Consider the following 288,358-nt stretch of genomic DNA (forward strand, 5'->3'; position numbering starts at 1 on the left):
ATAATCATGGGGTAACAGAAATTTGTGCAATAACCAGCAAGACGAATGTGAGCAAACATCTTGTGAGTTTATTTGCTGCTTATTGTTCCATTGTCTGAGCTGTAAAGACACACTTTGGCCAAGTGCTCAGTTTTTTGGATACAGCACAAGACACCACTATCCTATTGAAAGAAATTGCCTTTTCAGATCTTTTTCTAGGTTTGTTTTTTCTTTTCTTCTGATTTTGAGTGTGCAGTTACTACTATGCTATGCATAGCTTTTCTGCTCTCTCTTGCTTTCTACTGAAGATTAGGCATAGAGCCAAGACTCTCAAAAGCCTCGACCAAGTTCTCAACGCCCACTGAGACTTCTAAACTACTGAGTCAGATTCTTATATTCTGGGGTTTTTTACTTTGATATTCATGTTATATTTATCTTCCTGGCTCAGGCTTACATCATTGGCTAGTAAGGAAAAATGTGAGATCTGGTGTTGAAGTACTAGAGCCAATGCCATGTCCCCATAGAATCTTTTCATTGGTTATTTATGCAGCCATGATGATTAGAGTTGGTGCTCTTCTGCCAGTGGAAGGTCTCTTCTGAACTACTGTAATATGGAACTCTTGGCCCAGTGTCAGGGAAAGTAAGGATGAATTTCACAGTTTTGCGTCTCTTCTGAATTCTGGATCATGTGTGGAGAGACTAAAACTTTGTTAGATATGTGTACCCTGCAGTCTGTCTCCCAGCAGGATCTCTACTAATTTATGTGGTACGCTCCTTGTGAAAAAATTCATTAAAAAAACAATGAAAATCTAGTAGATTATTCCTTATGTTTAAACGAGGAGTAATCTATCCTGACCAAACAAAGAGCTTTTAGATGCCTTTAATCTGGCTTTATTTTATGTGAAAAACTGGTAAAAAAGAAGACTTCATGAATACAGTAAAACTGTAATTGCAATCAGCACATTAAGCATCATTATTTCCCATTTGGGAATTGCAACCTTCCATGGTAGCACCGGTCCTTTGCTTCTTGCATATTTCATGGAGTTGTGGTTTGTGACTGCTTTGCAATCTGAGCTCATATTTTTTGGTATATCCAGCTCAGGAAAAAAAGGTAGGGTTTCTGCTTTAGTATGTTTGTATACTAAAAGCAATTTAAATTTATTTTTATTATTCAGGCAAGTTTTGATTTGACCAATAAACTTAGGTCCTACCTTAATAAAAACATATTAATGTATAAAAATAACCTCCGTGTTTATGTAGTATGGTTTGTTGTTGACTTTGGCATATTTTAGGAGGTATTTGCATTTTGGAGATAAGTACTATTTTTTCTTTGATCCATTACCTGGATTAAGGTATAGCTAGCTTAAACCGTGATCTGAAACTTCTTTGCTTTCCCTCTCTGATGCAGTTTAGGGAGAAGGAAAAAATCTTCCTAGTAATTAATTTTCCTCCATTTAAATTTTGGAGCCAGAGTTAATGTTGACTTCAGAATTTAAATTAAACCTTTTATATGCTGTTTTCTAAAGCAGGAGCTGTTTTGGTTTGAAGACACAGCAGTTTGAAAGTGAACAGAGCAACACTGCATATCAAGGCCAAGGGGTTTTAACAAAAAAAGTCCATGTCTTTGAATCTTCACTTATATTTTATATCAGATTTGTCTCAGTGAAGATTCTCTCTTGATGTCCTGGTTACTCAATGGAAAATTCAGTCTGAACAGACTGAGCTCTGGAGACTGCCCCAAGATCACTGAAATATCACAAATCAGTTAATTCTCTGTTAGAGCGCAAATGACTTTTTTTTTTTTTTTGCATTAAAATTTAAGCATATTGCTCTTAAAGTATGCATTCTGTATGCAGATAATACACACCATTCTATATCAAAAGTAACTTTCTCCTGAAGGCTAAGGGGTAGTCTCAGTTTTATCCTAAGTTTGAAAAGAGCTGTTCTTTTTACAGGAGAGAAAAGTATTTCATAATTCATAAATTTTGACCATAGCAGAAAAAGAGATTTTTCAGGTAAGAAATATGTCAAGCTATAGACTTGCTCAAGATTTCATACAGCTGTGGCTTGGTCTCATTTATACTGTTTTCAGCTGTGGATTCTTAGAATTGAGGCAGCTGTAGCAAGTACCACATTTTTCTTTATTTGAAAGCTGTATCTGAGAGTTGTGCTGAGTCTAATGGATCAAGGGAAGACACTGGTAAGTACAGGTGGGGATACAATGGAAGAGGCAACCAGAAGAGTGGAGAAATTTCTGAAGAGCAGATAAGTGATTATCTGTCCTCACCAAGCATTTCATTTTCACTGATGCTTAAGGAGTGTAATTACCCATGTCTTGTTTTCTCCTGATAGTCTCCTATCAGCTTAAGGTCCACTGGACATTTTCCCTGTTTGCTGAGTAGTTGCTGATGGCTTCACATGTAAAGATTTTTAGATCTACCATGCCTGAGCTTATAGATGGATAATACATTTTAGAATATTACCTTTGCATTTCATTTTTACAGGAAATTCCGAGCATCTAAAGCGTTACCTTTTTCATGTGAGCTTAGGCTGAAAAAGTCGTAGAGAAAATGTCAGATGAGAATTTGCTGTTCAACCAGCTTCCCAAGCCAGAAATATAATGAAAGTTTGTTTTAGTCAAAACATGTGCAACCTCCTATGCATGGAATCATCCTAATTTCAGTTGTTCTACCAGGGACTGCACAGCAGAAATTACAATTCTTATAGTATTTATTATTCAACTGCTGTTTTTCGGGTAGGTTTGCTTGAAAAATAAGCTTTAGGTCTCTTCCTGGTTTGTCCTTTGCTCCACAAAAGATGGAAAAGTAAGTGAAACCAAGTGAAACATCAGTTATTAGAAGTATGTGATAGCAGGGTGTAGTGAGAATTTAAAATCATTCCTTAACCAAGGCCTGTGTGTCTGTAGTCAAAGACAATCTTCTGCACACTGCTGAAAGTTGTAAAAAAGTTTCTTTTTTTAACTAGCTCTTAATGCATTGGTCAGTTTTGCTGTGTCATCCCTTGTGATTAATGGAAATTGCCTTACGGGATTTTTACTGGAGTGGGGATTGATCTGTAGAAAATTGTATTTATGTGATACAGCAGTGAAGACAGAACTTAATATGTACAATTTTTCTAATATCAGTTGATTATCACCTATATTTATTATTTTCCATGTATTTTAAAGCTGACCATTTGTTGAAGATCCTATATGATAAATGTATAAGCAAAAACCTTTTTGGGCACTTTCTAGAGAACATTTTTAGTTTTAAATATCCATATTTGGGGAATAAATCACAACATCATTCTGTGGTAATAACTTGATTTCTTTCTCTGTACTTTGACATTACCACTTTGATGTAACGATGGTGTTTACGAACTGATTATTTATTATTGCTTTTCATTGGTCTTTTTTGGGATACATTGTGCTAGAATCACATTTTGTGTGCAGCCTAAGCATTTTTCATCTTCGTGTAATTGTGGTTTGAGAACCTCCAGCTTGTTAGGTTAACTGCCCCAGAGAAGACTCATGAATATATTTTAATAGGAGTTTGCAACAGAGATAGAACGGGCGAAGAGAACTGTAGAGATTTTTCCTCTTCACTTCTGTAAATTTGGTAATGATTGAAATAGAGCAAAGCTTTTGCCTCACTCTAACAAGTGGAAGTATTCTTCCATCCTATGAAGCATATTTGCTTTTCAAACCAATAAACAGATAAGGTTTCTGGCTGATTTCAATTCATGGTTTTCTCTTTGGAGCTGACAGTCTCTCAGCTTCTCAACAACATTTTCAATGCCATTGAAAAAAAAAGATGCTATCATAGTGTGTAACCTATTAGTTATATGCTATATTGCTAGCTTGTTATTTTTGGTAGCATGTGCCCTTCCTTTCTCCACATCTCTCTTTTCTTTAAATCCTTATGTGGGTAATTGCTGAAAGTGAGCTTCCAGTTTTCACTGTGGGCAGGTGTTAATTCTTCACTATGGAAGCAAGTGGTCATTATTGAAAACTCCAGAATTTAGAAATTCTCTGTCTACTGCCAGAATTCAAGAGCTGATCAGTGCTATTAAAAGCCACAGGATCTGTTGTGGCTATGAGAACATTTTCTGGGTTATTTATTGTGGGCATAAGGAGGGGACGGTGGTAAGAGGCATGTGAGTGCATAAAGGATGAATAAAGGAAACTATTTCCTTGACCTGAGAGGTATTAACATTCTATTTGCCAATCTCATTGCTACACAGAGCACAAAACACGTGTTGACTAATTTACCCTTCCCCCACCCCAATTATTTTCAAGATTTGTATTCGTAAATCTAAATTCCAGTGTGAGATGAGTCTGGAATGAGATCTGCACCCAAAATTCACACCCAAGATAATTCTAAACTATTCTATATTCTCTTACCTATGGACACATACAGCTCCAGCACTCTTTAATAAGCATCTAATTATGCTTTATTTTAAAAAGTCAATACAAACAAATTAGGCAGGTGGGTCTGCATTTTGTGCATTTTGTTTGGGGTTTTTTTTTGCAGGAGGAGGAAACTCATTTATAACTGTAAATCTGACTCTTTGATTCCACTCACTCAGAAAAAAAATAATCAGAATATGTATCAAATTAAGAAAGACTCTAGAGCACATGTGGAGCCTTTGCAGCACTGTAATGAATGACAACTGTTTCATTGATTTGAATGGATGAAAAATGAATTTCCAGGGCAAATGATCCTTCATTAATGTCAGAGCACATGAAAGAAAACATTTTTTTTACCTACCTCTTTGTTTTGGCATGGATAACTATCTCTTAAAATAATCAGTGTGTGACAATGCCTTGGTGGTAGTGTTTGGAAAGGAGTATTTGAGCCAATACTGAGGTGAAAGGACATTATAACGCAGCGTAAAGTGTTCTGTGGTTCTTATTATGCAAGAACAGTATCATGTCAGGCAAAGGCAAAATTTCATTGATTGAATGGGATTATTTAAAGTGATGTTTTAATAAATACCATAGAAATTTGTTTTCATGTTTGTTTGGATTGCAATTTTAATTGGTGTTTTGAGGTGACATTTTGAGTGGCAACTTTCAGGCTGACCTTTATTTGTAAAGCATAGTACCTTTCTGCATCTATTCTATGTCTTTGTAATTATTATAATTATATCATGCTTTTCAAGGCCCAATATTGTTTTCAACTTAGACACAATTTTTTTACCACCTACATGTCTCATAATGTATTTAATTCATACTATACCAGGTTATAAAGATTGCAGAAAATAGCAGATGCATTTCTTAGAGGTATTTAAGCTCATTTGAAGAGTTTGACTTTGTATTATGTAAAGCACATGAAGTTTCCTCTGATAAAGTTCTAACATTATGAAGTCATTCAGTTATCTAACCCCAAAATCAGACTCCTAGTTGTCTTAACAAAATTAATGTTGTTACACAAGCTATATCAAAAAGTGAGTCTCTTAGGGTGGCAGGAGCAGTTTTGCCTGAGTTTTAAAAGCCATAAAATTATCCCTTATACACTTCACTCCATTTTTCTTATAATAAGAAAGAAACATAATACCATTCTGTGTATGTAACAGCTTCTTTACTGAAAAATCTCAGGGTACCTCAGAAACAAAATGAATTGCTAAGAAATCATTGTAATGAGAATTGATCTAGAACTGTCAGTCTTTTCAAAGAAGTGTAACTTCTTTAATTGCTGGCTGCAATTTTTGGAGTAAGCGGAAAACTATTAATTGCATTTAAAACAAACAACAAAAACCTGCCAGCTCCTAGCTTCTAAGAATGCCATTTTCATTTTTGTTTTGACTTTACCACTAAGCAGAATTTGGTTGGCATTCTGCTTTTTCTAATGCTTGCCACAATCAGCACTGCTAACTAGCAACACATGGCATAAGAGAGAAGCCCTAGGAAAACAGTGGCAGGGTTTTTGCCTTAATGATTTGGGAATGTCTGTCACTTTGCATATTTTTTACCTTAACATTTTCTGTTAGTTGTCCACATTTTTTCTCTTTCTCTCTTACTCCCTCTCTCTTACTCTCTTTCTCTCTCTCTCTCTCTCTCCCTCTCCCCCCTACAACCATGCACACCCCCATGGTCAAATACACACACTCGCATGCTGAGATGAGTTGCCTACCATGTACTTGCATAAAATAGTAGAGCACTAAAATAGTGCCCAATTCTTATTGAGGTAATCAGCTTTCTTAGTAGTCCACGGGAGAACTGATACTGCTAAGAAGCCCAACTTCATATGGACATAGGGAGCTTACAAGAACCTGACTGCAGTGCAAATAGAATTAACCCAGAAAGAAGGAGTGCAGTATCAGCCTGAAGACTACTAATCTTATCCTAAAGATTTTGATATTTCGTATGTGTCTTTGCTTGGGAAAGAAAAATTAGAAAAGATATCATAATTTCAGTGCTTCTGCCACCTCCTCGGTGTTAGTCCAGTCTCTCCTAAGTTTCAAAAGGACATACTGGAATTTATACCATAGAGCTTTTCTTGGATATCATTTTTCTTAGCTGTGCTGGAGGCACAACATAGAACTTTGAGATGACTCAATGTTAGACAGATGAGTGTGCAATTAGTGTGGTGTTTTAACTCAAAAAAGCATCTAACAGTTGTTCCTGTCCTCCAGACTCCTTTAGAAAAAGTAAATTTATTTCTCAAGTATGTCAGTCTTTCAGTGTGAATTAAAAATCTTCTAAAGGGGTCTACTGTATATGTCTTAGAAACGTGTTGAACTGCAGTTGTACCCAGGAGCTTTGATGGGGTTGTAGTATCAGTTAAGTCAGAACAGCTGACCTACTGTGTCTGAGATAAAAAATTACATTTTCTTTTTAAGACACAACATGTTATTTTAGGCATCAGCTTAATTCCTCTAGGGTTGGTTTCTACTAAATATTACTTTTACTACAATTTGGAAGCAAAGAAATCACTTGAAGGGATCAAAATATATAATATAAAATATACTAATTACTCCTACTTACTTAATCCATTTTTAAAAACGGACACTGAGTCAGACAAACCACCAGAAAGAAGCACACCAGCTCACTTTTATGTTCTCAACAGCACTAATGGTTCTCGAACCTTTTTCCCCCTTGACTTGTTTACACTAAGTTGGTGTTGTTGGACTATAAAACAAAATATTGTATTAAAAAGTCTTTAGTTACAAGTCCACATTCTCAAAATTAGAATACATTATGCCCTGTTTTAAAGTTTACATGGTAGAAGTTAAGGGAAAACAGCATCTGCATACTAGTTATAAAACATTTTGTCTTTATGGTCAAACTGATCTTCACTTCTGCCACTCCGAAGTTAACCACTCTATCTATTTTCTTGGATTCCAAAACCAGTAAAATTCTGTATAAAGCTGGTTCAGTGGATGTGCAGATTACATGGAAGTAAGAAAACAACTGAGTCTTGCAGGACTTCCAAAGTTTGTTAAATCAATCAGAGAAAGGGAGGCCAGTAAATATTACTTTGCATGAGGTGCTGCAGTGCACTGCATTGTATTATGTGTTAGGGCAGGAATTTTACTATTATTTGCAACATAGGATGAGGAAGAGGCAAGAAAACCCATTGCGGGGTGGGGAATGTGTGCGTGTGTATACTTGCTATTTGATAAGTGCAGATGGTTGTAATGGAACAGGGGAACTTTTCTGATTGACTTGTGTATTCACCACTCTCATTTCTGTCAGCAATTTAATATGCTATTGTCAATTAATAGAGAAAACTGACAAAATCATCTCCCCAGCTAATTCAAGTTAATGAGAGGTTCTGTTTTGCCCTGGAGAGAAGAAGGAGCTGAAGTTAAGTAGGAATATGAGAAGGAAGAGTTCCCAAAAAGGATAAAATATGGAGGATTTCAAGTCTGAACCAAGTTTTAATTAAATTGTTGTATTCTTTTAACGAGTAAGATGTTCTGAAGTTTGGGTAAACCTGAAATTGAGCACCTGTTACTTCTCCTGTTCTAATGTGAGATTATTCTTTTACCTTGAACAGTCATGAACCTTTTTTTCAGTAGTCAGTAAAAATATAGGGGCATTTTCAAAATGCTTTGCTGTTCCCAGTGTTAGAATGTGAAATGGAGAGTTTTGGCCTGACTGTTTTCTTCACCTTGGTACTGCTGAGCATTCCTGGAGGAATAAATAGTGGCTTAAGCTCGTTCACTTAGCAGTTCTCAATTGCTGGGCTGGTGCCAAAGTACAGTCTTTTTGTGGCTTTATTTTGTAAGTACAGCTACCTTGCTATGATAAAGCTAAGGCATAAACCCTTTTTACATTGGCTCAGAAATCCCCTCTTGTTGGTCCAGTGCTCAAGTTTAAATGTTGCTGAGCCAATGTCTCTGTTTTGTTTGACATCAAGGCACACACTCTTTACAAAGTTTTGGCTAAGTAATTACTAACTGGGATGATGTCACAACTCTTTTCACTCATTGGATCATCAGAGCCTCTTTTTCAAGTAGCTTGATGTCAAGGGACATGTGATTTAAACATGGGAACTGTTTTGCACTGGTAAGCTGCTTTGCTGTCAACAGCCGGACTTCTGTACAGGTTCCCATCTCAAAAAAAAAAATAAAATAAAAAAAGGAGCTGCTACCAGAGCATTTCTGTATTTTTTTGTGTTACTGGCTCAGGATTTCCCCCATGTCACTTTGATTTCTATGGTTAGGCCTCTCCTTGTAGGATTACTGGCTCAGTAATCTAATTTTATTCAGCTAGTGTCAAGGTCTAGTGGAAAAAAAAACTCAGTTGCCCCCAATATGACAGAGCTGGCATCAAGGCACAGGTTTCACAGTACACTTTTTGATGTGCTGTGTTAGCACACTTGGACACAGACATCTTTAGCTGCACAGGACAAGAGTTCTTCAACTATTCTATATTTCACATTTTACAGAGAGATTTATCAGGTCCTAAGGCTGATTAGACCCCTGCTTTTATGACTTCATATTACCACTAACAAGCAAACTCTGTTGCCACACTCTGACACTAACTTTATTTATTTGAAATAAATCTAACAGTTTCCATTTCAATACTAACAGATGGATCTCGTACCTAGAGATAGATCTTTCTTCTGTATTTTTATGATTTCACTTTTTTTGCAACTCTGCAGCATAAAGCTCAGTTTTCAAATGGACCTACGTGCTCTAGCACTAGCTGTACCCACAGAGCATCATATGAGGATGAGTATATGAATCACATATGAAATTTGATCTGTGGAAGCAGACATAGGTTTTAGAAGAAATCTTAAAGCAGTGTGATTTCTGTGGCAGTGGTGTGTGGAAAACAACAGATGATAAAGCTGGAAGAAGACAGCAGGTAAGATGTTTGGCTCTTACAGTATTAGTGAGCAAAAAGCTTACCTCAGTGTATTGTAATTAGATTACTCCCTTTGATTCAGTACAGTTTGTACATGTAAAAACAAAAGAGCTGACAGAATTCCATTTGGTCAGAAAAGGAACAGGGGCCTTGTTTGAAGAAAGAATGTTTTGCATCATGTTATTAAATGGAACACTTAATCAGCTTGTCTGCCAAAATAAAGCTTCCCATTATACTTATTATATATAAACTGTTTTAGAAGAAAAATATTGAAGAAAACTGAAGTGCTGTAATGCTGAATATAATGTCCATGGTTCATCTATATGCTAGTCTAAGGTACAAAGAGCAGACTGAAACTTAAGTTTAGGGCAATGTCTTCTGGTAGGTTTGAGTTTCAGCTTTTGTAAATAACTGAAGCAATTCGTTGAATGGTTGTGTCAGTCAGATTTCTCCCTTGCAGTTTTTCTGAGCTTTTTCCAGGTTTAGTATTATTTTATCCAAAACAAATTACATCATGGAAAATAAGAAGTACTGTCCCATGAAGCTGGTTTCAAAATATAGTTCACAATAAGTTTGTATGAAATTACATAGGATTGATATAAATCTGTTCAAAAACTTACCGTCTAAGTCTCTTTGGGTCTTTGCTTTGCTCAAAGGAGGAAGAAAGACTGGTAAAATTGTATATCCATCTACTTAGAGCCAACTAAACTCTCGTTTGCCTTCAGAGACATACAAAAAACAAAGTACTGCATGCTATCCTTTGTTTTACCCAAAAGCATTTCTATGGTGGTATTATTTTTATATACTTTAAGCAGAACATCTACTTGATTGTCTATGTCAATCAAATGATAGAAAGACAGATCTTCCACAGAATTAACTAACTTTTTGATAAGTTAGTAGAACTTACTATTGATTACCCTAGCCAAGAATCTGACCTTTGCCATCTTGCTGCACCAAAGAGAAAAAATTCAGTCTGGGAGAAGTTGTGACCAAGGTACCTCAAGACCAAATGGCTAATGCTGTGAAGACTGAATTCTGTGAAGACTGAATTTCTGACTTCTGTGGTGTGCGTCTCTTTGCATAGTCTCTCTCTGTTGTCTAAATCATTTCCGAGAGGAGAATCATCTCCTTAACAACAAATCTGTGAAGTTTGCTCTATGCTTGGAGTAGAAATGCACAAGAATTTGGATTGAATTTGCTAAAATAATAAATATTTCTAAATAGATAAATAGCACATTATGGTCATTATAGGGTGGCATTAGGTGTAACAGAGGTGAAAGGAATAAATTCACATTCTGAAATTGGTAAAGAAATTGTTTTTGCTAAGGCAGTGTAGCATACCCTTTGGGTATAAAGAAAGTATAGCTGTAGTATTTACGTTTAACCTTTCAAACAAATGCATTATTTTAGTGTTCTAAAATTTTCAGTTGCTACCTTTTAGTCATTACGTAAGCACAACTTATTAGCATCTGGCACCAAAGGAAATGGTGCAGCAATAGCTTACATGGATGAAATACCATCTTCCCCTCCCTTTCCCATAGGAAACAGAGGCCATTCCTCACACATGCAAGCTATATATTCTAGTGTATTTATTCATGCAAGCTGTATATAATATTAGCATATATATGAGTACCATGTGGGCAGACCTTTGCCAGCACAAAACCAATCCCAGTGCTGTCACATCTGGGAGATGAAGTTTTTGTCATTTCAGGGGGTGTGTGTTAGGCCTGCTGGAAGTTCAGAACATTTTGGTGTGTAGCATATGATAGGATTGTTCAGTTTGACTGTGGAGAAAGGAACAGACCAAGCAGAGGAAGTAAGCATCTTGCATTTAAAAAGAGCAATTACATTTTATGCCCATTAAGAAAGATATTTTGATGTAGAAGGAAAAGGACAAAAGGACATTTGCCAAAGAACAGAAAACACTTCTTCAGCAGCAGCTTGCTCAAAACTGCAAGGTGTGCATAGATTTGCATATAAAGGTGCTATTAAAAGTACCTAAATTCACATACCCATGCAGAACATACCCACCCACCAATCTTTCTGTAGTTTGGAAAGCTCTCAAAGGATCCCAGTCATAATGGGATTTTTGTTCACATGTTTCAAATAAATGCAATCACATTTGAAATCAAATACTCAAGGGCATATAAAGAAATACTCCTGCACTGTTGTTGAAACAGGTAACAACAAAGGTTTCTTTTATTTCCCGATTATTCATTTTTCCTACAAAGAGTAAGCAACATATGTACATTTTAAATGAGTATACATAAAAAAAGGAAGTCAGGAATAACTGAAACTTGTAAGCAAGGCAATATCTGCTAGAGATTGTCTGATTCAACAGAAGTAATTTTTCCAGTTCTTACAGTATATGTTATGGTTGAATGCTTTCCTTAAGGTGAGGTAGTGTGCATTCTGACTAAGATGTTTTTCTCTGATTTTGGATATTCAAAACATAGAGTGAGCACACATTTGGAAGCAGGGTCTAGAAAAATCACTTTATATGTCAATCTCATCCCATGTAATTTTTGGCAACAGAACAGAAGATATTTAATGAAAAAAGATCCACAGAAAAGTCCTGTGCTAGAAGACATCAGGTGGAAGCACCCTCCCAACAGACAGTGTTGGCTTCATTGCCTCTGCCCTTACTTCTTACTTCTTTTGACCCTAAATCTAATTTTGATCCTAATTACACCTTTAGTTCTTTACAGGCCTACCATTTCACCCTGCCTCATTATATTCTTTTGATAAATTCTTTGTGCTCTGTATGAGAATTCAACCTCCTCTGGTTCTGTTCCTTAGGAATCTTGAATTGATTGATAGACAAATAAGAAATGCTACCCCATTCTCCAGAAGAGAGGCTTGGTGCATTTCTCATATTGCACAGTCTGCGTGTTATATTTTATGTAATATTAAACTTGGCCTATGTTTCTGTTGATCCTCTTGGAAAAAACCTTTTCATATTTGGAGAAAAGTCAAAGAACATAACAAAGCAAACAAGACTATTCCTGTCCTCTGTTTCTGAGGTTTTAATGGATGATTATGTGTTCAAGATTGTTTTGTTTGGGATTAAGAAGACAAGACTTGATCCATTCTCTCTTCAGGCAAAAGCTATATGGCAGACAATATACTTGTGCCACAGTTAGTTTGGAGGTATTTTTGTTCCCTGTGTCATGTGTTACTCTTCAGTAATACTAAATTATCCTTCAAAATTAGGACAAACACTCTGTAATATAAAGATTTCAAGAGACAAGCAATGATACTTTAGGAATAGCAATGATGCTAGAAGAGTAGCAAATCTCACTATTGGGAAGTATGTTTGCTAATGAACTTTTAATTGAAAAAAAGCCTAGCAGAAACCCTCCTACCTTCTATTTAGTTTTAAAACATGTTGATACTCATTTTCTAATCACTCTGTTTCATGCTTGGAAAGTGCAATTTGTACTTGAAAATATGAGAATGTCTTCAGCTGCTGCTTGCCCTCTGAATTTTGAAGGTGACTCTCGGTGTTTATTCTCAGCATATAATTTGGTACTCATACGCACATCTCAAAAGACTAATCCTCAAGGGTTTCATTGGTAGGTAGGATTCATTGCTCACCAACAGTACTGAAGCACATTGCCATACAAAAGCAGACAAGGAGTTCAGAAAAGGGAGCATGAGGTAGCCGCTACTGTGAATTGAGCAATCCTGCTGCATACCCTAGGCTGCCCAAAAGTGTACCCCACTCAGACAGAGCTGGTGGACATCAGTTTTGAAAGGAAGATATATCTGTTGGGGCAAGGTGGATTTAATGTTAGTATGGTGCAATTTGGTTAAGCTAAACCTGCTAAACCTCTTGCTTTTACTCTGTGATGGTGTGTTCAGTGTAATCAACGACCGGTTAAGAGTCATAGAATGACAGAAAGGACACACAAAAATCAAGTCCAACTCCTGGCCCTGCACAGGATACCCCAAGAGTCACACCAAGTCCCTAAGAACACTGTCCAAATTCTTCTTGAGTTCAGACAGGCTGGTGCTGTGACCACTTCCCTGGGGAGCCTGCTCCAGTGCCCAAACACCCTCTAGGTGAAGAACCTTTTCCTATTATCCGACATAAACCTCTTGATTAATGAGAATGCTAGAATGCTATGCTTTGTCTCCTAACAAGCCTGCTTCACATGTAGCCTTTTTTTTTTTTTTTTTTTTTTTTTCAGCAGGCAGTAATTAAGGATCAGGAACAAGATCCACTGTTCAGCTGATGCAATCTTGTATATGTGTGCAGACTGGTTTACATTATTGGATAGTTCAGTGTTTTTTCTTTTACAGTTATGTTCTTTGAGACTCAGGCCACTTAAAACCCAATCTATTCATTTTCTTCTAAAACTTAGGTAAAACTCAGCCTTTATACAGGTTTGAAGCAGTCACTTAATAACTGCTTCCCCTTATGCATACTGATATACAGTGAGTGGAAGATTTCAACTCTTTGCTTTATGCTGACAAACAAGATTTGTAGCTCTTCATAAACCATATCCATAGGAACTACATTAAAATGAAACACTGTCAAGCATCTAATGTCTAATATAAACTTTATAACTAATATATTATTATTTTTGGTTTTTATTTCAAATTTCGTAGTTGTAAATAATTATTGGCATTTGCACAGGCATTTTGAGAAGCCTTCTTGGTTGTAACATGAAGGAAGAAACTAAAAATATAAAGAAGCAGAGAGAAGAGTATCAGATGAAAAATATCAAGAATCACTGATTTGCAGCCAAAATAAATTAGTCAGTAATGTCCATTCTAGATATGTTCAAACTGTAAAATACTGTTTTCTGCTGTCTCCTCAAAAAGTCACAAATTTGAGTTATTGACAATGCTCTGTGTCAGGTTTTTAGCTCAGATATGGTCTGTAAAAAAGACAGCTTGAATACATTTTTATTGTGTTTTAATTTTGTGTTGATGGGGAAAACAAGGAAAGTTACATTATAATGAAAAATTGAAATATTCATAATCTGTATTGATTATGAGTACTAGTTATAGTTGTGACATGCTTGGGTAAGGAACACATACATGTACACTTCCATTTGTTCCTGTATTTATCTTCTCTTATAGACAGCTACTACTGGCTGTTTTTGGAAGCAGGATAAGTGAAGATGATATTTGTTTTGGCCCAGATAATTTTTAATGCATTCCTACAGGAATAAATCTGCTAAGAAAGTACTGTATGTCTAGGTAGACTTTAAAAAAAATTGACAATCATATTATGAAGGTAAAGATAGGCAAAAAATGCACATACATGCATGTGCATTATTGTATTGCAAATGATGACTTGATTAAATGTACATTCAGAACAAATACCCTTGTGAGGATGTAATGTTTTAGAAGAAAAATGTGACCTATAAACAGCAGCTTATAATTTGTAACTGCCATTTTCATTTCTAAGAAACTGTAAGTGATGTTTTCTTATTATAGCCAAACCAAGGCAAAAGTACTTAAAATTCCATTCATGTAGGTTTTTTTTATTCAAGGATCTGTTTTGATTTTTGATTTAAAAATTACCTTAAATTAGTCACATTTGAAAGCAATTTTTTAAACAGTTGTTAGTGAGTAACTGAAAGACTACAATAATTTCCTGATATTAAAAAGGAAAAGAAAAAGTTATCCCAAAATCTAACCACTGTAAAGTAAAGGGACCATCAACTATGATACATGTAACACATATCCATGGCCAGTGGGATACATTTCTGTATATCACACTTCTCAAAAAGGAAAAACATGGCTGGCAGATAATTATTCTGTAAACTTTTGCCCTTCTCTACTGAAAGGAAATGCCCCTGTAACTTGATATTTTACCCATAATTATTGATTTGCCTGCTCATATATAGCTTCTAATCTCTTTACTCAGTGCATTCTCATATTTCAGTAAGTAGACTATTCCTTACTTAAAATAAACAATCATAGAAAATGAATAATATTATCATATAGGATTTTTATAGATAAAATGTACATATAAGCCCCAGTTTGAAATTTGAAATAAGTGGCTTGATTTTTAATTTTTTTTTTAATTGTTAATAAAGTAATGTTAATGTTTCCTTTGAGAAAAGACGAAGTATTTAATGGGAAGAAAGCCATCTTGCAGGGTAAGTACCAGCTATCTGTAACTGGTTATGCTTATGCTACTGCTTGCAGGGTACAAGTGTTAATGAACCAACCAGCATTTGTGCAATTTAGCACCAGCACCAGCATTTAGTGTCTCATACCTGCATGTATCTTTTAAGTGAGCTCTGTCTCTCTTATTTCATGGTGGCTAGCTGTATCAGCTCTCAAGTTCTTCCTGAAAGCCACTTTCACCAATATTTCCTGGGTGTTTCTCTTACATCTTGAAGGTCCACAGGTGTTTGGTGTTGTAGAAAAAAAATCTGGCTGCATGCCAGATTCTCATGGTGTTTTTATTGCTTCATAGAGATAAATTGCTTTCCGTTTAATTTAAACAGGAATCCACATTTCTGCTTTGATTCTGGAGATGCAAGATAATAGCAAAGAAAAAAAGTTTTAAAATAACAACTGGAGTGAACTCAGTGATATCCTTTTCTGGTCTTATCCTCCTTTTTAATCTGATCCTTTTCTTTAGCAAGAAAGCCCCCAAGTCTGGAGATGTTTTTCCTGTCCTTTGAAGAAGGGCAATCAGGATGTCAAGGCAAGACTATAGGTGATATCAAAAGACAAAAGATTTTTTGTTTTGTATTGTCTTGACCCTTTTGAGGTGATTTTGGTTCTTCTTTCTTCACATGCTGATCTGGTAATGATCTCATCAAATGAGCTGTGTGGGTGAGACATCAGAAAAACACAGGGCTTTCCTTCCTTTTCCCAATGCTCTCTCCCTCTGTCACGCTCTTTCTGTCCACCTCTATTATCTAATCTTCTTTTACCTGCCTCTCTGAATAACCAGTAATTTTTCCAGTAAAATGGAGATTTTAGTCTCCCTGTATAACCTGTGTCCTCTTAATGGGTCTGTGTGAGTGTCAAGAGCCCTATATCTACTTCCTCCAGCTTAACGACAGTAACAATCCACAACTGAAGAGTTTTCTTTAAACATCATCTGTTAAAAGCAGAAAGAAGTTACAAAAGGAGTCACATTCAAAAGACCAAACATGCTAATGAACAAAACACAATAAAAACATAGTGCTGTGTTTGCATGCCTGAGTTCCAGGAGAAAACTACTCTCTTCACAAGCAGCCTGAGTACAGCTACAAAGATATTTAGGCACAGTAAAGGTGACCTGGTGATGGGAATGTGCTATGAACTTCCTGGTTGGGGTAAGAAAGTCAGCAAAATGTTTTTTAATTAACCTGAAGACTGGTTACAGACTGTAGGCAAGGTGAAGCTATTAGGGGGACCTGAATTTGATGCCCAGGAACACAGCACAAACGTGCAAGGATGTGATGGGGCTTTGGTCGCAGCAGACGTGAAGGAGTGGATTTCACTGTGGGTGAGGAAAACAAATCCTTTACTCAAAGGGAGCAGATCTGGACATATTTTGGAAGCAAGTTGGATTCCCAGAGAAAGCAGCTCAGGAAAGCTTCCAGGACAGCCTCCTGCAAGCACGAGAACATTCTGCCTCAGTATGCAGATGTATCAAAAGATCAATTTGTCTAAGCAGAATAGTTTTGATAGAGTTACAACAGAATAGTTTTGACAAAGTGCAATGCACAGACAGAGTGTGGACATGGGGATAAGCTCCAGAAGAGAAGTAGTAAAGCATTACCTTTATGCAACTTACCAGTTGGCTTTGGCTTTACTGAGGCATGCAACTTAGCAGTTGGCTTTGGCTTTACTGAGGCAAAAACCAGCTCCATAAGAAAAGGCTTCACAGCCTTAAGTAAAAGGACAACATGTAGGATCTCTGAAGCCCCTCATTGTTCTATTGTTCTATCTGTGTATCTATTACATGCCTGTACAGTCATATTTTTTGAGAATATTTTTAGCAGTTTAATACAATTGTTAAAGCACAGGGTTTAAGGCCATTCCTATAATATCCTCTTGAGGAAGAGTGTCAGGAAAGATGTTCAGCAGTAAAGAACCAGGGGGTGCTGGTCAACAGCTGGCCAAAGATGAGCCAGTGTAGCCCCAGGTGGCCAAGAAGGCCAATGGCATCCTAGCCACTGGCCTGGCCAGAAATTGTGTGGCCAGCAGGACCGGGGCAGTGATTGCTCCCCTGTATTCACCACTAGTGAGGCCACATCTTGAATACTGTGTTTACTTTTGGGGCTCTTACTCCAAGAAAGACTTTGAGGTGTTGGAATATGTCCAGAGAAGGGCAAGGGAGCTGGTCTTTTAAGTGGCTAAGGAATCTGCAAAGCTTTAGCCTGGTGAAAAGGAGGCTCAAGGGAGACTTTATTGCTCTCTACCACTGCCAACAGAAGGCTGTAGTGTGGTGGTGGTTAGTAATTTCTACCAAGTAAAAAGTGATAGGACAGAGGAAACAGCCTCAAATTGTGCCAGAGGAGGATTAGATTGAATACTGGGAGAAGTGTTTTCTCTGATATGGGGGTCAGGCATTGAAACAGGCTTCCCATTTAAATGATACGTAGATGTATCATGGTGTCATGGTTTAATGGTGGACTTGGCACTGCTGGTCTAATGGTTGGACTTAATCTTGATGATCTTAAACATCTTTTCCAATCAAAATGATTACAGGATTATCTGAGTCTCTTCTCTTGCAGATATTTAGTTAAAATTTTGTAACTTTGCTAGAACCTGTGGATCCCCTGGCTGACAAGGTCTAATCCTTTTTCCCTGTATTATTAATTCTCCCTAATACTGCATGTAACTCTTGAGTCTCCTCTGAGCACATAATATTTTTTTTAGCTTTTTCTTCAAGATTGGTGAGAAATATGGGGTAACAAGAAGTCTACATCGGCCGAGCTGTTTCAGAAATGTTGGGCACAGTTCAGAAATTTTCAGTAGGATCATGTTTAACTGATGACAAGTGAAATTCAGAATCACACAATACTTCTCTTTGAGTTGATTTTTAGGATTTGGGGCTGTGGAAACTGTATGCCTTTATAATATGTGAGCAAAAACCTACTGTGCTTCTCAGGTATAGTATGCTCATTTTAAAATTGTTTTTCCTATGCAGCTGAGTTGTATTTAAATACACAGTGAATAAACTTATCTTTTACAAAAGTGTTTGGGTACATAGCACTGACATTTTAAAATAAACATTATAACTGCTGCAGAACTGGGTAGTGTTTATGACTTCAGGGAAAAAAAAAGATGAAAGAAACACTAACATTTCAATGCAGAGAAATTATGTGAATTTAATTTCTTCAAAAAGAAATGGAAAACAGTCTTTTGCCAGCACAGTATTTGCTGCTTTTTCTCATGGTAAATTATTAGATGCATGATACCAAGCTCTAATGCAGTTTCTGAATATCCTGCATCTCAACCATTTTTGACATTATTATCAGTGGATCTTGATGTCAGGATAGACAACAATCACTAAAGTAGATGCAACTACTATGGAAGGGAGCACATCAAATCTATTATAGTGTTTTCAAGAAAAAACATTACCTCAGTAATGACTGAACTAACATAAATGTGGAGAAAATAACCTTAATCAATGAGCATATCTGTGTATAAGACACCGTTGCTTGTCTTTTCAAATGTGTAAGCTGAAGGAGGGGAGCAAACATAAGGGGAGCCTACAGAAGAATTATCTGGATTTGTGACACCCCTTATAAAACTTTAGTCCTGTGAATGTGAATGGATTACCTGAAGAAATGGATATAATATTTCCCCATGTGACAGGTATAAGTTGGTCATAATATGTCAGAGAAAACCATGTTCATCTTCCTCAAAAGACAAACACTTCTGTGTCTTAAGTGTTAATAGGCACTTCAAAGCAGACATTAACTAAGAAATATTCATGTCTCTTAATCTGTCATAATATTTTAGGGCTGTCTGTAAGAGCAGAGTGGGTGCTGTTTTATATTTATGATTTTACAGCACCATGTGTGGGCAAAAAATGTAGGATTTTACTTATTCAAAAATCATAGATGAATTTCCCAAATGTTACAGCATGTCTTGCATGTAACATTCATATTAGAGATGATGTGTCACAATGAAGTAAGTGGCATCCACAAAATAGTAAATCAATAGAGAACAATTTGTCAAAATTATGAGACAATAGTCTTTTCCCTCAGCACTACTGAGTTCACTGCTGTTCAGAATTATGTGGTGAGGTAATTAGAGCATGCTCATGAAACTCTAAACCTTTTTAACCTATCTTTTTTGTTATCTTGGTCTGCTAGGGCAGCTGTTGACAGAAACCTGTGGGTCACTCTTGGGCAAGTGAGAAGTCCCCACTTGAGGCCAGTGCCTGTGGTGGGACTGTCTGGATTCAGGCTTTACCAAGCCTACAATCTTCAATGCTCCTGTGTGGAGGGCAGAAATTTCCCTAAGGCAGTTTTTTTTGCAGTCCAAGCTGCTGAGTGGTCTGTGGGATAAGATAGCAGTACCATTACTGGTGCATTACTGCATACAACATTTCTGGTGAAGGTATTTTTAGTTGATATATCCCCATAGTTTCTTACTGATAAATTTCCAGATATCAGTATATGCACTTCCCCCTGCCCCAGCATTGCAGTGGTGTTTATAAAAGGATGTTATTTTATGTTATGTTTTGTTGAATTATATTTAGATTTGTTTGCTTGAACTTAGTAGTTGCATATAATATGTGAAACCTCATAGTGCCTGCTGTTAGTCCTCCAAACACAATTGAAAATATTAGTTCAAAGAATTCATCACTCAGATAGTGTTATTCTGTTCTAGCTCTGGAATATGCCTTTCTTTGAGCCTAAAAACTCTGTCAAAATAAATCAGAAGCAGTATATTGAATTTAGGGGTTGGCCCCTAAATATTTTTTCCTTAGTATCTGTTGCACATCAAGTTCTAATCTCATAAAATTGTAAACAAGTTTACTGGAAGAATTTTTTTTCATTTTCCTATGAGTAGATAAATTTTGTGTCCATTGCTGCTACAGTGCCAGTACTGTTTTGGGCGATATTACACAACTGTGCTTTGAATTCACAAGTTTACTTTCTAAATCTGACCTAATGGGTTTTACAGTTTCCACCACATATTATATTACTCTTTGCACAAACTTTGTTTTCCTTACTTAATAAATGACCACATTGTGGTATAATAGAAATCTCTACCATCTTCAAAAAGCAGTTTACATTCTCCCTTTGGAGGAATTTTTATGTGGTAGGGGTAGGAAAAAGGGATGTGGAATTGGGTGAGGGGGGAGAAGGGGGAGGGGTGAAGCACAGGTGATGAATTTAAATTAAACAACATTTCTGGATTCCTAGTTCTCTGGCCACTATTTTGATTGAAGTTGAATCATGCTTACAGAAGCTTTCAGGGTAGCTGTCTCTTCCGTGAAGTAAGCTAAAAGTTTCAGGTTTCACAGGAAAAAAAGTCTGCTGCATTTACATGCCCTTTTGGATTTGCTTCTGTGAGCCTTTCATATACTGAACTCCAGCTGATGTGGATGGAATTTCCACATATGGAGGGACTGTGGAGTCAAGCTCCTTGCTTTTCACATGTTTTTCCCTTGCTTTCAAATATGCAGGAATGCAGGCATTGTACTGGTGTTTTATAAATTTTATGACTATTTCCAGAGCTAGCTCCAGACTCTCAGCAGCAAAAGCAAAACCCTATCTTCCCATCCCCCTGCCCATTCCTCAGGGTTAAAGGCAAAATGACTTTTTTCTCAGGCTTAGGTGAGAAAAATTTGACTATCTCATGAGAGATGATCAGCAGGGTGGTTTCTGGAAGAGGCAAGGGGAGACAGAGAACCAGCCTGGGTCACTTAGGGGGCAAGGAGCAGTGAAAGGTCAGAGGGTCTATGCCTTACTGTCTCCCTTTTTTTTCCTCCTATTCACATTCTCCCTCAGCTGCTGCTCTGTTATCTTCTCAAACCCCTTAACTCTACTGTATCTGTAAAAAAATTGTTATGAACTCTATAACTTGAGACAGAGTAAAAGGTGTAAGGAAAGTAGCCATAAAAAAGCCATCTCATTATAAAAGATACATTAATTTTTTTTTTCTTTGTTCCTGTTTTTTTTTTTTAAGGCCAGTGACAGAATCTGTGGAATATGTCAAAAGAGAAAAATAATACAGAGTCTGGTTTAGGGCTTTTTTTTTTTGAATGATCATAAGAGGGTAAACCTACAGGCATTGAGAAAGGATGCTCACCTTAAAATCTGTATTCAAAAAAAAAATTGAAGTTCTGATTTATAGTGCTGTGTGTAGCAGTCATAAATCAATGCAATTGATGACTTGCACATCACTGAAGATAGGGACATTCTTTAATTTTAAAATTTTTGTCTGGATGATATTTTCACTTATTTTTCTCATACTGTTTAATGTCAAATTGTTTAGATGGTCAGTATACATGTCCCCTGTTTGCTTTTATTAAGATAAATGTTTTGCAATAATGCCTTTGTAACTGACATTTTGAGAAATTTCAAACAAAACCTGACCTGTATAATTTTTGTTTGCAGTTAATGCCTGCAATCTGTAAACTTGCGGTCTGTATGCTTGGCAGTGCCAGCAAAGAATAAAAAGTGTTCCCTGCTCCAGAGAGCTTCTGCTATGCAGTACCTCAGCTCTCAAGTGAACTGCAGTATGTAAGCCATCAGAGCTGACAAAATGTCTGTGAGAAAGGCTTTTCCTGATTCTACAAACATTTTCAAACTCTTTGGTCTTCCACGGAGGAGGGTGTGTAAGCAGGAAAATTGCTTCTCTGATGTGCATGCAGGTCTTGTCCTGCTGGGGGACGTCAGCCCCACTGACAATGTCTGCTGAAAAGGCAGCACAGCAATCTGTAGGCAATCCAGGAGATTCCTGGAATGTATGGGGATAACTTCCTAAGCCAAGTTATAGGAAAACCTACCACAGGAAATGCAGTGCTAGATACAATAGTCACCAACATAAGTGAGCTAATCAGGGATGTCAATATTGGAGGTAGCCTGGGCTGAAGTGATCACACACTGATGGAGTTTGCAGTCTTGAGGAACAGAGGTCAGGAAGCTGGGCCCTGAACTGTAGGAAGGGAAATTTCCAACTCTTCAGGGAGATTGTCAGTAGAATCCCCTGGGAAACAGCTCTTAGGGACGAGGGAGCAGAACAGAGCTGGTAGATCTTTAGGGAAGTCTTCCATAGAGCACAACAGCTGGCAATCCTCAGGAGCAAGAAGATGGGCAAGGAAGGCAAGAGACAGAATGACTGAGTAGGGAACTGCTGGTCAAACTAAAGGAAGAGAAGCAAATGCAGACAGTGGAAAACAGGACAGACAGCCTAGGGAGGGTGAAGAGAGAGACATGAACCACAATTATGGATGGAGGGGGAGGGGAAGGCCAAAGCAAACTTAGAACTGGACATGACAAGGCACGCAAAGAATCACAAGGGCTTCTACAAGTATGTCAATCAGAAAAGGAAGTTCAAAAAGAAGGTGTACTGGCTCTGATAAATAACATTGTGAACAAGAAACAACCGATCAGGAGAAGACTGAGGTATCCACAGAGTTTTTGCCTGTTTTCAGTGGCAGCTCCTTTCTCACATTTCTTGAGGGGATGGACAGTAGAATAGGACTGGGGTGTCAAAGTGCTCCCAATTGTAAGTAAATACTGGGTTCTTGACCACCTGAGGAACTTGAAATTGCTCAATTCTATGGGACCTGATGAGCTGCATCCTAGAGTTCTGAGGAAATCCGCTGATGTAGTTTTCAAGCCCCTCTCCATGATATTTGAAAAGTCATAGCAGTCAGGCAAAATCTCAGGGGACTGAAAAAAGGGAAATGTTGTACCCATCTTTACAAAGGGAAGAAAGGAAGACCTTGGGAACTACAGCCCTGTCAGCCTCCCCTCTGTGCCTGAGGAGATCATGGAACAGAAGCTGTGCTAGGGCACATGGAGAACAGGGATGTGATTCAAGACAGCTGGCATGGCTTCAGTAAGGGCAGCTCCTGCCTAACCAACCAATTGACATTCTGTGATGGAGTGATTACATCAGTGGGCAAGGGAAGAACTACAGATGCCATTTATCTGGATTTCTATAAAACCTTTGACATAGTTCCCCCTCAACAGATTTCTTTCTAAATTGGAGAGCAATGGATTCAACAGATCAGTAGATTAGGAATTGGTTGGATAATTGCATGCAGAGGGCAGTGATAATGTCTCAGGGTCCCAGTGGGCATCAGTGAAAAGTGGTGTCTCGGGGTCCATATTTGGACCAATGTTATTTAATGTCTTAATTAATGACATAGATAGAAGGCTTGAGTGTGAATTTGAACTTTCAGCTGCACCAAGCTGTGGGGTGCAGCTGACACACCTGAAGGATGGGATGCTATCCAGAGGGACATGGACAAGCTCAAGAAGAGGGACCATGGGAATCTCAGGAGTCTTACCAAGACCAAGTGCAAGTGCTGCACCTGGGTGGGGGCAAGCCCCAGCACCAACACAGGCTGGGAATGAACAGATCAGAGCAGCCCTGCCCAGAAGGACCTGGGGGTGCAAGTGGACCCAGCCATGGGCACTCAGAGCCCAGAAAGCCTAAAGTGTCCAAAGCAGCGTGGGCAGCAGGGCCAGGGAGGGGATTCTGCCCCTCTGCTCTGCTCTGCTGAGACCCCACCTGCAGGGCTGCATCCAGCTCAGGAAGGACATGGACCTGTTGGAGTGAGTCCACAGGATGCCACCAAGTTGATCAGAGGGAAGAGAGCACCTCTCCTGTGAGGGAAGTAATTTTCTCATTATTAGGGCTGATAGAATTGGAATTGCTCAGACTGTAAAAGAGAAGTCTTTGGAAAGAACTAATTGTGACTGTCCAGTACCTAAGGAGAATTTACAGGAAAAATGAGGCAAGGCTATTTACAAGAGCATGTGATGACTGGACAAAGAGGAATGGGCTGAAATTGAAAGAGAATAGGTTTAGGTTAGATATTAGGAGGAAAGTCTTAACTGTGAAGGTGATGAGGTGCTGGAACAAGTTGCCTGGTGAACAGTTGTGAATGTCCCATCCCCAGAGCTGTTCAAGGCCAGTTGGATGGGACTCTGAGCAAATGGGTCTAGTTCCAATCCCCTACAGCAAGGGGGTTGGAACTAAATGATCTTCAAGGCCCCCCCCCAGTCCAGACCAGTCTATGATTCTATAACTCCATCCATCTGTGTTGAAACCAAATCTCTATGTTGTGTGCCTTTGCCTCGTTCTCTTCTTTTACTTCTGGCTTCATGTGAGCACTTTGCTTATTTGTTTTTTTAAAAGCAAATTGAATTCAAGTGCCACCCAGTAGAAGACATGTAATTAGTAGTGCCATACTGAGAATCTGACACAGTTATTTTTTCCCCAGATACTGAGAAGTTTCATGAACAAAAGTGAATAGCCCATGTTGAAAGGTTGGTTAAGTGGCACATAGTACTTCTCATTGTTATTCTCAGAAGCGATCTTTTAATTAGAAACACAGCTATTGATCTGACAATGCAATGAGAAGCATGTTAATAAATACCAGAGGACCGTGTCACATTTGTGTTGCTTAGTGCTTCTTAGAGAGCATCATCCATGTGAAACACAGGCTACTCTGAGCACTGGAAATTTCCATTGAAAATTGCATACCCTCAGTGCTATTTTTGCTATTCTCTCAGAGAAGGAGACATGTCTTTTTTAGGGTGCTTCACTACCTCCTCTGGATTCTTGTAGTCTTTGGGAAAGGACAAGGATGGGAGAAGAGAGCTCAATAAGGAGCCCATTATAGCAGCTTTACCGTCCATTTTGTAACTTGAACACCTTTGCTATTTTCACCTGGGGAAACAACCGTGCTACCCTTATAGAGAAAGCCACCAGGGATAGCACAACCACTTGCTACTCATTTCAAACAGCTGGGAGTAAATATCCCAGTTGAGTGAAATTAAATTAATATAGCTAATTTCACATTCCTGTGGTGGGGATACTTTCTTCTACTGCTGGTTGTCTTGCAGCTCTCTAATCTGGAGAAGATCTAATTTTCACTCCATGGCAACCCTGGCCCTTCCTGGGTTGCCAAGGGGACATTTTGGGGGGGTGGTGGGCCTTGACTGCCATCGTACCTGAGGATACTCTTTTTTGCAGGGGTGAGTTTTTCTTTCTGTACAATAAAATTTTGGGAGTTCATTCTTGGCTGGTCTGTTAGTTTTTGTCCCTAACATCCACTCTGAGTTGTTTCTGATACTGCTGCTATTCCCTGTCTTGAACTTTTAGGCATAGCCTAAAGGGAGCTGCTGCACTACTGGCCTCTCTGCAGCAGTCAGCTGCTAATCTGAGTACTGAGCCAGTCTATCACCATCATCAAATTCTTGCACTTCCCTCTGGCATACACTTCATGTAACTGCACTTATATGCCTTTATGCACAGGTGCAGGATTAATCCCTGACTGGCTTCTAGTGGTCTGTCTTGAGACCATTTTGGGAATGAATGAGTATAGGACAAACTGCAGTGACTTTATTATTCAAAATTTATACAAATAAACTACTCTTTAAAAACCAGTGATCATGCCTAAAAGTGTGAGCAATGTGTATGACAGTGGGCATACAATAACATTTCAGGGAGTTAGTTTCAACAGTAATTTCAACACAACAAATACTGTAAAAACTATAAAAGCAATCACCATAATGACTCCTTGCCACAACTCTGCCCCATTCTCTGGGCCCCTCACTGTCAAAGAGGAATGTGGTTTCTTACAGGCATACATTAAATATTCTGTCTGGGTTAAACTGTTCTGCCCACAAAGTGTAACAAGCAGGCTTGATGGCACTAAAAGCACTGATGATTTGGTTTGCAGATTACTAGTTGTTGTGGTTGTAAATATGCTGTCATGCAAATGCCTATGGGATCCTGTTCATGAAGGCAGCTACTTTTTAATTTTATCTGGGGCTGTCTTTCAAAGATGAGACATTCTTCCCAAAGATGCTGATAACAGGAAATACTTAGGAGGAGTAAAGAAAGCATATAAAGTCTGATCCTAATGCTGTTCAGTGGGTTTTTCAGAATAGCTCAGCTCCTGCAGAAGGCTTTTGGGCAGACAGGTCAGGTCAATGTGAAAAACAAATTATGCAAACACAGGCCACCCCTTATCAAATCCACTTCTTGCCAAAGTGGTCCAATGAATATGTATCTGCAAATCCTCTGGGTCAGAAAAAACACATGTTTCTGACTACTTATGTGCCTTATATCTTTGGCTTAGGACCCTTGGGGGAATATGACTTAGGACCTTTTTGGGAAATATGTCTTACTATGTTCCCTGAAACAGTATTAGTTGCTCCAGTCATGTTACAGGAAGGAGCAAGATAAATCACAGCCAGTGATGACACACACACACACACTGAGGGAGCATGTATTCATGGGTTTTCAAAAAAGCATCATGAGAAGTTTTTAGTTACACAAGGCACTTGTGATGTGGAAGCCAGTAACTGTATGTCTAGTGCTAAAAAATCTGGCACTATTTATTCCAAGAGCCATTTTTCTCTGGTTGCCAGCTACATGCAACTGAATCCTCTCTGTACTGCTCTACCTCTTGTGTTGTCATCATTATTTCTCCCCTAATGACTCTTCACTTAAATTGCCAATAGTCTTCAAGAACATGTAAGATTTTTTGACATGGAGTGCAGTAGTATATAAACTGCAGAAATGGCAAGCTGTCTGCTGTGTAGTGCAGCCCAGTATTTTGTGGAACAGTGGCAGTACAGGCCACATGTTACATAGTGATGCCATGGTAAAATATTCATATTCATTGTTCCCCAGAAGTATAAAGGAAAACATACAATGAACGGAAGAAAAATATAGCTGGAAAAGGATGTCTTTTTCCTCAAGTACTGAAACTCGGCTGCAGAGTTTCACTCTGCCTTTAACACCCACTCCATTCTTACTGGAATCACTAGTCTGATGGTCAGGCCAGACCTGTTTTTTATAATGTGGTAAAGGGTTCCTTTTTAACTCTTCTTAAAACATTAAAATGCATAAGGGAGCCTGAAGTCAGCCCTGTCTCTCACAACTGAAGTGGTGGAGCTACTGCTGTATTCATAATTCAGGAGAGGGATATAAAAAGCCAAAGCTGAGAAAATTCAAACCAGAAATGTAACGAGTGTTTTATAAAATGTTAAAATGCTATCCTTGGACTTCCTAAAGGAATCTCTGGGTGCCCCTTAACAAGATGGGGGAAGAGGGCTCAAAATTATATCTTCATGTTACACACACATAAAAATAACTAGTTTTGTTTTATCGCACCACATCCAGTTACTATAGAGGATGGGATAGTAGATTTTACCTTCTTGGGCATCAAATAACAGATAATCAATGTTTAATTAAAATGACCATGAGCAGCAATTCCTCAAACACAAAGCTCATGACATGTGGGCCTATGCTTAGAAGAATTTTCTTTATTTACCACTAAGCCAGTTAGGCAGAGAGTGGTTTGGTGATCATTGGCCAGGATTTCACTAAACTAGAGAATTTTCATGTAATTGTCTATACCATGCACCTCACTTGTCTTTATCCCATATCCTCACATCTGAATATGGAAAATAAAGGATGCTTTTGAATCAAGTAGTGGAAACTATGCTAGTGGATAAACACACTTATAAATTGCAAAACCTGTTTACTGTCACTTACACCAAAGAAACTGGCTGATTTTGTAGTTAGTTAGACACATGGCACAGTGGTCTAACATGCACTAATATTTCCCTGTACAAATGAGGCACGCCTGGTTCGTATGCAGCAGCGTTGTCACGGGGTGGGTGTCTCAGGAAGGGCTGCCCTACTGTGAGCATTCCCGGGATTACAGTAGGATTAATGGCACACAGCTTGCTTCCCTACCTGCGCTTTGAAGACTCCAAGCAAAGTCTGCCTGTCAGTCAGTGGAAAGAAGGCTCTACTGAACAGAAAGGCCTTAGAAATGTAAAGCCTAATGATTACAGATGGCACTGAAGGAAGGTGCCTATGACTTGTAAAACTCCTGGTATAACAGCCTCTCCTGCTATGTGATACTCCTAAACTATAAATCACTAACCTTACCCATTGCTGTTGTGTACCATTCCTGAGCAGTTTTCCTCTGCCCACCAGGGAAGGGGTTTTTAATTAGCATATATATTTCCACCTACATATAGATTTTAGAAAGCTGAGCCTTTGATGAAAGCTGAGCCTTTCTTTTTCTTCATATAGATAAAGAAATCTATATTATAATAAACTTTATTAAGCATAAAGTGTATAGCCTGTATGAAAGATCTAGCTTCCTCCATCCTACCTGCAACAGTTTTTGCATTGTTGATGGCATCATAGAAAATAGTTGACAAGCTGATAGTATTGTACAATGCGGTGAATGCCACTTTCTTTCTCCATGTAGGGAAGATCTGTGCTTATAGGTGTTAAAACATTACAAAAAAAGACACAAACTGCTGTCTCAGTTCACAAAGGGGCTGGTTTTGCTCTTCTACTCTGAACTTTGACAGAAGAACAAGACAATATACTTGGCCAAAGCCAGGAGGGAAGTGAGGAGAAGGAAGAAGTAATATGTAGCAGGGAAATGTAAATCTTAACACATAAATAATAATCTAAACCTACAGTAAGTACCTAGGATTGATCAGGTAATCTTATCCATAGTTTTTCATTATTTAGATACAGTTCTTTCTTATTATATCAAAAACTTTTTTTTTTCCAGAACAAAGGCTTCCAACCAGTAACCCTCTTGTACTTTCACTTCACAAAGACACAGGACAGCACAAAAGTATTTCATTTCATCTTCAGTGATGTTGTGCAGGCAAATAGAATTACAAGCCTAAGTGGTCAGGACAACTGCTAATGTCAAAGACATATAAAAGCAGATTTTATAAATTAGGATTCAAATAAGAGAAAGAAGATTAACACAAAACTGCATTAAGATAGCCCAATGAAAGTTGGGCTATTAAGTTAAATATAGGAGAGATTATGCATTGTATCACAAAGGACTAGCTTTTGAAAATCAGTATGCATGAAATACATACCCATTTCAGTGGATAAAGTGCTTAAATAAAACAAATGGTGTCTGGTTACAGACAAACACTAATTATTGCTCCAAGAGGTTTTTTTTAAATTATACATACGAAGATATCTTTGTTATATATAAGACTTCAGGCAAGATAGAAGACGTTACAAAAATAAAGACCAGACTGTCATAGCCTGTCAAGTGAGGTAGCTAAAAAGACACTGCAAAAAGATCTCATAGCATTTGTGACATACAAAGATTGCAGGACTTAAAGCTTCTTGTACAGATAGAGGAAGTCCTTTCATTGTCTTGCATTTCTCATAATTATTGTGATTAAAACATGCATGATGCAATAAGATACCAGAAAAGAGTAGAGCCTCATGAGAATTCATCTGGTAAGTAGCCTTTGTGGTTAAAGCTCTGAATTGCAGAAGGTAATTCAGAACTCAATCTTGTCTGCTTTTCCCATGTGAAAATGTACACACAGCAGGCTTTGACACACTGACTCTGTAAATAAGTGATGGTTCTAAATAATCTAGTCTGAAATTCAGTTAGAGATCAATTGTTCCCTGATCTGCGGGCAAAGTTAATATAAATCAAAGGACTACAGAACTAGAGCACTTGACTTCTGACTTTGAGTAACCCCAGCCACAAAAGTCCTGTTTGCTTATCCATGCAGCATTATCTGCTGTCCTCTCAGTGTGTCCTTTAATACATTTCGATATTATATATTGGTCAGTTTGATGAAAACTGACAGATAGGAAGTTCTTGTATGACTGAAGGGTTTAGTTTTCCATGTCTAAAACTGGTGATGTTTATTTGCAAATACTCCTTCCATTGCTCAGAAATTTGTGCCTACTGCAGCAATTGATTTGTCTGGAATATCACATCTTTCTCATAGGTGAAGTTTAATTCCCTTAGTCTAGACAGCTTTCTTCAGTTCCTTGGTATTTGCTAGTGCCATGATTGTCTTTATCTTCAACCACCACATGAAAGGCTTTTATTTTTTAATTCAGATTCCATGAGCACGCATTACATGATAAAACAAATTATAAGGCAGACTAAATATCATAAAAATTAGGATTTTGCTTCAATTTTCATCTGTTTTGGTTTGTCAAAGACCCTATAAGTTCCTTTCCAGTACTGAATAAGAGAAATATTGAGCACCTTAAGATTCTATCATCTACTCACATGCCTGACTCAGTACAAACCAGTCAGATAAATCTACCAGAGACAATCATTCTTCAAACGTTTTTTAGAAGTGTTTCTGTGATGATTCAGTCCACATAGGGATTTGAATTTTGAGTTGCCAACTGTAATGAATTCAAACTAGAAGGTTACCACATCCTGCCAGCTGCAAACCCAAAAATTAAAAATTATTTCATTTTTTCACCTGTTTCTCTGATAATGAGAATATTTTCTGCCTCACTTGAAAGGAAAATGCTATCTATCTTTTTTCACTGCTTCCTGTATTTCTACCATTTTGCAACTGTTTAATCCATCAAGTAGAAACTGCTGCTCTTTGCATAGTGAGCTGCAGTGCTGAGAAATTTAATATGGAACACGATAGCCTCCTAGTTATTAACATTATAATCTCTTCCAGTATTTTACTGGTTGCTTAAAAATACATTTTTGTTACAACATAATAGCGCATTCATGGTCACAATTGTATACAGGTAGAAGTTGTTCTCTTTTCTCAAATATTTGCAAGAAACATAAACAAAAACCATATGTTTCAAATATTTCACTGAATACCTTTTTCCACTTCTATGTGTATGTTGCAGCCATTTGAGTAGTCTGCTGTCTCAAAATCCTACCATTTATTCTCATGATTTATGACATATTCTTTATCTTTCTATATTTTAAAATGTGTTTTTTCCCCTGACCTGAAGATTTCTCTTCCTCAACACAGACCTTCATATTTGCTCGATCTCTGTAATTGTCACAAGAACAATTCCAGCTTTCGGACATGTCATTAGGTGTCTTTTTGCTAATAATCCTTGCTGTTTGTCTGCATTGCTAATCTATATTAACTTGGGGGTAAGCAGTCTGTGCCTTTTGCTTAGAAAAACACATTGTGACTGAGTGGGTGTTCCAACCATGGAGCATCTTCACTATTGTTTTGATGTTCAAAACCCTCTCACTAAGAAAGAAAGATTTTGCCAATGCTCAGATATCTCACTGGCTCAACATTTCAAGGTATGGTTGGTGCTGTCCTGGCATTTTCATTAATTGCTAGCACAAAAGATGGACCAAAACCCAAAGACTTTGAATCCAACCCCTCTCCTTCCTCCACACTTCCTCTTGTGGAAACTTTGGAAAGCTCAATACAGACATAGATCTGAGTATTGCAAATTGGCCAAACACAAATCCCACCTCCACCTTACATGTTTTCCGAATCCTGATCCAAAATGTACTTCCTAGTCTTATTTTTTGTCTCATTTCTTTGTAAGATTATTAAAACTTGCATATTCTTCCCTTCGTTATATTTTGGCAGTTTCACATGATTTAGCTTCCCTCATGATGATATACGTCTGCTTCTAGAATCTCAGTTTTGATAAGAAGAAAATGGAAATGTAATTGAATCTCATTTGCATTGCAAAAGGCCACATAAATAATTACCTATGCTTTACTTCCATAGAAGGAAAAATGAGACAAGACAAAAGCCTTCTAAAATAGATGTTGAAAACCCTATAAGGTTTTTTGTTTTATCAGTAAAGAAATAAGGTTTTTTGTTTTAAGGTTTTTTGTTTTATCAATAAAGAAATTTATAACTCAACTGACTTCCAGATACATAAATATAAGCTCTCTATCTGCAGTATTCAAAAGCAGTATCATCTGCCCCAAGTGCTGCTGTGTAATCTTGCTAAAATCACAGGGTTGATAGCTTGAATAATGAGACTTCTCATTAATTACATGTGTCCTGTTTGTGTCTTCTGTCAGCCTCTGTTTTCTGGTTAATTTTTGCAAACAGTGCACCTAGAAATGTTCATGGAAACAAAACTCACATATTGACTTGACATCTGAAGTCAGGCCTATGATTTAAAAACACAATAATCACTATAAAACTGTTCATGGATTTTCAAGAGTTGTTGACATAGAACAAGTCTCTTACTTGCTTGAAGTTCATTGCAAGATCTGGATGTTGTGTAAGGCGGTGGAAATGCTCTGCAATTAATGTCACTTCGCCATACATATTTAAATGAGATTTATTTTCGTGTGATTTGTCATGGAATTTAAGTACCATATGGGTCCATATAGCTGGGGCTAGTTGTTAGTTTGCAGCTTCAGAAATGTTGTACAATTCTGTCTTCTGTTAGTGCCTTCATGTAAAATCATGGGTAAATTACTTAATCTCACTTAATCTTACTGTATTTACAGTGCCCTGTTGTTAGAACAGAAACTGATAATTTTCTGTGTTTTGTGGGCTGCTCAAAAAGCAAGGCAAGTTAAGTTTCAGAACAAGCTGAGATACAACACTGGCTAGAAGGCAAAAGGCATGGAAAGAGTGGAGATAAATAAGGCTTCTTGAAAAAGCCTCTGAAAGTAGACTTCAAAAGGAGCATACAGCAGCACAACAATACAGGAAACTGTCTTGTGTGAAGAAATAAGCCTGAGAGAGAAATTATGTCAGAAGAATGATATATAAGTGGTTGCCTTTCTCACCTGGAATTCTCTGTCAAAACAGGAGGAGGAAGTAATTTTGCATCTCCTGGTGCAGAATTTCCCTATTTTGTTGTTGTAACTTAGATTCTCAAGCATGTCAGTTCAAGATGTTTGGCTCATCCACTAAACTGCCACACCCTTAAAATGAAGATGATGAACATGGTGTTAAATTGTTGTGAAAAACCCTTCAGGAGTCTATAACCATTTAGGCATTTTGGTGAAATTTTGTTTTAGATTTTACGGCTGCCAAAGGTCTAGGTCTCTTACTGAAATACAACAGATATCATCATTCATAAGGTGAAAGGTAACAAACTAGCAAGGAAGTGGGGAGTTTTCTCTAGCTCATTACTTCAATAATTACAGTTAAATTTCAAGAAAGAAGCAGTCCCCATATAGGAATTCTCTCCAACTTTTTCCATGATTCCCATGAAGGAAGCAATTGTTCAGCTTCAATACTGAAAACTTAAAATGTTTCATGTAGAAGCATCTCATAGGTCTGATTTCTGTTCAGACAAACAAAATGGATTAAGCAATGTTACATATCATCCCTTTCTTGAGACCTCACCTCACAATAGATGTGAGTGTTGCACACAGAGAGATCACAGTGCACCTGTTCCTGAGCGACATCATTTCACTCCAGTGCTCATGGCAACCAGTCCCTTGTAAAGGGCAAAGACCTGATGAATCTGAAGGCTGAACTATGTATTTATTTCCCTGCTAGGTAAGAATAAGGAATTTCTTACTGCTCAGGGCTGTACTGTTCCTCCCATCATACTTTTGAGTTGGACGTCTAGGTAAAGGTTTGTATGCATCAGCACCTTAACCTCTGAGGAAAAGTGCTTTCATAATCTTACCTCATGTATTTCTAAATGAGCAGTACCTAGACACTCCAGAATATTACAGTCCTTATAACTTTCATTCTAGTTTCTTCCACAGTCTTGGAAGGCATGCAGGGACACACACACACACACACACACACGTAAATGGAAATCCTGTCTATATCTCCTGATAAAGCACTGGCTCCCTCCAAAATCTCACTTTCCATATTTGCACAAGTTTCCAGGTTCCCAGAAATCAATCCAGGTTTACGATAGGAAAAAAAATAAATCTAAGAACAACTGCTAACTGAAAAAGTAGAATAAGTTTAAAAATTCCATTTGCTACAAGCTGTATGGCAAAAAAGAGGTCCAGCTACCAGGAAGAGACAGGTGTCTTCTGAGTGACAATGGTAACATATTCTTACGAGGGAGATCAGCTCCAAAGCTGAGTTCACTCTTTCCTGCTAGAAAGTATATTGATGTTAACAGTTTTTTTCTGCCTGCATGTGTGTTTTTCAAATTAAGTACTGTTAAATCTGTAGAGCCTAAAATCCTGCTTCAGACACCCACCTTGGCTTCTGCTTCCATTTTATATAATAAATAATTGGTAGAGTACAGTGTCGATTATTAATTCTGTTACTTTCAAACAGATGCAAATGGATTTAATTTAACACCTTTCAGAGGTGAAGGAAAACTGGAATGAATAACCACTTCACAAAGAGGAAGGTGCAATTTTCATAATACAGTGTAGCAAGTATTTGTGCAATCTCCCTTGAATGGCAAAGGACGTGTATTTGTAAGGTCAGGGTTTGGAGGTGACAGATTTGCATACATATACTCAGAAAGTGGTGCTGAATGCAATCCTAGACTCACCAGTCTCCTCTACCGGTTTTTGCAAATGATTTTGAGTGTCTCGAGACTTCATCTGTAGCATTAAGATTTTGCTAAAAACAACCCCTGTCTTACTGGGGAGACAACAGTGCTGGGCACATTAGGCACCACCCACATTGCCTAACATATCCCTTAAAGTTTCAGCTATTACTTCTGCTGCAGATAGCACTCTTTTATTGCTTTGAATTCTTGTATTCCCTTGGGGTCCATGACAGAGAAAATCTGGACATGAACAGGGCGTGAGTTTTTTCACTCTTCAGGCAATGTTACTTTGTTTAGAGCATCTTCTCCATTGTACTGTAGGCTTTACTTTATATATATATTTATATATATATATATATATATATATATATATATATGTGCATCCAAAGAAGAAATACCACACTCCATACTCCCAAACTAGTGTTCCATAAATAGAATATGGAATATGTATTTCAGCAAGACAAACAAATTAACTCCATATAAATGCATATATGAAGTATAATAAAGTCCTGGACCTAAACGGCAGGACATGGAGATGGGCTCTAGAGCCCTCTCCAGTACTTGATGCCTTAACGTAATTTTTTAGTAAATCTACACTTCTTTTCTTTTTGTTGTTGTTGGGTAATTTTTTTTGAGTTTTTTGGTTTGCTTTGTTTGGTTTGTTGTTGTTGTTGTCGTTGTTGTTTTTTTCCAGTTATGAATAATTCAAATGAGACTTTAGATAGATCCAATCCAGCTCTGTAGAAATTGGCAGATATTGGGCATGACTGCTCATTAAAGCTATAGGCAAGAATTTGAGTAGTCCTTTCCCTTGGACTTGATTCATGTGTTTCCATTCCCTGAATTTCACTTTGATTTCTAAGTTCAACTATGTGCAGAAAACTGAAAACCAAACTGTTGGAAGAATGTGGGTTTTTATTTATGGTGGGTTTTATTAAGAATATTTATGTGGTTTCATGAAAAAATTACACAGTTTGCATGAGTTCGTTGTGAAAACAAAATTCAAGCTGCATTTTAGACTCTGGTCTAAATTTTAAATGTGCAACCAGACTATCAGTCATGGTGCATTTCATGCATATTGTAATGCTATTATGAATATCATGCTGCTGTGCTAGTGATTAAACAGATATCTTGAATAAAGAAAGCTCTTTAAAGTCACCTCTTTGACATGTCTAAACATTACAGACTACAAAATTTTGTAGCACTACTGTAAGACATTCAACTCACTACAAGAAAGAATTTGAAGTTCTGGAGCACATCCAAAAAGAGCAAGGGAGCTGGTGAAGAGCACAAGTCCTGTGAGGAGCGGCTGAGGGAGATGGGAATGTTTAGCCTGGAAAAAAGGAGACTGAGGGGAGACCTTATCACTCTATAACTTTGAGTTAGTGGTCAGTCATTTCTCCCAAGAAACAAGTGGTAGGAGAAGAAGAAATAACCTCAAGCTGAAATGGCAGATGTTTAGAATATTGGGACCTGAGGTGGTTGTCTGGCTGTCCAGGGAAGTGGTTGAGTCACCGTCCCTGGAGGTATTCAAAAGATGTGTAGATGTGGTGCTCAGGGGCATGGTTTATTGGTGGACTTGGCAGTGTTAAAGTAACATTTGGACTTGGTGATCTTAAAGGTTTTATCCAACCTAATGATTCTATGATTCTATTGATGTATCCCACCATCATTCTTCATGCAACATTCCCATCAGCTGTGATGGAGTTCCATGATCAGAAAACTGGCAGAATACATTGAGTATAAATATAATTCCAAAAATACTAGACCATCTTAGATGATACAGTTGTCTATTGAGCCTCCTGTACTGATAGGAATAATATCCTGTACTTCATTTTAAAAAAGCCACATTTTCCAAAGTTGAACAAGAACCCAAAATGAGGTATTCAGAAATGGGTTTATACTTTAGTGCAACATCTCCAGTTTAAAGTCAGACTAAGGGAAAGAAAATAAAAATAAAAATAAACCACACAAATAAACCCAAACACATGGTTATGAAAACATCTTTGTCAGTTGTTCCATCCATTGTAAGTCATGTAATCATAATTGCAGCAGTTTTTTCTTAAAAATAAGGCAGTCATGATTCATCTATTCAGTATTAAAAATCTTGCTGTTTACTGTTGTCTTGAGAATTTCATTTACATGAATTCCAGGAACTACAGTTAGTACTTCTCCAATGACATTAGCCTTGTAGAAAAGGAAAAGAGTGAGGTGGAAAACATACAACAATAGCTAGGAGATGTATGGATAAAATCCTTTTGGGCAGCTCTGGGTGTATGTGCTGACTGCTGGTGTACAAAAAAATATGAGGGCTTTACTTTGGGAGGATAATGGTGTTGTTTGTAAAAGGTACAATAGATTTTTTAGTAGATTTATAGGTTGAGTTTCCTGAGTTTTAAAGGGCAATAGGAGAAGTCGTAATTTCTCCGTTGATGTCATCCTATGGTTGCTTCCTCACCTCTGATGGTGCAGAGTAGTCCATCCCTCTCCTTTTCTCCATGAAGAAGTCACTGAAGTTGCTGTAGAGATACATAAGGATGTATTAGAGGAATCTTGGAACCTTTATCAGACTTTTTCTCATCCCTGCTATGTTCAGTCCAGCTACTGTATTTTCCATCATAGCACCTTCCTACTGAGCCTTTTCAGTCTTTCAGGCCCTACTTCCTCACCTGCCAATTCCAAAGGTACCCAACCAAATGACTGCTGGGCAGTGAACACTGAAATCTATTTCTCCCACTGTTCCTAAATATTTTCATTTCTTATTTGAAATTTCTTCTTCATCCTCATTTCCTAAAGTCCATCTCCATCTAGCTGATATCTTTTCTATTTTTGCCTTCATATATCTTCAGTGTTTATGTTTCTGTTCCTGTTATACAAAGCCAGACACTTCCATCCTCCTATCTGACTTCTCAACATCTGTGACTCTTTTTCATTTTTCCCCCCAGTTCCTTTTCTTTTACAAAGTCTGTATCACTCTCCATCTGTTCATCCAGCTTTTCCCCCAGGCTGGTCTTAATTTCTACTGATGTGAAGTTCTCTTAAACAATCTGTGGTCTACCCTTGCTCCTTTTTCCTTTTCTGTCCCCAGTCCTGCCCCTTGACAGAGTTTCCTTTTCCCTTGCTGGCTTCTGAGTTGTCACTTTTAAGAATCATGGCTAGCATACTATTCTCCACCCCTAACACACATGTACCTTACTTTTCTCCATTGTCTGAGCTTGCTGACATGCCAGAATCACGACTTTACTGGGCTTTCTATATGCCCATCTGGATGTGATGTGCCCTGCAGCACCAAAATGTTGTAACTGCAAGGCATCCAGCTCAGCCCAATGTGGGAGAATGCCTACTGCTTTTAAAAAATTCTTGGACCCAGTTTGCAATTTCTCCTTCAGATCATAAAATAAACAAACAGAAAAAAAAATTAAAAATAAATTTTGGAGAATTCAGGCAATGCAGAAGCATAGGCAGGCAAACTAAATGAACTCTGAACAGACTGAGAGCAGTTGTTTGAAACTCCTATCTGTCAAATTAATACTTAAAAGCCAGAGTTTCCACCTTTCCTGAGGTGTGTGAGTCTTCGCCTTTCTGTGCAAAATTCTTCCTCCAGTGATCCCACTTTCCTTCCAACAGCTTAGGTTTTAAATTTCCCCAAAGAATAAAAATGTAGTTACAGAAAGACTGTCACCCGGCCTGTTGAAAACATTTTTGCTTCACAATTTTAAAGCAGTCAGACCTCTTTATTGCTGAGCAAATGGTGTTGAAGAGAGCATTTCTCTCTAAAGAATCGAGGCTTTAGCAAACTGTGCGTTCTCCCTGGAGGATGTAAGCATTTTCCTATTGGTGCTTTTTATGGCATACGTTATGTATTGACACAGATTAAGTTTCCCTCCTGTCTGGAACAATGCACGCTCAGGAGAGCTACTGACCTAGCAGTAAGCGTGAACAGCTCACGGCAAGGGCTGAAGCGGAGCTCCGGGAGCTGCAGGCAGAGCGCTAGCGCTCTGTTCAGCTCTGCCATTCTGCCTCTCCCCTCCTACTACTCCTCCTCTCCCGCTCTCTTTTTCCTTCCCCTCCGTAGCTGCTACGCTTTCCCCAGACCTCTTGGCTTTGTTGTGCTGCACGCCCGAGTAGCAGGAGGGGCATTGGCTAAACGCCGGCTCAGGGAGCGCTTCCCCGCGGCTCACGCCAACCCCCCCACCCACGCCTGGGTCAGGAACAGTGAGTGAGGCTGATGGAGGAGGAGAAGAGGGGCTGAAGGCTCGCAGCGGCGCTGGATGTGACAGCCGCCAGCCGAGCGCCTCGCAGCTTGCGCGTCTGACCGCAGCTCCGGCACCGGCCCGACAATGGAGTGCTGCCGCTGGACAACCGCTGGCACCCTGCTTCTAGCTTCCCTCGTCCTGGTAAATGCCATTTCTTTCCTAAAATGTGTACCGCCTGCAGCTGATACTGTATCTGTGTGCCTATATGCGGGTGGGTATGTTTTTAATCTCTTAAAATCGCAGCTGGAGAGAATTTGTTTTGAATAAGTCGCGTAAGTTTTATTCTCTCTACAGCGCTGCAGACTTGGAACCTTGATATTGTGGGTTGCTGCAGGTAGAACCGAGAAGTTGATGTTGGCATCAGCTTTCTAAACTTCTAAATGACCTGTAAATGGTGATTTAACTGCTTGGGATTCAGAGAGGAGCTGTTTCTCTGCTCTTTAAATCAAACTATATCGTGCTGTAATGTTCCTGGAATTTTCTTCCTTAAAAAAAAATGCACATGCAGAGAAAACAGGTACAGCATGTACTGAACTTTTTCCTGAAACCAGTTTAATTGAGCTCTCATTATTTCTGTACCTCATTACAGAGTCAAGTTTATACCAACCTTTGAAAGATACATTCTGTGATATCTGGTATACTTCAGAGAAATAAACTTGATCATTGCTATATTATTTTCCTGCATACTCCCCTTGATTATCCTGATAGGACGCTTACAGCTGAGAGATGTACCTATGCTGTTTGATTGACATGACATGTTCCATTTTGACTCATACTTGATTTTATGAGTGGTGTGTTGGCAATCAGAACGTCTGCAGAAAGGATACTAATAAGCATACACTTTTGATACCAGAGTCATCTTGGCATCGGGGTATTGCCATTTTCCTAGAATTTGATTGAATGCAGTAGTACAAATAGCAAAGCATCATCAAGAAATACATTAATTTTATAGCAGCTTCCATCTTATTTATCCATGCCAACCAATCTGTAGGTAATCATTGTAAACTAATATTAACACAGTTTTTAGAAACCTCATGGAGAGTTAAACATTAGGATAACCCTGCTGAAATATTTCTTTTAAATTTTTGTATTATTAAAAAAAAAGGAAACGATTTTTGGATATAGAGTCACTAAACACTATTTGAGCACTAGAAATAAGAATGTTATCTGTACTGATCTAAAAGTCTTACTTTGTTTTAAAGTCTGTTTCCATTTATAATACTGAATTCACACAAAATGGCATAAAGTCAGCATAGATTATCTTTCCTGTATGAAAATTAGGTGTTTTTTACCTGATGACTGTAATAAGTCAGTAATGACTGAGACAATCCTGCAGGACTAATTTAAGGAAGATCAACAGGAGACTTGACTCAACAAGAATGTGTAAAGATTGTGGGATTTGGCCCCATGTTAAGCTCATACTCATAATATTTGTATATCACTCTGCTGCTTGTGAATTAAGTTCTCAGTCCCTGATTCATGAAAATAAATAATGCATTCTGGTGCCAACTATTATGCATTATATTCCACATTATACTAGTTTTTATTTGTATGACTTACCCTGCCTCGAAATTTCCCCCTCCACCTCCCACCAAATCTCTTTGTACCTTAAGAATAGTGATGTGAAGCAAGCTTAACTTTCTTTTTTGAATCAGACCATTCTTTTGCTCCTTCCATAGTGGAAAATCTCTCACTTGCTTTCAGCAGGAGATTAGGTAAACATTCCAGTATTTAACTTACAGCTTGGCTAGAGATAGGGATAAGTTGTAGGATACCTTGGTATACCCGTTCCTAACGTAGTTTATTGCAGCATGGGTTCACCAAAGACATGGTAGAAAGCTCATAGATGTTTTCTGAGAGAAAAACAAGAAGTCATTAAATCAGTCTGTGTCCTGACTGTCAGCATCCTAGATGTTAGCCTTTAGCCAAGTACACAGAATGAGTTTGAAATCCATGACAATCAACATTTGGATTTACGTGTATCACCTTGTATCTCTTCTTTCTAAAGGCCCTATCTTTCCCACAATAACCAGCAGCAGCAGCTTCCTGTCATGTGGCACTTTGGTAACATCAGCAAAAGTTCACAGTTGTAAGCACGAAAGTTACTCAATAAAAGCTTACAGGATTGGCCTTAGAACAATTTATCACACGTTCCTAAATTTTCAGAATGACACCATAAAGCGAAGTAGCACTTAAATTCTTCGTTGAGCATCCTCGCCCCAGGAAGGAGGTCGCACAGCCCTGGCACGTGTACAGCCTATGTACCTGTGATGCTAAGGCAATTGAGCCTTAGCAGCCTCACAGGCTGTGACAAGTCCACAGGCAGCAACAACAATAACCCCTCCTCTTTCTCTCACTATCAGCTGCTTGGAGTGATGAAGTAGTGAGTGCAGCTTGCTACTCCATTGGGGTTCTTAACCTTCTTCAGAAGAAATTGTATTCATTTTCAGTCGAGTGGTGCTTGAGTAAGGTCACTGGAGGTCCCTAGTGTATTTTGCTAACTGTCCTAAAACTTGCTCCATACTCAGAGAACCAGTTTCCCTAGCATGCATGTGGATGAAGTATTTTCATGGCTGCTCTTAAGAATATGAGCCATAACACTAAGGTGCTTGTCTTGAAAAAGTAGTATGAAAAGTTTCTCTTTCCAGAGAAAGACCAGATATTTGTAGAATTTTGCTTATTGCTCCATGAACTTTTCATGCTAAGGAAATTCTACTTTAGAGAGTAACAAAAGAAAGCAGGCATTTTGTTCCAGAGATTTTCCTTTCTGTTAGTTTAAAAACAAAAGCCTAGCACAAGCAAATCACAAGTTGACTAACTCATAGGAATGTGGCCAAACCAAAACTAGCCATGAGCTCAGACGAACTAGAAGTCAAATCACGTCATGTCAGAAGGACATTTAAACACACTTGCATTTGTTATTTGCATCTTTTCAGCAGTATTTTTTAGCTCTTTGTTACTGTTGTGATACTTACAGAAGTAACACTAGGGGCTATAATAAAGTACATGTGTTTTTCTGCAGGATTTCTTTCTTTCGCTGTGCTAATTTGTGCATGGAAAATAGTCAAATACAATAGTCCATTCCTTCCAGGCTCTTTGGCATTACGCTCCCCTATTATCTAACTGGCTCTGTCTTGGATGACCACAAGTGCAATTAGGCAGTGAAATGAATATGTTTCTTGTTTACATATGAATGTATAAAGCTTGACGGTTTTTCCTTTCATGTGCAGATAGGTCTACCTACTGCTGTGTCAGCTCGTCTGTCTCAGAAATTGTAGGTATATTAAAGGGTTTTTTTCCAGTATGAGGTCCAAAGAAAACAAATGTATTTTCATGCAGGATCATATATATGTACAGACTAGCATTTGCTCGGATTGGTTGGGTGAGGACGAACTGAAATGCAGGGTTCAGCTATTCAAAGCTGAGATATATTCATGTTACAAAGTGAAAATATCTCACAATTGTGGTTTGTGACCCATGCTGCTGTAGTTCAGATATGTCATGTCTATAACACAAAACCATTTCTTATAAGAAGGTCTAGATACTACTAAGTGTGTATGATTATAATTTCTTCCTATATTACTCTAGGACTCTGTATTGGGACATATTTTACTAACCTCTTCCTTCAGATTCTTGAAGAATAACACTTATTTCTTTTTCTAGCAAGTGCAGAAGCTTGCCTGAGCTAAACTAAGGTTTGTGATGAAAATTCTTTTGGTTTTGGATTCTAGTGAAAAGAAGTAAGCACTTAATGTAGGCTGTTGATCTACTGGTCTGCTTCACCAGTGTCACTAAAGTTTAGCATATTCTTTTAATGACTTTGCTAGATTCATAGGGCTGCAAAAGAATAATAAAAGAAGGTGTGCCATAAAAGACTGTGGAGAGTCTGAAGATTGGAATGTGGTCACCCGTAGTCACGGATCTGTCAGCTGGACAACCTTCAATGTTCAGAAGGTTCATGAGTCAATGGAACGTCTAAGGCCACATGACCAGACAAATAATTTCTCAGAAGAGGAGTATCAATCTCTGCATGACTAAATTGTCACTGAAGCAAATAAAACCTTAATCCTTTATAACTGTGTCATTAGGGGTCCAAATAAAACCTCATGGTTTCTGTTGTATTGTCAAATCTGCAGACAGCAGTGTTGTTTCTATTGCTTTTCTGTAGCTATTTTCTTAACTTCGTAAGAAAACTCAGATTTGTATGGGAAACAATTACATGGGGGAAAAATGGGAAATTCCAGTCTGAGGAAGAAAAAAGAATGGTAAGGTTATCCTTATGGAAACAATTAAAAAGCTAAAGGTATTGGAAGAAAAAAGAGAAAACATACCAACCACCAGGTGCTATAATAACATGATGGGGAGCAGGAAAAAGAAAAATAAATTATTTGTCTCAACCCAACCCAAGCCAAGGACAGTTCTAAAATAAATCTTCTCATCTGGTGGACAACAACTAATTCAAAAATTGGCATGAAGTGCTTATTTCATCTGAATATTGTACTGAGGTTTGAACCAAAACTTCTTCCTAACTCTTGAAAAGGAATGGCTAATTTTTGCTGTGGGCTTCTCCAGCTTTTTGCATTGCCTTATGGACAGCAGGCTTGTCTTTACAGATGGCTGGCCAGTTTTGCATAGAACATGGTACGACATGTTCTAAACTCTTAGACGTATACATAGGCAAAATGGTGGAAGTAAGCAAAGGATCCACATTTCGTGGAATGAGATCTTCTCTTAGATCTGTAACCCTGAGTAGTGTTGAACAGAGACCAATAAAAGTCAAAGCTCAGTAAAATCTGACCACGTAGATGTCCTTCTATTTCAGGGAATGTAAATCATTTCATCATAGGTCTGAGATTTTCATCTATCATTCATCTTTTAAGTATGTCTTGTCAGTGTTTAGCCACTTCCATGCTGGCAGTTCAATGCAAATTCACAAATAAAAACCCCAAATATGGTCCTTCCTTCCTGCCTGCCTCCCTTCCTGTCTTCTTGCCTGCCTGCCTGCCTCCCTGCCTTTCTTCCTGCCTTCTGCCTGCATGCTTTCCTGCCTCTATCCCTACCTATTTTTTACATAAATATTTCTCTTTTGGTTTTCATGCCTCCACCAAGGCTTAATGTTTCAACTCTTTATATGTCCCCTTGTCATTAAAATAAGCACATATGCATATCCATGACATAACTGAAGGAGATGGCAGACCATCAAAAGTACAGGAGGCTTCATTTGTTTTGAATAAAGCTCATAATTGTGGATGTTGTCTGAACGTCTTGTACAAGTCTTTGGAATTTCTCTTCCTGTGTCTGAAATGCCTCCTGACCGGAGTGTCATCTGCTTGTTATAACCTATATCACCTTGCCTTAGTGCTGTAATCTGCTTCAGAGGCTGGGATGTCCTAGGTCTGAGTAAAAGCTATGCTGATCAAAATCTGTGCTGATGCAACAATGTCTTCAAGCTCAGACTTGTTGGAACCAGAGTTTCTAAACCCAGATAAAATGGTGTTTTGTGAGGGGACTCACTGTGGAATGTTGTGATCTCTACCAAAGGTTGGGTGAATATATGAAGGAGGGTGAATATATGAAGATTAAGGTCAGTTTACTAAAAAGGAAAATCGCCAGTATAAATTTCTTCAATGTAAATGTCTTCTTCTTTGGAGACATGGTGGAGCTTTCAGGTGTATATTGGCCATTTCTTCTTAAAGCTGTTGAGCACAGCACAGCCAGCAAATACTTTCATTTCTCACCACTTAGAAAACACTTGGCATGCAATAGGCCTCATTGCAGGTTACAATTTTACTTTTCTCTCCTTGCTGTGCGCCTTGTGTGCTTTTTCCCTGCCCACAGTTCTTGCTACGTGGAAGACAAACCCGAAGTCCTGGAGTGCAAGATGCACTTTTGAACCCGTGCTTTTGGGTGGGTTCCGAATTCTGAAAAGTGATTTCACCTATCCTGCATCTGAACCAGTCCTAGCCTTAAAAACCCCGAGTCAATAAGGCGACAAGTCTGAGGCTGAGCCAGCTTGGACTTGCTTTCTATTGGATCACCCATGCCTGGTGTTTACACCAGCACGGCAGGATTTAAATGCAACTAAATGTTGTAACTCCTGTCTGTGAGAGCAAGAAATAAAACTTTAGCATTCACATTGCTCTCCGTTTTTTCATATGGGTAAGAGGGGTGAGAGATAAGACTGATCTGAGGTTTATAAGGCGCTGTTATAAAATGTTACACAGAGCTCAGTGTGCACACGTTGAAGTGATATGGTGTCAGCTCCATCCCCTGCCAGCAACCCCCTTTCCCGCCCCTCCAGCTGGCTGCTGCCCTTCTATGAGAAGAAATGAGCTCACATTTGGCACATTTCTCCTGGGATACAACTTCCAGTCCAGGTTTAGGAATGGCTGTTTAGCTCTTAATGTCCTGAGATGGCTGTTAATCGATTCCCCGCTCTGCTGTTGCACACTGGAAGCCGTGTCCTCCCATATACACAGCGCAGCTATATGGTTTGCTTTGGGGCATTGGGAATCCCTTGTGACTACCAGGACAGCACTGGCAATGTTCTTATCTTTCTGAGATGAATTGATGTGTACAGATACTGATGTAAGAGGGTACGAATGTGTACAACACTGAGAGTACAGACACAGTGTTTTCAGGAGCTCAGTGTGACACTTCATCCCATTTCTTGTGTAATAGCCATATCAAGTCATGGTTAAGAAGGGATGTGAGGTTAGTGCCGACTCAGTAAACCTTTGCTTTCCCGTGCAAAAGGAAAACATACTATATTTATCATTTTCTGTCCCATTAGTAATGAGTCTGTCTTGCTGTTAAGAATAAGAGAGGACAAAAAGAAACACAGCACTGAAAAGAACTAATACAGCAAATTTTTACTAATGTCCCTGAACTGAGCTAGCTCTATGTGTAGCAGGTGTTTTCCTTTAGGGTAAAGAGAAATCCACCCATTATTCTTTCCCTTTGTTCACAGGAGCAGAATAAGCACCAGGAAACTGCAAGAGTATCTTGGTGAGATTTCCTCGTCAATCCTCATAAAGGTGTCTTCCCCTGTTTCTTTTAAGTGATGGATGATTTGGGGCAAGAAGTAACAGTAAATTTAAAACTATCCCAAAAGAGATTTGGATATTTTTTTCTTTATTCCTTTTTAAGAGACTGAAATAATAAATCCTGGCCCATTTATCTGCACTAGAAAAATCTGAGCATAATTACCCAAAGTTCAGAATAGATGCTCACATGCCTGTGCTCCTGTGCCAGTGCCTTCCTTGGGTTTTGAAGACACTCAGATCAAGGGTTTCCTGTGCCAGAGGTTTTCTGTAGGAAATAGTCTCTTGATCCCCTCAGAAGCCTTTTGCTTTGATTTGCAAGTAAAAAGGAGGCAAAAATTCCTAAGTTAATTTCCAAGACTGTGAAGCCTGGGGCAGTGGGATGCTACTGTTCAGCTCACAGTTGAATTCCCAGTAGAAGGGAGCCACCAGCCTCTAGGGAGCTGGGGACACAGTGTTCAGGGAATAGGCACTTTCACCTCAAGGTGTCTGATGCTCACTGCAGCTACTTTTCTTTCCACGTTGTTTGCCAGGGAATAATATAGTGTTGTAGGAATATTTTGAACCTTTCCATAGACATCCTTTTGATCTGGCCATATGGAACAGCATGCAGTTGTTCATGGCAGCAATGGCACTTGCAGTCACTCAGCACCTCAGGTGCAGTAAACAACTCAGGTAGATTGGGTAAATGGGGATTTTCTCTTTTCATCTTTTGGTTTTTGTGAGAGCAGAACTTCCATTACTTTGGTAAGCATGTCAGGTAGGCAGGATTTTTTGGTTTATGTGGTCCTTCCGGAGGTTGGCTGGGTGACAGGTCTGGTGGCAGAAGTTTTTGCTTTTTTTTGCTTTTACATGGGCTGCAGACAAGACAATAGGAAGACAAGCTATTTACCATACCAGCTAAACAGTGTTTATCTGTCCTGACCCTAAATCTGACCTTTGGGAAAAGAAAATAGGTTGAAGTCATTGGTTGCTAAGGCTGACTTGGGGACCTCTGGTTTCATCAAGCATATGAACTGGAAAGATATCTACTTGGAACTGAAGAACTATTGTCATGGGAAATCCTAGTGCTTCCAGGGAATCATGCTCCTCAGAAGGATGAGGCTTACTTTCATAATCCCTTTTTTCAGTACGGTACAGTTATTCTGGAAGAGTAGATGCGCTTTGGTCATAGAGTACCATTAAAGGTGATGTGTAACTTTCTGCTTAGATAAATTAAACATTTTCTTTTTGTGCATTGCAAACTTAATATCAGAATATTTTATGCATTAAATTTTCAAGATATTTGCTTTTAAAAGTTGCAGCAGTTAGTCAGAAATGTCTTCATGTTAACATTATTTCTGATGGCAATTACCAATATCAATTCAACTGGCTATTAATTTGTTCTGCCTTACCTTCTTTCAAAAGCCAGAAATTTCCCAACAGTTTCCCATGTGGGCTTTAATCCAGCTGTTAACTTGGATGGAATGCAATAAAGATACATAACATTGCGCAAATGAAATCTTATAAACCATACATTTACATCAGTTGAAGTTTTGAAATACATGGTTTTTATAAAGAGTTGAGGTCACTGGCCTTGTCCTCTGCTGTTGCTTACCTAGAGAAGTGCTGATAGCAGTTTCTTCCCAGTTTGCTGCAGACAGCATTTCAGTACTGTGTGAAGTATATACTTAATCTCAGTGACAAACTAGCATCAAAGGATGCTCAAGGATTACTCAAAGAAGAATGTGTGGCTTGGCAAGAATTCATATAGGGATGCATTTAAATTTATCTGAAAAGTCTGGGCAGAAAGACCATTACAGAAGAAAAAGTCCTAGTTTTCTGTCTCTAGCATAATTTTTACAGTAGCTGAAGGCAAGTTTAGGCAGTGGCCTCAGAGGAGCCTTGCATATTGTCACTGACACTTCATCATACCCTGAAACAGTGGGAATATGATAAGAACCAGATGATATAAATTTGTTAAGCAAACCAGTGGTTCATATTATCTGGGAAATAACTGGCCTAAATTCTGTATCAATGCTGTAGTCCAACAAGAGTTTAATTGCATTTTTCACTGTCTGTATTGCTGTTTAATCTAGGAAACACATTGGGTGCTTAAAAAGAGGACTTCAGCAGCATTTTACTGAAAGAGGAGGAAAACTGGACGCCTCAGAACCAGAGCAGAAAGTAAACATGTGATCTGTGTTTATACACACAGTTTTCTGTGTGGCACTGACAAACAGCTGGATTCTGCAGGAATAGCACTGTTCCCAACAAAATTTTCAATTCAATTCCAATATGCGACTAAGATTTATTTTCTTCAGGTTGAACTTCTTTTATAGACTTCAGGACATGAACAGAGGTCTTGCTGCTCTTCATTTTTCTCCCTCTATGCACCTACACACATGTGCACACTTATGCTTTTAAAGAAGCCTGGTTCATACCAGGCATGCAGCTCTTAGATGTCCAGGTAGCAGTTGTGATTTAAGGATGTCTGACACTTGTATTCCAGATAGTCTAAATTATTTCTGTGTACTGTAAGTGGAAAGCAGAGGAAGCACCACTGAATATAACACGAATGCCAGACAACTCTTTAGAAAATACAGAAATTACTATTGAACGCTGAAGCTGGATTTTTTGAAAAATCAGGTTGCATGTCTACCTCTATTGGTCTAATCTGATTATGTCAGATTACTTTTGTTTAAATGATGAAAATTCCTTTGTTTGACTTGTAGTTTAAAGCCTTTTTTTTTTTTCTTCTGTAAGCATCCTCACCCAAGAACCCTATCTGCTGACAGTGATTTCATTTTTTACACATGATCCTTTTTGCTTTCTGGCAATTACACAAGCTGTTCTTCATATTTCTCATTAGACAACTCTTCGGGAGTTCTCCTGCCCATTCCACAGGAGTTGAGGTATGGGGTGGTAGATGCAGGATCACCATCAGATTAAGATGTGAGATATATATTAAGATAGTAAGGGATTAAGGAAGATCTGGTTTTGATTAGTGCTAACAGATTTCATTGTTTGTATAGGTCACCAAAAAGCAAATTGCCTAAGGGTGGCACTTCTGACTTGATACTTTTGGTGTCAGGGCATCCTGAGTTTTGTCTGGACAAAGAAATGGTATTTTTCTGTGAAGCTCAGGCTGACATCCACCTAGAATTGACAGAAGGGATAAGGAATGTCTTCTGGTACCAGCAACAGGGCATAATGAGCCTTGATGATTGCATTTTGCTTCTTTGACATACACTGTCATTTTAAGAACCACCAATCTGGAATACCTCTGGCAGAGTAAAAGATTTTTTCTGTGATGGAAAAGATTTTTTCTGTGATGTTACTTAAAGAAAGATTTAAGTGCTGCCGGCTTTACTCTTTTCTACTTTAAGGGCATATACTCTCCTCTCTACTCCCCCCTGCCCCCGGCTTCCACACTTTTTGTTCCTTCTCTTTACTATTTATGACAGGAATTTCAAGGCTTTAAAGAAGCATTGTAGGAGTTCTGCACTGCAGAACTCTTGACTGCTACTTTAAAGTAAGATCTTTAGCTCGTTTTGACAAAAGTGGGTAGGAATTATTAACTACCTGCATAAACTACTTTTGAAAAATCTATGCTAGACAATGAATTCTTAGCTAGTAATTGTGTATATATCCTTTGAAGCTGGAATAAATCTATGATGGACAGTTGTTTTCTGATTTGAAATGACTTTTTGGGTATTGCTAGAATTTCCGGCTCAATCTTAATTCACAGGAAGGAAAACACTCTACTTTCTTTAACATTAAACATGGATGGCGTTGAGATGAATTATGTTTATTCCACTTGTTAAAAGAAAACTTGGAGCCTTTTCCAGGTTGAGATCACATGTTTTCTGGGAATATATAGGTATTAAAGCAAATTTTGGAATGCAAGTAATAGGCTCACAGATCTCCTCTGGGTGGGATCACAATTTATGTCAGAAAAACTTGGACCCATAGAATGTCTAGCTGTGCTGATGCCTGTCATATGTGGTACTCGGTTTGCATGAGTTTACCTTGCAACCCTCTTAAATTATGTTTTTGAGCTTTCAACTGGGGTTGAATGATCAGGTCATGCACTCATCTGCAGTTTGAAGATACTTGTTTTCTTATAATCTGGAAGCACAAACATGTATTTTTTATTTTAAGAGAATAAAACTGCAAATATTCATTTTCATTTTATAAGAATTACTCTTCAAAATGCAGGCCGGTGAAATAATCTCAGTAATTTGTCATGTCTTCTATTTACAATGTAAATCTGGAGACTGAGTCACATGTAGTCATAATCAGAATCTGATTGCTTATAAACTTTAAGTTTTACATTTACCCTTTCAACTGCAGTTACAACTTCCTGGTGAGGGGCAGAGGAAGGGCAGGCACTGAGCTCTTCTCTCTGGTGGTGGCCAGTGACAGCACTGAGGGAATGGCCTGGAGTTGTGTCAGAAGGAGGTTTAGGCTGGATATCAGGAAGAAGTTTTCGCTGAGAGGATATTTGAGCACTCTAACAGGCTTCCTAGGGAAGTGGTCAAAACACCAGCCTGACAGAGTTCAAGAAGTGTTTGGACAATGCTCCCAGGCACATGGTGTGACTCTTGGGGTGTCCAGTGCAGGACAAGGAGCTGGGCTGGATGATTCTGATGGGTGTTTTCCAACTCAGTATCTTCCATGGTGCTATGAAAGCTAAAGCTGACTGCTGTAACGTGGGCCAGCAGTGATGATCGCTGATGTTTCTCTGTTTAAAGTGTGCCTTTAAAGTCTCACTCATATCATTGTTTTTCTCTCTCATTAATTTCAAGTGCCGTTAGAACCACTGTTCAACAAGTACTGGCCCACAGCACAAGTAAAGTTTTGAAGGTGACCACTGCCTATCTCCATCAGACACAGGCATTTTTGGTGCAACTTTGCTAGATTAATCCGTTTTTCCAGCAAAACCGCATTGCCCACTAGGGAAAATATCTATCTATATGGTTAAATCATTTGTGTCCTTACAAATCTGTGTTTTTGCGGTGCATTTGCATGAATGAGAACGAAATGCTGAATATAGGTATGACTGCTTTATTTGAGTCAAGTACTGCTATATGTTTATGACTTAAGCCTCGAAGAGCCGAGCATCTCTGCATCCTTCAGTGCTGCTTCTCTATGAAGTTGTTTGAGCACAGCCACTGGCATTAACAATGGCACGGTCACCAACATTCTGATGTGTAACTTCTACTTTTCAGGGAATGTGCATTTTCGTCTTTAAACTAGCAAACAGTAGGGAAACTTTATCCAGCAAGTTTCATAGACCTTTAGAGAGGGAAGCAATGATAGTTCAAATTCTTTGTGGTTAAGAGCATGAAATGATTATATAGAATGCCTTTTTAGCACGTTGACTCACTATGTTGTGTTTCAGTTTTTCCTTAGGAGCTTTATGGAAGGTTCCTTTCAATATGCCTTTTCATAACTTCTAACACAGCAGCAGCAAAACTTCAGAGCACAATGTCTGATGTCTATAATACTCCATTTCTTAATCAGAAAAGATTCTTTGTCTCACTGTTGTTCAAAGAGCTGTCTTAGACTAGTCTTCACTAGCCTCAAACTGAGACGAAGTAGGATATTCAAAAGATGAAAGTGAGTTCATACACCATTCACTACTAAGGAGCTGTTGTCAACCAGTAGGCATGCCGGAGAGGAACACATTTATTCAATTTATTCGGTACTTTTAATAACCAAGATGATATCCACTAAAAAGAAAGGTTAAACCAGCAGCAGAGGTTTTGATGCTTAAATGTTTTCTCCTGATTTCTTTTTTTTTCCTTTTCCCTCTCCTCAGAGCTCCAGAACAGCTCGCTCAGAGGAAGACCGAGACTCACTGTGGGACGCCTGGGGCTCGTGGAGCGAATGCTCACGCACCTGTGGAGGAGGGGCTTCTTATTCACTAAGACGCTGCCTGAGCAGCAAGTAAGTGCCTGAATGATTTTTACTTTATTGATGGAAAAATTCAACCTACTTATATGTGTCAGACCATAAGAAGTAACCAGGAGAAGTCTTGACCCACCTTGAAATTTCCGTCTTGTTGTCAAAAAATTATGGTAACGTTTTGGTTTGGTTTTTTTTTTAATATGGGCAAACAGCCAATGTGCTTGATAAGGCAACACCCTTTAAAATAAAGCAAGAATTCATGGAGATAAAAAAGTGAGTGGTCTGGAAACCTTAAAGGGCTGCCGGCTCCTGAAGTTGAACTTCCCTCCACTTTCACCATTTAAGCAGTAAGAATTGTCATGCACTAGAATACCAGAATACAGATAATTCACTACATTTAGTACCCCACAGTCTCAGGCACCCTGACTGTAAAAGCAATGCATTAATCAAATGAGGCATCCTGAGCTATATAAGAAAGAGTAACAATCCTATGAAGAACATCTTGCCAATTAAATTTCAAATAGGAAGTATTCAATACCAGCAAGGCCCCTCCCAACAGAGATAAAATGGTCTGGTACAAAGGTGAATTCTGGGTACTCAGTTAGGCATCTGAGGTTGTATTCCTACCCAGTTACTAGCTTGCAGTGGAAAAAGAATGACTCATTTGACATGCTTTCCATTCTGTACTCTATGTAAGTTTTACCTGCAAAATATTTCTGGCAAATATTATTTATATCTACTTTAGGAAAAAATTTACCTGCAGTAAACATGGTATATATGATAAATATTAACAGATTTCTGATAAAAGATATGAAGGGAAACTTCCAGACCGAACCTTTATGGCTTATTGCCATTTCTGATGCCTTATATATTGTAGGATAAAAAAATCTAATACAATTTTCCATCCTGCATACCTTCTTTCATATTTTTATTCACATGCTTGTAAAACTGATGTTAATACAGCAAACAGCAGCCATATAGTCCAAATAATTTCCTCTGTCTGACACTTTAATATGTGATGTTGTTTAGTGAAGACAGGAAACAGCATAAGGCTTGAACATTACACCAGAATAGGATATTGTGCATTTTAGCTTTATCTATGAACAGTCTCTTTGTAGCCCCATTTATTGAGTTGACTGTGCACAAAAATCTGCTGGAAGAAAAGACAGGCAAAGGCATCTGTTGAAATAAGTGGAAAACCAGTACTTTGCTATTGCATTCCCATCGATAAAAAAAAGAATATTTTGATTTTAAATGTGGGACCAGGTTCTAATGCCTTGTTAGTTTCATGGCCAGTTGTGATTCTGCATTCACCTCAAAATGTGACATTTCAGAGACAGGAACTTAATTTTAATCACAGTATATCATTTTCCATACTTAAAAAAAAAAAAGACCGTCAATATGTTATTTTAATGTAAACATGAACCCAGATGTACCGGGAGATCTGGAGAATCTGAGCAAGAGGTGCTTTCTTTCCTCCCTCATGAGAACTGTCCCTGTGGGTCCTAGAGGGCAAATCTTGGAGTTCCAAATGGTAGTAGCAGTTGTCATGGCATGTGACAATGTGAGTATAAACCATTTCTTCTGGACCCCCTTTGACTCTTGTGCTGTTCAGGATGACCCTGAAGCTTAACAAGTGGAACAGGGAATAACCTCATAAATCACATGAAATTAGGTTTCATACACTACCTTACCACTGTCCCCTCAGGACTCAAGCAATGCTTCCTGCCTTAAGAAACCAACCACAAACTATGACCCATTCAGACATGGAAACCTCCAATTTCTGGGATAGGAAGTGGGGAGTTAATTAGGAGTGTGGTTTTGGTAGCCAGTAGCAGTAAATCATAAATAGTAATAGTAACATTTGTCCTGGAATTAGTGCTCTATCAAATGTGCAACAGTTTTTCATTTTTCCTAGTCTGTGTGCAATTCTTAATTAAGTAAAGGGTTTAGATGAATAATTTTTCTTCTAAGCAAGCATTTTAAGCTGCTAAGTCAGAGAGGGAGCAAGGTAAAGAAACTCATCGAAAGCTTCCAGATAAGCCTGTTCACATGAGTATTTCAAAGCTGTTAAGGCTTGACTAAAATGTCCATCTCTGAGAAATGATTTCTTGGTCAGTACAGTCTGTCTCATGTATTTGTTTTGTGTAATTTCACTGCATCTTGAAGGAATATAATAGATTCTTCTGACAAATGAAAACTGGCAACACATTTAGAACAAATTGGAACAAATTAATCCTAAATATTTCTCATCCTGGGAGGAATGCTTATAATGCCTTGTATGTTTTTAGTTCTGTTTGAGATGACTTTCAGAGCATCCAATGAATAGAGAGAGCCTGGTGCATCTGCTTTGAAAAAATGCAAAGACTAATTGCCCATTCCTAAACACCATTAATATATATAGCTAAATAAAGGAAACCAGCTTTCTTTCCAGCTTTTATTTGCCAAAGTTATGTTCGTGCTTGTGTTGTTTGTTTTGGAAACATGTTTTGTGTTAGTCCTTCACAGCTGTGATGAAAGAATGGAAAGTGTTAGTGAAAAATTCTGTATTCTTGTGTTTTAAATAGCAAAAATTTCAGGATACTGGCTGTTTAGCAGCACGTTTCATTAGAACAACTGGTTCTGATTATGCTAAGGACATTGTGCTAGTGATATAAATACACATGCCAGTCACACAAGCAGACAGGGGTTGTCAGCCCAAGTCAATTTTATGTCCTCATGCTGACAACAAGCACTGGGCACCAAGGGCAGAATGGACCCCAGGAAATGGGCCCCAGAATGGACCCCAGGAAAATAAATTTTTATTAATTAGACTACCAAAACTCAAAGGACTACACTTTTCATGTTCTTTATTCCCATTAACTCTTTATAACTTCTGATATTCTTGTTATTTACACAAAAGAACAGACCCCTTTAAATGTTACTGAGTTTTGCCTCAACTCACTTGAAGGTGAGCCCTCTAGACTAATGACCACTCCTGTTTTTCTTGAGGGCACTTGAGCTTCTACAGGCAACCAAGTTTTATTAGCTCTTGGCTGCTTTGGATGCAGAGATTATGGAAATACAGGTAGAGAGGCACTGCATTATGGGCTTTGCCCTCTTGCTTAGAATCTAACCCCTATTTGTTGCAGTAAGTAAGAGCTGATTGTGCAGGACTGCTGGTATTTGTCTTCTAGTAAAGAGATTGATAATAACTCAAATACCTTCCATCCAAGTTTTAGTATGCGTCCATATTGATTCAAGCAAACTTAAACACAGTAATAATAAATATCTGAATTAGATATCTGAAATTCATGTGTATTTATTTCCTGTACTGGGATACATTTTCAAATTGTAAAAGAAATTATAAATCCTCTTACTCATTTGTTCACCCATCCCGATCTAAAAATATTGTGTGTTTTCTGGAATTGTACTTTACATATTGATGAGTATTACAGTAACAGTGATACCATTTTGCTCTGTCTAGGCTTGGCAAGAAGATAATTGCGATTCTTTTTCCCATCATCTTCCAAATTCATCATCACCTTTTTTAAAGTTAGGTTGCATGTAGCCAAAGATAAGCGTGTCCTAGAGATTTGCAAACTGTTTTTGCTTATAGTAGATATGTAGTCTATCCTTTAAATTGTATAGAAACTCTTCATTACTGTTGCTTCTGTTTATGAAAAGAGATGAAGCAGAGAATTTGAGCATACAGCAGAGTGCTGAGCATACAGCAGAGTGCTGAGATAGTTATGGAGTCCCAGGGTTACTGAAGCTGAGCTAAAAGGCCAAAATTTGAGATCACTCTTACCTCTGGGAAATAATGTGTAAACTTCCAAACAGAGTGGAAGTTTTCCACCATTAATTGAGGGGTTTATGTTTGGTAGCAGAAGAAAGTCAGCATTAACATTTTCCTGACAAATTTCCCTCAGTATAAAAGTGTCTGAGATTGAAAAGAAAAAAAAACCAAAAATTAAAACATCAATAGGACAAAACAAACAAATGAAGAAAAGCACAAGTTAAAAAAAAAGAGGGAACAAAATGTGAGACAGTTAATCCCAGCCTTGTTCATATGCTTCATACTGTCTGTGTCACTTAATGGAACGTATTTTTCTCTTCTTTTGAAATACGTCCCTTTCTTTCTTTCTTTCTTCATCTGATGACTGATAATGCAAGGGAACCAGAATATGAAATAGCCTTTCTGCTAGCTTGGCCTGCTAAATTAGATTAAGCAATTCCCTTGCTTAGTTTTTCAGCACATCGCTGTTGCATTCTGCAGCGTGAAAACAGTAAATTCTGCATAAATGACTCTCAGCTTTATTGTCGCTTGACTTGGTTCATAAAATAACAACCAAGACATACTTTTGAAGGTCAGGTTTAGTAAACTAGCTAAATTAGCTAAAATTAGGTCAACTTAATGATGTGTGCATTTCTCATAAGACAGAAAGGGCCTAAAATAAATTAATTTTTTTTCATTAAGGAGTAATATTTTCTAATTTTGATCACATATATTGTTGATTTACAAATCAAACATCATGGTTTCTGTTTGTCAGCCAGTGATGGAATAGATGCATGTTATTCCTGTTAGGTCAATTCTCTTAAATAAGAGAATAAGAAACCGTTTATAACATTTCTGACTGGCATTGGAAACAGGACACATCAAATACTGCATATTTGAAAAGTTACTGGTTTAAATTTCATCTGTATACAACTTTGTTACCAAAATATTGGCTGCTGTTGCTGCTTCGGAACTGAATTTAGAATGTAGTCCCAGCAAACGGCTGTGACCCTTATTTTCAGGCTGCATTGACAGAGCCATCTGTCTCAGGGGCTTTGATTCCCAGAGATTCTGAAGTTTTTCACATCTGACACTGATAAAAGGTCCTTTAAACTTTCTGAGTGAAAATTACAATGGTGCAGTTATGTAGGTTGGGGGTTGCTTCTTTAACAGATAGAAGCTAACATATATTACTGTAATTATTGTGTAATGGTATAAATGCAGCCTGCTCTATCCTGCACTACTAAATAAACCAGATTAGGCTTTTAAACATTTCTTAAATGTTCCTATATTGGTCAAAATTATCAGTTTAGATACTTGAGAATAAGCCCTTTTCTAGTTTAAGGTCTGTGGAATAAAAAGTAAAATATTTGTGCACAAATGCTATCAAAGTTTTTGAATACCTCCCCAAAAATAAATGGCATTCTGTTGAAGCATACCACATCACTCATGAAGAGAACAGTCAATGTAAAATTCTTAGGTGACCTGCAGTATGGAATTATTTAAGAGGATGTTTCTCATTAACATTGTATAAAACTGTATCTGTATACTAGTGTAGTGTATTGCTGCCTTCAAAGACCCTCAGGATACCTGAATTGCTGGGTTTTTTTCTGCTTCAGTTGATACTTCTAGATAGTTTACTCTGTAAAGGACATCCTCCATGATATAATGTATGATTCCAAATAGCTGGAAGAAATTTTTCGTTTCTTTAGTTTGTAAGTGCTTCTAGTTAAGTCTCTGCCCCCTAGCAGCGCTTTAAAAGGAATTTATTATTCTATTTACTCTGCGATTAGTGAAATCTGTAATTATGAGAATTTTGAAACGATTTTCTGGTTTCATTTGATGAAGAAATTAATTCAAATTTTTTGAAAGAGATTACAACCCTAACTCTTTCTAATGGCAGAAGCAGCAAGTAATCTATCTGAGTCAACGTCAGCAGTGTAAGAAGCCGCAAATTTCACACAATGTAAATTGGCATTGTAATCTGTGGAGTGACTGCTGATGGTCTTCAGAAAACCAGTTAGACACACTGTGCTGGCTGTCCTAATTTCTGGCTTCAGTGCCTCACTTAAGTATCTAAAATTGTAGAAAATGCTTTCCTAGTGCAGTATTCCTTTGGAATCCCTTGCTAGACCTGACAGAGAGATGTTATGTATTGGTGTTCTGGGTGAAAAACTAGTGTGTAGTAGAATGAACAGTACTCAGCATTGTAGTTACACGTGAGTGATGGATGTGGCCTCCATAAATGCATCTCCCTGTTGAGAAGTGGCCTACAAAACAAAAATGTCTATGAAGCCTTCACTCAGGTGATATACTGTTCATGTGTCCAGGTTCACTGAAAGAGATCTCAGCTATTCATAAGTCTTTCAATAAATCTGTTCCTGAACTTAAATAAAAAAGAATTAAATCAGTCAGACCTTACGTGATGTAGAGTTTTTTTTAAGCCTTAATTCTAGTAAGAAACTTAAGATGTGATTCTCTAAAGACTTGAGCACTAGATTGTACATAAGAAATTTCAGTAGAGGTGGGCTAACACACATGATTTAGATGCTGGCAAACTTCCTCAGAGAATGGAGATATTACAATCCTGCTCAGCACATTTGCTACATAAAGACCAGCTGCAAAACCTGGATCCTCCTCCAATTTCTAGAATGTTCAGATTTGGGATGTTAGTACTTTTGGGCCTGCGTTATGTTCTATATGATATATTTGTGATACAGCACAGCAGGTGAGATTTTTATATTGCAGTTCTTTCCACTTTGGTTGTGAAGAGACTTTTTTTTTTTTAATTTTTTGCTTTTCTGCCTTTCTTGCATTGTGAAAAACATTCACAACTGTAATTGCTTTCTGTATATCTGCAATACATGTTGTATGTACAAATCTAAAGTTAAAGACACTTCTTAAAATATTATTAAGAAAATAAAAAACATTGTGGTGATGAAAACATATGTGAGACTAACTGCTGAAAATAAACAGTATCCTGAAAGCACCCTGACAGGTTTGTTTTTTTAGTTTTTTTGGTTTGGTTTGGTTTGGTTTTTCTATTTTTTTCATAAATTGGATCTTTGTTGTTTTAAGTGGACTAGCCAGTCATATTTTTGTGAGTTTAGGGCATGCTATTTAATGCCAGCTGTTACTTAGAAAGCAACAATCAGTGACTTGGAATAAGACAAAGAAAAACTTGAAAATAAAAATTTACCGGAAAGTTACCATCCAAGCTGTATCAAAAGCTTTGCTAAATTCTAATAAAAATACATCTACCAGTCAATGAGATGGCTGGCCTTGTTATATAAGGAAATTTAGTTAAACATGACTTTTCCCTTGTGAACCCGCCTGTAACATTCACATTCCCAATCTTTCTTCCTAGAAGAGGTGTTTCACCCCATTAATTATTATTGTGACCTGGATATGCTCACACAGCTCAGGTTCTGACTGCTGCTGGGGACAGAGACCTGAACACAACACTCCAGATGGGATCCCATGAGAGCATGATGGAGGGAGAGAATCATCTCCCTTGACCTGGGAAAGAATCACCTCCCTCTAGGCAGCCCAGGATGGCATTGGCTTTCTGGACTGCAAGCACACATTTTCAGCTGATATTTCATTTTTCATCCACCAGTATCCCCAAGCCCTTCTCTGCTCTTGGCCAATTAATCACTCAGTCTATACTCATAGTGGAGATTGCTGCCATGCAGGATCTTGTGCTTGGCCTTGTTGAGCCTCATGAGTTGCACATGGGGCCACTGATGCTCAGTATAATAACAGCAGTTACATCAGAATTATTGATTGCCTAATACCAAGGTTGTAGAAAATGTTATTTATGAAAAAAGTGGGCCTTTCGTGCCCCAGATCACTACACATTTTTATTTGCCTTGCTGGTTTTCTGAGTGTAGTGACTGAAGTTGATATTTTCCTCAGTGTTTATCTTTTTGATTGCAGAAGTAAGAATATTTACATGATCTGTAACTAAACCTGCCAGGGAATTTGGCTTGTGCATCCATGCCCACTTTTCTTGTCTCAAAGTTATGTAACTGTTCTGACATTTCACATTTCAACATGGAAGTAACTTGTAGGAGACAGTTTTCTAAACACAGAAAATGAAAGATTTCTACAGATGCGTGGCAAAACACTAGTGCATCTCAACAGCCCATGGTGGCAGGAAAGTGCTTGTGTGATGCCTTTAGAGGCTGCCTCGAACAGAGGCTAGACAGTGTTAAAGGAATAAAGTAGGTATTTATTAAAAAGGCCTTCCAAGAATACACCTTGGGCCATACAGGAGCCCAGCCATGGCTACACCCAAGATGGACACTAGTCACGAGTTTTCACACTTTTATAAGTTTTGGTCCTTCTACATATTGGGATGAATTGTCCAATTACAGCTTCAGGTTATGAAGTCCCATCCTCCCAGACTGCTCTCCTCCATTTGCTGTCGTTGACACTTTTTGAGGCTGCAATGGTGTCCTTGGTTCTCAGGCTGGAAAAGGATTGTTTTGTCTGACTAAACTGTGAGGTGAACTTGCTAACACATTATATAAAGTTCAGAGTTCCAGATTCTGTACTAATGCAGTATAGAATCTGGAAAATATGAAAGCTAAAACTTAAGGCATCATGTGAACAAAAGGATATGGAAAAATCTTTTAAATTCTTTGCAAATTATTCTCAATTGAGTGATTTAGACATGAGTTTAGCAGACCCAACCAAATAGTTTAAAAAAGTAAACTCCTTAAAGTCAATGCAGTCCTGATGTGTCTTTCTTGCTCAAAACAATTTGGTGTTCAGGGCCCTCCTCAATTACTTTACAGGAAAAGAGTAAAAGAGACTGACTGTTCCTCAGAGAAGCACAAACAAATTGTGTTGAGGATGACAGGGGGGTCATAATACTGTGCCAGATTTGGGAAAGAGCTGAAAGCAACAGTTTGAAGAAAGGGAGATGCAAGATGGTGTTACCCCCATGTGTGCAGCCTGGCTTCATGCCACAGCAAGACTAAGATCTCATGGGAAAAGACAAACCCACAGCATATTTATCTCACAAGTACAATGCAGAAACCAGAATCTGTCCCAGAAAAGTATCAGGGGGTGTGAAAATAAAGTAGTGGAGATAATTCAACATTGCATCAACTTCCAAACCCTGTAGTGAATAGCTGCATCAAAATTCATATGCACAAAAATAACCCACCCATGGCTCATAGTTGCTTGCTTATGTGCAGACTTATTTCTTGAGTAAAGCAATTCAAACTCTGATGATTGCTGAGAGTGGCAGGAGTTGATGAGTTCCTCTGAAAATCTCTTCATGGTCCTTGGTAATTACTGATAAAGGCAACTTTGGCAGGGGGTTGCTGTTCATTCTGGCATGGATTTTTGCAAGGCTTCTAACCCTAGCTGAGCACAAATACACATCTACTTGAGGCCTTTGAGGGGGGGACTTGAACTAAGTCTGTCTACAAACTGGAGCCTGGAGAAATAAATACCAGGGGTTTGAGTTGTTTACATTAAGAGAAGAGAATATTTTAATATATTAAAAGTTGTTAACCTCTTTCAGAAACTTTACTGGAAACAAGTGACTAAGTTTAAGGAATGAAACATGATTCCCAACAGCTTGCTTTTCTTTCATATTCACATGATAATAATTCCCTGTCAAGCCAAACCCTCAGCTACCTTTTTCCACTGAAAAATCCCCTGCCGTGTAGATAACAGAGACAGCTGAAGTCCTGCTTACTTCTCCCATTCTTTCTGTGCTCTTCAAGATGAACTTGTCATGGTGGTTGAATTCTGAGTTTTCCTGCTAGCTGGGTGTACTCCTTGTTGGTAGGAGTTGTCATTTATATCCTGAAGAGATCAGAGGATAAATGATGACTGTATCTCACAAGATGGGTTCAGTATTCTGCCATGATCCTTCCTTGCATGCTAAAGGCCCAGTGCTGTGGAATTCTGCACAGTGTCCATGCTGAGATATGCATGCAAATCCCATGAGTTTGAATTCCAAAATAGTTGCTTGTGCTTAAGAGAATCTGAAATACTGTCCTGAGGTAGGGTAGATCTGAAACACAAACTACTATGCAAATCTATTGTGAAATATATCATGTAAGGCTGAAAGCTGTTACCTGCTTTTGGCTGATGGGTGATAAATGGGAAACTAATGAGTTTAAACAACCGAACTCCAAAGTATGTTTTTGTGAGGAAACAAGGAGAATTTTCCAAGAGTGTTTCCTAGTCTTCATGAATCAAAAGAGCACTAGCTGCATCCAGAATTGCTCATTTTATCTGAACATCCCTGGCCATTAGCCAGAAGAGAAAAATGAAAGAAAATAATGGAATAGTTTTTTCATATATCCAGTGAAAGAACCTATTATTTTCCCTAATGCAGAGAATAAGTGAAAAGTAAGTAGGTTTCTGTTTGGTTTTTTTTCTTTAATTTCAAAACAGATAGTATGAAAAAAACATGAAAAGGAGAAGAAAATGAGAGGCAAATGATAGAAAGAAAGCTAAAGTTTTCCTGGAAGTTCAGTGGTCCTAAGTTTAATCAGTTACAGTAATTGAAATTATGCTAATAGCAATTTGTGTGAAGCAAAGTAATGTTTGATGGTTTGTGTGGCATTTCTGAGAGACACATGGGGCAGGTATCAAGCCTGATAAACAAGCTATTCAGTGTGGTAAATGAGGCCTGCACTAGGGCTGCCTGCATTCTGCATAATTTACTTCTTTATTTACTATCTATCATTAGCAAAGTACCTTTATTGAATGCAATATAAACAGGTTTTCCACAGTATTTTTCCAAGCTTGCCTATATAGCTTAGGAATTACTGGAATAGTGTGTGTTGGGATGTGTGTGTGTGTCGCTTGGGTGCTTTGTTGTTGTTATTGGGTCTTTTAGTTGGGTTTTTTATTTCATAGTCTATTATCAATATAATATTTGTTATTGTACTGCCCAAATGAATTTTTTCCTGCTGTGCACATTTTTCACTTCTGTGCATGGCTGAGACAGAATTCATTGGAGTTAAATATACAATGCTACAAAATCACTGAATTAGTGATAGAGATTAATTATATTTCTGTTATGCTTTTAATATAATTTTTATATGCCAAATGCTACACAACAAAAAGTGTTATCTTTCCACTTGGTTTTATTCTGAAAATATGATGAAGTTTATTTACTTTTTTGTTTCCTCTTATGATCACTTAGACAGCTGTGGTATGTAAACGACTACTGGATGAATTTTATAATTAAGTCTTGTGGATAATGAAGACAGAGAGGATGACTTGAATAATTTAAAAAAAACTTGTTCAATTAATTTTAGAGTTAACTCAGTATGGGAAAAGTTTCTCTGCTTTAAAAATAAAATTTTTTAAAGAGTGAAGAAAAATCAGTGCAGATGCTGCTATCCTTTCCCTTTGATAGCTCAAAATGGTTTGGATTTTAAAAATCAGCCTTGGCAGGCATTTATTCCTGAAGGAATGTGTGCTTGTTAATTCGTGGCCAAAAAAAAGAAGGGGGGAGACGGGAAAGTTGTGAAATTAAGAAATTAAAAATGTTAGGAATTCTGTTCTTTTGAAGGATACATTGTAAAAGCCAAACTCTGCCTTCTGATTTGCATGAAGATCATGGCAGAGTATACTGCCTGAACTCATAAGATACGTGAAACTTCACCTAAGGTCAAATGCTCAGAGTACGTGCTGCTGAGTGCTAAAAAGGTATCTGGCTGTTGACCTCTCTTTTAGGAGCCCTGCCAGCATCAGGGCTGGGATGGGTATGCTGTGGGACAAAAGGAGGAGAACCATGGAGAGCACACATCAGGCTATGTGCTCTCCTTGACCTCGCTGGGCCCAGCTGCTCTTTGAATGTTGTTCTGCATCAGTGGATTGAGGGGAGGTTTTATGCTCTCCTTCCCTCATATCCAAGTGGGAAAAAGCTATGTCACACTAGCCTGAAAGAGGTGAAATCTAAACTGAATGAGAGTAGGTTTAAGTTAAATATTTTGAGTAGTGGGTTTTGGGGTTTTTTTTTAATGTGATAGTGGTCAGGCACTGAAACAAGTTGTCAGGAGAAGCTTTGGGTGTCCCATCCCTGAAAGTGTTCAAGGCCAGGTTGAATGGGGCTCTCAGAAATCTGGTCAAGTGAAAGGCGTCCCTGTGGGATTAGAAGTAGATGTCCCCTTGGAACCCAAACTATACTTTGAGTTCATGCTGCTGCAGGTATAGTTCCTTCATCCCAGTGCCCAGTTGTTCCCCAGAAGACAAAGCTGCCTGCTCAGACTGTGCCGGTGCTAGAGTTGTGTGCCCAGGCAGACACAGAGCTATGCCCTTGTGAAATCATTAGGAATTGCACGGAGACACAAGACATTATTCATGTCATTCAGATGTTGTTTTTCAGCTAAAGTCTGTATTCTCACTTCTAATCTCATTTACAAGCTGATGGTACCTTCTAGAAAGTAATTTTTAAAGCAAAGGTAGAAAACTAAGGAGTTGTGGATTTCATACCTCAATAGGGACCGATAACCTTTTACTTTGGGGAAGAAGATTGGTAGAGGAGTAGGTGATTAAAAATACATTTGGGGAAGTTAAAGACACAGTAAACATTATGTTTTGACTTTTTATATTCAGCTATTAATGTTTTTGGGTTTGTTTTTAATTTTTGGACACAGGACCTGCGAAGGGCGAAACATCCGGTACAGGACATGCAGCAATGTGGTAAGTGAAGTATAGCTTTGATGTGACACAATCATCACATATGATAATCATGTCCATATTACTGCAGATAATTTGGTGAGGTGATAGTGAGAATCTTGTAGCTATCTAAAGCATTTTCATACCACAGAACCCAGAACCACAGGCGAACCTTTGCCAGTTCTTGAAATGTGGAGTGATTACGGCACAGCCTGATGCTAAAACTGTCTGGAAGGGATTGCATTCACAGCCACCATAAACAGAGAGTCAGTGAAACTTCAGGGTTGCTCTTTACAACCTCTCTTGCAGAATCAAGATATCTTGTGTTCCCAGTAGGGCTTTGATAACCAGCTGGTTCATGTTGGGTAGTCTGTCAAGCTGCAGGATTAAGCTGTTAAGAATTGAAGACAAGTTAGTAGAAGATATGTTATTCCGTGATTCTATATATTTCTGTTCACTTGTGCCCTCCCAGCATTTTAATTCTGTTGTGTGTCTTAGAAAAGCAGTTTTACATAGCCTGTTTTGGCATTTACACATCAGTGTTTTGGCATTTCCAAAGGCTCTTGCTGTTTCTTTTAATATGTGGCAAATATAGTTTTCAATACAATAAAGTAAGAAACTTCAACTTCTGTCTCAACAAAGTGAAAGTGTGTTTTCACTGTTGAAAATTGAAATAGAGGCTTTCATATGGAAAGTTTTATTGGGTGCCAAGAATAGTAAAGGCTCTCAAGTTACATGGAGAAATGTCAGTTTTACCAGTAAAGATGGAAAATGAAATCAAATGTACACCGGGCCAAGCTTTCTCATGCCTGATAGGGACATATTCAGAAACCTTTCAATACATGCTTTGTTTAAAAAGTTTAAAAGTTTAACTTTAAAAAAAGGAATATATTTACTTATATTTAGCTTATCTTTTCTTCAATAGACCACAGTTCATAATGAAAGAAACTGCTTCTATATAAGTTGTAGTCTCCTATGCAGTAAGATTTCTCTCAGTTCTTTAGGAGCTGGGCTTTGATAATCCCTGTGAACCCCTTCCAATTCAGAATAGTCTGTAATTCTGTGATTTCTCTGAATTTTTTTCTGATTGTATCATTTGAGTTCCCAAAATGTCTCATGAGTCTAGCCTTCACCTTCCCTAGCTGACAGCCACTGGTGTAGTTAATAAAGAGATTTGCTGGCAGGTTAGCAGCCCAATGTTCCTCTGAGGAACTTAGGCTACACTACATCTGTGTAAGGAATGGGAAGTTTGAGTTTTGCTAGTCAAGTTGCAGGCCATAGCTCTGCTCTAAGACGCAAAAAAAAAAAAAAAAACAACCAAAAAAAAAAAAAGAAAAGAAGAAAAGGGAAGAAACAAAGAGATACTGCTAAAGGCTAAGTAAAAGAATAATTGGACGACAATTAAACCCATTTGTTTTGTTTTGGTTAGGCATTGCATGTACATTGGGTCTTGTATATGTTAAGAGCAGTGAGACAGGGAACATCCTGCTCTCCTGCCATTGTGTTCCTGGATCACTCTGATGAAAGGCTGGGGCTTTAGCTGGGTTGCAGCCCTTATTTTGGAATCACTGAGTTTCCAGGATAAGGAATATTTCTTAGGATGTTATTTTTAGCTTAGGTTCTGCTTTGCAAATGTGCACCTGAACAGTTTTCCTTCAAAATAAAACCTTGCATAGTTTTGTCAGGCAATTCCTTTACGTATCTTTTATTTGGCAATACTGACTGTAGAAGTGAAGCATACAGCTACAGAACTCACTTAATTATTTCATACCAAATAATCCAAAATGAAACCTTCAAGCTTTCAGCTTTACTATGCTGAATTCAGTGGCAGTTTTTTCTCTGAAATATGAAGGCCCAGGACTGTTTTTATGATTTCAAACCATTTTTGGGGGGGACCATAAAGAATGGCTTGTGCAGTGTAAATCTAAAGCTATTTGGGAACCCCAGACTTGCATCTCTAAAATCCATTCTGTTACTGAATTGTGCAGCTGTAACACTGAACTATGCTTAGTCTCTTTCAGAATAGTAAAACAAAAAATAAAATAATGTACTTTGTCATTAATAAAGTCTACTTTTTTGTCTCCACACACACACACACAAATTGGATCTGCATACACAAATTTTGTCTGCATACACACAAATTAGATCTTGAAAACAGTTCATTAAGCTCATAGCTTGTTGTGAAATTCTGCTCTAGAAAAGGTCCACAATATTCTGTGTATTTTTGTTAACTCAGATTTTGCCTTTCAAGATTGCATCCAAAAAGACACTGAAAATTTAGGGAGTGGAAATTCCAGGCTCATGATACCTATGTTTTCATCTGTTACATGACAGTCTTTGAAGGCAAAAGAGATCGAATCCTCCCATTCCAAGCTTTCATTACCATTATCTTGCGCATAGCTTGAGGAATGATAAAATAACCAGTATTTTATTTCATAAAATAGCTAGTATTTTTGGTTTTTGCAAGATGCTTTTCTGTGAACTTGTGCTTTTTTAATGACACTCCTCTTGCAGGAAAGGATGGGTAGTCATATATACTAAAAGCAAATTATTTGAAATGTGAAATCGGAGAATTGGAAGAATAGTTTTGTAGTCTGGCAATGAATACATTTTATAGGCACTATCATTTGCAAGATTTTGTTACAGCTGGTTTTAATTCATCCCTAAAATAAATTACAGAAGGGGAAAAAAATTAGATAAAGAAAAAGAGAGGCAAGGGGAAAGAGTGACATGCCTGTTTTCCCATTGACCTATATTAATTATTCCAGAGATGCTGAATAATTTTGCATAATAAAGACTGTAGTAAAGACTGATACTGCTGTCTATAAAGCTTCTGAACAGTCCTTAAAAGAGTAAATCTGGTTCAGTATATTTGCCACTTGCATTGCCTGTTGATGATCAGAAACTGGAAAGATTATGGGTATGAAGCCACATGTGCAAATAGTAAAAGAAGGAATGAGAGAATCTGAAGATGATTTAGGGTTGAATTGCATCTCCTTTTTTTTCTTATTATTATACACATGGACTTAAGCATATTCCCAGCCATTTTGGAATGTAATCATGAGAGGGAGAGAGGGAATAATTTGTTTTTCTTTAGAAAATCAGTCTGAATGCAATGAAAACATGTTTTTGCAACTATCTGGGCTGTTGTACTGATCATTATGCAAAATAAACAAATATAATTCCAAACTCTGAGCAGGATTTTTTTTACTTATTCTCTTTCCTTATTTTTTTTCCCAAGCTAGCACACTTTTTTTTTCCATCTTCTACGTGCATTTTTGGTTGCCAGGTGCTCTCCAGCTTTTGTACCAAGCTGTCATGCCACCTCATATGCCCTTTCTCTTTTTTAATCCTTCTGCCACTCTGCTCTCTTCTGCTTTCTCTTCCCTTCATTTGCATGAAAATCACTCTGAAGGTTGTTTGTTGGAATATGTGCTGTCTTTATGCCCTTCTTCTCAATTATCAAAATTCTTCATGTGACTGAAAACATTTTTATTTTCCTTGATATTTTTCCTTTCATTGCATTGCTTTCTGAATCAAAAAAGAAAAAAAAAAAAAAGGAGAGAAAGAAAAAGAAAAAAAGATGAGACTGACACTGAAGCGGCACAACATTACTAGCTCTTTCAACAAGGTTTCTGTTAAGCCTAAGATAAAATTTGTAGATTGTAGATCCCATTAATCAGGCAACCAAAGCTTGTAAACACCACCTGCAACTGTTTTAATATATACCTCACTTTCCTCACTTGGCTGAAGTACCAGCTGTAATGTCATCCCCCATTTTTTGGCTTGCATTCAGACAAGCTACTTCCATCCCTGTTTCTTATCAGCTCATGCTGCATTTTGTATACACCAGTACCAGTATTGTTCATCTTACTTTCTACAAAATAACACAATCTTCTTTCCATGCTCTAAACCCCAGCCTGGAAAATGTCAAACCTAAACTTCCATATAAGTACATCATTCTCAGAAGCACTGGCTTATGTGTATGAGAAGTATCATCACCAAGTAGATATTATCAGACCTACAAGAATGATTAGCAGAGTTTAATTTTTCTACCCAATGGTGATTGAAATGCCATTTTGCAATCACATGTCCCAATTTACATTTTGCAGTAAAATAGAAAAAAATACCAAACAATGTATAGGCACTACACATATCTTCTTACTAATACAGAATTTATTTTATGTAAATTTACTTTTTAAGTGGAAAGTCTTCTAAACTCAGATAATTTATTGTGACTACAGTCTGTTCTTCAAACTACCAGATTTTAATAACTTCCATCTTATTTCTGATTGGCTGCATTTTAAAACCTCAGTGTGTCATCTAGAAATTATTTCTTCATACTTGGAAACAAGTGCTTTTAGGTTCTAGCAAAGGACAGACGTTTGGACGTCTGGATTTGCAATCTTCTCTGCAAGCAGAACTGTGAATTTGTGACAAATAAAAAATAGAACAAAAAAACCCACACTGTGTCCAGTTAATGTAAATGTATAAAGAAACTTTGTTGCCCAAATAACCTGTATCGCTTCCCTTACAGTAATATTTCATGTCTTGTCAGGACTCTGGGTAACTCAGAGTTTTAAATTCAGTATTTTTGACAATTATTTCTTTTCAATTTGAACAGCTCATTTTTTGAGCTCTTTGATAATATAGCACCCTCAATGTCTTTAGAAAAGTATGTTTTAATATTATTCATTTATATTTGTTTTTGACTGAAGTTCTTGGAAGTTTTAGTGCTGAAATTAAACTTACTGTATCTAATTTAAATGCTTGTTTTAATATTTAAAAGAGATGGACAAAAAAAAGAAAGTAAAATTGCACCAAAGTCTGCATATTGAACTATTTGCCATAATGGGAACATATTTCCAAAAAAATATATTCTTTTGTTCAAAAAAAATTTTTATAAATATTTATAATGACAAATATTAATGGAACTTTGCATTTATAGTTCACTGATCATTTTAGCTCTCATCTCCATGCCATGTTTATTTGCTGATATTTCTCCATTTTCTTTGTTTCTATTATTTTTCTCAAGCTTATCTGTCAGATATTGCAATGTCTTGGGGTTCTTAGAGAAAGCTTTAGTATGAGCCCCTCTCAATCTAAGCAACTAAGTAAGACCCCAAGTTATTTCTAAGTTCATGGGAGTAGACTATTGAAAAATCTGGCTGCAAGAAAGGTAATTCAAGCAGGGTGATCAACAAGGCTTCAAGGCTGAGTGAAGTTTCTGTTAAATCTCTAGATCTCCTAAGTCTCTGTGTTTTTATCTAAAGTTCTTTTTTGGTCTTAGACAAGCCCCTACTTGAGGACTTCAGGTTTTCTTTCTCAGTAGGGAAATTGGTGCAGCTGCAACACCGTGAGTACTTCATGGAACTGGTTCAATAAACTGTTCTGTCAGATGCTGAACAGAGTAGTCCAGTTGTTAGTCATTTTTTGTGCAGAGGAAGAGCTCCAGGTATAGTAAATCATTCTTGGCCTCTGCAAATATACAAGCACATATATTGTAAACTGTTTTAAAGTTCCTCAACTGCTTCCACCTATCACTGCTTAGATAGGATCTTCTACATTTCACCCACTAAGTAAACTATAAAAAGGCTGACCCTCTTTTGTCCCATGAAATCTGATATACCTATCACCATCAAGGGACATCTGGGATTCATCTTATCTTTTCCACTGGATTGTTGATTAATGGAAATTGTTTTGAATGGGATTCAAACATGGCAAAACTCCATGGACCTTATGAATTACAATAGGGTAAAATAGGAGGTCAAGTTAAAAAAAAAAAGAAAGAAAATTGATGTGAGGAAGAAAATGAAGCCATAATAATATGGACCACATTACATGCCTAAGAAGTGAGGATGAAACTCCTGTGTATATTTTAAAACGGGTTTCACAGATCAAAGGGGTTTCTGATCACCTTTAAAATTATATATATTTTCATTGCAGTACAGGAAATCTTGACCTGACAGGATGAATAGGGATTATAGGTATCCAGCACAGGCTCAGTGTTTCAGTAATATCTCATGAACCATGAGCTAAAAGCCATAAAAGACCCACCTAGGATTCACAGAATTAAAGGAGGAACAGTTGTTTCCTATTCACTGGAATTTTTTCATCCCTGAAAGGTCTTCATGAATAGGAAGTTCGAAGATAAGTGGACCTAGATTAAACTTTAAAGTTTAATAATGTAAAGTTCTTTCTGATTCTTCAAGGAGTGCAATGGCAGCAGTTCCTCATATGCGCAGAGGCCCATAGAATTTTCCAAAGGAAAATGGAACTGGTAAGGCTTGGCTATAGTACCAAAATTGGAATAACCTGAAGCAGGACTGTAGTAGTTTTGTTGATCTCCCTGCTTGAATTACCTTTATGGCCAGATAGCAGGGCTGCCACATGCTCCAGGCCCAACAGAGGCCATGCAGATGTGGTTAGCGAAATTCCTCACAGAACCACATAGCCCATGCAGAGATGCAATACCTCGTGTTCACTGCTGCACTGACTTGGGCCATGACTTCTGGCTGTCTCAAGGTGTTTGTCAATCTGTTGTGCAGGTAGAGCTGTTACACAGCTCCCAGAATCAGACCCTTAGCTGGACCAATGTGTAACTTCACTCAGGCCAATGGAGCAGTGCTAGCCTGTAGCCGTAGAGGGTCCCCTTCCCCTAAACCATCATGCAAGTACCAGAAGCAGGCTGATTTTTTTCAAGAAGGCTTTTTGTCTCTCAAGAAGAGTCTATAGTTTCTCCTGACCAGGAGCCAGCGGAAATAAGGCACAGCAAGACTGCCTTGAAACAGCAAGTGGCCTCATCTAAAGATGTGCAAAGTGTTTAGAAGAAAACAGCAATTTACTGCTTGAAATTATATGCAAAAAAACCACTGGCTTTACCTTCTGTCTCAGCTACTAAAATACTTATTTATAGGCTGAGAACTTATATCAGGCTTTGATCATATGTTTGCACAAATGTCAGCACGAAGAGGCTCTGCTCTCCACTGACATATAATACAAATGAAAAATAGTAAATTTAAATTGAAATATGCTAAGTTTTGTACAATTCCTATATTTTCAGTCTCAGTGACTTGCTTCTAAAAATGAGAAGTATTCAGAATTCAGACCACAAATTTTCTCAGCACTGTCCATTTTGGAATAAAAAAATATTATACACTTGTGTAGGTATTATACATGAACATGCAAGTATTTGCGCTTTTTTAAGCAGAAGAAAAGATCCTTCCTGAGGGAAAGACATCTCCAATGCCTTCAGGTAAATTTAGGATTCAGGATTTCAGCAGGAGAAAAGTTTCTGTACCAGGCTGTGACCCTTTTTCACATCTGTGTGCCAAGATAAGTATGTGTGACTGTGTTTCTGACTGCTTGCATGTATTCTCAATTGCTTCAAGTTTCACATGAAAACTTTTTTAAGCACAAGCTCTGCTATTTAAATCCATTGTTTTATTTTGACCACAATACCAAAGACTGGAAGTATTTAACATCAGTCCTGGTCACCTGCCGTGTCCTGAAGGTTTGTTATGTTGAAGAACGTTTTTTATTTCTTTGATTAAGAAGTAAAATCCAACACAACAAACATAGTATTGAGTTCTGTACAAAGCAGGATTATGAATTTTGTGTGTAGTGTGCTTTATTGGGCCTTTTTCTCTTTTTAAAAATAAAGCTGTTACAAGCCAGGAAGTTCTGAAGGTAGAGCCAAGCTTGAACCAAACTAGAGAGTTGGCTTGAATTTCTGCAACCGAGCCTTGGCTTGGGTATCTGCCAAGCCAATAGACCTGACTGTATTCATTACAGACAGAAAAATTCACAGAAGGGTAGGCACCAGAAGATTTTGTGGTAGGAAATAAGGCCACTGTGTTCTGCTTTTCTTGTTTGAAAATAGAGCTAAAACAGATCTTGGGTCAAGCTGTAACTGTCTTATTGTCCATCTTTTGTATAGGAGCAGGACATAAAGACCACTTTTTCTCTAATTACAGAGCTGTAGAGGAATAATGAATTCCCCACATATTTTTCTGCTTGCTTCAGAGTCCAAACTTTGTCTTGTATCAAAAGTTTGCCCAGATCATAAAAAGAGCCTGATTGCGCCTCAGTTTTTCTTTATATTTTAAAATCAAACTGAAATATTTGCAGCTTTTTTTTTTTAATCTTCTGCATTATATTGATAGAAAAACTAAGTTCTCCAGCAGTAAAATACCAGTTACAAGCTTGGACTTTCAACCTCCACTTTCAAAAAGGAAAAACAAGCTCTGGGTTATCACTCTTTGATACATATTTTTCTAGAGCTAGATTTAACCCACATAATTTTTTCTCTTATGCCTTACTCCATTGAACCTTTTGTAACAGGAAAACGATTGCCTTCTACTTAGATCACAGAACTTTTGACTGGAGTTTGACCCTTTACTTTTGGGGTGCATCAGACTTAGACACAAAGTGAATTAATTGAAAATTTCCTCACATGGTGCAAAGAAAATTAGATGACAATCTGTGGCTAAGACCACAGCTTGTATGTGTGTATAGTCCACAAAAATAAAGGTTTGGAATGTTGTGATCCAAGATTATTCAACATTCAAATAAAATATCCATAATCACATTCCAACAGTGAATGAGAGGCCAGAAGGGCTAACCTGGGTTTAAGCCAAGGGCTTACAAATGACAAATTCATAGCTAAGACTGTGCCATGTTCCTTTGAGAGGAGATTTGAAAGCTTAGTTTTAACTCAGATTTTATTTTAGATTTTAATAAGAAAAAATGATCCATTAATGTCACAAAGTGACATGCAGCCTCCATGTCTTTCACATCCAAAGCTGTAATAGTTTGCCCTTTTAAAAAAATGAAGAAAACTGTTAGTGAATGAAGGGATAAGAATAGATCTGAGAAACACAGGTGATTATTTAAATCTAAGAAGAGATATTTTCCCTCAGCAGCTATAAGACTGGGAGCATAAGAAGTCTGTGAATAAGCTTGTCATTAGTGATTGTCTAACAGGAAGAAGTAGTTTGAGGGCAAACAGAGAATACAAATATCCTATCTTGTCTAGTTATGTGATTGTGTGTACATCAAAAACTTATCCTGCCAAGCCTACCATCAACATGTAGGATTGTCTATGATTTAGGATTTAAAAAATGTTACAGTCCTCAAGCTGAAGGGGAGCAACTGTTCATTTCTTCTGGTATTTTACCAGATATCATCCAGGAGCAGATCTCCTTACGGCAGTAAGGTGGAGGACTCCACAACCTTAATAATCTGAGGTAGTCATCTTGCCAACTTTGCTTTTTTTGTGCCTCAGTTCTTATGATGTTTAATGTTTTTTGTAAAGCTTAGCTCCTATATTCCTGTAATTATGTGAGAAATTCAAGTTACTTCTAAGAAAACCCTAGTGAATCCCTACCCTTTGTGGTTGCTTGCGAAAGAAGACTTCAAATATAATTCTTGAAGGATCAAATACTGGAAAGGAAATAAAAAGAACTCATGTTTATTTTGCCTGAAGACTCATGATTTTAAAGCTCTTCTTGCTCTCTTGAGAACCTGTTTAATGTTCTTCAGTGCTAAGTGGCAGCAAGAAAGTATATGTGGGTAAGAAAAGCTAAAATTCTTGTCAACAATGTAGTTTATGCAGTAGGAGTGGTCTTTGGTTTTTATATCGGTAGACGGGGTTCAGAGTTAGATTTATATGTCTCACAAATCTCCTGAAGAATTAAAAAAGGGTGGTTTTTTTTAAGGTCTTCTCAGTTGGAAGTCCCTAATTATGTGAGCAGTGAAATCTTAGCTTAAAGAAATGCAAATATATATCAAATGCTTCTGGTTCATTTTGCCACAGCAACTGATTTATGTCTCTGAGGCAAAAAGAAAAAAAGCTAGTGGCAAGAGCTGAAATAAAGAAACAAATCACATAGTTCTTTTTACTTTCTCCTCAAACAAAGGGTAAAACCTGTCTGGAACAGAGTGGCTGTGCACACACATTTCTGCACACATGTGCACGAGTAGAATGAGACCCAGTGAGAGCATGGTGACCCTCTTTTGCTTAACCACAAGGCTGTGGTTAAGACATGTACAGTGCATTTCTTATTTCCCATTTACATATGGTCTTGGTGTTCTTCCAATAACTTCATGGAAAGAAGAAAGAAAGGTATAATCATCTGTTGAATTATGTGTCTTTTTTGTCTAAGCAGAAACTGTCTCCATCTGGCAGCTGTGGAACGCCGCCAGCTGCGTGATACTGCAACTGGCTGTCCTGACCAGGCCTGCTGATCTCCTCCTCCTTCTTTTCTGCAGGACTGCCCACCAGAAGCAGGTGATTTTCGTGCCCAGCAGTGCTCTGCTCACAACGATGTCAAGTACCAGGGGCAGTTGTATGAGTGGCTCCCCGTCTCTAATGACCCTGACAACCCCTGCTCGCTGAAGTGCCAAGCCAGAGGAACAGCTCTGGTTGTGGAGCTGGCACCGAAAGTTCTGGATGGGACACGGTGCTACACTGAATCCCTGGATATGTGCATCAGTGGCTTGTGCCAAGTAAGGAAAGAAGCCCTGCCTCAGCCCCTCTCCTCATGACTCCCCTCCTCAGATCTCTCTTACATGCTCACTCCCTCTCCCCTTCCATACTTGTGTAATTACAGTCTTTATTTTAATAATCTGTTTTCATTTACTTAATTTCTTTTACTGTTGTTTTGGGGTTTTTTTCAGGTTTTTTTTTTTGAGGAGGGATGGGGGTTGAAGGGGGAGACATGTATAATCTCAAATATTATTTTCTCGCTTTATGCTGCTCCCTTGGGGTTCTTTTGAAGGATTTTTCTATATGTTTTTGAACTGTTCTCTATAGTTAGCTGCAGTAGCCTATCTGACTTGAAGCAGCAAGTATAGAGTAATGTTGTAGCTTTTAATTTAGATACATCAAAGTTCTCAAGGTCTATCAATCAAATTGCATTATCTTTGAGGATTATTGCTCCCTGTAAATCAGAAACCTGCATGGCAGTAGATGAGGCACTAAAGTGAAAAATACTGCAATTTTTTCTGTGGGACTAAGCAACTGCTACATCTCCGTGGACCTTAGCATTCCTTATTTGTTACCAATGAGAAATGGGGACTTTTTGACCCTTCACAGTGTGTGGAGATCTCTTGGTCATTCAACCAAATTAATTGCATCCTAATTTGATTTTTATTATCTTTGTGGTTTTATTTATACATTGGTGCTCTATCATTGCTTCTTGTTAAATTACTTGCACTATCTACATCAGACTTTATTCTTCTAAACTGCATGTAGGCTACTGGTTGATGAAGGGGAGGACTTTTTCACCATTTACCATTCTTAGTTAGGTTCTAAGCACACCTAAATTTCAAAGACAATTGACTATAGACTCATGTTTCATTGCATGATGACCTTAAAATCTATGTAAACTTGATGTGTTGTTGGCTTTCTAGCATATTTTCAGCTGCTTTTTTGGGGGGGGGCAGCTTTCCTCCCTATTTCTTTTCTCTTTGATTTTCTGTTCTGAGCCAGAAGCAGTCCTGTAATAAATAAAATAGAGTAGATAGTTCCTGGATTAATGTCATTTGTGATCTGAAGAAGGCAATCATCTAGACCTCTTGACCTAAACCAAGGGCATGCATCTCAAAATTCTAGATTGCTTAATGAGACAGACTATATTAGTCTTGTTTTCTGTTTTAAAATGTTTTAAAAACTTGACTAGAAGCACAAAAATCTGGATGGGGAAAAGATTCAAAGTTTTTTGCATATAGTGGCCTAGGATTTACGAGCAGGCTGATTTCTGGCTTAGTCCAAATATGAAGCATACTTTTTCTCAAGAAAGCTTTCCCTTAGAAACAGAGTTCTTAAGCATCTAAAACAAACTCATTTGCATTTTCATGACATTGTTACTTGAAAGTCTAAAGGTAGATGCACTGCTAAAACTATAAACACTGATGTTATTTCTCTGTGGCTTGAGAATAGATACAATATACTAGTGCTAGTGTCCCTGAGCAATTTTAGTTAAACTAACTCTTTTCTTATATACCCTAAAATGGTAGAATAATTTTTAATGCATAGATGACTTTATAGTTCCCATATTCTTCAGCATTCAGTTTCTTCAACAAATTTGCCGTATATTTACAATTACTGCATTTTTAAGGATAACCAAAAAAAATTAAGCTATAAATGCTCATACCGTATTCCTCACAGTGAAAAATGGGTGTGTTAAATTTAAAGCAACCCAAATATTATTGTCTCAGTGTATCCCTGTTAGCCTGTCATATCTTTGTCACAGTAGAGGTTCTGCATTAAAAAATCCATAATTAGATATGTCCTAACTATATGCTATACAAGACAAATTGCTTTACCATCTATCACAGCAAGAGCTAGTCCTACATAAGTAGTCCAGAATGGTAAAGAGTATGGAATTTGCCATAATAAATGGTGAGCTTCCTCTAAAAGCAATCTTCTACCATTGCTTCTATAAAGGTTATTTTAAAAGATTGGGAAACCATAATGTTATAGAAGAACCAGTGGGGCACTCTTTCTCTGTAACATTTGTGTGAATACTCTTATTTCTGTAATTCTAGGGAATGCATGTAAACTCCAGAGAAGACAAAATGTGATTTTAGAATTTATTTCTATTCATTTGCAGTAGGAGCTGCAGGCTACCACTTACCTAAAGGGGTTGACATACTGTAAACATAATAACCATGGTCTCAGTAGTTTGTGAGTTTATAATGATCCTGGAAGAAAAGCAACATTTTCATGAGATGTCTCTGGAACGGATTGATTTGGGGCAGATGACTGTAATAATATACATATGGTTTGTCACAACTGCAAAAAATGAAGTCTCCTAAGATGTGTCTTCCATATAAGGTCCTGTAGATTGAAAAGTGAAGTGTGTTTCTTATGTGGTTTAACAGCAAGAGCCAGATTCTGCACCTGGTACAGGGCAATCCTGGTTTTTTATGCAGATTAGAGAATGAGATGCAGCAGAACAGCCCTGCATAAAGGACCTGGGGATCCTGGTCAGTGAAGAGCTGAACATGGGTCAGCAGTGCCCTGGCAGCCAGGAGGGCCAGTCCTGTCCTGGGGGGCATCAGGCACAGCATCACCAGCCAGGCAAGGGAGGGGATTGTCCTTCTCTGCCCTGAGCTGGGATAGCCTCACCTCCAGGGCTGGGGGCTGGTTTGGGTGTTACAATATAAGACATGAAAGTGTTAGAGAGTGTCCAAAGGGTCACAAAGATGATGAATGGCCTTGAGAGGAAGGTGTATGAGTGGCTCAGGTCACTTTTTCTGCTCAGCCTGGAGAAGAGGAGACTGACAGGAAATCTCTTTGTGGCCTTCTACATCCTCATGAGGGGAAAAGGAAATACCCGTCTCTTCACTCACATGGCCAGTGACAGGACTTTGAGATATGGCATGAAGCTGAGTAGTAGAAGGTTTAAATTGGATGTAAGGAAAGAGATTCTTCACCCAGAGGTTGGCTGGGCACTGTAACAGGCTCCCCAGCAAAGTGGGCACAGCACCAGCCTGTTTGACTTTAAGAAGCATTTGTACAATGCTCTCAGGCGCATGTTCTGATACTTGGAGTGTCCTCCACAGAACAGCTGTTGGACTAGATGATCCAGATGGGCCCTTTCCAACTCAGAATATTCTGTGATTCTACAATAACAGGTCCTTTGCAACAATTATGCCATGTTGAAGGTGAAGAGATATGTTTTCTGGATTGCTCAGAGCAAAACTAATGAAAGCAATTTTAAGTTTACCCTCCTACTGGCTTGCATTGATCCAAGTATTATGGCAACCAAGAAGATGTTCTTGAGATACAATATTATACATAAAACATATCTTTGTTTAATTATGTGCAAGAGTCCTGAATTAGTAAAAGTGACATTAAGATCAGTGTATGCTGACATGGACACAGAGCATTTTTCCCAGTAGGTCAAACAACAGTGTTAATTATCTTAACTAACCATAGGAATATATTTCTTTGTATGCAAGACTTGGGTCAACCCATAGCCTATTGTGTGGTTCCCCAGATTACAGAAATTAAAGGTTACTTGTATTGGTTCTGTGAGCCTCACTACTCACTCTTGATTTAAAGGTGATGGATTTTACTCCCATTGACAAGAATGTAATTGTAAAAAGATGCAGTATTTGGAAATTTTAAGATCCCTCTCTCATATTTATCCTTTATTTTTCATACAGTCTGGATGTTTAAGACTACCAGTACCTTAGTTCCGTATTTATGAGTCTTTGTTTAATTATGAGATTTTGAGCTGAAGCCTTTGTTTTGCCTCCTGGCCACTTAGTAGTTAAAGTCAGAAGAGACATCTGATTCTATTCAGGGCAAGTAATGCAAATTTGTGTATAGAACAAGCTGTATCCCTGAATCTTTCATTCCAGGAGTATGGTTAGAGATTCTTAAAAATATTTTTAATTTTATTTATGGAGATAGAGTTTTGGAGAAGTTATTTGGTGGCTGATTCAGATATACACAAGGCATAGGCCCGTACCCATGACTGTGATAGTTCAGAAATCATGCAAGCTGCAAGCATTTTGTCTCTCTCTGTATTATATAAACATGCATTTTTCCATATTATATAAATGCATTTTTCCCATGAAGAGATGTATAACTTGCCTTTGTTCTTTGTGTGAAACACCTAAGAAAATAATAGGAATTAACGTCTGAACATATATTTTTTCTCTCTGTAGTTTTACTCTTAAAAGCATCATGACACAGACCAAACAACATCATTTCTCAAACATAAAACTCAGAATGTTTTATGTTCTAGTTCTTCCTAATCTTCTTGTTCCTCCTGAACATTTTAAATCCCTTATTCTATAGAAATCTCTGTAATTTAGGTGTCCTTTTTTCCTCCTTTTTTTAAAGAAATACAGATTACTACTCAGATCTTTGGGTCTCATTTTGAGTTTACTTCACCTTATAATATGTCCCATTGGTGTATTACAACTGGCTTGAACCTCAATGCTGAAGTCAATAGAATGGCCTTTAAGGAAATAATGATTTTAAGTTCCACATTATGAAATGTCTTTATAGGCAGAATTAATGGGTAGGCTGAGGACAACGCATTTAAAACTTCCAGTTTCTAGTTTAATTTAATTTCCCCCGTTTGCAAAACGAATTCGTGTACTTCAAACTCTTTTTTATGGTTTTGAGAGTATAAGCAATTTCTGCATACAACAGTTGAAGCTGCAAAGTTGGAGAATGGTGGGTTGATCCTGGCTGGATGCCAGGTACCCACCAAAGCTGCTCTCTGCAACCATGTGGGGAGAGAAATTTTAGCTGAAGGCTCATGGGTTGAGATAAGGAATGGAAGAGGTCAGCCACTGATTACTATCATGTGCAAAACAGACTTGGGGAAATGAATTGAATTTATTGCCAATAAAAAATCAGAGGAAAAGTAAAACAAATCTCAAAAAACATCTTCCCCCCCTACCTCTCCCTCCTTTCCTCTTCCTCCTCCCTCTGAGCAATAAAGGGAGATGGGGAGTAGAGGTCACAATCAGTTCATCACACATTGCTCCTGCCACTGCTCAGGGAGAGGAATCATTCCCCTGTTCCAATGTGGGATCTCTCCCAGGGGAGACAGTTCTGCATGAACTTCTTCAGCATAAGTCTGTCTTGCGAGCCACAGCTCTTCACAAGCTGCTGCAATGTGGGTCGCTTACCACAGGGTGCAGTCCTTCAGGAACAGCCTGCTCCTCCTTTTATTGAAAATCAAGCTCATTCTTTGTCATCACACTTCAAGTTATCACAGCAAAAAACCCAGGAAATGGGCAGCACTGAGCACGTGTGTTGGAATACCTTCCTTCCTTCCTTCCTTCCTTCCTTCCTTCCTTCCTTCCTTCCTTCCTTCCTTCCTGCCTTCCTGCCTTCCTGCCTTCCTGCCTTCCTGCCTGCCTTCCTGCCTGCCTTCCTGCCTGCCTTCCTGCCTGCCTTCCTGCCTTCCTGCCTTCCTGCCTGCCTTCCTGCCTTCCTGCCTTCCTGCCTTCCTGCCTTCCTGCCTTCCTGCCTTCCTCCCTCCCTCCATCCCTCCCTCCCTCCCTCCCTCCCTCCCTTCCTTTTAGTAATGTAGACAAAATCTCCTTTGCGTTATTGGTTTTCCCTGTCACAATCTCTTAGTCTTTCTGATGCAAGGGAAATAATCTATTTTAATTTTTGTTTTTTTCCTGTTTTCCTCATCCCTTTCTCTTCTTCCTGTCATCGTAGTCCTCATACTTAGTTCTCTCTCAACAAAATTTTTGCCTTCTGCTTGTATGAATTCTGAAAATGTTCTTTTTCTTAACTCTGGCAAGGAAGAACAAGAAAGTCTTTGCTTCCTCTAATGGGTGATGAAGGATTATTCAAGGCTGCTTCTATCTCCAGTACAGATGTCAGAATCTGTGTGTTGCTGTATAACACCAGATCAGGGGTAATTTTTATGGCTTTCATTAAATATGTGGCCAAATAATAAATTGTTGTGCAGTTTCCCAAAAGCATGTTCCATCAATATCATAGCCAAATCCTCACCTCATGTAAATGAGTATTGCTTCCCTGAAGTCACAATTATGAACAGGACATTTTCAGTCTGGGCAGTCTCTTTTACTCACACAACCAGAGTGACCCTTGTCTTCGGCTATCCTTTCAGCCTCTCCAGCCCAGGGATCCCAGGGGACCACGTCACATAATCTTCTGTGAAGTGTGTGATTTGTGGGCTTGCTTTAAACATTGCAGCCATAGCTCAGGACAAGATCAGTTCTTCTCTGTGAAAAATCATGACAGCTGCACCATTTTCATGTTGAAAGGTTAGACACTGAAAATGTCCATAACTAAACTATCTGCTGAAAGGATGAAACAGTGTTAGGCTTCCAGTCAAAGGGGGAAAGTGTGGCCATGATCTATGAGAGAGTAAACTTTAGCAGAAAATTCTGAAAAAAATAATGATGCTACAATTAACAGCACCATTTGGCTGAAAAGTCAAAACCAGTTCTACTAGTCCAAGAAATTGATGAGAAATGTATTTGGGAAGAGTTATATTCACACCGACTTCTTGCACATGTAGAAGTGTAAAGACCTATTGATTCCTTAAATTTCTCTGAAGAAGCAAGATAAAAGAGTTCTACTTTTGCTTTCTGCTTTCTGCATAAAACTTGAAAAGTTATTCTTCTGTTGACAAACAAGCCTAATTCTAATTGTATGAGTGTTTTCAGTAGTAATAATAATAATAATAATAATAATAATAATAATAATAATAATAACTATTACTATTACTATTACTATTACTATTACTATTACTGTTACTATTATTGTTATTGGTGGGGTTTTTTATTAAGGACTATAAAATTACTTCATCTATATGACAGAATAACATAATGAACGATATTATAGCTCTAATTGTAGGATCAGATCCAATGATTAGAAAACTGGGGATGTTTAAGAAGGCTGTTAACTAAATTTGTTATTACAAAAAAGTTGTTCAGGACCAAAACCAGCCTTTCATTTCTTCTCACAAAACTGGACAGTTTTCTCCTTAACATTCTCTTAATTTTACAGGTTGTTAAAGAAAGCTGCATCCCAGAAATGCCTATACTAATTACAGAGTATTAAATTTCTATTTAAAGACCTACTTCCACATAATATCGAAGGTAGTTTTAAAAATTCTGATTTATTGATTCCTAAGAGCTGTGCTGCATAGTGAATTCAAGTGCAGCTAACAAGCAAACAAGCTTAGTTACCTTTTGCTAACTCTAGCTAACCTGTAGCTGGTCAGAAGTCAGTCTTGGTGATCTTGGAGGTCTTTTTTTGATTCTCTGTTCAGCCAATGGCTAGGGGGTTGATCTAGATGAACTTTAAAGGTCCCTTACAGCCCAAACTAGTCCATGGTTCTATTGTGTGGCTCTAGAGACACCAATACTTAAATGGCTCTGTGTATGTCTGTGTGTGTGTGTGTGTCTAGACTGGGAAAATCAGCACTGCTTTAAACAGGTGACTGTGCTGTACATCCTGTGTACCATGACTTCATGACAGAGAGTTTCTCCTTCTCTCTTCAATGTACAAACTGTTGCTGCACACACCCTCTCCCAGTTCAGCCCAAAATACAGAGCTAATCAGGATAACACTGTCACATTTTTGGAGTCTGGTGTATGGAAATTTTACTCATTGGCACAGTAAACCTGCATGAGACAGGTAAAAATAAGATTAGGTGGTCACCTCAGCAGGCTCTCAAAGGCTTACAAGCCTGCTTGGCCCCTGACCGTCCATGTGGGATACACCTGGGACATAGCTACAGGAATTTGCAGCTGGGCCCATGGCTCCTCCTAATCATTCCTTAGCTTGGGATCTGATTTCTTTGCATGCCTTCCTTTCAAGTCAACTCCAGTTCTGGGGAATGAGAACACCAGGAGTCTATCTCACCCCATGTTAACCCCTGATCTGCATTTTTCCACCCTGTGACATTAATTGGCCTAATATTAGAGACTTTTCTTGTCCTCCTTTAGCACTGGTAACAAGGAGGATTGTGTGCTGGATTTTACAAGATCCCTTTTTTCTACACTTAGACATTATCTAACTGGGAAAACTCTGAGACAGTAACTTCCCGTAGGAGATTTTTACCTGTGTTTCTGTCTTTCGCTCACACAGGAGGACTGAAAGTGCTGTTATTTGCCTGTTTGATGACAAGGTAGAGAAATGAACGGCCTTTGTTTTATTTTTAATTCTCTACAAACAAGCATCATTTGTGTTTCCACCAACCCGTATTATTTTAGAGGTGGTTTGTCCCCACCACAACTTCCAGTAATAATCTTTTTCTTCTGCCAAGACTATGACAGAAGTCAGGTCATAAAAAGGAAATTATTTGTGGAAAAATAAGTCAAGGTACTTACATAGTACTGGGATTTCAGTCTTGTGTAGTTCAGCTATTTCTGCCTCCTGTTTGTAAACCTTTTTTTTTTTTAATAGTCCATTGAAACATAGAAGTCTTTTGCAGAGATAACATTTCAGAAAGTACCGAATTCTTGATTTGTTGGTCATATGTTTTGAACCTGTGTCGGGCTGAATAACTGCTTTGCCATTTGAGTATTTTGCAGGTATCAAATCATAATTTTGTTCTCTTGTTGATGAATTTCAGTTTTTCTGAGGCATAAAAGGTAGCTTTTCCCCCACTGTGACATCTTTCCAGCAGACAGAAAGCAGTGGGGTGGAGAACCATGATTCATAAGAGTAGTAGCCAAATGCTTAAATTGCTATCATCATTCCAGGTAGGAACAGCTTTGTTGTGGAGAGTGGAAGGGAAATGGGATTATTTTTTGTGTGTGAAAGAATCCTCAGTTGCAGTATTAGAACTCCCCTGCCCTGAGTTACCAATTTTTTACTTTCTAGGCTGACAGAGGTTAGCACCTCCACAGAGATACTTTGTTCTAGTCTTTCAGCAGAAAGAACAAGTGCTGACCAGTTATCTACTGCTGACACCTCTTTGACCAGCAGCACTCACAGCAGCTCCCTTAGCTGGTGGCAGAGGGAGGAGCATTGTCATTTGGAGGCTTTACAATAATAAGAAATCCAAAAGAGCAGCTTGGAGACTTCTAAGGGTTCTCTTTCAGTTACCAGGAAGTAATCTCTGTTCATATATTTCTTTAGCACACCTACAAGCCTTGTAGGTGTTGTTAGAGTGGTGCAGTGGCTTTATTGCTGTATGAGGATGGCAAGATATCTGCAATGGCAGGGCAGTTTTGGGAGTCCTCAGCAAAACAGATTTGTGGTTCTCACTAAGGCTTTGGCAAGGGGTCCAGTTACTGGGAAGACCCAGGACAGGTGTTTTGCAGGCATTGAGACAGTTTCTTCTGTCCTCCTAAATGTCTTCTAGGGCCTGCACACACTCTTCTCACACACTGAGCAGCAGCATGGAGTACCATAAAGACTAGCTAAGCTGTTTCAGCAGTGGCCTGGGGACAAGTAGCCTCTCTCAAGAATTTGAACTGTGGAAGATGTCTGTTCCTTGATAGCACAGATTATGTGACTGCTGAAGCACCAGAAAATCTTTGCTGGCGCTGGTACAACAAAGCTCTGCAGCTGGATCCCCATTGATCCAGCCCACAGAGGACCTGCCAACAAAAGAAGCCTGTACAGCCCAACAGAAGGGTGCTCTGAATGGCTATTTCAAGCATGTCATGAAGTCACCAGAGCCTACAAAGAATCACAGTCAAATGCAATGTCTCACAAGTGTCAATTAAATGCTTTTACAATCAGTGTTTCATGTTCTAGGAGATAAGAATAGGTCCAGCAGGCAGAATTTACTCTTGGTTTCTCAAGGACATTGCTACCCAGAAGCTGAGGGAGAGCTGCCTTGATGAACTTTGTCTTAGATTGGCCTTTGCAATCACTTTCTGATGTAGTGTTTTAATATTCTTCAAAAACTGACAAATCTTCCCCCTGGAATTGCTAAGATATCCAGACAATAGATGTGATTCTTCTGGAGAAAAGCAAGTATTTCAGTAATGATCTGCTAAACAGCACTAGCTGAAAAAAAAACAAAGTTAGGGGGCTCTTTTCTCCTCCTTCAAGAAATACACAAGCATGTAAGGGCAAAGGAGAAACTAATTTTTACTCCCAACTCATTATGGATATGTAAACCTAAATGCAGTGAAAACCAAAGTGTAAATGAAATGGTAAGTGAACATGAATAATCACAGAAGCTTCTTCCTATTGTTGCCTGTTTATAAACTCTTGGAAATTAGTTCTGTATAAATGTTGTCTCTTACTCAGCAGCAGCCCCAGGATTTCTGTATCATCAGAGAAGGAACTACAGAGAGCTTTGTTCATACATCTGTGGACTCTCCTATGGCGGCCCACACAAAAAAATTGGTTGGTTAAAAATTACTAAACCTAAAAAATTCAATCTTTTTTTTTTTTTGTCTTGGAAGATTCCTCCTAATTAAATTCGCATGCAATGAGTTAATTTTTCCCCACATCCAAGACTGTAATCTGCAATCTACAAGCATCTGTAATGCTTATCTAGAAGTTAAGTAGTAAAGTGGCAGCTTTAAAATTAGTTTAATTTCTATTTTTTAAATCAAGGGTAGCTTCAGAGCAAGTTTATATTTATTTTTCCCTGAGAGAAAATTAAGAAACAGAAATTTTTCTTCAGTTCCTTCTGCTGCTGGGTGTTTGCTGTTCGCTTCTAGAGCTTTGGCTGGACCATTGATTCCCAATGTGTTGTGTCTGCTGTGAGGATTGAGTGAGACTAGATAAAGGTCTTTGTTCAAATATATTATTAGCAGAGCGCTCTGGCTCCCTGAGAATGGTGGGACAGGTACAAGCAGGATCTACAGATTGGTTGCAGTGGATTGGGGGTAGATAAGGCAACCAGCAGCAACAAATCTACAGTCTGGCCAGCCATGCTTCATGTGTTGGAAGGTGTATCTCAGCTACCCCAATGGCTGTATTTAACAATTAGGGTACTCATAAGTAAATGAAGTTTGTTTCACACTGCCTGAACAGTTGCAAGACAGTTGCAAGGTATGTTTCTCCTGAATACCAAGAAAGTGCACTGATTGCACATGCCTGCTGCTGGTCAAGATTGCCTTTGACAGGGTAATGTCATGAGGCTGTGCCAGAAAAATGCTGGGGCTGTAAAATGTCATCTCAAAGGCATCAGTGCACTGGAGGGCAGACACCTCAACAGCAGAAGCTGCAAGTCCTCCTGTCACAGATCCAACACAGATCCAGTTTGCTGTACAGGCTCAAGCTTGCTCTCTCCCCAGTAATTTGAAGAGTAGAGCAGTTCTTCATGCTGATTCTGTAAAACAGGATTTTGAACCCAGTTGGAATGATGGCTCTGATCCAAAACCTTTTTCAACTGGGCAGCGACAATCCACACAAGTCCCACATTGAGCCTCACATTAATATCTATGTGATGTGAAGGGCAACTTTGTTTTTCTCAGATTCTCAGAACTTCTTACATTTGAACTTCAGACATGCCCCTTGAAAAACAGAGAGATTTATTTATAATTGCCTAGATTTGCAATTTGCCTAGATTTGTTTTATTACATTATTTCCTGCCTAGGATTTCTTAATACTGAATAGAAATTATTATGAAAACTTCTTACTTCAGGGCATTTCCAGACTAGCAGGGCTGGAGCAGAACCTGTCATTGCTGGTCCAGTTTTATTTCTGGAAAAGTCTGCTAAACTGAGCCAGAGTTCAAGTCCACAAGGGGAACACATGCACTTATAACACTCATGCACGCACTCAATGATTAGTTCCAACTCCTGTTGTGGGGCTTGTAGCCCGATGCCTTTAAGCAACATGCAAGCAGTTGATCTACTAACTTGATAGCCATCTCTTTTCTTGCAGCATCCTGTGAAAATTATTTTGCAGTGTGTCTCAGAGTCAGGAATATCCTTATTTTTGTTTTGTCAACCCATAAGCCATCAAGTGGAGTAAGGGGGGGGCTTGGGGGGAAGCCGGGGGGGAGAGTCAAACTCAGCACGAAGTCTGGGACTTCAGCCTAAAATATATTATGGAATCTTTACCTCTGAGTAGAACTGTGGTACCTTATGCCAGAAAACAATACAGGCTTGGCCAACTAGGGATTAGCTGTTATTATTCTGGCTTTTTGTTGCTAGACTTTCTTTGCTAAACCCATAAGGAGAGTAAAAACTCAGCTCACTTTAGGGGTGGTGAAGAAGGTCTGGGCAGGCAGTTGGTATTCACCTGTGATTTCCTCACTCTGGTACTACATGGCTGACATTTTCCATATACAGAGAGACATCCAGAGCTCTGCAAAATCTGCCTTTACTGCTTTAGGGACATTTAACCACAATAGTAATGAGCTTCATAGAAGCACCTTTAGAAACACATAAGAGCTTCATCCAAAACTTATCAAACTTATAAGGACATGTTCTTGATTTTAATGGAGTTTGGATTAGATAGTCAGGGAACTTAATGGAGCTGCTTCTGACATTTTTGTGCAGTAACAATGTGCAGTTCAAGCCTCTGACCGCACTTCAGCAACTTGAAACTCTAAAGATTTCAGTGTGGAAAGTCTGTGCTTCATTACCCTGCTTTAAGGGGAGAAAGCTTAACATGTAATAGAAATGAGTATGAAAACTGCTTACTTCAGAACATTTCCAAGCACAATTTGTTGTAGCAATCAATTTTCCTTTCTAGTGGGGGCTTCCTTCCCAGACCTTTATGGATTGAAAAAGACTTCATCTCCCTAAACCCCCCAGGATATACTGAGATCAGAACTAAAATGCATTGGAAAGGGAAGTTTCTACTCCACAGAAACTTCATTATTTCAACATTAGATCCAGCTTCAAACCAAGAGAAGGATTTGACATTTCAAAGCTTTTCAGAGAGTGAAATGCTCCCTAGACTTCTAATTCAAAAACATCATTAAGTTATTTCAAACTGCGTCCCCCATTACTCTGAGCTGTATATCGGAGGTACAGTATCCTTACTGTTTCCCTGCTGATGTAGCAATGCCTTCCATGGTGCTTCTTTTCATGATGAGGTCCTCAACCACCTCTCACCAGGTGAATATGCCCATAGGTCAGTTAGTCTTGGCAGGCTTTTCTTGTTCTGCAGACCATGTCAGTCTACTTCCCTTGGTAGCTGGCCTCTCCTAGTGTCTTGCATCTTCAACATCTCTGATTACAGCCATTTTAAAGCCTTCCCTCTGTGTTTTGTTCATGCTGTGGGTGGATGCTGAAAGAAACAATTCTGCCTTCCTGTTCCTTGTTAACCCTTTGCAGATTTCTTGGCGAGTGGTGACATATTTTCACCCCTTCCATAACCTTTTTCAATGAGCTCTCTGCAGCCTTGATGGACAGTGACAATAATGCTATGGAAATGACATGTTCTCAACTCAGCCAAACTTCTGCTTCTTCCACTCAGAGGCAAAAGATATTGCTCTCATGAGCTGCGTATTTTTTTCAGGAGCGCTTTAATATTTCCTTGTCTGGTCTTTTGCTGTCACAAAAGTCCAGCCTGCAAAATGTTTTCATGTAAGAGCTACTAAAAACTCATATAAGAGATCTGGAATAGCGTTTTTCATATTAAAGCATCAGTGACTCCATTTCAAATACTAGCAGCCTTTCTAGCTCATGTAATTGCCTGCAAAAGATGTAAGAATTTCCCTAAATAATGGGGGAAGGGGAAGGGGAGGGGGAAGGGGAAGGGAAAGGGGAAGGGGAAGGGGAAGGGGAAGGGGAAGGGGAAGGGGAAGGGGAAGGGGAAGGGGAAGGGGAAGGGGAAGGGGAAGGGGAAGGGGAAGGGGAAGAGAAAGGGGAAGGGGAAGAGAAAGGGGAAGGGGAAGGGAAAGGGGAAGGGGAAGGGGAAGGGGAAGGGGAAGGGGAAGGGGAAGGGGAAGGGGAAGGGGAAGGGGAAGGGAAATAAACTTGGGAATATTTTTTATTTCAGGCATTGGTTAATCACTCATAAATTTTTTTTTTATGAAAATTTCATACATATTCCCAGAGCTCTGCATATCTATTTAAATAGATAACCTAACACAGTAAAGAAAAAAATCTCTGCAGAGACCTTGGGAACAAATAGGAAATTCATTTAATTTCATCAAAACTTTTAAGTGCATAAAGTTATGTGAGACACTGCCAAATACAGTAAGGTTAATATACATTTTGTACACACCACAGAAATGTTAGTAATCACAAAGGTCTCCATACTTCCACTTTGCTCATACTTCCATTTGAAACACAGCATTTCAACAGAAGAAATATTTTTATGCCATGCACTGGTAATGGCTATCCAACTCAAAAAAAGAAACAAACCATAATATAACTTCCTTTCACACCTGAGATTTTCCTGGTGGTTTCCTCCACAAGTTGCGACCTGGCTCCAAATTGCTCTGTTTATAGATTAACTTTAATCAGGGTATAGCCCATGGCAACATGTGAGCTGATGAATCACAAAGTTAAAAATGCTTTCAAGTAGTAAATGCTGAGGTTTTTTTAATTGGTTACCTCATACCTGGGTTTAAGATCCAGCCAATTTCCTACCCAAATGGTTCATGTATTCGTTTCAAAATACACAAAAGCATAAAGATATGTGTACCACTCTAAACTGAACTTTTCAGCAGATATGAAAGGGAATTCTGACCTTTCTTCTGTTATCTGGGCTCCCCAGCAGGACCCTTCTCACTATGGGTGCTAGTGATCTCCAGTGCACTTGAAGGAAAATCTGATTTGTAGGCATTGACATACCGTTTTCAGCTCATACAAATGATCCTTTTTACCATCTTTTCGACACAGTGACATTCATGGAAGTTAAAGCATAGCAGTCTGTGTATATCAAAGGTGCTTCAGCTCCTACAGGAATATTCTTATACAGAAAAAAAAATAGAAATCTTACACATTACTGTGGATATAATTGGTATATCTGTATTTGGAAGTTTTGTATGGAGCAATCACAGTCAAGATATGCTTGTCTTTGTTTCAGTTTTCTAACCATTGTTTGTTGTGATGTTTCCAATTTGTTAAAATACCTCTTGCAGTCTTGATATGGCTAGCTTTGCAAGGAAATGTATCATTTTTGTGACTGTTGCTTCTTTAGGCTTCATTAATTCCCTTAGGGGGATCATAATACAGTGTGTAAGCATAGGAGGCTTGACCCAGTTCTGACCTGGAAGAAGTAGGTAAAACCAAACAAATTTGATGATAGCTTTCATCAAGCTTGAATCTATAATGATTTAAATTAAATTAATTATATTGTCAATATGACAGATAATCAAGGAAACAGCTAGTAAAATAATTATGTTAGAAATGGAAATTGAATTGCTAAAAGAAAATACTAGTTAGTAAAGCCTGTATTTTCACAGACAAATGAAGAGCATGTGTCAGACTCAGAAGTATATCTCACCCCAGCAGAGATGTGTGACTCTGCGCACTCAGATTTGCACAAATAAGAAATATTAGTCTATGAATGTTTTAGTGGGCAAGTTACACATACAGCTGTTATGAGATTTGATGATAAATGCCCTGTTTGCTCTCATCATTTTCTAGGACCCAGTTCTCAGATTTAACTAAAACTCAGAAATACGGGAAAACTTAAAGCTGAAAAACCACTTTATTTAAAAATCTGTTTTTGTATAAACATTCTCTGTTTGGCTAAGAGCCTTAGCACAACCTCTTTAGAAGTTATAGACAAATATTTGTTCATCGCTTGCTCTGAATGCCAGAATGCTAGAAGGCCTTTAATTTTCTAGTACTTACAAAGGTAATTATAACATTGCAAGGACTTCCTTAATTTCTTGGATTTCTATTATGTTTATGGAAGAAGTTCATAATTTGGATGCAGTTGGATGCCTACATTAACACTATGTTAAACAAGTGGTCCACTCATTAATTTTAAATGTACCTAATTATAAATTACTGTTTGATTCTTCTCAGAATAACAAGGTTTTTGCAAACTGAGAAACCTAGTTTATCTATTCAACTCTTAAAAATTTTAACCAAACAATTTCCATGTAGGAATAAAGCCAATTTCAGAGCAGATAATTACATTCATGCAATGACTCTCTATTCTTTTGTTGCAACCATTCCAGCCTTCTTTATCAGATCTTTTGCAATGTCTGAACACAGGCATTGACAGTGTGGAATGGGATTATTGTCAAACATAATTAAAACCACATGGCTTTCCCAGCTGCATAGCAGGTAAAATTTCAGAGCCATGTCGATATTGATCCATGCTGCCCTTCACTTTTATCTATCAGTCTGCTTCCTATCTGTCTTTTTATCTGTTTCAGGCATTTTTCTTTGTGAAACTCTGAGTGAAATTTCTGATAGGACTCTGACCAAGAAATGTTCACAATGCCCTAAAATAACAACCTCCAACAATACTCGTTTCTTCCTCTGGACTGCAAAAGCCATTGAGTACTAACCTGTTCCCTATCTCTCGCCTGACTTCAGTGCACACTGCCAGCCAGATTTGCTCAGCCTCTTTCATTGCTAAGGTACTTTATGGCCCTCTAGAGATGCTAAGAGAGAAATTTGGAGTAATTAGTTGCAGAGATGGATGGAGCAGTCGGTTGGTACGTGCTCACCTTGAACTGCGCGTCTTTCTTTCTTGCCAGATTGTTGGCTGTGACCACCAGCTGGGAAGCGCTGTCAAGGAAGATAACTGTGGGGTCTGCAATGGAGACGGGTCCACCTGCCGGCTGGTTCGAGGCCAGTATAAGTCCCAGCTCTCTGCAAGTAAACGTAAGCTGTTCCTACTGGTAGAGTGCCACCTTCCCCTTTTAGTGAAGTTTTCATTTTTTGCAGGCTAGATTTCACCCCACTCTTTCTCAGGTATCGGAATAATCATGCTCAGTCTAGCTGTCCCCGCAGGCTGGGTTAAAGCAGCCTTACTCATACTGTTGGTCAGGTTGTGGGGCTGGAGAGAGGCTTGTGGAAAGGTGCCAGCAGCATATTCCCCATCTCAGCTAGCTAGTTGCTTGTGAAGAGCAGGAGGGCAGGAGGAGGCGGCTCTTCCAACCCCTCTCTGGCTGTATTAGCTGGCTATGCACAGGACTCAGTGCACACTGCTCTGAACAGAATGGTTTGTGCTGCTCCACAGCAGAGGGGAGCCCGGAGGGGCTGGTGCTGCCAGCCTGGGAATGCTGTCTCCAAGGCCTCTTAGCATCACGTGTGCCTGCATGCTCAGCACGGTCGCCCAGTTCTGCGGGGAACCGAGGAGCTGAAGTTGTCAGAGTGTGCTGACACAGGCATGAGAGAGATGCCTACATAAAAACATGGCCTTTCCTGCACGCTGAGCCAGCTTTAACTGGGAATGGTAAAGTACCAGTGGTGTGCCCCAGTGAGGGGGTTAGTGTATCCCGAACCAGACAGATTTTTTTCAGTCTGCTTATAGCACCACGGATGGAGCTATAAAACTTTTGGGATGGGAATAGGCTGTGTCTTGTCAGTTTGAAGGAAGGATTAAGAAGTAGGTGTATTTTCATGCCTATACAGACACACCTAAGGAATCACATGTGCTGGCCTGAAGACCTGCCCCCAGCCTTAGAGTTTAATCATACCAGCTCTACCATTCTGGAGCAGCTTTGCAATTGCTGAATAGTGCATGACTTTAAAGATTCAAATAGCAGTGCAATATGTGTCGAAGACAGTGCATATTTGTGTATATTTGTGGGTTCTGTAACAGGGAAAGCTGCTTTTTAAAAAGCTTCTCTCTGTCAAAGAGTAACTGCATTGTGTGGAGCACAGCACACAGAGTAGCTGATAGCACAGTGCAGGTGCGGCTCTGTGTTTGCTGAGAGAGAGGGAGAGGGGAAGGAAAAAAAGGGAAGGGAAGGGAAGGGAAGGGAAGGGAAGGGAAGGGAAGGGAAGGGAAGGGAAGGGAAGGGAAGGGAAGGGAAGGGAAGGGAAGGGAAGGGAAGGGAAGGGAAGGGAAGGGAAGGGAAGGGAAGGGAAGGGAAGGGAAGGGAAGGGAAGGGAAGGGAAGGGAAGGGAAGGGAAGGGAAGGGAAGGGAAGGGAAGGGAAGGGAAGGGAAGGGAAGGGAAGGGAAGGGCAACTATTTTTTGTGAAGGAAAGAAAGGACTAATCCTCATAAGAGGATTCTGAAGCAGAATTGTACATTAGAGGACAAAGAAAATAATTCACAAAGATTTAGGAGTAGAATTTCACCTCATTGTTAAGTTTTTTGTGATGGGCAGGAACAGATTAGGAAATCTCCAGGCTATTTGAGATGTAATAGTGTTTGTGATTTTTTTTTGGCAAATGTCTTTTCCTGTAGGAGCAATTAATTGTTTTTTAGTTGCTTTGTGGTAAAAAGGTGCTCATCTCTTCTCTACTGAGGATAAAGTCACTAATATGCGCAGGACTAAAATGTTATTAAAACACAGTACCTGCTCCCAATGGTTTCCCAAAAAATGTAAAGAATGTTATATAGGTAATAGAGCAGATAGCAGAGAGCACAGACTGAGACTGAGACAAATGTGAATAAAAGTTAGAGAATGGATTTCTCAGACACATTTGCCTGTATGCAATTGTTATGCTGAGCTAGAAAAATTGTAGATTTTGTGTGCAGTCTGTATAATGTGGCATTATTTCCTTCCCTGATGTAAACATACATATTTTAATGCAGTGCTATGAAATTTGAGTCTATGAATAGCAAGTCTTTTTTTTTAATTGGGTTTTTAAAAATCTTAAAGACACAGTTATGAATCCCCTTCACATGTGTGAATTAATATGATATTTTTGCAGTTGACTTCAAAATTATTTATGTAAATGTTGTGGAAATCTGAGATTTTAAATGTTGAAATTCTTTCAAAAATCAATTGTGTTCATTTTCTGCATTTACCTCCCCAGCTCTGGTGGCACTTCATCTGTGTTAGGATCTTGCTTATTTGTCACTATAAACATAAATACACAGGAAAATCTGCAATTAGGGCCTTATTCATTTTATTTATTCAGTCCTTTAAATGACTGGATTCACTAGTTGATTATTAAATTTCAAGTAATTTTTATAAAATAATCCTGGTTTTCTAGGATTATGTCTACTTTATCTGTGGTCTAAACAAGGGTTTAAAAGACAGACTAACATGCAGCATTAGAAAAATCAGAGTGGAAATGTACATCAGTGACTAGATATCATCAGTGACTAGATATTTGGCCTCTCTTGGGAGTTTTGTTTCCCTAAGAATAGTATTCAATCTTGAGGGCTGTTCTAGGGGTTGGACAGTTGATCTTCACTCCAGAGCTGTTTCTGAAGCTGTTTATATCTCAAAACCATTCCAAACACAGTCTTGAGCTCATAATACTACAGTAATTTTCTCTTGGTGCTCACATCTGGTTCCCTTATCCCTGTTGTTTATATCATGTAAAGGAATAAGAGAAAGAAATTCATAGAGCTTTTAAACATCTAGCATTTCCTACAGAAACAGCTTCTCCACTATTTATAGGTATAGTACACAAGTTCCAGTTGCTTCAGAGACAGAAACATAATAGGGCAGGTTGTGGTGTGATGCTGAATTCTAACCTACATTTTTAAGAAGAAGAAAGCACCTATACTTTTGTAAGGCTAATAATAAAACCGCTACAAAAAACCTTCATTCATTTCAGAAATATTCTTTTTTCTTAGGTGGCCTGGGTGGTTCTTTAGAAGTCTGCAGAAAATACATCTTTCTCTTTTTGTTTAATATCTTCTTTAGGGAACTCTGTATGTTATTCCTATGCAGATAAGATGCATTTAAGCAGGCTTCTTTGTATTCACCAAGAAGCCAGAGAGTTAGCCTCCTAAGTTGTGAATGCATTCTGCTGATCACCTAGTGCAAACTCAGTATTTCTCTAAAACAGGATTGATATCTACTAGCAAAGTAGAGTAGTTTATAAGCGACTTGTAGAAATTATAATGCTCTCTAAATATAATTACTCTTGTTATGACTGTCAAATATACATGTAGTTCCAGATTTCTACTGAATATCAGTAGTAATCGAGAGATAGAAAAAACTCCATTCTTCATCATGAGAACCGACAAACCATTTGTCCAAAATCCAAATTAAAAATCCAAATTAAAAATCCAAAACTAGAAGAAACTTCTCTCTCATGGGAATCTGATGTATGTACAAGACATTTAACTATTGCCTAAAAGCCTTGCACTTTCTTCTCAGCCCTGAGCCACTGTCCTCTGTTATCTGGGACCTTCCTTTGCTTCCCTATGCACAGTCTCCAGAGAAAATCAACCACCTGTTAAAGCATTTTGTGTCTTTTCCACGCAGCTGCTCAACAATCTGTCTCTCTGCTTATTGTTGGGGAGAGCTGTGACTAAATGTTAATCTGCTTAGTTTCACATCTCTTCACAGAAAATGTCTTCTCCTTATCACTGTTAACTTCAGGAAATTATCCTTCAATCCCCACTGCTTCTGCTTTGTGAAAGCAGGAAGAACTGTGATAAGCATAAATCCCACTGAGCTTTGCATTTCACATGGAGCGTGCTAGGATTTCAAATGGAGAGCAACTGTAAGATCAGGTGAAATATAGTCCTAGAAATAACCTGGGGCAGGAGATGCAGGCTGAGAATATAAACTCACATGGGCTTTAAACTGCCCAGGTTTTCTGTGACATGTCAGTGAGCTGTAACTCTGCAGCACAGAGTTTTTAACTGAGACAGTCAGATATAATAATGGCACGGGACTGTCTTTAAATAAGGCTTGTATAAAGGCCATTAATATTAGGGGTTTTTTTAACTGAAGTTGCTGTTTTTCCAAACTCAGTCCAAAAAATGCTGTATATATACAGCCAAATGATGTGTCATACACATTTATTTTGTTCCCCAAAATCAATAAAATAATTTATTCTACTGGGTATCTTCAATCTGAATGCTAGAATGGTACCAATAAAGTGGTATGAGAATAACAGTGTTTAATTATTTTTTGGAAATTGAATATTTTTATTTCCTAATAGAAAATTTGAATCATGTATTGATATGAAAGATTCCTAGCTTTACTAGTCAATGAGATATCAAAGATGTGAATGAGCAAAATGTGTGCTGAGTTTAAGTCCAGTTACAAAAGACTTAGACACTGAAATTTTGGATAGTTTGAGAAAACAAAACAAATCAGAACTTGAAAATGGGACATGGTTCAGAAGCGCCTGAAAATTTGTACAGTCTTTATGTCCACACAACTTTTGTGGCACTTAGAGAGACTGCTTACATTTCCACCTCACTTCTGCGGTAGTAAGAGGCAACAAAAGTATGAGTATTTCATCCCATAAGGCTTTGAAATATAAGAGTGTCAAGAATTCCTATGCTGCATTACAGAATTTAAAATTTTAAAGGATTACTAGTTCACCCTTTTTGAGGTATTATGGGATTGGATGAATGAATTTATTGCTTAAAAGTTCCTACTTCTGGTAGTGTTCTTCTGTCTGTTGGCTCTCTAGCTTTGATATAAAATAACAACATCAACAACTATTTCACTAGTAAGTGACAATCCTGATTTAACTGGGTTCCAAGAGTTTTCCCAGTTTGGTCTGCCCAGAAGTGTCATACCCCAACTCATATATTTGAATGAAAGATAAAATGTTTTTATTGTCCAAGTTGGCCTCACCTGACAAAGTAAAACACTGTTTATTTTAGAGAGCAGAGCTGTAGCTCCTGCTAGAAGGCATTTCATAACATAGATGTGAGCAGTTCTAATGAAGAAATAGTGAAAGAGACTTACTCCTCTCATGTCTACCACCTTCTCACTCCCCAGAAAAAATCCTTTTTGGCATGCATACCTTTTCTTTTCCAACTTCCAGTTACACAGGAAGGCAGAAAGGATAGGGAAAGGTGAATGAAATGTGCTGGTTAGTCCAGGTCAGCATTCTCTAGGCAGACCACTTCATAACCCAAATATAACATTTTATGACGTCTTTCTGTGTCTTTGTGTCTCCCTTCAGGACATTACTGAGGTTACTGCCTCTTTAGAAATGCTGACCTAACTAACTTTCACAGCTGCATGTGACCTAAATGTTAATTCACACCTCAGATTAAATGCAGTTGGCAAAGCTCCCAAGGGATTCATAGGTGCAAAATCCTTCATTAATGCCTATTTACATGACAGTCTAATGGGCTTCTGCTTTTCCAAGGGCTTTCTGCTAGCAGTTGTCACGAACCGTCGTTATTGACGGATTTCGTGATGATTCCTTTCCAAAGGATTTCTCAGTACAAAATACCAACATGGCAAAGGGGTTTGCAGTAACAATCAAAACAGTGTACTTTATTGAATGATCACAGCAAAATGCGTGTGAGGGAAAAGAGGGAAAGCAGAGAAAGCATATAGAAAAGTAGGGGGGTAAAGAGAAAAGAGGAGGCTATAGCTACCGCCCGTGGAAGCGACGGGGTCTTCGGGGTCCAGCCGAGGTTCCATCAGTCGAGGAGTTGTTCCAAGCGCAGGGAAGATCTTCAAATTGGACTGGCTAACCTGGGGGGTTTTATCCTATGGAGGATTGCGAAAGAGGGGGGGGAAAGTAATGCAATAGTTTCCTTCTTGGTCCAATAGTCCCAATAATCACTACCCGCAAGTGAACATCACGGTCTGTACCCGCAAGCAAACAGCACAGTCTGGTCTGTTCCCCCCGCCAGTTCCCCCCCAGGTTTAAGTCTCAATCCTTGGGAAGAAAAGGAGTTTTCTTTATGTGAGGGTTTCATGTCTCAGTCCTTGGAGAAGAGGCTTCTCCCATCTCAGTCAGTCAGTCACAGTGGTTGCAAAACAGAGGAGGGGTCTTCTGTGGGGACCACCTAAAAGTTACTCCAGAAAAGAGTCCATCCAAGCCGAGAGGAAGGGAAATTCCAAGGTTTGTTGTTGCAGAACAGGTCAAGGTGCTCCTTTGCACAATTACTTGGCAGGCTGGGAGTTACGTCCTGGCCTTGTAAGCTTGGCAGACTTTCGTCAAACCCGGATATCAAACAGGATCTTTCAGTGGTCTCAGTTTCTGTCCTTTTTCATGATGAAAATCATGAGACAAATGAGAGAAATTTCGGACAGACTATCACAGCAGTGTAGAAAGGGAAGCAGAATTATAGCCCTTTTGGTCATTAAAATAAGAGGTGTGAAAGGGATACCTGAAAGCAGGAGGAGACCATCACATAGTATGGACAGGATCATGGAGAAGCTGTGGGGTTTAAGTGGGAAAATGTCACGTGAGAAATGGGAAAACTATTCTGGTTAAATATCAAAAAAGTTCTTGTCTACCTCACCACAAACACTGATTCAAAATACTTGAGAGTTTTAAGTGGAGATGTGATGAAATGGAAACTCTTTGGTTACTCATGAAAACCATAAATAGTTGTGAAGGAGTTGGGGATAAATAAAATCAACAGGTTTGGATTCTTCTAAGCAGAAGGTTCTTACTACATTTAATAAGTTCCTTTTTCAGATTATTAGTAGTAAGTCTTGGCGATTTTAATTGGTCCTAAGGTTTTTCTTTTGACTGCCTTGTAAACACCTATTTCAATGCTTATTTTAAAACAGATGGGAATTTCCTTGCTTATTTACTCCATGTGTTTTTGCATTCCGCAGTGGATGATACAGTGGTTGCTATTCCCTATGGAAGTAGACAAATTCGCCTCGTACTGAAAGGACCTGATCATTTATGTAAGTAGAAGAAGTTGGTGTACCCTTGTTTAAGAGAGCCTTGGTAACCTGCAGCACTCTGTTTACACTGTGGTGTCTGGTTTCCCTCTCTCAGATCACTGATTTCAATACACAGATGAGTCCTGCTCTCAGAAGTTTTCCTCAGACCCAGTTATCTCAGTGGTACACTCTTTTCAAAGCAGACCTTGGCCAACAGTGCAGAGTTCTTTGCCCCTCCATTATTTTTCAGTCATTTCTGTTTGCTTATCCTTTGGCTGGCTCACTTGGTGTCAAGTTCTTTTGTTTAAAATTAATAAAGTACATACCACTGAGTGAAGAAATACTGAGAACAGTAAAGTATAAGCTTCCCTGCAGCTCAGCTCAGCCACCAAGCTGCTCATTACTTCAACACATTTCTGTTATGATCTTTCTCTCTCCCCTAGATAAACATTTGCACTCACACCGTGTGCCTATGCACATGCACACACGCACAAAATCACACTCTAAAGATCTGAAACCACGTACAAAGATGAAACCTGGTTCTTTAGCAGTGATACTGCTCCAAGGAGTTAAGATCACTGAGATGTGCTAGTCCATCATTTAGCTCTAACACTTTCCTGCTTCATCTGTGTATCCCAGCAGTTGTATATCCCTCTTTTCTGGGAGGAGTCTCAGGCTTTGAGAATATGCTGCTAGAGCTGAAGGCAAATACATTTATTTCATTAATAGAAAGCTCCTGGCACCCTCTCTCTCATCTTCCAGTGCAGTAGCTGCTCACAAGCTGCTTCCTTTCTTATCAGCAGGAAATTAATATTAGAGTATTAGTAAATTTGATTCACTGTCAGAATAAAACCCCAAACTGTACTGCCTGACCTCCCAGTAGCACAAATTATTGTAAGATAAGTCGGGCTATCCTTTTCCTTTTCCAAAAGCCTTTAGGAATTTTCTGCAGTACAGATCATTCATGTCTTCTGTGTTTGTCAGTGTAGGTACAAACATGAGTGTCAGCAAAGATGTGAAACACCAAATCATTTCACTGTCTTAATTTTTTCTTTCACCCAAAAATTTTATACAGGGTATCAAAGTAAGGAATGGCTTACTAGCCCTGTACTATGGCTCCCTACTTGTGTTGAGAAAGCACTGGCTTCTTCAGATTTAAAGCGGAGGATAAAGACCAGCAAATTACAGGTTATAAACCAAGCAAAAAATATATTATGTTTTTGTTAAAGTTCAAATGCTACCTGTACCTCAGCTTTAAGTGGCCCTTTGGATATCACTGAGCTACTCCAGTATGGCTGATATTATTTTCCCAGTACATGACATCCACTCCTCCTTTCTCCCTTGTCTTCTTTTCTAATATAGATATTCTCTTCCAAGGTAGAAAATTTTGTACTTTGGTTATCGTTTCAGTGAAATTGAGCTATAAGACAGCTCAGAGAGAAATGAGATTTTAGCTGGAGAGATGGATCTAAAGCTTCACTCGGCCTTATCATATTTCATTACAAAAAGATTTGAATCAGCAAGGTCTGCCTCAGTCACTGGTTGAGATTCAGATTAACTGCACTGTGTAAACATGAATAAGTCCAAATATATCTCTTTCTTGTTTCAGATGTCTCCATGAATCTTTCTGTTTACCCATCAAAGGATTTTAAATATGTATGAGCTACAGTCAGTTTCCGGGGGAGGGAGTATTTTCCCCTGTGAACCTCGGTTGTGGGAGAAGTCAACAGGAGGCTGATTATATATACACAACTCTTAAATCCATCTTTATTCCTTATGCATGCAGCCTTGCCAAAAACAAATAGATGGCCAAGTGCATCACAAAGGAGGAGACTGGTCTCACTGAAAACCAAGGAATTCATCATTACAGTGAAAATTCTTAGCGTACTGCCTTGGCAACTTCCTTCCTTAATTAGTTTCCTTAATCCAAAATGAAAAGCAGTGTCATTACTGCAATTACATTTTTTGTTCCCTAATTAGCAACTCAATATATACAAATAAAAACTTTATTTCTTTAATTGTCTTTGAAAATATATGTCCATTATAGATTAATAGCATGCCTTAGCTGCCTCACTGTGTTAGAGTTTTTCTGCCTATATTCATAAATATATGTGAAAGGTTTGCAGCTTTGCAATCTTTCGTGATGAAAAGCCCTGTTGCTTTTTAATAACTACCAGAAACAGTGTACTGGTGAATGTGCTGTAAAGCTTAGTCTGAAGTTGGTAGGGAGGCTAGCCAAATGATGAAATAGACCTAGTTTCTGACTGTTGACTTCTCTTTAAAGAATTATCATTACTTTTCATATGACAATCAGAAGTAGCTACTACAAAACAGTAACTGAATCAATGTCCTTTTGGGGAACTGTGAATACAGAGAGAGACAGATGGAGAACTCAGGGGGGTTCAGCACCCACGTTCCCCTTCTACTCCTCTGGGATGGGTCAGACTGCTTCTGGAGAGGAAATGGGATTGCTGTCATACTGATCTTTCTTTCCTGGACATCCTGCTTTCAGTTAATTGTCTGCCACAACAACATGTGGTTAGTGACCCACCTTTGAACTGCAAGAGGGTACAGCAACTTAGCAGTGCTCATGGGCCAAGGTCTGAGTCACGCTCCATGTAGGAGCGTGACTTACTGAGGGTGAGTTAAACAACAGCAAATATGCCTAACAAGGAATGGATTAGGATGTCTGGAAGAGAGTAAAAACATGACCTATGGGTGAGGAGGGGAATGTGAGCTAAAAATCCAAGGGTTGAACAAAGACAAAAAGCAGATGGAAGAGAAAAAAGAAAAGGAAAGTGTGCAAATGTGAATAACTATGGGAAAAGAGTTGCAATATTACTAATTTTTGCTGGTGTTTTTTTTTTTCTGCTCTCACTTCAAATTGCAATGCTCTGGTTTCCTGAATTTTTTTTTTTCTGTTTGTCAGATTTAGAAACTAAGACTCTCCAAGGTGTGAAGAGTGAAAACAGTCTCAGCACCACTGGCTCCTTCCTTGTAGAAAATTCTAGCATTGATTTCCAGAAGTTTCCTGACAAGGAGATCTTAAGAATATCTGGGCCTCTCACTGCAGACTTTACTATCAAGGTGAGGGTCTTGGTCATTGGCATCTTAGAACTATAAAGTAAAGCAAGATGTGCTAGGAACATGAAAGAGATTTTTCTAGATCTTAATTTTCCAGTAGATGTTTATCACAAAGCTTAATCCAGGCTATATCTCTTGAAAGCTACATGTAATTCTTTATGGTTGTATGTCTGATGAAAGCCTCACTGGAAACTCCTCAGGAGAGAGGGACTGCATTTATGTCAAGAAAGGCATAGCCAATATATGCCCTAAAAAGAAAAGATGAACTCATTTCAAGAAAAAATCGATTACTTTCTTTATGCACTACTGAGGTACTTGTAAATCCATGACATGCAGTTATTTTTGTCTGTGATAAGAAGAAAGACACATCTTTGGCCCATAGTTTGTTGGGTGTATACTAGTGTATTTGCACAGAAGACTGAAAGAAAGTGAAAAGCCCCCAACCTCTAAAATAAAGGGACAACTTTGCTTAAGAAGTCATGGCATTATTTTGAAGTTCTGCTTTTAGTTGCACTGGCAATAAGAGGAAAATTGTTTCTTCCCATTAGAGCATTTCTATTCTTCCAGGTAATATAAAACACATTGCTGGAAGCAATGCACACATTCTGTGGGAAAACAAACATACGAAAATGAACATTTGGAAGTTGCAATAAAATAAATCCTTTTCCAGTAGGTCCAAAGAACCTGAAGGATTTCAGCTGTAAAACTGCAAAACCTGTATCATGTCCAGGACTATGTAAATTTTTCAGTATGAGCCCCAGAGGTAGATGACATTTGCTTTAACCTTGAGCTAATGGCAGTTAGAGGTCTGAGCAGCGAACTGGAAAATGTCCTGAGTGATTGTCCTGGGCTAAACTGAGCTGTGCTGGAATGGGTTAGCTTGGGAAGTAGCACAGTCCTGTAGACTGTCCCCTGTCCATAGTGGTATGTTAGCAGCTGAAAAAGCAAATGAAAATTTTCAGAACTTGTTCACAAGGAGAAGCCTGGACTAAGGAATACGTTCCTTCCTCTTTGAATGGCAGAACAATGCCTTGCTAAAATAGATACTGTTCAATTCAAAATATCTAAAACTCATTTGCCTCTTTTGCAGGTAATACAGAGATGGCGAACATCAGGGCAATGTAAACCTTATTTCTCACTTTGTTTTATTTCTGCTGTCTGTGAATTTCTGGCAGCCTAGTTATAATATGTTTGTGGGAAACAGCTAATCACATAGACCAATTGTCCTGCAATGGCAGCAGGAGGGTTGTACTCTCTCTATGTTTCCACTGTTGCCTTTTATGACAGGGAAAACACCTTTATCTCTTAGTGCTTGCATTCTCTATCAAAGCAAGGTAAGAAGTGCTGGTTAAATCAAAGGAGTACTCTGTATAAATGATGACAGTCCGACCAATGTGAGTGTACAAGTTGGCTAGGCATGGGCAGAACAGACACTGCTGAATTGCAGTGAAACTATTTTGAGTTCTGCTATGCGTTTATACCTTTGAAAGACAGAGAAAATGACTCATTAGGTGTTAAATCTGTTGTCTTTTTTGGATGTAGAAAAATACAACAAAAACGCCTGACCACTGTTCATGGCTGTAGGATCTTTTCTGAGATTAGAACTAAATTTTGCATTGGATTAGGCACTAAAAAATTCTTTTCTCTTGAATCACATTTTTAATCAACAGCTATAGAAGATGCTTTGGCTATTACTTCATGCAACACACATATTATTCTGCACTATTAAATTATTTTTCTAACAAGGTTTTTTTCTTCTGGATGTTTATTTTGTTAGATTTTACCAGATATAAGCATGCACAGATGCGTGTACAGCTGCATGCAATCAAAGATGCTACCTCTCAGTTATGTCAGGCTTGCAAATTGTTTCACAAGCTTGCTTTATCCATTATGATTTTCCCTTCAGGTTTTGAAGTTATAGTACTTCTCTTTGAAAAAATCAGGTTAAATATTTCTCTGTGGTGTTAGCAAGCTTTCCTTACAAAGTGGGATCTCTTTGGGTGTCAAGATTTACTTTCCTGGACCAATGCAGATTTTTATGCAAGCAGATCTAAATGAATTTGTAGATGTAGAGAACTCAAGTTTTAATTTCATTGGTCCCAGAATTATTCTTGTAATCCTTTTCAGTTGACCCTGAATGCTCTTATTCAGACCGGTCATGTTAGACACCTGGATATAATTCAGAAGTAGAAACTCAATGTGAGAGTTGACACTTAACTTTCTGTATTGGTAACACAAAGTGCTTTAAAATTTTGAGAAGAAACCTCATGCTGTTCCTGGAAGAGCTCAGTTGTATAATTTTCTTTACTGTTTACAATTTTCTTTACTGTTTCTTTACTGTAATAATCAATGGTACAATCCTCTTGTGCAAAACTCTTTGCAATCTTCACAAGATGTGTAAATAGCAGAATTAGTTCAGTAAAACTGCTGTCTTTAAAAGAAGAAGTTGTTATCACAAAATTAGAGCAGGTGCAAAGCTTTTCATGTTCTTATTTTTTATACTGATCATTTGAGAATTATAAGTCTCCACTGTAAACTTTAACTTTCAAAAGGCAAAAGACCCAGCAAAGGTGCCAGTAAACTTAAATCCCACTAGAACTACTTTTCCTAAATTCTGATGATTTCTCTGTTTTGATGTTTTCAGTACAAAATTCTGGTTCACATGAATAGAAGTGCCTCTTTCCTGTAAGAAAAATGTGTTGTGTTTGACATAATCTTGAAGAAATGAAGGTCTATTTTCATGTAGAAATCTGTTTCTGTGGTCTAGAGATAAGAGTAGCAATATCACTCAGGGGAGCCTTCCCTTTATGGCAGAGCTGCCCCTGATCTGCTCTGTGGCTGGTGTCATGTTTGTTCATGTGTGTGCTAAAACATCTCCTCTGTTGGGAGTGTACCTTTCAGACCTGAACAGAGAATCTTGGGGCACTCAGTTCATGTCACGCATCTGCTCTCCTTTGAGCAGCATGAAGCAGTACTGTCAGACAGGGTCTGCAGATGGCTGTACAATGAGGGCAGACATCACCTGATGACTGTGAACATGAAATGCATTAGGGGCAGGCTTACAGGAACCACCAGCAGTGACTGCCAGTGAAGAGTGAGGCTGGTGAAACACAGCCTGTTAGGATCTGCTTCGCAGGCTGATCCTTGCACAGCAAGGGCCTTCATCCTGTGGCTGAGGTGTGAGCCAGCAAAGACCAGTGGGTTTAAAACAAGGTCTAGTGAAGGGTATTATCTAGGCTTGGGTTTGGTTTGGAGGATAAATAATTGTCGGCCTAGATCTAGGTTGGACTATGTTTACGTTGGTTTTAAATCCCTGATATCGATGAGGTAGTCATAGTGTTTGCCCAGACCGAGTCCTTTGCATGAGGGATGCATAAAGTTGAATTGCACAAATGTTTGTCTGGAGGCTTTTAGAGCTGTATAGATTAGGACTGCATTGTATTGATGTTGTCTTTTTGTACTGCTAGGACTGGCAAGCCTTGGCTAAGCGCTGCTGCCAGGAGAGACTGATCCTTTTTTTGCGCGGGTGGCTGATTAAGAAATGGAGAGGACTGGGTTCACTTGGGCAGAGTTACTGCTGAAATCAGGGGTTTGGCCACCAATTGTCCAAAAAGTCATAAAATGCATCTCAAAAGTGGATGCTGAATTACGCAGAACTCTGGAGCTAGCCAGACAGCTCTTGGCTCAGCTGCAATCTAGCACTGGCAGAAAGTGCTGGTGAGATAAATGCATTTGATAACAGTCCAGGTTAGCAAAGGAAAATAAGGCTGGGACTTAGTCTAGACTTCCTGGGACTTGCAAGGGCATGCAGAAGATAATGAATGTACAGGCAGCCAGCTGGAAGAGAAGCTGATGGGCCCTGTCAGTCTAGGGCCAGGGTTGGATTAAATGTTACTTTGAAGAAGGAGCACACAGTGATTTACTTTGTGGCATGAAATAATGTATTTCAGCACTCACTTTAAGGCAGAGGCCAAATGCTGCAAATTTGCTTGAGCAGCAAAGAGCTACTGTCTATGATTCACATATTGTTGGATATTTGAGGCATTACCATATTAGGATTGGGAGTCAAGACAGTAAGGGTCTTCTGTGCAATTTAGGTCTGATGCTGGCAGATGTTTCCAGAAGACATTGGGAAGTGGTGAAGAATCTTGGAAGCGCTGACAACTTGGGGTTAAGATGGTACTCCTGGAAGTAGATGAGATAGAATTAAGGCTAAGTATACAGAAATAGTAATAGTTAAAGTTTGGTGTAAGTGATTCAGCTTTTGTGCATCTAGAAGAGATCAATGTCAATTTGTTGTAAAACAAGAATACCTCTTGAAATATTCATCTTCCTGAGGTCATTTTTGCACTGCAGATTGGATTTGGCTAGAAGCATGTCTGTATCAATGGCTTTTACCAACCCATGTTTGCATTCAATGCTTCTTTTCTTAGTAATTGTCACAAAAATCACCCAATCTGACCTCCTGATATCCAAAAACTACACAATTTTTGTAACAATTTCTAGGTCAAGCTCACAAGTAATGACCAGCCTGAAAAGAGATACAATCATTCATTTTCTTGACTAAATCTTGGGACAAGTTCGAGAAAATTCTTTTTTCTCCTATTTTGGCAGTTGTGAAATGTATAGAAAACCATGAACTAGATCTTTTCAAGACAATGTACAGCTTTTATTTCATATCAACCTTTTTTTTTCAGTTCAATATAAATTATTTACATTAACAGTATGTAGAACATAATCATATTCCTAATCAATATATTTGACCTTTAGCCTTGCAATGGTTTCCATAATGAATGACACACTGTGTAAAATGACGAATACCTCTCATTGTTCAAAACTTGGTGCAGTACTTTCACTGCTTCTTTCTGGTTTTCCCACTCTGAGAAACAGGAAATGATTACTACCGTTTAGCTCCTTTCTCCCTTTCTCCTTTACTTCTGTAATTGATATCTCTGTCATGATCATTTGCTCTTTCCTAGTGTCTGCATAGACTTACAGGATGGTCTGGGTTGCAAGGAACCTCAAGGATTCTCTAGCTCCAATTCCGCTGCCAGGGCAGGGACACCATCTAGTAGATCAACTTGTTCAAAGCTGTATCTGGCCTGGTCTTGAACATTTCCAAGGATAGAGCTTCCACAATTTCTCTGGGCAACATTTTACCATGTCCAACCATGCTCTCACAAAAGAATTTCTTCCTAATATCTAAACTAAGTCTACCTTCTTCCAGTTTAAAACAAATATTCTTCATCCTGTCTTTACACGTCCTGGTCAAAAGCCTCTCTCCAGCTGTCCTGTAGTCCCTCTAGGTATTGAATGGCTGCTGTAAGGTGTACTTGGAGCAAATTCCCCAGGCTGAACTACCCCAACTGTCTTGATGCCTTAAGAACCTAAAAATGAAGCAACACACACTTTCAAGATAGTACTAGGATAGGAGGTTATATGAAGGCTGGTCTTTATTAGAGGCCTCCAGGAGCAAATATGAAAAATGTCCACAAAAGCCTGCCCACACAGGGTGAATACAGATTACAGAATACTGAGTAGAGAGGTTTAGCAAAGTAGCCTGACAAAAATCACAATTTAGGAGCACCAGTGGTGATGCAATTCCTCCCACAGTCCAAGCCCCTTCTAAATCCTCCCCCATTAGATAGGCCTAACATTTGTTGATGAGAATGTGTCTCAAAGAGCTGGTTTTTACCCTTGGTTCCTAGAAGGAGCCAAGATAGGATGGGGGGTATGGAACTTGTTTTGTCTTTCTGCTTAGGAAAATAATGAAGGTAAGTTACAATAATAGGCTACAAAGCTACCAGTATATGTGTAAAGAATACAGAGAATTTATGAAAGTAAAAAGACAAAAATCATTAGGCATTGGTCTCAGCTTTTTCACATAGGAGAGGTGCTCCAGCCCTCTGGTCATCTTCATGTACCTCCTCTGGACTTGTTCCAACAGATCAGTGTCTTTCTTATGTCTTACCCAATTTTACTTTTTATCAAAGATGATCTGTGAAAATTTTATTCTTATTTCCATTCTCTGTCCTTTTCCTGATTTTGCTGTGATTATACAGTCGCATTTTTTTAAAATACACATAAACATGTAATTTGTGACTAGTGTTTAATTACATAGAAGTATATTTTGAAAGAATAAATTTCCTGTCAATAGATCTATAGTGTAATAAATGTAATAAATTTATTTCATGTTAATATAAATAATTTAAATTATATAATATAAAGAAAATAATAATATCATTTTTATAATTATTATTTTATATAAAGATATACCTGTACATAAATATATGTGTTGAAAAAGAGTGAACTTACACTCTACAATTACTTGAAAGGAAGTGGTAATGAGGTGGGGGTCAGTCTCTTCTCCTAGGTAACAAGTAGGACAGAAGGAAATGGCCTAAAGTTGTGCCAGGGGAGCTGTAGAATGAACACTAGAAAAAGTTTTATGGACAAAAGGCTGATTAAATGTTGGAACAGTCTGCCCAGCGAAGTAGTGGAATCACCTACACTGGAAGTGTTCAAAACCTGAGTAGTTGTGGTGCTTAGAGACATGGTGTAGTGGTGAACTTGGCAGTGTCAAGTTAGTGGTTGGACTGGATATCTTAGAGGTCTTTTCCGACCTTAATGTATTTATGATTCTGTACACATAATAATCAGGATAAATGGATTTTACCTGGCTGTGTACTTTTCTCTCTGTTTTTCTTCCTTTATGCAAAATTCTATTGATATTTTTAACTGATGCTGCATCCTGAGCTGCTGTTTCCAGAGGAATATCTAAAACAACCCTATTATGATTCTGAATAGTAAAAGCTAATGTGGACAACAGTTTTGTATATAATTAGCATATATAATTAATTGGGGTGGGTGCTTTCACAGATGGTTTCCATTTTGGGCACCATTCATAAACTTTTTCATTAGCAAACTTGGTAAGCTCGTGATTGACCCTTTATCCTGCTCATTTGTGCATCTGGCTAACAGCTCATGCCATAGCACATCTCCCTGAGGATTCCACAGTCCTCCATCCATTCCAAGAGCAGGTTATTGGACCATTATTTGTTACCCTTCCTTCATGGGAAGATCTTCTAGGAGGACCTGTCTAGGACCTTTGGTGAGAGACCTAGGAAAAAACCTATAATAATAAAACTATCTTAATTTTTTTTGACGAAGTGCTCAGAAAAATTATCTTTCTCAGGGTACTATTGAAGTTGTGTTTTCTTTTTATATTCTATCTACTCACCCAATAACTGAGCTAGAAGATATTGGACTGAAGTTTTGCTCATTAGTCATGAAGTGCCTTCTGAAAACTGTTAAAAATTTCTATCTATATTTATGTGTTTTAGACCACAGTTTATGCATGTAAGTACACTGAATATGATCAAATGTGATTTGGATTTGTGGTTCCTGTGCTCAACGAGTACATCATTTGAAACTACTGAGTGGATGCTGTTTGGATCTGAAGATGTGTTGCCCTTCATTTTACATACTTCTTTAAAATACAGCTGATCTGAAATGTACTGGCAGGTTTTAAGGCAGTAGAGACAGTGTCTTAGGCATGTAATTTTCTATTCCTCTGAAAAAATGCTGTTTGCATTTTTTTTCTTTTCTTATTCTGCAACTTTTGTTTACCTATATCTCTTAAAAATCAGTCACTTTTTAGTGCTATGAAGGCTTGTTGCCAACCTTGTTCAGTTTTCACAATTTTAACAATTTGTGTGTGTGTGGCAAAAATGCCCTTTCACTTTGTTAATTTTATTTTTCTACAGTATCTATCACAATAGGATCATCTTTTTACATTGATTTATTGGATATTGCCATCAATCAATTAAGTTTCATAAATATTCTGCAGTGATGATTAAGATGGCTTGTTTGATGGTGAATTCTCTTACCCTGATTGTTGATGGTGGTGAAATGGTCTTTCCACAATGACTGGGATGTTGGTATCAAAGCAGAGACGCAGCACATCTGGTTTTGGTGTATTTGGGGTTGCCTTTGGTTCCATGGAACAATTTTGGTCTTCTAACTTGAGAAACATCCATATTTGATGCACTTACTAGTGGGTTCTCTACAGGTTGCTAATTGTTGTAGCTGTTACTGCAGGTTCCATTACTGCCAGCTATCCTAGCCAATCCACTGCAGTGATTTTCTCTTCTTTTCTTCTTTTGGGCAGAATAATGGAACAGATGCGCAGAATAATGGAATAATGGGCAGAATGAAAGATTTGAACCTTCTAGTTTTCTATTTTGGCTTTGTGAGAGAGTTAACCTAAAAGCTTTTTAACAGATTTATCACCTAAAGGAATACTGCTTAATCCAAGATTGAGGCAGGATGAGCAAGTTCCAAGTCAGAGATACTTTGTAAAATATGTAAGTCAGTGAAAAGATAATTTCAGAGTGATTTCTCTGGCTGATTTAGAGGCTTAAACTGACAAGCAATAGATGGAGCTGACTTTCATAGGAGGGACAGCCCTAAAACCAAGCTGATCCAATACAGGACTATCACAGTCAGGGGATGTGAATGCAGAAGAGGACAGTAGATATCTTCCCTGGACATTGAGGGCAGAGGTCCTTTTAGCATTCCCAGGGAATGACAAGACAAACTCAGAGGTGTTATGGGGTAGCCCTGTCTTAAAATAAATGCTTGAAAGCCTTCAGCATCTCTCATTATTTACATTTTATGTACGTTTTATGTTATTTTAAACAATCTTGTAAACTTATTTTCCCATGACAATGTCTGGCTTCTATTTCCTTTAGGAACAAATTATTAACAGCAACAAATCCCTTGTACATCCTCCTTCCTTTTTCAGTGCAAGTTATCACTTGCAATACTAAACCAGCAATGCCACCAGCAATATTGAAGCACTCTAGGTAGAGTATTTTTTATACTGACATGAGAAGCATAAAATTACATTTGTCAGATTTCTCATTAATTCCTTTAGTTAGTATCAGTCTGATGATTTGGTATGTGGAACTTGCAGAAAGCATTCAGGATCAGAATCGGAATCAGAATAATACTATGGGAGAATCCATTAGAACTTTTCTAATAGGCATGGTGGCACGGAGCTAGTTCATAGCAGACCAGATCAAGTTGTGTAAGACAAAATTTGCTGGAGCACTTCCAGAGGAGGACAACAAAGCTGGTGAATGGCCTAGAGAGTAAGTCCTGTGAGGAGTGGCTGAGGGAGCTGGGGTTGTTTAGCCTGGAGAGGAGGAGGCTCAGGGGTGCAACTGCCTGAAAGGAGGCTGTAGTCTGGTTGGGGTCGGTCTCTTCTCATAGTCAACCACTGACAGGACAGGAGGACACAGGCTTAAGTTGCACCAGAGGAGGTCCAGGTTGAACATCAGGAAGAATTTTGCTGGAAGGGTAGTCAGGCATCAAAATCATCTGCCCAGGGAGGTGGTGGACTCACCATCCCTAGAAATATTCCAGAAACAACTGGACATGGTACTTAGTGCTGTGGTTTAGTTGGCATGGTGGTGTTTGGTCGAAGGTTGGACTCCATGATCTGGGAAGCCTTTCCAACCTTCAAGATCCTATGATTCTGAGGTACAAAACAATAATTCCCTTTCTCTGTCCCCATTTTGGAACACACACACACACACAAGAAAGAAGTGGTGTCTTTCCTCCTCACCTACCCCCAACTGCATACAACAAGAACATTTTATTGAATACACTTTTCATGGCTCAGCTGTACAAGTTACACTAATAATTACTTGGTTATGACTGCTGGTTATAAAGTGCTGATTAAATTTTGAACCTGTCCAAGCAAACTACTGCAGTTTTGTAGGTCAGGCCATATGTTCTTCAGAGAACAAAAAGAAATGGTTCAGGCATACACTTCCAAAATTGAGCAAGAAATGGTTGGGCTTTTGGGAACTTTACTTGTTTGGTTTTATGTGAACTAATAAAATTTTTGAACATGAGCCAGCAGTGTGTCCTGGTGGCCAAGGAGGCCAATGCCATCCTGGCCTGTGTCAGGAACAGAGTGGCCAGCAGGAGCAGGGAGGTCATTCTCCCCTGCACTCAGCACTGGTGAGGGCACACCTGGAGTGCTGTGCCCAGCTCTGGCCCCTCAGTTTGGGAAGGACATTGAGACGCTCGAGTGCATCCAGGGGAGGACAACGAGGCTGGAGAGGGGCTGGGAACACAAACCCTGTGAGGAACGACTGAGGGAGCTGGAGTTGCCTGAAAGGAGGGCATAGCCAGGGGAGGGTCAGTCTCTTTTCCTGGGCAAATAGTGACAGAACAATGGTCTTAAACTATGCCAGGGGAAGTTTAGGCTAGACATTAGGAAAAAAATATTCATTAAGGAGTGATTAAGGGAATTGCTCTTTGGAATAGTCTGCCCATGGAGGTGATGGAGTTAGTATCTGTGGAGGTATTTGTAAAAAGACTGGACGTGGCACTCAGTGCAATGGTTTAGTTGATGAGGAGATGTTAGGTCATAGGTTGGGCTTGATAATCTCAAAGGTCTTTTCCAACCTAGTTCATTCTGTGATTCTCTGATTCTGTGAAACTGGTACAGGCTGCTCTGATGTTAGGAATGCTCCAAATTCCCCTGAAAGCTAAAGTCAAGGGTGATATCTGGGGAGTTGCCATGCGCAAATGCAGGGATGAGTGCTCTGCAAGATCTGGGTACTTCTGACTTCATCTATTAAGAAATTTAGATAGGATTTTGTTTGCAAATATTACGATCAGTTGCTATTTTTTCTAGTTCAGTTACCTAAGCATGCAAAACTCATTGTTATTTAGAAGCTTAAGGGTCGCAGGTGATGGCCATCTCTATTTGGATTTTTGGAATTTTTCATAGCTACAAGGATGTTGCTAATACTGCAAGGGTAAAAAATTTCATCATACTACAGAGCTGAGTATTTCAATGTGTGGGAGCTGGCCCTGTGCAGCCAAACCACGACATTTCTTACAGCATTTAGCTATCAATTCTCACTCTCAGTTTTTCAGGGCTCAAATAGCCAGTGATGGTTTTTCCTGGATAAAGATCTTAGCTCTAACAAGCAGTAAAACAAAATCAAAAAGAAGTTTTTGCTATGTGGAATCACAGATTATTGTTCCTCTTCTGCTTACAATACTCCTTTAAAAAGTCACATTATTGTGTATGCTTCTTTTATTTGCTTTTTTTGTATAACTTGAGTTTATGACTGTGGCTCATTGTAATTCTTCCCCACCTATGTTGTTATCATGGCTGTATTAGTGACTTCCACATTAAACTGGAAAGGATGGTACATCTGTCTTTTCTCTCTGTCAAAACAGAGAGATAACTCCAAACATGCAGGAATAGTCTGCAGAGAGAGGAACTCTTCTTTCTTCCTGATTTTTTATCTCAGTGTAAACTCCTTTTTCCTCCCCCTCATTTTATAGTAGCCCATGTGTGAACTCTTGCTCTGTTCTTCATGATTCACTTCAGATGGTACTGCTGAGTAGATCTGAGTTTAGGAATCACTGATGATCCTCAAAAAAAAAAAAAAGAGTAAAAGCAGAATTGTCCCCAGAGAATGCCTTTCCTGCACATTGAGATCAGAGGCCTCCCCAGATGGCTCCCAGCACAACAGAACGTTTTTCCCAGAAGTGCCTGAAACTTCCTTGAGCCCGGAAAGACCCTTCTGAAGTGTGTAATTAATGCACCCTCCCCACACAAGGAATTAAGTATCCTGCTTCTGACACACATTCAGACAATATTGATCTGTTCAAAAGGCCTCCCATTTGCTGAAGCAGTTGTATTGCTACAGCTGGTTTGGGCTTTTTTCTTTTTGAGAATTGACATCACTGTTTAATTAGAAAAGGGCAACCTTAGTCTCAGGGGACCAGACCTCATACAAACATCAACATTCTTGCCCTCCTCCTGGTCTTCAAGATATATCTTAGTTTGTAATCATGTTGCTGTCCATCTACAGGGGAAAACAAAACAAACAACCCAAGTTACAAAGTTCATCTCAATTTGTCATATTTTTGCTTCCGTTTCACAGACCATTCTTTGACAGTGTCCCTTGGTGCTTGGAGAGGAGAGTGAGGGAAAAATGGTGTTTCCAAAACTAGGAGACTCATTTGAAACATGAGAGCAAAAAAGGAAAAGGAGGCAGTGGTCAAACAGTTCAAGCTGTCTGAAAAAAAAGGTGGGAGGATTGCTCCTGAGAGCAGCAGTACTGCCTTGGACAAGGGTCCATCCTTTCTAGATGTGATTTGGTACTTTTCTCTACTGTGATAGCATAATGCCACTGATGCAGAGATGCTCCAGCAGCACTGAAATACCGTGTCCTAGGGCAAATAATTAAATAGGAGAGGAATTTAGTAGCAGATTTTTGTTCTTCCCTTTCCAGCTGTTCAGGCAGAGGCATAAAGGTAAGGACCTGCTGAGATTTTGAAGTCCTCATAAGGGGATTAATCAGCATAGATATCAAACAGGAAGGATTTTTTAGTAGGCAGGGTGCAAGTGGTGCTGCTTTACCAGTGTGAAGGTCTCTCCTATTGCAGTCCTTGCACTACAAAGTCTTGTTTATGTGGAACATCCGTTCAGCACACCTAGTACTGAAAGCATGCTAGCTTTTAAGCTCAGCTGGCTTGTAGGCTCTAAGGACAGTTTTGCAGACATGCACTTATCCTCAGCCAGGATTCCATGCCTATGACTGAAGGAAGCAGTTTTACAAGCAAAATAAAATAAGCAGAAGAACAAACTTCATAATAATAACAGTGCCACAAAGGAGAATGAAATAAAGACCTCACCTGAGGAAAACAAAAAGGTGAATTAAAGTTTTTATACTATTTATTATTTTTCACAGTGCAGCCTCCCATGTTTTACTCTATACTAGCAAGTGTATTGTAACTGTTCAGAAAATGTTTTTCAAGAAACATTAAAGATCTAAAATCTAGGTCCATGTGTCAGGGACAGTAGATAGGGGAAGGTGATTTTCTGATTCATCAGTCCCTCTCCTCTGTCCCTATAAGATTACTCAGTAGCACTAATCATACATTTGCCATGCACTCAGTATTTCAGAATGTGGTCTCAAAATAGTCACTGCTTATGCCCAGAAATTTATTTGACTGTGTTTTGAACACAAGATTTTACCACCATTCAATGCTTTGGTTTTGTATTTTTTTAATAATAGTTTTCCTATTGCAAAGTACATCTAGTATTTCATGAAGCTTCAAGATGTCTGCAGTCTCCAAGATGCTTGTGGTGGAATACTTCTTCACAGCATTTGTGTTAGGTTCACTCTTTGATATAACCTCCTTTTCAGATCCAATATGCTGGTGCTGCTGACAGTTCAGTCCAGTTCATCTTCTACCAGCCAATCATTCACAGATGGAGGGAAACTGATTTTTTTCCTTGTTCAGCATCCTGCGGTGGAGGTAATGAATTATGACTGTATTTCAAAAGCTGTCATCTGCATACATGACCTGTCCCAGCTGCTGCCCTGCGTTTTGGACCTTAAAAAAAGGCAAAATCTAAAAATTTGAATAGTTACAACTAAATGAAGAGAGGGATTTAGCAACATGGTAGTAGCCCGTAGATTTTCAGCATTGTGCCAGAAAATAGATATCTCTGTAGATAAAGGATATGTTGATATCTACATATCTGTATTTAATACTATAGCTGTCAGACATAAGGGCTGATGGGATTTGGGCCTGGATTTGGTAAAACAAGATTTCTCCATTTGTCCCTTTTCCTACCAGCAGGTTTGTTTTCTATACTGAAACTAAGGGCACAATTCTTGGTGACTAAGAAACCTCAGCCTGTGTTTTTATTTGTTTTTTCTAGACTTCTGAATTTTTGTTTGACCATACTGGTTATCTTCTGTTTCCTGCTACATGTGATTTACATTTCTGTTTTCCATCTGGCCTGTAAAACAACAGCTGTTATGTCCAAAAGCACTGAAGCAAGCTGAAATTAGTTTCCTCTTTCCAAACCAGAACTTAGATACATTTCAGAGCCAGACAGGAGGAGCATCACATCTCATATTATTTATTCCTCTGTGTATCACAGGTTATCAACTGACATCTGCTGAGTGCTTTGATCTGAGAAGCAATCGGGTAGTAGCAGATCAATACTGTCACTATTATCCTGAAAATATCAAGCCAAAGCCAAAACTTCAAGAGTGTAATCTGGATCCTTGTCCTGCAAGGTTAGTTGGCTTTAATTATAAAGGAGACTGAGCTCTAAAGAGGTAAAATAAAATAGGACAATATTCTGTTGCTATTTCTCACAGTGTCATTTATCATACGTTATCACCTTCACAGAGCAAAGACTGATTTGAAATGGTTGTTTCTTCCCCTCAGAATGTATTTTGCCTCATTAATTGTTACCAAGTATGAGAAAACAAATTGTCCATGATACCATCCCCATGCTCTGAATTAATGTGCTGAGCACATGGCACAGGATCATGTCCAGATGATTCTTGAACATCCCCAGTGAGAGAGAGACTTTGCAACCTCTCTGGGCAGTCTGTGCCAGTTCACTGGCACTGCACAGTAAAGACATTCTTCCTGGTATTAAGGTGGAATTTGCTGTGCATTCTTCCTCAGAAGATTAACAATAAAAATAGTAAGATCAGATAGTCAGACTTTTCATGTATAAGAAAAGAAAGAAAACCACAAAAAAGACCAATCCTTTGTTGCACTGGCTGCCCCGAACTTCACTGGGAATCCATCTGCAGCCACTCAATAAGCAGCAAACATTTATTTGTGCAGTCTAGATCTTTTGGTCTTCTTGTGTGGCTTTGCTAAAAGGTGGTTAAGTGTTGCCCAGCAGACAGGACAAGGATGCCCTAAAGCCATGTTATCACCAGCTCCTTTCCCTCTAGGCTTGTTTCTTACCAACTTTGATATAGTGAGTTCAAGAAAGTGTCACCTAAAATGTTGCTGTGTCACTTCAGATTGCTGATGATGTCCTGATGAGAAAAAGGATACTTAAGAAACCTGTGGGGCTATGTATCAACGTGACTGAGGATGCTTGCTGGCCAAACCAGATGTACCAGATTTAGAATAGCTAGGCATTATCATAGCAGAACAAATCACTCGAAGGCAAAGACAGGTTTTACTCATAGGGAGTCTTCAGTGAGGTTCACTGACCTTTTTTGGAGTTAACACTCAGATTTCTTTGTCATTGAAGACACCTTTACCCACAGTGTATTGCAGTTTATATGCCTTTGCTCAATAAGCACATTTGTTAGAGACAGATGTCAGTAGAGGCCAGGTATGGTCAGGTAGAAGGCCAAAACATGAAAGTTTCAGGAAAAGGATTGTTGAAAAATATGAATCAATTTGGAACCTGTAATCTAGCGTCACCTATCACAGTCTCAATGAGAAAGTAATTTTATGTAGTTGTTTTATTTTTTAAATTTTTTTAATTCTAACATGCTATTTTTTTAAACCTACTCTTCTGGGTCAAATATGTAATTTGCCTCTGGAATTTTTGTGGATATTTTCCATACTTTCTCAAAAATTGTAAATAACATATTCTCAAATGGTGATGCAGATGACTGCATGGTACATGAGAGGAAAGAAGAAAACAATAATAGCTGGGCAGATGTCAGGAAGCAATTTTGTTTTATATAAGACATAACAAGGCAAAGTTGTTGATATAAAGTCCCTGAGGGGAGGGAGAGTCATTTAGAAATACAGCTAGGCCATCCCAGAAAAACTGGCTTTTTGGAAACATCTTCACAGTCTGCCAAATTTCAAATTACTATTTTCAAAACTGCTTTTGCAAAGAATTCAAGAATCAACAATCCAGTGGGAGAAAAAAAAAAAAAAAAGGAAATCCTTGGTAACTTCTGGATTCCCGATGACTTCTTGCAGTAGAGAAAATAGTAGGTGAAGCAGAAACACGGGGTCAGAAGTATGGACAAGGAGGGTGTCTTTGCTCTGCAGTGTCTCTGCTGTGTGGGAGCTGCTCTGCTCCACTGGTATAAAACCAGTATAAAAGTTAATTTCTCCTGGCACACTCAGTTCCAGTGAGGCATAGCTGATTATGGTTGCTGACTGTTCCTTTGTTGTGTTAATGAATGCCACAGAAAATAATCATTGATGACCATAGTGGCACTGAATAAAGGAACTGTTTAGTGTTTAGAGCAACCATGAGTGGTTGCACTAAACACTAAAATTTTCAGCAAAGGGTAAGCTGAAATAAAAGTTTAAATGAATACGACAAGTACTGTGTGAGCCTGCAGTAAATTGCCTCTTTAGGTTTAGTGCATAGAAATGTTTAATTTATTGTGCTTACGATGGCCATAATTAGCAGTACTGCTGGCACCATGAATAGCAAAAAGGCTTAGTCTCAATAAACATGGGAAAGCATGTGGATGGTTATTTATCAAACACATATAACTTATATATACTCATTTTCCAGGTTACGTAGAGGCAGCCACATATACCAAGTCAGACCAGTGATTTGTGTCATGGAACACATGATACACACTACAAGGCACATTGAGTGCCTTTTAATCCCTACACAGCATTGCTTTATCCAGCCTCTCTTATCAAACCTGTTTTGCATCCAGCTCATAATAATCAACAAAGTAAAGAGGAAAGATCTGCTTGTTTACAGTCCATTATGATTTTACAGCAGTCTGCCTTTGACTGGCAAAAATAGGTCTATATGCATATTACCTACTGATGTAAAGAGCAGCCAATTCAATCTAGTCCACTCCCCTTCCATGGGGCAAAATCCAGAATTAGTATTTCGCCTATTTAATTAAGGGAAAATCTTGACCCTACTCAAAACTTCACAGACTGGAAGGTATTTTTAGCTTTCATCTTTATCCTCCTTTCTGGTATATTTTTAATAAAAAATGAATGGATTTTTTTTTTCTTGCTTAGAGAAAAGGTTTGTTCAGGTTGACTTAACTGGGTGTGCTAAACAGTTAGACAATTCTAAGGTGCTATAAGCAGAAGATAAATTCGCTTCTTAATTCCAAGGCTTCCCCCCTAAATGCAATTGTGACAAATGTGGAAAAGACCGCTGTGCCACTCATCATTCACTCACTCACCAGGATACTCTCAGTATTATCTCTAGATTTCATCTTCAGCTTTTAGGCGGCATTCCCAGCCATGCCATTCTGCATTTTTACCAATCTTCCATTTTTTTGCCTATTGCTGCTACATGTTAATGTGGGAGTTTCTGAGTCACTAAAGGTCTATTTGTGTTTTTACCAGGAGATTTCAATGTCATATAAAGATTTCTAAAGGCAACGTCATCAAACATTCTAAATTCATAAAGCAGCTATCTAAAAAATTTTGTATTAGCAAGCCTCTAGTATAAAGTGCTCTTTTTAACACTTCAGTTCCTGGAGTTTGCCTAAAGTTTTATCTGTAAGCCTGCCACTAGAAATATTGTTTATACCTGTGGAAAGTTTTGGGGGGGAAATCACTCATTCCAGCAAGGTTTTCAGTGTCCATAGACCTGAAGAACTCTTAGACACACCCTATTTATGGAGTCCTCCAGTGAAATTGCAAACTTCTCTTCCTGCTTGTCAAAGTTTTTCTTTTAGCATTCTCATTTAAATATTGATATGGTGGTGGCAGAGGTAGGCATTACCAAAAAGAAATTTAAAATTAAATTTAAATTTTAATAAAATTGTAGTTTTCAGTTGTTCATTTTCAGCTAATTTAGCAAGAGCACTGAAGTACAAATAAAAGCATACAAAAGACACCAGGAAGTTATGACCATTCAGAGGGATTTTAAGTAGTGAGAAATCCATAATATACTTGGCAATGTGAAAGTGGAGTCATAGATGGAAAGGGAGCTGGTACCAATGGCTATGTTCTTGTAGTAATAATCTGTGTTACCTGAGTTAAAGAGCAGGATAAAGATGAGGACAGATAATCCTAATGTCTAAAGAAATACATTTATTCTCAAGACACGTAGTTGAAACCTTTGGACAGGGCAAAAGTAATCTAAATTAATCTAAAAATAACTTTGTCAGAATAGGTAGGGGGGGTGGGCCAGGAAGCACTTGTCAAGCACTTAAGAGATGTGAATAGCTGAGCAAATTCAGCTCTGAGGGGACAATACATATTCTGAAACACAGAAAGAAAGGCAGAAAGGAGTTTACAGAATGCTTCCAATAACAAGCTGTAAGGTGGAAAAACATATCATGTACTGCTATGAGCATCAAATACAGGTATCTGTCTGCCCAAGAAGAAGTTACAGGAAAATTAGTCTGGTTTAAGTCCTGCCAAAACTGCAACAAGTCATTTACAGAGATTTTCACTGGATATTCAGTTGTTAAAATGTAGTACTTTAACTACTTATGAGCCCATTCCCTCTTTGTATCAAACACTGCTCATCCAAACCACCACAAAATATTGAACTGAATTAAAAAAAAAGGATATGTTTAGAAGCATTACAGTCATGTTACTGGAAGGAATTACTCTTTCTGCTTTTGACTGGGAACATCTCTTTTGAACACTGTGAAGAGATTGGGTTTTAGCAGTCTATGGCAATGACAAACCATATGTTGCTTAGTATTTAATATCTCTGCACCATAAACAAGACATTTTCTAAAAGGTGAGATACTGTCATGCCAAACAGACATTCTGTTTAAAGCAAGAGGTTTTTTGGGTGCTGACACAAAAGGATGGCTTTCTCAATAGTGTCTTTCATTTGTAAGTAGGTTTTTAAAGTATCCACTGACACACCACTTTTAAATGTTTAAGCAGCAGACATTGGCTTTTGCCAATCTGTGAAGAGCATATGAAAGGACATATACCTACAATGTACATGGTAGTTCAGTTTCATATTGATAGCATCCAGAAACCAGAAAGCTGACTCATACTGGTAGCATAACTGAGAAGTACTGCTTCACTGCCTGCAAAAGTAGGCACTGAAACCAATGTTGCCTTTACCCATGGTGTTACTGTCATCTGCCCCAGCTCTGAAGGGAAATAGATCCACAGAAAAATACTTGGGAGGCATTAGCAGATACCATCTGTTTGAGGGCCTTGTTAATAACTGTTTCTCAACTCAGAAAGTGTTCTTGTAGCACAAGGAGATAATGTCAGTGTGGCATCTTCAGAGATCACTGAAGTGCAGTATCACACACCACCTTAGTGCCGGGATTTGAAGTGTCAAAATGCAATCTTTTGCACAATATTGATGTCTGTCCAGTGATAATCATGGCTTTCACAGAGATGCTGGCTTGGGTGCTAAACTGTTGTCTCTGGTGGTGAGCACTTTCATGTCTTCCAGCACAGCCAACCCTAGCTACTTTAACATTTCATTATTATTTGTTCACTGCTAATAATGTCTTAAACATATTCCATTGCTTGGATGGCACAGTCCCTGCCATGCAGGTCACTTACTCTCAGGTCTGACAGATTTCAGTGAAGCCTTAAATCTTCACGTGCAAGTTTGATCAGGAAAGAGGTGTAATAGGTGCAGCCACCTGGGTTATTGCATGGGCAGCCCTGCAGCTGTCAGTAGGACATCCCTGACAAAGCAGAGCCCTCAGCAGAAGTGGAGGCTGTGAGCCAGAGGCACGTGAGCATCCTGCAGAGGCTGGGCAGCAGCACAGGAGTGGCAGGTTGTCCCCTTGTGAGTCACACCACCCTGAGGCACCTTGGGAGCAGATGTCCTTTCTCTCTGCTGGCTCCTCTCTCAGTTCTAGCACCCATGCCCCCGCTTGACTCAACATGTTCTAACCTGAGATTCATCAGCATGCAGGAGAGAGAGTTGGGAAAGGCTGGCCTTGTCAGAAAGATGGAGTCATCAGGGAGGTAGAGGAGAAAGGCACTTGAGCTTAAATCTTGTCATCGGTGCTAAATCCAGTTAAGCCAGAAAAGGAGCAACTGGGCAGGAGTTGACAAAACTTGTCTTCCAAGGAATGCAGCTGTGGAAACTCATCCCAGGGGAAGCTGAATGTTTGCAGAGATGGCAAATCTGATTGCAGCACTCTCACCTCTGGCATGTGCAGCTTCCAACTATACACGTGCCTTGGAAGAGCAATTGTGTTGAGACTGCCAGCCCTCAGGAGGAAAAAAACCAATGTGCAGAATATATGATAGGACTTGTTGGTCTGAAAGGCAGAGTAGATTGCAGACATATGAGACAGAACAGCTCTGCAAAGTAATTTGCTTTGTGCTCCTGCTCCTGCCAAATCTCTTGATGTTTTGTGAATGAGTCCTGTTAGCTACTCACACATATTTCAGTGAAGGAATTATTATTTCCTCTGCTTGTGTAGCACACCACCCCCTTTGCATTGTCTGGGCAATGTGCACTAAATAAACCCCATAAAGTAAATCTCTTCCATGTTGTTTATAGGAGTATGATGGACTGATAAAGTCACTGAAATTAAATCACTTTGTCCCATCAAAAAGTAAGAATACACCAAAGTAATCTCTTAAGTTTTGTTTTTGTTCTTTTTTTGAAGTGTTAACTTAGTCCTAGGGATTTTTTTATGGAGTGCATACAAAAAGCCTCACACAAGACTAGCTAGAAAAGTGCAGATGGCATTAATGATACGATGACCATCTGCTCTTCTGTTTTATCTTTAAGACAATTCTTTTTTAAAGTCATAAATTAAACCATTGTGTATTAGTGTGGGAGTCTTTTTCCTTGCTAAGACTTTATGGCTGTGATTCATTTTCTTGTAGCTGCAGAATGAGAGCCTCTGGCAGCCCCTCATATATGGCCAAAGACAGAACCAGTAAATCTGTGGAGCTCAATACTGTTTACAGAAATGTAATTTTTTCATCCAAATTTTTGAGGGTCAAACCTTTCCAATTACAATATTAACCTAGCGCTTTGTAAATGTTACTTAATATTCATAACAGTTTCTGAATATGGTACAGTCATTTCTATCTGAACAGTCTTGGAAGCAATGCATTCTAAAGCATGCAGACTTGGATTACGCATAGACAACCATGTTTATTAGAAATAAAATACTTTTCACTGCAATGAAGAAGAATTTTTTTGAAATCTGTTTCTTTTTTAGGCAGTAGATACTTTTATAGTGTAAATATTTCATTTTTTAACTCACTATGTTAACTTTTTTTCCCAACCACTTCTCAGCAAGCTGATGAGCTGGAAAGTGTGAGCAGAGAGCTTCAGAGGGGAACTTCAACAGCAGTAGTAGAAGAGTCAGGAAAACAGCAAATTCCCAAAGGCAGGGGCAAAAAAAACCCCACAAGAAGTTCCCTTCCAGCTTCTTAAAACACTAGTACACAATTCCTCCACATTCTACAGATGTCTACCCATCAGGCTAAGTCTGAAAGGACTTGTTTGTTGACCATACTCTAAATGACCCATTTGTCTTTTCCAAAGTTTCCCAGTGCCAGAGCAACCTCTCTCTAGATTTTTAGATTTTTGTGAGAACAGGCAGCTCTTCGAAAATGCAAATATGCGCACTCATGCAGAGAGTTCCTGTGACTGCAGTGGCTGCTAATCTTAGAGGGAACTGTCTAGTCCCTCTCACACACTTCCAGGGCTCCAGCTGCTTCCCGCGCTTTAGCCGGAAAATTCCAGTACACTGACCTGGCTCTGACTCCTTGCTGTGGAAACACAATGGGATCCATTCTTCTATCTTGGACAAGTTATGCATACAAAACCCCTGTTGACTAAAAGGAGAATAGACCCCTTTAGGCCTGGCCTGACAAGACTCCTTTGAATGCTTGCAGCATTTTTCAGTGAGCTGTGTTGAGGATGGAGAATATTTTCTCCCTTCCCCCTCTTCACTCCTTCCCCCTTGCAGAAATCCATAGCAGCATACCTACCACCTCTCATCTGTAAAAGGCTCCCATAAACCACCTCTGTTCTTGACATTGTTTCATCTCTCTCTAACTTGGATGGAGACACACTTTTTATTTTAATGCAATTAATGTTCACTTCTTGATTTTTCTGTCCACTTGCCCCATCCAAATACCAAATGGCTTTGATGAAAGTGATAAATGAGGTCCTCCAAAATCATCTGTTTTAATAGATATGTCTGATAACTAGGAAACAACGTGGTTAAAGTTACTCTGAGCCAAAATTATAAACAGTGCAGACAAAATATGATATTTCAGATCAGCAATTCAGTAGTTGCCAATGAGAAAAGTGGCATCGATCTCACACATAACTGACAAGATAATATTTCAAATAACTCCTAATTTTGATGGATGCTATTGCTTTCTATAACTTTTAGATGTTACATTGTGACACCACACCAATAACAGTTCAGCAAAGTAATCCAACCAGTTATGACAAACAAAAAAATTCTACCTGACATGTTAATCTTTTCTCAGGCTCCTTCTTGCTTTCAGGGGAAAAAAAAATGCAGGTCTGGACTCATTTAGGGTGAAGAGACAAGCATTGCAGATACAAATTCTTGCACTGTGATTACCCAGATTTCTAACCCTGTACCCTGTAAAAGCAGAGGTTTTATTTGATGGGCAGAAACAACCATAATACAGTTATAGAAAGGATTTTATTTAGAGGTCTGCTTCAGATAGAAGTTCCCCTATTGTCATCAGTGACTTTGGATCCAAGCTCCAAGAATATATCAAGTATAGAAACATTCTTTTTGATGCTGATAAAAATGTACATTAAAATAATATTTGGGTCACTTTTAACAATACATTGCTTATTTGTCAAACAATAATATATTTATAAGAAAAAAGTAGTAACCACTGATTTATTCTTTGAATTACTCAGAAAAAGTAGGATGGGAGTATATTTTTTTTTTAATGGGATAACATCTTAGGTAAAATATCTTGCTTTGTTGAATTATCATACTGTAATGTAAAAAGTTGTGCAATGTAATACAATATTGTAATACAAAAGTTGTATAATGTAATCATCTAGTGTTTATTTTATTATGTGTACCTTCTACTCAGAGGGTTGGCATTATTGTTCCTAACAGTGATGGATACAAGCAGATCATGCCCTATGACCTCTACCATCCCCTTCCTCGGTATGTAAAACAGCCAACCAGATGCTAGGCTTAACAAATCTGTTTCTTTTTCTTTTGTTCCTCTCCGTGCTTCTGCCTCACTCTCAGGCTAAATTAACAGATCCTGCTTCTCTAGAAACTTACAGATTAATGTAGAGGTGTTCAAGTGCTAACCTGTTGTAATAAATTCTGTCAATGCAGAACTGAAATTAAAACCCATCTGAAGGAGAGGTGCAGATTTATTAAGTTTGTGATAGCTTTCTTTCTCCCATTCCTCAACCCCACTTTTGGTTTTCTCTCACAACTTTCCTGTTCTTGCCCTTTACTCCTCTCTGAGCAGAACTATAATCTGTGGCTTTGTTATGAACCACAAGATTTTCTCTGCCTCACCTCCATTTTGCTGTTTCTTGCATGCCTATAATTTGTGAGATTTTGGGTTTTGACAATATTAGTGTTGTTTTCTGATCCTACAAACCATGCTAATGCCTTTCCCAGGGGCATTAGTTCATTGGCTTTTCTAAGAAATAGGTGATCAGGGCAGGAATAGGACCAAGACCAGATTTTTATCATTAATTATCTCCCAATTAAAATGTCTGTAATGTAAGTCTGAAGATTCTCATGGAAATAATCAGATGAGTAATTATTTTTAAAGCAGTGAATAAGACTGTTGACGATAAAAAATTTTGTTAGCTGAAGGATAATAACCTCTAGGTTTTGAAATACTGCCTGGACATGCAAAAGTATTGTGCTGTGTTTCCTTCTTCATTAATTTATTGTGTCATGCATTATGAAATCACAGAAAGAACCCTCTAGACAACTTGATAGTCTCCTCCAGGTGAGGAAACAACTTCCATCCAATTATATTGAGGGCTGATGCACAGAGGTTTCAGCATCAGTGTACAAATGCAGTGTTCACACTCCACAGTCTCCAGCCAAATCATGGACCAACCTCCAACTGAGATTGCTGAGGTTGCCTAAGACACCTGGAAACTTGTCCCAGAGACTTCAGGAAACTTCCTGGTGTTATCCATTTTTAAGGCTAGGGAAAGATGGCTTAGACAGGCTGAACCATCAAATTTTGAGCCAAGCAAGTTTTGCAATTCATGAATTTCGGTTTGGGGCCTCTTTGTGCTAGCTGTTTGTGCTAGTAAGAAACCTTAGCTGTATGTTGGGAAAGTTGCTCAGAAGAGCCACAGGAAACACATTTAAGTAGAAATATTCCTAAAATTACATCTTTGTAAAATATGTGGCTTATGACCAGCACATGATGATGGCTGTGCATGGTGTAAAAATCGTTCCACCACTCCTAGTGGTAAGTCACAGAATTAATCAGTGGCTTTACTACTCATAAACAACTTTTAAGCCATTTCACATTTTATGATGCTACCAGGCAATAGCCAGGTGAGGGTATTGCTAGGTGTGCTGGAGCTGATGAGAAGATTGTGGGCTGATATGATGGAAAATTAGAGAGAAAGATAAGCATTTTTCATTTTTCTCAGTAATCTTTTGTTACTTAAAAATCATTTGTTACTTAAAAAAAATATTTCCTTTGTTTTAAGTGAGACAATAGAAGTCCTCACCTTTCACTTCTCTTCTTGTCTGAAGGAGGAAACAGGTGGGGTGTTTTTCAGAAAAACTGTTCTTTAAGGTCAAAAACTGAAATCTTTTGACCAAAATTCTTGTTTCAAACAGTATTTGTAATGTCATTATGAAAAAGACATATTAAATTATTTCATTAAATGTTTCCAGGTGGGCAGAACACACATACTTCTGTACTTCAGTCATGCACAATAATATATACCAATAGCCACACTAGATCTTGGGAATGGTCCCACATCCAGTCTGTGACAAAGGCTTGAACATAAGAGAGGCAATACCAGACTATTTTGTGTGGACAGATATGTATATACATAAACTAATACATAGCTTATAGCGTATGCATCACTAAAAAAAGAATTATTCTCATAAGTATACATGACTTTTCAGAACATGCATATAGTTTTCTTAGGATTTTTCATCACATTCTCAATGGCACTTGTAGAGAAAAAATGGCCTCAGCTTCTCTCACTGCCTTAACTGTAAGGAAACAAGATCCACCTGGTTTATCCATCTGAGGACATGAATCTTACAAATATAGTCACATTTTCTTTTTGATAATTTCCTCTCATTTTTCTTTCTTTTTTCTCTACTGAGTTGCTTCCTTGGAAAAAACACTGCTCTTTCCGTTTATGTTCTGCAAAAGGGGCATCAGTCTCACAGCACACTGAGTTTCCTGTGATTTGTGACAAAGATTCCCCAGAATATGAGAAACTATGAAAATATGATAATCCCATCAATTAAAAAAAGAAAAAGAAAAACCCAACTAAGTAAAAAGTATTTAGATTTTCTGTGGCACTAGTAATTGGATTAGTGGGAGAGAGGAGATTTCATATTATTAACAGTGGTGTAAAAGACACCAGCCATGAGCATGTTTGCTGCTGAGGACACCTGTGAAAACAGATACATGATTAATTTTTACTGACATTACCTGGCAAAAAAACTGAGCTGAGCCAAGCTAAACCAAACCAAACAAAAACAAAACAAAACAAACCACAACCAAACAAAAAACCCCATACAAACAAGCAACCTTGCAGATAGCAGTTTATGCATTTTGGGGGTACAGGTGGGGGTGGGAACGGGAAGGGCAATGTTTCCTGATGCCTCTTTGTTTTCCCAGATGGGAAAGTACACCCTGGACTGCCTGTTCCTCATCCTGTGGAGGGGGCATTCAGAGCCGCAGCGTCTCCTGTGTGGAAGAGGACATTCAGGGGCACATCAGCCCCGTGGAAGAATGGAAATGCATGTATACTCCAAAGATGCCTGTTGTCCAGCCTTGCAATATATTTGACTGTCCAAAGTGGCTTGCTCAAGAATGGTCTCCGGTAATCAATTTAGTTTTGTGGTTTTGTGTTTAACACACTCTTAAATTATACTTCAGTGAGGTTTTGGAAGTTAGGACTTTTACTGTTTTCTCTCATTACCAACACCTCTGTTTTAAATTGCACTATTTGTCCAACTGCTAAGTAACCATGCAGGAAAAATATATTAATAAGATGAACAGGAGCAAAGAGAATGATGAAAAATAAATCAGCTCTTTAACATTATTTTGTGACCCTCTACTAATAATAGACTGGGAATAGAAGTGAAATGCACAAAAACCCCACCAATAAGCATGTAATGGTATTTCTGTATTACAGCATTTCAGTCATAAATTGAAACTCAAAATTGCTTAGAAATTTCAAGAAGCACATAAATGTGTATATGACTCTGCTCTTTGATACCTGTATTTATCTGTGTCTGACTTGCCTTTCCTTGTCTATGAAAGTAAATGTCTTGGAAATGTCCTTCCACAAAAGTAGTAAAATATTCTAACTTTGCACATAAAGACTTGGCTTGAATATATTTTCTCACCACCTCAGTTTCTCAACAAGTAAATTGTGCTTTAGCAGCTAGGCTAGCTTACCTACAGATGAGGTGTTCTTGACCGATTGTAAAGCGCTTGCTGATTTTCAGATGAAAGCTGCTGTCCAAGAGCAGAACAACATTGGTGACATCCATAGTGCTTCCAGCTGATTAGTAGTTCTGATCGTCTCCTGTGCAACCAATTTTGAAACAATCTGTGCAGGGGGTAAAAGTTGATGAACCAGAGGAAAATAAATTTAAAAAAAAAAAACCTAAGAAAGTGTCTGAGGGAAGAAAGCCTGATAGTTTCCCATTCTGTTTGGTGCTTTTTTCCAGAATAGCTGAATCTAATCCCTGTTGATGCATAAGCCCCAGTACTTTGTCCAAGTAAAACAGAGTGGCTCCAAATGAAACTAAGAGGGTGTTACTGAGCATATCCAATATGGGACAGATGGCTAGGAGCCAAGTAGGCAACATTGTGAAAGTGGCACTGCAAGAGAAGTCCAGCGGCAAAATGTGCAAATCAAGTAAATGTTCTGAGCAAAAAGGCAAAAGTTTCTGTCAATTTTATACTTTATCCATAATTACCAAATATTATGAATATTTTATTTTCAGGTTTGGGTGTTTCTGCATCATGTTTGGCTCTCTTATGTTGCATATTCCCCTTATATTTATCATTGCTATGTGTGACTTTTTTTTCTCCTTTTCATTTTCTCTTTTCATGTTTTTTTTTCAATCCAGTGCACTGTGACCTGTGGACAAGGACTCAGATACCGTGTTGTCCTCTGCATTGACCACAGGGGGATGCATACAGGAGGCTGTAGTACTAAAACAAAGCCACACATAAAAGAAGAATGTGTTGTGCCCACTCCTTGCTACAAGCCCAAAGGTAATGAGGCAAGATGTTTCTCATAAATTTTTCAGCGCTCTTTCATGTTCAGCCTTTTTGTTTCGCTGCTGGCATCACTGTTTCCACCTGCACCTGAGTTATGATTTTGCACCTGTCTGTTCCTGTCTGCCTGCCAGCAGCTTGGAGTGAGTGCTGACCTCTTTCGTCTTACAAGGCTTGGGCTTTTCATAGTTAATTGGTGGTCCAGAAGACTAAGCAATAGAAATGTAAATTTGGCTGTATTTTCACTGTTTACATCTGAGCCAAATGCAGCAAGACACAAAAGAGATCTTGTGTTGCAAACCACCCAGAACTGACTTCTGCCTAGAAGGATGCAAGGCCAGCTTTGCTTACCTCTATCTGTCATGAAATGTCCTCAGACAGGAGTCACCAGGGCACAAAGTAAATTACTCCTTTCTGGAAGCCCACCCTTGCAAGAGCATGACATCTTTACCCCTCACAACATCTTGTGCTGCCCCTTGTGGCACATACATGCCTAATTTCTTAATGTAGGGAGTTAATTCCGTCTTCCATTTTTTCACATGGAATGAAAAGTCCTGTGCAAAGCTTGGTGTAATTCGGTTTAGTTTCCCTCCTCATCTTTGTTCTGCAACACTGTCACAGTTTTCCCTTCATAATGCAAGGTGTAATGTTTGAATATCTGTATATCTGAAGGCCAAGCAGTGGTTTCAGAAGAGTGTTGGACTAGATGGTGTCCAGAGGTGCCATCCAAACCAAATTATTTTATTTTTAGGTTAGAAATGTTTTCTTTTTATTTCACACAACTAGGGTTAGAAATTTAGGACAGAAGGGATAATGAACCTCTCATCTACTGAATGTTTTAATCCTTTACTGGTTTTGGGTTTTTTTTTGACAGCTAGATTAACACAAAGCAGAAAACAGTCTTCCTAGTTGACAGAAGCAGCAAGGCAAAAAATGTGCAAGTCGTTCTGCTCCTAACACACTCTGCAAAAAAGAAATAGAAGGCAAATTTTTCATATAATTTGTTTCATTTTAGTTTATTCAAGCCCTGAGGCATTCTGTGTTGCACCAATAATGGGAAAACATAGGATGTCACTATATTAAGTAGTGATTTTCAGTTTTTACAAAGAACATATATTCATCTAATACTACTTTGTATGTAATATACATGTTTTTACTGGAAATGTTTTAAAATAAAATATTTTATTTTAATCTCCAAAGGTAAAATTTTCTACTTAGTACATGTTAGAATTGCTTTTTGTTCATTTTTCTGTCAAAGCATACTGTACAATACCAACATTTCTAATCCTCTAACAAATTTTACAGTGTAGATGCTAATTAACAATACCTGTAAAAAAAGGTAGGTTATTTAAAAAGTCACAAAACAGGCTATGTTAGAAAAGGATTTTGCTTTTTCCACGCTCTTGCATCTAAGCAAAAAAATCTCATAGGTAAGATATGACTTCCAAAACCCATAAAACAACCTGTAGAACATAGAAATATTTCCTACATATTCTGGATGATTATTAAAATATAGATTAATCTAAGAGCTGTGATGGCATTCATCTTTAAATGGCATTAATATGTTAGGTGAAGAGCTTGGAAAGCTGTTTTTAAGACAGAAGAATAGTAACTCTATTATTGTCCCTCTTTTCCTCAGTTAATAACTTGCTCCAAGGAAATTTGCATGACTAAAGTTGCACTAGCTGTGCAGTCAAATTGTAGGTAATTCTTCCTCTGTGATACAACTGAGAGATGGAAAATTTCATGTGCATGTGTGAAATGTTCAGCACAATAGAGCCACAGGAAATTCCTGACTATTCTGAATGACATTGACCTGCTCCTGTCGGCGAGTACGAGTCCGTCCTTACACAGACCCAAAAGGCTTAGGTGATTTGTGAGCAGCAAATAGCTTTGGCTCTGGTTCTCCTCAGTAGTCTGAGTCTCACTGCATTTTGTGTTGTTTCCCCTAATCCTAGCCCAGAATGTTCTGTTGAAGTGCAGAGCTCCTTCTCAGCCTTTAGTGCCCAATTTGCTCTTGCTTTATACCCCTGTAGAGCTAAAACAGCTCTGCTCCTTCAGCCCAACTGCTCTGCTCTGACACTGCCTTAGAGTGGAGTTTGGCTTGCAAAGCAGCCTGGCCCTGCCTTCCCCAGAGCAGAGCAGCTCATTACCCTGTGTGCACATCCTGGAGAGGGAGAAAAGCAGCTCCACTGTTTTCCATCAGGAATGACGGAAAAAGTATCAAGTTCATTTTTTTAAATCCACATAGCTGATGAACTGATAAACGGAGTTGAAAAGCGTAGCTTGGTCATTTAATTACAGTTTCCCTGTTTGTTGTATCAATCATCAAAGGAGGATTTTCTTTATTTTTATAATCTACCAAAAGCAAACTCAGCACGTCTTCCAACATGCTGAAATTTAAAAGTAGACACAGGCATGTTACACGTTTTGCTTTGTGTGATGCAGGCCTGTTACACTTGCAAGTTTCCCTCCAAAAAATGCTTTCCAAAGTGCTGCCCACTTTACAGTCCCATTGTGTAGTCTGAAAGGCGACAATTTTAATTTGCCTGTCTGGCTTTAGGCTACTATAGCCCTTCTACCTGCAGCAGTAAAATATCTGGCCATACAACCTTGTAAATATATAGTCCAGGTGATTAAAGAGTTTGTTTCTCTCCCCTGTGTTCTCATTTCTCTTTCTCCTCTTTCTGCTTGGCCCCCATGTGTGTGAAGGTTCCCATACATCACACCCATGCCTGGTGAGCACAGGGAGGGTGGCACACATAGCAGTGTTACCACATGCTTCCTATTTTCACATGCTTGTGTTTGCTCCATAGAGAAACTTCCTGTGGAAGCCAAGTTGCCATGGTATAAGCAGGCTCAAGAGCTGGAGGAAGGAACAGCCGTATCTGAAGAGCCCTCGTAAGTCTCAAAAATTTGCTTACAACAGCTATGTGGTCCTGAGAACTGTGGTTGCTCCCTCTCCAGGGGTGTTCAAGGCCAGGCTGGATGGGGCTCTGAGCAACCTGGTCTAGGTGGAAGTTCTCCCTGCCCAAAGCACGGAAAATGGGAGCTAGAGAATCCCCCAGGTCTTTTCCAATCCAAAGCCCTCTGTGATTCTGTGTTTCCATGTGGGAGCCTGGGACTTGTGCAGAAGCAGCTGCCTCTCTTTCAATCTCTCTCAATCCCTTGGCTTCTGCTACAGAGTAAAGGATGAACCCAATCCTGTGGAAATCTCTGGTCTTAAGGCTGTATCGTACTTAGATGCAAAGAGACAGATTTCAAGAGGGTAAATGCAGATTTAATTTAATCAAATATACATGTTTAATGTAAGATCATTCCAAGAGTATTATAATAAAAGTGCATCCACCTATGTATTTATATATTCTCTATTACCACTATATCTTCACAGCTTGGCAGCTTTATTAATTTTACCAACACCCCTGTGAAGCAAGAAATGAAAAAAAAGCAGCCAGTGATGATTTCCTTTTGCCTTTTTCCCCAAGGAAAAGCATAGTAACAGCAAAAAAAAGTATAAATTTACCAGAAAATAAACTAGAATCCTGTGATGCATACCACATAAGCCTAGAGCAATGAGACTGAGAAATTATAAGTATTCTTATGTTTTATTATAAGTACAAAAACTTAGATGTTTTTGTCTGAAACTGCGATAAATCCATGCTATAATTGCAACTTCTGTACACAGCGTCCCTCAATATCCAATTCCTTGTGTCTGAGCACATGGCATTTTTTATTACTACTGCAACTATGTATTAGATTAATAAAACATAAAGTGCAAAACATTTTTATGCAATATAATTGCAGTTTTGGCATAATTAATAGAAACTGGAGCATTGCCAGTGAGCTGGAGACATATGTAATAAGTCCTCCAAAACAAAAAAAAATATCCAGTTGCCATATGTATATATATACACATATAGACAAATATATGTACACAGAGGCATTTATACACACACACAGACAAATATAAATCATATGTCTTTATATATATTTGTAGCAGCTATCACATATAGCTGATCTCATAGAATAATGAGATCTTTAACTGCTTCCAGAGTTCCATAGACTTTATAGGTTGATTAATTCAGGGTCAAAGCGTAGAAAATTTGCTATTTGTGGATATACTAATTTTTCATTTGTGATTTTTCTCAGGGCTCTACTAAATTACTTAGTAAAATGTGCATTTATCAACCTGTAAATAATCCTTGGGAACATACATAAAATAGGAACAATACTGATATGCTGCTATGTGGTCATATTCAGAGTAATTTGTTACGCTAAGAAATTTTTTTATCAGTTTTGTGAACAAGGTTGATTGCACTGTAGAAAAGGAGTATAGGTATATATATGTTTGTGTGTGTATGTGTATATACATATATGGGTATGTGTAGCCTTAAATATTAACAAGAGGGGATTTGTAGAGAATAGGCATAACCTGTTGTTTGTCATGATGCATATTTTAACAAAATATTGTGGAAAACCTTACAGGTATATTGTGATACTAAAACAGTCCTTGAGAGATCTAAAGGGAAAGGGATTTAGGAATTTCAAATTGTTTTCAAGTGCAGTTATGACACCTCCATACTTCATGCCACTTCTCTGCTGCATTGGAGGGCACTTTCTGCAGACTGCTGCATTTACTGCAAGGCTCCAGTTGTGCCAGTGGGATGCTATTATCCCCATCCTGGACAGTGGGCCACAGTCCAGACTAGATTCAGGCTGCCATGAGGTGACATTTCCTACACTTGTATTCTCCCTGCAAGGCAGACCTCTAGGAGTATTTCTAATCTTTATTTTAGGCTGATGAGAAACCTAGTTAATATAAGTTCGAGTACAGATTTTTACATCTGTTGACTAGCAGGAAGAATAAAGGGCACAAAGTCAAGGTCTTCACGCAAGCAGTGTTTCCCAAAACTCAGAGATGCTTTGAGTTTCCTTTAGAATGATTTTTGGTGATAAGGCATGAGACAGGAAAACCAAATAAAAACTTAGAAAATTTGTGCTGGAAGAACCATCCATGCAATCCCCATTTGAAAACTACAACATCCATCTGCATATTGTTCTATAAATATCTAATCTCTTTCAGGAATCTTGAGCAGTGAACTTCCACCTAAAATTGGTTTTGGTGCCTCACTATTAATATGTTTTTCATCAATGTCTGACTTTAAGCAGTAATTCATTTTAGGTCCTGATAATTAGATTGAAAAACTGTGTAACAATATAAAAAAGGAGACAAAACATTTAGAACACACAAAATACAAGGAACAATCAATTTTGGGGCCAGCTTTCATTCAGCTGTGTAGGGATTTCAAACACACCAAGAGCAAGGTGTATTCCCTGATAATGCACTTTTTGGCCAGAGCTGCTGCAGCTGGGCAGAGACACAGTGTAACACTCCACGGCTCACCACTCTTACAGATGTCAGGCTACCACCCACATATTTTGGCTGGTGAATGATCATATTATGGCTGATTAAATGACTTTCCTATTCCCTCTGTGTTGGAGCAGCAATTACCAACTTCATTACTCCACTTGGGCAGACATCAGCAAGGATTCATTCTTTTCCCTCACTTGATCTCAGGCTCTTGCCACCAAGTCCCTGAGTGCCCCCATTCTCCTCTACAGACAGGGCCATTCTTGTAGCCACTAGACCACTCTTCCTTGACCACTGTGACCGTTTCTCCCTTATCCTTCTTCAGAAAAAGAAAACAAAGCTCAGCTATAAGCAACTCTATTGTCTTTCTCAAGAGAATCAGCATATTTCTTCTATGAATTGAGTTCTCACATTTGTGAATCTCTGTATTGATGTCTTCTGATTTTTGTAACTTTCTACTGAATATTATTTTTGTGATGAAATTGCACGCTATGATTTATAAAGCTAAAATATTTCTCACGTACTATCCTTCCACCTGTAATTTGTGATCATTCTCAGACATGTGCTGCCAGAGCACCAGATGCCGCAGTTTTGTTCCATATGTGTATAATGCCTTCCATAATTTATATCTTCAGGAATTTCTAATGCAAACAAGTCTTACAGTTGAATTTTGTCTGTATATGTCTATCTGTCAGTTGCCTTCCTCTTCTCTCAGTAATGTCTGAATTTATTACTATTAACTGATTCTGACAGAGGTATAAAATTATCACAGAGAATTTTATTCCTCTGTCAAGCTTGGTTGATATTCTTCAGGAAATTCAGTGGAATTTTTCCACACGTGTCGCTGAAATAAAAGACTGAGTAGAATTCCACAGCTGAAGGAAAGGTTTTAAAGAAGTTCAGTCCTTAAAAGACAGAAAAGTATCCACTTGGGCACTCAGTCTTCAAATGTTAAATATTTCTTTATTGGTTCTGCTGCTCAAAGAATTAATCACAGCCAATTCAGCCACTTCAAGTCTAGAGGGAATAGTTATGTTTGGGTTGTCTGACCTACTGCATGCCTAAATGGGATCAATTAAAAATTAATTGCTGACAGAACTACTATGAAACATTCCACGTTGGTAACAGAGTATTGTAGTCTTTGTCAGCACAACTGTTTAAGGTGAGAAGGCCTTGCTGTCCTGTGTTGAGGTACACGTAGTTCTCCTATTGCTGTCCGTCCCTGAAGTGACCATTCACCAGGCATTAGAAATGTTATCTGAAGAAGGACCCACTGTATCTTTCTGTCTGACCTCTTCCTCTAGAATTCATTACATCAGCACAGCGTGACAGCCAGAAAGAATAGCAGTTGTGATTAAAAAAGCATGGGGTTTTCTGTGTATAATGAGATTAGGTTTATGAGTAGTGGAGGGTTTCTTAAAAGATTTCTAACTTTTGAAAATGCTTTTGTATGTTAACACCATGTCCAGCTTTTAATATACTGCTATAAACAACCCATTAAAAAAAAAAAGGCAGGGGGGAATGGCAGATTGATGGGGGAGTGGGCAAACAACAATATCTGGATGCCAGATGGCACCATCATAGTGATGGGGCCAGTTCAGAGAAAAACAAAGGGAAATTCCTGACGTGCATTAGCAGGGTGACAAAGCCCTCAGGGAATTGGATATGGACAGAGAGAATACCTCTTTCTTACTTTCCAGTAGGTATTTATGTTTCTAAAGACACATAAGCTATTTTAATTTGATTTTCGTTATTGAACAGTTTCCATCGTGTTCTTTATACCTGGTTCACGGGTTAGTAAGTAAGTTTAAAACTTCCTATTATGGCTGTCCTGTAGAAATTGAGCATGTTCTGATTGTTGGATTGCCAAAAAAAAAAAAGCTAGTGAGGACATATGTAGCTTTATCTACTGAGCCATTGCTTGTCCACTTTAGAGTCACATCGTGAAAAGGAAGAATCTTCATGTTAAGATCTGATATACATGGTTGGTCAAAGGGAAGGTCATCAATGCATACATTAGCTAAGGATTGCTATTTACTCATTCAAGGACCCACTGTACACAGTCACAACTATTTAAGATTTATGTGTAACAACAGTAAGGGACAGGAACAGTTATTGTTCCCTGTGGAGAAAGGCAGCAATGAATGAAAAGCACCAACAGCATCAAATAAAGAGACAAACCTGAAGGAAAAGCCATATTCAAGCAGCTTAAAAGAAACTGTAGAAGGACTGAATGGAATCACTCTGATTGGAATTGGACCTGTGCAGCTGCCTCCAGTTTTAATACTCTTACAGATGGAGCCTGATATTCTCTTGATAAGTGGTAATGACGACTGTTTCACATCTCTGAATAATGACACAACAGCTATCCAGTGCTGTTATGTGAGCATCCTGTGGTGTTACCCAGAACTTAAAAACTGTGAAAAGGTGTTCCTGAAGGAAAAGGAAGGGTTTGCATTTCAGCTCAAGATAAGGAGTCTGGAAGTCTGTGCTCAGTTCTGGATCTATCACAGAAAATTCCCAAGCCTTCAAACAAGCCACTGAACATTTCATTTCACCAGTAGTGTCTGAGTTTAGAGATCTCAATAGATGTGTGTCTCTGCCTTAGAACACTGCCTTAGAATACCAGTCCCACTGGTATGTGCATGTCCCAAAACCTCAGACTTAACTAAGCCATGGATTTAACCAAGGGTGTTTTAAAACAAGCAAATAAACAAACAAAGCAAGAGGGGAAAAAGCAACAAACAAAAAAAATTAAGCAATAAAAATAAAGGGCAATATGTAATTATGGAGCAGTGAAGAAAATTAGCTATTTGTCTCCATAGCTCAAAGCACACCAGTATGAACACCCTTGTTTTTCTTCATAAAATACTGTAGGCAACCATGTCCTAGACAGAAGAGGCTGTTGCTACATGCACCAAGAGTTTTGAAAATCTCTGAAACACTCAGCAGAGCTCTCTGTGGGTCTCACTCTGAACCCACTGTGAGAGGTCTCCCACTGTTGAGCATTGACAGTGTCTTCTGAATTCTCTTCTGTCTTCTCAATTTACGTGTATGTTTCTATATGGAGGGGAATATACATCAGTCCTTGGCTGGAGGAATGAGTTATTGCCTTTGTCTTGTTTGTTAGGGTTGTTGTTAGAGGGACGATTATTACACTGGGATTTAATTAAACAATATGGAATGACAACTGAAACACCTCAATAATTTCCCATTTTCTAAAAAAGTACTTCTCAGTATATCTATTCCACTACTTCCATTTTCCATCTAGCTCAGCGGTTAGCATACAGAATTGCCGAATGCTGAGCAGCAGAAGATGAGCTCTATGGACAACATAGCCCAAATAACAGGACAAATAACTTCAAATCCATGAACTGTCTCCTTTTTATTCATACACTTTTTGTGGTTTGAGCTGACCATTTAGCAACATTTGTCTTTAATGACAACACAAAGATATTTGAAAGCCTTTATAATTTTGGTGTTGGAATGGTGGAAAATTCAGAAACATTGTATACTTATGTTATACATTCACATTACATAAATGTTCCATTTCTAATGACCATTACTATATGAAGATTTCTTTGCAGGGTTTAATGAGTTTCCCCTCTTTTTTCTGCTTTCAGCTCTTTTGATTTGGCTGATTTTCTCTTTACCAGCTAACAGTTATATTAGAATTAAATCACATTTCCAACGTTAGCACTTAAAATGTAGAAATTGGGCCTAGGTAGCTTTAAAAAAAAATTTCCTGCAGGTATTATTTTCATGATGAGTTGCTAAATCAGGTGAAATAATATAATACCTGGCATTTATAGATCAAGACTCATTTCAAAAAGGATCCAGTCTTCTTTAGTAATGCTCTTACTTTTCTTTTGTGTCCTCTTCCTTTTTTCCCATGTTTGTATGTATGATACACATAATGTGTAAATATTCCAAGTATTTGAAGTATCTCTGTTTTTCTATATGAATAATTTTAATACCTTGAAGAATATTCTCCCTTTTGGTTTGGAGTACAGCAGTTCTTCAACAAAGCAAAGTTACAGTGTCCAAAAACATAAGAAAGAGAGCTTCTGATGAAGACCAGGACCTTTCTTCCCATAATCTGGTTAGCATGTCTACCTTTCAGTTTACCAGGTTATGAAGCTGCACATTTCAACTAGTCAAAATACCCAAGTCATAGTGGCTGATGCAAACTGCTTAACCTCTGATAGGAGATTTTCCGTATCAAAATAGAATTTCAGCAGCTCCAGTCCTAGAGTGGCCCACCTGTGCTGCTGAAGTGTAAAACCCTCTCAAAATGAAAGATGTCAACTTGGAAACAAGACTGATATTTTAAGTTAAAATGTCTTATGAAAATGGAACAAGTTTGCATCATTAGTTTCCCAAAAGCTTTGCTCCTAAAAGAATTCTCTCAGTCTTTGTAGCAGCATTATAAATATTTCCAAATTTTACAATAATATTTGCAATTAATTTCTTTCCTTTCTGTTACTTTCCATGCATGGTCAGGTTTATAACAAGATTTTATAAAGACCCACAAAAAGTGGGTAAAGAGATGCATACTGCCTGCTCCAAAAGACTGTGATGTTCCAGTCAGGGATCCTGATATAGACATCCTAGGAAAACACTAGCTTCCCTTTTAGGTTTTGGGGGTTTTTTAACTTCAGCATGAAGGGAAAGTCCTTTTGTCAACAAGAGAAAGGCAGGGGATGAAAGGGAGAAGAGTGTAAAAATATTTTCAAATATGCTGATCCCAAAACTAAATTTCTTTCTATCAAAACTGTTCATGGGATTTCCAGGTGAGAAATGAGTTTGTTAGAGCCCCAGACCATATAGAAACAGACAGGCACATTGCCTTTAGCCCTGGGCAAAGCTGTTCAACTTTGGCGTGGCCTATCAAAATAAAGACCAAAGGAAGATGAATGCTGTCAGTGACAGCCAGGTTTCCACGAAAAATACATCCCAAAAGCTGAGTTGGCAGAAGCAGACAGATTGCAAACACTCACTGTTAATGAGGGAGTGTTATCAACAGGGATTGTTCCTGTGAGGTTCAGTGAGGGTCAGTGCCAGATCCAGCTATTCATTCATTTTTTCTAGTCCTTGAAGTATAACTACAGCCTTTGCCTCAGAACTTGCCTGTGGCAGAAGGTTTTGAAGAATGGCCAATGGAGAAGGCAAGACAAATAAAGCTATCTAAATTACCCTGTATTCATAACTTCAGGGCTCCAATACCGCTGACATCAGGTATCAAAGCACAGGAATTGCAGCTTACAGAGGGCCCTGAAACTATTGTTTCTGCTTAGATTTGGGGGTCAGCTTAGTTCAGTATGAGCTCAGCAAAACAAGGTGTGTTACATTACTGCAGCAAAGTAGTAATGATGTATATATGTACATCATATAGTTCTATAGAGTTGGATGTAAATCTTAGGCTCAATGACTTTGAGTAAAATGCTAGTCCAGTAAAATGCTACAGCATGTTGAAAAATGCTACGGACGTTGAAAAAGCAGTGACAACACAGAGAAACTGCAAAATTATTCCCTTTTTGAGGAAAATAACGAGAGATGGAATTCAGTCTGTTTTACTGTAATGACAGCTGCAAAGTGCTTTTAATAAAATATTCACAGACTTCCAGAAGGAAAAATTTGGAGCATATGAGGGTTACTGATCAGTAAGATAAGTGCAACAGATAAAGAAATCCACAATAGAAATTAAACATTGTTGGGGTATTTTTTAATGAGAGAAAGGTAAGTGTCCTGTGGGGAAAAAAAGTTTTAAATTAATTTAAATTTTTTAAAATTTTATTTATATGAATTTTAAAAGAAAAATAAAACAACAAAAAAAAAAAGCTTAAGAAATTATGAATTCTCTTCACCTTTTGGTTGAAATTAAGATTTAAAAGCTTCAAATTAAGCTTTCAAATTAAGATTTAAAAGCAGTTCCTGTGACACAAGAAAAACAACTGAAATTATTTTCCATGTAGTCCTGCAATTACCTGATAACAGCAACCTGCTCGATACTTACTACTGAAAAAAAAGTAGCAACTAAGGCAAAGATTATCTAGTTTGAATACTTGAAAAAGGTAGCTAGTGGGATCACCATGTACATTGGGCGCATTGGGAGATTGCTAGATGCCTTGCACTGAGATGTTTTAGGAGCAAGGTGGGTGTTACAAGGGTTTGTCTTATTTCTTAGACATGAGGCGACCTGCCACTGAGCTGTCAATAGAACCTCCTGTGTGTAGTTTTTAATAAATGCATGATGAGATGAAGCACTTGTTTTTCATTAAATAAAATTTGACCTGGATAGGGCTATCCTGCTTTTGCTTCCCTGGCAATTTGTGGACATAACTTGCCTTGCTCTCTTCCTTTCACAGCTTTATTCCTGAGGCTTGGTCCACCTGCAGTGTCACCTGTGGAGTAGGCAGCCAGATGAGGCTTGTGAAGTGCCAAGTGCTCCTCTCTTTCTCTCAGTCTGTGGCTGATCTGCCCATTGATGAATGTGAAGGTCCCAAACCCGTGTCTCAGAGAGCCTGTTACAGCGGTCCCTGCAGTGGGGAGGCAGCTGAGCACACCCCAGAGGAGACTCAGCTCTTGTATGGCAGCTTGCAGGAGTTCGATGAGCTCTACGACTGGGAATACGAAGGCTTTACAGAATGCTCAGAGTCCTGCGGAGGAGGTAAGTGCAAAAGGTTTCTGTGCTGGATTTGTGTTCCTTCTTCAAGTTTGTTCTTGGTATTTAATACCCACAGACATGCTGCTTTGCTAGGGCTAGTTAGAATCATGGAATCATTTAGGAAGGAAATAAAACTTTTAAGTTGTTGAGTCCAAACATATTTGAAAAAGCAAGATAAGAAATGCAAAAAATCCCATGTGCACAACATATTTTAGCCCAGGACTTCCAGATCTGTGCTCAGACTCGCACTAAGAGTGCTCAGTTTATCACATATTTGTTTCCTTTATAAACTGATCACCCAAAGGCAATCACCAAAAAAAGCTAAATGTTAAAGGGGTCTGGAGGTACATGTTAACAATCACTAATCATTTTTAGTTCTTATCTCTTGGTTTGCTCTGTGCAAGAAAAAGCATATGGAAGTAAATTGTCCTCCTATAGCAGATGAAAAAAATAACGGATATTTTAAGGGCTCAGCTATTCCCTGTCTCCTGTCAATAAGGGAAATCAGCTCCAAGCCCAGTGCAAAAGAAAACTTATATCAAAATGGCACTAAATATGTGGTTGTCTGAAACAAGCAGGCTTGGCAATTGTAGTTTTGCAAAGTTAATCAAGTTCTCAGGTCCCACATACTAGAGATCATTAACACACATTTCCCATATCCTTTTTTCCCCCATCATTTCATCTGACTAGTTCTGAGAAATTTGTCCAGTCCAGTATCTTTTTAATTGAACCTAGATTTTTCCAGCTCTTGCCTTTTTACTTTACAGCTTTCAGGTGATTTAAGAAAGTATTACTGTAGAAAAATTCAAAATATATACTGTAAAACTGAAAACAACTCAGGATTTTATGAGTTAGTAATAGGTACAGATTCACAGGTAATCAGTTACAATCTTGAAAACTACAATTAGAAAATAATGCAAAGGGGTTTTGTGCTCACTTTTGGCTTGCTGATGGTCATCAATATTTAGAGCAGTTCACAGCTGTCAGACCACTGAAACTTTTGCTTTATTTCCTACACACACACAAAAAAAAAAAAGAAAAATGAAGAAGACACTAGTTTATGCTAAATGGTGACAAACACTGATGTTACAAGAGTATATGTCATGTGTTGGTGTTACTGGCGTGCAGTAACAATTCATCACACTTTTACTGTGACTACCAAAACCTGAACAGTTCCTAGAAATATCCTCTTGAAATGAAGTAATTTCTTAGAATAAAGAAATATCATGCTTGTATTTTTCAAATGTAACTCACAGAGACTGATTTGTAGGAGACATTTTTCTTTATAAAGTGAATCTCTTTCAATTGTCAGAGAAAAGTTTTAGCTAAGATTTCTTTTTGTCTGACATCAACTCCAAACTTTTCAGATTGGCCAATGCTAAGTCAGATATTTTTGTAGCTATAGGTGCAAGACTGGTTAAACTAATTTTATTGGTTTTAGAGTCCTGGGAGAAGAAACTGGATAGATGCAGAAGTAACCTTTCACCTCCCAGAAGCAGCAGCCAGAAGGATTGAGTTAGTCATATAGTCTGCTGCTGGTGGCTTCATTTCCCAGAGCTGTCATCAAATATCATGTAACAATTATTCTATCCTGGTAGATATAAACATATAAGTTCTCATTTGATGGTGTTTTGAAAGTGAACTTAGACTGCCTAGATTCACATCCCACCATTCCAAATTTTTATACCGTGATTTCCTATTGAGAACTGATTTCTTTTTTCCCCAAGGAAAGTAATTTTAAAGCTGACAGCGTTTGTTCTAATAATATTGTGCAGTAAATAATGTTTTGAATTCAATTACTTGGCAAATGAACTTCCTGAAATTCACATACTTTGTTTAATTATCTCTGTGCTGTGGAACTTCTGATTCATGATCAAAAGTTTTTATATTTTCTAAATTTTTGATGAGCCATCCTAATTTAAATCTTACAACCATTTGCCACAGTGGCTTATAAAAAATAGAGCGACAGTTGTCATTGTGCTGAGACACACTAGTGTGAGGTTCAAGAGGAAGCTGAAGAAAGTGATTCTGATCACATTTTTTACTACTGGAGCAAGCCAGATTTTTTTTCTACTCTCTCTCCTTTTTTTTTTTTTTTTTGTTTGTTTTTGGTTGGTTGGTTGGGTTTTGTTTTGTTTGGGGGGTTTTTTGTTTGTTTTTGGTTTGGTTTGAGTTGGGTTTTTTGTTTTCTGGTACAATCTATTAAAGCCAAAACTGTCAATAAACATTCTAGCAACCATGTTCAGACAGGAACCTTTTTCTTTGATATCTATGCTGTCAGGAAAGATTACTGGACCTGTCAAAGATAAAAAGAAATTTTAATAGACAGACTAGAATACCTGTAGTATGGACAAGAATTATTGGAATTGCAATCAGAGATGACTTGGATGAGAGAAATAAGCATAAGGAATGAACTTACTGTGAGATTTAGGGCTGGTTGCATACTGACAACTGAAGAACAGTAGTACATAGTAGTAGCTATATGAATTCGATAATGTAAAACCATCAGCTTGAGAAATGGAGAAAAGGTTGAATTCAAGACCTCACAGTCATCACTTTTCAGTATTCAACATTCAATGGAAAAGTGTTAAATTAATAATAATTGTTCGAGAGCTCATTGGTGACACCCTTCAGAGAGGAAAAACTGAAGCTGTGGAACTACGCTCAGTTTACAAAGTTTTATCTGAAAAGACATACAGAAGGTGAGTGAGCTGTATGCCTAACAAACAGAAATGTGTCATCCAGCATGTGGCAGGAATCTGTGGTCTTTTTCCAGAGAGTCTGGAAAAATACTTTCATGGTTTCCATACCTCTGGATCAGCAGCCCTTCTTTCCTGGCTTCATCAAATTGGTCTTGATGTCAGGCCTGCACAGATGTTCCATGCAAAATAGAGACCAGCAGTTTGAACACAGGGCCATTTCCTATCAAGTAGGGAACCACCTCTGTTCTTCAGCCAGGAGCATTCTTCTGCCTGTGCTTGCTGCACTCAATATGATTACATGCTCAACAGAAAAATGAGTGAGCTAGAAAAATAATGAACATGACAGGGCAGTGAACATCTTGTTCATATACATAAGTTTTGTAAGTTTCTTTTCCTAGATACAAATCACTGCCATTAGTTCTGTCTTTTCACTAGGCTACCCTTTTTACAATTTTTTTCAAGTCTTTTGAGAGATGACTTGAATAGCAAAATTGAAAATGTGGGGCCACCTTGTAAAGAAGGAAACCACCAACAGCACTGTCTGACTACAGGGACTTCATTAATTTTGATGTTGGTGTCCATGTCTAAAACTGTTGAATTTCCTTCTTTTTATTGGTATCTGGGATACGGGAGATACACTGGATAATCTTGTGTTACAGCCATGACCTTAATAGGCTTACACACATAGCAGCCAACAAAATGGTTAACAAGCATCTTTTCTGGGGGCCCCAGCCTATACTGAGATGAAGGAGAATGAATTTGTGAATAAGTCAGGAATACAGGGACTGTGATCAGCTATATAGAACTTTGGTCCTCTTGAAGGATATGAAATCACTTTTTGCCTAATGACATGTGCTCTGGAATTAGAAACACCAGAATATATTGTTAACTCTGTGACACTGTTTTTGAAGGTCTTACAACACTTTGTTTTGGTTTGGTTTTTTTTCTCTTCGCATTAGCAGCTTAAAAAATTTGTGAGATGTTTTGGAAAAGTGGTATTTTTGAAACTGTAATGTAATTGCTGGGAGTTCAGCTAATTTTTTCCTAACTCAGGTCTCAGGAGTGAATGTAAAAAGCATATTTTCATTGTATTTGAACCACTGTGGATCAGATTCTCAGGAAGTTCAGGCCAATTATTATCCTCAGATCTTCTCAGACCCCTCTTACCCATGGGGAAATAAATCCTTTCTCATCCATTCCTCTTCCCTGTGGCATGTAATGTTGCAATCCCTAATGTTCTAGCTTTCTAACCTTGTGACCCAAAAAGCCTGTGATGCCCCTAGTCATAGGAAAAGTGAGAGTAACTGGTATGCCATAGACTACCTAAGGATTTTGGCTGTAACAAGGAATATCTGAGTTAAACTATAACAAGCTTCTCTTAGCCCCAGCAGCTGCTCTTCTTTCCCAGGTCTCTCTAACCCATTCTTTCCCAGCTCTCAGATACACTCTGCAGGTTTGCATCTTTAATTTGGCTGCAGGCCCACGGATGCAGAAGAGTAAACTGCGAAAAGCTGAACTGTCTGACCATGTTTTACTTTGCTTTTGCAAGTCATGCTGTTGGTTAAAATACAGCATATGAAAGCCATGGCCATCTTCACGCCTTAGCCTGCTTGGCCTGAAAACCAAAGTGCCTCATTGCATTTTATGCAAAAAGGAAAAAAATGAGAGTGCTGGACAATTTTCTGTCCAGGGAGGTGAGCAGTGGATGAATGCATGGACTATTCACTGCAGCACTGAGAAACCTTTCAGAGACTGAGAGCAATGACAAGTGTGCAGCTGGGGCTGCAGCCCCAGAGCTGCCAGCCCGAGGCTGGGTGTCACCATGTGCTGCAGCCTTTCTGTCCTGTCGGGCCCATCCCTGACCTTGGCTGCTCCTGCAGGTACAGAGAGCTGGTTGTGACCATTATTTGTTGTGTGCAGGTGTCCAGGAAGCTGTGGTGACCTGTCTGAACAAACAAACTAGGGAGATTGCAGACGAAACACTGTGTGTTAGCAGCCGTCGTCCTCCACAGCTGCTGAAGTCCTGTAGCCTGGACCCCTGCCCCCCAAGGTAGGCATCATTTTAAGTGACCCCAAACTCTATTGCTTTTCAGTCTGGAGGAACACTGCCTCAAGCATTCCTTTCTTAGACTGCAGGGGCTTACACCCTCTTCCTGCTGCAATCATATTGACCAGGAAGTACAAAGCAGCAGCAAGACCAAAAGGCAAACTTCAGACTGGTTTGCCTTTTTTTCAAGTCCTTCAAGTAAACAGTTCATGGATTGGCTTAACTTTACCCAGAGTTTTGTCAAGTTTAAAGAAACTTCTCCAACTTCTCCTCTCAGAAAAGGTTTTGCAGAACCTGCTTGCCCCTGGCCTCATGCAGTTTCCACAGTCATGACCCTAAAACAGCAGATCTTTCTCGGCAGATATTCACATCTGCACCCTCAACAACAGAAAATAGACTTTATGACATTGTTGTGGTTTATTTGAATAGGGCCTGTCAAGTCTATAGGATGTACTATGTACACACTGTCTTTTCTCCCAGCTGTACACAGGTGCATTTGCTCCACTGTGACACTGCAGCAGATTTTAAATACATTGACGTACAGCTTTGGACTATTTAAAACACTCAGGGCTGTCCAGGTGGTAGATATACCTAAGAGCATTTATTGATAGGTGCATGTATGATTTATAAGACAACAGGCTACAGAGAGGTGTGTTGTTATGAATAATAGTAGATTTGGGATACACAGAGAAGGGTCACACTAAAAATCAAAGATGGCCAGCATGAAATAACAATAAGGACATAAAAAACAGTTTGGTTGGTAATCAGGATTTTGAATTTGTGACAAGCAGATGCAAATAGATTGAAATTTCTTTACCAAAGCATTACAAGTATTGCTTATGATGATACTGCAACACTAACTTTGTTAAATTATCTTTATTACTGAAAATAACACAGAAATATTATATGAATGTTTGAAAATTACTTGGTAGGTGGAACTCTTGTGGGTAATTCATAGCTGCATCATTGCTGCTGTGAGTGCATGGTAGAAGATTGAACAGCCACCAATTCTGACATAAAAAATAAGTATACTCAGTAGTTAAGAAAAAACAAAACACAGTCCTGTAGGCCAGTTTTTATGTGACTTTTGTTACAAAATTAATCTGAGTAATTGCATGAATACTCCTCGAATTAATCTGCATGATTATCCGTATCGCCCTGGTAACCTTGCTACCAGAGTGGACCTACTTTAAAGCAGCCATAGGTATGCATTTCCCTCCATGAATTACAAGAGGATCATTCTATAGGTGAGAATCAGCTTGTGAAGCAAAGGTGAAAGGGGATTGCTGCAGAGGGGGAAGACTAAGCAGCTTTAATCCACCCCTGGGGCTGCAACTGAGAAGAGGGGAAATGACTCTCTCCCCTGCATATACAACTTCTCTCCTGAAGCCCCCTCGGTCTGAAGGAAATTGCCTGTCTGCAGGCCCGGGATGAAGAACAGCATGTATTCTGCAAAACTGCTCCTTGGGTCAGAGCAAGCAGGCCTGCAGACTGCAGGCAGCGTGGCTAATGGAAAGAGCGGCAACAAGGCAAATGGATGTGTCTCCCAGGCAGGCTGTGGTGGGATAATAACCTTATTTCCTTCACGTTTCTGAAGTGCTGCACCTAGCAATGTCACAATGTTAAATACAACGGTATATTAATGAAAGAGTGTATAAAAACTCTTGCTTTATAATCAGTATTTACACCCACTCTAATACTTTTTTTTAAAGGCAAAAATAAAGGATTATTTATTCAAATTGAAATTTTCTCCTTGTTTAAATAGTAAGATACTTCAGAATTCTAATTCAAGAAATTTTGATCCAGGAGTCTGATGAAAATTTATGCTAAAATCATGTCTTTATGTATGCTGATGAAGGCATTTCTACCCACTGACAAGTCCAAAAATTATAATGCACTGTGGCTGTGAACTTAGATCTCTTCTACAGGAGTTTCCAAAATCTGTGAACCACTGATACTTCCCAGAGCTCTTGCTGATGACTTATAGAGAGAGAGCTGGCTGGTTTCATAGTGCTGGCTCTTCTCTCTGTTTTCCAGCTGCTTAAGTGCATTAACAGAAGCTAAAATTATAAAAACCACTTTCCTAAAATATTCTTGATGTATAAGTGACTGCTGGAGTATGCAGTTGTTGTGGGTAGAGGAGGCATTCCACTGAAAAGACAACTGAGATGGTGATGAATGTCTAGGTAAGCAAGGAGACATTCTCCACAGCATGAAGAAAAGGCTGAGAAGCCTTGCCCAAGAGAATAAAAATTTTCTCCTTATATATTTAGAGAAATTATCTCAGTGACATTTCTTGAATCTAAGCAGTCCAGCATGCTTAGAATTTAATGATTATGTCTAAAATCTAGTACAGTTAAAGATCCTGCTTAGCTATAGAGGGAGAACATTTATATGCTAGATTTAAACGCAAAGCTTGATGCTGCTTCTGCTGTGGGCGTTTTTGGTTACATGGGAGGCTACTCTGTAGCCTCTCAAAGGGCTAGTTGTGTAAGATGCAAACAACTGTTTTAGCTGTTTTACTACAGATAGACAAAAGCACTGAACTACAGAATCTCATCAGCCTTTCTGGAGGGTCAGAAAGACCTCAAGAAAGATATTGTAAAAGTAGTCGGCGAAGAGTAATTTCATTCTGGTTTTGATCTGTCTTTTTTCTTTTGGACGCTTTAGAAGAATGATACTAAAAGTATCTGCACAGTAACTGGGTTACTGTTCATTTTGTTCCTTACTGAAAATAGATGTGTATAGATTAGAAAACTTCCTTATTCACTTAATACCTGAAATTAACCTATGGTGTCATCAACCTTTTCAGTCTGTAATTGCCCTGGTCTGTCTTGGAACAGAATATGGTAAAAGGTAGAATATACTGGCAATATACTTCACATTTATGGAAACACTGAGAGGTTATGGTGCTTGTACAGCAGCTGAGAATGCTTTGAAATTTTCTTTGGAATTCTGGCTTAATATCTTAGCACATTACTATTCTCAGTACATGGAAGAGAGACAAAAACTAAACCACAGAAATCTGTCTTCAGATACTCACAGCTGTATGGAGTCAGAAAATCCCATACTTAAAATTCTTACAGAAGGAAGATTAAGAATCAGGAAGAGCTGCACACAAAAAATTGGAAGATTTCCTCCATATTCAAATCCCAATGGAGTCTCCCAGGGTTTCAGATTTTGTTGAGAATTTTTTGCTTATTGCTTCAAGAACAATAGCAGAAAAAGAGTCCAGACCCTCTTCTCCGGGAAAGCACTGTAACAAAATTTCCCATTTTGAACTGAATTAAGAAAATGGAAAACACTGCAGAGCTGATTGCTAAGTTGGGAGCTAATAACAGACTTTCAACACAATGGCTGCAGAGTAAAATTTGTTGTCATTAACTTAGTTTAATATTTCTAGAATAAGCATGTAGCTTGTTTTTATGTACTAGGAGAGCCGGCATGCTTTCTACAGGAAAGAGAGAATGAAGACTATGACAATTTTAATTCAGTCATTCAGTTACTTAATTTGTGTCAGTCAAGCTGTACCACTTGAAGAATTACATAGCAATAATTGAGCAGAGCACAGTCTTCCAAAAGTAAACTCAGAATAGCTGTTCAGTGTCTAGAAATTTCTTCTCTAAGTGAAAAAAACAAAAGGGAAGATCACTCAGTTTTGCTAATTGCTATGTTAGTATTCTAAACTACCAAAAAACCCAATTAGAAGAGCCCTGTTTCAATGTTAGTTTGGCTGTTTTCAGCAACAAGATGACACATCCAAAATGTCTTTTCCTCAGCCTCCACAGCCTGAATTACAGAGGCAGTCATCATCTAGTCAGATATAATTACTCTTGTTTATAAGAGCAACAGCATGAGCACCTCATGGTGAGCAAGTAAGCTCTACCAAAGGGGTGAAAGAGAATGTCGTAATGTCGTAACTCTGTTATTAATTATAACTGCTCAATAATTTGGTCAATGCGTGTTGAAAAGTTTTGGTAAACATGTATGGAGTAGAGAAGAGAGAATCAAAGCAATGAAAACCAGATGGCTGAAAATGGAGGAAATTACAGGCAATTTTTACAGCTTTGTTCATGAATATTTTCAAAACTGAACTTTTATTTCTGTGCAACAAAGAACAGCTGAATTCTACAAAATGAAGAGGAAAAAAAAAAAAGAAGAGAAGAAAAAGCAGATGGTTCTAGGAATAGCACAAAATTTCACCCCAGCACTCTCCCTTTACCACTTCAACCCTCCGTGGTTTGCAAGAAAAGACAGGAAACCATCTGAGTAGTTCTGATACCTAACCAAAAGGGCAAACGTTGCCTGAGTTAGCCTGGGCTCTGCCTCATTGCCTAATTTTTTTTTTTTCTGTTTCTTTTTCTTTTCTTCTGTGTCGGCCTGATTTGTGTTTGTGTGATGAATCACCTGTTCTTATTTTAATGTTTATTTGCCAAACGTGGTCTTGTCATCTGTTTTGCTCTATTTCCCAGCTGAAGTTAAACTACAAAGGATTAAAAAAATCAACATGTTTTTCAAGGCATTAGATTGGTGATAGGCCAGACAGTGTAAGGCATGCTGCCATCAACAATCTGAAATTAATTCAATATGGGTGAAAGGCCAGAGCTTTCCCTAATCCATTAAAGGTGACCTATGTGTGGGAGGGTGTCAATACAGATGTGTTTTTCATTGGTGGGGGGAAGTATTAGAGCATCTCTATCTAGTTCATGAAAAAGGTTAAAAGGTCTGCAAGTCATCATACTACAGATACTGCTCTACAGCCTTACTGGAAGGCAATACCAGTTCTTGTTATTATCAAAAACTACCAGTTCTTGCATTTGGGGTTTTTTTCAGAGTTGTAAGTCAGAATTAGCATTAATGAGGCAAAGATGGTATTACTGTCTCTTTGTGACACAGACAGGTTTTCAAATCCTCACAAACAAGTGATGTATTTTTTTTAAATGGGATGCATTTAGGTCTATTTTTAGCTGAAGCACATTGAGAATGGCTTTGAGAGCCTCTTAAGATGTAGCCCACAGAGCCTCCAGGGATCACAGACCACAGCTTGGACTGTGGTGGAAGAGGTTGGAGAATCAGACATTAGAAGGAATATGCTGTCACAGAGGGCAGATTCAGTGTGAGAAACATCTTAGACTGAAGCTGTGGACTTGGTGAGGGAACCATAAGGGAATTTATTCCCTAGCTTTACTATGCTAAACACAGGCCTATACAGGGACATCTAAACAAGCTGCCCTCCCTGTCATGCTCTTAACTTGGATTACCTGCATGACTACCCCCATCACTGTAATACATCCCCGGCCTTAAAACAGATTAATCTGTGACCTAAAAACATTTATCTTCTCTCCCCTTTTCTATAATCTAATATCATATCATATCATAATATAATAATAACCCTTTCTGGCTTTCAAGAGATTGTCCAAGATGTGTCTGGCAGCCTGCCCTTCCCCTTTCTCTCCAGTTGTTCTCTCTTGCTCCTCAGTGTCCTTTGCTCAGCTCAGTGAAGTCCCCAGGGAGACTCTTTTCAGCCATGTGTGTCACATCAAAATGTGAAGCAAGGCAGCCTGCAAGTTCAGAGGGTCAGAGGAACTCTGGAGCCTCCATCACACCCTGCCTCCAGCTCTTCTAGTTTAAAATTTCAGAGGTCTTCCCCCATTTTGCTTTAAATATGATGGTTCCTTCATTAGATAGGATTACATTAAGAGACATTTTTCTTCATTTCAGCTTCTATTCCCATCAGACTACTATCTCCATAAAATATTAGAGTGCAATTACAAATTTATTTTTAGTAACTTCTACCATATATCCGTCTTACTTTGAGTGATAAATCACACTTCTTCATCAGAATACTTAGATTATTTTCCTCTACACAGATATCCAGTTCACTAATTTCTCCAAGTTAGTCCACCGTTGTATTGAAAGAATTTTGTCATGTCCTAACACAGTTTTGTTCTAGCTTGGTTTGTGATGAGTATTAGCTTTAATTTGTGCTAGGGACTTACTGAGTTCCTCTGCAGAGCAGACTACTCTTCTTTTTCTTCCTGGCACAGTCAATTTTCTGGGTTTCATCACCTCAATACAGTCCACTTCTCCTAACCTTTCTCTTCACTGATGCTAGAATTTAGAATCCACTGCAACTTGGTATTTTTCAGTATTTTGAACAAATACCATCTCACTCCAGTGTTTCATATGTTAGCTTCTACTCTTCATTTTTTTCTCTGAATTTATTCTCAGGCTTCTTGAGTATTAATTTACTGCTTCAGCAGCAGGATTTCATTCCCCAAAGAAGCTTTCCCAAGAGCAGCAAAAAAATGGCCTGTCTTTCCTTTTTTGCCAAAAATTAAGTCAAACATTTTGTAGCATAATGAACAGGACTAACTTTGTCGCTTCAGCATTAACATATGAAACAAGCTACAGGATCTTATAAATTGTTGATTTTACAATCGTCACTTCCTTTAAAAAGGGGTGAACTGAACAGCACCATTATATCTTCCACTTACAGTACTGCTGAAGTAATTTTTAAGAGTCTGAGGAATACCTAGTACTTTCAAACCAATAAACCTTTATGAAAGAAAAGATAAGACACGCAAAAAAATTAAAATATGGCTAATTCTTGAAAATATATTGTATGGTTCTGTAACATAGTTAAAATACATTGTATGGTTCTGTAACATTGTTACTCATCAGAAAGATTCACACGTTAAATAAATGGACAAGGTGCCCTCACTTCCATTCAGTTTGGAGTGAATTAAGTACCTATTAAAGGAGCCAGACTGATGAAATTATGAATTCTCCATCTGCCAAGTAGGTCTGTCACATCTCCAGAAGCACAGCAAGACCTATTTGTGCCCATGAAAATATCCATCTTCAGTGTGCATTTAGCCATTAGAATTGTGACTAAGCTGATGCATTGTATATTCTAGCCAGCTGTTTGTAGTCCATTCACAGCTTTGGCAGACACTTGGAGCACTCAGACAGAGTTCTGCACATCTAACTACCACCCAATGGATCCACAGATTTGTTAACTGTATTGTATGGAAGTGTGTTTGCTTGTTTAATTGTAATGCTTACATTGTTCAGGTCTGAACAAAGATTTTCAGGTACATAAGACAAGTACATTTCCCTTCCCATGAGGAAGCAAACTGCATTGTCTTAAGTCACTATTTTCTGCAAGATCTAAGAGGCCAGTTTCTCACTCAGGAAAATTTGGAGAAGTGCATTAAGTTGCCATTCTGGAGTATGTGGATTCTGCACACAAATCTGTGTAGATATAGCAATTAGGATGCAGATATGATGTGTTTTAATACCTTTAAATTTGCCTAACTTTTATGATTTGCATAACTTTTATGATACCATCACTTTGAATAAAATTTTTCTTTCCACTGAGTCAGAATCACTCAATACTTCCATGAATCTGACTAGTTTAACATAGTTAACCCATAGGTTTGTGGCTATAACATGAGTTTAGAGACTCCCCACTCTAAATGAGGGGCACCTGTACGTTTTGGTCTCTAAATGGCAATGTGAAAAAAAGCTTCTTTTAATAGAAAAGAGTGAGTGAACTACTAAATATATTATTGGTCACAGTTTCAGGATCTCTACATATAAAATAAAAAGGACTAGAATCATAGAATGGTTTGGAAAGAACCTTAAAGATCATGTATTTCCAACAGCCCTGTCATGGGCATGGACATCTTCCACTAGACCAAGCTGTGCAGGGTCCCATCTAACCTGGCCTTGAACACCTACAAGGATTATGCTTCCACAATTTCTCTGGGAAAGCTGGGTGAGTGTCTCACCACCCTCACAGTAAAGACTTTATTCCTAATATGAAATCTAAATCTACTCTCAGTTTGAAGCCTTTCACCTTTGTCCTGTCAGTACATGCTCTTGTAAACAGTCTCTCCATCTTTCTTGTAGGCTCCCTTAATGTACTTGGAAGGCGGCTATTAGGTCACTCCAAAGCCCTCTCTTATCCTGGCTGAATATTCCCAATCCTCTCAGCCTTTCCTCACAGGAGAATTTTTGCATCCCTCCGATCATCTTCATGACCTTCTCTGGACATGTTCCAACAGGTCCATGTCCTTCCTGTGCTGGATGCAGGTGGGGTCTCAGCAGAGCAGAGCAGAGGGGCAGAATCCCCTCCCTGGCCCTGCTGCCCACCCTGCTCTGGATGCAGCCCAGGACACGTTTGGCTCTCTGGGCTGGCAGTGCCCATGGCTGGGTCATGTCCAGCCTCTCACCCACCAGCACCCCCAAGTCCTTCTGGGCTGGGCTGCTCTCCATCTGTTCATTCACCACCCTGTGTTGACACCAGGGGCTTCCTTGACCCTGCATGAGATTCCCATAGACCCATATTTTGATCTTTTCCAGGCTGTTCACAAAAAGTAAAAAATCTAAATATAAAATATAAATATAAAATTCAGTGTAAAATACAGGTTCTGGATGCACCCTTGGAACAAAATTTTTGTACTGCCTTTTTTGCACTATATTGCCAGGACATTGAAGGGAACTCAGAGCAGAATATGGAATGTAAGCAGACATTTTGAGTTTCCTGAGTTCAATCACAATACCATATAGCTATATAGATATATTCTTAAGTTCTTTCCCCTATTTAAAAAAACCTAGAGAAACATTGTGTATGCTTTAATTTGAGAGACAGTCTGTTTGTATCTTCTTCCTTGGTTAAATAGTTCAGGAATAGTTCATCCTGTTGAAAATATTTTCCCTGTAATGCTGCCAGCCAGGTCACAAGAAGCTCGTGTTATCTGCTGCTTTTGCGGCAGTACTGCTCATAAAACTTGGATTTCCTAGAGAATTACTGAAACCCAGTCACTGTTATCTGAACACTCTTTCATTCATGAATATACTTGCTTTGTCCATTCAATCTAGTGACATCTTTACTTCTTTCCTGCCCTTATTATTTCAGGAAAGGCTTCTTTTGATTTAGGGAGAGTCTTGTTAGTCTGTAGGGCAAAATCACATGGTTCATGAATATTGACCTTTCAATTTGTGAAGTCAGGCTTTTTGGATATTACTTCTGTGCCATCTACCTCCATATGTAATTTTTTTAAAGTTTTGCTTTAGAAGAAATTTCAGATTAAAAATTGTCAGCTGACTGCACATCTTTCTCACCTGCTGAGCTGCTTCTTTGTTTGTCTTCTGGTGTCTGTAAGCTTACTGATGTCTTTCTCAGGAATAGCTGGGTTTTTTAATATTCTCCTTATGTTGTGAAGGTAGGCCTGAAGAAAAGGTGGCTTATGACATAGTCCTGCATGGAAAGCACCAGTGTGGAAAGAGCTAGGGAGCTTTCAACATAAAGCACTGCCTGTTGTGATTTAAGCCCAGATGGCAGCTCAGCATCACAAAGATTTGCACTCACACCCTCACACCTCAGTGGAGTGGGAAGGAAAATCAAAACTAAAACTTGTAGGTTGAGCGAGTAAGATTTTAATAATTGAAACATAAATAACATATAATAATTACAGTAGATAATGAAAATGAGAATGATAACAAGAATGATAACAAGAAAGGAAGAAAAACAAGGAAGAACAAGAGATGCACAATACTATTGCTCACCTTCTGACAAATGCTCAGCCCCATCTCTACACCCCAAACAACCCCCCTTCAGGTAACTTCTCCAGTTTATATATCAGGCATGACATCCTGCAGTGTCCAATATCCATTTGGCTGCTTTGGGTCACCTGTCCTGGCTATTCTCCTTCACAGTATTTTTTTCTGATCCTCCTCATTGGCAGAGCACAAGACTTAAAAAAAGTCCTTAACTTAGTATAAACACTACTTAGCAGCAAACAAAATATCAGTGTGTTATCAACATTATTCTCACACTGAATCCAACCAACTATAGAGAAGGAATTAACTCTACCTGAGCAGAAACCAGGAAATTTTTCCTTTGCTTTCTTGTGAAAGAATCATGTAGACTGATCTAAATTAGTGGTCCTAAATCATAGATCATAAATTAGTGGTTCTTGTGTTTCTGCATTGCTTGCATGTAGGTTTAGGGCAATGTACATTAGCCCAAACTCACCCTGGTGTAGTTCCCAGTGTGTTTCCTCCATGGATTCCTCATTCAGCTTCTGCCACCTCCTGTTACAAGTTCCACTTGTGCAATCTGTGTTCTATTCCTCAAACCTCCCAATATTATTTCTTAACCAGGTTTCCCCCTTTACAATGATTTACTCTTTTCCTTACCTGTTAACTGTTTCATTCTTGAAAGAGCTACCAAGCATCTATTTTCATTTCTATCTCACGTAATAAACTAAACAACACCCTTGTAACAAGTCGCTGCTTTAAGCAAAAGCCAAATCTAAACTGGTATTCATTCACCTTTTAAACCTAACCTGGTCTGTGTGGTTATATTAAAGACTGCCATTGCTATCAATTATCTCAGTGCTGAAGTAACCAACCAGAATAAAAGTCTTATGTGAGGCGCTTTTCAGTACACCATATGTCTGCTAATTCCTCAAACAAGCTCCCTGCCAAACCAGTTCACTTACCTGAAACTGCCTTTTCATGTTCCTGTGTGGTTCATGAAATCTGTATCTGCAAAAGTCCCCAAAAAGACCCGCTACACAACCTCCCACTGTTCAAAACGTTGACAGCAGAACACAAACTCTCTTTTCTGTCCTCCCTGAATAGCTGATGTTCTGTACCTTGGACTCAAGGGACAGCAAGACTTTTTAAAGTGCAGAACCTTATAAATATTGCTTGAAGCATGTCATAAGGTTACCCTAGCAATCAGAATTGTCAGCTACAGAGTTGCTTTTACCGTCTGTACTTGGTGGCTTTTGAGTTCCTTCCCTGTGTTCCTCTGTTTGGCTCTGTTATGTAAATACTGGCCCCCTGCCACAATCAGCTATAATGAGCTGCAATGTTAATTGATATGGTAAGTTTACAGAGTGCAGGCCACTTCTGTCACCTACCAGAGCACTTTCCTTGAGCCTTTGATCTGCTTATTTGTGTTGTCTGCATATCGTTAATGGACTTCCTTCACTTCGAGGAAGACACTTTCTGAAGAAACACCTCGTTCTCCCTTGAGCACAACAGTCTCCTGAAACCTTTCCTGCCTGTTCAGTTTCCTTGTCACAGTAGAGACACTGTGCAATGGATATGGTCTGTACAATGGATTTTGTGAGGCTGGCACTGACAACTTTAAGTATGAATTATTTTTTCTGCTTTTTCTGGCAATCATTTAAAAGTACTTTCATTGTATTTTCATTTTTTATATTTTAATGAGCATTGTTTTTTTCAGAGCTTAGTTAAATCTCACTTTTCTTCTGAAGTATGTGTGTATTGTATGTGTATTTGTAATGTTTGATCTACTACAAATTGAACCACAGCAGTAGGGAAATCCCTTCCTAGAGAAATCAGATCTGTGTTTGAACACCAGGGTTGAGGTCTGTGCTCTCATGCTTCATTTCAAAGGAGCAGTCAGATTTTACTGTCAGTGATTTAACATCTGGATGAAAAATAACTTGTAGTTAAAGTCTTGTGTTTTGTGCCACCTTCTTTGAGACTTCTTTGATTATAAAGTCAAGAACTGACTTGGGAGTTCTTATCTCAGTCCTGTAGCTTCACTGGAAGAAACTATGCCGCCCAAATGGAATGGATAGTATATTTTCCTGCTCTTCAGAGCTTAAGACCACATTCTGACATGGTATTTAAGATGTGATACTGAGCATATTTACTCAATCAAAGATATATCTGTTAAATGAGCCTTAAGAAAGTCTTTCACACCTGAAGCAGGAAACTTTGCTACAAACACTGTCCTGCGTTCATTAGGGAAAAGGAAGGGAGGGAGATTTGGGCTACGAGCAGACCTGTCTGTCTTCATGGCCAAAGGGAGAATGCACAGGTTGACAGAGTACTGGAAGAAGCCAGTATTGATATAATATGTGATTTACTCAGCCTGTTGTATGCACATATACACAGCTGCCTCACAGCCCTTGTGCACTGAGGAATGTCTTTATGCAGGCAGGTGACAGATGTTAAGTCAGATGCTTCCAGGCAAACCTTGCTCTGCACTGATGAATGTTTATTTTAGAAATAAGAAGAGCTCTTTTGTATAATTTTCATATGGTTTAACCACATAAAAATGGCAATAATTTCATTTTTTTAACTAGTTTGGGAGGTCTTTGTCTAGAAAAGTGTTTACCTTTCCTTTGCAATGTTCAATTGTTTTGGCACTGGTAGAAGGGACTCTGTCAGCGTTAAACCACATCCCTAGATAATTTTCTTATAACATCTAACACCTTAGAATGATTTGGGGTTTACCATATATTTTGTGCATATGGGAACTAATCCAAAGTTGTCACCCACATAGAGCTTTGGATCAAGACTACAAGTTCTACCTACATCATTTACTTTTTCCAGACTGATTATGGGCATTGAGAGAGTGTTTTGTTCTGAAGGCTTGTAGCCCTACTGGGGCAACAACTAATTCTAGCATCTTGTCCTGCCATGAGTAGCTGCTTACTAGCCAGTGCCACTTTCTGATCTCTCTAGCTAGCAGAAGTATTGTCCATCTCCAGTTCTTGTGGCAGTGAGAAGGACATTTCAAAACTGAGGCAACGGTGCACTATTGTCCCTGTTCATGATGCAATAGCGCCTTGAGGCTCCCGTCAAGCTGAGACTCCCATTGTGCTAGTTGGCAGAGAAAGAATGACATAACATCTCTGCTGTAAGGTTACTGCCTAAGCAGGCAGCATGGACAAGGCACGGTGGGGGAAAGCTGGGGAGGGGGGGTAAACCCACACAAAAGTATTGTTGTGATTTTGTGAATATGAAGTTGAGACACAGGTGGGAGAATGGTACGATCCAGCCCAGTACAATTCCCTTTGGACTTAGAGGGAATATAACCATACTCACAGGGTAGCCCATGTTTCAGCAGCTCTGGTGTCACTCATCTCTGGAGTTCGGCAAAGAACCAGGAACAAGATCCTGTTCTCTTGATCCTCCAGTTCTTCACCTGAACTGCTGCAGTACAATATGATATTGATACCTTTTTTTTTTCCTATTGAAAGAAAGAAGGAAAGTTCCTTTCTAATTAAAAATTAAATGTTTAGACCTTTACAAGTGTGCATGTTCATGTCACATGATGGAATTTTTAAAATAGTCTTAAGCTGATAACAAATGCCCAAGTTTAATTCAAAGACCACAGGAAAGATTTTGTTAACTATGTCAAGATCATTTCCCTACTGCAAATGGCATAGTTAAACTGTTTTTTGAGAGAATCTCTAACATTTTTACATTTACATTCATAGTACAGAATAATCGTTCTGCTTTGGTAACCACAGATTATTGAGCCTTCTTTGGCCATTGGAGCTTCAAAGTTGTTCTCTTTCTTTTATTCAGGGGAGCTGTGAATATTTACATTTTAAAATGCACTGACCATGATAATTGCAGGAACTCTTTGTTGACGTGGAATTAAGCATATGTATAAGCATTCCTTAGATAACCCTAATTTACTTAATGAGAATGTTCCAGAAAATAGCATTTTATTATTGGTCCTTTAGTAATTAGACTTATAATTCATAAAAGTGATGGTAGATCAGATTGTTAGTCCAATTCATAATATATATTGGCGGATAAATTTCCCAGCTGGTGTTTTTCTGTTCATAAGATCTGTCCATTACTAATTCAATTGTTAGTTTCTAGTTCCTGGAAATGCAAGAAATGCTGTGTTTTGATTCACTGGGGTTTTCATTAAATTTTGTCTAATTTTTAGACTACACCCTTCCCTTATCATTGTGTATAAGAGAAACTAAAGGAAAACCATTGCTTTGAGCAGTCACATCTGGTACTTCTGAAACTACTTCAGAAACTACTGAGTCTGCCTATCTTCACCTGCATTGTATGTCCAATATAGTTGACCAACTCTAAAAAAACTACTAAGATATCCTTATGGAAGAAGAAAATAATTCATTTGGAAAGTTAAAGGTTTCTGTGATCAGTTTTGGTTTTGAAATTTTGATGATACTTGAAAGAAGCTGTATTTTAAGACCATCCTCTGCTCCCTAAATATTTCCAGTAGAAACCTGTTTTCTTCCATGTTCATTTGGAAATGCTCACATACGTGTGATACATGTGATACATGTATCAGGGATACATATATCACTGACGTATATTCATTTCAACACATCCAGCCCTATGAATTGCCTCTTTCCTCTTACATTCCTCTTTGCTAGCCATCTCTAAATGTCTCAGTGGTTTTGAATTTATATAGTATTTGTTCAATCAGTTCAAATATTCAATGTCTTTTATGTAAATCAATAGTTATGTGTCTATATCCTGAAGAGGATGAAAACGTTTGGAAATCTGTTTCATATTAAATACAGTTGTTGAAATATTTTTAAACTCTAGTTTGGGCTTACATACATAAACACTACTTAGACATTTAGGAGGTGGAGATGGACAACTGATGAACTGATAGACCTAGAGCTAGGACAAGCCAGGGGTTTAGTAGCACAAATGCACCAAAGTCCTCCTGTATGATAAGTTCTAAAAATTCCTCTGTTATTCCTCTGTTACCACATGTTAGTACAGCTTTGGGCAGTAGTGAAAGAAAAAGGAGAAAGGATAAAATGTATGTTTTGGACCAAAACTATGCACTTCTTTCACCAGTTTCTGAAAAGTAGTATGGGAAGTACCAAACAGACGACTTTCAGCTGTTCTATAAACCAGCAAGTATGAAGATTGTTCCTAAAGCCTGTACCTTAACAGCAGCCACAGTCAGCTTACAAAGATACCAGTTCCACTTGTGCAAGGTTCCTTCAGCTTGATTCTGTAGCTACTCTTTTCAGCCTTTAGAGTGCAAGATTCTTTCCTACTTGAATTTTAATTCTGGTATTGACAGATGCACAATACATTCTCTTTTGTATGCTCTGTGCATTGGAAGAGTCAGTATGGCAAAAACACCCAGAAGAAAAAACAGAGGAATTCACAGCTAAGTACCACATGAACTAGGACAGGACCTATTTCAGTTAGTGTAATGTAGTACTCTACAGTAGGGGCAAAACAGCATTACTACAGAAAAACAGCATTATGTATATATTTTTAAGATTACTATCTCCAACAGGATAAGTAGTCTAGAAACTAACTGGTAAATTTAGTAGGATAATATTAATTCAAAGTGTTGCAAGCAGCTTTAGCTGTTATAAAATAATTCTACAGCCCAGTAATTCTATAAGGTTATCACTGGTTTTCTCTGTGCTTCTTAGGATGTTGAAATTCATGTATGTCATTTATGGGTTCAGTTATTTGCACATCCATACTCCACTTTACACATCTGCTTTACTCTACATTCTTTACTTTCCATCTGTGAAAGCCCATAAAAGTCACTTGGGACTATGAAAGTACAAGGGTAAGAAGTATTTGACCTCACAGTTCGTGAGCTCCTCAAAGGAAACTCCTCTTTGCAGCTGGAAAGAATTGTGAAAAAAAACAATGTTAGTTATGGGAAGGGTAACAGATGCAACCTGCAACACTCAGAAATTTCAAACACTGGAAAAACAAATCCTTTCTCTTTATGGAAACACAGCATTTCTTTCTGGAAGAAGAAACAGACCTCCTCTTCTGAAGAAGCCAAGATGTCCAAAGGGTTTATGTGGCTTGTTAGCCACTGAGATGTGAATTGCCAACAGAAACATTTTGCACTTACACCAATAACAAACAAAATGTTGCTGGAGGCAACAGCTACTGCCAGCATTTGAAAAAAAGAGAAATTCTGGCAATTAACCATGTATCAAAATAGATTCTGAAGTAAGAAAATGCCTTCTTTTCACCACCTACTCAAACATCTTATTTTAGATTTCACCAAAACTGAAGGGGAGATGATATTTCCATTAATTCTGACAATTTCATGGGAAAATCTGTGAAGACCTCTCCCCCCAGATCATTCATATGGAGAACATACTCCAGCTTAGCTTAACTGGCTGCCATATGTTACTCCTTTTCCACTGATAATAGCTCCCAGTACATATGTACAGATTAGTGTCCTTCAGTGTATTATGGCCTGGAAAATGACCACGGGAACTTCAGTATGCAAAATGCATTTATTATTAGAAAGGGTTAAACAAATTGTTGTCATTGCTACTAACAGAACCAAGAATATTGTCTAAAAGCAAACTACAGCATCATTAGTGCTTACAGTGAGGCTCAGGATGGATCCTTTTATAAAATCAGAGAATGTCACCAGCAGATGGAGCACAGTAGGGGAGCAATGTGCCTTTGGTCCATCAGAATATCATCTAGGGAGGAAAAATATTTCTTACCTGCTAGCTGTTTAAATATGTTGAGGGTGTTACTTGAAAGGCAGGAAACATGCTCAAAAAATAAACTTATAAAATGAGAAGAGGTTAGAATTGTTCAGTGACTGTAGGATAGCACTATCTTCAATGATTATTTGAGTATTGTGTTTGCTAACGCAGTATGTTTTACATGCACCGAGCTATTTCCATTGACTGCAGATCTCAGAGCATCAGAGTGGGTTTTTTTCTGCTTCTTCCACAAAATCTGCTTCATTCTGCTAACATGCTTCATAACTTTTCTTCATTATCTGCCTCCATCCTGTTTGGAGCCTAAGGGTATCTTCCTCCATAATCACTCTCTTTAAGCTTCTGCCTGGACTTGCCTTCTTCAAAGATAGGCTCTCTGAGCCTTCCTTTTCCTGAATTTTTAATTTATTCTCTCAGCAATCAGTTTCAAGTATGTCATGCTGGAAATAAAGCTCTACTCTTCAGATTTAGAAAACACAGCACTATTTGGCTTTCATGCTTTCATTTTGGATGTGGGAGTATGTGCAGGTCAACACTGAGTTTTGCCTGAATTTGCTGGGGATGCTATTTTCTTGTATTTTCCTTCAGAATATAGGACTGATTTTTTGTGTATACATTTCTACATATCTCTGAAGAGCTTTCTAGCTGAGACATGAGTGGAAGGCCTAGTGTTTTAAGGAATTTTCTGTGTTTAGCTGACACAATTAGGGGTTGTACAGTTCAAATAGCAGAAATCTGGTTTTAAGGTGATGAACACTGAAATACAGTTATCAACAATCCTGTTGATGCAGGATTTACATAGCTAGTTCAGAGAAGATTTACTTCAGTGACAGGTGTTCATCCAGGGGTTAAAGATGATCCCCTGCTTTTCCGTTCATTTCCCTTGCAATTCCCATGATCCCATGCAATTCCCATTGCATCTCTCAAAGCTTTAGTACCTCCTATCTCAACAGCATAGAAAAGTCAGTCAGGAATACCAAAGAAACTAGTGCTCAGCATTTCAGTTCTACATTCTTTTAATTAAACTTCTGTTAATATCTTCCTTCATTTTTTGTTTAATATAGGGGAAGAAAACCAGTTAATTAAATCCACTCTGCTTTGAAATACATTGTCTATGTTCCTATAGACAAAGAAAAAAAAAAAAATCCTACTGTAGGCCACAAAACATTTCCTGGGATATTGCAGGCATCCCAGAGACCTGCAGTCCAAGAACTTCTGACAAGAGATGAAAATGCAGAACTGCAAATATTCATCTTAGCCTCATTCTCCAGCTACCAAAGTGACATTGATTGGAGAAGGAAAATTCCCTTTCATTACTGTTTCTTCATCTGTCATTAAAATAAGAGAAAAATTAAGGTTAATTTTTCTGTGCTTAAGATTTTCTCTGCTGACCCCTTCACAGATGGGAGATTGGGAATTGGAGCACTTGCAGTCTTACCTGTGGGGTTGGTTTGCAGACACGAGATGTCTTCTGTTCTCATCTACTATCAAGAGAGACCAACGAGACTGTGATTTTGGCAGATGAACTGTGCTCTAAACCCAAGCCATCCCTCGTGCAAGCCTGTAATCGCTTTGACTGCCCTCCCTCCTGGTATCCTACAGAATGGCAAGAGGTAAGAATTTATGTGTAACCTCATTTTATGACTGCCTGAAGTCCTCATTGCACACATTTCAGTGGTCAGAGGGCTGGAGCACCTCTGCTGTGAAGACAGGCGGGTCAGCTGCAGTAAAGAGGGCTCCAGGGAGAGCACAGAGCAGCCTTACCGTTCATCAAGTGTACCCACAAGAAAGCTGAAGAGGGACTTCTGACAAGGGCATGTAGCAATGGGGCAAAGAGCAACAGGTTTAAACTGAAAGAGGGTAGATTTAGCTTAGGTATTAGGAGAAAATGTTTTAGTGTGAGGGTCGTGAGGCACTGAAGCAGGTTGCTCAGGGGAGATGGTGGATGCCCCATTCCTGAAAGTGTTCGAGGCCAGGCTGGATGTAGCTTTGAGCAACCTGGTCTAATGGAAGCTATCTCTGCCTAGTGGAGGGCAGAGGGGGGATGGGGTGGGGTGGAACTAGAAGAACTTTTAGGTTCTTTCCAACACAAACTGTGCTATGATTCTATGGTTTTACTTTAGCCCATCAACAGGAATCATTCATCATTCTGACAAGCCATTAAAAAACTGCAAAGTGTGCATTTTTTGCTCTTAGAAAATGCATCTATGTTTCCAGAAGTAAATAATGACTGTAGATATTTCTAATGCAGAGTTATTGGAAAATCTTAACAGATGGCTATAGATTTCAAACAAAAATATCTGGAATATATTGGTCAGCTGCAGGGACTGGACTTGGGTGAGCTATGTGTAGGTTTCTAGGAATACTAAACTAGAAGGATTAAGGATAAAAGAGCCTTTAAAGCATTTTGAGTACTTCCTATGTTCTCAAATAACAATTTAGTTTACTACAAGATACATTCCTCATGCTTCAGATTAAGAAATGTATGTTAAACACTTCCCTTCGGGAGATGCATGGTTTATTACACTAATTATAACAATTCCTTGTCTACACAATGGGTCTGTCCAAGGCTTTCCATTTTTAGAAAGCACCCTGAAATTACTAATTTGCTGAAATCTGGTTGCAAATACTTGTGCAATTCAAAAGACTTAAAGATGCTTCTTTAAATGGTCGTAACACTACAGTTCTAGTAATACCACTGCAGGAAGAAAGGATCTTGCACTGTTATCAAGAATAAAGGAAAAATTTGCTGTGTGGTGTAGGTGTAAGCAAAACACCTGTTTAAAATCTTCATTTTTGGTGTGTAAAAGTCTTCATTCTATCCCATGTTTAAACTATTAGCATTTTGCATAGTTCTTATATATGCCTACTGAGCGTCCGCATATAAAATCTGGTCTTCACTTAACAGCCAGGGAGATATTAATGTACTCACCTGATGATCTTAGTTAGTCCATGAAGCTGGGAGAGCTTTGGGTTTGGGCAACCAATCCAGCAAAAACTATTTGTTCTGGTCTGATGGTCTGTCAAAGCTAGGTAATGAGCCTATGGCTTTAGTTCTCTGTTTAAAACAATTCAGTGATATTTCATGCTTTAATTTGTCTACTGATACTCACACACGTGTATGCACTTTGCTGTACTTTCAAAAATTTCTGAACTACAGGTGTAATAAATGCAAATAGCAAATAGTATTCCACTAGTTCATAACATAATAACAGAAGTCAAGCATTTTAAAGTTAGGATATGCTAGAAGGAGCACCTATGCTTGTCAAAGTCCTATAACTGGCCACAGTCCTTAGAGATAACAATTTTCTGTAAGTATATGTGAACAATCAGAAGAGATACATGTAATAGTATGTGAAAAAAATTTATTTTCTGCTAACAGTGACAATTAGCTATAGGCCACACTAGAACAATACCAAATTGTTTCTGCTAGAGCTATCTCCCAACAGATTATAACATCTTCCTCAGCAGCTTAAACATTCATACTTTCATCTGTCTAAAGTAACTTTTCCAGCTGCTCAAGAGCTCTCAAGTGCTGTCTCTTTGAAAGGTTTAGGAGACTTTAGTGATGAGGAAGCTAGACTAAGTATAAAAGCTTTAACAACTACGTTAATAAGAAATTAAAACAAACTGATCACAGATTTACACTTGTGGTAGCTGGTATCTTCTCTGGGTGAGAGAGAACCTGTGCTGTGATTCATTGCTATAATTCAATATAGTTGAACTACATTGAACTATAGCAATGCCTTACTTCCACAGACTTTTCAGGCTGAATATTTACTGTACTTACCTTTAACTGGAGGAAAACAACACAAAAAATGTGCTTCTCTACCTGCTGTCTTCTGCTTCTGTTCAGATGAGTACTGTGCCAAAAAAAACCCTCTAATCCATCAAAATCAATTTCCATTCTCCCATTTCTTAAGGATGTCTGTGTTCCTTCTTTGCAATACCATCATCTTTACAGATATTTCCACCCTGCAGGAAAGCCAGACCTTGCAGCTCAGTCTCATGCAGGTTTCCCATCTGAAAACCTTGTGGCTTGTGCATTACACTTAGGGATTTTTACAGCTGTTGGCTTCTGAGATATGGAAAGAAAACATTTGGAAAAGATGTGAGTGGCTGAGACAACTTCTGGAGGTGACCCCCAGTCATGAAGCAAAACTGCTGTAGATTGCTCCAGCAGAAGAAAACCTGCAGAAGGATTTCCTTCCTTGCAACACCTCCCAGCTCCCCAGGCTCCTCAGAGAATTCCCCCCCCACAGGGAGATGAAGGGCCCTTCAGGAAGGTGCCTCCCTCACCATAGGGAACATACTTTAAACTTCACCAACATGAAAGCATAAAATCTGTTCTCCACACAGCCTGATTTCAATATACTTCTTTGGCCTCATCAGTGGAGTTTGTGGTGCTTTTCAGAACAATCTCTCACACTGGTTTAATGCAAACACACACACACACACACACACAAAAAAAACCTCCAGAAGATTTAAACTCTAATTACCAGAGTTTTCTTTTCTAAGCCTTGTTTGTCTGTAAGGAAGGATTGTCTGAATTAAATGTCGTTCGAAGCCCCAGTATTTCTGGTAGATAAACACACAATAATTATCAGTGTTGTAACAGTAAAGACAATTTTTGAAACACCTTTTTACGTATTAGGGACTATTTATTTTTAAATATTTCTGTGTCTTAACTAAATGCATTAGAATCTTTACCATTTTCAATGGTGCTCTTCAGGAGCAGAGTTTAAGTTTTTATTTTAGAAGGTCCTATAAATATCTGTTCTGCATGCCTGAAATGGAAGACGTCCATTAGTAAATCTTCATCCACCTTTGTTTTATTACTGAATAAGTGCTATAGTCTCAGTTCCAACATTCTTTATTTGCTTGAGCGCTGTCTTTTCTTCAAAGATAACTAAAACAATGACTTTAAAACAAAGTCAGCATGGGAAAATCGGTAGTATTTTCTTATATTTTCCTTTCTATTTCTAATCTATACCATAAAATGTCTCTTCTAAATCTTCAAGTGTCAGGCCTTAAAAGAAACTAAGAGACCTTATGAGAAAAAAGTGTTTACTCCTTTTGCAGGTGCTTCATCTTACTGTGGAATCTTAGCAGAGAATTAATTTTTGACAGTAAGGGAAAACCTGTAATATTGTGGTATACCTTGAATAGAGAGCAGTGTAAAATTAAACCACATTGGAGACCATGGAAAGGGACCTGGGGGTCCTGGTCAGTGAGAAGCTGAACATGGGTCAGCAGTGCCCTGGCAGCCAGGAGGGCCAGTCCTGTCCTGGGGGACACCAGGCACAGCATGGCCAGCAGGCAAGGGAGGGGATTGTCCTGCTCTGCCCTGAGCTGGGACGGCCTCACCTCCAGGGCTGGGGCTGGGTTGGGTACCACAGTATGAGAGAGACATTAAATTATTGGAGAGAGTCCAAAGGAAGGGCAATGAGGATGGTGAAGGGCCTTGAGGGAAGCTGTGTGAGGAGCAGCTGAGGTCACTTGGTCTGTTCAGCCAGGAGGAGGCTGAGGACAGACCTCATTGCAGTCACAACTGTCTGGTGAGGGAGGAAGGAGGGGCAGGCACTGATCTCTTCTCTGTGGTGACAGGGACAGGACCCAAGGGAATGGCATGAAGCTGTGTCAGGGGAGGTACAGGCTGGATATCAGGAAAAGGTTCTCCCCCAGAGGGTGGGTGGGCACTGGGACAGCTCCCCAGGGCAGTGGTCACAGCGCCAGCCTGAGAGAGCTCAAGAACTGTTTGGACAGTGCTCTCAGGCACATGGTGTGACTCATGGGGCTGTCCTGTGCAGGGACAACACTATGTATGTGAATAAAGTCCAAGAAGCAAGAAAAGTTACATTTTGTCTTATCTCTGGTAGAGTTGGAAGTGCAAAGAGACTTCCTGAGATTTACTGACTGACAGCAGAAACATACCGCCTCATATCCGTCGTGACTAACCCATTTGGTATCTTGTATATGACAGAAGTCCTTGGGCAATATTGGAATAATACTTTTAATCGTATTTTTTTTCCTCCTCAGGAATGAATATTCCTCAAATGAGAGGCTGATAGACATTTTCTTCTGTTGAAAACTAATGTTTTTCTTGCTTAATTTTCTGGAAGCCTTTGAGCTGTGTACCATTCAAAATAAGTACAGCAAAAGCTAATTTTACACATAAAAAGAAACCAAATATAAAGATGTCTTTCTGCACTTCCTTTCTGTCTTTCAAAGAAATTATCCTAAATATTCAGGCTAGCGTTAAAGTTTATGCAGCTCTTTATCTCAGAGAGAAGGGCCTTTCATGACTGCAAGATTTTTTAAAACACTCCCTTTTTAACTGCTTAAGTATGCTTTTTAATACTTTTCCATATTGTCTGTTTCTCTTGAAAAATTGCAATGTCACAAGCTATAAGCAACTCCTGGTCATGTCAATGTAATGCAAGCTCCCCTTTTCCTTTGCTAGAACTAGAAAGGAGAAAAAGAGTTGAGCTGGCTGAACTGAGCAGAACTGGGAGCCTCTTAACAGCCTCAGGAAAAGGATCCTCAGGAAAAAGGGCTGAGCAACTTAAATTTACAAAAAATATTCAGGAAAACTACAATATTTGGTTACTCAAAATTTCCTGCCTTGCTTAAGTAGAAAACTGGATGCAGAGAGGGATAGTTACATTAAAGACAAAGGGAATGTGTGTTCTCTGGTTATTAATAATCTCAATTTACTTATCTACTGCTGGACAAGACTTCTCCACTCTTTCTGCCATGGTTAGCGTCAGAGCTCAGACACAGATGTTACTATTTAGATTCTCCATATCAAATGAAATTGTCTCATTTTCCAGGAGAAGAGGACAAATTTCCCACCTCCATACTGCAATGCTGACTCACTGACTGTTTCCATGTCTTTTGAAAGAATACCTTAAAACAGAACACTTCAGAAATACTTAAACAGTTTCTCTAAATATTAGCAAACTACGCTGCTTCCCTTTTCCAAAATATTTTTTATATTTTTAAAAGCAGTCTACTTCGAGGTCTCTGAAAGTTTTATGTTTTGTTTTTGGCCAAGACCAAGTGTTGATTTCTACCCTGATTCACAAGTCATTTTTGCACCAAGAGGGGTGGTGAGGGCATGGTGTGAGGTGGCTGTCTCTCTTTTCTCACAGTGTTCACAGACCTGTGGTGGGGGTGTCCAGAAGCGAGATACACTTTGTAAGCAGCGCCTGGCAGATGGAAGCTTGTTAGAGCTGCCAGAAACCTTCTGCCCCATGCCAAGGACCATTACACAACAAGCCTGCAAAAATGAGGATTGTCCCAACGAGTGGCTTCTCTCTGACTGGACACAGGTACGCTATTTGTTTGCATGAGTATTGTACAGATCTTGGAGATGAAGTTCCTAAGCCAGTTGGGATAGAGGACCAAGTAAGGTCAGACTCCACCAAGCGTGATGTGCCCAGTTTTGTCCTGTAATCTGTCCTCATCATCCTGGTTAGGGATGTTATCATTAGCTCCATGTTCCTCTGTGGTTTCTGCCTACACAGATGTGCTTTAGCAATCTAACCAAACCTTTAAGACTCTTCTGATGTAAACACAAGTCATGCTCCAAACAATAAATCCCTGCCCCTGTCCCTGCCTATGCTTATTATTTCATCCAAGGCCATTGATGAAGAGTAATTTTTATTACTCTAGGCTACATGCTCTTTGTTGCCAAAACCTAGCTCCTCTGATCTCAATAGTCTTTTCCTCTTGGGGCCACACGAACCCTTTCCTATGATGAAGAAAATAAGGGGAAGGGGAAGGGGAAGGGGAAGGGGAAGGGGAAGGGGAAGGGGAAGGGGAAGGGGAAGGGGAAGGGGAAGGGGAAGGGGAAGGGGAAGGGGAAGGGGAAGGGGAAGGGGAAGGGAGGAGAGATAAAAATATAATTTTACTTTATAAGGTCAAAGCAAAGGCAAAGATTCATGGCAGTAAGCATGAAAATTATTCCACATCTTGCAGTCTCCGCCACCACTCTTCCAGTCCTCTTTCATGGAAGGTAGTGGAAATCGTCTTGTGGTATTTGTAAAAGAAATGCCAGTGCCCCTACAGAGCTGTCCCACCTGCACCCTTTTTATGGAGATCTGTCTGGGCATTTTACTCAAATTAGTGGATGTCTTCATAAAGTCTTCTGCCAGGAGACACATAGCCATTCTGGCAGTGAAGATGGTAATTACAGTGCTTTACCCATTTTCTAGTTATTTTTACAGTTCAGAAACACTGTCTCGATTTCTTTTTCCACAATGCTACATGCATAAATATGAAACTGAATAGTAGTCATGATGAAATCCATCAAACCATGTCCACCTGTGCAACAAGCACTGCAGTCTGGTTTTAGAGGGTTTATACCATTCTGTGTAGGCAACGTGTAGTAACCACAAGGCTGAGCTAATTAATTGGTGACTACAATATTCATCCCTTTATTATTCCTAAAGGGATTTGCAACAGCAAAGCTTAAAGATCAAGCTTAGGCTGGATTTCATCTGGCCCAGAATGCAACTGTGGTCTGCAACTCCGTGAGGTCTGCTCTTGGACATGAGCTGGAGTTTTTCCAGCCAGCAGACACAGACACATAGAAACAAAGCTCAAAGACTGGCTTTGAACTGTAGCACCATACCATTAAAACAAGAGACACCATCTGACAGAAAAGATGTGGTAACAGGAGCATGGAAAGAAACTAAGCCTTACAGGACAGAAAATAACAAGTATTTCATCTCCTTACTGTGCCTGCATTGTTTGCAGCTGTATTCCGCTGCAACATTTTGAGAACTGTAACTGCTCTATCCTGTGGTGTGTGTATGCAATGTGGATTTGGGAGCTGAGGAAGGAAGTGTGTGACATGGAGCACCTTTTTCATTTCCCCTAATGTTTCTCATCCTATTCCTAGTGTTCAGTGAGCTGTGGAGAAGGAACACAGAGTCGAAATGCTATTTGCAGAAAGATGCTGAAAACTGGGGGCTTTGTTATCATCAATTCCTCACTCTGCCTCCCTTTGCCATTCTCATCCTTGATCAGGCCCTGTTCATTAGGCCCCTGCGCACGTAAGTGGAAAAGGTGTTTGGCAGTGTCTGGGGAAAAGGGATTGGAAGTGCTTCACTAAGAAATCCGTGCTATTTCCTGCTTCACAGCCTGCTTTCACGCTAGTATTACTCAGTATTGTGGAGTGGGTTTTTCTGTCTGTAAATAAGTCAAGCCAGGGGAGGAGTGCTACAGATTTCACTAATGGAGCTGGATACGAGCCAGTGTGCTGGAAGGGAACTGCTAGTTTCTGGAAGAACTGGCTCAAAATTCTGACCAAAATCTAGATCTGAATTTCACAGCTGGAATGTAGAGGCTCAGAGACACAGCACAACAGCTGGAGGGCTGGAGCAAATAAACTGTCTGCTAGAACAGCTGCAAGGAAAATGGTTGGTAAGGGATTTTGCCAACGATCATTTAGAAACCCATTATTTCATTATGTCACTCCAAATCCTCTATGACTTGAGATTTCTAATGAACCATGTTAGATGTATTTTATGTTGGTAGTTCATGCATTTGTTTTTGCCCATCACAAGTCCCCTTCTATACTCTTCCCTGGTTTGCAGTAAGCCAACTGGATATGTGAAAGTCAGCCTAGCTTCAGCTCGCCTCTGAAACTGCTGAATGTAGGTGTATGTAGGGAGAAAAGAAGATTTGATGTTCACAACTAAAGTTCAGACCAAATTTTGCATGGTATTTACTAGTAATATGCCTATGCAGCTTAATTTCGTGCTTCATAATAAAGAACTCTGACACAGAGATCAGGAAACCAGAAGAACACGTTGAACTAGTGAACTTTAATAGTATTTACCACATTTTTAAGCCTAGCCCAGAGAGTTTTTTCCTGTCCAACACCTTGAGATAGGCAAGACTTTCATTCTTCCTTACTGTTGTGAGTTGCAAGATCACATTGCCTTTGAAGGTTTGGATGATAAACACTTTTCGATTTAGTGCATTTCTTAAATAACAGTCATTGTTTAAGTACTTTAACAAGAACTATGTTTCCACTGAAGTTTTCTCTTTCCCATAAAGCTTTTATCCCTGGCTATTTGGTTTCTGCATATACTCTAGCCTACTTTCACATACCCTAAGTGTGTCTTGTTATTCCTCCTATTTTGATTGTTATAGTTTAATGTCCAGCAACTGGTGTCCAGTTTCTCCCATTACTGTCTTATGGGTCAAATGCTGCCCACAACAATGTAAACTACTTGTTTTGTTTAATGCTATCACATACTAATTATGTAATGATATTTCAGGACACAACAGACCAGCTCATAAGCAAAGCCCCCATATTATGGCCGTAAAGCAAGTTTACATCCAGACGAGGAAGCAGAAGAAACTGCATTTCATTGTGGGTGGATATGCCTACCTGCTGCCCAAAACTTCTGTTATTCTCCGATGCCCTACCAGGAGGTTCCGGAAATCAATGATCACTTGGGAGAAGGATGATAAGAGGCTCATCAGTTCAGCTCACATCACCGTCGCACCCTACGGCTACATGAAAATCCATCATCTGAAGCCTTCAGACACTGGGACATACACCTGCACAGCAGGGCCAGCCCGGGAGCATTTCATAATTAAACTGATCGGAAGCAACAAGAAGATCATTGCTGGGCAGCCTGCTGGTATTGGGGAGGAAGAAGTCATTAGAAAGACCGCGTTGAATGATGCCTTGAGAACAGAGGATAAACATCTCAATGGGATTTTCTTCAATGGAAGCAAGGCTGAAAAACGAGGGCACCTTGCTAACCCCAGCAGATGGTATGACAATATTGTCTCGAGGCTGTTACAGCTCAGGGGCTGGCCAGCAGAAAATTTGGAGTCCTGGGAAGCCCAGGAGTCTGTGGAGAGAAACGCATCCTCAGAAGAGGACCAGAGCCAGGATCATAGCCTGCCATTTACTATGGTCACAGAGCAGAAACGCCTGGATGATATCATAAGAAATTTGTCTCAACAGCCCGAGGAGCTTAAAGATATCTATACCGAGCATCTTGTTGTTCACCTAGCTCATGAGGTTTTTAAGAGCTACTTGGACCACCAGGAATCTGTCCTCAAAGCATCAAGGCGAAAAGTTGATTCAGCCTCACTGGAGTACCCTTTCCACAGACGCGTTTCTGGATTTACCAGCTCCCTGAGGACATCATCTGCTGAAACATTCATTCCCACCTCTGTAGACCTGGCAAATGGTTTGCACAGGCCTCAACAAAAGCCTGCCATCCTCCGAAAGATTTCAGCAGCACAACAACTTTCTGCTTCAGAGGTTGTCACCCACCTGGGACAGACAGTGGTCCTAGCAAGCGGCACACTGAGCGTGCTCCTTCACTGTGAAGCAGTGGGAAACCCAAAGCCCACCATCAGCTGGGCTAAGAATGGAGAGGAAGTGAAATACAATGATAGGTAAAGCATGCTATTTAACTTTTAAGAAAATAATTTATATTTTCACTCATCACTTTCCATGTGTCCTGTCAGGCCCATGGACAAAACCATGTTTTGCTGTAGTCTGATTTCATAACAGAAAGAAGGGGAAGTGCATGTGAATTGGGAAATGGGTTAAACAGAGCACTGTAAATCTTCAGCAAGGTCTGGATGCCGGGTCAGACTGGTGTGGCAGACAGGAACCTTACTTCTGTTTGAGTAAGTAAAAAAGAAGGGATTGTACAGTACTGAAGGACATAAGTGCCTAATACAGTCAGCAGAGCACTCTGCATCCAGAGACTGGGAGTCTTAGTTTATTTTCCCATCTGAAGGCGGAGATTTTAGCTATGAAGATTGATATAGAGATATGAAAACTGGTCATTGGTTGTTGCTATTATCCTCTGTTGGAGCTGAAATTGCATTCTTCCTAGCGCTACAGGAGGGCTTGATAGACATGTTGTGGTAAGAGAAGATGGAGGAGATGAGGTTTTTGCCTTCCACATTGGTATTCATGCACTAAACTGCCCCAGGATAAGCCTAAGAGGGCATTACAATCACCATGTACTGTGTATGTTCTGATGAAGGCTGTAAATTGTGGAACCACACCTCATGCCTGTTTGCAGCTTTGCTATTGTCTCAACAGATGGATCATTAAGCATTTGTCTTCTCATGTGAATTGGTGAATCCTCACCGGTTTAAACTCCAGAATGTTGCTCCCAGGTGTAACCTGAGAATTTGATGTAACAAAATGCTTTTATCAGTATACCACAAAAAGTATGCTGTTTTTCCTTCAGGTGGCCTTTACTTTCTGATCCCTCCACGTTATTCGTTTGTGTGGAAGAGCACAGAGAAAGGGGCTATTTTCATAATTATATGTTTAACTCTGCTGATAACATACGTTCTTCTCATGTGTATGCTTGGGATTTTATATTTTGGTTCTGCTCTGTGAGAAATCATTATATAAGAACAGGAAAATACTGTAGCAGGAAGTAATAATGAGCAACACAGTACAACAAAGTTGTCCAGGGATCTGCTAGCAACTCCTGCACAAGATACTGACATCAGCTAAGACATACACATTTAGTCATAGGGTGATGGGAAAAGATGGCAAAAGACAAAAATTTCCAGTGCAGTGCCCTTGGATCATCCAGTAAAGTCTTGATTTAGGTAAAATTGCCCCTTCTATACAGTTATGAAATTAGTTTCTTAGTTCCTTTTTATTTTGACTATTGAATCAATGAAAAAGTAATTGCTTTCTATAATGATCTGAGTCTTCTGGTTCTTGCCTCTCTGTCTGAAGACTAATAAGTATATTAAATTTGACGCAAAAAAAAAGGCAACTTTTGAAGGGGTAGAGGTCACTGAGAACAAGAACGTACCTCTGGTGGAAATCACATGCAGTCATAATCATGACTTGGACATACAGAGTCCCTTCATTTGGATATATTCCTGTGAAAATATCTGTAGGCCACCCCCAAAACAAGTTTCACATATAAATTTTCATCTAGTGGTTATATCCCATTAGAATTGGGCCATTGAGGTTTTTTCTCTACTTATGACTGTAACTTCTGTGGCATCCATGAAACAGAAGGGATGTTACATGAAGTTGACCTATGAGGAATGCTGGACACTATAGTCTTGAGAAATTGGAAAGTTTATTTCACACCCCATAATCTTGCATGGTGTGACAACAGGTAGATTAATTTAGCTGAAGTAAGAGACACTTATATGATTCCTGAAGTTTTAATTTAGATTTTATATATATAATTTCACAGTTCCTTTTCAATCTTTTTTTCTTTCCCATTCAGTTTGGCTGAAATAGCCTTAAATGTTGTGTTTTGTTTCTGAAGTATCAGTCAGTTGTGTGTGTGCCCAAAATTTCTGCCAGAAAGTCTGATGAAAGTATCATTTCTTTTCCAGTTAGTGGCATAAGTCATTGACAACTCTTCTTTAAATATTTAGGCAGTTTCTGCTTATGAACTTCCTTCTGTACTCATCATTTATGGTTCCCCCAGGCTGGTGTGTGGGGGAAGAAATGACCATGCTCTGAGCTCCAGGCGCAACTCAACACCTCTATCTTTGGAGCTAATGGAAGTTTAGAAATCGTGGTGTGTGTATGAAAAAAATTGTTTTGTGGATTTTTTTGCTGTGTTCTTTAAGATCAGTATTCTGCTTTTGGCTCAGAATGCTCTTGCTGCCTGTCAGTCAGCTGTGTCAATGGAAGCTGCAATTTAAGCAGACTTAGAGTGTACTGCTGTAAACTGCAAGGCCACAGATGCAAACATGTGGCGGTGTCTGGATGTCTGAACTGTCCTTCAGCTCTGCAGTTTGTTTTCTTTGCACTTTGCCAACCACTGAATGGAGAGGAGGATTTTCCATCCACCTCTGTCTTAATGGGAATAAGGAAATAAATAGAGGTGGGCTTTCCTGTACCAGTATCAGAGAGAGACCCTGCTGCTGAGAATGGCCAGAGAGAAGTGCTGAAGTTCCTCAGGTCACACCCTACTGAATACGCTGAGATTTCAGAAGTACTTGGTGGCTATTGCAATTCTTAGAGTACAGGCTGCCAGTTTTAGGTTGGGTGACAGCTACGTGTTTCGTATATACAAACCACTGAAATAAAGGCATTCACTTTTACACATTGTCTGAGCCAGTGATGTCCAATAGTGATGGTTGATGTATGGCTCTCTTCTCATTGCCCCATTCCATGAGCTGTTTCATCTACCTAAAAGTATGATTCCTACTGCACGGCTGTCCTTGTGAAAATTAATTTTCTTTGGCTTTAGTCTAGGTACAGTCACAAACAGATATAACACAGGCCCCCAAAAAGTGCTGGTTTTCAGTTACCCAGTAGAGTGAAAACATATGACACAAATAGCTGCAACAATTGAAAATATCTGTGCTTCCAGTAAAAGACCCCCAGCTTGTGTCTGCCTATTCAGCCTGAGTGCTTATTTACAGAAAAGCCTACACTCTCTCCTAAGGTTAAAGAGTCAAGTTAACACCAGCATGGGCTCTGAATGCCATTTCAAAGCCTACTAGTATCCACACCAAAGTTTTTTGACTGCTGTGTATGTTGAAATATGTTTTATTTTAAAGAAAATTCCGATTAAATTCCTTAGAAATCAGTTTTAAAGTGAAAAATCTTTGAGGAATTTATGCACTGTTTAATATGCCTTGCAAGTATGCTGCAATTTCTGTCACTGGGGATCCACTGGTACTTGATAATTCAACTTCTCTAAAATTGAAATAAATTTTATAAAAGGACATGAAGCAGCATGTGAACAGTAAATGGCATGGAGTTAGGTGTTTGCTAGGTGTTTGTCTGATTTAGTCATTGATGTCCTGCAAAATATGTTTTTGTCTTAGAGGCAATGCACTGTGGAGCAACTGACATGAGACTGATTAAATATTAAGCTGTATTATTTTCAGTCCATAAATGAGATTCTGAAGACATGATGGTGACATAAAGAATTGCTATAGCTGGTTGAGTTTTCTTCTAGCCTGGACAAGCAACTCAATACCTCACAAAAATAGCAATCTATGAGCAAATAGGGAATTCAGCCAAAATAATTCTATTCAATGAGAAATGATAAAGGATCTGCTTTCAAACAAAGTATTGTGATGCACAAATAACAGAATTATTGAAAAGAAAAGGACATTATATTTGTTTCTGAAGAAGGACATTAAAACTTGAGTTAAGATGATAGGAGGGTGGAGCTGTGTTGGAGTTTTTTTTTTTAAAGGCAAGTATCTATCTGGACCACCTCTATTTTTAAAATATTTGTGCTGGATCTTGAGGTGACTTAAGCTGAGAGAGAGAAGTTTATGTCAGGAGAGGTGATTAATAATAAACAAATTATGCATCCTTGTGTTTTATAAGGTGCATTATTAGGCAAGATCTTTCCTCAGCCTGAAGACGTCAGAAACAATAATTAAAACTATTTTAGGGGCCTTGTAAGCATTAGTTTGGTGTAAACTGAAGATCTGCCTACATACTATATTTGTAGACATGCAGACAGAACACACAGAACTTTTAAATGGTACAGGCTGTTGTAATTTGGGACAACTTCTGAAGATTTAATGAATTCCATGTAATGATTGAAGCAGTCAGTGTTAAATTAAAAATTTATGTGTGAGATGCATGCTAACATTAGTTCTGCAAGTAAAAAATCTGTTAGTCACTGTCACTGTTAGCAGTGACTATCTAGTCAGCCCTGCTTATGACTAAGAGGTAAGAAAAACGTCCTTGACAGCAAAAGTGCAAAGGGAATTATTTCACCATTGGTGTTTTTTTAGCTATGAAAGCACAGATGCAATTCTAAAAGCATTAATGTTTGGTTTGCAAACGTGCATTTTTGTAAGCATTTACAAAACTTCTTTAAAAACAGGCATTTCTTTTACTGATAATGGCTATTTTTCTTATACTCACAAAAGGGTAAAAAAATAATGTTAACTCAGGAGTTTTTCTCCTATAATAGATTTTGCTGGGTGGCCCTAATCTGGTTTGGTTTTGAGATCTACCACCCACAGTGTTGTACAAACCCGGGTATCTGCGGCTTACTCGTCCACGAGACCACAGTTTTTATTGTGATGATGGGAGTGTAAAGAAACTCATTAATTCCAGGATCAGGGAGCAGATTTCTATTGCATGTGTTTTACAGGCATATCCCTCCCCCACTTTCACCCTTGCCACCCACTGTCAATCACAGCCCCAATTAAGAGTTTACAAGCAGCAACTGCTGAAAGTTGCTGGTGAGAACAGTTCCCGATCCTTCTATGTCTATCATTGTAGCCCTGCCCCTCTGCCCTGCCATTTAAGTGGAATCCCAACCTCTCCTTCTGGAACCCTCTGTGTCACCTATGTAATCCCTGGATTCCTGTGGGTTCTGTGAGAGCGTTCTTCTCCTCATGAAGCCCTGGTTGGTTCTGAGGCAATGAAGAACGCTCTCACAGAACCCACAGGAATCCAGGGATTACATAGGTGACACAGAGGGTTCCAGAAGGAGAGGTTGGGATTCCACTTAAATGGCAGGGCAGAGGGGCAGGGCTACAATGATAGACATAGAAGGATCGGGAATTAGGGGGAGGTATTGCACTAACAGGCAGGAAAGGGGGGAAACAACGTTGGGCTAAAGCAATTGTGGGTTACTATGAATGAACCATTCAAACATACTGAGCATATTACAACAATAACCAAAAGGATTATCACAACAAAGACACACCACCACATACCAGGACCTTGTGAGTTTTACCACTGCAAAACCAGACAGTGAAAGCAGTTCCTAAGAGCACTAAGACCATATTAATTCCATTTAGCCATAGGCTATTTAGCCACTGAGCTCATGGTAGGCTTCTCTTACTGGCAGAGGCAAGAAACAGTGGTTTCAGCCCAAGGAGGAGCTGAGAACTCCTCTCTATCTTTGCTGACTATTAGGGAAGGATCAAGACTGCTGAGTTTGTACAAGCTGCTGATCAAGAAAAGAATCTGAACCTATTTCAGGCTTTAACATTGACCCTGTGGTTCACTTCGCTTCTTTCTGCATAGCTTCAGCATGTTTCATGATTTTTCCCTTGCAATAATTTGGCTTTTTTTTACTACTCCTATGCTGCAAAACTGGAAGACGGCAATGCTGGGAAACTCATTCATCAGAAGTGGTACAGCAAAGGATGTTTCACTTGGCAGCTGTCCTAATTACTAAGCACTCTTTCTTTAATACACATATCAGGAGTAGAGGAACTGGGAATGAGACTAAAATTTAATTTAAGTAACCACAACTTACAGTCTCAATGTAGGAATTTAAATTTCTTCACAAATTTTTAAATTTAACCTACAGGCCTGATCTATAAAAAATATTAACTAAGCCTGAAAATTCCTAGTAAATATGTTCATGTTCACACGGACTAAGAGACTATTATGTCTTTCTTTCTTTCTGCTTTATGCCAGGTTGCTCCTTCAGCCTGATGACTCCTTGCAGATTCTAGCACCTGTGGAAGCTGATGTGGGTTTCTATGCTTGCAATGCATCCAACACCCTGGGATCTGACTCTGTCTCCATTGCTGTTACCCTAGCAGGTAATAGTTTGACCTCTGTGATTGCAGGATGCTCCATGTTACTTGTGTGAACTTGGACAGAAGTTGTTTGTTGGAGAACGCATGGCTGCTAAAACTATGTAAAATGCATCAACAGAAGTACACTGGTGAAAACACAGGGTGTGAGCTCTGCAAAATCCTGAGGCTTTCACAGATAGTTTGTGAGGGTTATGTGTCTCTGCAAGACATCAATGTTTTTTCTCACTTGCATCTGACATGCTCTTAAAACAGTGCTTATCCTGGTTATTTGCAGCCTGTAGGGGCAGTGCAGTCCAAGCCTCCCAACTTCTGTGCTTCATTTTACACCTAACACTGATCTCTTCAGTATAACAGATAGATTGCAGGAGTTACCCAGGTGTACATTAGGCAAGGAAGAAAACTTCCAGATCTGAATCTTTTACAGGATCAAACACTGTATTGTACTCAATCACAAGCTTGGCTGACTCTGTTTCAATTGTAGCACATAGGGGTTCTCAAAAAGTTAGATTCCATGTTTTTATTCCTCTAGTAACAGGTTTTAAGCAGACTAAATATCCAGTGCTGGTTTAGAATTCAATTCTAAAGAAAACCCTTCCAGATAAAAGCCAATGGCAAAGGGAGTTAGAAGTATAAATCCAGCTTCTTCAAGGTTCTGTAGCAGACACGGTCAGCAGGCTCACAACCACATCAGGACTAGCAGAAGGGTGGAGCAGCAAACGTGAATGAAGAGCAGTTGAGAAAGATACAGGAATAGAACAGACAATGACAGCTAATGACTGTGACAGACCAGAGAGGTTGTACAGGAGGAGGATCCTATTTATCACCAAGGCAAAACATGCTAAGAATACTGAAGAGCTTATTGATTTTGCAGACTTACCCATTTCACTGCTTCAGCATGTGGAAATGCTTGGAGGCTTTCAATGCAAGGGCAGCAACCATCAGGTGCTATTGTATCTATGTATGACTAGAGAAAGAAAGAGCTGTTGATCAGCTTTAATTTTGGGGAAAAAAAAATTTACACTATACACGGAGAAAATTTCTGTGTATAGTGTAAATAAGAGAAGCATAAAGAAAATGTAATAAGGCAACAGTGGATAACAGTGAAGCTTAGAAAACCAGTAAATCAACTAGAAAGAGACTTTGTCTTGTCCTGTAGCAGAACGGGTGAATCTTCCAGAGCAAAAAGAAAGATCTGCATCACAGCTACAAATTACCTGTAGGCAAAACGAAAGAGACTGATCCTTTTTACACGACTGCTATCAGAAATAACTTTGGTGAACTCCAGGCAGCAAGGTGGCAGTGCTGCTGTTAGGGTAGTGTCATATTTTAGAAGAAGCAAGTCCACTCTAAACATCTCATGCCACACCAGCATGAAACTGAACATGAGAATAAAAAATCATCAGTCAAAACCACTATTCTGTCCACATTGTTCAGTGAGTGTAAAAGCCATTGGTTTTGTACATGTTGTGGCAATAATTTTGTATGATGTTATAAAAATAAAGCATTAGGTATACATGTGATACATGAATACTTCAAGCTTTTTGCTTATAATAAATTATCAAAGCTATGATTTAAACTTTTAGGTGAACTAACATTCATGCTTCCCTGACGCAAGCAGAACTCCTCTTAGGAACTGGTGTACTTTTGCATCTCACATCCAAGGCAAAGAGCTGAACGGCCTATAAAATGAGGCCATAAATATCAAAGTGGAATACTGAGCAGTTTTTGGAACAAAGTAACAATCTTTTTGCCATAATGGAAGTATTTTCTCAAAAAAACTTGGAAAGCTGAGATCATCTGAGAGGAATTAAGAGTGGGGACGAAAGCTTATTTCATTGAGGAATTTTCTGATTCATTTTACACATGCACGGAAAAAAAAGACAGTGGAATATGCTCCTTTTTGTTTTCACAATGGTTTCCTACTCATTTATGGGTTGAACAGCTAAAAGATTTTTAATCTTGTGGTGGGGTTATGGAAATCAATCAACCAATCAGGAAAATAAAAGGCTGATGGATAGTGGAAGAATTTTTCTTTTCTTTAGATTTTGCCAAAAAATATCAAAACTTTTGGAAGTATTCAAACAATAAACTATAGTATTTTATTTAGCTATTCTTTGGCATTAAAATCAATTAAATGATTAAAATCATCAAGCTAAAAAAATGTAAAGTACTAAAAAATACCAAACTGCTCTGACAGGAGTTACAGATGAAAGGTATCTTTTAAAAGCCCTGGAAATACAGCTATATGGAGAGATTTATATTTAAGACTGACTTAAATTTTCAGAGCTCTCCATGAGCTCAGTGAAATCAAACTATTTTTTTCAGATCCATCTTTTCTTCGTTGGTCAGTGCCAAATTAACATACAAATAAAGCTAGTGATAGACATTAGCCTGAAACTGCAGCTTTTGGAGGCAAATGGAGAATATCTGGTTTTGTATCTGACCATTTATTTCAAAGCGGGGGCAAAAAGGCGCTTATAGATTTTTGGAAAATTATGTGTTTGAAAATGCAACACTGAGTCAAAAACACCCAAGTCCCATGTGATTTGAAGCAATTCTGTTATGTTCTGCTATTCCTGCAACATCCTGACTGCAGAGCACTTTTTCTGAAACAGGGGAGCACCTTAATTCTCTTGTCAGCTCTGCTGTATTAGTCCTCTCTCTCAAAGCTGAGCTTGGGTACCCCTGGCCTGTTTTGTAAACATCCCTTTACAGTAGCCCTACAAAAGGATTTGCAGAAGGTTTCTTGAATCACTGATGGTGGATAACTTCAAAAGTAATCCCACAAAGACACAACAGCAGCGAAACAGCTTGACTTGCTGTCACCAATGTTGAATGCATACTTTATTGTGGGCAAAGCAGTAGCTGTATAAGAGATAAACCCCTTCCCATCAGATACGTGTTTTGTTTTATCTAAAACTTGTTGTACCAGTGTATGGCATTTATTCAGTTTATATCCCTCATCTTCTTCTGCTGGCCATTATGAGAAAAACTTTCTGGTTTTGATCTGATCTTCCCCACCCTAGTGTTTCCCCCGTAGGTTAAGGAAACCATGATCAATGTGTAGAAACAGCTTGCATGTAACTCTGAACTTTCTCTGCTGTGCTTGTAGCCATCACTCAGACTCCTGGGTTTGGTCTTTACCAAAGGGTGGTGGTGGTGCAGCTGCAGCGCCAGGTAAGCGTCTCACTGCAGCTCCACTTGTGCTGGTGTTTATTGATTCAGCTGGTTCTCCTGTATGTCCATATGGCTTTAATGCTATTCTGCCTCTGCTTTAAGCATGCCTTTTCTTTTTTCAAGATAGCCTCACCCATGGAATTTGGTGACACTGAAATAATATGAAAAGCAGGTGGCCTTACACTTAGTTGTTCCTTATCCACCTGCCTGTTGTGTGTACTTTCACAAAGAGTGTTCCAGCCTATCAATCCCATTCTGACTGCAATGTGCTTGTTATGATAAACTGTGATGCTTCTTTTATGCAGGAAAGCCACTGATAAAGGCATCAAGAGCTACCATGATCAACACTGAATCGCCTGCTGTTACTGTTGATATTGGAAGCGTGCTGAAAACAATCCAGAAAGCAAATGTTAGCATTAACTGCCAGGTTGCAGGTAAAAAATTATTCTCTCCTGTGCCAGTGCCTTTGGCTATAAATTTCTATGGGATTCTTTGCTAAATTGGTATCTCCAGTTGCAGCTGAGTGAAATTGCAAGGTTTTCCTAGGTCTTGGACAAACTTCATTGCTTCCATTAATTCTGATCATAGAACTTGTCCTCCTTTTATCTATGTCAAACAAGGCAAGTGGCTTAAGAGAACTGGGGCTCAAAAAAAAAGAAAAAAACAAAAAAAACCTGAGTCAATGAGACAGGCATCATTGTAAGAGATACCCAGTATGCTGTGGATGAATACCTGTTGGAGGTGTTTGGTTACAATATACAAGCACGGGCTGACTAATTTTGTCACTGATGGGAATCTTAAAAATCACTCCAGCTAGTTTTTTCTTTTTATGCCAAACTTATTTTACATTAAAGGCATGTTAGCACTCTTTTTTTTTTCCTGGGTTTATTTTTCTTTTTTCTTTTTTTTTTTTTCATCTTGGAAGTGCAGGAGTTTAGAGGAATTCTACTGAAACAGGATTTTCCCTAAAACTGGTTTCCAGTCAGAGACTGAATATCCCTCAGTCTTACAGTGACAGTTTGCCACTTTCCAGTGGTAACCAAAATAGGTTGACTTTATCTGTGTGTGGCAGTCCTATGGCTGTTGGGAACAGGAGGAGGAGCTGGGAAATCTCTAAAGAGCTGGGGCCAAACCATGGTTTCATTACACTTTTTTGCATAGTATGACACTATCTTGCAATCAGACTGGTGTCCAGGGACTTTTAAGAAAGAAGATGAAAATGATACCTGTTTTTTTTGCCCAGGCCTCACCATGCTCAGCTGCATGGACATTGTGTGAAAGAGACTAAACATTACATTAACACAAATTATTTTGGATTTCTCTTTCTGGGTTCTCTTAGCTGCCCAGACACAAAACCCACAGATTCAGGCAGTTATTGCTAATCTTAAGTGTAGCCATTTCTCTTCCCCAAAAGCACATGTAAGCAACAGGATGTGACTAAACAAAGTTTCCACAGTACTTATCAGAAAACTACAGGAGGTAAGCACAAAATGCTCAGGGGCACAGCTTCAGAGTCTTTTCTGAGAGGAAAATAAAAACTCTATCAATTTTGTGAAACTCACCCACTATGACAATATCCAAAATGGAAAATTTTAGCTGTGTCTTCTCATCTAATAGAAGGCTTTTTGCTGTTTAGTATCTGTATATTGGAATCTTCCATGACACGGAAGACGTTTTCTTAAATCCTAATTTTCTCCATGGGTGAAAAAAAATCTTCTGCTATTGCCTCTGCAGAAAATGTTAACTATGTTGACACCAGAGATTAATGCCCTTGAAATTATAAAAAAATCATAAACTACAAGCTGGGGTGTTACAAAGGGAATAAGAGAGTGAATAATGAGGACAGATATGTTTTATGGTCACTAGAATCCTAATTTTGTAAAACTAGTGTTAATAATTCAACAGCAATTACAAAGAAAGTTACCTTGAGGAATGATCCTAGAACAGTGATTTCTATTAACTCTCTCCCCTACACCTGGAAAATGAACCGGCTCATAAAACCTTTAACATAGTATGAGAATAAATGTAATTTTCCTCCTAATGCAAGCACAAACTTCTTTGGCATCAGCTTTATGATTATTCAGCCTTTTATATAATTTTGATCGCCCTTAGAACAATCAGTTCTAAGAATAAGAGTCACATGCACTACTTCTGCAGTCAGCAAATGTGTTGTGTCCTAGAGACTTCTTTTGGGTAGATAAACTTTACATCTGTATAGTTTACCAAGGCTCCCCAGAAAACATTAACAATGAAATGGCTGCTAAATCATAGTAAATTAACATGCAACAGTTAATGCAATAACATTAAATGGCAATAAACAATAGATTAGTATGTGAGAGCAAAGTTAACACAGTTAGAAACCAAACTAGCATATCCAGAAACTATGTGGAGACTTGTCTGGATGAAAACAGCTCTTCACACAGTCTTGTAAAGCTATAGTTTTTTCCTTCTAGTACTTTCTCTCTAGTCATGTCAGGATGTCCAGCACAACCAATGAGAGTTCTAGGTCAGAGTTCAGGGACAGTTCATCCCATTACTATAAGCTGTGTTTCTATCACTGTGCTGTACTGTCTCTGGTATAGGACCATGCGTGTTTGGATCTGGATATCTCAGCTCATGTAAGGACACATTTTTACTGAGAGTCAGCGAGACAGCAGAATAGATACTTACAAGAGAAGTATTAAAGATCAGTTATAGTATTCTCTAAAGCTGTGTTTTCTGTCAAGGGCCAGAAATATGCACTTGCTGCTGACACGTGTTGATAAACACTAAGAGGTAATGGAAGAGTACATAATCAAAGCCTAGGGAGTAATTAATATTGCTTTTCAGCTTCTTAAGACAGACATAAGCACTGTGAAAGTCAGTCTTCAGAGTTGAAATCTATAGATATTAACCAAAGGTCAAGGGGAACTAGAATCATTCTGGATGCATTAGAGTTTAATTGGCACCTGATGTGATTTATGTCAAGATGAAACTCTATTTCAGTTTTACCACAAAGACAGTGTCATGGTTTTGATCAAGATTGAAAGCCAACATTATTTCACCTGACATAATGTCATTTCTTTGTCTATAGAGGTGAAGGAATATATTTTTTAATTATTGTTAGGTGATTGTCATCAATTCCAGACTTCTCCAAAACTAATCCTAGGGGAACTCCCACCCGAAAGTCACTCAGGAGTCTTGCAGATGCCTGTGACTGCCAGCTGGAGGATTTGCTCCAAGCCTCAGAAAGCCAGCAGCATTTTTGGTGTGGGTAACTTTACTACTGTGCAGCATTTCACTTAAAAATAGGATGTGAGAGCAATTTGGATCACATCAGCATCACTAGGGAGCTTTCTGTTGATTTCAGCACTTAAATTGTGCAGATATTCATTTGCATAGCAGAAGCTTCAAGCAATATGGCCTAGATTATTACAGAAAATCCAGTTTGACATGTATGAAATAACCAGTTTTAAAAATCTAGTTTATAGGGCATTCTGCAAAATGTCATGTACAATTAGCAACTGTTGAGTCAGAACAGGTTTGGAAGGGTGACTTAAAATATGTTACCTTCCTGTCCTTTACCTCCTTGTATCTTTGTTGTTCTAATTTGCAGTTCTCTCAGTTCTCCTAAACAGTCCTTTACTCTGTATTTCACCTACGTGCTGGAGGTTTTATTTTCTAGTTCTTGCCTTGATTTATGGCCTGTGTTTATTCATCAGTATACCAGACTGTGAAATATTATTCACTATTTAAAGAATGTTGTGCCAATTGGAAACTAGTCACCACTGTTAGAAACCCTTATTGCGATGATTTCTTTCTCCCAGAGCCACTGGTGTAGGGAAATTATGTCAATTGGCTTACACAATTCTGATTACTAGTATTCCAGATAGACTTTTTGTGCTGGACACATGCACATTGATGGAGGGGAAAGCTGAAGAAGAATAGACTCGGGTAATTACCTAAAGTCTTGCCTGCCCAGCAAAGTGAGTTTTGTTTCCAGCGGGCACCTCACAGACTTTGAGTCTCTGTGATCCTTCTGCAAGGGAAACACTCAGCCCTCTGTCCTCTGGCATCCGCCGGTACCCAGCAAAGCCGATTGAAAGGCTCTTGCTACCCCTTGTGGCAGTGATGCGACACGATGTGTTCGCTCATCCCTGTGCTGGCTGCCTCCTGCTCCCATCTCGAGGCTGCGTGTGTCACTGAAGGTGGGAGCGCAAAAGAAAATAAAACTGCTGCTCATTGACATACACTGCTCATCTTCCCCAAAGCAAACTGTAGGAACATCTGTACCTGCGAATCTCCAGTTAGTGTGGAAACACTGAAGACAGGGGAAGGACATGCTTGTAGAATACAACTAGAACAACATTCTTGTAGCATTGGTGGACATTTTGCAGGCAGAGTCCATCTTTCTTAGATTCAACAGCAATATCTCAACATTAAGGGGGTCTCTCTTTTAACCCCTGTTTCTTCTGCTGCTAGTGAAATGCAGAGGAATCTGCCTCTCTAGACAAGGACTATCTGAGTAGCTGCCTGCAAGAAGCAAAGTGATTGTGTCTGTCTCTATTTATTTCGTTGTTTTATACGAGTCACAGCTCTAAAGGCCTGTGGCCATATGGAATCTTCTTTGTCCCTTCCCCTTTTTCTTTAATCTTCACTTGGTACTTCTCATCTCTTCTTCCACTATTGGCCTTAAAAGTATTTTTGCCTGCCTTGTAATACTTACTTGTGTTAGTTACACTTTGTCAATGTTTTTCCAGGTGTTCCTGAAGCAAAAGTTACTTGGTTTAAGAACAAGGTCAAGCTATCCTCTACTCATAATCTGCATGATGGGTTGCTGTTAATAGCAAATGTTTCTCTATCAGATCAAGGGTTATACTCCTGCAAGGCGTCCAATCTTCACGGGGAAGTAACTGAAAGCTCCCAGCTGTTGGTTCTTGGTAAGTCCAGGGCATTTTGGTATTTTGGACTGGCAGCAGCAGTGGCTACTGGTACATCCAGATGGCAGAACTAATTGGTTGTTGCAGAAAGAGGAAATGGCATGCAGGCAGCCCTGTTCTAAAGAAAGCACCAGTCTCCATTCGTACTCTGAGCAGCATCAGCTGAAGCAAGGTGGTGGCAAAAGAAAAGCGGATAAGGAGAAAATGTCTAAGAGCAGGGATTGCACCTCCCAGTCCCAAGATACTCAGTTTAATTCTTTCAGATGTGCTAGGTAAGAAAAGCATTTATTAACCATATCTTAAAGCGACTATCTTAAAATGAGAGTGATGGCACGTTTTCCCTGTGAAGTGCTCTGTCTCTGCTGAGCAGTCTTTCCATTCAAAGCTGTGTGATACTGACCCACTTCACAAAGGACCATAAAACCAGTGCGGTTCTAAAAAGTACATCTCAAGTTCTGTGAATGGTGAATTTTACTTTCCTCCATGTTTTTAAACACCAGATAGAAAGCCCATCTGGGTGATTTGAAAGAGAGTGGCAGCTGTGAAACGTGAGTGGAAGTGGTACCTGGTGGAAACTGGAATTGGGGGAAATGCAATTGTGGGAAAGACCTTTCCTTTCCTAGAAACTCATCTTCTGTAATTTCTGCGTGCCTGGCAGATAATTGATCCACACACACTTTTCAAGTAGTTTAGTAGTGCATTTGGTGGTGAAGTCTCAAATTTTGAAACCTATTCATTCCCCATGATAGGGGCGACGCCATTAGAGCATCCACTACAGAGCTCATGTTTCATAACTAGTGAGCTTTCATAACTAGCAAACTTCCATAACAGTGAGATTTTCACAGAAAATACTAAAATGAAGGTTCAAACTTTTCTCCTGCTAATCCAGACTGACTCTAGAATCTCAGTCTGAAAAAACAATTTGGAAAAAAGTCAGCTGAGTTTCAGCCTATAAATAAAGACTCTCAGATGATCTCTAAATCCTTTTCTGATCATTATAGATGGCTTAGCTTTTAAAGATGGTAAGTTACTGTGAGTTATGCAAGCTGCTTATGTTTGTAAGCAATTTACATTTTTAGCTCCATGATGGAACAGTTTAGAGAGAGCAGTTTAGGCATCCTTGTCCTGTACTCCCAGTGCTGAGTGGTACCAGCAGTAGAAAACCTGCATAATGTGTGCCGTGATCTAATTGAAAGGGCATGAAGCCACTATTCATTTTGATCTAATATCACATCATTTTCATCACAGGCAGAATTGAGAATGCTAGGCATTACCTCAATTTTTAAAATAGCATTGTGATTAGTAAACAACTAAATCCTACAGTTCTCAGCATAGACTGATCCTCTTGAGCTCTGAACTCTTAGTCCTTTGGAGTTCTGCCTAAGTATACAACAGGATCTGGCAGCATTTTAACCATATTTAATTAGGGCTTGATCCAGGTTGTAGCAGACACTAAAAGTTTTTCATTATTGTCATGAACATTTTATTTGGCCTGTGTGAGGTATACATTTGCTTTTTCTTTCAAGCTGCTTTATCTCCTGATACCATATAGCTCTCACATATGAATAAGGACAACCAGAATGCCGTTGTAACCTTAAAGATGATTTCTTTAAGTTTGTGGTTACATTGATACAGATGTTATTTTAATAATTTCTCCAGCACCTTACCTCACATGAAGCAAAGTTTCAGTAGTTATCCAAAGTTACTTAATCTGACCCTCTGAAATGGCAATGTTGCAGCACCATGAAAATTGCAGCAATATCTGGGGAGGGGGAGGTGGGGGGGTGGTGGTGGGAGAGGAGAAGCAGGGTCCATATCCCAAGATGTTTTCTGCTATAGTGTTTCTCATTCTCCCAATATGTTACCAGAGCCTCCACGACCTCTTCCTTACCTAGAAGACTTGACAGCAGTGCTTAGCAGTGCTGGGCCCAGCACCCATTCAGTGCTGACTTCTCCTTCAGGAACAAAACTGACTGTCAGTCCAGGGAGCTCTGCTCTCATAGGTAAGTCTATAAGTGCTATAAGATTTTTAGATTTTATTTTACAGTTACACATCTGGTTAACCTTTACATTAAGGATTTGGTTATCCAGACATGGGCACTGAGACAAAAGCCATCAAACCAATGGCTTGTTGTGAGTCATAATCACTGCCAAATACTTTTTAGACCTCAGAAATTCATTTCTAAAAAGGTCCTTTAATTAGTCCAAAGCTGCATGCAGAATAAGGGCTCCATGGTGCTGCCCTTTATATATATACAACACCCTGTAAGAAGCAGTTCCTGCCCTCGGGGGCTGGCAATTATTCAACACAAAGACGTGGCAGAATGGAGTGCTCCTTAATCTAAAAGAAGAGACATGGGTGGTTATGTTTTAATTTTTCTTCTTCATTTGCATAGTTTCTTTTCCATATGCCTGCTACTCATGTTGTATATCCCTCTTCAGAGCCTTTCCCACAGTTTTGCCTATCCCTCTCTACGTGTTTTGATCTTGCAAGCTCTCTGTTTTAATCTGTTTGTTTTATGTCTCCTTCTTATTTCACACAATTCGTGTTTGCATGAAGCTATATAAGGAATCATTCATCACAAATGAATGCTTTTCTTCTTTTCATCCTTTTCTGCCTTCCATATAGCTTTACCCTCTTTACACAGCAGCTCTTCTTGTAAACTCCTGTAACCTCCCATAAACTCCCGTCAGATCTGTGGATGTGATTTGTTTGCAAAGAGATTTTCATTCTTTTCTAAATTTCAAGGTAAATTTATTTTATGATTTCATTTCACAGGCTGCTTTGAAACTCTATTAATTGTCAGGCTCAGATAGGCAAACTGCTTCCCTAATGAACACATTACTGCATACCATGAAAACTTGTCAAGCCCTTCAGCTTCAGAACTATCTTTTCTCCTTATAGAGATAGGGATCTGAAACTTTTAGCAGGAGTTCTGCAGATGTGATGTCCTGAGTGTTAATGCATCTCTGCACTTTCCAAAGCATTCTTTCCTCATATTTAATAGCAATTCCAAGATTTTATTTTCACAATAGAGACGTTCTATTTATGCTTTTAGTTTTGTCTGGTTTACTTTTCTAAGTATCTGCATACATCTGCATACATTTGCAATGGCTTTTAGCTCTGGATTACATTTCTGCTTGCACAAAAACTGCATTGAAATAGTCCTCATTGGGGAAAATATCATAGGTATTTACTAGCATTGAATAAATCATTTTGAGTATGGTTTTATAGTGCTCACTGATTTAAGACTGGGTCATACTCCTGTTTCATCCATTTCCTCTCAGATTTCCAAAAAGAGGACTTTAGGAGTTTCAGGCAGCTTTTATTGTTTAAGAGAAGTAATTGAATGACAAAGGGTTTTCTGCACTGCCTGTATACAACCACATCCAGATAAATTTCATTTGGCCATGTCGCTCTGTTCCCTGCTGTTTCGCTTCATGGGTAAGGAAATTCCATGGATTGTAATTGCAAAATAGCAAACCAGTTTAATTCTTGAGGCAGTTCCCTCAACTTCACTGGAATTTCACTGGTTTGAATTTGAGCCTTGTTATTATTCAAACCTAGGAAAATCTTCTGAGATTTTTTTTTTAAACAAAACATCATCATGGAATGGGCTATCCAGTCAATTAGAAAATTGTCCATTGATTCTTTCCATTCTACTACCCACCCAATCAACTTTAATCCTGTTAAGTCTTTCATCATTTATTATGTGGAGATATTGGCTCTACAGTCTCTGGATATCCCATATAAGAACTTTGGGTATATAAATTGCTATGTATGAGATCCCTTGTCTGTGCTACTGTTAAGCACCAGTATCTCTTAGGACTCAAAAGGTATTTAATTAGACATATATTTGGAAAACTAGGCATATGAGGAATTGTTGAGTAGTGAAGGAAAATAGGATATATGCAAAGGAACAGAGTGAAATGTGAAGAAAAGGAGTGATAAGTAAGCTTTGGGTGAACATTTTATTTTACTGGAGTTAAAGACAACAAAGGTGAAAAATTATGTTAGAAACCTGGATAAAGTCATGCGTGGGTTTGCCAGAGTTAAAGAAATATGGCAGTCAAAACTTCATTAACCACTGGTTTCATGACTTGGGGGGTTAAAAAAAATGCAAACAGCAAATATTAATACAGCAATAGAAATCTAAAACTGCAGATGAAAACTTGTTTGGAAATTAACATCTGTATCAAATATAAAAAAAATTTATAAATTGATCTGCAAGTAGATAAATAGAAACTTCCAGGTTATTATACATTATATACACTGTCTTTTACAATGTGGATTTGTGCAATGCTTCTACCATCATTTCAATCATGTAAAATTATTAACTTGCTGCCTGGAATAATCTCCTGTGGGTTTTTTCCACTTAAATTTCAGGGGGTTGCAGAAGATCAGTGTCATAACACACAGATACCTGGTTTGGAGGTTTTCCTTCTCATTGCAAGAGTCATTGAGAAGTCATTTATGTGCCTTCACAATAAAAGCAGAGAAACTGTCTATTAAAAGACCCATGCCTTGCCCAACAGAGTGAGCAGTATTCTTATCTTATATACTCCTTTTGCTTCTAAAGTTTTGAGGTTCCAGCCAGCTTTCTAGGCCCAACTCATCATCCAGTTGAAGAGCATGATGTAGATGGTGGCTTGCACAGATGGATGCTTACCCTGCTCCTTCACAAATGTTAAAAATGTGCAGAGTACTGCAGTCCTCCCATTCATTGTCAGGTTGTGTAGTAGTCACCTGTCTGTTATCTGCAGATCACACACCTGAAGGACAGGACTATCTCCAAAGCAGAGCTAGAACACCCACGAGCTTGGAAATATTTCTGGGTTTTATGGTATTGCAAATTTACAATCAGTGATGAGCCACAGACTGTCATGCACATTCTGATGTTCTTGGTTCGTGGCAGACACACAAAAATACTTCACATTATACATAAGATAAAACACAGTTGATTTCTGAAGTGACACAAATTTACATTTCTCTGGAAAGTTTTCACATTAGATCTTAATCTTATTAATGATTCTGTCTTTGGGACTTTTTAAATTTTGATTACATTTTTCCTGAATGTTGGTGATGAAAATATTATAAGAACACAACTCCTTTCACCACATAAAAATATTTTGTTGGTAAGAATTTTTGGATTTTAAAAATATTCATGACCATTTAACCTCTGTCAATTCTGATTACTTCATGGTGTTATCTTTTGGAATTATAGAAACATCCTAAGCTCATGTATTTTCAATAGTTTATCAATGCTAGCTACAAGTATCAATTAATTTTTTTTACACAAGTCCTCCGACACATTCCCATGAGTCTTCAGCGTTGTAAATGCAAACAGTGGCAGAAACCAAGCTTGTAGGATCCAGTGTTCCTGACTTTGAATACTCCTGCAGAAAAGGCTTTGGGCCTATCAAGAATATGTGTTTTCATTTGGGTTCAAGCTTGTTATTTCCTGTATTTGAATATAATTCAGTGGGAAACTGAGAATCTTACAAATCCTCGTGGAGATTCACTGCAACTTCTCGTATACATTGTATTATTATTAGAGACCAATAATCAGCAGACTTGGCAAGAGACACAAAATATAATTCTAAAATATGTCCTTGTTTCAGCACTGAACAATACTGAACGTGTTGTAGTTGTTTGTACAGGGAAAGATGAAGCTTTAATGACTTTGACATTTATACATTAGTTACATTTAAGTGAGAGTTTTTGCAGGAACATTGGAAGAAGTTCCAGAAATTAATACTTCTAGAATTATGAACATGTAGTACTCTCTATAAAATTTCATACTGAAGTAAAGAAGGCAGAAGAAAAATGGTATTTTTGGGAATCTGATAATATGAATAAATGGGGAAAAGCCTAGGCAATTATATGAAGTCTGGTTCACATCCCTCCTTACTTGTAAGGGAGGATGAAGTTAGATCACAAAGTTTATTTTTCTATGACCAGCAAAGTACACTCAACTGTAAAAAAAAAAAAAAAGGAAATACTACTGCACCATATTTATTATGTTCTCCTTGATTACTTCCATATTTACTCACTTCACAAATTAGAACATTAGAACATGATTTTACTGTCAGCAGTGCAAACATAGTCCTAAAAAGCAGGTTTCTTTCTGGTTTGATATATTATCCCAAATGACCACAGAACTAGAGCATCTTTGCTGCCAAGTTCACTACTGTTTCAGAAGATGACCAGCTGCACAACAAAGTCTTGTTCTGCAAATATCAATATTTGAAATGCAGCTCTTCTTAAGACAAAGTGATAACAAAAACTTTTTCACTTAAAAGACACAAAGGATTTCTCTCTACCAAATTTCCTGGTTTTCATTTTTCTTTTACTGGCAGTGGCATATCCCAATCATTTTCCAGTAGAATTGCTTAGGTTTCCAGAAGACCACCCAGAAAGGAGAATCAAAAAAGAGTCACCTTACTTGCAACGGCCAGCCTTCTGAGTTTGAATAAATTACTTATTTAAGAGATCCAACTGCCTTGGAGCCAAATCCCAAAGTTCAGGGTGGGTGTCAGGTTGTTTTTTTATTATTTCAGAGGGAATCTCATCAAGCCTCTGACTAGTACTTGCCAGTAGGTTTAAGGGTTATCTAGATCTGACAGCAGACAGAAAAATCAAGCTAGAGGTTTTTGCATGTTCTTGGGTTCATTCTAGTGAGCCAAATGTACAGCTGACTACTTTAGGAGAAGAACCAGGTCAGATAGACAGACTAATGTCAGGATCAAACTCTTTCAAGCAGAGCCAGATAAGTCAATGCTGCAATTGCTTGCTAAGTACTGTACCATAACATCTGGCTCCCACAGGACTGACACTTGTTCAGAAATCAGTGTGAAAAGCAATCAATTATCCCAATGAACACAGCTGATCTCATCAGCAGGAGTTTGTTCAGTGTTTGCTGATATACTCAAGAGCAAGGGTGTATCTTCTTGAAAGTATGTTTTCTTCTAATTCCACTTTGTTCTTCCCATCTCTACCATGAGCCTGTTTTTAATTTCCTTATATTTGGGAATTATTGTTGAATTAAAATTTGAAGCAGAAATGCGGAATAATCTGCAATCTGCACAAAGCTAGCAAAAAGAAAATTTTTGAGTAATTACAGCTAAACTGGCATCTGTGCTCCCCTTAAGGAAAAAGACAGCTGCAGAAGTTGTGCATTAGGATTCAGATAAAATCATTAACATCTGAGAAGTTATTTTGCACTATGTAATTTTTTTTCCCTCCTCATTCTTTGTAATAAATTGGCCATCATGTTGGAAAATAAGTTCTAAGAATATTTTTTAGCAACTTTATTTGATATTAACATTATGTCTCTTGTGATGAGGATAAAGTTCCAGGTACATTCATGGGATAGCCTGTCCTTTTAATTGTGTTATCTGTTCCTTTCAATTTTTGTCTCAGTGAAAAGTCTGCTTTGTCACTGTATGTGTGAGAATTCCCAGGTAGGTACATGACCTTTCTGTAAAGACTAGAATTAAAATTAAGATCAAGAGTGTGCCATTAGCTTTGCATTTAATTGCCTGATCCCATACTATCACATGGATTACATCCTAAATATTGTATAAAGTTCATAGAGTGTTGCAGCATCTTCCTTGTACATCAGAGTACAGCAGACTATCTCAGACTACGCTGTAGGATTGCATTGAAATGTGTGGCTTTTCTTTTGCACACTGTGTACATTTTGGGTTAAAAATTACGTGATGATAACTCTGAATGGTTGAACATTTTGACTACATTAAAACAGTGTTTGTTTTTCAGGCAATTAGACACTAGTCCAGCCACTGCCAAGCTCTGAACACAAGGTCAAAAGAGTGATGTCCTCTAGGCAATCTGCTCCTTTGAGTTTTTTCCTGCCTGCTGTTTTGTGCCATGAATGATCTAATCTGACAACCACTGATCTATAGTAGTGGTCAAAAATGCTTCCATATAAAATAATGTCACTGGCCTTTGGGGCAGCATCTGTTGAATTTTGAGTTTGTTGTAAGAGTTGCAGCCCTTGAACTTTTGTCTCTAAGCTTTTACCTGAATCACTGACCTAGATTTTTTTCTAATGAAAGTAATTCAGAGTTCCACTGAGAAAAGTCATTGTGGCTAAATAGGAGTATCAGACTTGCTGAGGGTATCCTGATATGGAGACCTCCCATTCTGCCAGCTTCCTTCACATAAAAGATCTTTTAGACTCTTGCAAAATTTGAGAATTATTCTAGAGTAAGCGTTAAGGGAGTCTGAAACGCTATGGGATTTCTGACACGTTGACTAAAGGACTTGTCAGTTACAAGTTTTGAAGCAACCTCTCCCTCTGTGATAGTCCTCACATCTCTCAGAAGGACAGAAATTACAGCCTCTCTGGAGCACCATCACTGGCTGTCCTAAACCATCCGCCCTCCACCTCTTCTGCTCTGCATTTTTTATTTTCCAACTGCCACCTCAGATGCTGTTTCAAAATGTACCAAGTTTATATTGGGTTTTGAAATAAAGAAAAACTTCTACAGCAGCACTGACATTTGCAACATGATAATTGCATTATGTGATAATTGCATTATGTGCCAGCTCTTGCTCTGTGTTTTGTTGAACTCCTTGTGCTGTGCTGTTACTCGGTGCTTGTTCCATGGGTCTCATCTGACTGCCATTTTTCTCTCAAATGGACAGTTAACCTGGAGCTGTGGCAGTGGTGGGGTAGAAGTTTACAGTTTAACTCCTTTTCTGTTTTGTCATGAACCTAGTAAGTTAATGACAGAACTAAGAACTATCAAAGTTAGCTTAGGTGGTCATTTAAGGATGCTGTATCCGTTACTGTAGGCTTTGATTTTTGATTTGCTGTTGCAGATTGTATTCAGAACAGTCCTTATTAATACAATTAATATATAATTATAATTAATATAATGATTCTTGGTGTGTAGGATTTCTGTTGTCCGATGAAGTTTTAGGAAACAATATTAATTACCTGAGCTTGAAAATTCCCTTGCTTTTTAATGGCCCCACCATGAGTCTGTGTATTGGGGAACATTTTTTACAGCCACTGTGGGGCTGGGAATGAGCCTGACTCAATTTTTGTTGAATACCATGTATATTTGCAATGCTGTGTAAGTGATATATAATAATGCCAACATGTGTGGCATGTGTTACATTGGGTAACCAGTTGAGGTGTTTTGAGAACTGTTAAAAACCATGTCATATGTTTATTGTAGTATGTTTCAACTGTACCTTTGGAGCCATAAATAGTTATTTTGAATGCCTTTTTTTTTTTAAGTGCTACTGTTATCAACTCAATTTGCTTATTTCAAAAATTCCTAAATATATGGTTTTCCTTGGCTACCATATATTAATGTTATTTGCACTGCCTTAAAAAAATTATCAGTTGTATTTGTAAAAACATTTATTCTTTCTTTTGGCTTTATTTTTAGATTCCATTGCTTTTTATAAATTTTATTTCATTCAGTGTGTGAAAGCAATGCATAATAGCAGACAGTTAAGTGTCTGTCACTTAATAGTATATTGAAAGATCTTTCCCCATAAGAGAAACTACAAAGATGTCTCTTAGTTTTGCTTCTTCAGCAAAACAGGTATTACATACATGTGACTTTCAGACATGATCTTACCTACCTTCAGTTGATTTAAAAGTGGAATGCATCCCTTCAATTTTTCATCCTTCTGTTAGATACAGGATGGAATTGAATTTTAACTCCACTCCATTTAACGTGCATTTATCATTTCAGTCAGCTAAGGAGAAAATAATCCCTGACAGGAAACTGGGTAACTGTTTGTCACTGCCAGTAATCACCTACACAGTGTGAACACAGTAACACAGTGTCAGCCACAACATAATAGTTCAGCACCCAACTTGTATCTATTCAGATTGGTATGTGGCTTCTCCATAGTTTGTTCAAAGCATTTTGTTCCTCACTTCATCCTTAATCTGGTTTCTATTTGGAAAGCATACTTTATTTCCTTAAATGTAGACCTCAGAGTGGAAATACTGTCATGTTTCAAGTCCTGTAGCAGCATTACATTTATTGCTTTAATACCATTTATTCTGGTCTACAACTCTTTTCTGTTAGAGTTCAGTAAAATAACACAGAAATACAAAATCAAAGAAACCCTGATCGTGGACTGAAATCTTCCCTCAGATTCCATTTTTAATAAATATGAGAAACATTTCCTGGTGCTAATCATCCTGTTAACAGTAAATTAGAGAATTATTTGTTACACAAATATGAAGACATGAAAATAATCTATTTTTTAAGAATAGACACCTATTTTAAAGGCAGTGCTCTATTTTTTTTAAATTTACATTTTCAAATGTATGTAGTACTTGCAAAATTCACTTGACATTTTTACCATTGTTTTCTATACTGTATCAGGCTGCCAAAAAGAAAAGGAATCCTAAGATCAACAGCCTTTGCACTTGTTTTAATCAGGTCTGAAAGTGCAAAAGTGGTGAATGGTTTGTATTTTGTCCCCCTAGTCTCAGCATATTAGCCCAGATCCTTTTTGCAGCTACAGTCATTCAGAAACTGTTGCAAAGGTGTAACAGGGAGCTGAATTTGGCCTGGAGTTTGCCTTTATTCCTTTCTCTTGAGAAACTGTTAGAGTTGTTGTAACATCAGTCTTCCCTTCCCAAATACGCCCTTGTTATCCTTGAAATATTAACATTTTCCCTATTAGAAGATGCTGTTTCTATTAGATTTGTGTTTCTGCCTCCAGCTTTTGCACATCAATGGCTCATCCTGGCTTTGAATGAATTCAGAGTCCCAGTAATCTTTGGACAGGAGGATGAAGGCAATATTTTCTTTCTCTGCTTGATGACTGAAGGAGAAAGGCCCTCTCATGCCAGAATTTTGACTGCTCAAAGCAGTCCCAGAAATGTGTTCCCTGATCATCCTCCCAAGGGTTCCAACACTCGAAAGCTCTGCAATAGCTGTGCTGTCTGGAAACAAAGATAGCTATTCCTCCTTAGTCATTATAGGGATGGGGTTTGAGCTTTGAAAGGATAAAACAGTCAATGTCCACAGGGACCGGGGAAATAGAAAGTATTAGTCATCTACATTAAATTATATTAAAATTATTCCTGGAAGATAAGGAGATATTGATGGAACGTGCGATTTTATTGTACTCTAGCTCTCACTTACTATGCACAAAATATTATCCCACAGCCTATGAATCCATACACATGGGATGTGTATAGGAGATGTCACTTGTGAAATGTGAGTGATAAGTATTAGTAAAGTTTTACTGTTGAGTAATAATTACTCACTGGTAGTGCATATCTAGGCAATAGCTTTGGGGAGTTTTCCCCCATATTACTGATTACTGGCTGTTCCTTTAGCTAATATTTTTTATATACATTTTGGAAGAAGAAATACTATGTAAGACTAGTAAAATAGTCAGTGCTAAGAAGACAGTATTGTTTTTCCTAACAATATTTTTTTAAAGAAAAACAGCATGAACCAGGACCATCTGCATGCTGAATTCAGGTTCATCTCATCTGTGTGTAGCATCAGGCTGACCTTTCTGCTTTCTGCATTTATACTCTGCAGACTCTTGCAAATACTAACAATAAAACTGGTCTCACAGCATGCCTGTTTTAATTGTCATGGCTATATGCTGATCTGTGGAAATCACTACACTAATCTTAAAGGACAAGTAAGCTACAAAAAAATGTGAATAATCTAGTCAAAAGAGTCAAAAGCCATAGAGCCACTTTTTAAGTTTGTCCATTTCCTCTATATTTCTTTGTCTTTCATTGTTTTTACTTAGGCGGCCTTTAAACTATAAGGATGAAACCTTTCATGTCACTCATTTACTCGAAAGTTAGTATCTTGGAAACTGCCTGAGTTATTTTTCAGCACAAAAGTGGGAAATAAATGAAACATCAGGAATAAATAGAGAGCTTAAGAGAGGAAAGGGAATGAGCAGCAGAGAATGCTATGTCTTTGTTGTAAGGAAGGGAGTGCTGGGCAGAGATAACTGCCGAGGATAAAACTGCATTAGACCTTGCCAAAGAAATTAAAACAAATAGCAGACTCTTTACCCTTATAAATGCAAGTAAAAAAAAGGAAAGAGGTGAAATCACTGTGGGCAGTTTGCACTCTATCCTTCTGCCTTTTTATTCCCCCTTTTTCCTTATTTTTAAACATTTATTTGCATTTACTAGTTCATTTCCAGTACAACTATCATCTTAACAGGAATTCTAGCATCATTATAGTGCAAGTGATTTCATATCTCCAGGGCCTCATACCTCATTGAGGTTTCTTCATACCACAGCTCCTCTGTGCGCTGCCTGTCCCTGGTCCTTGCAGCAGTCATCTGACTCCTCTTCTTCACAGCCAGCAAATGCCAGCTCTCTACTCAATTAGCCAACCTGCTCTTTTGTAGCACTTGCTCTTATTGGATACAGGTATGGCTTGTTAAGATCTGGGCCTGTTTCTAATCTTTAGTAATTGGTTCTGCAGCAACTCCTCAGGTGTGAGACTACCTGCTGCACTATTTTCTTACATTCCTTCTCTCCACATACAACTTTGTCATTGTGACTGCAGTCTGCTGTGCGTGAGTCTGTCTTTTCCCAGGGAGCCCTTGCTCTCTGAAATAACCAGTTTCACAGAGTGAATGAGTCCCAAAAGGCACCAGTATCCAGGCCACACCCTTTCCCACTGTGCATACAGACGGGGTTTGACAGCAACAGGGGACTAGCAAAGACTCCTGTAGTCACTGCATCAGTGAGAGCCCCAGTATTTATCCTCCTCAGTGGCAGTGGTTTCTCCCCAGTTTCTGGATCTATCCCTCAGCCTGAAAATGGCTGGGGCACTCCACAGGTCACCGCTGGCATTTTCCATCTTGTGTGATTTTTCCACCTTCTGCTTCATAAGCAAGAGGACTTCAGTTTTGCTGGGCAAGAGAGTATCTTCTGTCATAGGAGTAGTGCAGTTGGAGGTATGATTAATGGCAAAAAGCACAAAACTAAAGATGACAGCAGCCCAGTCCCATAGTGTTAGTTTACAGGTATAACCAAATGCAAAAGGGTCACAAGGCTTCCTAGATGAAGTAACAAGTTCCTTAAGTCGAGGATTTGGTCTTAATGATGTTTGAAAATCAAACTCTTCAACCTTCCTGAGCAGATAAATGACAATGGTATTTTGTTGTAGGAACTTTACTTGCCCAGTATATGTTAGTTAAAGTTTCTTCAGGTGGACCAACAAGAACAGAAGGAAGAGCAGTAACAAAAATGTCATGTTGTAGAATCTGTTAATTGTGTAGTGCAGCTACAGAGACTTCACATTCATATCTTCATTTGTCTCAGTGAATAGTAAATAGTAATCAAATTACATGGAGATGGCAGTATTGAAATATCAGGTGATGGATTCTTCCTTCATCTTAGAAGAGTCTTCTGTTTTCAGTACTTTAAATTCATACTCTTCCTTTTTTTATCCATTCCTTTTCAACAATACTCATGTGAAGGTTGATGCATATATGTTACGTTTGTTTATACAGGACAGTTCTTTCAGGAGGGATTTTGTATACAATATAGTCATTCAGGCACATACATAGTAATATAAAGAAATATACAAAGCTTCAGTATAACCACTAACCATCAGAATATATTGCATTTACAGAAACTTAGAGACCTTTCATGTCAGTGCAGGACAAGCCTAAACCAGAAGCAGTCCTAGTGAAATATGCCATCCCTCACATACAGCATTTCTGCTTCCCCACCCCTGCAATTGGTGGCGATGGGTTATGCTATGGAAATCACCTAGTTCTTAATTTTTTCCCCAGCAAATAGGCAAAACAACTTAGCTGGCTTTCCCAAGTTAATACCAATCTTACAAATTTCCTGCAATTTATCATGAAACTCGTTCAGCTGGTATGAGAACCACAGTAAAAAGTGTCTTGTAGATACACTTCCTTCAGGTCAACAAAGAACTCACTCAGAATTTAAATTTAATCGTCTGTGCTGCTGATCCATAAATCTGACACAATGCTTTAGAGCATCAGGGTTTTTTCAGTTGCTGTTTCTGCCATGATGAAAAAAGAAAAAAACCAAACAAACAAACCACAGCCCAACCAAACCTGTAAAGGCTCAATTTTATTTCTTTGGTTTTCCAACAGATTTTTTTTTTTTTTTTTTTTTTTGTGTGTGTGTAACAAAAATTTCTGACTTTTAATATAACAGAAACAATAAATAACATTTTAAAATGTTTTAAAAGAAAGAGAAAGAAGAAGGTGGTCCTGTGGCTTATGTAGCAAATTTGGAGACCAAGTTGTGTTTGTATTGCATGTTCAAGAATGGTCCCTGACTTTTAATATAACAGAAACAATAAGTAACATTTTAAAATGTTTTAAAAGTAAGAGAAAGAAGAAGGTGGTCCTGTGGCTTATGTAGCAAATTTGGAGACCAAGTTGTGTTTGTATTGCATGTTCAAGAATGTTCCTTGAGTTAATGCCAGGTTTATAACTCCCATATCCTACCTCCTTCAATTCCAAAATGAGGATAATCAAAAATAGTGGGAACCTTAGAAGGTCTGATATAAATAATTCCAAACTAATCATAGATTTTTCCAATTTGCAGATTATCTGTCCTTTGGATTTTATTCTGGATGATGAGAAGGTATTCCTTATTACAGAATTACTTTTTATCATTATGAGGAAGTGAGAAGAAAATGGGATGGAATCAACTATTTCTCCTAATTTTGACCACTTCAATGCATATACCTGGCTTAGTTATCAACAGGTTTTTCTCATGCACCTGTTTTTTAGGTTGTGCTGTCGATGGACATCCAACCCCAAACATCACCTGGCTTTATTCTGGTGAGCCTCTCAGTCTGCAACATCAACTCCTGGCAGCAGGACGGATTCTTCATGTACTCAATGTCAGTGATTTCACTGATGGTGAATTCAGCTGCCTTGCTCAGAATGAGGCTGGCTCACTCACACAAGTAGTGACCCTGGCTATACAAGGTAAGTCATCAGTTTCAGTCATTTCACCCTGGAAAGCTCTTGCCATGCCCTTCCCTGCACTGCCTTTCTCATCCTGAATTTCTCCCCTCTGAAATCATCACCATGCGTATCAGGAAAAAGATGTCTTAATGATTTCTTGCCATGGACATAGACCTGCAGGACTACTGGGTGCCTTACAGTGTCTTAGGTTTTACTTTACCAAAATGACACCAGATATTTCTGCCCTGCTGAGCACAAAACACACCTTCCTGATTCAAGCTATGCTTACACTGAGTCTGGACAATTTGCTTGTCCAGAAATTCAAGACAGAGGTGGCAGAATGTAAACCTCTTAAAACATAAGCCCCTCTATTAATACATGGTCAGTGTCTCACAGACTCTTCTTCCTTGAAAACCCTTCACTTGTAAAAGTTCTGGAACTGTTTTTGTTAGTGATCTCCTAGAAAAAAGACAAAGGTGATGAAGCCACAAATACACTGTGGTGCATCTGGGGTGGAACAGAACATGCAGCTTTCATTGTTCCAATTGTCAGTGATGGAGAGGTGAAGAATTTAACTCTTCCTTCAATTTTGCTATAAAATTTTGTGTGTTGCTATTCCCACATTTATCTTCTGGACAAATGATCTGTGTGAACTATCTGGTAAAAGATATAGTGCTGCTGGGAAAAACAGCTAACCATATCTTCATTAAGTAACACACCTTTAAAAATACAGATGCTCACTGGTATCTGGCTTCACTTACCTGCCATACTATGTTATTAAGTTTCCATGCCTAATGCATCTAAGCACCAAAAAAATGGGTTTGTTACACCACAGGTAGTCAGGGGTCTGGATCAAGTGCCTTGCAGGGGTAGGTATCTCCTTTTCTCTATATCCCTGTATTTCATCCTGGAGAGCATCTTCAGCTCTCTCTTCTAATTAAGCCCCTGCTGTCAGTTTTCTAGTGTTAACATGCCTCTCCCACGCTTCCTGGCAGAGTACCGGTGGTCAGTGGACAAACTGACGGCTTGTTCGGCTTCCTGCGGCCACAGAGGGCTGCAGCTGCCCCAGCTGAGGTGCTTACTGGATGGGGCTGAAGTCAACACATCCTACTGCAGAGAGACACCCAAGCCATCTCTGCAGCCCCTGGCGTGCAACAGAAGAGACTGCCCTCCACGGTTCGTCTGTCTGGTGTGGAAGTATCTTACGTGCATTTAAGATGTGCTGGAAGAGTTCTTTGTGTGGGTCATCACACTACTGCAGCTTCTCTGGTGCCTGTTGGGAGGAGTTGTGGCTAAAAGGGAGTTTCTGAGTGCTAAATCCAGACAGCTGGCATTTTGTAGCAATATGAGTGGAAAACTTTGACAGTACAAGGTAGAAAGGGAATTCACAGCTTGCAATGTCTTGGGTCCCACCCTATGTTGGTTATAAATTTCACGCTTGTTCTGAGCACTGAGTGCATGGAAATTTTGTCACCCAAGACCTGCAGGATCATTTCTTTTTTGGCTTCATAGCAGTTTGCCCCAACAATATAGCAGACAAGAAGCTAAGTTTAGCAGCTATTTCATTATTTTATTCTGAGTTCTTTTGTTGCTTGAAAATCAATACAGGCAGGACTGTAGCTACAGCTGCAGCTGCAAAGAATTCCCTTAGCAGGTGAAAATATATTTTGTAAAATGGGCACATCTCATCAGATCTCGTGGTCATGAAGGGGCTGAGTTCTTCCTCTTTTTGGAGTTTGCTAGCTTGTCGCTGCTTTGGAATTGTAACTCTCTGCCCTTGTAATCCCCTGGTTCTCACTTACTGCTATACACAAATGAGACAGGACATCTTGAAACACTTCTAGCTAAACCTAGGTCTTCCTCTGGCACATCTCAACTACTGTGTCCAATTTCTGACCCCTCACTACAAGAAAGAAGAAGGACAGAGAAGCTGGTGAAGGGGCTGGAATACAAGTCCCATGAGAAGTGCCTGAGGAAGCTGAGGTTGTTTACCTTAGAGAAAATGGGGTCCTGGAGACCTTACCACTCTCTACAGTTGCCTGAAAGGAGGTTGGAGTAAGCTGGGGGTCAGCCTCTTCTTCCAAGTGACAAGATGAATCAGCCTCAAGCGGCACCAGGAGAAGTTTAGATTGGCTGTTAGGGAAAAATTAATCATGGAAAGGATTGTCAAGCATTGGAACAGTTGGCCCAGGGAAGTGATTTAGTCATCATCCTTGGACATATTTAAAAGATGTGTAGATGTGGTGCTTAGGGGCATGGTTTTATGGTGGACTTGGCATTGCAGGTTTAATGATTGGACATGATGATAGTAAAGATCATTTCCAAGATAAATGATTCTCTGACTTTGCCCCTCACAAAGTCTTTTTTTTTTTTTTTTTTGACACCCTTTGGTGCAAAGAAGAGTACGTCTTGAGCTTGTCCAGAGAGTCAGTGTAGTGTTATGCTCCCTCCAATATAAAACTGTCCTGCTTCTGCAATTCAGTGTCACCTTAGCTGAGTTGTGTAAACATGTTTTTCCATGTTTTTCCTGGTGTTACTCCCTCCTCTCCCTTATTTCCAATGTGGATGTGTTATGTTTCAGTATACAAACACTTAAAAGTAGTGAGCATCTCAAGAGATATTTAGTACAACTTTCCTTATTCAACAGACATTCACTCATTCAACAGTGATTTGGGACTTGTATTAAAAAAAAAGACAGTCTAAGCTGAGGCAAGTAGAGGTACTAAACAACCCAATAAGATGTGGCCAGATTCACCACTCTTTGCTGTGTCTTGGGCATATTGCAAGTTTCTGTTTAATTGTCTTTTAAAATATATTCCTATTCTTCTTTGCAGGCAAATGTTTTCTGAGCTGCCAGCTGAGTCATAAGAAAGAAACCAAAAGAGATTTGGTGAAATATGAAACATGCTCATTAGCAGCAGTTTTCCTTGCTGTTGACAATAAATTCTGTGGGAATGGTTTATGTCTTTTTATACCTTCCCTGAATTGCAACAGAACCCCAAATCCTCCCTCAGCTCCTGAGAAACTGCTGAGATGTAAGCTTGGAAATAAAAATTGATTGACATGCAGACCAGAGTTTTATGAGCAGTGCGGAAATTGCAGGTTCAGCCTCACCAAACTGCATAAAAGTACCAGTGTTCTTGTTTTCCAGGTTGGGAATATGTTTGTTTATACTTGTTTCTGAGACCACTGGAGTTAATCACCCACAGAAGACAGAGAAATAGAAACGGATGTCTCTCCATGGGACTGGAGAATGCCTGTTGCCTATTTTGTAAAGTAATCATAAACACTGCTGGTGAGGGATGTGATAGGCAGTATTTTACTCCCAAAGCCACACAAATCCTGCCAAGTATCCAGAAACTTAATGAAGCAAACTGCTGGCTTGACCATAAAACTGTTCAGAAAACTAACAATCAGTTGCATTATCCCTATTCCTACCTAATGCTTTCCCAAACCTGACTGTTTCACCTAATGATCCTTACAAAGACAAAATGCATTAGACTATTATTTTCTGTTATTTACAGCCTTTTAGCTAGTTGGATTGGATTTTCTAAATGCCATTACACAGGGGTTCAGAGCCTCAGCCTCAGCTGGTAAGTGCATGGTCTGAGCTTAAGAGGAAAGAAGAGCAGTGTCCTTCCTTCCCTGGGCTAACTGTTCCTGAGCAGTGTTCAGGCTTTTCTGGATTATGCCAGCTGTCAGGGATGCAACAGCAGAGGCAGGCACCAGCAGGACCCAGCAGGCTTTTGGCTCTTCTCTCACAAGTTTGAAGTGGCCTGTGAGCTACTCCAGCAATTACACAGAGATAGTTTTCCCTACTAAGGAGTGCTACTGGGCTAGTCCTAGCATTGTAGTGCAGCTTGTGACCGAGGCCTCCGTGGCACCATGGTGTAAGAGCAGACTTGCCCAGCCCCGGTGCCAGGGCTACAAGTATTTACTAAGCCTCTAAAAACAGCTTTAAGGGCTAGAAAATTAATTCCAGGCCCAAAGAGCCTTGAGAGAGATAAATTCATGAAAAAATTGAGTTTTCTCAGCTTTCATCCTCTGAACAGTTTCCAGTGAAAAGTGTGGGAGGCTAAGACACTCAGGTGTTCCAGGATCACACCCTAAAGGAGCCAACCCGCTTTGCCTGTCTTTGGTCCAATTGACAAAGATTCCAGTTGATGCCAAGGATCCTGCAGACAGCAGCAGGTGCCTGCTCCCTGACCTGTTCTCCTTCCTCTCACAGGTGGATGGTGACATCCTGGTCTCCTTGCACGCGGAGCTGTGGTGGAGGACTGCAGACGCGGAGAGTGACATGCCAGCGCCTGACAGCGAAGGGCAGCTCTGTCCCAATGTCCAACGAGGCTTGTGCCCAGCTGTCCAAGCGCCCTGTGGACACACAGAGCTGTAACAGGCAGCCCTGTGTTGAGTGGGCAGCCTCCTCCTGGGGCCAGGTAAGGAACAAAATAGCATTCCAAGGACAGTCCCATAGTGTGGGCTGGAAAAAAGAGACAGAAAATGAGGATAGTGATTTTTCAGCCTAGTATCTTTAGGCTGTAGTTTGCCAGCTTTTGAGGCAGATGCTAATTTGTTCAGGTCCTTCTTTCTGTATGTGATGCACTGCGTGCTTGGATTTCTACAGCTTCTCAAAATCACTAGACATGAACATGAGCATGCTGTGTCCTCCAGCAGAATGGTCTGCAGCTCCTTGTTACAGTGATTTTTGACACATCAGGGAAATAGCCTTCTTCAAGTCTAGATTCCCCTTACCAGCCTGTGAGAGGGCTTCAGTCTTGACTGGTTGGATTCAGGACTGATGTTTGTGATGAGGTTGAAGGCAGGAGGACTGTGCAAAAATTCAGTTTACAAAGTTGCTGGTGTTGCCTGAGAATATCGAAAAGTGTGAGCTTTCTTGACTTGCTTCATGATGAAAGGCAGAATGGAGGGCTAAAAGCATTTTTAAACTACTTCCTGCTGCTTTGCAGATCTTCAGATTTTTTTCTTAGCAGATTGCATTGCATCAGGGTTTTTTTATAATGGTAGTAAAAAGTGCCTTCAGCTACTAGAACATGTTATTGTTCCCTGCTTGAAAAAAATCTTTGTTTAAATCTTGAAAAGTGACTGAGTTGCTATATTACAAGTTAAGCTTGGAATTATCATTTTATATCAAAGAAGAACATTTTCACTCCCTATGAAATTTCAGGAAAGGACTGGATCATCTTTGCAAAAACCATTATGGGCTATATTGCTCCCCATGACGTCATACTCAGCTGAGACAATCAGATAGTTCAGAATTAATTTCTGAATTTTAAACCTAATCTCTGTGCATTATATATAATATATAATATTTCTTCTACCTAGCTTACAAAAAAAAGTTCAAGTTCCACATGGTTGCATAGTGCCTAGTCTCCAAGCCAGAAGACTGTTACACATAGTTAGGAATGTACCACTGTGTCAGTAGTGCATTGCTTGGTAGTATTATGGGGTATCAGGTCACCCATTGTGCAGGTGTAACCATCAACTTTCCCAGCTCACAAAGAAAATAAACAGCCTACCTGCTCTACCCCTATCTCTAGAATTAGTTCCTTTCCTTCATTTAATGTTCCTGGCATTTTGTTCTCTGCTGTGTAAACCCATGGTGTTTTAAGCTAGTGATTCACACTAATGACCCCTTATTCAACCTTAAGTTTGTTCTTTGATATAATTTCCAGACACTTAGAAAAACAGTTTCCAATCACCGATGTAATTTTAAAATACCAGAAATACATGCTTCATACCTATACCAAGTTATATTTTAATCAAAGGAGAGGATTAGGAGAGTTAAACTGAAATGTAGTTGTTAAGCTTGAATATGTTAGGATGGCCTTAATTTCGGAGAAAGCTTGCATATCTTTTGTGCTTCTCATGCTTCCTGCTTTTGTTTATTGTCCTTCAATGCTTTTAAATTATTCAATGAGAGGAATATGTCCTTGGCTCAATGCATTCAATTCACATGCTGCAAAATGCACAGTAAAAGTAATTTATTGAGATTTCCTGTATGGATCATAGGCTCTTGGCTAATGGCATGAGAGCATTTAATTTCCCTGAACAGATGTATTTCAGATTAAGTTATTGAAGAGAAGAGGTAATGAATCTACAGAGCAGATACAAAAGTGTAATTTAAATGCTGCTGGAGGAGAGTGAGGTAGAGCAGAAAATGGCTGCACAGTCAGCCTTCAAAGCTTGCAGAGGTCCAGAAAGCAGATGAAACCTCAGTAGTCTCTGAATGGCAGTATGTACTTTATTTCACTAGCAGTTTTATAAAAAATGGAACTTGCCCTGTCTTTTACCTCCCCTGAGTGAATCTTCTGTGTTTGCAGTGTAACGGGCCTTGCATTGGACCACGACTGGCTGTACAGCACCGACAGGTGTTTTGCCAGACTAAAGATGGGACTTCTGTGTCATCTGATCAATGCAGTTCCTTACCAAGGTAGGTACCAAGAAATGTCTTATGTCTGAACCCACAACACTTTTCAGAGATTTTTGGTGGACTAGTGCATTAACTGAAAACTTATGCATTTCCCCTATGTGATAGAAGTCATGCTGCAAGCTGTACAGTATGTCAAACAAATCTAATCAGGCTTATAGCCTGGAGTTCCCTATTTATTCCAAGGAGCTTCAGGCCAGTTGGCCAAAAACTGGAAAATCTTCTATGCATGCCAAATCCTGACTGCAAGGCTGTGCTGTAGGAGCCAGTCACTTATTTAAACACAAACTCTAACAGAAAGCTAAGATTTGTTTTCCTGCAGGTTTTGTTTTCCTGCAGATAAACTCCACTGTCAACATTGTAATAACATTTGCTTTACATGAGACAGGTATATAAATTATGACTGATCATGACTGGAGATTAATATAATTGGCTTGTTGGCTCCCAGTCATGCCTTTTTACTACCTGTGTGACAAATAGATACGAGCCAAGTGTGCCTATACACCCTCTGTGAGACTGTCTTGAATGAAAAAGAAGGGTTTCAGAGAATTGGTTCTGTTCCCACTGGCTGTAAAGCTCTAAAAAAGTTACAAAGTCCTACTGGACCACACAGGTCACTGCTCATTTCACCTTTCAGCAGATCTCTGGTTTGGCCCTTCATGGAGAGGGCCTTTCAGCCAAATCCTCAAACAGTTCAAATGGTCCTTTAGCCTGGTGTTGGTATACCAGTGTGCACCCACTGAGGGTCTGGTCCTTGAGAGCAGTCCGAAACTGCTGGCCTCACCTGGCAGCTTTGGAAGATCTGATCCATACAGTACTCAGAGTGAATTACCTTTGGGATATGTAATGTTTGCTGTCCCTCCCTGCCTCCCTGCTGCCCACAGGCCATTGAGCTCCCAGAACTGCTGGACCGACGTCTGCGGTGTGCACTGGCGGGTCAGCCTGTGGACCGTCTGCACGGCCACGTGCGGGAACTACGGCTTCCAGTCACGGCGCGTGGACTGCGTGCACGTCCGCACCAACAAGCCCGTGATGGAGCACCACTGCTCCTGGAGGCCCCGACCAGCAAACTGGCAGCGCTGCAACATCACACCCTGTGAAAACGGTACTTGGCCCAGAGGAGGGGAGGTGGAGTGGTGCAGGAGTAGGAAAGAAGGGAGAGTCGTCTCTCAGAAACGCAGCACTGGACCTAGCAGCTGGGCATCCTGGGGAACATCCAGCCCTGCCCTGTGCAAAATCCAGTGTCTAAAGCTCAGCATCCCAGAGAGGGATGCTGCCCATTGTGGAGGCTTTTGGCAATGGTGTTAGTGCTGGGATTGTGTCTCCTTTCTAACAGCGTGAGAAATAATTCATGCAATCTTCTGGGACAAGTTCACCAAGTCTGTCAGAAGAATGGAAACACCTGTCATAGGACAAAAGGCTGAGGGAAATGGGATTGTACAGCCCTGTTTTTGGGTGATCTACTTGTGGCCCTCTAGTACCTGAAGGGAACTTACAAGAAAGATGGAGCAAGACTATTTACAAAGCCATGTCGTGGTAGAGCAAGGGGGAATGGGTTAAAATTGAAACAGAGTAGTTTTAGTTTAGATATTAGGAAGAAATTCTTTGCTGTGTGCGTGATGAGACAGTGGCACAAGTTTCCCAGGGAAGCTGTGGATACCCCATCCCTGGAGGTTTTCAAGAACAGATTGGATAGAACTCTGAGCAACCTGGTCCAGTGAAAAGCATCCCTGTCCACAGCAGGAGGCTTGGAACTACTTGATCTTCAAGTCCCCCTTACAATGCAAACCATTCTATGATTCTATTATTAACTTTCCATTAATGGTACAGACAGAAGGAAAAACAGGAATCACAACCAGACTTATGGTTGTAGTCCAAATCCAGTGGGTAGGTGGATGATGGGAAATCCTGCAGGCAAGACTGCTTTCTTTCAGATTACAAGCAACAAATTGGGCCTGCCAGGGAACTAGAAAAGTTACTAATTTTTAAAAAATGAAATTAACAAAAGAGAATAGACAATGTGCTTGTTTGGAAATTATGCTTGCATCTGCTGTCTTGCAAGCTAGTTGCTTTGCAATCATCGCAGATGCAGTAGCAGAACCCACATGTGCTTGCCTATATTCACACCAGCTCTGATGCTCCCTCTCAGCAAAGTGGACTACTGGGTCCAAACTCATGAGTTTGGGGGGCCCTAAGGGAAGCTGAAGCAATGAGAGAGATTACAGGTATCAAGCAGGACCTTTGCTGACACTCCAGCCTCTTTCTGCTGTACAGGAGTGTCCCAAATTCAAGGGTCTTGCAGGGATACTGGACAGTTTTCCAAACTGAAAAGCCAGAGGCTGTGGGCCTCAAAAACTGTAAAAGTGGTACCAGACCTAAGCCCTAGAGGAGTTCAAAAGGTGTCTTAACATCTTCATGGTGGGTGGTATCTGACCTGTGAAAAACTCAAGACAACACCCAGTCAGCCAGAGTCACACTCCCATACACTGATTCCTCAAGTGTGCAAAGACGGCCAAAGTGTCTCTGGCTACTCTGTTAAAACAAGTATCCAGTTTAATTTAGTTTTTCATCTTCAGCTTAACTGTTAGGAAACTTCTAGAGCCTCTCTAAATGCTGGTGGCTGACAAACTAGCAATGTTGGAGCAGCTTCAGAAGCCCTTTCCCCAGCCTCTGAAAGTGAATGTCTACTACCTTCACTGATCCTGTGGACTTGCAGTCCACATTTGGTCTTTGCAGCAAGTCAAGCTCGTGCTCACACTAAGACTTCCCAACACAAGGGTTCTCATCTTGGCTACCCAAGGATATATGTTCTCAGGTGAGAAATCCTTTGTTCATAACTTCATCACCATTTCTTCTTCTTGTTTCCCCTTTGGCAGTGGAGTGCAGAGACACCACAAGGTACTGTGAGAAAGTGAAGCAGCTCAAACTCTGCCAGCTCACCCAATTTAAATCACGTTGCTGTGGGACTTGTGGAAAATCTTGAAGACAGACGAGATGAAAATGGAGGAACAAGGGGATCACAGCCTTTTCTTCAGTGAGCAAAGGCTTCTGCAGAAAATACAGATGGATGGAATGATCTTTTTCATTTTATTTATTTATTTCCCTTAAAAAAAAAAAAAAAACTTTAACAAACCATTGTTGTAAAGGGACTTGACAAGTTTCCCCTACTATGAATCTGGGAGACAGAATGCAGATAAACATGGTCATGAGGGTAGACCACAAAGAGTCAGAGAGACCCATGACACCAAGAAATGGGTATGAGAGGAGTGGGGCTTCCCCTCCATCTCTGTACATGCCTGTGGAATACCCCAAGAGACAGGTGAGGAAGAGGATCAGCATCAAAACCTAGCACCATATTAAAGAATCACAGAATCATCAAGGTCCAGGGAGATCTTCAGGGTTATCCAGTCCAACCTTTACCAGCACTACCATACCCACCCTTAAACTATCCCTGGGTGCCACATCCAGGCTCTTCTTGGACACTGCTGGAGATGGTGACTCCACCACCTCCCTTGGCAACTTAATCCAATGCCCAGCCAGTTTTTCATTGAATATTTTTTAAAATATCTAATCTGAGCCTCCCCAGCTCAATTTGAGGCCATTTCTTCTCATCCTATTGTTTGAAGCATGGCAGAAGAGGCTGACCCCCACCTCATAACAACCTCCTTTCAGGCAGTTGTAGAGAGCAGTATGGTCACCCCTGAGCCTCCTCCCAGCTAAACAGCCCAGCTGCCCCAGTTTTTCCTTACAGGATGTGTCTCTTAGACCTTTCACCAGTTCCCTTGCCCTTCTCTGGATATGCTCCAGCACCTCAATGTCTGTCCTGCAGTGAGGGGCCCAGAACTGAGCACAGATCTGAGGTGCAGCCTCAGCAGTGCCAAGGACAGAGGGACAATCCCTGCCCTGGTCCTGCTGGCCGCACTATTGCTGATACAGGCCAGGATGTCATCGGCCATCTCAGCACCAGGGCACGCGCTGGCTCACATTTAGTCAGGTGTTGAGCAGCACCCCCAGGTCTCTTTCTGCTGAGCAGCTCTCATCTCTCTTAGGCTACTTTGAGAACACAAGCACGTGAGTTTGCTTTATAAGCTTATTTCTTGCATGCAAGATTGGAAGCCTTTTTAATTTTTAAACCCCTCTCTTCTTCCTACACTAGGCAAGAGACATCCTTGTGATCTTTGAGGAGCTGGTGTCTGGAGAAGTTGAACAATGTTCTGTAACATAAGTGGGTCTAAAATACACCTGAGAATGTTTCCAGTTTGAGCTTGTAAGGGAGGACTGGGGACTTAAGGGCTGTCCTCAGCACAGAGGTGTAGTGGTGATGTAAATAATTAACTAGCAAAAGGAGAACAAGTATGATGACAGACTTAGGTACAAACCTGCAAACACTGTTCCCTAGAGAGCATAGGCAGGAAAGATAGAAATTATATATGATACACAGGAGACACTTTGCATACTGCATCCTACTATTATTTATTTAGAAAAAAAAGTTACTACTTCCCAAAGTTCTGGTACTTTCAGACCTGGGCTTTTGGAAAAGAGCTTGGAGTGGGTTTTTCTGTTTTCTTAACGTGAAATTTCTCTTTCCTGGCAGCCAAGGCTTTTGGATAACTGGTAGGAAAAGAACTTTATTCTGAATTTTCATGGTTGTTACTACTCAGTTGAAACAGAATCACTTTAGCATCAGCCCCATTGGACTAATGCAAATAATTTGTAAGAAACTTGCTCCTCTCCAGCTGCCTCCCACAACAGAACACGTTCTATAAAACAGATCTTTAAGTCCATGTATAGCACCCTGTAGGTACAGTCTAGAAAGTGAGCCTCAAACATCACACTCACAGCATGATTTTGCATGAGTCTTTCCTCCTGGCCATCTGCAGTGGATATTCAGCTAGTGAAGTGCCACATGATGTTAGTTCCTGGCCATTCTCTGCTCTGCTCAGAAAAAAAATAAATTAAAATTAGAGGAAATCTACAGAGAAGAGAGTTTGAGAATTGTGGAACTTTAGAGGAGAACTACCTGATCTCAGGTTTTGCTTCAAGACCTTCTCTAAATGAAGGGTTTGGTTGTGCCTCTCCTATAACTCCTGCTGGGGCTAGTGACTTGGGGTATATTTATGAAATGCTGTCCAAGTTCTGCTATGCTACAGCTTTCATGGTATGTGGATTTTTCAGTAAAACTGGGGGTCCATTATTGAGGTCAGTGCCAGGTTCATGACATTAATCTGTCTCAAATTGGCTTACTTCAAAACACATCTGGCAGTGGACACTTGGTAGAAATGGGTCTTCAAGAAATAAGTATCAGTGCAACTTTTTATTTAAAAAAAAAAAAGAATAATGACTTTCTGTGTATGTAAATGTATATCTCTTCTGTATATTTATTAGGATTTCTTGTATAAAAAGTGCAATATTAATAATTGTACATTATTTTGTCCAGATGAAACTATTTTGTTTTTTAATCTCCCCAGAATTTTGTTCCTCTAAAATCAACAGTAATAGTGTGTTTCTCTTAATTTTAATGGCACTTGCATTTAATTGGGGATCTGCTTCACTGTGCACAGAGTGCTTTATAGATAATGACATGAGGGAGGCATGATATTTTTAACTTGTGAAATTATAATTATGCATGGAATGAAGGACAATTCCTTAATAACATAGTAATAACAATGATGATGATGACGATGTGATGGATATTTTTGATACATTAGGTAACAAAATGCAGCATGGGGAAGTATTTTTTTTTGTGTAAAAGCAAAATATGTTCAACCTATCATATGTTCCATTGTATCTGTGTAACTGTGCACAGGATGAACACAAAGGATTTGATCTGGTGGGGCCGCTGTGTTGTCTCTGCACAGTGTGGATTTTAATTTCACATGTCTGTCTTCTGAATTGTGACTTGGCAGCATCTCAGTAATATAAGGATTACTGGGGTTTTTGTAAAAGGATGCTTTCTTTCTCTAAAGAGAAAACAGCAAACCTGTATTTATATAACTTTTTGTACAAGTAATGCAGCTTACTTATTTAATTACAACTGTCTGACGTGTTGTTTTTTAATTTTAAAAACAAAAGCCAAAGTAGCAAAGCTGTTGGAGTTCTCTGTCCTTATTCTTTATTATGATAGCAGCACACACCTGTTACACAATGTACACATGGTGTACCTACCTGCACTGGGGAAAGAGGAGATGTCTTCTCTCCTTTTTAAAATTCTTCAGACATTAAGATTCTGCACCCTTCAGAATGAAGGTATCTTGGAGATATGTTTTAATTCTCCATTTGCCTTATTTAATTCTTATTTGCTAATGGCTTACCCCTATTGCTCTTGCAGAAGTATAAAGCTGGTCCAAGGACAAAGAAGATCAATAAAAGTACACTCCTTTTTTTAAGTAGCAATGCTTCAAGACATAACTTTCCTCAGCAATCTATGGCTTGAAGAAATACCTGTTAATTCAGTCTATCCATACAGGTTGCTGCTGCCTTCAGTAATGGACCTGCCAGCTACTTGAAGCATCAGGTGTGTGTGCAGAAGGAATTGTGTTAATGGTGTGAATTATGAAAGGAAAGAAGAAAAAAAGTTAATAAACATTTCTTCTCAACAAAGAAAAAAATAGAGTTTTGAAAATTAAGGTGTTGCCCTTTTCAAACGAAAATATGTCTCTGCTAAAAGGGAACAGCAGTTTTGCTCTGATTTTTTGACAGTTCCCTTGTATGATGTTTCTGCAGATGTTTTTTAGGTACTGCAGGCAAGTAACACCTCACACGGACAAGCAAGTCAATGACCAGACCTAAGACTTCCAAGCAACAGTACTGAAGGCAATGAGAATTTCATCATTCACTTTCAGTGAAACAAGCATAGAAGCTGTTGTGTGTGTAAAATGAACAGGTTTGCATGTGTTCTCAAAAGAATAATTATTGTCTCTTATGGCTTTAGTTACTACTCAAGTCAAAAAGCACTCACAACCTTAAAAGCAAGCTTCCAGTTTTACTCTCCTGACTAATTTTCCTCACAAAAGAAAAACAGTTTTGGACCAAATAGAAAGATACAGAAAGGTTCCCCACCAAAGATCTGCTCCCAGCCCCTCTTATGTGACAAGGAAAGCACACTGAACTATTTCCAGGCATCTGTGTCTGCACTCATGATCTCAAAAAATAGAAGCCATAGCCAGAGATTTCTAAAGTACCCTCTAGCTAGAAATCTTTTTCCTGCTCTCTAGATGTAGTTATATGGACTGCAACCGGAGCTTGTTTAGTTTTTAAGTTAGGATTCTTCTTGCAAACTACCTATCGAACAAAAAGGCCTTACCATTTGTTTGGTGGACCGACATTGATTCGTAAATAAATTTGGTTATTCTAGATCAGCATCACCTGACACCTCTATTTGTAGAATAGGTCAACCAAAAGCATACTCTTTTCCAGATTTTCAGAACCATAAAGTTCCTCAAAAGTTTTTAATGTCAGCTTTCAGCGAGTGTCTGATCATTTTAGCTAGTAGTTGAGTAAATAATCTGCAGTCATTCAGTTACATAACTTTTAACAGAGATGCTTTCAAAGTCTTTGAATGTGAAGTTTGCTCCCAGACCAGCAGTGTATGCAGATGGGAAGCTCAGAACTGCTAATACTAACTCTGGCTGTACATATCAACTGCAAACCACAGCTTGGGGATCATCAATTTATCCACTCCCTTCATGCTCTTTTTTAAAGGTTTTTTGGTTGGTTTTTTGTTTGTTTGTTTGTTTGTTTGTTTTTATCAACAGTGTTTTCTATTAACTGTCCAGTTTTGCAGAAAGTGAACCAAAAAGCCAGTCAAATACTTGAATTAGCACAAAACTGAAGGAGGAGAAAATCACATCTCCTTCTTCTACTGATCTTATACATTTCTCACACCAAAGCATATTGGTTGATCCCTATTTCACCTACATTGCTTTTCATCATCTCCGGCCAACAATTCCTGTCCAGTCAGGATCAAATCTAAAATCTGGCCATATACATTTTTAATATTTTTTAAATATAAATTTTTCCCTGAGGCATTTCAGTAATTGCAACCCAAGTTATCCAAATTTATAAGGGGAAAAGACACATATCAGCAACTCCTTTTCCATTTGAAATACATATTTATATTTTCACCTGCTTTTTCACTTTAAGTACAATACTTGTTGCTACACCAGAGTTGTCATTCTTGTTGCACAGGGTGCCTCCACATTTGCCCAGACACACAAATACCCAGGGTATCTGTTGACAGACCAGGCTAATTTTGGCTAAATCCGTGAGATTTTAGGAGGGATGCAGCACAGCAGGCAGGACTGCATAAGCTGAGGCCTCAACTGAACTGAGACTGAGCAGGAGACCCCTCTCTGCAAGCAGAGCAAGTTTGGGTTGCACTTCTCTATCCTTCCTGCTAACACATTGCTTATCTCTCAGGAGGACAAAAGGGAAAAGCAAGAATTTTGTCTAGCCTTTAAAGCCTTTGCAAAGAAAGGCTTTGTATTTGTGTAGCTGTAAATAAAATGCTGTTATATGCAGCTAAAGAATGCTGGTTTGTGCAGCTAAAAGGGAAAGGGAGGCCAAAGGGTTGGACTCTGGTTGCATATAAATAGCCTTTTTCTAAAGCAGCAGCAGGATGTTAACAATTCAATAATAAACATGTAGTTATCCACACATGCTTAGGATGACATGGGCATGGAAAACCACTCACTACTACTTCTACACTCTTTAGTGCTATAAAGTAGTCTTCTGCTTCAAGATCTTGCATGGTTTGTATAAAAACTCCCTAGGGACAGTGGGAAAGCACAGTAATGGACCAGAAGGATCACACCCCAGAAGCCATGAACAGCCTGCTCTCCACATGAGGAGCCAGGATGCATTTCTCTTCTCTTAAGGAAGTGCTTAATGGTTGGACTGAGGAATAGTTTATTTTGGGCTATAGGCAGACTTCCCCCCACATTTTCAACATGCTGATTGGTTTGGGTTTTTTTAAAGCATAAATTACTGGTTTGAATAAATAGCCAATAATGTTGGTGGATGCTTGTTAAAACACTTCCCCTTCTGAAACACTCATGGAGTCAGTTTTCAAGTAATGGCATACAACCTAGAGATTTTATGACCAAAAAAAGAAAAATCTCACTGTTAACCCACTACATACAAATAATAGAAAATCAAGTCCAGCTGTGCAGGGAGGATCTCACAGGCACTTTTTTTTTTTTTTTTTTTTTTTTTTTAAGCAGAGAGCAAAGCAGAGCAGGGGCCTGCTTGCCCAGCAAAGTTCTATGCTTGAGCCTGTGTAATGGCAGTGCCACATGAGCTCTCTCACTAGTCTGGGGACAGTTCTCACCAGCAAGCACAGAACCAGTGAGCTAGTGGAAACAGGGAATGCAGAGATGAACACAGCATTGCCATTTTTAGAGCTACTCTATTCCTTCTCTTCTGAATGCAGACAAAAACCTCTGTTTCACATAGAAAAGTGAAAATCCTATTTCCCCCAGGGAGTTTTCCCCAAAAGACCGTAAGAGGAGAACAGGTCATCAAACAACAGCCTCCAAAGGGGGAAGGAGGCAGAGAGACATTGCTACAGAAGGGAAAAGACTGATTTGTAGAGGGATCAGCCAAAGTGAACTCTGTTCAGAATATTCATTATGGACATTTCCCATCCCAGTGAACTCAGTTCTCTGCCTAAATGCCTCTTTCCAGCTGAGATAATACAGATGCCTCAGGGAGATCATAGCTGTGCCTCAGGAAAGATCTTTTTCCTGTCTTTCAAAGAAGAGGTTTGCTTTTTCACACATTAAATTCAGCTGCTTCCTGTCTCCTGAATACCATGCCCAAGATCTGTATTGCTTCCCTCTGTGATATGAACACAGCCAGTTCTTGCTGAAGCATACCACTTATCTTTCAAGTCCTGAAACACCTGAGGTGCTGACAATTTACTCTCCTTAGTAATCCATAGTTTTGGGTGAAGTCCTTTTTAGAATCTGTGCTCAAGTTTTCACAAATTTGCTGTTGGTTCATATTTCTAGACTGTAAGTACATAATTTACTGATTTTTTTTGACCTCTCAACTATTGCCATCTGCAAACCTCCAGGTGAAATGCCTCCTGCAGAAATAAGGCACTGGGGTTGGTAGTCCTTGCAGACACAGGTGTTTGAAAGGCTGATATAATACAAGTCAAAACTGAATTATTTTTTATCTCCCCATTATTACAGGTAACTTCTGGGGTTGTTTCATTTTGTTTCTCACTGAGAACAGACAAATAATTTTGCTCAGCTTTTTCCCAGTGAGGAGCTGCAGTGCTGCCTTCCTCCTGGCTATGATAATATTCATGACCTTCTATTAAGCTGCTACACTTCTAAAATTTTAATATCCACATGTCTCCCTAATTCAGCTTCTGTGCTTGAGGCTTGCCAAATAGATTATGCTTTACTTGGGGATCACTAGTGCTGATGAGTACACCTCTTGTCTATTTTCAGGGAGGCAGGTAGAAGCTATCCCTCCAAGCAGCCTCTGCAGTGTACATACATGAAACTGTTCCTGTGCATAGGTGACATTTGTCATTGACAACAGTCACAATGCAGTAACTGACTTTGACAGGGATGTTTTTCATCCATTATTACTTAGCACAATCCTCCTTGTTCTTTTTTGCATGCTTCATGATGTAAGTACCCTGGATGCCTTTTTCAACCCTGCCAAGGAGAAAGTCCCTTTGTTTCATCCTTTCATTTTGGTCTTTGAAACACTTTTTGATAGTAGGCTTTGTACTTCAGCCAATGTTTAGATACTGATGCCATTGTCCATTCTTCAAAAGTAAGATGTTGACTACAGCTGTTTCCTTCTTTCCACCCATTTTTTCACTGAGTGAGAAGTGTGGTGCTGCATCATGAGTGCAAGGTCAGAGAACCACAGGACAGGTCAGGTTGGTAGACACCAAAGGGGATCATCTGGTCCAACCTCCCTTCTCAAGCAGGGTCATCCCAGAGCACATGGCACAGGATTGTGTCCAGACAGTTCTTGAATATCCCCAGTGAGGCAGACTCCACAACCCTTCTGTTCAATCTGTTCCAGTGCTTGGTCACTGCATAGTAAAAAACTTCTTCCTCATGTTCAGGTGGAGTTTCCTGTGTGTCAGTTTGTGCCTGTTGCTTTTTGTCCTGTTGCTCGGCACCGCCGAGCAGAGCCTGGACCCATCCCCTGACGCCGTCCCTTCAGACACTGACAGACATGGATGAGGTCCCCTCTCAGGCACCTCTGCTCAAGGCTGAGCAGGCCCAGCTCCCCCAGCCTTTCCTCCCAAGAGAGATGTTCCTGTCCCCCCTCGTCTTTGTCACCTGCACTGGACCAGCTGCAGCAGCTCCGTGTCTCTCTTGTCCTGAGGAGCCCAGGGCTGGACACAGCACTCCAGATGTGCCTCCCCAGGGCTGAGTAGAGGGCCAGGATCACTCCCCCATCCTGCTGGCACTGCTCTTCCCAGCGCACCCCAGGACACCATTGCCCTCCTTGGCCCCAGGACACACTGCTGGCTCATGGACAGCTCGCTGTCCGCCAGGAGCCCCAGGTCCTTCTCCTCAGAACTGCTTTCCAGCAGAGCAGAGCCCAGCCTGTGCCGGTGCCCGGGGTTCTTCCCCCCAGGTGCAGGACCCTGCCTGTGCCTTGGCTGAGTTTCAGACAGTTCTTCTCTGCCCCTCTCTCCCCCCTCTGCAGGGCAGCACGGCCCTCTGGGCTATCGGCCACTGCTCCCAGCTCTGTGCCATCAGTGAGCTTGCTGAGGGACACCTGCCCCTTCATCCGAGGCACTGATGGAGAAGTTAAACAGCACCAGGCCCACTCTTGAACCTGGGGGGTCACCACTTGTGACAGGCCTCCAACCAGAGCCTGTGCCACTCGTGACAATCCTCTGGGATCTGCCATTCAGACAGTTCTCCTTCGCCTCTGTGTCCCCCCATCCAGGCTGTTCCCTTCCTGAGTTTGCCTATGAGGCTGTTGTGGGAGACAGTACCAAAAGTCCAGGTAGAACAATATCCACTGCTCTCCCTGCATCCATCTATCCAGGCAGTTGTTTCACTGTGGAAAGCAATCAGATTGGCCATGCAGGATGTCCCTCTGCTGAATCCATGCTCACTCCATCCTGATCTCCTTCTTGTCATCCACGCAGACAGAGATGGCCTCCAGAATGAGGTACTCCATCACCTTTTCAGGGATTGAGATGAGGTGGACTGGCTGTATTCCCCCAAGTCCTCTTTCTTGCCCTTTGTGAAGACTGGGGTGACATTGGCTTCTTTTCCAGTCCTTTTCCAGCCATAGGGCACTTCTCCTGATCCTGCATGATGCTTCAAAGATGACCATAAGCAACTCAGCTATGGTGTCTGCTAGGTCTCTCAGTGTTTCTGGATGTATCTTGTTAGGACCTATGGATTTGTGAATGTCAGGTTTGCCTAGGTGTTCCCTAACCCAATCCAAACCAAAGGAAAGCCAGCCTTCCTTCCTTCCTTCCTTCCTTCCTTCCTTCCTTCCTTCCTTCCTTCCTTCCTTCCTTCCTTCCTTCCTTCCTTCCTTCCTTCCTTCCGACACTTCCTTCCGACACTTCCTTCCGACACTTCCTTCCGACACTTCCTTCCTTCCGACACTTCCTTCCGACACTTCCTTCCTTCCTTCCTTCCTTCCTTCCTTCCTTCCTTCCTTCCTTCCTTCCTTCCTTCCTTCCTTCCTTCCTTCCTTCCTTCCTTCCTTCCTTCCTTCCTTCCTTCCTTCCTTCCTTCCTTCCTTCCTTCCTTCCTTCCTTCCTTCCTTCCTTCCTTCCTTCCTTCCTTCCTTCCTTCCTTCCTTCCCTCTTCAAGCCATGTGTTCCTCTGTGGGATATTCCTGGGTTTTGCCCATCATTCCCTGCAACTGGCAGGACAGAAGGGAACACAGCTTGTGCTCCAGATCCCTTGACCAGTTATCCTGAGGCTCTGAGGTCGCTCTTGACCATCCACAGCTGCCTTATTGGAATGTCCTCAGCACTCACCTGGAATGCCAGCAGCAGGTGATAATCAGCTGGCCATACCAGCATGGGAAGTTTCTTGGGGTGTTTCCTACTTTGGCCCCAGGAAGGCAGCACACTTCCCTATGGGTTGGGTCCAGCTGACGCCCATCAGCTCCTCAAGGCTGCTCTTATCACTAGAGGCTGGGCCAAAGGCAGGTAGTCATTTTTAGCTCCCTACTCTCCCATAAAACAGGCAAGATCTCTACAGAGCCTGAGAGGTTTCTGAACAAGTTCCTCCTTATCTAGCACAAGCACCGGGTGCTGCCATGCATGCAGGTAGTTTCATTCTCTCTTCCTCCACTATGTACCTTCAAAAGCAATTACACAAGCCTGTAGTGCAGTTCAGTGACATTTTAAGCTCTTTCTCAGGATGTTTGACTTGTACTTCCCTCTTTCTGAGAATGTGATGACTCTAAGAAAAAATTAAATTTAATTGGCATGAACATCAGGTAAAATTAATTTCTCCTCATCTTTATCCATGAACTCATTCTGCATGAAAACAGTAACAGGTCCTGTGTACTGTAGAGCAGCCCAGTTTCATTTTCTGTGTTAAACATTTCAATTCTATACCAAATTATAATTACATAATGTTCTGTATTTCTCTTATGCTGATTTTCTAATGATACTGCCTAATTCCAATAAAGTTAAACTTTAGACATGGAAAATGTTGCCTTAGTTTAAATGCACTACTGAGCAAAGGGAGGACTGCCAAGTCAAGCCTGGGCTATCAGATCCATGTGATTCTTCACTGACCATCTTTACCTAAGTTGATAACTGCATGTCTGTGTCATGCACTCATTCAGGGAAATTAAGTAAATGGGTTTTAATCTTACTAAAATACTGATTTTCACCCAGCCAGGTAAGCCTTCTGATTTAGCCCATCATGCAGTCAGACAGCATTAATGTTATTATCAAAAGAGGAACCATGCAGCTGTAGGACAACAAAATGTGAAACTGCAGCAGCCCAAGCTTTAATCAGCCTAAACTTCTGTGGAACCACACCTTAAGTCACAAAACAGAAATCACTTTTTTCTGTAGTGTTATTATCATAGATTGGTTTCAATAGAGGAAAAAAACAGGAAAAAACCCCAAAAATCAAGCCTGTGTCTCATGCTCTGGAAGTTTTGGATTAAAACCAGTCAGGTCTGCTTGATGCTGGTGCGAGCTGGTCCACTGCATGGAAAATCCAGATTCCCATTGTTAATGTTCAAAACCCAGCAATTACTAGTTCTAAGTGGCATATTGCATTGCTATTGAGCTTGATAAGACTAACTTTCACCTAGCAAAAAAGATCCACACAAACCTGTAATAAAGATAAAATTACAACCTAGACTCTCCTTGCTCTGTGTTCCCTGCCAGTCGCATATCAAAGAGTTGAAAGAACAGCTGGAGAGCTCTTATGCATAAAAGAACAATCTTTTCTGCAGCCACAAGCCTCCGCTGTTTTTTTCATATAAATTCCATTTCAGAATTGGCAGAATTACAGGTTGATAAATAAAATCAGGAAAACAACTAGTGAAAAAGAGATGGGGAAGAAAAAGTACTTTCTTGTAGAAATTCAATATTAAAGAGATGCAGATTCAAAAAGACTGGCTGGTAAAGTAGGAGGAGCTGAAAAAAAAAATGCCAAACATACTCTAGGTCAATACCTCACCACAGGTGAGTGAATATTTTACAGATTACTGAATTTCTGCAGGATGTATGAAGTCATCAATGACTGCATAGTTTGGACCTTTTGTACAGCATAATCTGTAGAGGTTTGCCATATTTTTCCTGTTGTAAGGAACATAATTTTTTGTTGAACTAAGACTTATGTTTAGAAAAGGCCTCTAGGACTGATTGAAGGACTTCAAGTGAAGCAGAACCACTCTGCCCCTATGGTGTTGTTCCAGTGGCTTCCCACCCTCAGGGTTAAGCATTCCTGTTTTCAGATGGAATGTGTTTGGCTTTAACTTGCCAGCACTTAGGAAGAATTTCTATCCCAAATGGTTTCAAAGCTTTTCAAAAGTTTTAAAATACCTTTACAGAGAAAATTATCTTCCTCTTTAAATGCTGCTTTATGGTCAGACACAAGCCTTTCATGGAATCATGGAATCATATATAAATAGAATACCCTGAGTTGGAAGGGACCCACAAGAATCATCAAGCATGCAACAACTTTAGCTGGGACTTGAGCTAAATACTCAGGAAACAGCCAGAGCTGCCAGGAGTACGGGAGAGGAGGATTTAGGAAAGTAGAATGTGCTTAAGAAGTCAGGAAGTTTCGCAGTGTTAATAGAACACTCATAAGCTACAGAAAGCATTTTGGACAAAGAAATGAACAGTTAGGGTCAGAAGCTTAATAATGGCCTTATTCAAAACATAACGCAGCTCTAGCTGCTGGCTGAGCTGTAGCAACATTTCAACTCTTTGATGTTTCTGGTACCCACCCAGAACCCTGAAGTGAAGAGCTTTTACTGAAAAAGTTCTCTTACAAGGTGTCAGCCTAGGGTGGCATCTTTGGCCCACAGACCTCCTGTCTGATAGTCTAGTTCTGGACAGCACAGTGACACCATTTATGAAGGTGCAATATTCAATAATATTTATAGAGTAATTGTACCTTTTGTATGTGTCTTTGATGGAAATACTGAAAAAGGCTGGATCTCAGACTTTGTTATCCAGCAGACTTTTACATGTGACTTCACATCATGCAATTCCCCTGTTTACCTCTGTTTTTATGGACATAGCTGAACCCCCTTTACATCAGTAATGAAGTTTATTACTAAGAGATCTTTCTATTACTGTCTCAGGAGGAGGACATCTCTCAATTAATAAGCAAGAGTTTGGTGGGAAAAACTAAAAAAAATACAGAGAAACAAAAAATCAATATATCTTTTCCCTGGATTTTATGTTCTTCACTTGTATAAATTAACCAGAAAAAGTCAGTGCCAGGGAATTAAGTTTATTTTAAGAGTTCTCCAAATAGGAAACCAGCAACTGGTTTAAAAGAAGATACCAAATAGAATCAAGATCTCACATCAGTTTTCTCAAAGATGTAACTGGGATGGTTTTTTGTAAGGGGACAGGCATCTAACAAAGCCCTTTGGTATATAACTGGCAGTGTAGGTTGTTTTAGTATCTAGGAGAGTGTGATGCTTTGGGCCTGACCAGACAGGTTTGTAGGCTTAATAACTGTGAGAGAATGAGGCCAATGATGGGTCCAAAATGTAGCCAAGAAATCAATTGGTTTTGCTGGGAAAGTCTGGAGCACGAGTGATAGGTTATTGTCTATTTCATAGCCAAGGCTTATAATTTTCCTTCACTACAGAAGGGCTATTAAATGGCTCAGTAATTTTATTAAGCTGGGCCAAAGACTGACACATCTTGGCTGGCTTTTCATTTGGGTGCTTCCAATGTGTCCAAGTAGTGGTGTGAAGGTCCATTTTCTCCAGAGGAGGAAGATATGCATCAGGATTTCTGGTGAATACAGGAGGCTGCAGTCAAGCTTTGTGTTTTTCCTGAAATTCAGTTGTAGTGGAGAAAGGAAGACAGGGACTGGTTTTGTCTGGTATGGTTTTAGAAGCTTGGTTGGCTGACCAGCCCACCCCTGGTAAGAAAATTTGTGTGTAGTGAGGCCATCAAATGAAACATAATTGACCTTGTATATCTGAATTTTATGGACATAATGTTTCACCACAGGAGGTGGTACATCACAGAATCACAGGATCACTAGCTTGGAACAGACCTTGATCATCAAGTCCAACCCATGCCCTAACACCTCAACTAAACCATGGCACCAAGTGCCACATCCAACCTTTTTTTAAACACATCCAGGGATGATGATTCCACCACCTCCCTGGGCAGACCATTCCAGTACCTTATCACTCTTTCTGTAAAAAAATTTTCCTAATATCCAACCTATATTTCACTTGGCCATGCTTAAGACTGTGTCCTCTCATTCTGTCATTACTGCCTGGAGAAAGAGACCAACCCCACCTGACTGCACCCACCATTCAGGAGTTTGTAGAGAGTGACAAGGTCACCCCTGAGTCTCCTTTCCTCTAGGCTGAGCCACCCCAGCTCCCTCAGTTGTTCCTCACAGGGTTTGTGTTCCCAGCCCCTCTCCAGCCTCGTTGTCCTCCCCTGGATGTGCTCAAGTGTCTCAATGTCCTTCCCAAACTGAGGGGCCAGAGCTGGGCACAGCACTCCAGGTGTGCCCTCACCAGTGCTGAGTGCAGGGGAGAATGACCTCCCTGCTCCTGCTGGCCACTCTGTTCCTGACACAGGCCAGGATGGCATTGGCCTCCTTGGCCACCAGGACACACTGCTGGCTCATGTTCAGCCGGCTGTGGACCAGCACCCCAGGTCCCTTTGTGCCTGGGCACTGTCCAGCCACAGCATCCCCAGCCTGTAACACTGCAGGGGTTATTGTGGCCAAAACGCAGGACTCAGCTCTTGGACTTGTTAAACATCATCTTACTGGACTCTGCTCATAATTCATTCTGTAATTGGCTATGTGTTCAAAGGGAGCCTTGCTTTTCTGGCCCAGATTCAGAGGTTTACAGCTTTGAGTGGCAACCAGTCCCCTGCAGAAACTGTCATTCTGGACAATGGTTAAGTGGTAAAATGTCTCTTTTGATGGAGCAAACCTGTTGTTTGGTCCAATCTGCTCTGTCTTGGTTCATTCTGTAACACACAGTCATCTGAAATGAAAGGGGAATCATATTGAAATTCTCAGCTGAAATCCTTTGACAAGTTCAGCCATATATCAATATTATGATCATTACATTTTCTACTTCAATAAATATTTGTTTATGATGTAGTGTTTCGCAGATCTTCAAAGAGCAGCTGTAGAATACGTTACACACCACTGTGTTAAGCCCCAGAAATGCTGTGCATCTACACAGAATGTTGGATCAAACCCACTCGTGCCTACAGAGACCATGAAATACCATGAGGGAAGATTCAATTGTACTCTCAGTCTCACAGAGATATTTTCTGCAGGTAACTGAGTGGGTGCCATCCCCATGCTCAGTAAACCATGAATAGTGGAGGTGCAGCATCAAGGCAGTGCTTTTGACCCACTTCAAACACCTCCCTGCTGCTGTGCTGTGGCCAGCTCCGAGCACAGAGCACACCTGTGTCTGCAGAGGGCTGTTTGGGTGTCTCACACAGCATCTCTAAGACAAGGAGAACCAGACATCCCCCGTTCCAGGTGAGCTGCAGTGCCACCCTTCCTCTTCCTACCCTCTCACTTGGCCTGGTGGCTGTCCCAATTCCTCAGCTGCACAGCTGGAATGCTGCCCGGGGTTTGCCAAGTTCAGAGGCTTGCAGCTCATCTTACTGTTAGCAAGCTGTGCTCCTTGGCCCTTGGCTTTGCTCTCCGTGATGCTCCTGCTGTCAGAACAAACAGAAACTGAGAAAGAACTTGCAACTTGTCCCAATTCTTCCTTATTGGAAAAACTGTGCTGAAATTTGCAGAGTAAGTCTGCACTAATGTGAAACGTTGAATTATGTTGCAGAAGTAACCCATATTCCAGAGATCTTGCTATCCAAATTTATGACTAAGAAAACATTTTAGGTGGTATTTTAGGGACATTCATATGTTCCTTTCTTGACAGGATATCAGGGAAATAAATGAGGCCCTGTAATGTGAAAAGATTTGTGCTGTCGCACTAGGAATCTATTGCAAAACTGCCTAACTCTCTGACCAGTGCTGAGGCCAGAAGACCATAGTTTTTTCCCCTTACTAGTAATTTTGTGCAACTTTCCCTAGAGACCATTATGGTTACTGGTAGGAAGCTGAAATGAAATAGTCTTGGATCTAACCCAAGGGGTGCTTTTTGTTTTCTTTTTATAATTTTCCTTCCTTTCAAACCACACTAAGAATCATGAGGCAAATAAGCTTCCAGCTGACTCTGCACAGGAAGGAAGTCTAGTTGTCAAAGCACTGCAGAGTAAATGATGCATTTAGGGTACTTGTATCAGGATATTTGAATTCTTCAATCCAATCGGAGTTTGGCACTCCTGTTTCCCCTGGGAAGTAGGAGATGTCCAGGCACCACCATACCGGTGAGATGCTGACTGTATGCCCATGCCTAGGGTACATCATTTTCCTGGAGAAACAGTCCAACAGGGTGAACCAGGAACATACACAGATGTGTTTTTACAGGAAATGCATTACTAAGGTGTTTAAAAGTGAGAAGCTAATGAGATTCAGACCACCTCTAAGAGGAGGTTTGTTCAGAGATCTCACATTTCAGCTGCCAACCAAGAGTTACCAAAAACTTTTCAGGTTCTCCCATCATCTTTGTTGGAGAACACTCTGTGCGTTTTGGATGTAACCACAGCTCTTGCAAAATATTCAAAATATGATAAGCAAGTCCATCTGTCTGCAATTTTTTTAATTTATAAGGCCCTACATGTTTGGAGACCTCATAGGTGTTATGAATTTATTTTACTTGGTGTAAGCCAGCAGTGCTACTATTCCTTCAAAATATGTTACATTTTTATTGCAACTCAAATTCTTAACCATAGATATTAATAGTTTCCCGTGTAGCACAATCTTGAAAACATTAGGGGGTACAGGAGGGAATTCAGGATATGAACCATATGCTGTTGGAGGGTTAGGCACATCTCCCTGTAGCCAAACAAGACTTAATTAAAATAGATTACATAGCTGAAGATAGGCAGAAACAGCTACATGTGTAGCCTGGAGGAGAGGAGAATTTTGAAACTTAAGTTGCAAAGTCATCTGACATGAACTATGATAAGCAATAGCAACAACTTAACCCTACAGGGTCATTTGTTATATGATGCGTTCAGTGGGAAAGAACATGATGATACAGTAGGAAAGGTAACTTAATACCAAAGCAGCACTATTTTAGATGCTGTTCCAATATTTTAGTTACAACAATTAATTGAATACAATGTTCCAGGTGAGGTAATTTTCTTCACAGTGGCTGGTATAGTGCTGTGTATTGGATTTGTGCTGAACACAAGGGTGGATTATACAGAGATATTTATGTTATTGCTGAGCAGGGTTTACACACAGCCAAGGCCTTTTCTGCTGTTTTGTACTCCATGCCGGTGAGGAAGCTGGGGGTGCTTGGGAGGCTGGAAGGAGACACAGCCTGGAGAGGTGACCCAAACTGACCAAAGGGACATTGCAGACCATATGCATCATGTTCAGTACATAAAGTGGGGGAAGGAGATTGGGATGGGCATTTGGAGTGATGGCATTTGTCTTCCCCAGACACTGTCACCTGCGATGGAGCTCTGCTCACTTGGAGATGCCTGAACACCTGCCTGCCCATGGGAAGCAGTGAATTAATTCCTTGGTTTGCTTTGCTTTTGTGCACTGCTTTTGCTTTCCCTATTAAACTGCCTTTATCTCAACCCACAAGTTTTCCAGCTTTTACCCTTCTGATTCTCTCCCTGATCCTGATGGGAGGGGAGTGAGCGAGCAGTTGCCTGGGGCTGGGCTGCTGCCTGGGGTTAAACCCATCACTACAACCTAGCAATGCTTAGACAATAGTGCAATGAAAACTTGCAAATTTTGTTGACTCTGGGCCTTTAAGAGAATTTATTCTGTATGCAACTCGATCTTTGAGGGGGCTTGGACAAAAATTTCCATTTACAGTGCTTGGAAAAATACTGTAAATTATAACCAAATGTGGCTGTGATACCTTTTATTAAAGCTCTGGAGTTACACTTAAGGTGCTGACCTAAACACTGAAAAAAGACCAAAATATACATATGTTTCAGATATGGAGAAGTTAGGGATATCTAAACACAAAAGGACAGATCCCCACCTTGCACATAGCAGCTTTTTTTATTGGTTTCACCAAAGTTATTCCAATGAATACTATCTGGTGAAATTGCCTATGCAAAATAAAGTGTTCAAAAGTGTGTAGGTACAGATATTCTGCACCTGTGGGTCATAGTCTTCACAACTCAAGTCATTCTAAATGGCCATTTCCTGTGTGTTTGATGTACAAACTGCAGCTTATGTTGTTGCAAACATGCACCTGCAAACACGCAGCAGTTAGAATAAAGTAAAACTTTCAATCATTTCAGCCAGGTAATTTAAATGATGCATTCACATGCCTTTTATTCTCCAACTTCTTTCATCATTTTCACTTCCAAGAAAAATATAGTCTGTGTACCTTGGGACAAATCTGCAATAATAAGCACCTGTCATAAGCTATTATATTTGCACAGCATAATAAAATGAGATACAGAAACACACAAAACTATTTATCTGGGTATCATAAAATTAAATATAGAAACACGCAAAACTATTTATCTGCCTATCCATGTTAGCTAGCTGAAAGGTGAACAGAGGGGAGGTAAAATCCTCTGACTTTCAACTTATGACTTCCTACCAAAAGTAGTGGGGTTGCTATAACTGTGTAACTGAAAGTTTTCTCCCAGTGCACATGGAAGAAAATTTGTGCTGTTGAAGAGGAGGGGGGAAGCTCCCAAAGGCACAAGCCACCAAGTTAGCACAATTGAGAAACAAGGGCATAGTTAGATGCACAGCTCACCTGTTTTACCAGCAGTAGAGCTGGAGTGCATTGTGTCTATATTTCTTGTATACATCTCCTGTACTTTCATGGAATAACTCCATACCAAACACAGAAAGGATCTCCTGCTTCCTGAACTGCTCAGACCTAGGAAATTCCATATATTTTAGACATGCCTCATCCACTGAATGTGTGGATCAGCTATGCAGTAAGAGAAATATGTTCAGTACATCCTAAAGATCAAGATTCTGTTGTTGGATCACCATACAGGACTTCCCACGGCCCTGCTTCTACTGAGGATTCCTGTAGGCCTGTTAGGTATGGAAAGGAGGTGAATTCAGAGAGATCTCAATGCTACCATTAATGCAGTGCTCTGTAACCCACTACCTATTTCTGTCTGTATGATTCCTGCACAGCATGTTAGCATACATACAGAGAAGGAATAAAAACTGCACAATGTTTTGATCCCTCTTCTTAAAAAGTGAAGTTATCTGTGAAGTCCTGAACAAAGCTGCAGGGGCAGCTTACCTTTGAAAGTGGTTCTTGTATCCATCTTCGTCCTGGAGATATGTCTCCTCATCCTCCAGGACAGATATGAAGATACTTGAGACATGGTGTTGGAGGAGGTAAGTAAGTGGAGGTCAAATCCATGTTCTCATGTCTCTTGACATGCTTTTCAGATAGTTTAGGTTTCTGTGGTAACACTTCATGAGCTATATAATCTCTCCTGTGAAGAATAATTTCATTACTTCTTTTTTGTTCTAGAAAAAAAAAATGCTCTTTTTTCTGGACACGCAAAGAAATGAACAATTCCCCTTACCTCCACCAGCTAAGAAAGTTTGGATATGATAAAAGCAGTTAGTGAAACACACAGGCCTTTTGCATTTTAAAACATGGACGCTGCAAAAGGAACAGAGGCAGCTCTTGATAACCCCAGCCAGGCCAGGCTTCCCCTTCTTTCCACCCAGCAAGGATAATGTCTTTACACAGAGCTATCTCTGTTCTACAGTGGAATTACAACGGAAGACATAACTTCTGTTAAAGGGCAATAATTATAGCAGGCTATCTAGTGTGTATAGGAAAGGAGAGAGGCAACAACAGCCTTCCCAGACCATGACATCAGAACAGTTCTACAGCAAAACACCAGCTGGGCAAAGAAACATCAGCATGGCCAGACAGTCAGCTTTTTCTCAGCTATTGCTTTAAAAGAGCTACTTAAGATATTGAGGTAATGTTCTTAGCTCTAGGACAAACCTTGCAGAACCACAACAAGACAGAGAAGAAAACTTGACCATCCAACATTCAACATCCTGAACCTATTTTACTGCCCCAATCCTTTGGTACAGGGCAGAGAGTTTGCTGCCTGGCACAAGGAAATTCACTTTCTTATGTCAGAAGTACTTCTCCACTGGTGTGCAGATCTGTTTATACCATTGGCAGGAGAAGCAGTCAGTATAGGAGCTATTAAAGTATTAATATTGCACTTTGCTTCTGGAGTGATGCTGAGTGGGCAGGAGCCTGAGCCTCTGAATACACTGTATTAGTGATACCTTTTAGCAAAATACACAAGGGTCTCAAAAGTCCCTTTTGAATAAGAGAGAATTCACATTGCAAAGTATTTGGTATAGTGGTAAGAACAGAAATTCAGAAGTAAAAAATAACCAAGAACATCAAGGGCTCCTTATGTAGGTGTCACACATTTTCCAGCTACATGACATGCTGTTTTCAGCAATCTAAAACAATGTAGTTTTTAAGAAGGGTCAGGAAAAGACAAGCTGGAGCACAACAGACATCCAGCATCCTCAGGAGCAGGGAGAGCCCAGTAATGGAGAGGGTCTTTTCCAAGCCAGTCACCGCCCAGTTCCATGCTTGAAACAGTCAATATGTACCAGAGCCAAGAAAGGGATCCCAGGTAGGCAAGACTTCACCAGAGTGATGAAGTGCTTTCTGGAAGTAGGAATAGGAAGGGGACAGACTCAGTAGAGTTCTACATCAGAATGGGTACTGAGAGAGCTGAAAGAAATCATCACTAAGCCACTTCTCCATCATTTACAGGCCACCCTGGCTAACCAAGGAGGTCACAAAAGACTGGAGGTTAGACAATATTACCCCCAACTATAAGAAAGGCTGGAAGGAGGATGTGGGGAGATACAGGCCTGTTAACATGACCTCAGTGTCAGGGGGCCACAAGCAGATCATCTGGAGTGTCATTACAAGGAAAGTGCAAGACAACCAGAGGATAAAGCCCAGTCAGCCTGGGTTTGGGAAAGGCAGGCGCCAGGTCCTGCTTGGCCAACATGATTGTTTTCTGTGACAAGGTGACCTGGTTGGTTGATGAAGGAAAGGCTGTGGATGTGGCCACCCGGACTTCTGTAACGCCTTTGACACCATCTCCCAAAGCCTTCTCCTGAGAAACGGGGTGCTCCTGGCTTGGGCAGGCGCTCTCTTTACTGGATAAAGAGCTGCTTGGATGGCTGGGTCCCAAGAGTGTTGGTGAATGAAGTTAGATCCAGCTGGGGCCCAGCCACCAGTGGTGCTTGCCAGGGCTCAGTATTGGGGATCCCTCTTAGGAATCTATCAATGATGTGAATGAGGGAATTGCATGCACCCTTACTCAGTTTACAGGGAACACCAAGCTGGGCAGGAGTGTTGATCTGCCAGAGGGTCAGAAGGCTCTGCAGAGGGATCTGGACGGGCAGGATCTATAGGCTAAGGCCAATGGCATGAGGTTCAACAAGGGCAAATGCCAGGTCCTGCCCTTCAACCGTGTGAGTGACTGAAAGCCTGAAAGACTTAATGTAAACCCAAAAGAGCTAATGTCTCAAACATTTGACAGAAGAGAAAAGGAGTGTTACCATGCCAACTAGAGAAGATATGGTTAGAAAACAGGGTCTTGCAGAGGCAGCATAGTGCTTCTCTGGGACCAGCTTCCTTATCTTGGGTAACTATTTTTAAGAACAAATTTGAAACCATGACCCCATCCAACCCCTTCTGGAAAGTTTGAGAATAACAAGATGCACATGCAAGGACTAGTCTATAAATAGTGCAACAGAGAGGTGAGGGTATGCATCCATCATCCATGCACCTGCCATCCAGAGGAAAGAGACCAGAGGCAGTACTGGGGCCCTGGCTGGTAACACAAATCTGTTTTCTCTACCTCTATTTTCCTAACTCTCCTTCTTCCTTTTTTCCTCTGCTTAAAAGTTGGAATCACGGCTGCTGGTGAGAATTCGGAAGCACAGGTCCTAGAAGTGGCTCAGGGAGCTGAGGTTGTTTATACTGGAGAAGGGGAGGCTCAGGGGTTACCCTGTCACTCTCTATAACTACCTGCAAGGAGGGTGGGGCCAGCTGGGGGTGAGTCTTTTCTCCTTGAGTGGATGACAAAAAATGGCATCAAGTTGCAAAAAATGGCATCAAGTTGCAAGAAGAATTTCTCTACAGAAAGGGTTGTAAAAGATTGGAACATGCTGCCCATGGGACATGGTTGAATTCCCTACTCCTGGAGGTATTTAAAAGCTGTGTAGACGTGGCTCTTAGGAATAGGGTTTACTGGTAGACCTGGCTAAGTTAATGGCTGGACTTGATGCTCCTGGGGCTTTTCCAGCCTAAAGGATTCTCTGAGGACAAATGGATGGTGTTAGCTGGTAAGACTTCAATAGCCATTGTCTTCTCTTAGGTCTCTACTTTGACTCAGCAAAGACAACGGTGGAATTACTCAAGATTGTGCCTTGGATGACGCAGGAACTTCCCTTCCATTTGAGGAAAGATTAGTTCTCAGATCCATTTTAAAGGATCAGATTCCTACTTATGAATTCATGAGTTCCTTCTGTGGACAAATACTTTGAACATCATTCTCCAAGGAGCCGGGAAAAGCCTCATAACTGAATTCCATCAGGGTAATGGGCACAGTGCAAGTATGAGGACTTCTAAACATCAAGACTGAGGAATAACATAGCTGAGAAAATTAAACAGCTCAGCAATCCAGCAGTGACAAGCAGTGCTCTGCATTGGCAATGGTGTTATTTAATATCATTATTAATGACATAGTCAAAGGGATCAAGTGTGCTCTCAGCAAATTTGCAACTAACAGCAAGGTGAGTGATGTGGCTGACAAATGAAGGACAGGATGCCATTCAGAGGGACCTGGACAAGCTCAAGAATTGGGCCAGTGGGAGCCTCATAATGTTTACCAAGACCAAGTGCAAGGTGCTGCATCTGTGCTGGGGCAACCCCCAGCACCAACTCAGGCTGGGGATGAACAGATGAGAGCAGCCCAGCCCAGAAGGACTTGGGGGTGCTGGTGGGTGAGAGCCTGGACATGACCCAGCCATGGGCACAGCCAGCCCAGAGAGCCAAACGTGTCCTGGGCTGCATCCAGAGCAGGGTGGGCAGCAGGGCCAGGGAGGGGATTCTGCCCCTCTGCTCTGCTCTGCTGAGACCCCACCTGCAGGGCTGCATCAGCTCTGGGGTCACAGCACAGGAAGGACATGGAACTGATGGAGAGAGTCCAGGGGAGGGTCAATGAGATGATCAGAGGGATGGAGCAGCTCTCCTGTGAGAAGAGGCTGAGAAATTGGGTTGCCCAACCTGGAGAAGAGAAGCTTCAGGGTGAACTAATTGTGAGCTTCCAGCACCTGAAGAGAGCCCAGAAGAAAGACTTAGAGAGACTTTTTACAAGAGCACGTAGTGGCAGGACAAGGGGGAATGGCTTCAAACTGAAAGAGAGTAGTTTTAGATAAGGAAGAAATTCTTTACTGTTATGGGGGGTGAGGCATTGGGACAGGTTTCCCAAAAAAGTTGTGGGTGCCCCATCCTTAGGAATGTTCAAGGCCAGGCTGGAGGGAGCTTTGAGCAGTCTCATCCAGTGAAAGGCATCCCTGCCCTTGGCGCCAGAGTTGGAACTAAATGATCTTTAAATTGCCTTCCAACCCAAGCCATTCTGTGAGTCTATGATGTCTCTGAAAGCAGCTCAGTCTGGGTAGTGCAAGACATCTCCATTGCATCTGCAAAAATGAGGATAGTGGGAATAAACTGGTTTTTGGAGTAATCTCCATACTAATCAAGCTAAAATGCCACCATGGATTGCCTGTCATTGGCGACTTCCTTCTTTCCACACCAGGCTAGAACAGGGTGGACAAGGCTCATCCTGTCAAAAAGAAGTCTGGGATCCCACCCTTGGGTTTCTTCCCAGAGCTGTAGAGGTTCCTTTCTGCTTTGAGTCAAACACTCTACAGTGAGTGTGATTTACTGACTAAGGACTTCAGGAGCCAGCCCACAGGAATTACAATGAGAGGAGGAGACCTCTGGTTTTATGCCTCATACATCATTCCTGGCAGAATCAGTATTCCCTAATGAACATATGTCTTCCAGTGTGACATTTAGTTAGATATGAATTCATCATTTGAATTATATAGTCCCTGTTAAATTAAATATAAAAATGTAGGCAATTTAGGGTCAGCTGGCGACTGCCTACATTTGTACAGTTGATCTCTGGTCTACATTTAAGGGTACACCTCCATATACTGAATCTTTTTCCAAAGCAGCACAATAGGAGAAGAAGGCCCCAGAGGGCTTAAATAAAGCTGACCTTCTTTTTGAGGAGCCAGTTTTCACACTTGCATCAAAATTCCATCTGTGAAATCATAAATCAGGAAGAGTCAAAGAGTGGATTCATTTTTGTCTCAAAGGAGTTTTGAGTCAGGACTTGAAAAAGGAAGTCCTTACAGGGAAAAAGACAGAACATGGATAATCCCTGACAATTAGAACAATAGAAGAAAACACTTCGGAGTGCAAATCTCAGGGGAAAATAAAGATGAGCCACTTCCTTAATAATTTTATAAAATTTCCCCTTTCATGTAACTGGAGGAGAGGCAAACAGGAAGATGCATAAACAATGAATGTGCTCACTCTTGCTAGTCCATGTGACCTTTTTGGAAGGGACTTTTTGACAAAAACCTTCCAATACAGCGCTGAAACTTTCTGGCCACACTTGTGGGCTTCCAACATTCTTTGGAATTATTCATCATTCTCCAGGAGAAAATGATCTGCCTATTCTTTCTGCTCCAAATCTGCTGGCTTCACACTGCTTTAGTCCTCCTGCTCTCCTAAGGTCCATGATGCAGCAGGCCAGTCTTCAGCTTGGTTCTGGAGCGTGTTGAGGAAGCCCTCATGTCGGCTTTTTTTGGTAAAACTGCACTGGGACTGACGCGGGGAAAATAGCTGCACTACCTAGCTCATCGTGGACCTGCATATGGGACAGCCAGCAGCAGCATTTTACAGAGAAGAAATGGCTGATGAGGAGCAAATTAATGGCACTTCACTAATGCCTCAGTTAGTGCTCCACAACAAGTTGGCTGTATGCATAGGATTTGGAGGGATGGGGTTTGGAGTGACCAGGAGGGCGAGGGGTCCTGCAGAGCAGCAGGACAGGGGTGTGCAGTGCAGGCAACTCTCGGAGCACACCACAGGAGCAGGCAGGGAAAGCTGCCAGAACCTACATTTTTCCCCTTGCAGGCATTCCTGGCCTTACTCATGCTAGGGAACTTCTCAACAGCCCATGATGGAAAAAAGGCCAGGATTGCCTGCAGAAGGCAGCAGCCCCAGGCTCCCATGGTCTTTGCTCAATGATGAAGTTTTCAGCATGATCCAGCAACACAATTAGTTTTACACCTCAAGTATTTCCCCCTTCCTCTTGTGCATAATTCTGCTTTCTTCGGTGAATTTCAGAGTGACCTTAGTCGAATTTTCCCTAAATAATGATGTACACCCTCAGATTTTACTGTAAAACTCACTCTGTTATAGACAACAAGCAGCCGAGGGCCACCAGTGATAATTCAGTACCAAATTATGATAGTATGAAAACTTTATTTCTGCACCCACAGACATGTCTGAAAATATTTTTAACTGGAAAATAATGGGAGAAACAGAGCAAGACTCTTAACAATGAGTGGAACAATGCTAGACTTAGAGGTTTGCTACACTTTACTACTTGTTCTGGCGTGATAAATATTTAAAAAAATAACTACATGATTCTTCAGGACTGAAGGCACGGTTTTGTGACTGCAGCAAGTCAGCACATTAATGTCAGTGCTAAACGGTTAAAATTGCCGTGTAAGCATTTTGATGTTGCAGCTGTCAAATCATCCTCTTCTTTCTAAAAGCTAATGATACCTATATTTTGGTATCTGCTATGCTTGCTTAGCTATGGGGTTGGGATTTTTTGTTATTTTTTCTGATTTTCACTGTCTTCTGATTTTCCAAATTACACTTTTTCTTGACTGAGGTCTATCAAGTTAGTCTCACCAATACTGCTAATAAGATAAAACAAGTACTTAAGGATGGGGAGGATTACTAAGACTTATGGAATAATAGCAGACCCTTTGATTGTAAAAAGAATACAGGTCTTCTTCGTTTATCTGAACAGAAACTGAGATGAAGCTCATTAATAATTTATCAGCTTACATTAAATGCTTGTTTAAACCAGGGAGGACACCCTGGAGTCACAGCTCAGGACCAGAATTCAGGCTAGTTGCTATGTGGCTTTCTACTGATAATTACTGTCCACAGAGGTCATGGATGTCATGGTACTACTGCTTGGGAGAAAAAAACTGCAGGCCATAAATGGCTGAACTGTAATTTAGTTGTCCCTTACTAAAATGAACCCTCACAGGGAAAAGCAACACCTCCTTAACCACGTAATCTATTTCTTGTACCACCTCTAATTTCTGTGAATGGTCAGATTGAAAAGCAGCATAGAAATCTCTTGTTTAGATGGCATGATGATGCTGTGCAAAACAAGACAGGGATGCAAAAATGTGGTGAAGAATTGGGGCAGGTTCTAATTACAAGAACTGATTGCCCACAGTTCGGTTGCAAAGAAAATCACGGAAGATGAGCCTTCATTTTTGTAAATATTTTCTCTTCCAAGATATGGAGATGCAGTCAGAGGCCCAGCTACCTGACTGAGTTACAGAAGACAAGATGACAGATGAGATGCTTGCAAAGGGAAGATGATCGTCCATGTGCAAAGTATCAAAGTATATCACACACAAATATTGAATATGGAAGCAAAGGGAGCATATGAAAAGTAATATGTTCTGGTTTTAGACGGTGAATAGGTTTGAAACAAATAGTGAATGTACTATTTGAAAGTACAAGAGAAAGGTCTCCCTTGAGAGAAGTTTGGAGCCCTTGTGACCATACCAGTACAAAAGCATGTTAACCAAAAACATTTGGAAGATTATCTGTAACACCCACACGACTCAGAAACTTTTTTCTTTGTGCCATATATGAAGGATGAAGTCTGGATGCCAAACATGATTTCTTTCATCAACACATACATTCACCCCATGTTAAAATAGGTGGTTCAGTCATCTCCAAATTAATAAGTAACTGTTGAAAGCAGGTTTTAACCATTTACATGCATGCAGTGTTCACTGCAATTTTGGGCAAAAGTTTAGCAAAAGACAAAGGAATCTGTAGATGTATAGTGCTTATCAGTGCCTAAAGAATACATTTCATGATTGCCTCATCTTCCAAATTTGTGGTCATGGAAAACTGCTATGGAAAAGTCCAGTGCATTCTGACAATATAAACATCATGGAAAGATCACAAGCTACTCTATGAATCCATGTAGCTTAGAGAATGGAATGCAAATTTTGGGTAACTGTTAAAAGATAGAGTTTACTTTTGAAGGACAGATGTTCCTAAGGTATAAAAACCCCTTTTGATGAGAAAAAACTTTAAATGAAGTAAGTTTTGTATTAGAAAGAATTCATATTTCTTGTTGAACTGTTTCCTGCATCCATGTTTATCCTGTATGGTAATGAAGTCCTAGGCTTTGTCATTGAGCAGTGTGGTTCTGTCCTGGCAGCCAACCATCCAGCTCTTCCATTACAGCTGCCTTTAGCAGAAATTCCCAATGGTTTTTACATAAAACTGGTGTGTCAGCTGTATTGTGCCTACACAGGTGAAGCCATGCTCTCTGCCCTTTGTGTTAACGTGGTCATACAGTTTTGTATTCCTTCTTATTCCTACATACATACGTGAAACTTTCCAAATTGCAAGCAGACACTGCTGATGGGAATTTGAATTGTTCGATTTTCATTTCCCTAATCTCTGCCACTGCTTTCCATACAGCCATTCCTATGCAGAAAAATTCAATTTTTTCTGGAAATTTAAATTCAGAAAGTCTTACGCAGTCACTGCTGTCTTAGTGCAGTATACAAGCATTTCTGATCAAATCCCTAGGCTAACTCTAGAGTGTAGAATAATACCGCTCACTGACACAATACTTTATATGGCAAACCACAGGGATAGCCTCAAAGACGTTTCCGGAAACACAAGAAAATGTAATGGGGCTTTTCTCTAGGATTTTTCTGCTTTGAAGAAGCAGGATGTAAGCACTTAAATAATTTGTGAGTCCAATTAGAACCTCCTCCTGCCCTTTTGACAGACAACTAGGATCTCAGAAGGTATACCTTGTTCTATCACTTTAACATGCAGTTCCCACAAGTTTCCCATCAGAAAAGTCTCTGCAGGAATCAGGCATGTGCAAGGAATCAGGCTGTAAGCAGGGAAGAGGAACTCCTGAAACTAGAAAGAGCAAATATGCTTAGAGGGAGGCTGGGGAAAAACACTGAAGGCACTGTCTGTCCTTACAAGAGGACAGACAAAGTAAAAGGACATGAACATATTGGAGGGGTCAATGGAACGCCCTCAGAGGGACATCCAGGACTTAAGGAGGAAGGATGAAGTGCGTGAGAAGGGAAAAGTGGCATCATAACACTAGGAAGAATCATTATTTGGGAGCCCTGGATTTTGTTTTTAGTGATCAATTTGATTATGTAACTAGGCAGCTTGGATTAATTGTAGAAAAATCTGGCAAAATATACACTGTGAATTTGGCCTGTTAAAGCACCCTTACAGTACTGCTCTTACTTGCAGGTGCATGAATTCATGACAGCTCACTAGCCAGAGGTACTTGTCCCCTTTAAAAAACAAATAGAACATACTGGAAGCACACCCATATGAAACCTTTTAACGCTAAGTAGAGTGCATGAAAATATTTTTAATAAAAATATACATGAACATTTGAAATCTGACATTCTTCATTCCTGCTTTTTGGCTTACAATAAATTGGTCATCAGATATGAAACCTCATCACAGGCTTTAATGGGAATGCAAGTGCACGTCTTAAACTCACTGAATGCCACAAATGAATGATGTCTTGCATATTGAAAGGACTATTTCAATAATGACATTGTGATTTCTATTTCATAAATATGCTTGGAAAGGCTCTTCTCGTATAATGAAACTTGAACTTTTCATATGTAATTTTCCTAACAAGCCTGTCCTGGTTTGGGACAGATTTGGCACAAAACTTCCCAAAAGTGTCTCCTCTAGAAAGCAAATTCCATCAGCCTCTCCCCCAACCAGTTCAAGAAAATGATCTCCTTGGAGAAAACTGGAAAAAAACTATTTATTTAACAAGCAAAGAGCTCACAAGCATGAAAAAATGAATCCTATTAAGCAATTAAACCTCTCTGAAGAGGTAATAAACCCAGAGAGTCCTTCCGTAGTTCAGGGAGTCCTTCCGTGGGGTGCAGCTTTGCTCGCTCAGTCTCTCTCAGTCCCTCTGGGGCTCAGGCCCAGCATCCACAGAGCAGCTTAGGAGCCCCACGGGTGATTGTCCTGGGGCTCTGGACTAGAAAGAAGCTGAACAGTTCCAGAAAAAAGACCCAGAAAGTCCTGGAAAAATCTTTCTTGCTGTTGCTAACAAGGAAAGCCAGTGAAAAAAAACAAAGAAAAACTCCCTGTCCCTCTCTCTCTGCAAAAGCCAAGTAGTTGGAAAGCCCTGGACTCCTTATCTCTCTCTGTGCTTTGAGTACAAGCAGTGAGAAATTCCACCAGTTTCCCCCCAGCTCAGAAATCACAGAAATTAAGATTGTCTGTAGCAGATCAGTCCAGACCCGCTGTCAATATGGAGTATGGCATAATTCAATTTACACAACAAACATCAAATTTTCCAGAGATGGAGACTCACTTGAGAGGCACAGTTTAAAAGCATTTGCATCTTTTACTTTTCTTGGGTTTTTTTTGGAATTGCTACCATGTTTTGCTGTATAGAGGTCATTAAAGACAACTGCAGGCACATCACTGTTTTGGATGTGGATTAGGAATCAGCATGTAGTAATAAATGGCAACTGCAGGCAACCCTTAGACTGTGGCATCTTGGATTCAATCTGTAGTTTGGTTGTGGACAGGTGGGTCTAGGTAAGAGCTAGGGACCTTAGGCTGGTTACCTCTTTTTACATGTCTGCCCATACTGAACATGTCAATGCAACTCAGCCTTCGGCACCCAGGGAAATACAAAGGTTTGACAGTAAGTTTCATCAGCCTGTGGTGCAATGGATCACACTGGTTGGATTTGTTGTTTTACTTCTAAGAGAAAGACCTGCTTACATTTTCCTGTGCTTACATTCTTTGACAGGATGGGTTTGCAATGGTGAATTTATTCTGCAATATTTGAATGTATTGAAACTACAATATCTGTAAGTGTATCTAACTCTGGCATTTTGACTATATCAAACATATACCATGGCAAAGATTAACTTATGGCTAGAGGGTAAAACCCATCTTTGTTTCTCTGGCTAACCTAGTTTGTTTTACATTAAAGATACCACAAAACATTTGCAAGAGCTTCTGAATTCCACATATTGTAGCATTATTTACATAGGCTTTTCACTGAAAACAAGAATTCTTTCTGCACCATCCAGTATCAGCTCCAGTCCTTTCTTCACTTTTGCTATTTCTGTCACAGAAAATATGCACTCGCATTTAACTGAAGTTCATTGCCAGAAAAATTAATTTTAGAAACAGAATATTTTTTTGAGCTGGAATGTAATATGTAACAATTCGAGCTTCTAAAAGCAACAGTTCTAACTGCTCTGATTTTTCTTAATATAAATAAATGCGCTTGAAAAACTGTCAGCTGAAAAGACATCACTGAACAATGGCCAGGACTTGCAAAGCACTTGCAGAGCACAGCAGCCATCCAGAGCCAGAAACTCACGAAAGGCTTCACATGCAACACTTTGCCATGCCGGGTTTCTTGGTATCTGCTCTGATAAGCTATTTGGTTTCAAGTATCTAGCACAGTATATCCACCTTTATCCAATAATAAGCAGTAGAAATATTTGTGGCTACCATCAGTCTGCTGCCATCTTCTGGTGAAAAGTTCAGGACATTAAACAGCGAATACAATTGTTCCCATTATCTTGGATTTTTATCCCACAGGAAGACAATGTAATATTACTTGTGGAGTAATTACGTAGAGAGAAACAAGAAGGTTATTGATCTCACAGGGATTAAGGATCCTTTTCATAAATCCCCTTTAAGTGATCCTTTACCATACATGCAGTAACCTGGACAGTCAGATGAACAGGGGGTCTTCAGCATCCTTTCTTAATCCTTTTGCATTAGGTAAATTTTGATTTTTCTATTCAGTAAATATTTTCAAAAAATGTATGTTGAAATTACATGTAGAAAGATATTAATTTAGGCTTCCTACTTATGCAGTAAGTGAAAAAAAATGCTGCCAGAGCATTAAACTCTAAGTCCTTGATAAAGTCACGATTTTCTTACCACTAGCACTTCCCACTAACTGAGTGATTGCAAGAAATATTAACTGATGACTAATACAGGCTTCCAAATCTAAACCTTCTAAGCAGCAGGGAGAGGACTTAGATGAGTAATGAATGAGTAAAGCTTACCTGCCTGACCAGTATTAACACACAAATTTTTCCTCCTACTGCAGAAAATCTGCCTAAAATGATAGTCAGCACAGCTGGTCAACCCCCAAGAAACCATTCTTGGCTCACACCAAAACTTTCATCATTCTTCAAGATCAATAACTCTGATTTGCAAGAACTCTCTGTTCATGCTCCCTGACTAAACAAACTACATTGAAAAGGAACATGTGACCATTGAGACTCTTTCTCAGCCCTGGTCTTTACTGGTATGGCTAGCCTTCAGCAAGCCCATGTCCCTGAGATTAATGGAAAAGACTGGGTCAAGGAACAGGTTAGGAAGCACTTAAACAAATGGCACGCTAGGGTCCATGGAGTACCCACAAGCAATACAGGAGTATTGCAGTGTAATTTTGAGGCGATTCTCTCTGTTGTTAAAAAGTTGTGACAACCAGGAGAGGTTTCTTATGTCTAGGAGAAAGTAAACATCACTCATGTCTTCAAGAAAGGCAAGAAAGATTTCAACCTCAGTCCTTGTAAAGATGGTTAAGTAAATAATCCTGGAAAATCAATTCCCGACACTGGCTGTCAAGTGAGCTCAAGGAGATCATTTGGAGCAGTCAGCATGAAAGGGAAATCATGCTTAGGCCAAACTGAAAACCTTCTAGAAGAAGACTGGGTTGGTACAGTCTTCTGTAGGATGAGGAACAGAGCAACAGATACTGCATATTTTGAATTTGGTAAGCTTTTTGACACTGTCACCCACAAGAACCTCATCAACAAACTGATGGAAACATGGGCCAGGTAAGTGGACCCTGAAGCAAAATGAATAATGTTCTGAGCTGCTGGACTCAGAGTTGTCATCAGTAGCACAAAGTCCAGTCAGAGGGCCACCACCAGCTGTGATCCCAAATGACTGGGAAAGGGGGTAAAAGCTATTATATATATCTTTATAAATTACATAAATAATGGGATACACGGCACCCTCAGATATCAGTATCATTTTGCAAATGATACAAAACTGGGCAAAGCACTATGTCTTTTAATAATGTCCCAACACCAGTGAAATGATTGTGTCCCTGGCTCCTGGAGTACTTTATAATAAATATGAGAAACTTTCCTGCAGCTTTCTCTGATGGGTATTTCTACATGCAAACTAGTAAAATGTATACAGCTTTAATAGACAGACTGCCAGAAAGATATAAACTATGTGGCTATGTGTGACTGTGGATTAGATTTACACCTTGGGATGCCTGCCTACACATAAACGAATCAGAAACTAGTGTTTGTGCCACAGAAAAACACCATCCAAAGATCTTATTTAGAAGTGATAAAATGCCCACAATAGAGACAAAAAGGTATGCAAACTCTCTGCAGTTGTGCTTTTTGCCAGTTACACACAGAATTCCCCAGCGTTAAGCCCATGCACAATCCAGCAGACACAGCTGAACAGCTCCACAGGGACTGAAGTGTAGGTATGTATCTCCAGGGAGGATGGTCTGAAAGCATTCCTGTACAGAAGACCTACCTCCAAAGAGTTTCCCACTGGAGTTAACCCAGCTGAATTTAAGCACTGCAGGGTGTAAGACAGCTCTCCTACAGTGTTTTGCCCTCACTACCAATAGAGTAATTTCTGCTAAGATTTTCCTAAGTGATGCAACACAGAAGACTGAATCAGAGCTATCAAGCCATGAATGTAATTCAGGCTTCCTAGAAGACTCTCTGTCTGAAATTAATCCAAGTACTCATATTTTAAGTCCCTATTCATCCCATCTTCCCCCAGTCTGTTTTGGCAGGGGCATATTTTCCAGTGCTCTGTCACTGCACAATAAAGAAGTTCCTCCTAATGTTCAGATATAACTGCACATCAGTTTGTTGACTCTTGTGCTACTGCTCAGCATCACCATGCAGGGCCTGGATCCATCCACTGACACCCTCCCTTCAGACAGACACACTAATGAGCTCCCTTTATCAGTTGATTCTTCTTGAGACTAAACAGTCCCAACTCTCTCTGTGTATCACATTGCTCACAATATAATAAATACTATAGAACTTGGAGGAAAAATATTCCAGGCACTTCATCAAACCTTTGTGAGCAATGCTTATAAGCTCTGGCAAGAAAATCTAAGTATAATCTTCCAGAGTTAAAAAAAAAAAAAGAGACCAAGGAATACAGTTCATAAAGCTATCCTTTTGGAGCTTACATAGTAGTAATAGGTGACTCTAAAGTGTGAAATACTGTCTGCTCTGTAAATACTAGCTGCACAAAATTACAGCATACTCTCCCCTGGAAAGGAAAGCAAGGTACTGTACCTTGCATTGTATTTCAGCTAATGATAATACAGGGCACCTAACTTCAGAAGTCCAAATTACATACTTTCAGAAAGTTGAACAAAGGAATCTTTTGATTAAGAAGTTCATGAGAAACTGAATTTTCCAGGCTTAATGGGCAAGAATTTCTGCTAGGTATCTTAAGATATTTAACACTGTACATTAGGAATACTGTATAAATCTTCAGCAAATACCTAGGTTTAAAAAAGTCAGAGAAAAGGAGACAGCTGTATTTCTGGCTGCTCATAAGACGCTGCTGTTCTCAACTTCCCTTACTAATCAGTAAATTACTGCTCTAAATGAGAATTTTAACTAGAATTCCAAATTAATTATGATTTCCAATATAAGCCTAACCAAAAATTATCTAAGTGTCCAACACAAACCAGTGGACAGGAGAGCTACTACTTACAATACAAAAATCATCTCACATTTAACTGCAAGGAGGAAAGATTCTGCTTACTTACCTCAAAATGTGAGGTGCCAGGAAGCTCAAAAATTTTAAATGCCATTTTTTAATCACAAACTGTCAATGTAGTAACAACACAAAATGCAGTTTAACTTTTCTTAAGATAGGCCACAATCTTATTATCCACATCCTTACATGTAGCTAGCCTACAGCCCATCTAGCTACCTGGGCAATGTTTGTGAAGTCACCAGTGCCATTCTCTAGAGTCCAGGCACAGATAGAATACAGCCGGGCATGTTCAGGCAGCCAGTAGCTAAGGTGGTAACAGGATCACAGAACTTAGGTTTGGAAAGACCTTTGACTATTAAGCAGTACTTCGCTATCTGTTAATGTACACAGCCATTACACATATTACAGCTCCCTCAACCAACCACGTGACTTTTCACAAAGCCTGTCAAATTCTCTATAAGGAAGATGTCAAACACAGGTGGAGCTTCTTCTTAAAACCCAAGGTAACTGTTTTGGAAGAAAGGAAGAAGACAACTCAGAACAGAAAAACAACTTTATTTAACAATGCCTCTAAATACATTAGGTAAGGAGTCAGTATTTTTACAACAGTAAGTTTACCTCTTGGAATCTAGAGCTGTACTTTCTCCCGTGACCAAAGGCCCTGTTACCTTTTACATCACAACATAATGTGCATGTCAGTTGTTAGTATCAAGCGGCATTAACACTACCAGAAGCAATAAATTTTTGTAACTTTAGCGTAAAGCATTTATTCGGTAATACAGCTAAAGAAATATGCACTCCAGTGATGCTTAGAAAAAAGGAACAGCCTCTATCAGCAGGCAGAATTTATGGCAGTATAGACCAGAAGTCTCAGTAAGGATGATTAATGCAATGGAATGTAGAGCACCAAGAAAAATTTCAGTCTGTTCGGCTGAGGGTTGGGATGGGGTACAAGATGTGGATTAGAAGCAAATTAACGGATTTCACTATTTCTCCTTTGACATCTAATTTTTCCATTTTCTAGGATTATGCCATTTACTCAACATCTGCTGTTGAAAATATGCTTAAAAAAGAAAGTATAGCTCTGTATATAAATGATGCGCTGTATATAGAAAACAACAGTGAATGATACAAAACTGGCAGTGACAGAGCAGGCAAGTGACACTCTTAAACAAGGAGACTGGAATAGAGTCTCCTTGCACACCAAAATGAGTGCAACTTCCCAATGCAGACAATGCTTGAAGATGCTATGCACTCAAGTGAACCATAAATGCACTGCTCTGGTTATGCTGATGCTTTACAAATTCCATCCTGATGAAGGTTCCTTCGTGCCCAGCTTCCAACTAAGTTGTTCTTATCTGAAAGAGAAAACATACTAGTTTGCACTCTATAGTATTCAACTATTAAGACAGAAATACTGAAGCTGTTTCACACGTATTAATAAAGCATATATGAAATGGTACTCTAAGTGCTCTCATCAGTTGCCATCAACACGGCTACAGCTCTAAATGAAACCTTTCTTGCACAAAGAAATAAATTTCACTACTCCTTGAGACTAGTTTATATTAAATTCCAAGTACTTCATTAAATCACAGCACAGTTAGCATTGGAAAGGACCTGTGGTGATCATCCAGTTCAACCCCCCCCCACCAAGGCAGGGTCACCTAAAGCAGGTGACAGAAATGTGTCCAGTTGGGTTTTGAGTGTGTCCAGAGAGGGAGACTCCACAATCTCTCCAGTTAGCTGTTCCAGTGCTCTGCCACCTGGTGTGTAAAGAAATTCTGCCTCAAGTTACAGTGAAACTTCTTGTGCTTTAGTTTGTGGCCACAGCTCCTTACCTCTTTTTTGGGCACCACTGAAAAGAGTCTAGCAGCATCCTCCTCACACCCACCTTTGAGATATTTCTATGTATTGGTGAGATCCTTTCTCAGTCTTCTCTTCTCCGGATCAAACAGTCCCAGCTCCCAGAGTCTCTCCTCATGGGAGAGAAGCTCCAGACCCCTGATCATCCTTGTGGCCCTCCCCACATCCTTGTGGCCCTCTCCAGGAGCTCCTTGTCTCCCTTGTGCTGAGGAGCCCAGAGCTGGACACAGCACTCCAGGTGTGGCCTCACTGGGGCTGAGCAGAGGGGGAGGATCACCTCCCTCACCCTGCTGGCCACACTCTTGCCAGTGCAGCCCAGGATGACATTGGCCCTCCTGGCACGGGGCACTGACGGCTCATGGACACCTCGTGATCCACCAGGAGCCCCAGGTCCTTTCCACAGAGCTGCTCTGTAGGAGGTCAGCCCCAGCCTGTGCTGGCACTTGGGGCTGTTCCTCCCCAGCTGCAGGACCTGGCCCTTGCCCTTGTTGAGCCTCACCAGGTTTCTCTCTGCCCAACCCTCCAGCTGATCAAGGTCCCACTGAATGGCAGCAGAGACTTCAGGTGGATCAGCCACTGCCCCCAGTTTGGAGTCACCAGCAAACCTGCTGAAGATGCATTTGATCCCTTCCTCCAGGCCACTGATAAATAAGATTGGACCCAGTTATTGATCCCTTGGGAATACCACTGACTGCAGGCCTCCTGCTGGACTCTGCTGCACTGATCGTGACCCTCTGAGCTCTGCCTGCAGCCAGTTCTTGGTACACCTCACTGTCCATTCTAACCCACATTTCCTGAGCCTACCTAAGAGGATGTTATGGAAGATGAGGATGTTATGTTATCAAAAGCTTTGCTGAAATGAAGGTAGTGCTGATATAATCTGATCCATGCAGATGGACACCCAAGCTGATGACTGAGATGTAATCTGAGCTGTGGGTGGGAGCTTGAGAGCTGCCAAACTTCAGGATAACAAGGAATATGAATATGGATGACAGTAGCCAGGTTAATGGACACTAACAGACACTGTCAGGAGCTGGGAATTGCCTACTTTTTGGATAACAAAGGAGATGAAGACTGGTGACACTATCTAGGTGGATGGAAACAAAGAGTAGGGGTGGACAGAAGCTGTAGACTCAGGAGGAAGAGCAAGACTTGCATGTGGGGAGACTGAAGGTGTAAAAGATCTGGGGTTCCTTTGCTGGGGATGCTGCTCAGAGGCACCAGCTCGAGCTGTTTCTGTGTTGCTGCACTATGAATAAATGGCATTATGGACTGAGACATCTGAGACACTGCTAAGGACCCCTGGGACCTGTAAGGAAACTAGTCTGACTGCATGTGAGGGTGGGCTGTGTGAGGAGTCAAGCAGGGCACCTGTCAGCTCACTGGAGCCACCCACTGTGAAGGGACTTCACTCCCAACAGTCAAAGTCTCTGATGTTGGGAATGTCACTGCCAGAGAGTCTCATAATGGCCAGACCGGGAAAATAAACAGCAAACGATATCCACTGCTCTCCCCTAGCCAACCCACCCTGTCATCTCAGAAGGCTATTGGTAAAGTAAGATTTCCACTTGTCTACTCCCAATGGCCATCCTGACTATTCCTGATGATCATTTCTTCTACATGCGTGGTGATGATCTTCTGAATGATCTGTTCCACCACCTTTCCAGGGATGATGGGGAGGGTGACTGGCCAGTAGTTCCCTGGTCCCTTGTTGCCCTTTTGGAAGACAGATGTAATGTTGGCTTTCATCCAGCCATCAGGCACCTCCTGTTCTCAATTTCTCAATGATAATGGAGAATGGCTTAGCAACAGATCTGCCAGCTACCTCAGCATCCATGGGAGCATCCTGTTGGGGCCCGTAGACTTACGGGCATTAAGTCTGTCTAGCTCACATCTAACTGAACCCTCTATGACCAGGAGCAAGTCCTCCTTTCTCCATCCTTCCTTCCTTACCTCTGAGGTCTGGGATTCCTGAAGGACAGCCACAGCAGTAAAGACTAAGGCAAAGAAGGCATTCACTAATTCCACCTTCACTGTCTGCTTCAACAATGGCCCCGTACTTTCCCTAATCTTCCTTTTCCTGCTGATGTACTTACCACTGATATCCCTTGCCAGACTCAATTCCAAGTGGGTGGTGGCCTGCCTCATCACATCCCTAGATACCATCTGTTTTCATGGAAGTCCTCCATTACTAGTTCACTTTTATCAATGCACTTCAATGATTTAACCTCACATGTAACTAAACATTCCAATACTGGTTAAACAGTTTACACTTCTGTTGGAAATGGGATAAGGGGATAGGCAGGCTGGAGTGCAGGATCGTTGTATGAACACCTTAATGAACTCACAGACGTTTCAATGACATATGACACATTTCTAAACAGCCAAATTTGTTCAGAGTAAACACAAAACTTCAAACTATCTTTGTGAATTCTAAAAACCTAAGTTCAGATTATTCAAAATCTAACTGCAGACTGCAGTTAATGCACTTTGAGGCTTTTTTGTTTTTTTAAATCATTCCAGATTACAGCAGAAAGTCAGACAAATATCTTTCATTGTACTTGGAATGTGTCTGATAAAACGCTAGAACTAGAGAAAGCATGTTTCCTTTATTTTTCAAGTCTCATCCTCCATGAGGAACAAGCACACAAATAATTTGTTTCCCTCCACTTCCACAGCACAGTCCAACTACTCAGAGGTTATTCACGGTAGTATAGCCAGTGACAGAATCGACAAAATCTTGATGCATAAAGAACACAGACTCTTACCCTTCAATTTATGTAGTAAGTCTAATGGGACTTCATGTGCCATCCATCTGTTGACAGGATACCAGCAAAGATGATGGGGAATGTTTGCTTTCATCAGGAGAGTTTGGAAATGGCATCTTGATAATTCCTTCATCCATGGAAGGATCATCCTTATTTTCCTCTTCTTCTTCTGATACCATACTTAGTTTAGCTCTGTAACGTTGACATTTGTCTCCATTATGTGTTTCATGAAGCTCCTCTTCACTCTTGGATGCAGTCTTTTTTGGCTCTTCATGTGAGCTGGACAGGGACTGCATATCCAGGTCCAATTTTTTAATATCCTCATTATTTTCTGAGCCATCCATTAAATTTTCACTGTCCATTGTAGAAAAAAAAGAGTCTGAGTCTGCAGATATGCTGGGATCCATACCATCACATTCTGGAAGTGTCTCATCCAATATTCCTATGTCACCAGATTCATGGCAGACAAAATTTAACAGAGATATATCCCACCTGTGACAGTGGTCTGAAGGTAACATATTTGTTCTACTACCACTTTTCGAACAAGTATCTGGAATATTCATGTTCTTATCTACATTTTGCGAAGTCTGGCTTAGATCTTCTACAGAACTTCCACTCAAAGCAGAACAATCTGGTTCCTCTGATTCAGTTCTCTCACATTCTTGAATTCCAGATGTTTTCGAATCTGAAGATTCAAATGTATGACTTACACTCACCTGCTCCTGAGAACTAGATTCTGTAGAATTTAATTGAGACTTCTTTTCTGATACAGGAGGACCCAAGCTAGATACAGAAGACACAGGTTCAGGGCACACAAAGGTAGAGTCCACCTCCTCCTGCATACTGGTTGTAGCATTCATTGTAGATTCTTCCGTCACCACTTCAGTTGAGGGCAGCTCTGGGTCTAATGAGCCCCCAGTCTGAATAGCTCTTCGACACGAACTTCTCATTTCGGTAACTAAACGGAACACACCAAGGTAAAATTTTAGTACTTTCAATCAGTCTGGTTTTTTTCTGTCCCCTCAGTGTCAAAAGCAACCCAAGAGGGAATATGTATAGCTGCTTTATACTGTTTATGTTTCCCCAACATAGAGGGAATTCTACATAAGAAAAAAATCTCTTAAATTCAAAGTATTCATGTCTTATTAGGTCTACTGTGTTGTATTAGAGTGAGCCATTAGAAAAACATGCAACATCAATGAAATAATTATCTTCTTCTTCTTGTGTTACAAGTCAACAAACGAATCACATTTTTTATCAACGAGCATTATAAAAACAGAGTTTCAAACTCACGCAGATTTTCTGGAGTTCGGGGTATTTGATTCCTTGTTAAAAATGGGTTAAAACACAGTGAGCTAATGAGATCATCAAATGTCATTCCTTTTTCTTCACCACTGTGAGGTGACTCAGACATCACTGACTTTACAATCTGTAGGATGTTAGAGAACAGCAAATTCTAAGAAATCAAAATTATAACCTCTTCATTTCTGTCAGTTATGGTTAAAAAGAAATCTCATTCACCAAATCATCTGGAGAATTTGGAATATCCCAACTTTTCTGTTATTTACTACTTAGGTTCACAATGACCATAGTATACTACAAACATAAAATGAAAGATAATGGACTGAAATCAGATTAAATTCTCAGTTCACTCATCATCTATGAATCCACCTTTCAAATAAGGAAGTGTGCTCAGATAGAATATATTCTAAGACATAAGCCAAGAACTGCCTAAGTTTGAAGACTGGACATATATTCATATATTTAAAAAATTTTAGCAGATGAAAAATAATTACCATTTCAGCTAAAGATGCAATTTACTTTCCAAAATAAGAAGTGGCACCCTTTACAGTAACCCTTGTGAAGGAATTCCTCAAATATTAAGTAGAATACCTAAAAGGAAAAATATTTACATTCCTGCTTAAAATTACCAAGTCCCTGTTTAATATTTAACCTGTATAAACTTAAGAATTCAACACTCTTTTTGTTTCTGAATATATGCAATATACTTCACAGACTTAAGTGTAATCATACCGTGATTCTAGTGAACATACTATTCACTTCACCATGATTTTTAAGTATGATACCTGCACAAACTCCATGCTTTCAGTGTGTACTATATCAGCCCACTCTAAAACACCATGACTGATAACTATCTAGCAGAAAAGGGTACCTTTTGATGTATGTGGATTACAAGAGACATTTTTTGTTATAATTAGTGATTTGTTCTCCAAATCATTATTGATCATTCACTTAAAAACAAACAAAAATTACATCCTAACCTCTTCTGCCAGTTCATCTCTGGCTTTCTCAAGAAGGTCATCTTTTGTCTCAGGAGACTTTGGCTGGGTAACATTTTCACCTGCATTCTCCTCCATTTCTGAAGTAGGGAATTCTTCCTTTCCATTTTTTAAGTTTTTTTGAGGCACAGGTGTTTTAGTTCCAAAACAAGTATTCACGTTCTACAGGAATACAAAGGAATTCTTAGTAGTTTTAAAATCAAGAAAGGATATTAGCATAAACTGGTGTAAAATTTCTGAACTGCAATGGCCCCAGTGTTTAGTCAAAAAAATTTCAGTCTTGCATTTTAACTAAATACAAAATATTTTTACAACTGTATTCAAAGTAGGATCTAAGTAGTGACTAGGATAGGTGTTATATACAACACAGATGACTCACTTGCAACAACCGTGATCACAGTACAGTGAACAGCTGTGCAGTGGACAAGTGTACATTCAAGTTGCTTTTACCCCACATTTTCACACTAAATTTCATTTCAGCTTAAAGAAACAAAGTCTGACCACTGCATATATCAAAAGACTGTTTCAGCAAACAGGGAATCAGTCACACACAGTATGTTATACAGGAAGTCAGATACAAGGGCACCTACTTCCTACTATTCTTTCCTAAAGCTTAGTGAAGTCACAGACGGTTAGCTTTTACAATTTTGCCAGACTAACTCAAATGTGTAAAAATACTGCTCAAAAACCAACAAAAAACCATCCCAAAAACCTCACAAAACAAACCACAGCCCCCCAAAAATCACCCCAAAAACCCTTTTCCACAAAGTCTAAGTTTCAACCAATATAAAAAGGACATGTCGTAAGTTGAACTTACTTCAAAGATATATACATTTTTAGTTAACAGGTCTCGATATTCAGACGCTTCTGATGACAACGGCACCAATGAGCTCCTCAAGAAGGGAGAGAGAAAAAAAAAAAAACCCCAGCAATCTTAGAGACAAATGAAACAATTGGAATGCAAATCTTAGAAGGCTGTTATACACTGTGTGCTCCGTATCTGTCCGTTACGATTTCCCTCAATTCGTCCCGGTCATCAGAAAGCAGTTTTACTATAGGGAGAACAGTGTGACAATTAGAGCAGCTTTAGCCCTAGTTGTGTATCAGCCTCCCAAAAATAGTAAATTAATAAACTCTGCTATTGATTAGCATACAGAAAAATAAGGGATTTTTCAATACACTCATAAACAAGTCTTCTGCATTTACTATAAAAGATAACTGGAAAGTCTGCACACTTGACAATATTCTTTTTCCTATGTAGTCTTTGTCTGAACCATTTCTAGCATCCACAAGTCTGTTACTATATAAACTTGATATTTAACAATCACCTGGCTACCAAAAACTTCAGCTTTATCACTTCTAGTAAGTAACATGCCAACTGCATAGCTCTCAAAACTGCACAGTCGTCACTTGCTAGAAAAGCACACCTGAAAATGTTTTTGATGTTATTTGTCTGTAGCCTAAGAAGCAGACAAGCCTCCATACTGTATGAAGTCACTGAAAGAAACCCAGGATTTAATTGTTAACTACTTTGAGAGCCTCTGAGACTTACATGCAATTACATTTACTGATGTCTAAGAATGGATAGCATTCCTTTGCTAACTCCCTCGGTCTCTTAGTAGGCAATGTTCAAACACTTGTAGGAGTCGTATTATGAAAGACAGAATTATTCAAAAGGTCATGAAATATTCCTGGACTAAGCAAATGACAAAAGGGAAAAAACCTTCTAGGATACCATTGTTCTGTGTTTAACTCTTTGCTGGTACTGTAGGAAGAGTAGCTACAGAACAATGTCACTGTAACTCTCAAGAAAAGTAATGAAAAAAGCCTTGTAGAGAAGGTTTAGCCTGAGAAACAGAAGCTCTGTTTTCTCCACCTGTCTCTTGAATATTCAAATATAGTTAGAAAGCAAGAAAAAAATCTTGCAATTTGACTGCTACTCTTCCTATTCAGCAGCAACCAGTTGATCAATCTGTCATCAGCTGGAGAAAGCAGCAGGTACTTTAGGACTATCTTGCTAAAGGAAGTAGTTGTGATGTAAGGAGTGGGCTACTGAAATATTCCACTAAGGCTCAAGTAATGCAAAATATTCCGGTCCAATAAGTAAACTTCTAATTTTTCTACTGCTTTTTTATCAAATTCTCATTAGGCATACCATCTTGAGGGTACTAACTTTGTATCGATCGTAGTTTCCAAAGCACCATCACTTTCCTCATGGCATTCTTCATTATTATCTAGAAAAGCAACCCAAAAGTTTTAGTATTGCTTCCATTTTCTTCACTTAGGCTTCCCATGTGGCACAGCTCATTCACACTACTTCTGTAGACTACACACTGGATGGATTTTACACTTCAAGAAAAATAAACTAATACATAAGCTAGTACTATCAATCCTTTCGCTCAAGCAGTACCTGTAGCAACAGATGCCCCTAGCAGACAGGACCTCTTCCTGTTGTTCCTGAACATATGTTCAAGAAGCATGATTTTATCTGCTGCCCTGCACATATCAATCAGAATTTTTACCTTACTCCCAACTACAGTCCAGCCACATCATCGTTATCCCCTCCTCTCCACATACACCTCAATTGTATGGTACATCAATTTCACAAAGCAAAATTCCTCCCCACCTTTACCCCAACTGCAATAATCAATAAATATCTCTATGGATATACTCATCTCTCTTGCTGCCTCAGTCCAAGTAAGGTGAAGCTTTGCATAAGTAAATGTTACAGAAGTAATGCTTTGAACATTACTGGAGGTGCACATACCTCAGTCATGTACTGTCTAGAACAATGTACTAATTTCTGGCACATCTTGAATACACAGCCAAAGTTTAACCTCATAGTTCTCTACTAATCCTAAATTTCAGATTCTGCAGGGACAAACGGCATTTCCTGTCATATTCAACTCAACACATCAAAAATTCAAGCTCATTTGCAGTAGTTAGGTGAGGTCAGTATTCTGCTTTTGGATTTGACCCTATTAACAGACAGAAGCTAAGTTTTCTTAGCGGCTGTATTATCAGAGAGAATCTCACAATTTGTCTCAAGCTTTCTGATTCTACCATTTTATAGCATCATAGTACAGTGCTTCAATCTTTTAAATTTTTAAGGCAAGCTATGTTCCAAATCCAATTCTGTAGCTTTTCCTCTGCAGCGTCTAGCCTTAAACCCACATACTCAGATGGCTGGAGCAGTACTTTCACCTTTGTAACCAAAAGGATCTTCCTGCCCTTTTTCTGCAACTTGAAATTCCAATACATCTCTGCTATGCCATTTTTCCTAAAAGGAACTCCAAATGACAACTCAAGCAGTCTTCCTCCTTGCTTTGTAGCTTTTAACTTGTAACTTTGTACTAGTGACAGTCAAGATTTAGTCAGTAAGTAAAATGAGGTCACACAGTAAAATACCATCAGCCAATTAGCATGTGCAACAACCATGCCTGATCAAAGTGAGCTCTGATCAACACTATTCACCCAATGACTGAATGCAATTAACACAAATCAAGTGAGGTCCTGACCAAATGGCACAGTTGCTAAGGGATAAAGTATTTCAGAGTGTACCAGGGAAAGACAGTTACATGGGAGGACACCATCAATTTCTTTTCCTAGATGGTCAATGGGAAAAGTTTTACCTTCTTTCTCCGTTTATTACTCCTCCAACCCAAAGTAACCTTTACCGTTAGACTGAATGTACTCTCTAGAATCAATGAATAAACCTTTGTAAATGGGCAACTGTCTCAACATCCTTTGTGCAAGAACAACAAAATATCAAACAGCTCAGCACTGGGTTTTTGCCTAGCTTCAGAGAATCTCCAAGACACTATAGAGTTGAAAAATGCAAGGCAATTTTGGCAAAGAGTCATTCAGAACCAATTACCATAGACTATCAAAGACCATCTGCAAATGCAAGAACAGAGCCTTTTTGACGCCACATAACTTTTAACAACTGTGGTGGTGGGGAAGATGGAAAAGAGGTTTCTCCTGTTCACCCACCTGAAAATGGCTGATAAAAGAAACTCTCTTCATCTTCGTCTGAAGAACTAAAAGATTGAAGTGATGAAGCTGGTTGCTTTCAAAAGGAAAAGAAGAAGTTACAGAAGCAGGCAGAAAAAGTCAGTTTATCAACAGCAATTAACAGACAGTTATTTAAAACAACTCTCCTGCAAACCAGCTGTCAAGACTCAACATGAAGTTTCTCCTCTCTCTGCCGGGTAGCTACATAAGGGTATAATCTCTGTCAGTGTGAGCGTCAAAATGGAAATTATTGTTCCTTCATCAAATACATCGCTTTAAAAGGGGAAAACAGAAATCAGCAAATATTCAGCCTGAACATACAAAATGCTCAGCTTCCACAAGGGGACAGACAGAAACAAACCAAAAACCAATCTGCTCACACATGACAATCTACCACCGCAACATCTCCAGTGAATACATCAGTATAACAAAGTCAAATGTATTCTCTTTAAGAAACATGTATTCTCCTTACTTCTTAAAGCAGAATCAGGTATACTGCACTATGTGAGTGCCCTAAACTTACATATAAAGCTGAAGTGTTGTAACAGAACATACTAGTTTAGACCTACATCCTCTCTCACCTTCACCCTTTTCTCTTTCCCAGAATCACATAAAATGAATACTACTTACTAGATCATCTTTAAAGATTAAATTAAAAGGACACTGGCCAAGAATCGTTTTCCACTTTGATTCCCAGACTTCCTGTTTTTTGGGAAGAGACTGATGCTTTGGCTCACAATGCTCTTGCTTTCTTCTTCGACTGTAACATATAAACATGGAAAATGAAGACACCTGTTGGTAGAGATAACAATTCTACATAAAGAGAGAAAGCATTACGTGTTCTCCCTTAACCTGACAAACCTTTGCTATGTATCAATTTATTCATGCATTTATGCAAGCACTAAGAACTGTAATTCAAAATCAGAAAAGCTGCTGCTAGGCAGTCTTCATGAAGAATTCAGTAGACAGAAAAACTACACTGAAACATATACACAATAAACACTTTAAATTTCCCTAAGCCAGTTAGAGATGAAAGCTTTAAAAATCTCAGACAGTATTAATGCAACAAGACAAAAAAAAACAAAAATCAAGCAAATGAGATCCCCAGGAACAAAGACCAAAATACAAATGAAACAAAGGCAAAAAGCTGAAACTAACTAGAGAAGAATCTCAATAAAAAATTATATAAATACTTAGAACAAACACTAATTTTCACAAAGGCAAAAGACTGAACCAATGTTTTTGCTGTAACATTTTTCTAGAAAACACTCCAGTAGATATGATCCTACCATTTAAAACAAGCAATTAGAGAAAAATCTCCCAACAATTACCTTCTTGTGTTCAACTCCTGTAGAGCATTTTTATAGGATGTAACCACATCCTCAATCCTGTGAAGTTCTTTTAATTCACATGGACAACATTCATCTCTCAATGTCATCAGGGCTTCATTTAGCAACTGAATAACTGTTAGGAAATTCAGATTTCCATCTTCATATAAATTTCCTGTACAAAACTTGAAGTAGAGCAAGGAATTAAAAAATAATTAGTGAACAGTACCAATATCAGAAAGTTGTCTTCAGTAGTCAGAGCCAGGACACTGTATACTTTATACTTAAGATTCAGGTCCTGATAGTTTCATTTTTCAAAAAATACATTTTTGGTTAAAGCAATACAAGCCCAGAAAACTCCAACAACGAGGTATTCTGTCTGACCACTGCCCCAAAAGGTATGGCATTGGTGCTGTTTGGGCCATAACTGAAAAACACCATATACTACAGAATAGAAACAAAAGCCAAGTAGTTGAAGCGCCGGTTGAAACAGCCAACATAATTTTAATGTCTAAACCACAAAAAGGTCAAGTTCTGTAATCAAGCAGACTTATCAATGTATTTACTGAACTGAAGAAGTTAATGGGTTAGAAATAACAAATACAAAACAGCACTATAATAAGAAATCTCTGCATATGAATTATGTGTCCTTCATGCACCCTTCTGCAATTACCTCTAATAATCCATGAAGTACTTTTTTAATTTTGTAAGGTATTTAATTGCATCCTTGGGTACTTAATGAAAGCAGTTTAGCAATTCAGCAAAAAGGACAAAAACCACTTACTCCGTACATGTTACTTTCAATTCTGTAAGTCAACAATGCTGGAATACTCAAAACAACATCAGTTCCATCTAGAATACATGGGTTAACACAGTCTTCAAGTACAGAATCCACAACTTCCTTTTCCTTTTTCAGAGATGTAAGCACTTCCACTATAAGTGCCCACATACTCCGGACCTTAACAGGAAAGGAGAAAAACACTGTGTTAAAACGTTTGTTGTAATACCTATAATAACAGAGTATCAAAACAGCATGAAGGCAGATGAAAGTGCTAGCATAATCACAGGTAGACTAGTGCAAATAACAGTATCTGACAGTAGGTGTTGCAGAAATGTTAGAATTCAACACACTGTCACAGCAGAACAAAATGCTCACCTTCTGAATTTTCTCAGTTGTGTCATTTTTGTTTTGGTCATTTTGCTTCATCCTATATGCACATGCAAAACAAAAGTTCAAGCAGACTACAGTGAAATTACAGTTCGTATTTCATAAAACTGAGCATCTAACCTATTTCGTACATCCTAACTTAGTTACAAGGAAAAGCCCTTACCTGCAAAACTGCTCCTGCACAACCGCATATTTAGACTTTGTCCGCTTGATTCTTCTAATTAAAGCCCTAGGAAAAAATTCAACAGCTGGTACAGGCTTATCAGAATTTATTACAGTGACTAACCAATTGTTTCTCATCCCAGCAGCAATCAATAAGTAAGTTGCTCTGTATCTATTATCAATATGAATTACAAATATATTCAGCAATTCTACAGTACCCAAATACCTCACTTTCAAAAAACCAGAGAAGAGAATACTGGAATACAAGCAGCTGGAACACAGAAGCTCTTTTGTCAAAGAGCTTTTACTGACATTTTAAACATGTAAAAATGTAGTAGTTTGATTTTCAGGAAAACTGGGTGCCTAAATCATGCTGCATTCAAAAGGATCTTCAGAGTTCAGATACATTGTCAAGAATGAAAAAAAAACTACAAAGAATTACCTTTTTGAAAGGTATCACTCAAACAGTAAACAGTAGTAATATTTCCCAAACAAGGTCACAGGAGACACAGAATTACAGGAATCAAGAGACATTTAGGAGACTTTGACCTCTGGAAATTGTATTTTTGAGCCTTCCATCGAAAGCAGAGCCTTTAATGATGCTACTCATGATTTTGTCAAACCAAGTCTTGAATATTTCCAACATTTCACTTCTGAGGAAAACCTTTTTGAGTTTAATTGTTCTCACAAGAGATTTTTTTTAAATCTCCAGATGGAGTTTTCCCCAAAACACCTGCTGCCTTGTCCTGTTAGGACACATCTTTGTGAAGAGTACTTCCACATTCTCTACAACTACTTTTTTAGTTACTGAAACTCTGATTAAACCCGTAGCATTGCCTTTTTCAAGCTAAACAAACCAAATTTCTACAGCTGTTACTCATACGTTTCACTCTGAAATCCTCTAATCCACTGCAGTCCTCTGCCAGCATCTTTCCCATCTTCCATTCTCTACCTTCAAGTGGGCTGATCAAAACTGAACATAGTATTCCACATGCAGCATTAGAATTGCCACCCCCAGCCAGCAACTAAGTACCACAGAGCTGCCCACTCACCTCCCACCTCCCCAGCCCCAGGAGAATAGGAAGAATCTGAAAAATAGTAAAATTTATGGGCTGAGATAAGAACAGTTTAATAACTGAAATAAAAATACTGTAACACAGACATAAAGAAAAAAGAGAGAAAATAGTAAAACTGAAGAAAAATGTGTGATGCATAATACAATTGCCCACCATCTGCTGACCAGTGCTCACTCCCATACAACATGCCATGCTGCTGGTCCCGATTATCAGGACACTCTGCTGACTCATGCTCAGCTTATGGCCACACACTAGTCTCACTTCTGATTCTTTTTAGCAAAGCTACTCCACAGCTAATCACCCACAAACCTGTGCTGCTGTGGGGGACTGTTCTCTCCCTCAGATGCAAGACCTCACACTGGTCTTTGTTAAACCCCACACAATTTTTGTTGTGCAAGTCTCCAGACCCAGCAAGGTCTCTCTGTGAAATGCTTCCCCACTGCAGTATCTTCATTCCTCACAGTTTGGCACCATCTGCCAGTTTGGTGTATTCAGCCTGTCATCCACATTCCTTAGGAAGACAGATCACCAGCCTCATAGGAACTCCATTCATAGACCAGTTACTTGAATAACTTTGAGGCATTGTCACCCTTTGGGCTCACCCCTTTAACTAGCCTTCTGTCTTCCCAAATATGTCAGATATGTTCTGAAACAATGTCAGGTAAGTATCTCTGTGCCCTTGGATGAAAGCCATGAAACCTTTGCTTTACCCTCTTCTGCTATCAGTGTTTTGTTGCTTCTTTCCCCACTGCTTCTTGGCACAGAGACTGGGCTACTAATCTTATCCATGCAGCCTAAGGCAAGGCAGATATTGGGTATCCCAGCCTGTGAGACCTGCAACTTAGCATTTTGTTCAGAAGCAGATCTAAATCCTCCATGCACTTCCATCTCCTAATAACATACTACAGGATTCTTCATTCAAGCTCTTAGCAGGCTCTTGGAACTTTAGCTGAACTTACACCTTCCTAGATACACCACTGCACATCTGAGAAATATTTCTATATTTATGTCTTAAGAGTCAGTTTCCTTTTCTATATTCCATATGTTGCTATACTGTCTTAATCAGGCTGGTTCCTTGTTGCACCTGTCTGTTTTTTGACTGGAAAAGATGGATCACACATGAGCTTCAGCAAGGATCTCTGAAAGTATCCTATCACTCATGAGCTTTCCTGCTTTGCACAAGATACCTCCTACAGTTGCCTAGGCCAGTGGAAATACACTCAAAAGGCTAGTGTCATCAGTTTTCCTCTTGTTTTCCTCACATTCCTTTGCATTTCAAGTTCTACAGCCTTGGCGGCAGTGACCATAAAAGCCCTGTAACATCTCCAAAGAAGTTGTTTCTCTCATTTACACACAGCGAGTTCAAGAGAGTACCGCTCCTACTCAGCACACTTAGTGATTGCATCACAAAGTCATCTTCCAGGTACTCCCCTTTCTTACATTGCTAATGCATCAGTGAACCACTGACCCAGCGAATACCAGGCCAAGCTGAAGTCCTCTGTAAGAATCAAGGTCAGCAGAAACCCACCACAAGGTCTCCCTGGATGGTAAACCTTCATCCAAAGGCATGAAACATGACTGGTCCTCTTGTATGGAGCTATACTACATGCACACATACTACTAACACTGCTCTTTTACCTACAGCGCAACCCCTCGCCCTTTTCTGCCATTTACCAAACAAGTCATAACTGTTCATGACAGTGCTCCAGTCATGTAAACTATCTCACACAAATTCTGTAAATTCTGCTGATACATAACTCTATGCTTGCAGACAAAGTTCCAGCTCATGACATTTCTCAAGCTGGGAATGTCTGCCATAAACGAGAACTAAGAATAGCATACTTTTGGTGAAATAATTAAGGTTTAAGTAAAATAAAATGTGTCTTGCAGTCAATAAACAAAACCAAATGTTTCATCTTCAGAATGTTGTATTTTAGGATGTGACCCTTCAGAAGAAATCATACTGCTATACATAAATTCCCTGACCATTTTAATGCCCAAGTAACATATAGTATCTCCTAAATTATTCATTTCTTTAGACTACTATGCTTCACAAAAGATCTACAAGCAGTAGAACTGTTGAAAGAAAGTAAAGGGGGAAAATATGGGAGGAGTTCAGCAGAATGAGTTCCGTGTTGTAAAGCATATATAGACTTTTCAAATCCTTCTAAAAACACATACACAAGTCAGCTTTTATGAAAATACTCGCTTTCTTTTAATTACTTACCGTACTTTTCTCCTATATTCTTGAAATACAAAGTCTTCCCTTTGAAGAACTTGCAGCAGTTTATTGTATGCAACTCTGTGTCTTGCTTTTGCTATGTACATATCCCGAGGTCTCCAAATTACAGCTTCAGGAAAAGGTATACCAGTGCCTAAATAGAAGCCAAGGTTTGGATTACATTATTTGCTTTTAGCAAATGAACAACTTCCTAGTCTACCTAGATCAAACTGTAAGAATCACAAAAATCACAAAATCAAGATGCTCATTTTTACCTGGACTGAAACATAGCATGCAGTGTACTGCCACTTTTGCCTTTTTTTCTGTTGTATACATCTTCATTCCCTCACTCTCACTCCCTTTCTATATTCTTTACAATAAGACAAGATGCCGGAACAGACAGATCTGATCCTTCAGAATTCCTCAAGTTCTGAGAAAGAAAACAGCCATCCAATACTTTTGGACTAAACCACTGCTTGTGTGGGTAATGGTGGGTAATGGTTCCCTCCAGCATTGCATAGGTGAACCTTGGAACAAGCCCCATAAAGCAATAGAAAGTAAAACCATCTGCACTGTTCTATCAGCAGCAGCTCTGTGCAAATGCATAGAACCCTGTGAGACTCTGACCTGAGCATCCAACTAAGAACTTGTTAAAGCTCCTGTCACATATTAAAGACTTGATAAATTTACAAACACAACATATGAAGCATTTTTATTGTCCCACACAGCTTACCTAGAGCGAGCTTTTTCATGTTCTCAATCATTACGTATCTTGCAAAACGGTATAACATATGAACAAAAACAGGACCACCAGGACAAATCAGTGTGGAAGGTGCAATTCGTGGAAGACTTACTTCCTTCTGCTGTTAGAAAAGTACAATCATCTTAAGTGCAAAACTAATCGGAGAAGTAAAGCATAAACAACAGCAATCAAAGACTGGTCTACATACCAAAATGCTGCAGATTACCCACTAGCAAGCCTGATGCAAAGCTAAATGACTCTGCCCACCCCTACAGTGGGGTTAACACCTACTGTAGTCAGCAGAAGAGTAGAAAGCTTTTTCCAACATTCCCAACACTCACTCAGTTCTGCGCACAAGATGGTTTTAATGCAAAGACTGAAATCACTGTTGGATAAATGTTAAAAATTGGTACCCTCCTCATTCCTAACTGAACTTCGAAAGCACATTTAAGTTTTCTTTCATATATTCTACTGAAGTCATGAATCAGTGTACTTCAATGATATTTAAAGATATTGCATCATTGGTTTTCACCTTACCCACTATTACTGAAATACTGAAGTGCTGAGGAACATAAAGACAAGATTTTTTAGAACTATCATTAAAACAAAGGCAGCATAAGAAAGCAACACAATAACCAACGATACTTGAAGCATTTTTGTTTTGTTTTTAAAAAGCTTGCCTTACATTATAGCCCCTTTCCATATACAAGAAAATACTATTAAGTTTTCCATGCATCTGAGTCAGCTTCCACAATAAGAAACACCTTCCCAGGCATCTTAAACAAGCAACCCTCAAGCTGAAGGAAGTTATTCCCACCCAGTGTTAAGGGACTCTCTAGACTTCCATTTAATCAAATACTGTTACCCAAAAGCAAACCCCAGCAGTTTTAGGACCCAACTAGGTCTCTCTCTTCTAAATTCCCCAATGCCAACATCTTTTCTTCAAGGAAGTCCAAGATAAAGTATATGAAAGAATATAAAAGACAAAACTGAATTCTTTGATAAAAAAATTCCTTATGTAAAACTCTGATATAAAACAGTTCCCTCAAAATCAAAATAAGGTCACAGAAACCAGCAGAGCATCAACTTCCACTTTTCGTAATACTCACTGAAATTTCTCTTAGCCACAGACAGCATTGCTTCCTAAATCTAGGACTTGCTAGTTTCAGGACTCCAGACTGCCTTTTCATTCAAAAAGGAAGAGGGGAAAAAAAAGAAAGAAAAAAGCCATGTCAAAACACATTCAAATATTCAGATTCCTAATTAACCATTGTAAAAACAAGAGTAAGACACAGATTTCATACTGATGCCGAGCCAGAAAATGAGGGGCACACACCCCAGACCAAGAACAGATAAAGGTTTTTCAAATGACAATATTTTCTTTCCGTAAATTAATTACAGATTATTTCAGAGAGAGGTTTGTCTGCAGCTCTAACTTGGGACAGATGAACAAGAGAAAAAAAAATAAGAGGGCAGAACCCTGACCATTTTCTTATCACTCGTCTTCCTCCTGCAATGCATGGAGACAGTTTTTTGTGTATGACAGCATTGTTTCAGCTTATGCATTCAAATGCATAAGCTGAAACAGCTCTGTTAGACAAAAAAAAAAAAAAAAAAAAACTATTCAAGTACACAGGGTTCTTGCCATGTTGAAAGTCCTGGAAACAACCCATAAATGGCAAATGTTATTTTCTGTTTGGTCAAAAAGAATGGGATAAGTAGATTATTTATCAGCTATTAAAATTTATATCAAAGTTGCCAAGTTACAGAAACAACTGATCAAAATTGACTGAATTGTGATCAAAACTAAACAAATTCTCTGCCTGTATGCTCTTCTTCCCAAGTATCCCCAAGAAACTACTTCATTTCCCTCCAGCAACTATAAAACATATTCTTAATTAAGGGAACAGCAGTAACCTAGGAAGCCAAATACTTACTTGAAAGTTTGCCTTGCACGGTGCTTATCCAGCTTAGTAAACAAGAAGCGGGCAACGACAGAAAACGCTTTGCAGTTCGGTTTAGCAAACATATTCCTAATACACAAATAAACACCCACATCAGAAGTAGTTATGGTGACAAATTGACAGAGCACTTTTACTGGCTGCTAAAGACTACAGAACAGTGTTATGTTACAGAATAATTAATTGAATGTCGTATTTCCCATGTAAAAGTATACACCTTTCATCCTATTTAACATGGGTGAAATCCAGGGCTGCAACAAAAACAGCATGGCCAACAGGTCGAAGGTGGGTGATTCTGCCCCTCTGCCCTGCTCTTGTGAGACCCCCCCCCCCCAACCCCCACCCCCAACCTGGAGTGCTGCATTCAGCTCTGGTGCCCCCAACTTAACAAGGACATGGAACTGTAGGATCAAGTGCAGAGAAGGGGCACGAAGTTGAAAAGCAGACTGAGAGAGCTGGGCTGTTCAGGAGAAGAGAAGGTTACATGGAGATCTTACAGCAACCTTACAGTATCTGAAGGGGGCTTACGGAGAAGCTGGAGAGGGACTCTTCGTCAGGAATTGTAATGAAACAACAAGGAGTAATGGGTACAAGTTGAAAGAGGGAAAATTTAGGTTAGGCATTTGGGAAAAAATCTTTACTCTGACAGCAGTGAGACACTGGAACAGGCTGCCCAGGGAGGTTCCAAGTGCCCCGACCCTGGCACTGTTTAAGGCTGGGTTAAGGCCTTGAGCAACCTGGCCCATGGCGGAGGGGCGGGGTTGGATCTGTGTGACGTTTTAAGGTCAATTCCAGCCCCCTAAAGGTCACGATGCTATGAAACAATTCCGGCAAGAGTGTTACCTTTCAAGGCAAGTTTTCAAAACACGCGCTAGGAAGCCCCTCACCTCGCCTTCCCCACAGGGCTGTGAGGGGCAGCAGGAGTTCTCACCATTCCTGGGTTTCGTTTCTTCAGAAAGTCTGAGGTAATATCGACTGCGGCGGCACTCCGGCATTTCCCGGAGGCTCCATGTTGCCAGAGGCAGCGGGCCGCTCGGCGGCCATGGCGAGACGCTCCCGCCTCGCGCTCCCGAGTGATACCCGGAGCCCCGCTCGGACCCCCCGCCTCCGCCCTCCCCCGGCTCTCCCTAGCACTAACCTCCCTAGTCGTACGCCATGGTACTGTTTCGGGTCGAAGCCCAAGGCCAGCAAACAGATCCAGAGGTGACTGCTCTCCCACTTAGAGTCCACTACAGCTCTCGGCGCCGAGCGGCTAGAAGACGCCGCCGCCGCCGCCGAGCGGGTACAAGACGCCGCCGCCGCCGCCGAGCGGGTAGAAGAAGACGCCGCCGCCGCCGAGCGGTTTAAAGACGCCGCCGCTGCAGAGCGGGTAGAAGACGCCGCCGCCGCCGCCGAGCGGTTTAAAGACGCCTCCTCCGCCGCCGAACGGGTACAAGACGCCGCCGCCGCCGCCGAGCGGTTTAAAGACGCCGCCGCTGCAGAGCGGGTAGAAGACGCCGCCGCCGCCGCCGAGCGGTTTAAAGACGCCTCCTCCGCCGCCGAGCGGGTAGAAGACGCCGCCGCCGCCGCCGAGCGGCTAGAAGACGCCGCCGCCGCCGCCGAGCGGCTAGAAGACGCCGCCGCCGCCGCCGAGCGGCTAGAAGACGCCGCCGCCGAGCGGCTAGAAGACGCCGCCGCCGCCGCCGAGCGGGTAGAAGACGCCGCCGCCGCCGCCGAGCGGGTAGAAGAAGACGCCGCCGAGCGGGTAGAAGAAGACGCCGCCGCCGCCGAGCGGCTAGAAGACGCCGCCGCCGAGCGGGTTAAAGACCGCCGCCCCACCGCCATCTTCCCGAGCCCGCCAAAAACTCCCGCGCGTGGGCCCGCCCATACCTCGCGAGACCTCCCGTCCGCCACTGGCGTCCGAAAACGAGGCGAGCAGGACGCGCTGCCTCACGGGAGGTGTACTCCGGTGCCGGTAGCCCTCCGAAAGGCCCGTCGTTGTTTATAATCGGATTGCAGAATTTACGCTTGGGGAAAAAAAAACCCACCAAACCAAAACAAACAAAAAACAACAAACAAATAAAAACCCCAAAACTAAAAAAAAAAAACCAAACCAAGAACCCAAACAAAAACTCCCAAAACCAAAACAAAACAAATAAACCAACAAAACAAAAAAAAAAAAAGAAGAAAAAAACAAACACAAAAAACAGCAACAAAAAAGCCCTAACCCTAAGAAGAAAAACTCGCACCGACAAGCGTGCTGTGCGGTTCAAACTTTTATTCCAAGGCATTTCAATGACCAGACTTCCAGGCCCTCGCAAGGCCCGGTGTCCCAGGCTGAGGCGCGGCGGGTCCCGCGGCCTAGCAGAGCGCGCTTGGCCGCAGCTCCGGCGCTGCGCTGCAGTCACACCGGCACACGGACAGCTCGCTGCCACAGCAGCTGGGCCTGGTCCTCGGAAAGAAATGTTAACAAGCCCGCCTCCAGTCCCATTCTCCCCCTCCCCAGCTCCTCGAGAAGTTACTGTGTGCAAGCAAATGCAGACTCACCAGCCCTTAGCAAGTAACTGATTGAGATTTTATTAAAACATTTTTTTAAAATCACTGTCACCAGAATTCTCCTTACATTCAATTCCCTCTTTTTTTCCGAATTTTCTTTTGTCCAAAGTCTTTATCTCTTTACTCTCTGTTTTTCCTTTCTTTTTACAATCTCTTCCCCTTTCTTATTTAAATGCTATTCTTATACCCCAAACACTTTAACATTGAAGCATTTACTCCCTTTAGTCTCAGGCGCCACAACTCATAGCATCATGACGGCCATAATATTTGCACACAGAAGGCATGTGGAAAGAAAGGAAGTCCTTTTGTGCATAAAGCACTCTTGCCAAAGGAAAGCTCTAAGCGTCTAAGCTCTGTAGGTGCAGAGCCTAACAAAAGAACCTGAGAAAATCTGAGATAGACAAAGTCTCTTACCCCTTCCAGCAGCAAAGAGGTAGATGCAGCACTGCTTTTCACGTAGACTGAAAGTGGGCAAATCCTCATCAACTCCTTTTGTTGGCAGCCCTGTATGCAAAGCACTGGGGTGTTCTCATGGCTGCTACCAGCAGGAGAACAAATCATCAATAAAAATCAGATTAGTTGGATATACTGATTAGGCTATACCTGGCTTGTAGATTTGGAGCCTGACACCCGTGCTAACCAATTAATGTAGCGCGCATTCCTTACATCGAAAAACCCAGATTTTTTGATGCAGCTAAGTGAAACAGTACTGATTTTTTTAAAAAGTATCCCCATAATCCCTAAACTAGGCAGGTTCATCTTTAAAAAGGAGGAATCTAAATTAAACATGGCAAAGGTACATTGTATCAAAAAGACATTTTTACACTTCTCTATTCAGCTCTTTGCCCTGTAGTGTAAGGACCATTTGTGCGCGAAAAATCCTGTTGATCCTCTTCATCCAAATCCAAAATGTCTGGGACATCATCTGACTCTGAAGACAGGTCTGTAATAGCGAAATCTGGAACCTGTGTAGGAATGAAATTTCAATCAATTCAAAAGTAGGACTAAACAACTTTGTGCAGTACTCCTTCACTGAAGACAGGACACAAAGGTACTCAGCACCTCTAGAAATCAGACCGAATATCCTGATTACAGAGTGAAATATGCTCAGATGCAAAGGAAACAGGACTCATTAAGACAAATCAAATACTACACAAGATGGAAATCAGTTACTTAGAAGGTCAGATTTTATAGTAGAAATAGAAAAGAGCTGAATGTAGTGGACTGAATTTAATGAAACTAGTGGCTGGAAAATTAAGAAAGGAGGTTTTCAGACTAAAACTGGCCTTTCTTCTTTTCACCAAAGCAATGGACTACACAAAGTAATCTGCCCTGAGAAGATTGATAGGGATTGCTGTGTTGTTGTGCCTGCCTACTGCATCAGACCTTTTCTGATGAAACGCATACCTCGAACTGCAATCTCACTTTGGCCTCCGTTTTAACTGTAATGTACAGTATTTTGTACTGCTAAGCCGCATAGGGTTTCAGGAATTGTCAGAAAGACATCAGTGGATACATGGATGTTAACAGACTTCTAAAAATGTTGGCTAAGACACTTAGGAGCTTAAGTCCCAACCCTTAAGTCCCCTTAGTAGGACTTGGATTACTTAGGCACTTCTGAAAAATGGGATAAAATGTAGCAATTTACTCGTAAATTTTTTTGCCCCAAGTGAAAAATACATCTGTAAGATGGTTAATGGTTAGTTTTAATGTTGGTGATATGACGTACTTGGAGCCAGACACAGTATCAGCAAGTATCTACTGCTGCATTTTGACAAGACGTTGGTTCTGCATGTTCAAAGAAACAGTAGCTTCTAGGCATTTCTGTAACTTAAGCTCAGCACTGACTGAAGAGGCATTTTAATGCATTCTCTAACTGCAAAACACCTTAAGACTTACTTTAATGAAAGAGAGTAAGCAAGAAAAATCTATGCTTTTCCTGCTATGACGACAGGTCATAAAAGCAGACTATATACCAAATACTGCTTCAGCTACCAGGTTATACACGACACAGAAGCACTGCACAGTAATTTACTGGTCTTACAGAGTAGGTTGTCATTGGACACCAGGGATCTTTGAAATACTAATTAAACTGATATTTAGAAGAACTTAAGCAGCATGTGACTAACCAGGCACTACTGTGAATACCATGAAATGCATGTACCACTTTGGGAACTTAAGCTTGATCAAAATAAGAGGAGTAATTTTTGTTTCCCAAAAGATCAAAAGGCACTAGGAATGCAGGAAACACATATTTCTATCAGCAAGAATTATCTTGCATCTTTCTACTGATGGCAGTTTTCCTAAAATTCTCACCTTCCCCATTATCAGCACATGATCTTGTATTTCATACTGCAGTACAAATACACATATCCTAAAAAGGCTAAGTAGTCCATATGCAGTTTTTAAGAATGTGCCCAAATGGATAGTTTTATGTATTTACACTGACCAGGACACAGCCATGTTTACTAAGTGTGTCTGACCAGTAAAAATTTTCTCTATCATACATTCAAGAGATTTTTATTGCTTACATCCATTTTGGTCTTAGTGACAACAGAATAATTGCCCATATTTAGGTTTCTGCTTTCTTCATCTCCTTAATGTATGCAGTAGAAGAACCTGATTCCTTTAATGTAATGGTAAGATTTTGATAGCCATGAGAGAACTGGAGTGTATGTCAGCGTGAGTAAAACCAACTGGATGTCAGTATGACTCACCTCAGTTTTGACCATGCTATATTATATTAGAATACATCTGCACCAGTCTAACTAAAACAATGCAAAGCCCTTGGTGTTATGGGATTGCTAATGTAAAAGATCTTTGCTTCCATTTGACTGACTGCTTTCTTTCAACTTCCTATCAATTACTGAATAAAAGAGTAAGACCAGATAAAACTCTGCTTCATGCAATTTCTCTGTATGATTCAGTAAATCATTTACAAAGATATAATACTTGCAAAATCCGTATATAGAACACTGCAAAAGAATACTATGGTGTTTTGCCGTCTTCATATACAAATGTGGATGTCAATACTTGTAACTTCACTCTGGTTTGGTTTTTTTTGCTAAGTTTTTAGAACTGAGCCACTAGCATTTTGACACAGTGCTCTCATATTGTGAGCCTTCATAACAAGCACTTATTTTTAGTCATCAAGAGACTGTTTTCCAAAAGAAATAAAATTGCCATGAATTGGCAATAAACAAATATAAATCCATTTAACAAAACAGTGTGCATAATACCTCCAACAAGCTGCTGCATGTAAGACTGTCTGATCATGCAAATTACAAACTAAGCATGCTTAAAAATAAGTTTGGTTCCTTTTCATCTTTTTGAGAGTTTAAAAAAACCTTTCGGTGGTAGTTACTTCCTTTTTTAAATATTGAGAAATAATTCATCACTTGTTCCCAAATCCTTTCACCTATTTTACTAGCTATAAAATATTACCCTAAGTTGAATTCTAGAAAAGATTAATCTTGAGGAATAAGAGACATTTCCAAACCTTTACACCTTTCTTTAGATTGAGGCAAACTAACTGCAACTCCAGGCCTTATACAAATCTTGTAATTTGGCTTAGATCAATGTTATAAATATGTTTGCAAAACTTGCATACCATATGGAGCTATTTACAAATGCTTATATTGAAAACTTTTCTAAAAATCAATTATCAGCAATAATAGTTCTCTGAATAATAAAATCAGAACTATTATCAGAATAATAGTTCTCTGTTAAATGCATCTGGGAAGAGGAAATGTCAACCAGCCTGAACAATTTTTGAGCGATCTCTAAAAAAGAAGTCATTTTCTGAATTCTAAATAAACCCTAAATAACCTTACAAGTGATAATGATCTTATTATCAGGTTAGTATTCTAACCCTTACCATCCCAAGTTTTGTGTGACTAGAAGCCTCTGACATTCTTCCATTTAATCTAGTTTACCTTCCTTGTTGAAAATAGTTGAAACTACTTCCTCTAATTTTCAACACATCTGGTCTTACCTTTTTTAAAAGGTTCCAGAGAAACCTCATCATTTTCTAGCTCAAGCTATATCCTCAAACATGATTTTGGACTAAGAGGAAGCAAGCTTCTGTGCAGTGCAGCTGAGCTGTTTAATACATACAGTTAAAGAGAAACAGGTAAGATGGCAGCATCTCTGCTTTCCCTTCTTTATTTGTGAGGAAACACCTCAGCTTCAGTCAAAAACAGTGGCAAAAAGACTAGACTTTGGAAGGTATCATTCTTGCCTCCAGTGGACATGTTAATAGTCCCTTTCTCTAGCTGCACTAGAGAAATATCCCGAGTTCTGTCTGTAGAGCTGCAGTTAGACTGGAGTGTGGAATTTGCTGTGCTAAATTACCTGCAATAAGATACCCATGGAAGTACAGTTGCAAATCAGTTTAAACATTCAATGCTCTCCTTATGGGCAGAATCTAATCATCTTAATCATAGAACTTTATTACATTTTAAAAATCAGTAACATGCCAATTGGCTACTACTCAGTCGTCTCCTCCAGTAGGGAAGAGTTCCTAATTCTGATGGGGGGTGGGGAGTTGTGTGTGCATGGATACAAACTTAAAAATATTTGGGGGGTGGGCAGCATCCAACAAAACAAGCACCTATCACAACAACATGACACAGGAGCCCAACCATTAGGTAAGCATTTAACCAGGTCTTGCTCTGTTTGCAGCCACCAGTTGTAGGTCAGCTGCCATGAAGAGAAGCCACCGAACAGGGCCTGGTAATGAAGAAGTGCTTTGGAAGTCTAGGCTGGTAAGTTTTCCTTGCTTTCCACTTCATTTCCTTGCTGATATTTAATAAAGCTGGGCAGCTATGCAAGAATACAAACCAGTAACACAAGACAGAACAGACACAATGTACTGCTCCTGCACTAATGCTAGATGAAGCTGTTTGTTTCTCAGTCCTTAAAAGACATTGAAAAGTTTGAATATTTTATTTGATTGATCACATCAGGATGAAGTCCCAAAGCAACTAGACTCTAAAATGGGCATAGAAGAATGGGAATTCCCTTCTTTGAACAGCCCACTGCTCCCACCTCTAATTAATTCCATTCAGTTTCTGAGCGATCTACAGTAGTGGATGCACTCTACAATATTATTGCAAATGGAGATAAAAAAAGATATTCTTGCTGAATCTATGTAATAGTAAAGTAAACTTAAATTAATTCCTGAAAGCGCTGTGTCTCCAGAAGTCTTAACTCAGGCCCTAGCTGGAAAGGAGTCTCACTATCTCATGTTTATTTCCTGTTAAACACCGCCCTTATATATAAAAGCTGTAAGCTACAGAATCTTTACCTGCAATCCTGTTTTGCTACAGCTTCATTTAATACTGTGCTTAAAACAGTATTCCTCACATTTCTAGGCCAACCCCAATCTAACAGCTAACCCGCTCACATTAAACAGCTGGACAACATGGAATCTGTTTTAGTGCCTACATCAAACCAGGTGGAGGTATTTGTTCCATGTAGCAATGTGTGACTATGTGGTAAGTTTTCTTTGAACTGCGTTTTTGGCTCACTATTTGGTGACTTCTTTGAAAATGGTGGCTGGCATTGCTACACTAGATGATTGCAACCCAAAGCTGTATAGGGCATGCATCAGGAAAAAAGATACAACTTACCTGGACAGCCCTAACCCAAGAAAGCTTATTTCTTAATAACTACTTCTTTTCCAGTGGAGGAGTTCACAGGACTTACTGAGAACAATTCCACTGAAGTAATTGAGCATTAACATACATTTGTCACTCAAGTTCAAGAGGAAAATAAAGTTAAAACTAGTGATGCAGCTGAGAAATAAACACTGTTTATACAGAGTCAGAAGACAAAGCAGGTAGATGGCCAAGTCAAGCACATACAACACCTACTGTGAAGGGATGAGAGGGTTCTTTTGTCCATATCCATCTCTTTTCAATATTAGAACATCCAGCAGCTCACAGCTTAGGTCATCTTTAAGGTGACAACAGCCAGGATCAGCAAAAGCAGCAGTAAAGCTAAGACTCAATGGACTGATACACAGAAATTCAAAAGGAAGGAAATGCTGCAGCAGTATCTTATCTATCCATCAATACATAAGCAAACATTTTCAAGGCACATCTACATCATTTGCATGTCAAACTTGCTTTCTGCTGGACTCTGAGAGTCACAGAAGAGCAAGTTAGATTGTTTTAAAACAAAGGAGACAGGCTTTGGCTACTAAAGCATTTATTACTAACATACAAAAATGGGTTACAAAACAATAGCTACAAAAACACACACACACAACAGCAGGCACCTGGGTACAAACAGCATGAATCTTTCATTTATACTGCATATTTAAAAATGTGTTGATAATTATTTGGTCAATCACTGGAACAGTGTTCATGGAGCATCTAGATGATGCTCTTAATCATATGGTTTAGTTTTTAGGTAGTCCTGCAAGGAGCAGGAGTCAAACTTGATGATGCTCACCAGTCCATTCCAGCTTGAGATATTCTATGATTCTGTGGTCAAGTTACTGTGTAATACAACAATTAAATTTTTACAGTTAATGTTAACACTGTCACAGCATTTTATTCCGTCTGACTCATTCAGAAACCCCACTTTCAGCTTTGGCATTCTCCACTCACAGAACTTTTGTCAGGAATGATATAGCAATAGAATCTGAAATAGTCAGATGCGTATTTATCAAATGTGTGATCTGCAGTGAACACAGGATTTAAGTGTACACAGCTAGACTGTAGAGCTGTTAAATGCATTTCACAATATGTAAGGCTCTTATTTCATTCTGGTAGAGATTAAGCAACAAATGAAAGTCTTTCAGCTATGGTGGGTTTCATTTAGACTAATGGTATTAATACCACTGAAGCACGATGAGGTGCTTGACAGACTAATAGGGCATCTTGACAACTGTCATCTGCCAATACTTAGGCACTTGAATCTCATTTGAATTTTTAAGAGTGGCTTAACTAAACAGGACAATACAGCCCACGTGTAAGTGTCCTGGCCTCTAGATTCCCCTATTCCTGTATTTAGGAATTGTTCACCAAAAAATGGTGAAAATTTTTTTTTTTGACAGTTGCACTTAGTAAGGCCACTCATTTGGTCAGTCAGCAGAGTACATGTGTGCTATGCAGCTTGTTCAGTAGTGTGTTCAGGCTGTTTGTCTTTCTGGCTGGAACTTTCCTCCCCTTCATCTTTGCTTTCAGCATGCTGAATGCCAGGCAGTTGTGGGTAAAAGGGACCTACCAGCCAGTTGAGAGGTGTGTTGTTAACAAGATAATCCATCACATCATCCAGAGACTCCTTCATTTTCTTCAGCTGTCCTTTGCTAGCTGTAATAAAGCTGTCTGATAATTCTTGGAAAGAGGATGCTGACCGAAAGCTCTGGTAGACATCACTTGCCATTGACCCAACACTGTAAACCTGATCCTGTACATTCTGTGGCAGCCCCTGTAGGCTTGAGACCAGTGTGAGGCAAGTGGTCTGAAGCTGCTGAGTGAGGCTCCGTGCAATAGCTAGAGTTCTTGACTCAATGTGCTAGAAAGAACAAGCACAACAGCACATTAGTGTCTTTTTATGACTGTAGCAGCTTTATGTTCAAGATATATGAGCAAAGTAAATGTAGGTTAAATAAAGCTATAGCAGATAATAAACCAGGTTTTAAGTCTGAAGCATGAAAGACTTAAAGCACTTGATATTTCTTCAACACTCAAGTACTTCATGAAAAGAAACTGATAGCATTTACCCAGCAACAGTCAAGCAGATTCTTGTTTCAACTGAATAACAAGTCACAGCAGATAAGTACATTCTAATCAATGAACTATTCCTGAAAGCTATGTGTAGGACTCAGTGAGTCTGTGCCTAAGACTGCTGACAAATCATTATTTCTGGTCTGGACATATCACATAAATGGTTTCTAGCTAATCTACATACACATATCCCAACACGAGTTCACATGCTAAACAGGATGAGCATTCTCATGAGAGGAGAATGAACCCAAGTGTTTGCAGCAAGTAGACTCATTTAAAGAGTTGAGGTCCCCTAGTTCTCAGAAGTCAGTTGTCCTTAGCTTCAGCATGCAGCCTCTCTGTTGCACACTTTAGGGACTGTTAGTTTGCCGCTACCTTGATGGGATAAAATACATTTATTTCTGGTGTACATTTACATCTATTTACCTCAGCACTACGCAGATCATCACCATCATTTTGGCCTGTATTTTTCTTCCATTCTACCCAGGATTGATAAAATTTTTCCTGAGCACCAAGAAGTTTCTTATTGGCACTATTCACGTTCTTTCTGGCATACTCGATCTGAAATACAGCCAAATAAGGAAGTAGAGCCAAACAGTTCTCTTAGGGATTCTCTACCTTGACTGCTTTGTACCCTCCTTTTAAAATACTTCAGAAATTCAGTATAAACAACTTCAGGGAGTATAAGAGTGTGTTTAGCCTCACCAAAGAATTGAAAACTGAAAGCAATTTTAAGATGTTGTGTAGTGTTCCCCTCTGCCTTGACTATTTCCCCATCCCCCGCTGGCATCCCACAGGAGGAGCTGAAAGCGTATAGAAGGCCATGTGCAGTTTGTCATGTACATAAAGGTATTTGCTGGAATAACTATTGAAGTACCAGAAATACTCAGAGATAGAAGCAGCAAGAGAGCAAGTCCCAAAAGAATTTGAAATTTTACAAACAGAAAGGATTTAAAGGACTGATGTGTTTCTAAATTTCATGACACTTTCTTCACTGAATGAAGTATGTGTCAAAACAAGCACTACAAAACAGGCAAAAATTTAAACATGTCACTTCTGTTTCTGCAGTGCTTGTAGCTAAAAGCAATTGCTCATTAGTTCACAGCTTAGTTTGATTTAGGGCTCTCCTGACTGGTGATAAAAATTGCTTAATGGCAAATTGTTTGTATTTAATGTAATAATGTATTCATGGATTTAGTCAGAGAGCAATCCCAGTTTTCCTCTGACACTTTCGGCTGTCTCCTTCACTCTAAACCAAGGCCAACGTATGGTTTTTATCAAATGAAAGTTTAGACTTACCAGACTAACAGTGTAGTTGAGCTGAGAGATTGTCTCCTGGCTTTTCTGTTTAGCATCTCTAACTTTGTTTAAGGCTTGTTGGTAGGCACGTGTGCGGAGCTTTGAAGACAGGGATCCTAGTCTAACATAGTAGCTTGGCTTTTGGACTCCAACTTCAAAGCCTTCAACATTTGCAGCTTCTTTCTCTAGGTATGCAGAAAGGAAGCAAATTGATTACTGGAGGGAAAATTAAGAGATCTGAGACAATTTTATCTGCTTAGTATCAGCTGAATACAGGGCTTGCTGAGTAGTCCTTTAGTACCATGATGAGGCTGATAGACCACTTTATAGAGAAATCCTTTCTTTCATTCTGCTTCCTTGTGAAGATGCTGCTATTACAATCAGCAAGGCAAAAGACAGTTTGGGAGGCATGTGCCTCCTCCCAGACTATGAAAAAGCAATAAATGGATGATTGCTTGCTTCTCTCCAATATAAGCATTCCAACAAAATCAAACCCTTAAAGCGGTCTTACCTAGTTCTGCTTCTGTAAGTGGAAGATACTGGTCTACAAGAGTCTCTGATTTTGTGAGAGCACTGTCCACACCACTGCTCACCATTTGCACCACACGACTTCCCAAAACAGTGTTAATGCTGCCATTGACAACTGACTTGGTAATTTCTACGCTGTCTTGCACTGCTTCTTTAGTCTTGCCCACAACTCCAGTGATTGTGTGAGCAACAGTTTCCTTGGCACCAGTCACAGTGGTTGTTACAGCTTCTCTGGCTCCAACAACTACATCCTTGGCATTGGCAACAACCTGTCGTAGGACATACATGGATTTACTACAAGTATTAATAGTGAGAGCTACATAATCCATGAAATAATAAATATATTCTAAAGCTTGTACAAGTATTGGTTATCTAGGAGAAAATTTGCAGTAAAAAAATATGTACAAGAGAAAAAAAGAACATGACTGTCACGCAGCTTTTGAAGTTTTCAAAAGACTTCACTGAATGTAATCCAGGCACTTCACACAAGAAAGAGACAAAGACTCAAGTTTTAAAAGACACCCACCAGTGAACTGTACCCATAGAGAAATGTTGTCAAGTGGTGGGCAATTTCAAATAATAAAAATAAAAAAAAAGTTTAATGGTCTCCCAAAGGCAACAATACAGTTCTACAGATAAATCCTTGACTTTCTCATTGCTTCCAAGGTGTGCTTCAGGCACAGTTTTTTGAAATGTGTCTCCCTTGGGTTTTAGTGATAATAGAAAAGAAAGGTTTATGGTTCCTCTGCTTAGCGTACATAAATGGAAAGAACTTACCTTGTCAGTGGGTTGATTCAGTATAGGCAGTCTCTCTTCAATTTTGTCTAGCCCTATACAGGCATAGTTGTTGGCAACTACAACTACAAAAGAAATTACAAGAGTTGGTTTTAATTATTTTTCACCTAGTAAAAATAAAACTGAAAATTCCTCTTGAAAAAGAAGTCATGCAACACCCTTGAAGTAGTTTCCTCTTCTCAGTGAGATCTGAGTCAGTAAAGCCATAGAAAAAGGCGGATTTACAGTGCCAGAAAAAAAAATCCTCACTTGCAGGCAAAGAAAATTCATTTGATAATTTACAAGCAACTGGCAGAACCTGGAACACCTGTCCCTCTGCCATTCTATGAAACCAGGCTTCTGGTTACAACAGCCTTGTGACACAGCTTCCAAATTTAACCAGTTCTCAGTGTAAGAAAGCACAAGAGTAGCATCTGAAACCAGGTGAAAGGTGAGGCAAGTGTTGAGCAAGAAACTGCATAATCATCTCACCTATAAAAGTCATCCATCAATTTAGTATTATGAAAGCTGGAATCTGCTTTCACTCCAGATTATTATCTTTTTTTAAAGTCTTATCAATGTGTAATCAGTTACGCAACAAGTCAGGCAACAGGTTCAGTCAGCTACATGAAACAGCATTCAACAACAGCATGACCATGTTAAACTATAAGTGCATCTGTATATTAGAAAAAAATCAGTTGAACTAAAGTTATCAACAGCTTCATCTTTGCCTTACTTTGTGGTTCCAGTTTCTGAATGATAGGCATAGCACTTGTCATGGCTACTGATGTAATTGTCTTCACTCCTTTTTCTGCTATCTCACATACTGACTTCAGATACGGATAGTTATCCTTTGTGGTGATGTAAGCTGTGGACACCATATCATAGGTGGAGCTCACCAAAGGAAGGTTGGCAACCCTCGATACAATGTTCTGTTTTAAAAGAGAAAGGTGTTACTTGACTCCTATTTTCTGATCTAGGCAAGGAAATTATGGAACTGACTCAGACATACCTGCTGTGGATCAATCGCTGCCAATGCCATTTTTTTCAGGTCTTGAACCTTTGACAGGCTGTGAAAGAAGCATATATGAGTTACAGCATCATATCTGCTTCATCTAAGTGCCAAAATTCGAAACCAACAACCTTCTTGTGATTCACCCCATTACTGGGATCAGAAAGTTCACATTCATGCATCCAGGAATTAGATTCTATTGTAACAATTTACAAATCCAAAACTTGGTTCAGGTAATGCAAGTACAGCAAATGCATGAGACAGGCTTTAAGGTACAGCAGTTCACTGATGAATAACCAGGTTGGTTGAGTCATTTTTTTCTAGAAGAATTAAGACAGACTTATCTGTTGAGCCATGACAAACAAAAGCCAGCCTGCAAGACACTGAAAATCTAGTTTAGAATGTCCAAGTCAGACAAAGAACCCTCCACCAATAGCATTAATCAGATTAGATCTTCTAAGGAGCCCACCTAAGGCTCACTCTGTTCCACTTGATAAGAAGTTAGCATTCCTGTGAGCACCAGATTTCCCTACCTCAGAAAATAAATCTCCTTTATGCTAATTTAAACTAAATTATTACACATTCCCCACTGAAACAAACTGCAAACATTGGTCATTCAACAAATCTACAGTACTCAACATGCATTCCAACATGTATTCCCATGGAGAAAATACCAACAGCTGCTCCCATAAGAACCCTATAGAAGGGGTAGGGTATTGCCATACTACACAAGCACAACCTACTGAAGCACACTGTCATCCTATGTACACATGCAGGCTGAACTAAATCTGCAAAAAAGCACCTTTTCCATTAATGATTTCACATCATGCTTTAGTTCCAGAAGAATCTGCATGAATGAAGGCAACAAAAAGGTAAACTAGGAGTCCATCCTCAAAAAGCCTGTGGTTTACAAGGCTTGCCATGTTTGGTTTGCTAGGTTTGTCAAAAAGCCAACAGCAGTTTTCTGTCTCATATGCACGACAGCAAAAAAGAAACATGTTAATATTCTATCTGAGGTAAAATAAAACTTTTCCCCATTACATAATGGGCAACAAGGACAAAGGCATCCTGTTAACATCTTGTAGGCATATTTGCATATATTAACATACATGTGCCATAAAGTAATGCCAGTAATGAGATTAACCACTGTACAGTGGAACACGCAAGGAAAACAAGTAACAGGCAATGGCTACGGTGGTAACAAAGAAGCTCTCATTTGATTTAACAAGAATTTAAATACCTGCAGGAACGTGCTATGTTTTTCACACAGCATTACAAGTCATATCACTAGAAGTACTACTGTATTTCACCATGAACTGCAAAGCATGCTACAGAACAGGAGAAGATGCTAACGGCACAGAATCTGGCCTCCGAAGGAAGAAGGGCCGTTACTTTAAGGATTATTCAATATTCGTAGATTGATTCATAAAATCAATCCACACAGCGCATGCATTTGAATTTTAGTCAATAAACCAGTCCAGTTAGCCTGTGAAGTTATTCCTGCTCCTAAAGACAAGGAAGATAAACAGAATCTTGCACGCTTTCAGAGACCCCCCGAATAGGTTCAGCCCTAAAAAAAGTCGGATCCATCCTCTGCAGCAGGTGAGTGAGACGCCTGGAATTCAAGGCCAAGCATATTTCAGAGACAGCAAGAGTTTCTGGAGAGGAAAGCACACAGGCTACATCACAAACTTTATTCCTAGTCTCCGCCCTCCCTACGGAAAGAAGTGCAAGAAAGCAGCGCGATGAGCCACGCACGGCAGCCGCGGCGCCTGCCCCGGCTGGCCGCGGTACCCGAAGCAGCACAGCACACCGCTTTCCCAAGCGCCCCCACGGGCCGCTTCCGGGATGGGCCATTCCAGCGCCGCTCCCGGGGGCGACGAGGCTCTCGGGACTTTCTGGTCCCGGGAGAGCCTCGGCCAGCGCACCGAAGCACGCCGGGCGGCGGGGCCCGCGGGGCGGGGCAGCGGGGACGGCCCGGCGGTCAGCGCCGCACACGGGGCCGCGCCCTCGCCCGCTCCGCTCCACCATATTGCGGAGTCAGCCCCGCGGGGCGGGCGGGGGCCCGGCGCTGTCGCGGCCGCCGAGAGCCGCGCCGGAGCATCGGGCCGGCCGTACTCACCCGCGAGGAGGAGCTGGAGCCGCCGCCGACGGGCGCACAGGCAGGGTCGCGGGCACGGGCGCCGCCGCCGCTGAGTGGGAAGCGCCGGCCTGGCCCCGCTATTTATGGGGCGTCACCGCCGGCGCGCGTCAGCGCCGGCGCGGGGCGGGGCCAGAGGCGCAGTGACCGCGGCGGCGGTCAGCGGGAGGGCACTGCCCTGGCCGGAGCGCCTTGCCGGGGACGGCCGTGTGCCCTTGGCCCTGCAGGAGGCCGGGTCACTGAAGCACAGACTGTGCCGAGTTGGAAGGGCCTCACAGGGATCATCGAGTCCGGTTACAGACTCTGCACACCGTGTGCCTGAGAGCACTGTTCAAACGTTCCTTAAACGCTGGCACGCTGGTGCTGTGACCTCTGTCCCGGGGAGCGGGGAATTTCCCTATTCCCGCGTCCAACTACCCTAGGGGTGAAGAACCTTTTTCTAATATTCAACCTAAACCTCCCCTGACAGCAGAGCAGAATAAGTGGAACAAACCAGAATTTTTCACTTATTTGAACAGATTTATTACACCTCTGCTAGCATGCATACCAAACACTTACACGCACTCTGCTCTTTTCATTACATGGTTGTCATTTGAGAGCTCTCTTTGTTTCTTTTCCTGGTCCTGTGGCTTCTCGAGTGTAAACCACTCAGCGTGCCCATGGCTACCACAAAATTAACACCCTTTGTCATGAGTGTCTCTACTGGGAATTCTAAACCGTTGCAGGGATTTATTTACTAATAAGTAGCACCATTATTTGTAGTACAGAAACACCCAAGACTCTTGCAGCCTAGTGACACACTGCCAGAATGCAGGAACTAGTGATAATACCAAACCCTTGACAGTCCTTGGCAAGCTAAGAATGCAGATTGTGGTCATGTTTTCTTCGCAACTAGGTGCCCTTCTGTATTTTATAAACTTGGAGGGGCTTATATGGAATTTTGAAAATCTACAAACATGCCTCTTGAGAACATTTCCTTTGTTACAGGGGCAGGCAGACAGGGAGAGGGCAGGGAGAGGGAGGGGGAGAGTATGATATTGCATCTTGGATTGTCCAAATTCCTCAAATATCATAAAACAGAGAAAGCAGTTGTGTGGCCCATGCCAAAACTGATGAAGAGGAAGGCAGAAGAGTATCAAGAAAAGCAGTAGTAACAGATAACACGAAAGCATGACACAGCAGCACACAAAGAGGAAGGCAATAATAGTATACCCTACCCTTCCCTTCCATAAGGCAAGGGCAGATGTTTAAAGTCATGTAATGCATCTAAAAAGTTTCATTCTTTCAGGAAGTAGCTCACAGTAATACATCAAGCACATTCATCCATCCAAGTCCATTTAATTAACATTTTAGAAAATTAAGTCCACCTACAGATCCTTAACTGTAGAAAAAAAAGATATGAGTTAATTGATCAGACAATAAACCTATGTATCCTTTGGTGCATCTCTTTTAAATCATTTTAATGTCCTTCATGATACAGAACACCTCAGGCTTCAGCCACCTATCTGTGTAACACAGCTCTGACAGAGATAGCAGCAATAGATAACATGGGTCCTTTAGCTTTTCTAACCATCTTAGTACAACCCAATGGAGGAGCTGCTGCAACATCAACACCAGGGTCTAGCAGTGCTCAGGGAAGCCAGAGAGCATCCCTGCTGTGGCATCACTGGGGCAGGGGCTGGCAGCCCCGGGAAGCTGAAACGGCAGGATTTAGGATGCTCTAGGAAAGGCTGGGCAGGGACAGTAAGCCCTGTCCATGCATGCCATCGAGGCCCTGACCAACAGTTCCAGCAGGGGACAGGTATTTCCACTTGTCTTGAGACCATGTTATCAGCTGTTCCCCAACAAGGTGGAGAAAGGCCAAAGGGGAGAGCAGTGCTAAGTCTGAAGGGACCTGAGTAGTCTGCTAATATTCCTTTAGGAACGGGTGTGGTGTAGTAGGTGGCTGTAGGGCTGACTGACAGCTAGAGTGTTAGTATAGTAACCAGATCTGATACAAGGATCTTCACCTGACCTTACAGCTGTGGAGGGAGGGAAATCTTGGGAACTCAAAAAATGGGGGACTGAGAGCCCTTGCACAGATTGAAGCTACTTTTATTTAAAAGTAGTCGTGCTTGTGCATTGAGATAGCTAGCCATAGCCTCTTCTCAGTTTTTAGGATGACTGTTCAAACAGTGAAGTGGTGTCATACTCCTAGTCATGTAATGAGAAACTATCCAAAACTATCTTTTTGGCCTGCAAAGAGAGAACAGAGAAGGGTGGCCCTTTGGAGCTGTCAACAAATTATGTCCACTCACAGCCTTAGGAAGCTGGCAGGCTTTGAAGGACTGCCTCCAGACCCAGTTTTTGAGGCTCTCAGTAGGGAGCTAGAGCCACAAGAAAACAGACATGCCTTCTTTGCCTCAAGTTCTTGCCAGTAGCACAAGCACTGAAGTACTCCCAGCAGTTAAGAATGCTGTAGGGACACAAAGGAAAAGAAGGTGTTTATAGCTGTGAAGGATGGATTGTTCTGGGTCCATAACATAAATAATCAATTCAATTCATTGCACCTGTTCATTTGACCTCAAAGATGTCTAATATTCAAAGAACATTTTTCTTTTATTTGTTCAGAGATGTCATGTGAGATGTAAGTAATACTACTGAACTGGCTGGGAATCAACTTACTTGTGTTGGACACCCTGAGACTGTTAATTGTGAAATAACACAATTGTAAAAGACTATTTTCTCTCAGCTTTCTCACTGTTCCCCTTTCATTCCAGTCTCACAGTAATTCATTTCTAGTCTTTGTAATCCTGTCTTGCACCATTCTGTCTTGGAACTTGCAACTAACTTCTTATTCACCTAAACTGTTTATTTGCCTTACTCCTTGGGTTTGGAATTAAGCCTTTTGTATGTTCCTGTATGAAAAGCTTTCCCCTTGTCTTGATTAGTCCTGTCAATAGTTTTCTGCTGTGACTCACTTAGTTTTCCTGTCTCCAGAAGAAGATATCAGATTTGTGAGGCCTGATCCTCCTTTTGTAAGTTCACATTAATTGTGCTTAGAAAGAATAGCATCCTTATTCTGCTCTGCCCAGAACTAAAGCACTCCACCTTTTGTTTTCTCAATAACACAACCTGCAGGTTTTCTTTATATCATAAAGTAATGTTATGTACTTTAACATTTTTTTTCTGGAACATACTTATCTTTCAGTGTGTCTTATGTTTTGTTAGCTGTCCAAAGATTATTACTTCCTTCCTCTTCAGCTGTAACAGAGTTAACCTGACATCAAGATTCAAAAGAGCCTAACTGGGTCAAACTTAGTTCTCCTCTGAATACTTGAAGAAAGGCAAAAGCGAGCAACAGTATCATCAATTACAGGCAGACAGGCACAATAAACCCATCCCCACAACAGATGTTATGTGTTTAATTAAAACAGAAGAAGAAGGAACAGAACTAACATGCTGGTTTGATAAGGACAGGGAGTCAATTATAAGTATTTACATATTGTACAGGATTTTTTTTTTTATTTGACTACAGTTCATCTATAACCCTGCCAGATATCATCAGAAGGCTAGGCAGCAACCTGTTGTTATGGTGTCATGCTGCATTTCAGAAAGATAACAGCAAGCCTCCATGTCTCGTGTGACATGTAAATCTTATCAGCCCATGTGTACCCCTTTAGTTTTCAGGCTTTACATAGATGAGACCATGACAGGAGTTATCAATAAAGCAGTCTATTTTAAAAGATGAATTGCTTCATAATAACTTACTGTGAGAAAAAAAAATGTCCTTGTTTGGCCATTATCTAGGTACCACCAGTTAAACAATACCCCAAGTATTGTATTTATGCTAACAAGACCCTGTAACTGTTTAATTGTATTTCATTAACAGTCAGGAGATGTAGCTATGGATACGGGTTTTGTTGGTAGATACAAAATGCACAGGAAAAAATGTCCAGGCCTGTTCAAGAACCAAGTAACAGTTCTGGGACTATTAATATAACGAAAAAGTAATTAAAATGTAACTATTAAAAGATAGCTACTAAAACTGTAATGGCTCTACTCTAAGACCTTCCCACCACAAAACCTGAGATACTTCATGTTATTCTCCTCCTAAACCCTATTATTTTTTAATATTTTATCAACAAGCCACTTATTAGCAACTAATCTTTTCTTTTTATCCATATCTGAGAGTTTTCTTTATTAAGTTCCAAAAGATCTAGTTCCTTACTAGATGTATATTTATTGTTATATACTACATAAGAATCTAAGGTGCATGCGCTACAAAACATCCAAGCTTTCTCTACTTACATTTCTTTGACTTGATACAAAAAGAGTACAGAGGGCCAGGGGCCAGACAGGTGCTGGAAATCATTTTGGTGTTACTGACTTCCTGGGTTCTATTCTGACTTAGTTGCAAAAGATCCTGTGGCAAAAGCTTTTGGAGACAGAATCAGGTCTCAGGTTTGGCAGTGTGGAAGACATTCTTCTTTTGCAACCCAAAGAGGCTTCCAAGGAAGCCTTGCTGTTACTCCACCATGTTTGTAGAGGATACTCCTGATACTCTAAGTTTTCCACAAGCTCCTCACCTTAGTAGGTTTTTTTCCATGAACAAGGCTAAATGTCTTTCTCTTAGAAGCATTTTAGCACCCCTGGGTAGCACTGGAAATTGTCGTCTTGACAAGATACTTGCTCTGAATATGTGCTACTGATATGCAGCTCATGCATGGAAATATTCACATGCCCTGGTTAAGGCCCACTTGGCTGTTTTGCCACAATCAATAAAAATGACTCTTCTTTTTTTGCAGTACAGAGTTCACCAACCTGCTAAATCAAACACTATCTTATACTGTTAAATCAGACTATTAGATGCTTGCTTAATGGTACTGTGCAATGCATGTACACAAGATTATGTCTTCTGGTCAGTGATTCAGGGGAATGAAAAGCAGCAGATCAAGATTCAAAATCCACTGGTAACAATGAGGGTCTCCCCTAGATTCCATGCTTGCTAAACACAAAACTGGTGTTCTGGAAGTTTCTACTGCTATGTTAGCATGCCATTCACTTCAAATTCACCAGCTCCAGTAAGAAGCAGAGTTTAGGTATCCCATTTTATTAACAGGGGCACATGGCTTCCTGTCAGACTGGAGTGTAATGCTGTGAAAACAGAGCTCATCAGTGTTGACCTACCCTAAGTTACAGAATTTATAACTACTTACTTTGTTTCTCCATATAATCTCAAAAAATTCTTCATAGGGTTGCTGCTTACTTCTGTTTAATTGCTTATTTCTGAATGCTATTTTTGTAGTCAGAAACAGAGCCACTTATCCCCAGTGCTCAAAACCAGAAGTAAAGTGAACTTAAAAACCATGAATGTTAATGTAACTGGTTTCAGATTCATAGCCTACTATGCTTCAAAATCTAGTAGTGTTTTCTATCAAATTGGCAAGCCTGGGCTGGTAGCTGACATAGCTTTGAACAAGGGCAAATTTTCCTCAGTTCTAACAGGAGTTTCCAGCTGTTCAGCACCTCTGAAAGGCATGTCCAAACCAAATATTCAAAATCAGGTTGCCTTAGAAGCTGGATTCTATTCTCTTAGTGCTTCAATTTTCCCAATGGTAAAATTAAAATTATGAGTTCGCCTTGTTATTAACAAATAAATATGAAATGCATTCAGTGATCTCCAGTCTTTTGATCTGTATTCCTATATATTTGTAACTAGATGATCTTTAAAGTTCCTTCTAACCCAAACTATCCTATGATTCTTTGATTTTATGCTCTGGATCTAATCTAGCACTCTTACAGTTTTATCTTACAACTGCAGGGGAAAAAGTTTTCTTAATCTGAGTAAGAAAGTATTCTTCATCTGAACTAACTAACCATAAATCCTAATGAAGGAAAAATGTTTGTAGATTTCATATCAGGGGGATAGTGTAAGAAGTCTGATAGTTAAACTGTAAATTTGTATGAAAACTATACCTTCATTGACTGTACAATCAGTAAGCAAATTTAAGAATACTTCTTTCCTTTTTTTTTAAGAGCATGTGGAAAACTCTTTCCCAATTTCTTTGTCTTTGTTTTGCTATATGAGGTTACTTCTTCCTTATATTTATTGGCAAAGTACTTCCTGAGAGTGTTTTTTGATTTACTTCTGGCAAGTCTAGCTAAGCTTGCCTTGACAGGTTCAAGGCAGATAACAAGCAACTTGCATGAGGACGTGAGATGATGTTTCTCAATGTTCTGTCATCTGAGGTTCAAGGAAAGCTAGTAAAACAGGGAGATGCTGAAGGTTGTTCTTTGCCAGCTTCTGTTTCCTCTTAAAACAACAGAAGAACAGACATCAGCAAATCCACAAAGATCCAAACCTGCAACAGAAACTGAAATGGAGAAGGAGAAGAAAAGCACTTAGGATAAAAAATAGTATCTCCATAAACTTAGTTCAATTTCTGAAAGTGATAGAAATTCAGCATTTATACTATTTTGTTAAGTATATTCTGAAGGTTAAGAAAATCTGGTCCTCTTTCCAACATGCCCACCAGGGCAGGATTCAATCACTCATGAACTTTTAGAATTTGGGTAGCTCAGCAATTACCCATCTTAAAGTATCCACTTGTGTCAGATTCACAAATAATTAATGGATAATAATGCCTCATTTGTTATGAAGAGGAGCAGCCATATTTGTTTGAGGATATGATGACAATATTCTGAAACCTGTACAAAGTTCACTGAAGAGGAGCTGAAAGGCATTTTAGTCAATGAAACTGCCAAGTTTTTATTTCTGTGATGCCCTGGCAGGTTGAATGCAGTGACAAAATGGTACAAAGAAATAGAGAAAATATTGCTACTTTAGCATTTCCCAGGTGTCTCCTCTTCTGTAGATAGAGATGTCAACACCTTCTCAGATCTACCAAAGGAGAGAATTGTGTAATACACCCCAACCCATGTCCATCAAATTACACCTGGTTATTTCAGATTGCTTAAATAACATTG

General features: G+C 39.6%; 3 protein-coding genes across 5 annotated transcripts; 1 reads left to right on the top strand and 2 right to left on the bottom strand.

Annotated features, from left to right (window-relative positions):
- Positions 1 to 39,024: 39,024 nt before the first annotated feature.
- Positions 39,025 to 211,738, top strand: ADAMTSL1 (ADAMTS like 1; the record flags this gene model as incomplete). Its single annotated transcript, XM_084225837.1, has 29 exons — positions 39,025 to 39,081; positions 51,790 to 51,917; positions 64,275 to 64,320; positions 74,569 to 74,805; positions 91,359 to 91,485; positions 98,293 to 98,367; positions 101,276 to 101,433; positions 114,681 to 114,792; positions 115,427 to 115,565; positions 124,281 to 124,331; positions 127,027 to 127,231; positions 128,493 to 128,640; positions 131,460 to 131,544; positions 140,383 to 140,684; positions 145,304 to 145,433; positions 163,125 to 163,335; positions 168,877 to 169,056; positions 170,631 to 170,784; positions 172,018 to 173,158; positions 179,124 to 179,251; positions 182,731 to 182,859; positions 187,165 to 187,344; positions 189,213 to 189,347; positions 202,121 to 202,321; positions 203,296 to 203,476; positions 206,529 to 206,736; positions 208,642 to 208,751; positions 209,633 to 209,853; positions 211,625 to 211,738. The coding sequence occupies 29 exons, from the start codon at positions 39,025 to 39,027 to the stop codon at positions 211,729 to 211,731; spliced, it is 5,286 nt and encodes a 1,761-aa protein (XP_084081963.1). The 3' UTR covers positions 211,732 to 211,738.
- Positions 211,739 to 246,306: 34,568 nt separating this feature from the next.
- Positions 246,307 to 266,602, bottom strand: HAUS6 (HAUS augmin like complex subunit 6). 2 transcript variants are annotated; one of them, XM_084224676.1, is made up of 17 exons: positions 266,501 to 266,602; positions 265,339 to 265,434; positions 264,511 to 264,583; positions 263,393 to 263,519; positions 262,666 to 262,813; positions 259,364 to 259,429; positions 259,189 to 259,240; positions 258,817 to 258,990; positions 258,036 to 258,217; positions 257,335 to 257,464; positions 256,684 to 256,759; positions 254,864 to 254,924; positions 253,508 to 253,583; positions 252,673 to 252,852; positions 251,684 to 251,819; positions 250,391 to 251,348; positions 246,307 to 247,117 (listed from the first exon to the last, which is right to left on the bottom strand). In XM_084224676.1, exons 2-16 carry the CDS (start codon positions 265,428 to 265,430, stop codon positions 250,423 to 250,425), a joined length of 2,499 nt encoding a protein of 832 aa, XP_084080802.1. In that variant the 5' UTR covers positions 265,431 to 265,434; positions 266,501 to 266,602; the 3' UTR covers positions 246,307 to 247,117; positions 250,391 to 250,422. The 2 variants fall into 2 exon arrangements, with proteins under 2 accessions (XP_084080802.1, XP_084080801.1); XM_084224675.1 differs by having other exon boundaries at positions 263,393 to 263,522.
- A 623-nt stretch (positions 266,603 to 267,225) lies between these two features.
- Positions 267,226 to 281,490, bottom strand: PLIN2 (perilipin 2). 2 transcript variants are annotated; one of them, XM_084224625.1, is made up of 10 exons: positions 281,372 to 281,490; positions 279,250 to 279,307; positions 278,974 to 279,169; positions 278,241 to 278,323; positions 277,447 to 277,732; positions 276,936 to 277,120; positions 276,063 to 276,197; positions 275,134 to 275,424; positions 268,722 to 268,862; positions 267,226 to 268,401 (listed from the first exon to the last, which is right to left on the bottom strand). In XM_084224625.1, the coding sequence occupies exons 2-9, from the start codon at positions 279,277 to 279,279 to the stop codon at positions 268,728 to 268,730; spliced, it is 1,341 nt and encodes a 446-aa protein (XP_084080751.1). In that variant the 5' UTR covers positions 279,280 to 279,307; positions 281,372 to 281,490; the 3' UTR covers positions 267,226 to 268,401; positions 268,722 to 268,727. The 2 variants fall into 2 exon arrangements, with proteins under 2 accessions (XP_084080751.1, XP_084080750.1); XM_084224624.1 differs by having other exon boundaries at positions 267,226 to 268,862.
- Positions 281,491 to 288,358: the final 6,868 nt, after the last annotated feature.

The sequence above is a fragment of the Fringilla coelebs genome, assembly GCF_963513975.1.
Source record: "Fringilla coelebs genome assembly, chromosome: Z".
Lineage (NCBI taxonomy): Eukaryota > Metazoa > Chordata > Aves > Passeriformes > Fringillidae > Fringilla > Fringilla coelebs.

Excerpts from the sequence above, each read along its gene's own strand:
- PLIN2 (XM_084224625.1), bottom strand. The coding sequence starts at position 279,279 with ATGGCATTGGCAGCGATTGATCCACAGCAG. Across the intron at positions 277,121-277,446 it reads ACTTACAGAAGCAGAACTAG|AGAAAGAAGCTGCAAATGTT; the intron begins GTAAGACCGCTT and ends CTGCATACCTAG. Across the intron at positions 268,863-275,133 it reads ACACACCTCTCAACTGGCTG|GTTCCAGATTTCGCTATTAC; the intron begins GTAGGTCCCTTT and ends ATTCCTACACAG.
- HAUS6 (XM_084224675.1), bottom strand. The coding sequence starts at position 265,430 with ATGTTTGCTAAACCGAACTGCAAAGCGTTTTCTGTCGTTGCCCGCTTC. Across the intron at positions 259,241-259,363 it reads GTGCAGGAGCAGTTTTGCAG|GATGAAGCAAAATGACCAAA; the intron begins GTAAGGGCTTTT and ends ATGTGCATATAG. Across the intron at positions 254,925-256,683 it reads CTTTTATCAGCCATTTTCAG|ATAATAATGAAGAATGCCAT; the intron begins GTGGGTGAACAG and ends TTGCTTTTCTAG.